Source organism: Lissotriton vulgaris, chromosome 6, assembly GCF_964263255.1.
Source record: "Lissotriton vulgaris chromosome 6, aLisVul1.2, whole genome shotgun sequence".
NCBI classification, from domain to species: domain Eukaryota; kingdom Metazoa; phylum Chordata; class Amphibia; order Caudata; family Salamandridae; genus Lissotriton; species Lissotriton vulgaris.
In genome coordinates this window covers 1,348,304,882-1,348,593,239 of record NC_141694.1, presented here as the reverse complement: position 1 = coordinate 1,348,593,239, position 288,358 = coordinate 1,348,304,882, and positions in this window count along the sequence as shown.

Genomic DNA, 288,358 nt, shown 5'->3' with positions numbered 1-288,358 from the left:
GATCGGGGATGCCCTCCTTGGATGTCACCTACCCAGTCGTTCTTTAGCCAGACTTTCTTTCGTCTCTCCTGTCGTCTCTTCCCGCATCCTACCTCTATTTATGTCTCTCCTTCTCTCCTCTCTCAATGTATTGAGACTGAACTATTTTGTCTGATGCCCGATGGATCTACCTGGTTTAGCTATAGGGTAGATGGGCCATGGACTCCGTCCTAGGTCGACACCTACCCAGTCGGCCTTCAGACAGACTTCATTTCGTCTCTCCTTGTTGTCTCTTCCCCTATCCTCCCTTACTCACCTTCCCTGCCCCCTCCCCTCTACGCTCCATTTATTTTGCCCTCCATGTTCTTTAAATGTTTTCCCATTGAGACCTAGCTATTTGGCCAATGCCCGGTGGAGCTACCTGATATAATCTTGTAATTTTGTGGAATCTCATTTAAAGCGCTCTGATGCCTCCGGGTCTAGCCAGCACTATATAAAACTCTTAAAATAAAAAATAAATAAAATAACAAAAAGAAATGATATTGTTTATGATCATTTCCTGTAATGTTGTCCTTATAGTTGAAAGCCTGTACTGAGAGTGAGGAATATCGCTTATTTCTGACATTGTTTGTGTAGTGCCTTTAAGCTTACTTGAGTTCACGAAGGCAGGTTACTCTACTTTTTTGGAAGTGAGTTGTTTGGTTACTGATCATGCCAACACCTGCTTATACTACAGCTGTTTCATACATACCACCTCTGTTTACAGATTACATAATTAGTCAAATGTTAGCCTATCAGAGCTACTGTTAGGATACAGGCATTTTTAATATAGCACTCCAATTAAGATAGTGAACTCAAATTTTAATGCAAGACAATGGGGTGGTGTAATATGCGAGTACCTTTATTACTATTACCAGCAGCAGAAAGCTAAATTATTTTAATGGTGCCACTGCATGTCTTTAACAAGCAGTCATCTCCAGCAACCTCCTCTTCTACAGCCAACAATAGGCCAAATGGTGACCTCATCTTATGAAGACGGTAAAGGAGTATTAAGGGCCAGATTTAAAATTCGGTGGAGATTTCACCCAATCACAAACATTATGGATTTGCTGCCCACTTTATTACAATTATATTACATTATTTGCCTCCAACAAAGGGGATAGTGTGATTGTCAAATGTGTTACAGAATAAACTGTGTGTCAAACTTTGAGTCATGTCCTTAGTTATTCATGGACAAGAAACATTTAATCAGGAAGAGGCCTGACTTACGACGTGAAGCAGTCGACTTTTAATTCTGCAATCGCAGGAATGGCATCGAAATAAGACATTCAGTCTCGCTATTCCTGCGGTGAAGGCCCGTAATAAAAGAATTTGCATATTTTACTTGCATGGTTGTCTTTAATAAAAATCTCTGCACTAAAACCGGGAAAATCACATTATCACGCTCATCAACCAGCTACTGGTGTATGAATATGGGCTGATAAATATGTGAATGACGCGCATAATAATAACACATGGGTGAGGCAGGTTGAACTTCAGTTACTCAAAGGAGCTCAGACTCGGTTCTATTACAAAAGAGTTTATTCATTCTCCAGCGTAGAAAGAATCTTGCATTTTTAGGAGCTATTTGACTCTATGACACTCTGCTCTAAGGTCCATGCTTCCCTATCTATGTTGTTTTGCTTATCAGCTCTGCTATAGGTCAAGACTCTTTACTGCTACTCCAAAGGACCAATTACAAGTTACTCAGTCCTCTGGAGGAGGTACTGTAGTGTAGGTCATATGGATCTCTGGTGTTCGTATTTAATTGTGGCAGCGATGGGGATTGCCTGAGGTTACAGTGATCCTCTGTCAGGATGCCAACTTAAAATGACATCCTTTCTCCTCCTTCATTCGATGCTCATCACTTCGCACCTTCCTGTTTCGCTTGGGCAGTCTGAATCTCTTGACCCAACTCAAGCTGACTTTTGTCCCTCCTGCAAGCATTGATTCAGTCTTGGCCTTAGTAATAGAGGACTTACACTGAGATTTGGATATTGAGATAATCACTCTTCAACCTGTCAGCAACTTGTGATACTGTCAGACATTTCAGCTTGCCACCCTGGCTTAAATCTGAGACATCAAGGACATGGGGCCTCATTTATGAGGTTGTGCGTCACTTTTACGCCGCCGATGCGACACTTTTTGTGACTCACCAGTGGTGTAAAAAATGCGCCTTGTTGCGCCATATTTACAAAGTGACGCATCTAGGTAGATGCATCACTTTGTAAACCCCTGCGCCACATTATACATGCACCAGGTATAATGTATGCAAGGGGGGCATATTGGCGCAAGGAAGGGTCGTAGAAGTGACGCAGTGAAATCTATGAGATTTCACTGCGTCACTTTTAGGACGCCGTTGCGTCAAAATCTTGTGAAAGGACGCATTGCTGGAGTTGCGTCCTTTTTGTAACACACTCCAGCAATGCGTCACTTTTGCGCCATACAGATAAGTCAGAAATACTGACGTATCTGTAACTCCTTGCGACATGATGCGTCATACATTAAATATGACGCATTAGGAATGTCGCAAGGAGGGCGCACTGAGAATTGACGCATCGCTGCTTTCACGCAGAGACGCGTCATTTCTCATAAATGAGGCCCATGGTCTTCAGTTGGATTCAATTCTTTTTTTCTGAGAGAACCCAGGCTGTGGCTCACTCCTCAATTAAGGCAGCACTTCACGCGGTCCTCCAAGACTACCTTTCATCATCTATTGTACACTTAGCAGGCCCTATTTTCACCATCCGCTCTTCCTTTAATGCTCATGTGGATGATACTTGATCACCCTCTACAATGGGAGAAACAGGAGCGACAGAAGAGTCATTACCTTTCAGACCTGCGTGTGGTCCAACCATGAGATTGTTTGTTATTCTCATTTTAAGTTGATATTTTGTTTGATTATTTATTTTGCGACCGTGACTAGAAACTGCTACTAAAAACTGTATTTCCTGGAACTAATTCGATATTCTTGCACTCTTTTTAAAACCATCTTCATATTCAGGAGTTAGTTTGAAAGCATAACCAAAAGGGGTGCTATAATTGGAGTCAAAAACAGATTAAAAAAAGTAAAGTGCTTAGCACACAAAAGGATATCTTAGTCAAGTTAGAGACATATGGAAAACCATTTGGAATTCAGTCTGCGAGGGATTACAATAATAATGAAAATGTACTCGCAGCCTTTCAGTGACACATGCTGTGCAGAGCTTCCGTGGAACGACGCAGACAGCTGACATATCAAAAATACAGTTCTGACTACTCTGAAAAGTTTAAACGATGCTCCATAAATTACATTTCGGTGGGTATTTAAAGAATGCCTTTATCCCACACAGTACAAGAGGAGGCAGAATTGGGGGTAGGAGCTTGTGTTACTTTGCGTTATTCAAGTCCATATTAAACAGCACGCATTTACACATTTCTTGCATTATTTTGTATTGCTTATGAGTAAGCGGCGATTTCCCATTATTATGCTTATTGTTGTTATTGTTAATATTATTGTTAGTGATTTTAATAAAACCATGATCAACATCAGAATCATCATCATAATGTAGCCTACAGTTCGACTTCTATTGTTGTTTTTATGTCTTAACTTTTTATTATTTAAACACATAGGGCCCAGTTCACAAACTGCACTTTCAGTACATTATGTAGCATTACAAAACTATAAATTGCAGTTCACAAACTACATGCAGAATTTTACGCCTCAGCGTTTCTATACTTATGTGTGCAGAGTACTAGGCCCGCCTGCAGAATGTCCGCACATCTAAGTATATATTTTAATAGTAAATTTAGGAGGGACACAGGGGAGAGACTTAATGAAGGACAGACTTACTACAAATGGGTGTGTGTTAGGGAGGAGTGAGAGGGGTATAGAGAGGCCCAGACAAGGGTTTAGGGATGGACAAGAGTAAGCCAGTTGCAATACTCAGGAATTATAGGCAGGTAACTTACACTTCTTTAGTAAGTTTACATTTGGAGTTTGTGAATAAGAAAAGTACTAATTTTACTGCGAAGTGTAAGTTGTCTTTATGAATCAATAGATAGTAAAGCCATCAGCTGATGAGCACGGAGGTTAGGTATGTGATAAAGTCATCTAATAATGAACAAGTATCTGGACCAAAGACCACTTTAAGTCAATGTAGTGCATTGGAAAAGGTAAGTGTTGCTAACAGACAGCTGATCGTCTGTGCCCAAGTCCTTAAAACGCCCATCAAACCCAGTCCAAGCTAATATTTAGGGCTCTGTGGACTGCCTATTAAACCACTGGGCTTGTAGAGGCCACGTTTATTGTAATCCATGGCAAACTGCTCAACATTTTCAGAAATCATGACATAGCAGATTCACTCCTGGTGAAATTGCACCCTCATAGCCGGCCTGTCATGCCACAAAAGCATGACAGATGAGCCAGCATTTGTTCTAAGACAAACCACCAAATGTGCGCATTGTTTTAAATGTGTAAAGCCCCTGGCTCTCTAGCCATTGTCGTGCATGGATGACCAGGTTAGTAACAAACAGTATTTGAATCCCCACTGTAAATATTTTCTGGAGCCAAAACTTCTTTGATGGCTTGCCAGCATGGGCAGAATTTCTGTTGGAAGAATCAGATGTGGCTCCATAGATGTAAGCAAAGCCGAATTCCCACTTCTAAATAGGGTATCTGAACTGAGAGGTCAGACAACAATTAGATAGAATTTATGTTGGGTGCCCCATTGACACTGTAAATAAGGCCAACTTTCCTCAAACAGCCAGATCTCAGGAGCAAGGAATAACAAGTTGATAGAACAAGCAGTCACAAAGACAAGACAGACTAAATGCATGTGATCCCAATAACTCACTAAAACCAAGTCATCAAGCACTGCAAGTATCTGTAATTCCCCTTTCTTGAAAAATTGTAAGCCATTGTAAAGTAGGGATTATGCGGGTGTCTAGAAATAAGGTGATGCAACTGCAGCAATGTGCTTGATGGATTTGGACCAGTAGCATCATTGGACATTGCGTGAGAATATGGATGCCAGCTTCATTCCTCATTGGAGTCATTCGGGTGAACAGTGGTACAGGTCTAGTCGCCAGGTGCTTTGCCCTTGTTAGTTGCAGCCTTTGGGCCGTATCCACGCTCTGGTGTACAGCAGTAATGCAAATCTTCTCAAGATATGTTGCACATCAAGCAGTGACAGCAACAGTCCCTCCATGTTGTTGCAGGAGTGCCGAACACCATTATTATGTTATTTGTTGCAAATGTTTTTCATGCAGTTTGTCACATGAGCCATGTAGGGAGATCAGGAAACTCTTCACATGTCTGTTGGTGCTGGTTTCACTCTTGATGGCAGCCAGCTTCTTTTGGGTGCTCCACGAGACAAAAACAAGGCTGGGCTTCCCCTCCTGGACAGTCATTTTCACTGCAACCTTGGGGACTCTCCTCTCTGAACAGGAAGATCTATGAGCTAGACAAACTCTCTTCAGCAAGGTGAGTAGAGTTCAGGGTGATATCTGCTCACCTTTGAGATACAGGCTGTAATGCATACACTAGCCCTGGTTTCACAGTTGCACTTCGCGTACTCTGCTGATCACTCCATTGGTTGGTCAATAAAACAGACTGGAACTGGAACAAGAGCTGGTGTGAAGTGGTTCTCTTTCAAATGTCATTTGATGACTGTAGTCCAGGCACTGCCTTTGTGCAAGGTTACAGCAGGTAGCGATGATGCTGCATCAAAGCAGGAGTATCTAAAACATGGGCTCAATGAAGTATGAAGACTGCACCTGGCTGTCATTCAGACAAAGACGAAAGGGAAACTTCCTCACCTCGAACATTTACTGATTCACCACGTCTCCTTTACCATTCACAATGGGCAGTGTTAAGGAAACTTTATTCAGCAATTCCTTGCTAAAAGATGCTAATACAATTTCTATAGGCAGCTCTGCCTCCAACCTCCCTTACTTAAGTGTTTAGGTCTTATCTAGTTCTTGGAATGCAGGCAATACACTTCCTTCCAATGAATCAAAGGGACCCCTGAATAATGTTATAGGTGGAGACGCAGGGTAGAGCGACAATATAATGAAACAACAAAAATATCCACTTGTACTCAGTCAACAAGTGCTTATAAAGTTACATTAAATACAATCTCCCTCCCAGGAGAAAGTAGATCAACAGACCAAAATAGGATATAATTCCATGAATAAGTTTTAATCAATATTCATAAATAAACAATTCATTAATTTCAGCAAAAAAGACAATGAAAAAATTAAATACCCCCACGCAAAACACTCATTCATACATTCACTCCAACTCATACTCATTCAATCACATTCGTCCTGATCCTAGAGGATCCATTTATTCAAATTTAGTAAAAAATCTTAAAATTACAACGGACCTATAGGCCTAGGTAGGACAGAAAACAAGAGACTAGGAAGTCCTACTGGGTACAGTGTTGCTATGTCTCCCAGTGAGTAGCAATCCAGAAATACAAATACAGAAGACAAGAAATTATAAAAAAAGGATGCTATCAAGAAGTATATTTTACAAAATTATACAAACAAAGAAAATTTAAATGATGATCCAAATGAAAATGATGACTAGTTGAACAGTTGAAATAGGCTTTGCCAGATTATTGTAGTTGTGCCGACGTATGTTTCAGTGAGTGACCTAGTGTAGGTCTCACCTTCATCAGGGCACGTGTCTCCTTGGAGACAGAGGTGGGGGTATCTGAACATTGGAGGTAAATAGCAGAAGATTGTTCAAGCAGCAAGAAACTGAAAGGGTCACTGCGAAAAATCGAGCAATGGTGTGAGGCAGATCAGAAAGGCGTGTTGGATCGATTTAACGGGTATTTTGGAGGTTTAGGAGAAATCGGGGTTCCGGATATTCCAGGAGCGGCTAGACTCCAAAAGGTGCTGGTAACTAAAGGTAGATGGTAGCGGAAGATGGAATAGGTGGAGTCATCATAAAATGGTAGACTCAACTTCATATGAAGGCGTCAGGTACTCGAGGAGGCTCAGTCCCAGTGCTTCGGGGGTAGATGCATACAGTCATCTAATCTTGATTCGTTTGGAGAGTGAGGCTAAATAAATGGCAGTGTCGACGGCACAAACGGCTACGAGAAAGCACTTGTTGACTAAGTACAGGTGGAGATTTTTGTTGTTTCATTATTGTGGCAATACACTTCCTGTCTGAAGAAGGTATATATCTTCCTCCATCATATGCCATGACAAATCAAAAGTAACCCTAAATGGATCCCACTTGTCTCAGACTCCTGCCAGGCATGGTGTTTGCTTTCAAATGTGTGAATTACATCCATGAAGTCTTAAAAAACACTGCACGCTCAGAGAATATCAGCTCAAGGGTCTGGGTTTTACATCTCATCAGGATCTTTACATGATTGGGACCCATAGATTGCACTTTCACAGAAGAGGAGAAAGGTCTGCTCATCATTATTAGTTTGCAAATATTAGTATGGTGCCACCAACACATTAAGTTAACAACCTTGAACCTGTGTAGTATTTACCATGGACAGTCGTAGACCTCAGTACATGCTAGGTAAACATGATAGCTAGGTAAAACAAATTTCAATATACCAGTTTCACAAGCAGTTGGACCACTCAGGGCAGGGATACATGCCCATATGCCATACAAAGAACATTCCTGTCCCAGCATGTGTGAAATGTTAACTAGATCAAATTCACCTAACTACAGAAAAAGGTTGGTTGAGGTACAGAAACACACCATTCTGCATTCCAAATATCTAAGATGTAAGATAGACATTAACAAAAGATGTTTCAGAGTAACTATATTTCACTTTTAAGATGCACCTACTTGTTTAACATTTCAAAGATATTGGGTGAGTCCTCACCATGAACTTATAGTCATTAAACAGCAGTGTTTTTAGTGACATGTGAACTCATGATGTTAAGCCAAAATAAACAAAAAACAAAAACTGGTTGTGGTCTATACTGAAGACTGAGCCAATGGAATAGAAGCAAGCGCATTTGTGTTAGACAACTAATGTGTGTGAATGAAAGGAAATGAATCCCATCAGCCCACCCATATGGCGGAACTTCGTCATCTGGGATTGAGAAGAGTCATGGTCCAGATAAGGAGACACACCTGATGATGTTGGTATTGTGGTCAACATGTTTCTGCCATGCAGGGGCATCTCCCCTACCAGGCTTTCATCAGGACCAAAAATAGAATACACTACTGCAATGATGTACATAAATCAAAATAAATTATGTTACCAAATAATAATCCTGGAGAATAGGCCCTCAGCGAGTTACTCACTGCGTCGGTATTTCCAGAATTCTCAAAAAGGATTCTTTCGCAAAGAGTCTTGGGAGTAAACCTTACCTCTCCTGGCCACGGCTCAGGATTTGGAGGACCCGCTCTGTCCGTCGGTACCTCTGGCCTTGTCCTGAGGCTAGGGGGAGGCCAGAGGTACCGACGGACAGAGCGGGGCCTCCAAATCCAAGCTGCCTGAGTGAGGGCAACATAAAATGGCGGCGATCACAAAATGGAGGCTGAGCACGAACAAATTCGTAATTTACAGAACCTCAGACCCTCCTTTTGCCATTACTCAGGCAAAAACAAACCAACTCATGTTAATCTGAGTCGGAATCAACACTGATGTTCATAAGATCCTCAATCTGTTGCTGCACCATCATTCTAATTTTCTCTGTCTTCTGAGTAGCAGATTGTGGAACACATTAAATAGCCAACAGGCCACAGACTGCAGGACCACATTGGACTCACAAGCAACAGGAGAATATGATGGCCAAAATTGCTCCAAGAAACGTTAAGATCTTCCATCCCCAAGTTGACAATATTCCCCAAAACCATCACATACAAGAACAATCTCCTTCGTCCTGATGAATCAACTCGGAGACCCTGTGCAATTTGGAAATGGCTCGGTATACTGCCGCGGCGTCATCTGGAATATAAGTGCAGCAACTAGATCCGATCAATCTACAGACACCTCCTCAGTCTGCTAAGATCACATCTAACGCAATTCAATTTTGTAAGATCATAAGACGGTCAGCCTGAAGCTCTGCTGTAATGTTACCTATCGCACCTGCAGTAACATTAATAGTGGTCTCAACCACTCGAACCAGTTGCCTGATGTGTCTGCTGTTGACCATCGGGCCCCAAAAGGGAAGGAATCCTTTAATGAAATCTCCTCCCTCTTGTTCTGCCGTGTCTTTGGCATCAAATACACCTCTGCTATGTCTAACTCTGTGATGGTCTGACGGAGCCGTATATGTAGGGGGAAGGAGGAAAGCTATGTAACAGGTTCCAGAAAAGTTGGAAGGTAGCCAAGTATAAGCTCGGTCGTTGCAGACAAAATATGTTCCTTGAGACGGAACTAACGGAGGGAAATCAAGGGCCAAAAAAGTATATGTATATGTACATTTCTGATTGACATCAGCTTTCATGCTGTTTACTTGGAGACAAAAATTACCTTGATGGGGCACAGTCCACACTGGAGAACACTCACCCTTTCTAGTTTTGTCACCAAGAATAGAGACATACAGCCCGATTCATCAAGCGAAATTGCGCGCGCAAAGGGCAAGATTCTGAGAATCTGGCCCTTTGCGAGTGCAATTTTTGCATTTGGGATTAATCATCCCAAATGCAAAAATCGCTATTAGTGAATTCGCATATTTGCGAGGAATTGGATTTAAGGAATCTCTAATAGAGATTCCTTAATCACTTGGCTGCTAGGCTTTCCCCCCCCCCCCCCTGTGCTGGAAATTGCCATTTTAGTGACACCAGGACGAGCTCAGCTCGTCATCAGCACACGACACCCGAGGGTGATGACGAGCTGAGCTCGTCATCAGCATCGAAGGGGTTAAATGCAATTCATCAACCAATGTGAAATTACGAATTTGCAATATTTGGTCGCAATTTACCACGAAGTCTGACTTTGTGGTAAATTGCGAAAAAAGAGGAAAAAGCACTTTAGTGCATTTTTTTCTTTTGCATGTTACACACACACATGTCCTTTGGACATGTGTGTGCACAACACCTGTTTAAATTTGCATTTAAGGGGTGCCACAGGGTGTCTTTTGGACACCCCTGGCACCCTTGAAATCGCTATCTTATTTGCGATTAGCAAATTGCTAATCGCAAATAAGGAATACTCCCCATTCATTCCTATGGGCCTTTTGGCCCATAGGAATGAATGGGGAGTTATTCCTTATTTGCGATTAGCAATTTGCTAATCGCAAATAAGGATTGTGCAGGAATCGCATCTTATTTTGCGATTCCTACATGAATCCCGTTTTGCGAGTCTGTAATAGCGATTCCTTATGAATCGCTATTAAAGACTCGCAAAACGAGTCTTTGATGAATCTGGCTATTGGTGGGTAACATTCCATCCATCATAAGCTCTCTTCACATCTAATGGAATCTTACTCTTTTCTATAATCTTGGCCATTACCACTATACCTTTAATCAAGGAGCTATGACTAAAATCTAGTCCATTCCCAGAAGTTCTCACAGGGCTTCTAAGTCTGTTGCGGTATGCGGCTGAAAACATTGTCAAATAGGCCCAAGCTGAACCTTCGTATGAAAAAGGAAGAACCAAATATGGCATTCCCTTTTATGTATTGTGTGGCATGAGTCCGCACACCCAACAATCAGTCATATTAATGGCCAACTGATGTTGGTGCAACAACTGAATAAACGTATTATTCATGTACTCGGCTCTCCTTATCTGTTCATGTGGGGTAGAGTATGCATTTTGTGTGAAAATACAGAAAGACGTGAAGGCAAAGAAGTTGTAGAATTAGCAACATTTCTTGATTGCAAAACATGTATGATCCAACCTGTGCAAGCTAATAAAATACACAAAAACATAAGAACACACAAAGTTACGCCAAATCGACTACGTAATAATTTACAATATTTTGATCTCATTTCCTGCTTCCTATTTTCCCTACCTACGATTGTTGTACCATCCATCTTTATCTAAAAAAAGGTCGCTCACGGCACTCTTCCATACGGAGCCGTATATGTAGGGGGAAGGAGGAAAGCTATGGAACAGGTTCCAGAAAAGTTGGAAGGTAGCCAAGTATAAGCTCGGTCGTTGCAGACAAAATATGTTCCTTGAGACGGAACTAACGGAGGGAAATCAAGGGCCAAAAAAATATATGTATATGTACATTTCTGATTGACATCAGCTTTCATGCTGTTTACTTGGAGACAAAAATTACCTTGATGGGGCACAGTCCACACTGGAGAACACTCACCCTTTCTAGTTTTGTCACCAAGAATAGAGACATACAGCCCGATTCATCAAGCAAAATTGCGCTCGCAAAGGGCCAGATTCTGAGAATCTGGCCCTTTGCGAGTGCAATTTTTGCATTTGGGATTAATCATCCCAAATGCAAAAATCGCTATTAGTGAATTCGCATATTTGCGAGGAATTGGATTTAAGGACTCTCTAATAGAGATTCCTTAACCACTTGGCTGCTAGGCTTTTTCCCCCCCCTGTGCTGGAAATTGCCATTTTAGTGACACCATGACAAGCTCAGCTCGTCATCAGCACACGACACCCGAGGGTGATGACGAGCTGAGCTCGTCATCAGCATCGAAGGGGTTAAATGCAATTCATCAACCAATGTGAAATTACGAATTTGCAATATTTGGTCGCAATTTACCACGAAGTCTGACTTTGTGGTAAATTGCGAAAAAAGAGGAAAAAGCACTTTTAGTGCATTTTTTTCTTTTGCATGTTACACACACACATGTCCTTTGGACATGTGTGTGCACAACACCTGTTTAAATTTGCATTTAAGGGGTGCCACAGGGTGTCTTTTGGACACCCCTGGCACCCTTGAAATCGCTATCTTATTTGCGATTAGCAAATTGCTCGTCGCAAATAAGGAATACTCCCCATTCATTCCTATGGTCCTTTTGGCCCATAGGATTGAATGGGGAGTTATTCCTTATTTGCGATGAGCAATTTGCTAATCGCAAATAAGGATTGTGCAGGAATCGCATCTTATTTTGCGATTCCTACATGAATCCCGTTTTGCGAGTCTGTAATAGCGATTCCTTATGAATCGCTATTAAAGACTCGCAAAACGAGTCTTTGATGAATCTGGCTATTGGTGGGTAACATTCCATCCATCATAAGCTCTCTTCACATCTAATGGAATCTTACTCTTTTCTATAATCTTGGCCATTACCACTATACCTTTAATCAAGGAGCTATGACTAAAATCTAGTCCATTCCCAGAAGTGCTCACAGGGCTTCTAAGTCTGTTGCGGTATGCGGCTGAAAACATTGTCAAATAGGCCCAAGCTGAACCTTCGTATGAAAAAGGAAGAACCAAATATGGCATTCCCTTTTATGTATTGTGTGGCATGAGTCCGCACACCCAACAATCAGTCATATTAATGGCCAACTGATGTTGGTGCAACAACTGAATAAACGTATTATTCATTTACTCGGCTCTCCTTATCTGTTCATGTGGGGTAGAGTATGCATTTTGTGTGAAAATAAAGAAAGACGTGAAGGCAAAGAAGTTGTAGAATTAGCATCATTTCTTGATTGCAAAACATGTATGATCCAACCTGTGCAAGCTAATAAAATACACAAAAACATAAGAACACACAAAGTTACGCCAAATCGACTACGTAATAATTTACAATATTTTGATCTCATTTCCTGCTTCCTATTTTCCCTACCTACGATTGTTGTACCATCCATCTTTATCTAAAAAAAGGTCGCTCACGGCACTCTTCCTTAATCACTCAGCTAGTCACTTCTGTATATCCTGAGGCACTAGCCACTTACTAAAGAACAAATCAGGATTCAGTCTGAGTCTCCTACCGTGAACCTGCGACGGAGACAGATGGCACATCTAATACTAATATCACACCAAAAAAGAAGCAAAAAGGACCCAAAAAGGAATGTCTTTAAATAATAAAGAGAAGTATTAAAAAAAAATATTCAGTTCTATTCGTTTGCTCTTGGTCTTAAGTTGTAACATGTTTTGCTCGGCACGGTCTGATCCTTGAACAATGTTTCTGGATTGGTAGTGTCTATTCGACGATGCATAGGCACAGCGGCTTGAAGAATATCATCATCTGCTTTTTCAGACTGAGTCCCATAAATGTAAGCATCACTGAAGGGAACAAAACAAGGAACCGCTGCAGTGTCCGATTCCCTTACACCACTGCGAATCCACTGGTCGAAGGGTAATGGTAGTGGCACCTTTTAATAGTGCACTTCATGCACCCAGTTACGCTTGCCGACCACTTTCACAGCCATGCAGGTAACGAGCAAAACTTAGTCCGTTGAAAGTTCTTGATACAGACCCAGTCACCGGGCAAGATGGTGTGACCTGGGTCTGTAGAGGCCTCCGGCAAAGCACTTTGCACCTGTTGGCGAATAACACTTAATTTAGTAGTCAAATCATGCAAATAATCAATTAACAGAGGATATGGTATGTCTAAGTATCTTTTGGGGCGGGGGACGCCCCAAACACTAGCTGGGCGTCCGAATACCACTTCATATGGGCTAAGTCCCATACAAGAGTGTACAGTAGTTCTGGTTGACAAAAGAGCTAGGGGCAACGCATCAGGCCAAGCAAGACCTGTACTGGCTTGAATCTTGGCCAGCTTAAGCTTGAGTGTACCATTGTAACACTTCCACCAAACCCGCTGACTGTGGATGGTTGGCCGCATGGAATTTTTGTCTAATACCAAGACCAGAGCACACTTTCTGCATAATCTGGCCCACAAATTCACTTCCATTGTCACTCCAGACAATGCGCGGCAAAACAAATCTAGGAAAGAATTCCTTAATCAACACTTTAGCAGTTGACAGATCAGTGTTATCTTTCAAGGGGTAGGCCTCTATCCAGCGGGAAAAGGCACATACCACCACCATAACATACTTGAGGTTGTTACAGCGATCCATGTGAATGTAATCAATCTGCAACACTTCAAAAGGGTATGACGGGGGAGCAAAATGACCTGCCGGAGTAGGGGTACCTTTTCCTGGGTTATGCCTTAGACAAAGAATACAATGCTTAACCACATTTTCTGCACATTTTGGGATTCCTTCATTCTGCCATACCAGAGCCAAGAGCTTACACATGCCTTTTGCACTAATGTGAGCTGGACCATGAGCCATAGTCACGACCGGTAACACATAAGCGTTTGGTAACAACCATCGCTGATGTTCCGACAACTCTGTCCAACAACCCGTCAAATCTAACATTCCTGTACTTTCTTTCGACGTACTCAATTCCTTCTCAGTAGCCTCTCCCTGAATCGTTTTCACACTCTCAATCGTGTCTTCACACATTCCAATTTCCCTCACCCAATTTGCAGGACCTGCCACAAACATTCGACTAGTGGTGTTTCTAGCTGTAGTTTTCGCTACCTCATCTGCAAACGCATTTCCACGACCCACATCATCTGTAACTTTCTTGTGTGCACAGCACTTTATGATCGCTATTTGTGCAGGTAAGGTAAGTGACTCAAGAAGATCAGTCACTAACTGACCATGCTGAATCTTTAGTCCCATGGGAGGTAAAGAATCCTCTATCCCTCCACAACTTTCCGAAACTATGCGCAACGCCGAAAGCGTGCTGACTATCTGTGTACACATTCACTCTCTTTCCCTTCAACAGCACACACGCTCTAGTCAAGGCTATCAACTCAGCTGCTTGGGCTGAATTATGTTCAATACGTGTCATCTCAACAATTGTGCGTAAGGTGGTGAAAGCATAGGCAGAAGCAGTTTCTCCATTTGGAAGCTTAAAACAAGAACCGTCCACCCATAGGATCCCGTCTGGGTCCATGAGCGGAGTGTCCTTTAAATCAATCCTACCCATCGTTTCTTCTTCTGTTCGGAGAAAACAATCATGCTTTTCCTGATCATCTTTCTCATCTGGGAGCGGCAACAGTGTAGCTGGATTTAACGTGTTACATCTTTGTATATGTACATGGCTCGCTAGAAGTGTCAGCTCGTAACCAGACAAAAGAGCACTCGTAAGATGCTGCGTCTTAGTTCTAATCAACAAAGTATCCACTGCATGTGGAACCATAACAATAAGTGTGTTATCCAACACTAATCCGAAAGACTGTCTAGTAGAAAATCGCCGCAGCTGCTGTAGCTCTGAGACAACTGGGCAAAGTTTTAGCTACTGGATCCAATGTAGCGGAGAAATAGGCACATGGCCTCTGCTTATCTCCTAATTGCTGTGTCAAAACTGACAATGCGCAACCTTCTCTCTCGTGAACGTACAATGTAAAGGACTTGCTATATTCTGGAGTACCCAACACTGGAGCAGAACACTGGGCAGTACGTAAGTCAACAAAACTTTTCTGACATTCATCCGTCCAGGGGAGCGGATGGGGCGTTTCTTTCAACTTTAATGCCACCAATGGTTTCGCCAGAAGTGAAAAATTGGGAACCATTATCTACAGTAGGAAGTGATACCCAAAAAGGCCCGCACTTCTCTCTGTGTAGTAGGTACAGACATCCGTGAAATAGCATGAATACGTTCTGGAGTCAATCGCCTTCCCTCCTTCGACAAGAGATGACCTAAGAAGGTCACTTCTTGTCGGACATACTGCAACTTGGAGGGCAATACTTTATGATTTGAAGCAGCCAAATGATGCAGCAATGCAACAGTCACACTCCTACACAATCTTCCGTATCAGCAGCCACCAGCAAATCATTCACATACTGAACAAGCGTAGCGCCTGGAGGCAAAGAGAAAGTATCAAGTTGAGATTTAAGAGCTTTGCTATAGATGGAGGGACTTTCACAATAGCCTTGAGGAGCTCTCTTAAATCAAAAACTTTGGCCACCCAGAGAGAAACCAAAGATATCCCTACTTTCTTCAGCAATAGGAATACTAAAGAAAGCGTTCTTGAGGTCTATCACCGAAAACCAAGCTGCCGAAGCAGAAATCATTGTCAATAAAGCTGTAATATCCGGAACAACAGGGAACTGTGGTACCACTATTTTATTGACTTCCCTCAGGTCAATAACAAATCGATAGACAGGAGGCTGTGAAGGATCCGTCCTCTTAAAGATCGGAAGAACAGGGCTGTTACAAACATTGCCTCTGGTCTCTTCGACCACACCTTTCTGAATAAAATCATCAATAGCCAACAATGCTCTTTATCCGTCACTAGAAATACGATATTGGGGAATGCGTGGCATCCTAACATTATCTTTAACTGTGACAACATACGGTGGGATCGCAAGATGACCCACGTCTTTCGGGCCTGTGGCCCAAAGGCTTTGTGGGAGAGAAAGCAACTCAGGTGGAAACTGGTCCCGGGACAAATACATGGGGGACATCAATCTCTTTCCCAACGTAAGATGCACACCAGAAGGGGAACAATACAATGTTGCATGCAGCCTTTTCAACAAATCCAGACCCAGCAAATTCTCCCCACAACCAGTTGTCAGGATAAGTGGAACTTCCAAATCATAAGGACCAATCGAGACAGGCAAGTGGCAAGAAACCGGATTACGGACTGGAGCGCAGAAAATCCCACAGAGGTATTCATTAAGCCAGACAAAGGTGCCCCAGGGAGTTTAGAATGAATGATAGAACTTCTCATCGCACCAGTATCCAAAAGAAACGGTTTGAAAAACACCCATAGTATTGACAATGACATATGGCCCATATTGATCTACTGGAATCGACACAACTCCCTTACTTTGTCCATGGCTGTCCTATTCAATCTGAAAATTGTCAGCCCTATCTTCTACATGATAATCATCATTGTAATATTACGTGGACGGAACTGTCTTTTGGTCAAAGTAATTCGAAGTAGATGAAGGGAAAGAACGCTGGTACTGAGAGGACGCACCTCGTCCTCTACCTCTAGATCCTCTCTGAAAATTACCACGACCTCGGGGAGTGGACATCCTATTATTACGCTGTAATAAAACTGGGCAACTATTCTTGAAATGTCCTTCTTCCCTACAATATGCACATTGATTAGGACCTAACGAAGGTCGCGGCGTAAAATACTCGGGCTTCTGCAACAATCTCTGAAACTGTGGAGGTTGTTGAAACTGGGAATTTTGCTGATGCTGATTTGAGCGAGGCGGATAAGCCTGCTGCAAAAGAATCTTTGTTTTTCCTTTCTTGTTTCCCCTTCTCCTCCTTATCCCTATTCTCGTAATACTGTGCAGTAGCCAATATTTTAGCAGGAGAAGAGACAGCCCATGCACTTTTGGAACTCTTTAATTTGTTTGATAATTCGAGAAGCAAATTACATTTGAACTTGTCCACAAACAATCGCTGACCACCCTCTACACTCAAATCCTGACCTATGTGGTCAATGAACGTCTCTTCGAAGCGAGTGAAGAAATCCGAGACGCTTTCATCTTTCTTCTGCTTGCATGCGGCCAGCTTATCCAAATTTACTCGCACCGCAGACATCATTGTCTTCATCAATTCAATTATTCTACCTGGAAGAGCTGTAATCAAATCCTCGGGTTTCGCAACACCCACCTGATTTGCATTTGCAGCTCTGATAGCAGCTCAATTACCGCCTAATTCAACCACATGATTTTCCCTACGAATCCGTGCCCATATACCTTGCGGAACAACATTTTCAAATAACATATCAATGTCAGCCAAATTCATAATACAGGCGTCAACTGCTTGGGACAATTCTTTGTAATATCCAGCAGGATTTTTACGGGGGTCTGGGAGAGTTTGCTTGAGTGCCAACACTTCAGACCTTTTCCAGGGTTCGTGGACCCATATACGCTGGAAATGAGCAGGGACTTGAGGTGGACCAATCACCTCTTCTCTCCATACGGGAGGAACTTCACGCATTGGATAATTCTTACTTCTTTGTTTATTAGCGAGATCAGCCTCGGAAAACGACAGGGGCAAAAACATAGTTCGAAAAGCAATGAGTCTATTCACTGCCTCTTCAACTCGATGTCCTACAATAAAACCTTTAACAAAATCAGGTTGTAATTTCAGTAGTTCCGAAGGAACTGTATCTGACTCCATATCTTCCCAACCTTTAATAAGAGTTAGACACATAACATTAAAAACATATCTCTGCGTGGGCACTCCCCATTGATAGAAGCAACACATGATATCTTCGGTACTATATTCTAGTCCATGCTCAATCCATTTACGAGCGCGAGAACCCAAAACTACTTTCTCGTCCGTAAGGGGAAGTTGACACCAAGATTGTCATTTAGAAAAAGCTGGGGACAGATTTAAAGACCTAACAAAAGGAGAAAAGAAACTTGAAACAGCATCTGCTATCCTCCTCTGTGAAGTAGGAGAATCCCTTGCGAGGATAGAAGGCAGTTCAGATGTAGAAGGCAACCGAGACTGAAGCGTAGCAGACTGAAGAGTAGGAGCGGGAGAAGGTGGGGGCTGAACCACAGACTGTGAGGATGGAGCAGAAGCAGGCAAAGTAGCACTAAGAGGCTAAGCCAGTTGTTGGACAATCGGCACTTGAGCAACCACTTGTTGGGCAGCGGGAGGGGGTAACAGAGGTGCATTAGCATTCGGGACATAGGGCGGAGGTGAATTCAGTAGACAAGACATTAGGGAATCTTCTTCTAATTCCTTATTTTTATCTGAAGAGGAAGTAGGCAACATCGGATAGCATCTATCTATCGCCATACGATGTTGTCTCTCTAATACCTCCTTCGCACTGTCTACTTCGTTGTCTTCAAACTGTTGGGCAGCCTGTAAAATCGACATGTCTTGTGCTTTCTTATCCTTTTTTGCTTGTTTGATTTCTTTCTGTTTGGCTTCTTTACGCCAAAGGTGAAAGGAGTCAAACATAGCCGGCCGGGCTTTTCTTCTAAACAGAATTGATTCCAAATTATCTAGTATAGCGGGGTCAAAGCTAGCATTCTGGGGCCATCTCAAAACTCCACTATTTTTCGTATATTGGACCCATGTCTCGTTAAAGGTAATGGGACCAATACCGTGTTTCAAATAGAGCTCATAAGTGGGAGTTCCAACTGGAGGGATCGGACATGATTCCTCCAACTGGGAATTCCTCGTACAACCTAAACAACAAAATCTTTTAAACTTACTCAGCCCAGGCATCGTCACTTCTCTAGACTGATCACAAACAACAAAGGGTATAGAACAGTAAAACAGTACAATCGTACCTACCCCTTGGTTTCAGCTATTGCAATACCTGAATAAAAAACCCAAAAATAAAACAAAACAAAGGTCTGGGGGAGCAACCCACCAAATACTTAACTAAGGATTGTTCTACACTAGTGAAGGTCCGTCTATCGTCTCACTTTACCAAACGTCATCAGAAGGATCCAAGGCAGGGCGACAGTCAGGGCAGCAGTCGTCAGCAGCCGTCGGAGAGGAGTAGCGGCGCTGTCAAAGACCTTCGGTCCACTTCCAACATACAGGGGTCGATCACGTGGTGCGATTCCTCCGGATTTTTCTTGCGGGGCTCCTAACGACCCTCGGGCTCAACCGCTACTGCTGAAGTCGCCCTACGTTGGGCGCCAGTTTGAGAACCGCAGCCTTAAGGCCCGGCGGCACAGGATACGCCTGAAATCCCCGGGATTCACCTGCCTTGTCAAAACAGAGACACAGACTCTTCGTCTGGCGTAGAAGATGGTATTTATTAGCTGCAACTAGTACAGTGGTCTTAGAAGTCGTCAGTACAACGAGGTTCAAAAGAGACTGCCACTTAACTCCGTGGCGCACAGGTTTTTATACGATGCAATACAATGCAAAATGCAATCACACACGAGCATGAGCTATAGGCAAACGTTATAGACAATGTTTTAAGACCAAAGCAACTCAAGTTCCAGGTTCTGTTTGTCACTTGACCCCTTAAGTAAATCACAAATGAATCCACACAATTCAATTTACAAGTAGAGAAAACACAGCTGCGTGTTGTAGAAGGACAGTCGTGAAAAACAGGAGAATGCATGAGACATGTAGCGAAGGATAGCAGAAAAGATAACTAAAAGGAAACAATGGTGTGAACCAACATGTAGTCCGGACGGAGATTAATCAGCTCAGACAGGAATTAGTGTACTCGGCCAGACCCTGACACTCGTTAGTAAACATAAGCAAAGAAGCCACCTGACACGCAAAGGCAGAAATGACAAAAACATCGTGTTCGCCGAGCTGCCTGAGTGAGGGCAACATAAAATGGCGGCGATCATAAAATGGAGGCTGAGCACAAAAAAATTTGTAATTTACAGAACCTCAACAGGGCGCTGTTTCATTGTAGGGAACGCTACTAAATGGTGGGCAAGACCTAACCTCATTCTTGTTAAACCATAGCGGTGGGAGGGTCTTGTTACAAGTGACAGATATGTTTGAAAGCCCTCAGTATCTATATGCAGATGGTAAAGCTGGTATGTGGATTGCTTCATTACTGTTTTCAGCCTGCATTCCTTCTTATGACTCAGGAAGGTGCTCTTTATGTCCTGTTTGGACAATCCTGATACTTCATTTGGGTTTTCCAGGATTGTTTGATTTAATAAGTCTCTATAGGTATTGGCTAAATATTTGAGCTAGGGGATCTTAGGACAATTATCCAGTCGCAGGCAGTAATAGATTTAGTAAAAATGATCTCCTTCTTTGACCATATGGATCTCCATAACAGAAGGCGTCTTAGTGCAGTTAAATCTGTCAGATAATTAAGGCCCACTTCACGGTGAAGCCGGCAGATATAAAAGGTTTTTTAAAAAGGAATTTTCTTCCGTTTGCAAGTCATAACTTGGGTGGTGTCCCCATAAGCCAGCCCCATAAAGTGCAACAGAGTTACATCTTGCTTTATAAATATAGGCCATGTCTTTAATGCAGCGATCCTCCAATTTAGATGCAAATTTAAAAAGACCATACACACTTTTGGTCATTTTGTCCCTAACATTAGACAATTCACGGTTCCAGTTCCCATCACAGGAGAAAGATAACCCTAGATAGAAAAAGTTATCTACATTTTGCACTATATTGCAAAAAAAGGTTTTCATTCTCTTGAGTTTCAGACCGCATACCATTGTGAAGGTTTTGGCCTTATTGATAATCAGCTTCCTCTTACTAATAAAATCAGCAAACCCATCCATTAACCTTTGGAGACATGCCGGCGTTCTGGATAGAAGCACAGCTTTGTCTGCATAATGCAAGACTGGAACTTCCTTGCCCTCCACTTGTGGGGAATCCACCTGTATCATTTTAAGTGCTGCGTCCACTTGGTTAATAAATAGAGTAAAAAGCAATGGTGCTAGGCGGATGCCGCGTTTTACATTAAAATTAGGGGTGCATTCGCCCATTTGGCCAAACCGTACTTTGGTCGATAGCTTCTCTTACAGCCTGGCTAAAACGTAAATAATGGGTTTCGGGGCACCAAGATTAAGTAAAACTGGCCATAAAATTGCATGATCCACTAAATAAAAAGCGCTGCTAAGATCAACAAAACACAAAAAGAGCTGTCCCTATTTAGCACATGTGTATTTTCCAACTAAAAACTCTAGGTTGATGCACTGTTCTAACGTGCCTAGCCCCTTTCTAAAACCATATTGTGCCTGGGCCAAAATTCCATGCTCCGCGACCCACTCTTCTAGTCTTATTAATAAAACCCTACTCATGATTTTAACTGAAGAGTCAAGTAGGGAAATGGGCCGATAATTTTTGGCCTCAGATTTGCTACCCTTTTTATAGATGGGGATAATAACAGATTCCCCCAAAGTAGACAGGGAACCCTCCATTACTACAGCATTAAAAACTCTTGTTAATATTGGGCCCCATAGTTCCGGCACAGTTTTGTATACATCGATGAGGACATCATCCAGGCCTCGTGCTTTTCCCCCTTTGCTGCTCCCAAGTAAGCATGGGCGAATTTTGCGAATTCGCAATCCGCAAATTTGCGGATTGTCGAATTACCGATCCGCAAAATTCGCGAATTTGTGCGAATTTGCATATTTTTGTTTTTTTGCGTGTTCGCAGGGTTTTTTGCGTGTTCGGGGTTTTTTTTGCGTATTCGCGGGGCTTTTTGCGTCTTCGCGAGCCGCTTGCATAGCGAAGTTACCCATGCAGTCATTTATGGGAGAGGGAGAGAGAGATAGATAGATAGATAGATAGATAGATAGATAGATAGATAGATAGATAGATAGATAGATAGATAGAAAGAGAGAGAAAGGGAGGGAAAGAGAGAGGGAGAGAGAGAACGAGAGAAAGAAAGAGAGGCCGGATCTCTGAAGGGCCAGATTCCAGAGTTGCCCCTACAGAACATACAGCTTTTTATTTTTAGCAAAATGCATATGAAAATTGTGCTGTAAAGGTCTCTTTTAGTTTAACCCCTCCTGACAACTCAAAATAGGTGTATTTGCCATCCTCTCCCTTCTTCCTGTTTTTTATATCTGTAAATGCTTCCTGATGAGGTTTAATTCCTTTGACAGGTGCCTCGTTGCCTACTTGTAACTATTCTCTGACCCTGCTTCAAGGGTCAGAGCAGGGTCAGAGAATAGTTGCAAGTAGGCAACGAGGCGCCAGGAAGCATTTAGCAGCAGGTGTCCAAGTTGAAGTTAATTTGTTTGTAACCCTTTTGTAAAAGGTTACAAAGAAATTAGGTTCAACTTTTGCACCTGCTGCTGTAACCCTTGCTTGGCAGAAAATTCGTCCCCGCTGATTCGCGGATTTTACCGCGATTTCGCGAGATTCGCTGATCGCGAAATCGCGGAAAATCCGCAAATTCGCCCGCGAAACGGATTTTACGCCCACCCTTACTTCCAAGGCCTAACTCGACCTCATCAAGGGTAATGTCTAGAGGAATGATTGGCCATTTATGCAGGTTAACAGGGTCCTTAGTAACTAAGTGGCATGGGTTAAAAATGCTAATAAAATGAACCCCCCACTCCTCACAGCTGACATGACATAGAAGTTCTGGGAAGGAATCATTTTTAAGGAATGTTGATTTCACCGTGTCCCAGAACAACATATAATTAGATGTATCTGCCGCTAGTGCATCCCATCCCTCCAGTTGGAGCTCTCCCTTTCTACGTTTTAAATTCGATATATATTCTAGTCTTAGTTCATGTCATAAAGCCTTATCCCTGGGTCTGTTGGAAAGTGCTTGTTTCAGCTGGTACAAAGAGATGATGCAAGAATGATTAAACCAACCCCAGGCCTGCATGTGTTTCCTACGTGGTGGCGCAGTAAATAATTTCGAGATTGAATTGTTAATTATACTAAAATTAATCAAATTCTTGTCTGGTTAGGTGTCAACCACTAAACTGTCTTCCATCTCTTTACCGCAAACCTGGACGATGTTTTTTAATATTTCACCTGGAATGGTACCTTTCCATCTAATTCTAGTGCTGCTTGGTCTACACAGAGCAATATTGTCAATGACTGTACATTGCTCTACTGTTTTATTCCCCCATACCAGCAGTGGCATAATAATACAATTGGGTCACTCAGCGACAAATCATCAATCCACAGTGTAGAACAGAGGTTTATAATATTGGCAGAAATGATTACATGGTCAATAGTGCTATTTGCTGTTCTTCCGGTTAAGGTTGGAATCTCCTTCCCAGACCCATCCCTTGCACATTGCATGATGTCAAGATCAAATTCTGCCAGAACAGCATTTAGGGTATCACCATAGGTGGTATATGGGAAGTGTATGCAGTCGTCCCCTTCATCATTTTGAAACCCGCAAGCTTTTATCATAGACAAAGGACAGATTGGAATATTAAAATCTCATCCATACAATATACAAATTAGTATTATCCGCAATAGCCAAGTTATTAAGTTCCAGCTTTAATTCCGTGAGTACATTATGGCCGGTAGAGTCGAAAATATTGTCATAAAAATTGATCAGTAGGACATCCTGCCCATTCCTGTGGTGTAGCCAAAGTAACCACGAATGGTGCCCTATGTTAATAGCTCTTTTGACTCTCAGTGGCAAATTATTTTTTAAAAGAATTAACAACCCGCCCTTTGCTTCACCAGATGGCGAACGAGTTGCTGGTAAATCTTAAGAAGTGAACCCTTCAAAATAAACAATATCAGTACTTCAGGTTTCCTGTAAGCAAATTATGTCATGTAAATTAATAAACTCCTTCCAGCATAACATATCTTTCTTGCTTGCTATGGTCCAGGTGACAATGGTATAGCTACAAGCCTAGGGTATTCCTGGACAATCGAAAGGTAGATCACTAGTATTTCTACCTATTCTGCTACTAGCGCTGGCAGCTCCCTCACTAAATTCTGTAGGCAATATGGGGAGTAGTGAATTTACTACCGTTCTATATCCTATGTTCGCATCTAAGATAATTCCTACGTTTGCAACTTGATGCTTTCCTAATAAGTGTGGGAGGTAATGAGCAGACATATTCACGTCACAATATAGGTCTTTAGACATGGTAAAAACATCCAAGGCCTTAATATACACACTTCCTGCAGGATGGTTATTGCAAAGGGTCCACAATGCAGATCAAGTGAATAATGACATTTTGGCTGTGAGAAGAGTTAAGTGGATGGGATATTCCAGGAAATCAAGTGAGGGTGATTGTGATGTTATAATATTCATCACCCCGATTTGGTTAAATGAATTTTAGTTACTTTATCCAATACGCAATCTGGTGATTCTCGTGTGGATGGTAATGTTGATGTTGTGCTTCTGGGGGACTTTTATAAGCCTGAAGTATTTGTAACAAATAAGCTATCTCACAACCACGAGGGAAGGTGGTGTCTCCGAGATCAAAAACACAGTGTGACCACCAACAATCAGTTCGCCCCCTAGAGTCTCATGACGAGGTAGAATGATTCACTGATATAAATATGGACATTAGTAGTAGTAATTGCTTATTTCAGATTGAAAATTCGTAAAACAAACATGAAATAAGCTCAATGATTTCAATAGTTAAAAGAGAAAAAATATATACATTCTCATACGATCAGCTTCAAACCTTCCGATAAAATCAATCAGCCTAGCTATACACAATAATTCGTATTTGCAATTTCTACAAAAAAGCATTCCATATAGTATTAGATGAAAGTTAAAAGGAATATAAGATTAGCAGTGCCTTCCTGGCTTATTATTGCACTTTATAAGACTAAAAACCAGGAAGAAATAATCATTTATAGTTGCCCGATCACTATTTTAAGTGCACTGATCCAGCAAAATTATTCTAAAGTACCAAACAATTTTGGATAAGCTACAAATGAATTTCCAAATGGCTCTCTTTCCACCTACTGAGAATTAGCCATGCAGTGTGCACACATTTAGCTAGACTGACAACAATCACCTCCTGTGTGTCTGTTTTTACTATTCTCAGAGCTGGATAGAAAGACCTTATGCCTAATAATTGACATAATGGTGTAATCCATTTTCTTCTTACCAATGTATAGGCCTCACAGAATAAATTAAGATGTACTAATGATTTGGGAGCATTGTCAGAGGCAGGGCAATCAGTGTTAGAATACTTGGATTTTGCTCACCTAGCTATGAACACTAGCATGGGTAGAGTCCCATACCTAAACTGTAAGTATAATTGTCTGGAGAGGGAACCTTGGATAACATCTAATATAGGTTCATAGAATGGAACAATCTTGCGGTGAAAGAATTGATCGGTCGAACTCCCTGGTTTACTTTCTTTGACTGTTTCTTATCAGAAATATTCTCTACAGCGGCGATAATGGTCTTGATAATATGCCCTTGTGAATTGCCATAGCAGCCCAGGTTAACACCAGAACCTGGGCTGCTATGGAAATCCACAAGGACATATTATCAAGCCCATTATCGCCGATTTAGCGGCAGTTTCCTGCCACTAAAACGGCGATCATTTTATCGCCTTTCTTGATAATATGCCCCTTATTTTCTACAACTGATAACTCATTGGTAGATCTATAACCACATAGTTCTGCACCGTAGAGACTGGCCCTTTTTGTCTGAACCTTGTTTACCGCTAGTTCAGGTGCTACACTTCTTGCTTTCAGCTGCCTTGCCACGCTTAGGATTGCCCCAGTCTCCTACTGGAGTATTATTGCGCTTTTGCTTCTTTCCCCTTCCGACTGAAATTTTGTGACAGGGTCACTCCCAAGTAAATGAAATCCAAAACCTGCTCTAAAGATATATTACTGGCAGGTATTCTTGTCTTGTTGATTTGTAGGGCTTGAACACCTAATATTTAGTCTTTATTGTGAGAAGTTGGCCCGATATGCAGCGTTCGCTATTCTAGCGACCGCTATGTATCGTTCCAAACGACCCTTATGGTGATTGGTTGTAAGTCAACCTTTAGACCAGCTATCCTAGTAGCGTGGATACGAGCAGTCTAAGGCTAAAGACTCGAGAGGGCGTGTTAAGCCAGCTGTTATACCACATATACCCCTTGAACACCAAGTGAAAGGACACCACACAAGTGTTATGAAAATAAACAGTATATTTATTAAGAATCACAACAGCCCTGTACTCTTTATGAGGACAGGGTACCAAGCACAAACCAAATCTCTTAGGCAAATACTTCAAGTGCACAATTAAAACAAGTGTCCGAGGACACGGAAAGTTTAGTGGTCTCGGGCGGACCCGATAAGGCAAGTCGGAAGCGAGGGACTCAGGACCCTAGAGTAAAGAGGCTATGCAGGCACCGAAATGCCGAGTTACCTAGCCACGAGGGCTGCGGCTGCACAAGTCTTACAGGCGTCGGGGTCTTCGCTGACGAGCCAGGAGCCGGAAGAAAAGGAGTTGCTGGCCGGCGACCAGTGATGAATAGTTCGTAGAGATCCAAGCCTGGATCAGAGATCGACGACACCTGAAAGCAGAGGGGACCAAGTTCGTACTACTAGCCAGTAGTCAGAGGGTACCAGGAGGGCACCGGTTGGCCGTCACCTCGACCAGGTGAGTGGGCGACGCTAGGCTCTGCAGTCTCACGGACCAGGAGGCGTTGTCGGCGACCAGGATGGAGGTGCGAGCTGTCCCACGAAGGATGATGCTGTCGGCGTCGCTGGGCCCAGGATTGGGGCAACAAGCCTTGGCAGATCTCGGGCCACGTGGTGGGCCTAAGATGGCGTCTTGAGTGGACCAGGAGGGTCCGGGATGCTTCTCGCAAAGATGGAAGCAAGGGCCAGTCTGGAGCAACCAGACCAGCAGTGTTGATTGTCGGATGTCGTCAAGGAAGGGCACAAGCCAGCGGCTAGTGACCAGCCAACGTGCTGAGCAGCGAGCAGAAGGGCCCCACGCAGATCGTGGAGATGCTGGGAGACTGCACTTCGGTTCTGGAGCGGCTCAGGGTCGGGGCTTCTCAGACCCCAGAGCACTCACCAGAGAATTACTTCGATGGTCGTGCTGGTTAAGAAAGCGTGCAGGTTTTGATGATGGCCGGTCCCTCGAGGTCTCGTCGCACCCACAGATCACAGCTGAGCTGATGACGTGGGTAGAGGTCAGAGGTGCCAGGGAAGCCGGTTCTCGTTGAGCTGGGCCGTCGGATCCTTGAGGAAGGACTTGCAGCAAACCGCAGAGTTCTTAGGTGGTGCCCGCTGATGCAGGGTGACTACTCCTTAGTCACAAGGAAGAAATCTTGAGAAGAGTCTCGAATGTCCTTTCGTAGAAAGTAGTTCTTGATTCAAAGATGATCTAATTTGGAAGGGTCCCCGCTCCGGCCTTTATTCTAAAGAAAGGGGTGGGTACATGACTAGGTCCTGCCCTAAGGGTGGGACCAGGAAGGGGGGTAGTTACACCCCTCTCCCCTGCCGGACTTTCCCCAGGCCAGGGCTGTCGCCCCTGGAACTGGTTCTGACCGGCAGATGCGTAGTGAGCACCGGGGTGCCACTCCGCAGTCACCTTCTCGCAAAAGCCCTACCTACCCAGAATACACAAACCCTGTCTGGGACGGTGCGAACACCGCCCTCGACAGGAAACCCTTTGTCCGAGCGCTCCTCGCTGGAAGGACTCCCAGCAGCAGGAGGTCAGACTCGTGTCTGTGGTGGCAGCATCCATTTTGTGGAGCTGAGGCTTTAGTTAACTTTAACCGGGGTTCACAGTTACGTACATGTCGTGTCCCTCTAGAAGGGTGGAATGCTAACCTCGTCGCCAGAATTGGTGAGAGGGCAGCATCCCGATTCGTATGACACCTTACTCGACATGCCTTGATAACGCGACACCGAAGTTACCGATGTGGTACGCGTTATCATGGAACAGCCATTGGGTCTTAATTCCGCAAGCTGCAACCGGGCTCGGCTCGGGCCTGAACCTAGCTCAAACGAGCCCACGCACTCTGCCTTCAGGATTGTTAAGGCCTGCCATAGGAGTGACTGATAGGAACTCGGGTGTCCATTGTATGGTTAGATATAGAACTACTATACCTAAAGCGAAGGGTGATTACACGACTTCGCCCCAGCTGTCGTGCAGCCAGTTGTGTCAAATTTAGGAGGCCAGCCAGGGGTGGCATAATACATGCTGCAGCCCCTGGCGGCCCTGGGTACACCTATGCCCTGAGTTACAGGGTCTGATAAGGTGGCCCAGTACCAATTGGTAAATGCACCTAGGGTACATCTCGTAATTTAGAAAGAGAACAGCCAGGCTGTGGGTCTGATTGGCAGGCCCACAGCCAGAGAAAGTCGTAAACCAGTGAAACAAAAGCAAAAAATCTGGGTGATCATAGGATTGCAGACCCTACTCTCCTACATGACCCCCCCCCCCAAACATCGGAACAATAAGCTAACCTTGACCAGGTGAGTCTTCTTGTTCTAAGTGGAAATATCTGGAGAGCCCATCGGCATTGCCATGATCAGTACCAGGTCTATGTTCCACTGTAAAGTCCATCCCCTGTAGGGAAATGGACCACCTAAGCAGTTTGGGGTTTTCACCCTTCATCTGATTAAGTCACAAGAGGGGCTTATGGTCGGTCTGAATCTTGAAGTGAGTGCCAAACAAGTATGGCCTCAGCTTCTTCAGGGACCAAACCACAGCAAAGGCCTCCCTCTCAATAGCTGACCAATTCTTCTCTCTAGGGGTCAGCCTTCTGCTTATAAAAGCAATGGGCTGGTCTTGACCATCAAAATTCAGTTGAGAAAGAACAGCTCCCACACCCATCTCAGAAGCATCTGTTTGGACAATGAATGGTTTGGAGTAGTCCGGACTCTTAAGGATAGGCGCCGTGCACATGGCCTGCTTTAGGTCATCGAATGCTTTTTGACAGCTCGCTGTCCACTGAACCTTTTTTGGCATTTTCTTGCTTGTCAGTTCGTTTAATGGTGTCACGATGGAACCATAGTTCCTGACAAACTTCCGGTAGTATCCAGTCAGGCCCAAGAAAGCTCGAACCTGAGTCTGGGTGGTTGGAGGAGCCCAGTCCCTGATTGACTGTATCTTGCTCTCCAGTGGCTGAACCTGGCCTCCACCTACAAGGTGGCCCAGGTATACAACCTGTGTCTGCCCTATCTGGCACTTGGTGGCCTTGATAGTGAGGCCTGCGGCTTGCAGAGCCTCTAACGCTTTCCGCAGGTGGACCAGGTGATCCTCCCAGGTGGAGCTAAAGACAGCAATATCGTCCAGATACGCCGCACAGAAGTCATCCAGCCCAGTAAGGACTTGATTCACCAACCTTTGGAAGGTGGCAGGTGCATTTTTCAGACCAAAGGGCATCACCACGAACTGATAATGCCCACCAGGGGTTGAAAATGCGGTTTTAGGCTTGGCGTCCTCAGCTAACCTGATTTGCCAATACCCAGCGGTCAGGTCAAACGTACTTAAGTAGTTGGCCGAAGCCAATCTATCGATAAGCTCGTCTGCCCTTGGTATTGGGTGGGCGTCAGTCTTAGTGACTGCATTGAGACCCCTGTAGTCTACGCAGAACCTCATTTCTCTCTTACCGCCCTGGGTGTGAGGTTTCGGCACTAGAACTACGGGACTAGCCCAAGGGCTATCCGAGGGTTCAATGACTCCCAGCTCCAACATTTTCTGCACTTCACTCTTGATGCAGTCTCTAACGTGATCAGGCTGCCTGTAGATTTTACTCTTGACGGGCAAGCTGTCACCAGTGTCAACCTCATGGGTGCACCAATCGGTCTGACTGGGTGTTAGAGAAAACATATGTCTGAAAGACTGAAGAACCTGTTTACAGTCTTTCTGTTGATGTTCGGAGAGGCTGCCACAAAAGACAACACCATCTACCGATCCATCGTCAGGATTCTGAGTGAGCAGGTCGGGGAGAGGGTCACTCTCCTCTTCCTGTCCCTCATCTAGGGCCATGAGCAAACTCATGTCCTTCCTGTCGACATATGCTTTTAGCCTGTTGACATGAAGCACCCTGTGGGGGCTCCGGGGAGTTCCCAGGTCGACCATGTAGGTGACCTCTCCCTTTTTCTCCAGGATGGTGTAGGGCCCGGACCATTTGTCCTTGAGTGCTGCTGGGGCCACTGGCTCCAACACCCACACCTTCTGCCCGGGCTGGTAAACAGTCAAGACAGCCTTTTGGTCATGCCAAGCTTTTTGAAGTTCTTGGCTGGCCTTAAGGTTTTCAGATGCCTTCTCCATGTATTCAGCCATCCGCGAGCGGAGGCCAAGCACATAGTCCACTATGTTGGCTGCAGGCTTTTTGAGAGGTCTCTCCCATCCTTCCTTCACCAAACACAGGGGTCCTCTTACAGGATGCCCGTACAGAAGTTCAAAAGGGCTGTAGCCAACCCCCTTCTGTGGGACCTCTCTGTACGCGAACAAAAGGCAGGGGATCAGGACGTCCCATCTACGCCGAAGCTTTTCCGGTAGTCCATGAATCATCCCTTTTAGGGTCCTGTTGAATCTCTCAACAAGCCCATTGCATTGTGGATGATAGGGTGTAGTGAACTTGTAGTTGACACCACATTCCTTCCACATAGCAGTTAAGTAGCTCGACATAAAGTTTGCGCCTCTGTCGGAGACGACCTCCTTAGGGAAGCCCACTCTGGAGAACACTCCAACTAGGGCTCTTGCCACAACAGGTGCTGTAGTGGTCCTAAGGGGAATAGCTTCAGGATACCTGGTGGCATGATCCACTACCACCAGTATAAACTTGTGCCCTGATGCTGTCGGTGGTTCCATGGGACCGACGATGTCGATCCCCACCCGTTCAAAGGGCACCCCCACCACAGGCATTGGTATAAGGGGGGCCTTTGTCGTGCCACCTGACTTACCACTGGCTTGGCAAGTGACACAGGAGCGGCAAAACTCCTTGGTATCTTCGTTCATGTGAGGCCAGTGAAAGTGCGAGACAAGCCTGTCCCACGTCTTCGTCTGGCCTAAGTGACCTGCTAAGGGAATCTCGTGGGCCAAGGTAAGTAGGAAACCTCGCTGAGACAAGGGTACAACCAGCCTCCTGGTCATGCCAGGCTTGGGGTCTCTTGACTCAGTGTACAGGAGTCCATCTTCCCAGTATACCTTGTGGGTACCTGTGGCGTTCCCAGCAGCCTCAGCAGCAGCCTGCTGTCTGAGGGGTTCAAGAGAAGGGCAGTCTAACTGGTCCTTCCCCAGGTTCTCCCTTGAGGGTCCCCCTGAACCCAAGAATTCAACTTGATCAAGTTCGAACTCTCTAGGCTCAGTTTCCCTCAATTCCTGTAGGTCAGCCTCCTCTGAGACTTGATCCACGACCTGGGGCAAGGGGGAAGGCGCAGCCTTAACCCTACCGCTCTTTTTCTTGGGAGGTGTCTGGTCCATTGTTCCAGGATCCAGCACCTGTTCAGTGGGGCATTTTCTGACCTGTGACCTGGTCACAGCGAACACATGTGCTGGCAAGCCTAACATTTCCATGTGAGTCCGGTGCTCCACTTCTGACCATTGTGATGACTCCAAATCATTGCCCAACAAACAATCCACTGGGAGGTCTGAACTAACTACAACCTTCTTTTGGCCAGTTACCCCTCCCCAGGAGAAAGCTACAATTGCCATACTGTGATTGGTAGTGACATTGCTTGCATTGGTCACCAGGAATTCTGTACCTGGCATGATCTGTCCAGGGTCCACAAAGTTAGGTGTCACCATGGTGACACTGGCACAAGTGTCCCTATAGGCCTGAGCCATTTTTCCATTTATGAAAGGCGTCTGTCTGTATTTGCCCAAAGTATTGGGGCTTACGTCAGGGGATATATCCACATCCCCTGTACTGACAAGGACAGCCTGAGTGAGTGTACCAACTAAGTTGTCACGCCCCTCAGAACCCAGGGTTAACCCTACTAAACCCTTGGGAGGTGCACTACCACTGCTGACTGTACTAGGGGGCACAGGTGCCTTAGGGGCTGCAGTGGCAGGAGTCTGCCCTCCTCCTTTCTTGGTGCACTCACTAAACCAGTGAGATTTACTTTTGCAGTACTGGCACCATCTTTTGGATTGGCCTTCTTTCTTCTTTTGGGGAGCCTGACCCCCACCCTCTTTGGGTTGTTGGGGACCTGTCGAAGACTTCTGGTCATTTTGTTCCCCCTTAGAATCTTTACCCTTCTGGTCTGCTTTCTTCTGACCACCTTGATTCTGGCCCTGGTTCTGTTTAACTCTTGTTCGAACCCATCTGTCTGCCTTCTTTCCCAATTCTTGGGGAGAGGTCAGATCCGAGTCGACAAGATGCTGATGCAACAACTGGTTCTGACAATTGTTTAAAATTTGTTCTCTCATCATCAAATTATACAATACTTTGTAATCAGTAACCTTACTGCCCAGCAACCAGCCCTCAAAAGCCTTAGTGGCACAATCGACAAAGTCAGTCCAGTCTTGAGACTGCGTTTTCTGGGTATCCCTGAACAGCACCCTGTACTGCTCAGTGGTTAGGCCAAACCCTTCAACCAGTGTACTCTTCAAGACGTGGTAATCATTAGCATCCTCTACCCTTGTGGTGAGGAGCTTGTCTCTACCTTTACCTTCAAAGGAGAGCCACAAGATAGCTGCCCACTGACTCTGGGGAACACCTTGCACAGTGCAGGCCCTCTCCAAAGCAGTAATCCATTTGTGGATGTCGTCCCCTTGTTTAAAGGGGGGCACTATCTTACCAAGGTGTTTCGTATCAAAACTCCTTTCCCTATTGCTAGGTACAATGCTGCCACCAGCTGGGACTGCCCCACTTAACTGTTGCTCTCTAGCAAAGGCGAGCTTTTCTTTGGCCAGGGCAAGTTCTTCCCTTTCGATCCTCAGATTAGCTGCCCTTTCTTTAGCTTCGTACACTCTCCTCTGAGGGGATGTCATCCCTCTTTGAGAAGAGTTGTGAGAGCCATTGGTTTGAAGGGATCTGCCAGAGTCTCTTGACAGAGATCGGGCTCGTCTATTCCCAATGTTAAGCTGACCTGATAGTGGCCCCAGGGGTCCCCCAGTACCACTGTCATGTTTGCTTAAGTTGGACCTGCTTAGTCTACCGACTTCTACCTGTCCCTTATCTGCCTCATCCCCAGAGGGATCCTCATCCTCATCATCCTCTACATCTTCATTCTCAGTTGAGAGGTGGATGAGGTCAGGGTCACCTCTGGTTCCCTCAAGGGGAGGCATGCCTCCTTCTGGATTAGAAGAGCTGAGAAGTTTCTCAGCTTTTCTGGCATCATAAGTCTCCAAGAGACCAATCAGAAAGGAGGTGGTGGGGTTAGCCCCTTGCTTAATCTTCCTAGAGGTACATACTTGTCGTAACTCATGGAAGTTAAGCGCAGTATATCTTGAAGGGATGACCTGTGGAGGGTCAACTGACACAAGGGGAGACTCAGAGTTTCCTCCTTTGTCCGACATACTGTTTCTAGTGTGGTGTAAGTGATGCACCTACCTACACTATGTGTTTACCTACTGATCCCTTGCTAAGAGTTGCAGCCAAGGTGTGCTAAGCCTTGAGGAGCTGCAACAGCTGGTTCAGTAGAACTCAGAGTATTCTAAGCTTAGTTATATGTACTAACAGTACTTATGTGATCTTTCAACAAGATATTCTTAGGATACGTGTGGTAAAACAACAGCAAGCTCAAATCCCAACCGCTGCTCACCAATGTGAGAAGTTGGCCCGATATGCAGCGTTCGCTATTCTAGCGACCGCTATGTATCGTTCCAAACGACCCTTATGGTGATTGGTTGTAAGTCAACCTTTAGACCAGCTATCCTAGTAGCGTGGATACGAGCAGTCTAAGGCTAAAGACTCGAGAGGGCGTGTTAAGCCAGCTGTTATACCACATATACCCCTTGAACACCAAGTGAAAGGACACCACACAAGTGTTATGAAAATAAACAGTATATTTATTAAGAATCACAACAGCCCTGTACTCTTTATGAGGACAGGGTACCAAGCACAAACCAAATCTCTTAGGCAAATACTTCAAGTGCACAATTAAAACAAGTGTCCGAGGACACGGAAAGTTTAGTGGTCTCGGGCGGACCCGATAAGGCAAGTCGGAAGCGAGGGACTCAGGACCCTAGAGTAAAGAGGCTATGCAGGCACCGAAATGCCGAGTTACCTAGCCACGAGGGCTGCGGCTGCACAAGTCTTACAGGCGTCGGGGTCTTCGCTGACGAGCCAGGAGCCGGAAGAAAAGGAGTTGCTGGCCGGCGACCAGTGATGAATAGTTCGTAGAGATCCAAGCCTGGATCAGAGATCGACGACACCTGAAAGCAGAGGGGACCAAGTTCGTACTACTAGCCAGTAGTCGGAGGGTACCAGGAGGGCACCGGTTGGCCGTCACCTCGACCAGGTGAGTGGGCGACGCTAGGCTCTGCAGTCTCACGGACCAGGAGGCGTTGTCGGCGACCAGGATGGAGGTGCGAGCTGTCCCACGAAGGATGATGCTGTCGGCGTCGCTGGGCCCAGGGTTGGGGCAACAAGCCTTGGCAGATCTCGGGCCACGTGGTGGGCCTAAGATGGCGTCTTGAGTGGACCAGGAGGGTCCGGGATGCTTCTCGCAAAGATGGAAGCAAGGGCCAGTCTGGAGCAACCAGACCAGCAGTGTTGATTGTCGGATGTCGTCAAGGAAGGGCACAAGCCAGCGGCTAGTGACCAGCCAACGTGCTGAGCAGCGAGCAGAAGGGCCCCACGCAGATCGTGGAGATGCTGGGAGACTGCACTTCGGTGCTGGAGCGGCTCAGGGTCGGGGCTTCTCAGACCCCAGAGCACTCACCAGAGAATTACTTCGATGGTCGTGCTGGTTAAGAAAGCGTGCAGGTTTTGATGATGGCCGGTCCCTCGAGGTCTCGTCGCACCCACAGATCACAGCTGAGCTGATGACGTGGGTAGAGGTCAGAGGTGCCAGGGAAGCCGGTTCTCGTCGAGCTGGGCCGTCGGATCCTTGAGGAAGGACTTGCAGCAAACCGCAGAGTTCTTAGGTGGTGCCCGCTGATGCAGGGTGACTACTCCTTAGTCACAAGGGAGAAATCTTGAGAAGAGTCTCGAATGTCCTTTCGTAGAAAGTAGTTCTTGATTCAAAGATGATCTAATTTGGAAGGGTCCCCGCTCCGGCCTTTATTCTAAAGAAAGGGGTGGGTACATGACTAGGTCCTGCCCTAAGGGTGGGACCAGGAAGGGGGGTAGTTACACCCCTCTCCCCTGCCGGACTTTCCCCAGGCCAGGGCTGTCGCCCCTGGAACTGGTTCTGACCGGCAGATGCGTAGTGAGCACCGGGGTGCCACTCCGCAGTCACCTTCTCGCAAAAGCCCTACCTACCCAGAATACACAAACCCTGTCTGGGACGGTGCGAACACCGCCCTCGACAGGAAACCCTTTGTCCGAGCGCTCCTCGCTGGAAGGACTCCCAGCAGCAGGAGGTCAGACTCGTGTCTGTGGTGGCAGCATCCATTTTGTGGAGCTGAGGCTTTAGTTAACTTTAACCGGGGTTCACAGTTACGTACATGTCGTGTCGCTCTAGAAGGGTGGAATGCTAACCTCGTCGCCAGAATTGGTGAGAGGGCAGCATCCCGATTCGTATGACACCTTACTCGACATGCCTTGATAACGCGACACCGAAGTTACCGATGTGGTACGCGTTATCATGGAACAGCCATTGGGTCTTGATTCCGCAAGCTGCAACCGGGCTCGGCTCGGGCCTGAACCTAGCTCACACGAGCCCACGCACTCTGCCTTCAGGATTGTTAAGGCCTGCCATAGGAGTGACTGATAGGAACTCGGGTGTCCATTGTATGGTTAGATATAGAACTACTATACCTAAAGCGAAGGGTGATTACACGACTTCGCCCCAGCTGTCGTGCAGCCAGTTGTGTCAAATTTAGGAGGCCAGCCAGGGGTGGCATAATACATGCTGCAGCCCCTGGCGGCCCTGGGTACACCTATGCCCTGAGTTACAGGGTCTGATAAGGTGGCCCAGTACCAATTGGTAAATGCACCTAGGGTACATCTCGTAATTTAGAAAGAGAACAGCCAGGCTGTGGGTCTGATTGGCAGGCCCACAGCCAGAGAAAGTCGTAAACCAGTGAAACAAAAGCAAAAAATCTGGGTGATCATAGGATTGCAGACCCTACTCTCCTACATTTATATTCTGCTCAAGACCTCTATCATCACAAAACTTCAGGAAATGATTCAAATTTGCTTGGCGGCCTCTTTAAGTCTTTGAAATAAGGAGGGTGTCACCAGAGAATATTAGCATGGGATATTTCACGGCACTGATCCTGGGAACGTTATTTTTTGAAAATTTAGGGTTCGTACAAGGTTGTTAACAAACAGAGAAAAGCGATAGCCTTGGAGCACTCACTTTTCTATTTTAAAGGCTTCTGTTTGTTCCCCGTTCCTCCCATAGCTCACCTGCGCGTGATTGTTCTTGAAGATTTTTAATAAGACTTCTAAAATATTAGTTGGTACTTCCATGTTGCCAAGCACTTCCCACGGTTTAGATCTTAGAACCATATCAAAGGCTGACTTAAGGTCAACAACAATTACAAAAAGTGACCTTTTCCTAGTAAAACGGTTTTCAAGTAGATCAAGTAAAACCTAAAAATATAATCTAAAGTACTTACTTTAGGGCGGAAAACCACTTGCAGATTTGTTAATATATTGTTTGTTAGTGCCCAAGCTGACAATCTTCCCAGGACCTGTCGAAAAAAGGGTTGTTTGAAGCCTGTCTATTAGGCTAAGAGGCCTGTATATCCTGGGGTCATCCCGTTGGCCTTTCTTCTGAATCGGGATGATCTCTGCACTATGCCAGGACTCAGGTATAGGACCCCCCTCTTAAAATTGCCTTTGTAATGAGATTTAAGTATGTGGCCCAAATATCTGGTTCTGAAGCATATACACCAGAGGGGATACAGTCTGTGCCTGGGGCTTTATTAGGTACAGTTGATTTTAATTCCCTAAAGGAGTCTGCAAGGGAGATTTCGAGAATATCTGCTTGTCCCTGAATGATAGTAGAAGAGATTTCACTGGTCTTGGTGTCTTGGTTGCTGACAACCTGTGTAGTGTATAACTCTGAGAAAAGGTTAACCCATTTGCATGGTTCAAAGTGGAAGGCTACTGGGCTCGCTGCAGAGCAGCTGTCATGCACCAGAACAGCCCAAAATGCGTTAGAGTTTCCTAACGTTGCTGCATGGGTAAAATCTGTCCAGACCTTTTCTTCCGAGGCACTTTGAGCTTGATTTAGCTCAGCCTTGTAAATTTTTCAAGCCTCTGGAACTGTCCCGGTTAGCAGCGACCAGATATCCCAAGAAGAGAATACACAAGCCACTAACCTTCAGGTACTAGCCAGTGGGGACCACAGCTCGAGGAAAAGTCTCCCAGTTCCCAATAATGCCCACTCTCCCTGCATGAAGCACACGCAAGGGACAGACGGCACTCCAGGAAAAAGGGAGGGAACAACGAAGGAGGACGTTGTTATGAAGATACCCCTCTTGGTCTGGTCAAAAGGTAAGGTGGTCTTCAAGTCACAACACAACTGGGGAAACACAAAAGGACAGACCGTTAGCCTGCATGGGACATGCCTATCGCTGTATATGTTAAGGAAAGACCTATACTTACAGGATCTTACGTGGTACGTGCCCAAAAGGATTCTGGTCGGTGTAGTAGTGGGTCGACAGGCTAGAGCCTCATAAGTCCATTCACTACTTCTGATTAACAAAGGATTTCCAATACGTCCCTTAAGCCTTTTAGTTACTGTTACTGTAGGCTGGGAACGAAGTTCAAAGCAAAGGGGCAGGGGACTCCACAGGAATGCTATTGCGGAGATAGAAAACAGTTTCTCTAGCACGGCCGTGCTAAACTACAAGAGCCTACCTCTAAGTGTTCGGTACGGCAAGTCTCGGCTTCCTCCAAGCGGGAAGGCAAGCGTCCGCTGCTGCTGGGCTCGGCGTCCTCCGAGCGGGAAGGCAAGCGTCCGCTGCTGCTGGGCTCGGCGTCCTCCGAGCGGGAAGGAAAGCATCCGCTGCTGCTCAAACAAAGTACACAGGCTCACTCTCTCAGGAATCATGAAAGGATTGACTAGCACCGGGCAGTGTCGGGGAGGTGCTTATAACGCTGTTCCCGCACACGACTTCCGGTTTGCCCGAACCCAGGTCATTCTGGGAGTTGTAGTGCCGTGGCGGTTTCTACGTGTTGCTAGTCTGCTTCGACCCCAAGAGGACAGTAGCGCTACAGAGCCCCCTCTCAAGGACTGCCGACTGGGAGGTCGTCCCGGTTTACCCGGATGCACCTGGTGGAAGCGATCCACCAGCTCAGGACAATGGAGATTATGCGCAGGCTCCCAGGTTCTGTCCTCGATATCAAACCCTTTCCAATGAACCAGGTACTGAACCCTACCCCTGTATAACCTAGAATCCAACAGGTCTTGTACCTCATACTCTTCCAACCCATCCACCAGTACCAGAGGGGGTTGAAGGGGCAATCTAGTATCCAAGGGACAAGGCTGGAGAAGGGATACATGAAAAACAGGGTGGATGTGCCAGGTACGGGGAATGGCTACTCTCATGGCTACGGGGTTAATAACCTCTTCGATACTGTAAGGACCAATGTATTTGGGCTTAAGCTTGTTTACACCCCGGAGATGGATATACCTAGTGGAAAGCCATACCTTGTCCCCCACCTTGTACACCGGCTCCGGACTGCGTTTCTTGTCCGCAACTCGTTTCTGTGATGCTTGAGCAGCCGACAGGTGATGAATCGTGTCGATCCGAACCGCATGCAGATGAGCATGGTGCTCCTGAATGCTGGGCAGGCTCGATGATACAGGCCATTCGAAAGGGAGAATGTTCGGGTGATATCCCAAAAGGCAAAAGAACGGGGAGCAGCCCAAGGTGGAGTGGTCAGTGTTGTTGTAGGTGAATTCTGCCATCCACAGTAGGGTGACCCAGTCCGTCGAGTTCTGTAGAGAAAAACAACGCAGATACTGTTCAATAGTCTGGTTGAGGCGTTCTGTTTTGCCGTCCGTCTGCGGGTGGTAACTCGTCGAGAGCCTGGCATCGATGGCTAACGTTTTGCAGAGAGCCTTCCAGAAACGGGATGTAAACTGCGAACCTCTGTCTGTAATGAAGACGCTCGGGATGCCATGAACCCTCACAAGATGTTGAAGAATCACGAGTGCCAGTTCTGCTGATGTTGGTAACCCCTCCAACGGTACGAAATGGCCCATTTTGGTCAAGTGATCTACGAGCACCAGGATCGATGTTTTTCCCTGGCACAAGGGCATTTCCACAATGAAGTCCATAGAGACCGTGTGCCATGGTTTGGGGGGAATTGGGATTGGGCGGAGTAATCCAGCAGGTCGATTATGTACCGCCTTACTCTGTGCGCACACCGAACAATTCCTGACGTATTTCTTAACGTCGTTTCTTAGTGTGAGCCACAAGAAGGACCTTTCTATGGTGGCGATGGTTTTGCACACACCCCAATGACCTCCCAACACTGAAATGTGTGCCCACGTGAGTACCTGCATCTGTAGGCCAGGGTAAGGGACGTACAAGGCATGGTGGTAATACAAAAGGTCGTTGTTCTGTGATCGCCCTTGGGGTTCTTCCTGAAGCCAGGCAGGAATATCGACGTCTGTTAACGACACCTTGATGTCCTCGAGGAAATCTGTGGACGTGAGCAAGGCAATGGTGCCTTCGGGAAAGGCACCCTCAGACAAGATAGACGGCGGTTCACTGTGGACAGCGGATTCTTGTTCAGTGGTGTCCTGGTTCCGGGAAAGGGCATCGGCCTTTCCGTTTTGAGGGCCGGGGCGATACTTGATTACAAAATCATAGTCCGAGAAAAAGAGAGTCCATCTTAGTTGTCTCGGCGTTAGGGCTTTAGCAGTTTTCAAGAACAACAAGTTCCTGTGATCAGTGTATATTTCAATAGTATGCCGGGCTCCCAACAAGCAGTGCCTCCATTCCTCGCAACCTCTTTTGATGGCGAGTAATTCTTTGTCCGTGATAGAATAATTGATCTCACTAGGGCTCAGTTTCTTGGAGTAGTATGCAACTGGATGTATTTGTCCTGTTGTTGGATGTCTTTGCGATAGAACCCCTCCCAAAGCGAATTGTGATGCGTCTGTTTCCAGGATAAACGGAAGTTGAGCATCAGGATGGCGCAAAATGGGGGCTTGAGTGAATCTCTCCTTAAGGGTGCGGAAGGACAGGTCTGCTTCCTCACCCCACTTGAACGGAACGTTTTTCCGTAGCAGACAGGAGATGGGATGGATGATTCTGGAAAAGTCTTTTATGAACCTCCTGTAATAATTTGCAAAACCTAAAAAGCTCTGCACTGATTTAACGCTCTGAGGCGTAGCCCAGTTCTTGATGGCCTCCACCTTTCCATTTTCCATTTGAAAGCCGCTGGCATTGATCACGTAACCTAGAAAGGAAACCTCTTTGGCATGAAATAGGCACTTTTCAAGCTTAGCGTATAATTCATGTTGTTGTAGGCGTCCTAGTACTTCCGTGACGTGTTTTACGTGTTCCTGAAGGGTCCTTGAATAGACGAGTATATCGTCGATATATACCATGCAGATGGTATCTAACAATCCCCGTAGCACCTCATCCATGAAATACTGGAAGGCGGCAGGGGCGTTGCATAGTCCGAAGGGCATTACCCGATATTCAAAGAGACCAAACTTGGTGCGGAATGCCGTCTTCCACTCGTCGCCCTGTTTTACCCGGACTAAATGGTAGGCCCCACGAAGGTCCAACTTGGTGAAATAGTGGGCTCCCTTGATTTGATCCATCAAAACAGATATTAACGGGAGGGGGTATCGATTCTTGACAGTGATATTATTCAAGGCTCTGTAATCGATGCAGGGTCTCAACTCGTCACAGTCTTTCTTTGGAATAAAAAATAAAGGGGATGAGGCAGGAGAAGTGGAATGACGGATAAATCCGGAAGCCAGGTTTTCATCAATATAGTTCCGCAAGTACAGGTTTTCTTTCTCTGCTAGAGCATAGACACGGCTGCAGGGTACTGCTGCCCCAGGTAGAAGGTCTATGCAACAGTCGTATACACGATGCGGGGGTAACCGGGTAGCCTTCTTTTTGTCAAATAGCGAACGGTATTCCTCATACTCCTCAGGTAGAGTGGTGGCCCTCTTAGGTACGTCAGCACATGACATGGCTAAGTGATGCGCACAAGGGATCTCCTCGTCTCCTGATGCCACCGGGGAAAAGATACAACAATGTTCCTTACAGTAGGTCGAGTTCAGCAACACCGTTCGAGCTGAACAGCTCACATCAGGGTCATGTAGCGTTAGCCAGGGCATGCCTAGGATGAGGCGGAATTGCGGAGCCGCAATCAAATCGAATTGGATGTACTCCAGGTGTTCATCGTGCTGCATGCGAAGAGGCAACGTATGTGTTGTTACAGGCCCTGAGGTCAAGGAAGAGCCATCTACAGCTTTTACGTTTTCGGGCTCATCCTTCTTCTCCCATGCGATTCCCAGGGAGGCAGCATAGTCGAGATCCATATAGTTTCCTGTGGCTCCCGAATCCAACAGGGCTTCTACGTGGGTGACATTGTCCTCAGCTATAAACAAGGTCACCGGCATGTTTATATGGGCCACTGCGGGCATCATCGTATTGGCTAGAAGTGAGGAGATCGATGTATGTCTCACGTCCAACCCAGCGATCTCCGTCTGGGTCAGACTTTTCAGTTTTCCGACGTCTCTTTGGTCCTCATTATAGCAGGTTTTCGTGGTCCGAGGTTTCTTTCTGGTTGCTGGGCCCTTGCTCGGCATTCTCTTATAAAGTGCCCTCCCTTGCCACAATAAAGACAGAGTTTCATCCTTCGTCTGCGGTCACATTCTTCTGTTGTCAGGGGACCTCTAATCCCACCGATCTGCATCGGTTCTGCCCCGTCTGGACTTTTGGTGCCTTCGTCTGGCGGCGCCTTAGGTTTGGGATACCATCCTTTCGCCTCACTCCTATTCCAATCTCCGCGTCTTTCCAGTAAGCGATGGTCTAGTTGCACGGTAAGATCTACTAGTTCTTCGCAGTTGGCTGGCATATGGACCACTTGGGACAAGACGTCCTTGAGTTCACTTCGGAGTCCTTGATAAAACAAGGAGGTACGCTTTTCTTGTGGCCAGTCGGTTTCGACCACTAGCCTGTTGAAAGCTGTGATATAGGACAATAGGTCCTGTGACCCCTGGCGTAACGTGATGAGTTGCTTATCTAAGGACAACATATGTGTCTTGCGGTCAAACAACCTTCGGAGGGCGGAACAAAAGTAATTGAAGTGATGCAATACCGGATCGTTCTTTTCCATTAAAGGTATTGTCCAGCTAGCTGCATTCCCGCTCATAAATGACATCATAAATGCGGTTTTGGCTGCATCGTCCTGGAACACCGCAGGTTTGCACAAAAACTGGAGCCTGCATTGATTCAAAAAAGTCTCAAATTTCTTGGGATCCCCATGAAAGCGTTCAGGTGGGGCAAGAGGGATGCCCGTGTTCTGTATAACGTGCACCGTGGGGGTGTGGTCGGTGGAGGACTGAGGTATGGCAGTGGAGGCAAAGAACCCACCCCCTGATGCCCCCGGGGGAGGGGGTTGCGATAGTGTGTGTCCGGGAGGAGGGAGTGTAGCTTCCCTGATATACGACCCTGCTCCCTGACTTTTACGCACCATGCCAGCAACTTCTCTGCGCATGGTATTCATTTCTTTCTTCATTTCTTGATTCTCTACACGAGACACTTGCACTTCATGCTGAAGTGCGTTAAGGCTCTCGACCAGCGAGGCTATCGCCTCACCCGTGTCCATGGCCCAGGCTCGCCTTGTCTACTTGGGCTTGTCAATCTGTCGCGGTTAGCAGCGACCAGATATCCCAAGAAGAGAATAACAAGCCACTAACCTTCAGGTACTAGCCAGCGGGGACCACAGCTCGAGGAAAAGGCTCCCAGTTCCCAATAATGCCCACTCTCCCTGCATGAAGCACACGCAAGGGACAGACGGCACTCCAGGAAAAAGGGAGGCAACAACGAAGGAGGACGTTGTTATGAAGATACCCCTCTTGGTCTGGTCAAAAGGTAAGGCGGTCTTCAAGTCACAACACAACTGGGGAAACACAAAAGGACAGACCGTTAGCCTGCATGGGACATGCCTATCGCTGTATATGTTAAGGAAAGACCTATACTTACAGGATCTTACGTGGTACGTGCCCAAAAGGATTCTGGTCGGTGTAGTAGTGGGTCGACAGGCTAGAGCCTCATAAGTCCATTCACTACTTCTGATTAACAAAGGATTTCCAATACGTCTCTTAAGCCTTTTAGTTACTGTCACTGTAGGCTGGGAACGAAGTTCAAAGCAAAGGGGCAGGGGACTCCACAGGAATGCTATTGCGGAGATAGAAAACAGTTTCTCTAGCACGGCCGTGCTAAACTACAAGAGCCTACCTCTAAGTGTTCGGTACGGCAAGTCTCGGCTTCCTCCAAGCGGGAAGGCAAGCGTCCGCTGCTGCTGGGCTCGGCGTCCTCCGAGCGGGAAGGCAAGCGTCCGCTGCTGCTGGGCTCGGCGTCCTCCGAGCGGGAAGGCATGCGTCCGCTGCTGCTGGGCTCGGCGTCCTCCGAGCGGGAAAGCAAGCGTACGCTGCTGCTGGGCTCGGCGTCCTCCGAGCGGGAAGGAAAGCGTTCTCTGCTGCTCAAACAAAGTACACAGGCTCACTCTCTCAGGAATCATGAAAGGATTGACAAGCACCGGGCAGTGTCGGGGAGGTGCTTATAACGCTGTTCCCGCACACGACTTCCGGTTTGCCCGAACCCAGGTCATTCTGGGAGTTGTAGTGCCGTGGCGGTTTCTACGTGTTGCTACTCTGCTTCGACCCCAAGAGGACAGTAGCGCTACAGGAACACGACTTTGCTCTCCTGCTTTTATTTAACCAGGTTAAGAGCTTTTGGTGTCCTACACTTATCTTTATACCATGGATGCTGTTTGGGGCAATTTTTTGTTGGTTTCCTATAGTTTCTAGAGAACAGTTCCCTCTTCAACACAAACAAATTCTCATGAACTTTTATATTTTGACCCCTCTTCAAGACAATTGTTAATTTTCTCAATGCCTACATCAGTGTAGCCCTGTTCCAGAACTTCACAGTGAGCCTGGACATAATCCCATTTTAAAGCCATTTTATAGTTGGAATGAACTGCATTCCCCAAAACACTGGATTTTGTTACTTCCGGACAAGAGTAGGATAGCCCAGTAAGTTCCAGTTTCAGGGCATTGTGGTGGCTATCCCCCTTACAACTACGGCCATATTGCCAGATACGTCCAAAGATATAAGGAAAGAAATATATAATCACTTCTGCGTGAGCTAGTCTCACCTTTGTAGGTCATGGCTCATTCTTGGTCTGACAGGGATCTCATGTTGCAAGCTCTCAGCCCTGTTCTTTATGTGATACTCAACAGTTGTAATGCCAAAGTTGAGCATTTCTTTAGTTGGGAGATTCATATTCTTAGAATATTCCGTAAAGCATCCTCCCCATCAGATATAGTCGAGACACAGCTATCCAATGGTTCTATTGTCACATTGAAGCCACCTGCCACTATTATAAGGGCTTCGCTTCATGGGACAGGGAACTTATCTGACTATCTAGGGGTGTTAAAATGGAAGATTCCTTGTTCACACCCATAAGCCTATTATAAACATTAAAAAGATAGTGGCTAATATTGTCTTTAATTAAAGACTGAGGAGGTCAGGAGTGGTTCCATTGAGTATGGCGATTTTACAGTTCAATTCAGTTTTTTACCCAAACTAATAACCCCCTAACTAGGCAGCCTCTCGCCTGGGTCAAAGTGGGACATACAAAACTGTAATAGCCACATCTGAAGCAAGGTTTGGAGTACTATGTTTCCTAAAACACACATATGTCATGCTCATCTATATAAGGACCCCAGTCAGGATCCATACATTTTTGCTATAGTCCGGCTAAGTTCCATGAAAGGATCTTCCACACTACTTCATGAGTGTTCAGGAGGTCAGATAGAGAAGCCTCCTGATCATCAAAATAGTTGGTCACTGGAACTCCAGGTTGGATATCAATTGTTGAACTATTTAAGTTATCAGAAATGGTGTTGCTATCAGGATTGATGCAAAGTCAGGCAATTTCAATGGAGAGGAGGGACTGCAGATGCTTTGGCAATGATCAGAGAAGCTTTGATTCCCAGGACAATATATGTCAACATCTCAGCATGACACCCTGCTAGTCGAGCCCGGTAATAAGGTTTTTGAATTGACCCTGATAATACCTGTGTTGGCATCCATATTTTCAACATGATCTGGCAATATATGCGAGGTCATATTACTGTGGGTTTGAGAGCAATCTTTGGAATGAATTGTATAGTCTTGTGCTTTCAGGTAAACGATTCCTTCCTGCAGATTTGACGGCAGTATATAAGATCTGCCTTTTGAAGGAAGGGATGGTACGTTCGGGAAGAGGTCTGAATTGGAATGCTGTGCTGGTGTCAAGAGCCTGAAGGATGGGTAGTGGGCATAAAAGCGAATACGTTATTGCCCTACCTTGGTCTTTTATGCTGAGCGCTGGCAGTTTCTATGGCTATGTTATTTGAAATTCGGTCACCTTGACTTTTGATAGAAGTAGGGTGACTGTGGGATTTTTGCAAGAGAAAGAATACCATGGGATTATTTTCCATCCTCCCCATCAGACTTTGAAGAACATCCACATAGGTGGCAATTTACATGATTGTGATTGCCTAATATTTTTCCACCTGGAGTTGGATCTTGCTTCCTTAGTAGAACCCTATTTGATTTTTGAAGACCCTTTATCAAGGAGCTAGGAGATTGCACAGCCCCTGTCAGGACTTTAAAATCTTCTTTTAGGGTAATAACCTGAGTTAAGGCCCACTCAAAATCCATACCCTTATCCTTAGCTGGGTCAGAAATAATAGAGTCTTGGTTTTCATTTCCTTTAAACATAAGTTGGGCGTACGGATTTGAAAAGGGGACTTTGATTTTGGTTAGCACTTCAGTTAGTGCTTGACTTGGGGGAGAATGAGTTGCTACTACAATGGGTGGAGAACACAGTGTCTTTGGTTGAGTGCACAGGTCAATATTGGTGGTAACTTGGCGTGTGAGGCGATCACTTCCAGAAGCAGCTTTCTTGTTCCTTTCCTTGAAATAGTGTGTTACTTTAGGTTGTGCTCTTAATATCTTATTCTGCTCTGATTTATCGCCTAATATGCTCTCCACCTCTTCTATTAAAACATCTATGGCTTCTAATGTACTGTTATCGTTTACGGATGTTTTAGCTAACTTTCCCTTTTGGCCATTATCATTATCCAGATTTGTCCTTAGTCCCATGATTACACTTTTGTACAATTAGGCAGAGTTAAGTACTTATGTTTTAGATAAATAGTCAGGATATAGCGTTGGTGTTGTGGATTTGATGCAGATTACAATGCTTGCTAAAGCAGACCCCTGCTTCCAGAACAAACCAGAATCGGGTGACCACCCTAGAGCAGCTGTTAATAAACTCCTCGTTGTCGACACTTCTCTGACAGAAAAGATCCCAGGGAGTTGCTGTTCTTCATTGTATCACAGTTAGTATCAGTGACCAATAACAGGACAAAAGAGAGGGGCCTGGCCTTGCCTCTTTTGGATGATGATGAGCAAAAACGAGCGCTTATGGTCTGTTGATACACTTTTAGTGTGTCGATATTGGCCCCGTCCCTCAGGCGCACGGTGGACTGGGGGACCGAGGCACTTGTAGTGACAAATTGCTACCTTTATCGCGAGGGATGGAAGAGCACATTTGACCATATATTGGTTTCAATAAATCCGATGATACTTCCTTCCAATTTTAGTGTTGATAAAAATTGTATAAGTGCCCTCAATCACTTGGTGGTATTTCTATTGATGGACAAGCAACAGCTGGCAGAGTCATCTAGGATAATGCAAATTGCAGCAGAAAGACAGAATGGGAGGAGAATCAAATGGCCCGGAGTAGACTAATCTAGCTTTATCAAGCCTTTAGCTACTGAAAATAATCACCATTTTATGACCTGCCAAAATCTGGAAGCGGATTTTGATTGTATTATTAAGGCTCATTAAGATAATTTATAATCAAATAACCTATCACGAAAAAGGAGCGTGAGGGGATATAAACAACTAACAAAGGGCTGGTTTGCTAAAACATGCTCTAGTGCACGCAAGCAGCTAATCAATGCCCTCCATTCACACACCATAGGGACGAAATTGCTATCCAGAATTCTAAACATAGTTAAAATAAAGATTTACTCACCAAGAATAGAGAACTAGAGGATGAGGCATGGGCTGATTTGATACAGGCAGCTGAGAATGGGCATATGTCTCTTTTCTGGAAAACATAAACATTACCTTCCTTACCGATAAGCAATAGTGCCCACACCGCCAGCGCTCGCTCCACACTGCGCACGTTAACACTTACATACCAAGGAAACTCGTGAGACATATTTTTGGGGAAAGCAGTGGTGCAGGTTTATTTCGCACAACAAGTAGCTGAAAAGGTGGGTCATCTTACAGGCGATCCAATGCGGCAGCCCCTCGCTGACCCGCATGCCTAAGGAGCCATTCTTGCATGGCGAGTCGATGCTCTGACGGTGCAGTAACTTATCACTTTATTTCGTTCTACTCCCGCCCCCCCTGTCAGGGCGGAGCGATGAGGCACACCCCCGGTCGGTTCAGGCCCCCCGACCCCCGAAGGACTAACGGGGCGCCGACGCTGTTTCCTGGAACCCCCTCGGCTCCAGGTTCTTGGCTCAGGCACCCTTACTGTGCCAGGCAGAGGTATTTAGACTCTATCCTTCTGCCGCAGAGGTACCCCTACTGTCCATCTGCTTCCAGATCGCCCTGTGACTCCGCCTGCAACACAAAACATGACCGTTAAAAGTTCACAACTTCCGCCCTCCGCTCTGCCGCTGGGTCAGGGTTAGGGTGGGAACAGCGCAGAGCAGCCCACGGCACCGACGCGGCAGGAAAGACCGAGCAACGTGCTGGCCCTGCTATAACAAACCCCTGGGCACGCCCCCCCGCCTAGGAGCACCCTCCCATTGGCCGTTAGTGAGGAGGGGGGGTTGGTGCCCTGTAGGCTCCTCTCGCGCGTCGAGTGGTACTAAGGCGCTGTCTCGCCCATGCTCCCCTCTGTGTCGCGCGGCCAGCGGGATAGTGCCCACACCGCCAGCGCTCGCTCCGCACTGCGCACGTTAACACTTACATACCAAGGAAACTCGTGAGACATATTTTTTGGGAAAGCAGTGGTGCAGGTTTATTTCGCACAAGTAGCTGAAAAAGTGGGGCATCTTACAGGCGATCCAATGCTGCAGCCCCTCGCTGACCCGCATGCCTAAGGAGCCATTCTTGCACGGCGAGTCGATGCTCTGATGATGCAGTAACTTATCACTTTAATTCGTTCTACCCCCGCCCCCCCCTGTCAGGGCGGAGCGATGAGGCACACCCCCGGTCGGTTCAGGCCCCCCGACCGCCCGAAGGACTAACGGGGCGCCGACGCTGTTTCCTGGAACCCCCTCGGCTCCAGGTTCTTGGCTCAGGCACCCTTACTGTGCCAGGCAGAGGTATTTAGACTGTATCCTTCTGCCGCAGAGGTACCCCTACTGTCTATCTGCTTCCAGATCGCCCTGTGACTCCGCCACAGCTCTGGAGGAGGCCCCCGTCGATGACAGAGCCCCCCACCCACCTAGCTACTTCACCTCACTGTTTCGTACCACTTGTACCCAGGAGGGATATGTTCACCCCTAGTCCAGACAGTGTACCCAACCTAAGAGCATTCTTACCAGGCAACAGTATGATAGCCCGCAGGTAGTGCGGCACGTGTAATCAGGGCGCCTTCAGGGAAGCCCCTCTTAAGTCCCAGTGGAAGATTTGCCACTGTATTTCGCCTCCAATTGTACTTTGTTTCTCTTGTAACCTGGCCCTTGTCACTTTCCCCTTCTGAATGCACTGTTAGCTACCTCATGTCTTTGTTAGCCTGATGGCGTTATTTATCCCCGCACATCACAATCGGGATCTATTACAGATGCACCCTTCACCTTGGACCCACCATTGCCGTTGTAACCCTTTAATTTAAGCCCATTATTCAGATACTTAGGCCTGACAGTGACCATTGCCTTTTGGGTGAGTCATTTAGTCTATCCTCCTTACTAAGCCTTTAGGTGCACCTCTATCGTAGTACCCATCACCGCACCACCATGGAGATTTCTTAGACGGTTCCTAGGACACACCCTTAGTTAAGATAAGCCGCACCTCTGATGGGGCTTGCTTAGATACGGTTCTTAGGCCACGCCCTTAGTTACTGAAGCCACACCTCTTACAGAGTTTCCTTGGCGGTTAGTTTATTCTTGTCCGGACTGTCTGGTATGTATTGCGTACTATACCTATTGAGCCCCACTCAAGTTGGCGTTTGCCGACCATGTATGGCATAATCGATTTTGCTGCACTCCCTTCGTCCGCCAAAATAATAGCGGTAATGTCAGCTCCCGGGGTTCTGAGCATTTATAATTACCCCAGTTTGAAATTTAACACTCAGGAAATTCGCTTTCAAGTTCTTCTCAGAAGTGGACTGTTTTTAGCCCCACACTAAAAGTCGTCTGGCCTTTGTGATCATGTCTAACAGGGATGATTGAGGTCAGAAAGATCGTACCCACCCATTGTGTGCTTAAGTACAGCCTGGGTAGCTGAAATAAAGTGATAATTTACTGCACCGTCAGAGCATCGACTCGCCGTGCAAGATGGCTCATTAGGCATGCGGGTCAGCGAGGGTCTGCCGCATTGGATCGCCTGTAAGATGACCCACCTTATCAGCTACTTGTTGTGCGAAATAAACCTGCACCACTGCTTTCCCACAAATATGTCTCATGAGTTTCCTTGATATGTAAGTGTTAATGTGCGCAGTGTGGAGCGAGCGCTGGCGGTGTGGGCACTATGCCGCTGGCCGCGCGACACGAAGGGGAGCATGGGCGAGACAGCGTGGCATGCCCAGGGGTTTGTTATAGCAGGCCCAGCACGTTGCTCGGTCTTTCCTGCCGCGTCGGTGCCGTGGGCTGCTCTGCGCTGTTCCCACCCTATCCCTGACCCAGCGGCAGAGCGGAGGGCGGAAGTTGTGAACTTTTAACGGTCATGTTTTGTGTTGCAGGTGGAGTCACAGGGCGATCTGGAAGCAGATGGACAGTAGGGGTACCTCTGCGGCAGAAGGATACAGTCTAAATACCTCTGCCTGGCACAGTAAGGGTGCCTGAGCCAAGAACCTGGAGCCGAGGGGGTTCCAGGAAACAGCGTCGGTGCCCCGTTAGTCCTTCGGGCGGTCGGGGGGCCTGAACCGACCGGGGGTGTGCCTCATCGCTCCGCCCTGACAGGGGGAGCGGGAGTAGAACGAAATAAAGTGATAAGTTACTGCACCGTCAGGGCATCGACTCGCCGTGCAAGAATGGCTCCTTAGGCATGCGGGTCAGCGAGGGGCTGCCGCATTGGATCGCCTGTAAGATGACCCACCTTTTCAGCTACTTGTTGTGCAGGAGGGGGGGTTGGTGCGCTGTAGGCTCCTCTCGCGCGTCGTGTGGTACTAAGGCACTGTCTCGCCCATGCTCCCCTCTGTGTCGCGCGGCCAGCGGCATACATTCAATTCAATTCTTTATTCAGGTACGTACCTATCCATAAAAGTACAGATCGCATATCAGCACATAAAAACTGTTACATTAAAATATAATATATGAAATCAGGTAAGTTAAAACAGTGTTCCTAAAGTGCACATAGTTTTACAGGATTGCAGTTTTCAAAAAGGCGCCACCTCGTCCAATTCATCATCGTCCAGGAGGAGAATGGATCTGTATGCTGATTCGAGAAGAGTGGGTAAGTTATTTTAAAAATAAGGTATTAAAAGCCATTTAGCATATTTATCATAAAACTTGCAGAATTTTTTTTTTTATATAGATTGCCCACTCTGGCCTTCGCACGGGCATGGGAAGAGATCTAGGTTGGTATGGAACCCAAGAGGGAAACAAAATAAAAATTTCACAGTGCCCGCTGTCAATCGAAGGAGGAGTCCCTTCTCTCACTGGCTGATGGGATTCATAAGATAACTAGCCAGCTGGTAGTAGGTGTTCTCAATTGGCAAAAAGCAGCTACGGTTGGTTTCTTTGCCTCCCTGTCTAGTCTTGCCTTAATATAGTGTGTGTAAAGTGCTATGCATATATCTCTTTTGCTAAGGGTATGTGCCTTATTTGGGTCTGTAGAAATATGATCATAGTTAAACCTGCTTAGGAGAACCTCTGCTAGCCATGCAATGTCCATTCCCTAGTTGCATTTAAGGCAATCTCCTATGATCTCCTGTGTGAGGAGTGCCTCTTGATTTTTCCAGATGGCTAGCCAAAATAAGGTAGGGCGTGCTGGTATATAATCTTCGATATAATGAAGGTTCAATTTGCTATGGCAGACCTATATGATGTAGACATAGGGTCACCTAAAGGTTTCCGACAGAACCTATTTTCTTCACGCTGGATACTGCAGCCCCAAGAGTTTTCCCAATTTCAGCGTCATAAGTAGCGGTGGGAAAACACTGAAGCCTAAACATTTTTAAAATAGCTAGGACGGCCCTTGTTATCCTTGGTTGTAGGAGGCTGAGGACTGAGTTAATAACTTTGGTGAACTTGTTCCTACAGAAGGTCATGTGGTAATACCAGGAACCATTAGCAGAAAAAACGAGTTCCAAATGGGGGAAAGTGCAAGGGTGTTTTAAACTCTTGTTGCCCACAGATATAGAATTTAAAATGCGCTTCCTTGGTCCACAGGCCGTTATAAAATAATTTTTTTAATTGGTGCATAAATCTAGGGTGGCAATGATATCAACAAAACCCCGTACTAACATGGGTAGGCATTTGGTGTGCGGCCCAATACATCTGCATCATCAGCGTATAATAGTGTGAGAAGTATGTTACCATTAACTCTGGGGACATCACTAGTTAACTCAATCAATGTTTTATGTAGATTGTTGATATATATAATAGCAAGGGAGCCAAAACGCACCCCTGCCTGAGTCCTCTACCTACCTTGATGTCTTTAGAAACCTCGCCCCCGATGTTGATCCTGACTCAGGCTCTCATGTCCTTATGAAGGTGTGCTAAAAAGTGTACCAGGGTCTTGTCTAACCTGCGGTCTAACAGAGTTGACCACCGCTGCGACTGATTTACATAGTCAAAGGCTGAGGTCATATCTATAAAAGCCAAGTAGATGGGTGACCATTGTATGATGGTATATATCCCTATTATTGACTTTAGGTTAAGACATTGCTCAATCGTGCCCACCCTGCTCCTAAATCCCATTTGACAAGGTTGTAAGATAAAATTGTCTTCGGACCAAGTTTTGATATTAATATATAAGACCCTCCCTAAGATTTTGAGAGTGTTCTCGAACAGGGAGATTGGTCTGTAACAGCAGGGATGGAAGCGGTCAACCTTTTAAAAAATTGGGACGATGGTACTAGTTGACCAAGTGCCAGGCAGTGGGGCACAGTATTGGTTGTTAAAGACATTCAAAAGCAGGGGGCCCCAGAATTCAGGTTTATATTTGATGAGATCAATTGGTAGCCCGTCGGGACATGGGGCCTTATTGCCGCGACTCTGATGTATGGCTTCCTCGACATCAGATAAGTATATTGGGATTCCTATGGGGATTTGGGACCTGGGGAGGACTTCCTTGTGTGAGGCGGCGTAGATCTTCGAGAAGTGAGCTTCACAGACCTCACTGTTATATTGCAGCTAATTGGTGTTAATGATAGCCCCATTGATCTCATGTCCTTAACAGCAGCCCAAATGTTTTCCCATTCCTTAATGTGGCGGCATTGGCGAGAGCGGCCCATCCATCTAATAATACTTTTGCCTTCCTGCGCGATAAGGCCAGTTTATACTTCTGTCTAAGTGTCTTGATTAGGAGGGGGCACCTCGGATTGCTTGATAAGGACTTTCATAGTTGTCTGTTGGCTGCTGAGCACTCGCCCTTGAACCATCTGGAGCCTTGGTACGAGGAGCAGAGAGGTTTTGATGAATGCGCTATCACCTCAGGATTGGGTTCTTGGTCAGACAGGCAGGAGTTTATGAGTTCCGGGTTATCCCTGACTATTGTGTGGAGCAGGTCCGAGTTGTTAACCCCTTGCCACACTAATCTTAGGTTGTCGTTTGAAGGTACCAAATCCTTTACCCCACATTCTTATGTTGGTGTCGGCCTCGGGTACAATTTAAACAAAACTTGGATTGGATTGTGGTCACCATGGTGAGTAAGGACAACTGAGATTTCAGTTTGATGATGGGAGAGATGAAAATATAATCTATAGAGCTTGCACAACACCTCCCTCTAAATGTTGGTTCAGGTGGGTTATTGTCATCGATTATGGGAGCTATATCCATGACATTGCTTAAAGCGCAATTCTGTAGGTATTCTTTTAGTTCCATGCCCCTGTGGCAAGTTTGTCCTCTGCTCCCTGGCCTTGAAGCTACAATGTTTTTGCTGGGGAGTTTGGCATTAAAAACACCGCCCGGGCAAATGCCGGCTTTTGTATCCAGACCGTTGCTGTTCCCTAAACTAGTGACGAAATCAAATAGGTTGGAAATATTTACGTTAGGTGAGTTGTAAAAATCATTATTATAGAAATTGAGTATATATAATATATAGAGACCCTCCTTTTATACAACAATGCTTGGAATTTGTTCTTTTAAGTATGAAAGACCTTAATGCTTCCCCGGGGACAACATTCACCCAGATAGAGAGGCCCCTAGATACGCGGACGAGTTTTGGGATTGGGTCCAAAACAATAAAACAGACAAACCCTTTAAGATAAATGTCTTTAGTAGCCCAGGTTTCTTGAAACATCAGGATATTCTACTCTCTGACCAATTTCAACCAACCTGCTAAATCTATTTTTGATTCTAGACCAGCAGTGTTCCAGCTAAGTATGTTTAAGTCGGTGTGTGCAAAGGCATTAGGGGTTGGTATGGCAACATGATCCTGTGGCTCTGCAGATTTAGGTGGCAATAAGACGTGTATAGGTATGTAATCGTCACCAGCCTCTGGCCCTGGATGCTAGCACCAGTTGTTAAGGAGGACTGCATCCATGATGACAAGCAGTTGGTAGAAGAGCTGGTACGAGGGGGCTGTTTCCTCTTGGAGCTGGTCTGTTTCTCGTCAGTTCTTTTACTTTTAGAGGTCGCAGCAATTGTGACTGTGGATGCAGCTCCCAAAGTGGCAATAGATGTCAATGTCCTGGGTGAGGTGGGCACATGGTCCTAAGGAGTGCCTTCACAAAGAGGATCTGCATCATTAGAGCCGGCTACCTGATGCGCCGGGTCTCGAGGAGTTTTGCTCGGTGCTATATTGTCTGATGCACCCCTTTGTTGGCCTTCCAGATGTGGGGTGGTATATATAGTCTCATTCCCCAAAGATAGTCTGCATTCTGTCAGTTTGGTTTTGGAAATACGATACTAACCATCCCCTCCAGCATGTTGTCCAAGGTATTGGTGGGGTGGGCAGATGGTGGATGGCCAGTGCATTTCCCCATCATGTACTAAAAGTTCCTGATTGGGTGACTGATGAATGGGAGGTGGGGGGAAAGAATTTCCTGCAACTATAGGGTCTGTAGGGCCTTGTCCCAAAGCGGTACAACCCGGTGCCTAGGCACGTGCAGGAGCCTGCAAAGGTAGCTTGAATGCCACGTAAAGTGCAATGGATACGTTGTATCATAAAAATAGGAACAACGGCACAGTACCTTGCAGAATCCTTTAATCTGCAGATTTTAGGGGGTGGCCCAGCCCAGCCTCTTCCGGGCTCTGGCGGGTGCCCTTGGCCCAGGCTTTGCTCGGGCACGGCCAGGGAGCTCAGAGATGCCTTTATGCACCTCCTGGCATGGCTGGATCACGTTGGTGCCTCCGGGCTTGAGGTCTGCTGGGGGATGAAGTCCCCAGAAAGTGCAGGTGCTCCTGAGTACCGCCGGTGTGTTGTGATGGGCTCCCGCACCGTGGGAATGACGAGATGCATTTATGCACCTCCTGGTGTGGGTGAATTGCATTGGCGCCTACGGGCGCAAGGCTTGTTGGGAGATGAAGTCCCCAGAAAGTGCAGGAGCTCCTGCATACTGCTGGTGTGCTGTGGCCTGATTTATGCACCTCCTGGCGTGGGTGGATCTCATTAGCACCTCCGGTGTGAGGTATGTTGGGGGATGAAGTCCTCATAAAGTGCAGGTGCTCACGAGTACTGCCGGTGTGCTGTGACATGCTCCTTAGAATTCAAAATGATTTGCAAACAGCAAGGGAAGAATTTTTGCTTGGATGCCAGTATGATGATACATGTTGCTGCAGCTGATGGTAAAGCTCTGATTTTGATGACAAGTGGATGTCCCATTTAGTTCCCATCTCCTTCACTTTTGAAGAGGTTACTGCAGCCTATGAGAGAAGCCCCAAGGGAGAGGTTCCAGATGCCGACAGTGTCCCTCTGGACTCATATAAAAATCTACCTTCCATCTGGGATCCTCTGTTCACTGATAGGGACAGATTCCATGGCCTAGATTTACTTATGAACCCCCAACTGATGGTCTTTATTGCCTGCTATAGAAGTGTAGAGGCGAGAAAACAAACTACCAATTATACATAGTTTTTGTGCAGGAAAGGACACCTTCACGCACCAAAACAGTCCTCGGAAGCCTGGCCATTTCCACTTTGTATGTATGCTGCAGAATGTAGGAAACAGCCTAAACCACGCAGTCTAAACAACGTGTGGCTTAACAACCCAGGCGGAACCACGCACGTCTAAAGCTCTCATATGCTTTTACCATGCATATGCATGGTTTAGACGTTAATGGTAGTAAGCATTGTAAACGGATGTATGACATCACAACGCATGCTTTTACTCCGCATGCCATTACAACGCAGTTTTTACAAGGCAAGTCGTTACAACGACTTGCGTTGAGGGGCGCTGGATAGTGGAATAGTTTAATTTTCTATTCCAACTCCAGTCCCCGTGGATAGTAGGGAAGGTGTTGGATAGAAAATTAAACTATTCCCTATCCTACAGCGCTCTCCAGCGCAAGTCGTTGTAATGACTTGCGTTGTAATAGCTGCGTCGTAATGGTAGCGCGGAGTAAAAGTTCCGCTGTAAAGGATGTTCCCCCTTGTAAACTAGGGCGGAGGGTCGGTCATCACAGAGGGTCAGCGGTGACTTCCTGCTGCTTGGTGAGTACAACTATTTTATTACTTCATCTGTGAACTTTTCATTTTTTGATATTATTTATCCTTTAAATGATGGGGAGTCCGTTTTTCTAGCTCAGGATGTGGGGCTGGGTAGTTAGGACGGGGGATAGGGTGCTTTTTACGGTGGTGGATTTAGGGCTTAGGGTGGGGGGGCTGGTGTGTTTTCTAGTGCAGTGTTGAAGGTTTTAGGGCTCAGGGCAGGGGGTTGAGGTTCGAGTTTTGGGGTGAAGGATTTAGGGCCAAGGGAAAGGGGTCAGGGTCGATTTCAAGTCTGGGGCCTGTTTTTGAGCTCACGGTGCAGGGGCCTGGGCAGTTAGGATGGGGTATAGGGTATTTTTTAAGATGGGGCGCAGTTTACGCTGAAGGTGAGGGGCTAAGGTGTTTTTTAGTTCTGTGGTGAAGGTTTTAGGGCTGAAGGTAGGAGGTTGGGCATCTGGGTCGAATTCTGAGGTGAAGGCTTTAGGGCTTAAGGCGGGGGGTTTGGTTCAGTGACTTGCGCTGCCTTGCGTTACTCCAGATTTACCAGGCCATGCAGGGTTAAGCAAAGAGGACGTGTGTGGCTTGGTAAATCTCATTCTAGGTTTTGGGTTGCCCTGCATTACCTTGTGTGGTGCAAGGGCAATGCAAAACCTTTGAAAAATCTGGCGCGCAATTTTGACAAAGGAAGGATGTTTGCATTTGCATTTTATGAACCCGAGTACCACCTTCGATTTAATAAACCATAAATGATGCAAGTGTATGAAATCACTAGGGGCTCCAAAGTACTTAATTTCTATGCTAGAACATATCTATAACAATCCATTCGCCTGGGTGTGTTTTTGGGCCATCTAGAGAACAAACAAAATCCTTTAAAATAAGGTGAGAAGTAAGACAGGGTTGCGTTCTGGTTCCCTTTCCATTCTCAGTCAATACTAATGGTGTAAAGGTGAAGCTTCAAGAGTTGGTTCAAGACTTATGCCTATTCTATTATATGCCTATGACGCAGTTTTGCTATCATGAACTCCAGTTGCCTGCAACACCTTTACAGATTATATGGAGGTGCGAGATCTGAAAGGTAATTTAAGAGAAAATCATACATGATGAAGAGTAGTAATGGCAGGCTGGAAAGCTGCCTATTTACACTACGTGATGGTGCATTACCAATGTCAAAAAACTTTCCGATTCGACAGTGCAATTCTCCTCACAAAACAACTGGTCTACACAAAGGAGAACGAGTTGTTCAAAAATTATGTTTTAGTGTGCAATGAAGTTGCAATTTTTAACATACTAGCCAATCATGAAGGGAAACATTTAACTCATTTTAAATCCTCTTGTATATTATTGCTTGTTTTTAGTATAATTTTAACTTGGACACTTACATTATGTATTAATATTGCAGTTGTTCTTTTATGGTTAATTGTATATATAAACTGAATAAAGATATGATATGATGATGTTCATGATGATGATGTATTTAAAATGTACTTTCTTAAAATTTCCTAACACTTTGTGTAGGGCTATCTTCACCCCAGCGGTGGAAATTTTCCCAAACAGACCCAACGTTACTAATAGAACCTTCTAGGTTATACATTTGGTGGTAGTATTCTTTACTCCCTCAAAAAGACTCAGAAGCCAATATCTAGGTGTAGATCTACACATGGAAATGGTGAATAACATTCATTGGGAGACTTACACCTAGGTGTAGGTGTTGCTCTACGTGTGAGATGATCTAAAGATACAAACTTACCAATTTGAATGTGCCCCAAAAATTTTGTTGTTACACATTTTGAGGTCTTGCTTTTCTTAGTAAATCCATTACCATGACTTTTTCAAAACAAGATGCAAATATAATGACAAAGAAAGATGATCCTATATTTCACATCTTCATTCTCCTTCTGACTGTGTTATCGCTGGCACAGGTCTTCCCTGGGCTCACTTTGACATTTACGTGTGACATTGTAGGCCCCTTTGTATTAAATTAAGTTCCTGTGTCTACGCTACCCGGTCTTCCTGCAGGGGGATCCCCACACCCAGGCTATTGTCTCTGCCCTGGGAACAGTTTTCACACTTCTTTCACAACTCTTTCAGGCCAAGACAAGACAGTGGCTGGATTGCTAGCAAATTAGGGTCCAGCAGGTTCAGGCCATGTAAAGGTAACTTTCTAAAATAGAAAAAAAAAGTATTTTTTTAATGGATTCTGTAGTCTGTATGGGTCAAAAGTTATACATTAATGTGTATAACCTATAATTTGAGTGTTCCGTTTTGCCAACTACAGCCTGACCAGAGATAATGTAATTTTGGGCCTAGTCACTGGGGGAAACATGCCATTTTTAATGTCACACATGTTCCACCCTTAACAATTATGCTCCTACACTGGGAACAGCAAGTTGTACTCAGGGAAGACTTATTAACATGTATTATCATTTTTTTATATCCACCAAATGGGTGAGTTTGACAGGTTTCTGCAGCAGGGTTCAAGCAGCTGCTGTCAGCCTACACAGGGTAGGCTTTCAGCAATGTTTTCACTGCCACTGTAGTGGATGGCACAACAGGTGATACAGTCCACAGATGGCATTTCATTTCTAGGCCCTGTGTACATTTTCTATACCATATTCTAGGGACTTATAGGCAGGCTAAATAAGTTAATTGGGGACAAGCCAATTTAACCATCTTTAAAGGGTTAGCATAAGCGCTTTACTTCAGTTTAGCAGCGGTAATGTCCACAAGTTCTAAGATGAGCAAAAATAGGGTCCAACAAAAGGCAAACAATTAAAGGTAACTTCACAGAGAAGGCGATTTCCTATCCACTCTTATTACACATATACAGCATGCATGTTATTTAAAAAACAAATGGAGATAGGTCATTTTATTGTAATGGATTAGCTAACTTGGATAAGGTAGGAATATGTGAAATTAAAGGTAACATAAAGTCAGGAGACCACTCTCTCCTTACACTTTAAGAAATACTTTTGTGTTCTTTTAAAGAATGACTGTTGCGATCTTTTACATTTCATTTGTTACTTGTATTACTTTCTTCCAGTCAGCATGTCTTCTTTTGTTGGAATTGGATCTGCTTTACCAATTATATGAAGTGATATCAAATCCCATAGTCAATTAACAGGGTAATATTGATATAAAACTGTGGTTCTTGCAAAATACTCACAAGATGGCAACTGGCTCTATCATCCTTTGGTGATTTTTGAAGATCTCATCCTTTATCAATTGCCTCTGCATTTGTACCAGTTTGACTTGCATAGTACTAATGTTATCAGTGACTGCACTGCTGCCACCACAGACTTGGAGTCAGGGAGAGCTTAGTTCACCAGTGAGTCATTTTTCTTCTAATTAGCATAGAAATCAGACAATTTTGTATTCCTTTTTTTAAGGCAGCTGTGTGAGAAAGTTGCTCTGTATATACTGTTCCCAAATAGGTACAGTGTGCACAGAGCCCACAGACCCCAGAGGTTTAGATATAACCTTACTCTCTAAAGTGGTAGCTTGGTCGAGCAGCAAGGCAGTATCAGAGAACAGTGTAAAGCATTTGTTGTACACCCTCAGTCAGCAAATGGTCTCGCACTCAAGAACTAAACTCAAGGCCAATGGTTTTATATCAAAAGATCAAGGGCCTGATGTAGGTAAATATAATTTACCGATTCGAAAATACCAAATTTTACTGATTCGGTATTTTAGAATCGGTAAATGATATGTAGCTAATTATTCGATCGGTAAAATTTGGTAAATACCAATTTGGTATTTATCGTTTCGGTATTCCCCATTCATTCCTAGGGGCCTGGATCCCCATCGGAATGAATGAGAATTACTGATTCGGTAAATACCGAATCGGTAAAAGGGGGTAGACTAACAAGGGTGACAGGTTGTCACATTGACACCCTGTTGCACCCCTGTATAGTGCATGGATGCACATGTGGCACACATACATGCCCTAAGGGCATGTATGTCTGCCACATGGCTCAGTTGAAAAAAGCACAAAATTGCATTTTTTAGGGTTTTCGATATTTACCACCAACTTGCAGTTGGTGGTAAATAACGAATCCTTACAAGTGAAAAGCACTCACTTGAGTGCTTCCTAAATTAAAGATTCAGTATTTAAGAATTCGGTAATTTACAGATTCCTTAAATTACCGTTTTGGTAAATTACTGAATCCTTAAATTAGGCCCCTACATCTGAAAAGCCTAATATTCAGTAACTTTGGCCGTTACTGACCGGTATTTGGCCCATAGTTATCTTATTTTAGAACCAACAAGGTATCAAAATATACTTTCTCAGAATGCGTTAATTTAGTTAAATACTTTACAAATAGGCAATAGATTTTTGGAATGCAATAGTTACAGTTTGTTGCAATAAGCAACACAATTTCAAACCCAATAACACATTGAGCTCAATGGGAATTTCTAAAAGGTGGCGATAGATTACTTCCAGGATTACTTTTCTAGCTGCAGGAATGTATCCTAGATTCAGTCCTGGGACAGGTACTGTAAACAGTTGGGCAAAATCGGTTAAGTCACTGTAGTGATTTTTATGTAATATTTTGGTGTTTTCAAAGTTGACACAAGAAATTTCACAGAAAAACAGTCAATGATTTCCTATGGAAAATCTTTACATAGCAGGTAAGTGGGGTTATGGTTACTCTTTCTAACTCAGGGATGGATCCTAGATCCAGCACAGGTACACCACCTGTAAACAGTTGAAGAATGTTTTTTGTGTTATACAGGGGATTTTTAACGAATATTTGTAGGTTTGCAAAACCGACACTTAGAAACTTTTTTAACAAAAACCAGGCAATGCTATTTTATGGAAGGAAATTCTGATTGCAGGTAAAGTATGTTTGCGTTACTTTTGTAATCCATTGCTGGGCTACTAGGTCCAGCACTGGGACATCTATCTTAAACAGGTAAGTAATTATGTTTTTGTAGTTTGTACGATTTTAAAGGAATATTTGTAATTTGCAAAGATCGACACAGAAGAAATTTTACAGAAATACAGTCAATGATTTCCCATGGAAGAAAATTGAGTTCACGGTAGGTACGGTTGTAATTACTTTTCAGGGTTAGTACTAGGCACCAAGATCCAGCCCTGGGGTCTCTCCTGATAGCAGGAGAGTAAATCGGAATTGGTTGTTCGGCTGATTTTAGATGAAGATTTTAAAGTTATAAAACTCCACACTTAGAAGAATTTTCAAGTGAAACCAGTACATGTTACCCTATAAAAGAAAAGTGAGTTATCTGCTTTTGGGTAAGTACTCGACTGGCAGAGTTAAGATTCTGGGCGTAGACTCAGGGGTCTCCCAGGGTCAGGTAAGTACAGTGGTTACACCCTCAGTGGCACAGGGGCATTCGGGTGCAGAGGTAGTTAGGCCCAATGTTATCCTATGGAAGGCAGGCGGCCCTTGGTTGGTGACTGCTGGCTAGCAGGCCACGCGGCTGTGGGAGCTGGGCTCCTGGTCAATTACTCAGGCAAGTGTCAGGCAAGTGGGGGAGTGAGTTAGGAGAGAGGTTGCACTCCCAGGGGCACTCGGGCGGCTGGGTGCAGGGTGCTTTTGAGACGTCGGGGGCTCAATGTTATTCAATGGAGATCTTGGAAAGTGAAAAAGGCTGCAGGCTCGGGGACGGAGATTCTTTAGGTGCGACCACCACTTCGAGAGGTAAGTTGGGAAGCTGGAGGAGGGGTGGACACCCAGGAGTTGGGCACAGGAAGCCGTGGGGCGCCGGGTCCAGGGGTGTCTTTTGGCTTCGGGAAATCTTACCCTCAGCTGGTCACCGTAGGGGGGACCCTGGTTCTGAGGCTGCAGGCGTCGTCTGGTTTGTCGAGGGGGTCTTTGGGCACTGGACTTCAAGTCCCAGTCGCCGGGGGGACGTCCTCGTGGTCTTCATTCACTTCGGCACAGGCCAGGCTTGGCGGGTGCAGAGTGTGCAGGGTTCGTGGTTCCAGGCTGATGCCAGGGCTTGTTACTTGCTGCAAGCAGTACCACTGCTCGTGGGAGACCCAGGTAGTTAGAGTCACGAGGCAGTCAGGTCCTCCGGGGTCTTTGAGGTTGCTGACCACTGGATTCGCCGGGGTTTAGCAGAAGCAGGTTCGAGGGTCGACTGGACGGTAGGGCTGGAGACAAATCAGTTGGTGTCTTCCTCGTTTTAGCAGCTGCACAGCAGGTCTTCTTGTTCCTTGTTCTTCTTTCTTGTTTCGGAATCTGGATCTGGGGAAGGAAGGTTCAGGGTGCCGCTAAATACTAAGTTTAGGGGAGTTACAGGTAGGGTAAGGGCAGGGACCAATGGGTCGCTGCCCTAGGGTGGGTACACCCCTATCCTGCTCCTCTCCTGTGGGAGGGGGGCAGGAGCCTATCTCTGATTGGGCAGGGTTCCCCATCTTCAAGATGGCCATTGCTAGGGGTTGTGCTTCACCTCGCTTCTCCCACCTGAGGGGTGGAGTTGGCACAGGCTGGCACACTCCCTTTCCTCACTGATGGTGTCTCACCAGTCTTCCCGCCAGAGTGGGGGTCAGAACTGGTAGGGGCCAGTTGCTGAGTACAGCAAGTGGCCTGGTGAAGCTCACAGAGGTGGAATGCCTTTGAAGTTTCCCCTGCCCATCCTGGGGGAGGAGACCTAGCGCCTCACCCAGGATGTGCATTGTTGCAGTCCCAGGAGAGCGGGGGTTCTCCACCCAGGGGTCCAGCAACATCTCTGCTATGTGGCAGCCTAGGCAGCCTCTCAGACAAGACATGGATTGCTGTTTTCTGCTGTTTTCTTCCGCAGGGCCCGCTTGCATTACCATGCCCGCGTTCTGGCTGGTATTGAGATGCCATTTGGACTAACATCCTTCAAGCTGACCTGAAAGGGGACGCCCTCATTGTATGTAATAGTTTTAGGTGCAACATGGTTCTGACAGTATTAGGCCCACATGGTGTATAAAAGGAATCTCCTTAATAGCACTATGGAACGCAATTTGAACCAATTTGAAAGGTGTATTACGGGTCCCACTATATTAGGCACATATCCTGTATCAAGGGATCTCTTCTTGAGCGCGACGAGATGTAAATTGAACTATTTTTTGTAAGATATTTCTTGCCGCTTTTCCATTATTGAACCTCGTTTGAACTTGGCTGAATAAGATGCCCTTATAATTTTGGACGTGGCCCTGCTGGTCAATTTAAACCATTATCGTGATATGCTCAGGGTCACATCTTAGAAATGCAAAAACCACTCTTTGACGGGGGAACGATGCCTTTATACTTGGACGTGGCCCTGCTGGTCAATTTGAACTTTTATCAAGATACATACAATATAACGTCTCTTAACACAATACTGCTTTTTGACGGGGAACTTTATCCAGAGAGAAATCCCCGCTGTGTTCAAAACGCCTGGAGGGGCTTTACCCCATCCTAATCCTATGCCCTGAAGAATTCCTGTAAATGGACGAAACGCGTCGGCTGTCCGTTGTGTTGAACGCTGTGTTTTTTTCTGGAATAAAAATAAAGAAAAAAGAAATACTGAAGACTTCTCTAATTTTTGGTTATGGACAATTGACTTGATTGAATTTTTGGGTGGTGCACCTTTGCTTCATTTAAAAAAAGACGTGGATTATAAGTGAGGTTTCAGGAAGCATCTCTAAGATGCCCTCTGTAGTGCATTTTACATTAAATCCCCCACTGGCCTTAGTGTGGGTTTAATGTGCTGAGAACTTTGATATCAAACTTGTCAGTCTTCAGTGTAGCCATTATGGTGCTGTGGAGTTCGTAATGACAAGCTCCCAGCACTATATTCTCTTAATGGCATCACTGCACTTACAGTGCCCAGGAATGGCCCTGGGTAATGTAGGGACACAGGGCTCATGCTCCTGTGCCCACACCACTGGCATAGAGCACCAGTTAGAGTGGTGGCTGTTGTATGCCAGGGCAGTGGGTTTGTGGGCATGGCACACAGGGATGTGTGCCATGTCGACTCTTTGTTTAGTTCTGCACCAGGACACTCAGCCTGGAAAGGCAGTGTGTGGGTGTCAGGGTACAGGGCCCCTAAGGGTGGCACAATAAGTGCTGCAGCCCTTAAGGGTCTTCTCTGGTCACAATGCCCTTAGTACCTAGGGTACCATTTACCAGGGGCTGACATGTGGCCAGAAATGCCAATTGGGTTTTGGGTTTAGTACAGTTTTTAGGGAAGGAACACAGACCCTGGGTACCTGATTGGCAGTGACCCCAGGAAACACCAAGGAAAAGTGCATAAGGTATCAGGCAAAAAGTGGGGGGGTTACTGCAACAGAAACCCACTTCACTACAAACTGCCACTGTTGACTACAGAATTGCCCACATGGAATTGTTAAATCTTTAGAGGATAGATTTGAATTTTAGTGTAAGTTCTTTTTCTGAAGGCGGCGGTCCATTCATGCTCCTCTATGAGTACACTATAAACGCATTCAACTTCACTTAATATCATTTTGCTGCTATTTGCTGTGAATATCAAGCATATATGTTGGGTGGTGCTTCATAGAAACGGGTGCCTTGTAGATTATGGTTTTTACTATATAGTTTATATTTGACTGCACTTTAATACCTTAAGCTGCTACTTGTCCTGATCTGACTGCACTTTGACATACCATGCTGTGAATCTCAAGCCTATATGTTGGGCGGTGCTTCATAGAAACTGATGCCTTGTACCTTATGGTTTTTCTTATATAGTTTATATCTGACTGTATTTTACCACACCATGCTGCTATATGGCCAGACCTGATTGCACTTTGATATTTCATGCTGCAATTTGTCCACACTTGATTGCTCGCCATATCGATTTTACCTGTTAACTATTAGCTTTCATTTCAGATCTAATGAAGGGTAGCACCCACCTTTCCTAAAGTTATTGAGACTGGTGGTCTGACACTCTCGGTAGTAAGGAGTAAGGAGTTACCCTGTGCTTTTTTCCTACTGTCATCCTCTGGTAAACAGACCTGTTCTTTTCTAACTCCTACAGTGAACTGTTGATTGTCAGCCACTTACTTCCACAGCCTATCCTCTTACATCTGCCTCAATCAAGTAGTACAGCACTCTATCAACATTTCAATCAAATCAGACATTCCGAATGCAGCTCTAGAAACTGAAATTGCTTGACTTTAAAGATGTGGGATGCTCATAGAAAGTTTCCTGTTTAGCCTTCACCATTGATTTCGGTATATTTAGTCCTGAAAAATGTTCGCCTTTATATTTCCTTTACTCGGTTTTAGGTTTCATATCTCATAGATGAGGTTTAGGGTCTGCATCCTATTTGGATGTCCTGATGTTTAATGATTTTTTTAAGTTGAGCTGCTTAGCACTGGTATTTCAACCGGCAGACCATTATACAGGACTTACTGAGTGCCATGCATTCTACTTTTGTTTTGTTTGGGTTTCATGGAGAAAAGGAGGTAGCATGCTATAGATCCTCTATAATGACATATCTACATTAGCAGTTTCACTTCATTTCGATTAGCATTTCACTCCAGCGGAAATATACTTGTCTAATAATTTAAGGCATGTGGTTGGATCTGAAGTAGTAACTTGCTCTATTTCATGTCTCTATTTCATGCCATTGGTGGTAAGTTAATGTAGTACTTGCTCCACACAACTTTTGCAACTGGTAATGTGTGATATGAACATTTGTACACATTTGTTTTGTATAACACAAAAAATGAGAAGAGAGAAGGTTAAAAGACCGGCAAGGAAAATATCCCCTTTAGAGTACAATCATAACACAAAAAATCCTTGGGTCTGTCCTAACACAAAGAAGCCTGCAAAGTGACGAGCTAGTGTCTCACAAAATCTCCATTTGCGAAAAATTCCTTCTAATATGACTACGCTCACCTACCATAGGTGGCATGCTTCATCATATGGGTATCTCCTCTAAGTGGGAAAACCTAGCCCCACTAAGGGCTACAACTTCCTCAATGTAACAAAGGAGCTCAGGGATGAATTTAAGAAGCTGCCGCACTAACAAGGATGCTAAACCCCACAGATGAATCATAGTATGTTGAGGGCGCAGTGCAAAATAAGAAAGTGACAAGACAAATAGTGAGCTTAAAACTACCTAGTAGGCGCAAAACAAAACTATTTATTAAGTTGCTCACACTGGCAGGATTAAAATCATTGCATAAAGCAGTATGGATTTAAACTCCTTAGTATCAAAAGACGGTCTACATGTTTCAGCCTGGTTGAGCTAAGGAAGTATCTAGGCTTTCGTCAGGACCAGAAGAAGCTAATGCTGCTGCTAAAAAGAAGTGCAAAAAACATAATAATGATACCAAACCAGTGTCCTATCATTTCTTTTTTGGATTTTACTAGATGTACCTGCAAGAGTAAGACAAAATAAACAGAAACAAAAAAATCAAAAAGCCATTAGTAACCCGTCAATCACAGGGAAACGTGTGCCACTAGAAAAGGGATATTGCTATCCCATCCCAACTTCATCTGGGTACTTAAATATATGAATAAATGGATACACTCATCCAAAGTGTTGGATAAGCGGCCGCACCTCAACCTGGCAGCAGCTTAGGTTAGGGGGCCGCTCTGAAAAAAGAATGTAAAATCATGTGTCAAGCATACATTTCTAAATGCTGACACTAATCTAAGGATTGTTGTATTGGTCAGACACTCACAATTCGATCTAAGCCAGTGTGAGGACAGTGTAATAAATACTCAAGGGTAAAAATTAAAACATGTAGGCACCATCAGCAATGCCTGGTCCGTGTGGAAATGGTAAAGAGACAGGATTACGTTAAGGTCCCTAGTGTGTCAATCAGAAAGTCAATTTGAGTACTAGGCTAAGGCATAGGACTACATAATAAGGAAAGTCTACTCTCTGGCTTCAAGTGTCTTATTTAAAGTATGAGGCGGGGAAAAAACTAATTTACATAGGATAGAGGTAACCTACTTAAAGATTCCTATCCTTTGTAGTAACGATAAAAAGACAGAGTAGTGTTAACTGGGTACTACATTCCAGTACTGAGCTGTGACAAAGGACTGGCTCCTATTGGAAAATCAACTCTCTGTTAAGAGTGTCTTGTTTCAAGTATGAGGCAGGGAAAGACATTACTCACATGTATGGACATTACTCACATGTATGGAGTGAAAATCGCTGCCGTTTAACGAGGCTAGGACCAATCTCTTTGACATCCCAATGGCATGACTACTAAACTAGAATGGCAAAGACCCCATACCGATTTAAAAGACGAGCCCACAAATACCCTGACAATGACCCCTCTTACCTGTCTGTCGGTACCCTGTCGTGGTACTTGAACTGCCACCGGAGGTGCAGACGAAAGGCAAAGTCACAGGTATAAGTAGTCTCAAGGTGGCCATGTTTTTGCTGATCTAAAATGTTGCACCTGTGCGTAGAAAAAAAGGGGTGTCTATAATTATGCCTGCAAGCCATAACCATGCATCCTCACTGCGCATGTGCACTGCTGAGCCGCAGAAGATCTCCAAAGGGCACTATTTTTTAATAACTTTATTGCGCTGCAGCATTTTCTTGTGGTGTTGATTGTTAGAAAGTGGCTAATTAGTAGTGTTACATGGGGACCTACCTCTAGTAATATGCCACATTTATTTAAAATTATTCCCTTTCTCAACACTTGGTAGCTGGCGACAAGCAGGTCTGTAAAGCATGTAAAAACACAAATACATTACATAAGTAAGGCACAATACAGACAAAAAATCCAGCACAAATTTATATAAATAGTTTATATTTGCATGAACACATAGACCATCAAAATTACAAAAATCCAATAAAGGGAACTGGAGAAATGAATTTTTAAAGAATAAACACTTTCTAGTACTTAGAAGCCCACAGATTTGGGACATCTGGTCACACTTGACCGAGACAAAGTCAAAGTTTGGGGCTGACCGTGATGGAGCCCTAGTTAGATACAGTAGCCGGGAGGCCCCTGTCATTTTTTACCATTGCACGTAGTCGTTTTTCTGGGGCTTTTTCCTTCAACGTTGAGTGAAGCTCCTCGTCAGGCAGGGTGTTGAGTCGAGACGGTGGCTTAATTTAGCAGGAGCCCATAGTGAAATATTGGAATTCTTGAGCCACAGAGCTTTCTGGGGGACGAAAGTGAAATCGAGGCCCGATCATGGTTTGACATTGGCGGCTCGACTCTCATCGATGGGTCAGTCACCTTATCCGAAACACAAATCCAAAGGTTATTGGAACTCTGAGACGGTCTTTGGGGTGTTGGCACTATGTTTCCCAGAATGCACATGGCAAGGTCCTTTAAAGTCCTATGGACAGCTTCCAGCTAGCATCCTCTTTGTGGGGATGGTGCAGATAGAACTCTTCTAACCTTTTGCTTTGAGGGAGTCCATTCCTTCACTTCTTGAAGCAAAGCGAAGTCCTAGGGGCTGTGCTACCAAGTGTGCAGCAAGTGCAGTCATTCAGAGTGCAATCCTTTAGGGTGTAGTCAAGGTTCCAGCAGGGCAGTCCTCCTTCTCCTGTAGTTTCAGCCAGGAATCTGAGTTGCTGGGCAATACTCTCAAATTTATTCACAGTTTCTGAATGTCACGCAGGGGGGCACCACTGACAAATAGGATGCAGGGTGCCACCCAGGCGCATGATCACTTCCTCCAATGTGTGGCATATTCTTGACAAAGGAAGCACAATTCATCCAAAATCCAAAATGGAGGCACTCTCTCCTGGAGGGTTAGATTTGCAAAGTCAACTCACAAGTGTGGCTACCCTTCCCTAACACTCCCCTTCTAGCCTCTTCACTAATCTAATTACTGGGGCTCTTGTCCTACTGGGGATGCAGGATGTGGGCGTTAGCCTGTGCTATGCTAAACTGTCAATCCCTCTTCGAAGACCACTTTGGCTACTCCACATTCATCCTGCCTTTTGCTCTGCAGCTTCCATTCTCCTCCCTCAGGAAATCCGGTGTCTCTAGTCAGGCCATTTTACACCTCAATAATACAGCCTGGCAAAGACTGACTAATTAGATCAGGGCTGTGGGAAGGCTGGATTTTGGCTTACAGAAAAGAAAGTTCTATAACTTATTTTCTGTTATAGTTATAATACATCTTATAGTGACAAGTTGTTTGATTTATTCTATCATTTTGATTCTTTGAAGTATATTTTTAGTTCCTTGCTTTCGATAGTTACACTTTAATAAAGTTTCCTCACATTAGCTTATGAAGCCATTATGCTACAATGGGGAAAGCAAAATTGGCACTTTTTCTTAAGCAGGGCATATACAACATCTTTTATAATGCCCCTGCTTATAGTTACAAGGCACCCTATCCTTGGGGTTCCTAGGGGAGACCCAATTGGTAACCTATATGTACAAAGAGGTAGTTTCAAACTTTGGAAGTACCTTTAAATGCAAAGTCGAATTTACAAATAATTTACATTTAAAAGCAGCCTGCAGGGCAGTGCTGGCTTTTAGCATTACAGCAGGCACCACAGGCACGACAGTGGTGCACACTTAAGTATATGAAATCTACTGGGCCTCTAGACTTACATGCCCTACCATATACTAGGAACTTACAGGTAGGTTGTCAGTACCAATTGTAATTATACTTAATTACAGTGTACTTTTAATCAGAGCACAGTCCCTCGGTCTGGTTTGCAGAGCCCAGGGCACAGTCAGAAAACCAGCATTTATTAGTCAAAATGGGGACAATGGGGGGGGGTATACTGCAAACAGGCTCTGGATTCTCACAGTGATATGTTCTGATGTTTTTATTATACTGCTGGGTTTGTGTGGTCCATTATCGGAATGTGATTTTGTTGTAGTATGCTGTAGTAGTTGTTTTGTATTCTCTTTTATTGTAATGTCATGTTTGGAGTGTGTTGACCTGTTGGTTTGAGTATGTAGTAGCAGGAGTGATTGTTATTGTTTAGTTAATTAAAACCATAACAATTTTCCCACAAACATCAGATAGAAAAAGAAAGAATAAATTACAATGTAAAAGTTCTATAATGTAAAACATAATTTTGGCGATGCATATTTGACTATGTGATCCGAAAGTACATGTGCATCAAGATGAGCTTAATTTTGTATTATTAAGTAATAAAATGTCAGGTAAAAGCTCAAGGAAGTTATGTCCCTAATCTAGTATGATTTAGCCAGTTTCAATAATATTTGGTTCAAAAAGGTCAAGACACACAATTTAGTCCAACAAGATCCTTAGGATATTTTACTCATTGTTACTTCAGGTGGGTGACTTATTTGCTAAGTTGAATGAATAAATAGCCTCACCTGTTTCACTTTTGACTGTAGTATGCAAAAAATAAAAACAACAAATTAGTTTTCAAATTGAATATGATAAGTCATTGTGTGTTCCCTAAATGAAAGCATAGGACGTTTTGCAACTTTAGAAGAATGCAGTGCATACGTTTTCCTACTGGACCATGGTTTTCAAAGCCTGATCGTGAAGTTGGAAGAATTTTATCAACTTGCAATTCATTTGGCAGTCTGACCGGTCTAGCCCTTTGTTAAATCAGATCTACAGGTCCTTATTCCTCTGTTAATTAGGTCTTTTCTTAGTAAAGTGAATTGAGCTGTATACAGTTTTGGACATATACGCATTAGATTAATGAGGTCTTCTTTTTGACTGCCTCAGACTCGACACGCATTAGACCCTTTATTTTTCGAACTTGGGTGATCAGTTACTGAAGGAAACTTTCCTAAACAGATTGGCATCAGGTGTTTTTTTAGGTGTACCAAGAATGTGTGATCTAGATAGGCCTCTGGTTTAAGGACTTTGTAATTATTAATCACCATCCAGGTGTGGGATCTGAGGCAAAAGGTGGTTTTGTCAAGTATCAAGGAATGACATTTGGCTGCTTTATTTACTGCTAGTTTGAATGTTGTGAAGAGAAGATTTTTATGTTAGAAACACAAAGAGAGTAAGGAGTTGCGTCCGTGGATGCTGGACGGGGAATACTCCTGATTCCCTGGTCAAGAATTAGAAAAGAACAATGGAGGAGTATCACCCGATGAGGGAGATGAAGGCTTTTCCAGACGAGGAAACACTGTTCCTTTGTTAGTAAACCCCTCACTCACCACCTAGTGGTGACTTGCTTCATCATCGGGGCCCACCCAAGTGGCCTAGCGTCACTTGGGTGTGCTTCAACACCTGAGTTACAGTGGAGCAGGTAGTGAAGTGTGGGTTGTGAACAAAAAAAGGTGTAAGTGTTAAAATTGTCCTGGTTAATGCTTTGTAAAGATTTTAATAAAAAAGTAACTGGACAATAATAAAAAGGTCGGTGAGATACTGGAAGGGAAGTTACGACCTACGTATCTCGGCTATGTGTTGGTCAACATGTTTCTACCATTAGGGGAGATCCCCGGTATTCTTCAGGACCAAAACAAGGAAGTGGGAGGTGTGGGTCCCCTAAAAGACGCACCCTGTCCTAAATCCTTGGTCATCCAGAAGGAAAAAATATTCCTCTGGGCAGACACTCCTAGAATATAGGGTGCCAATAAAAACCTAGGGAAAGAAGAAGAGCAAAGGAAGCAGTTACTATCCTGTAACGTAGTGCAGAAATTAGGTGCAAGGTACGTGCAGTTATGCTTGCTTTCCACAGTGGTGAATGGAAACAGTGCCTTCATGAGTAGAGAACGTGCCTACCAGTGAGGTGGGAGCGTGCTCATATCGTGAGAGTAGACGCATCAGCATGATATATCTAAGGTCAGATTTTCAGTTGGCGTTCTCAGTGCGTGCCTGAACAAAGCATGCTATGACTTAAAATTGAGTGCACTAGACTTGAGTGCTCGTATCTTTATCGGCGTGGATAATACTGTGCCAAATGGTTGCCTTCCATAGTTTGTAGGCTCAGGAATATCCTAATCAGGATAAGTGGTGTACAAAAAAAGACAGACCAGACTCACACACACATATAACACGGAGCTTGTCACGAAACGTGGCATGTCAGGAAAGGGGCTTACTGGAGTAATACTCTAGTAGGGCTTCATCGAGCAGGGGGTAGGTGCTTCACTCGTAGCAACGTATTCTATTTGGGAAAGGCATATATCGCAATAATGATTACAAAGGAAGCTCGCTTGCGTACTGGTTCGGTTGGTCAAACCATTCGTGAATCCTGTGTGGGGAGGAAAACTACTTACAGTTGGTGGTGAAGTAAGGCAGCTCACCTACGTCTACCATCGGCCGCTCGGTTACAATGAACGGGTGAGCGCGGTGTAAGTATAGCCGTTCGCATACTTCCGGGAAGAGTCACGTGGCCGCTACGGTGGCCTGTGAGGGAAGAATGGTTGGCATGGAGATCAATGAATGCTGCGCTTGCACATTCAGAATCGGCTATAGCAAGGGAGCGTTGGCATGGAGAGCAATAGATACTACATATGCGCGAACAAAATGGGTTGCAAATATATTAGATGGAACCACTAAACACAGGTGTTAGATGGAACCGCTAAAAAAAGGGGGGGGACATACCCAGACGCTGGTCTGATAAGGTATGGGGGATGAAGGATAGCGGAAGCATCGTTATGGGGGTAGCACATTTTGAAGGGATACCAGGGATGCATTCGGACTTAGATGCATCTCGTTTGTATGTGCGGTGGGACTGACTGGGGGTGGTGGGTACTAGCTGTGACTGGAGTTATTTGAATACAGAGTTCCACGGGATATTGTCATTAAGACCCCGTTTATGAGAGGAAAGTCTGTATATCCATCTCTGTTCTTTTTCAAATAGACGTGCCTGGATATTAGGGCCTGCTTGCAACTGTTCAATGACTGTCCACTTCATATCATTGGTGGTGTGATGGGCAGTTAGGAAGTGATCCGTGAGTTTGGTCATGTTCTTTTTGCATCTTATAGTGCTCCTGTGTTCGCAAATACGTTGTTTTATTTTGCGTGTCGTCATGCCCACGTAGGGTTTACCACAGGTGCAGGTGATAAGGTAGATGACATTATTGCTGTTGCAATTGGTCTGCGATCTCTGCTCCCATGTTTTCCCAGGTTCCAAAACTATTGTCTTCGTGTTTTCTGTCAGGTGACAAACACTGCAGTCCCCACATCGAGAGTGTCTAGTTATTGGTGGGAGACCCCATATCTGAGTTAAGGTTGGGTCGTTGGAATTAGTTTTATTTTTTCGAACGAAATCCACCTTTGTACCTCCACCACACACTATCCCAGTGGAGATAAATACATTTGAACAGGCGGTATTCAACGATATAGAATCCACCATTACTCCTACGCGATATCAGAACATCAGCAGAGCCGAGAGAAAAGCCCTATCGGATCTCAAAGGGGATGAAACCATCATCATCAAACCAGCAGACAAGGGCGGAGGCCTAGTCATCATGGACCGCACAGACTACCAACAAGAATGCAAACGATTACTTGAAGATCGAAACAACTACCTTCCCCTCACTAATGACCCCACAGACGATCTACAAAGAGAAATTGTGGATCTGGTTGAAGAAGCAGAACATCGAGGTGACATTTCTAAACAAGAAGCGGATTACCTAACAAAGACAGAGGCTAAAATACCATATTTCTACGTGGTCCCAAAAATGCACAAGAACAGAGTACCACCACCGGGCAGACCTATAGTATCTGGTATAGGCTCACTCCTTGAACCACTGTCTAGGTTCTGTGACTATTTCTTAAAACCTATTGTACAAGGAACCACCACCTATTTGAAAGACACTAAAAGCCTTCTAACGCTCCTGGAAACTATCAAAATGGATGACGACATGATCTTGGTTAGCTTTGATATAGAAAGCCTTTATACCAATATCCCCCAGGATGCCACCATCAATGTTCTAAAAGAAACCTTAGAACAAACCACATGGGAACATAGAACACCCAAGGAATTCATTATCGAATGTGCTACCTTGGCCCTCAAAAGGAATTTCTTTGAGTTTGAAGGGTCCCTGTATTTACAAATAGGGGGCACATCTATGGGCAGTGTTTTTGCGCCTAGCATAGCAGGACTGTATGTCTTTGACTTCGAGAAAAAGTACATCCTCTCACCCACCAACCCATACTTGGAGAACATCGTATTCTGGCGCAGATATATTGATGACGTGCTAGCAATCTGGAAGGGTCCTCAAGCAATCCTAACAACATTCATCACCTGGCTCAACACCTGTGATCAACATCTTCATTTTACCCACAATGTGGACAAGAATGAAATGGTCTTCCTAGACATTGAGATCCAAAGAGAACAAGGAATTTTGACTACCAAAACACACTTCAAGCCTACGGCAAAAAACAACCTCTTGAGATTTGAGAGCTTTCATCCACGACCACTGAGGGAAAACCTTCCCTATGGCCAATACTTAAGACTACGTAGGAATTGTAGTAAACTCATGGACTACAAAGAACAGGCTGAAGACCTTACGGGGAAATTAACACAACGGGGATACCCAATAAAGATCACAAAGAACTGCCAAAAACGAGCCAGAAACCAACCACGCCAAGCACTCTTAGAAGAAACTACTAAGAACAGTGACAACATACCCCTAACCTGTGTGACCACATACAATGTGATCTCCAACGAAGTGAGTAAGAGCATTAGGAAGCACTGGCCAATAATCAATTCTGGAACTTTCAACTGGGATAAACCCCTTTTCTCATATAAAAAAGTGCCTAGTCTGAAAAACACCTTGGTCAATACTAGACCAAAAAATAAAACTAATTCCAACGACCCAACCTTAACTCAGATATGGGGTCTCCCACCAATAACTGGACACTCTCGATGTGGGGACTGCAGTGTTTGTCACCTGACAGAAAACGCGAAGACAATAGTTTTGGAACCTGGGAAAACATGGGAGCAGAGATCGCAGACCAATTGCAACAGCAATAATGTCATCTACCTTATCACCTGCACCTGTGGTAAACCCTACGTGGGCATGACGACACGCAAAATAAAACAACGTATTTGCGAACACAGGAGCACTATAAGATGCAAAAAGAACATGACCAAACTCACGGATCACTTCCTAACTGCCCATCACACCACCAATGATATGAAGTGGACAGTCATTGAACAGTTGCAAGCAGGCCCTAATATCCAGGCACGTCTATTTGAAAAAGAACAGAGATGGATATACAGACTTTCCTCTCATAAACGGGGTCTTAATGACAATATCCCGTGGAACTCTGTATTCAAATAACTCCAGTCACTGCTAGTACCCACCACCCCCAGTCAGTCCCACCGCACATACAAACGAGATGCATCTAAGTCCGAATGCATCCCTGGTATCCCTTCAAAATGTGCTACCCCCATAACGATGCTTCCGCTATCCTTCATCCCCCATACCTTATCAGACCAGCGTCTGGGTATGTCCCCCCCCTTTTTTTAGCGGTTCCATCTAACACCTGTGTTTAGTGGTTCCATCTAATATATTTGCAACCCATTTTGTTCGCGCATATGTAGTATCTATTGCTCTCCATGCCAACGCTCCCTTGCTATAGCCGATTCTGAATGCGCAAGCGCAGCATTCATTGATCTCCATGCCAACCATTCTTCCCTCACAGGCCACCGTAGCGGCCACGTGACTCTTCCCGGAAGTATGCGAACGGCTATACGTACACCGCGCTCGCCCGTTCATTGTAACCTTGCGGCCGATGGTAGACGTAGGTGAGCTGCCTTACTTCACCACCAACTGTAAGTAGTTTTCCTCCCCACACAGGATTCACGAATGGTTTGACCAACCGAACCAGTACGCAAGCGAGCTTCCTTTGTAATCATTATTGCGATATATGCCTTTCCCAAATAGAATACGTTGCTACGAGTGAAGCACCTACCCCCTGCTCGATGAAGCCCTACTAGAGTATTACTCCAGTAAACCCCTTTCCTGACATGCCACGTTTCGTGACAAGCTCCGTGTTATATGTGTGTGTGAGTCTGGTCTGTCTTTTTTTGTACACCACTTATCCTGATTAGGATATTCCCGAGGCTACAAACTATGGAAGGCAACCATTTGGCACAGTATTATCCACGCCGATAAAGATACGAGCACTCAAGTCTAGTGCACTCAATTTTAAGTCATAGCATGCTTTGTTCAGGCACGCACTGAGAACGCCAACTGAAAATCTGACCTTAGATATACCATGCTGATGCGTCTACTCTCACGATATGAGCACGCTCCCACCTCACTGGTAGGCACGTTCTCTACTCATGAAGGCACTGTTTCCATTCACCACTGTGGAAAGCAAGCATAACTGCACGTACCTTGCACCTAATTTCTGCACTACGTTACAGGATAGTAACCGCTTCCTTTGCTCTTCTTCTTTCCCTAGGTTTTTATTGGCACCCTATATTCTAGGAGTGTCTGCCCAGAGGAATATTTTTTCCTTCTGGATGACCAAGGATTTAGGACAGGGTGCGTCTTTTAGGGGACCCACACCTCCCACTTCCTTGTTTTGGTCCTGAAGAATACCGGGGATCTCCCCTAATGGTAGAAACATGTTGACCAACACATAGCCGAGATACGTAGGTCGTAACTTCCCTTCCAGTATCTCACCGACCTTTTTATTATTGTCCAGTTACTTTTTTATTAAAATCTTTACAAAGCATTAACCAGGACAATTTTAACACTTACACCTTTTTTTGTTCACAACCCACACTTCACTACCTGCTCCACTGTAACTCAGGTGTTGAAGCACACCCAAGTGACGCTAGGCCACTTGGGTGGGCCCCGATGATGAAGCGAGTCACCACTAGGTGGTGAGTGAGGGGTTTACTAACAAAGGAACAGTGTTTCCTCGTCTGGAAAAGCATTCATCTCCCTCATCGAGAAGATTTTTATTCCATAGGTCGATAGTGCAAATTGTTCTTAGCACGTTGTAAAGGAAGTGATTCCATCTTGATTTTTTGTCGGTCTCAATTTCTAACTATAACGCTTTATTAAGTGCGGAGCTCACTATGTTTTGTTTTAGTCCATACCAGGCCTTTATAGATGTGTACATTCTACCTATTGCTTCGTTCATGAGCCTGAATGTGTGTCGCACCTGCGCAGGCGATGCTGTCTGGGGGAGTTGAAAGACCTTTTTATAAGTGGTACTTATCAATTTATTAAGAAAGGCAGACTCTTTACCGTATAAGGTAATGCAGGCATAAGGTATAATTGGTAGTGTTTTTGCCGCTATTGCCAGGGTCCCATACGCAAAGTGTAGCGCAATAGTTTGCTGAGCCATGTCATTTTTCTGCTCTTTATGGTTTAGTTTGTTCTCAATGTAAAACCCCAGGTATTATTAACAGGTTCCTTCCTCCAAGAGTTTACCATCTATCCAGATGTTCCGATAGAGACCAGGACGATTATTGATAATCATTGTTTTAGTTTTGGATACATTAATTTCTAGTTGATTTGCTCTTATGAATTCTGTCATTTTAAAATGTAATCTTCGTAGGGTGACCTTGGTTAAACTCATTAAGATGACGTCATCAGCATAAGAAAGGTGCAATAAAGATAACGGACCGAAGTGCAGTGGGTGGGAGTTGATCCTGTTAAGCTTATCGGCCAAATCAGAAAGGTTAAAATGATGTGTGGTCAGCATGCATCCTTGTTTTAGGCCATAATTTTGTTAGCATTTCTTGAAACTTCGGAGCTGTCACCCAGCTTTACTCTTTGCCAGGTCTGGGAGTAGAATGACATTATAACTCTTAATATTATTTCGGGTATGTTCCAGGCCCTACGTTGGTCCACAAGAGCTGCCGATCTACGCTGTCACAGGCAGCTTTTATGTCAATAAAACAAAGGTGCAGGTTTTTTATGCTTGCATTTCTCTGCTATAAGAGAAATTGATAAGATATTGGTGATTGTTCCGATCCCTTTTCTGAAGCCAGTTTGAATAATTGGGATCAAGTTAAGTTTGTCCGACAGTTGACCAGGTCTTCCAAGATCAGGGAGACATGGTACTGTGCTTCTGCATCCAGTAGAGCAATAAGCCTATAGTTTGATGTATTAGTTCTATTTCCGCCTTTGTATATTGGTGTGATCATTGATCCTTGCCAGCTAGGTGGTATTTGATTTTGCAATTCTATTTCTCTAGCGATTGCTCCAAAAATCTGGCTTGTGTTTAAAAACTTCTTGCAGGGTGCCATTAGGCCCTGGGGCTCCGTTTTCTCTGCATTTGTTTCTTATATTAGTTATTTCCTCAGCTGAGTAGGTTGAGTGATGTATTTTATTTTCCTTTAAGATATGAGTTCCATCATTTGTACAAGACAGGTTTTCTAATGTTTTCTAAAACTCCACTGGACATTGATCAATCTTGTTGCATGGAGTCATCCAAAAGCTTCGGAGTCAGTTGTAGAGGATTTGTGTTCTGTGTAAATCGTGTTATTATATAGATGGCCCAGTTGTGTTCTTGTACATTTGAAGTTATGTGTTCACTGAACTATTCAAATAGTTTATCGTTTCCCAAAACATGCTCGAATTGGGATGCCTCGCGCTGTATACTAATTTGGACCAAAATCTCTCCTTAATGTTTCTTTTGTCTTCTCATAATTTCTTTTTTTAATGTTTCCTCATTTGTCGAAATGCTTCCCATTCAGTTTGGTCCTTGTACGTTGAGTGAAGTTTCCTAATTGATGTTTTAAGTCACGTTTCAGTATTTTGACTTTGCTTGTTATTGCATTGCAAGTTTTTTTTTCGTGGAGCCTGCTTTCGTGTTCTTGTCATTAATGTTGTCAATTTAGACAGGAAGTTAGTTCAGGCTTGCATCATAGTAGCACTCTCTTTTATTTATTTGAAAAGTTTGATAAAACGCGAGCATGGCCCTCACGGGTATCAGAGCGCTACACAAAGTGGCAAAGATAGTTAAATAATCACACGGTCAAACAAAGGGGGGAACAATCAAGGTCAAGGGCCAGGGGAGTCAGCAGACTGGAGGCACCAGTACAGTTTCAAATGGTCCATATAACGAGATAACAAGAGAACAGATAAGCATAAAATTCAAACAAACGGTATAAAAGAAGTATCAAATCTGGAGAGAATGGAGACTAGGGATGGTAACCAGGTTAATGCTGTTGATGTTTACTCAAGATTAGCCATTTGACATGTTTCTTGAATGATGCAGTGGAAGGGTTGGACCAGATCTCGGGAGGAACAGCGTTCTAAATTCTTGGAGCAAGACCAGTGAAAGTACGATTGTAAGTTCTTTTCTTTTTTAATTTGGGAGGTTTCAAAAGTAGGGTGGTCGAACTTCTTAAGTTTTGACTCCAGCCAGATAGTTCAAACTTTTTAGCCTAGTAAACCTGGTTGTTGTAATAAATACCTTTATGCGTCAAGCAAGCTATCTTGAAACGTATCCTGGCTTCTATAGGTAGCCAATTTAGTTGAATTAGGTCATATTAGTTGAATTTTACAGATGCCATCAGCAGTTTTTTAATTGTTATATGCAGATTTGGAATTTGACCATTTGAGGTGTTTTAAGTCAGTCGAAATAATATTTCCTTCTATTGATCTGGCATGTTGAAATTTAGTCAAATTGACGTCAAAGAAATTATGTTGGTATGAATGGTTGCTCAAAGCGGTGCATTCCATAAAAAATTGTGAAAGAGATGTCATTAGGGGTAAGGAGACTACCGTAAAGTCAATTATTGATCATGCCGTCTGGCCATATTAGGTGTTTTTTAGGCGGATTATCTTCCACTGATCTGCCGTTTATCACATGCAAACCCTGGTACTCCAATGCCTTTAGTAGCTGTTGACCTGTGTAGTCTGGACGATTCACCCTAATTTGATGTTGGAGCTTGTCAATATTTCGTCTTCATCTGGCGTGTAAATTAAATTGAAATTAAAATCTCCTGTCAACACTATATTCCAAAAGGGATGGGCACATCATATGCCAGAAATAGTTGTGTTTAAAAGTGCATTATTCGGTTTTTTTTGCTTACCTTTGGATGAGCGTAGTAGTGGATCAAAAACACTGTCTTCAATTTATCTGCAAACCGGTAAGTAAATTTAAATATTAAGATACTAGGATCGGAAGAGACTAATTGTTCTGATTTAATGTTTAGTGCAATAGACACATAGACTGCCAGTCCATATTTGGCGCGACCATATTGCTTAGATTTTTCTGCGGCTACTGTGTAATGGGTGAAGCTGGCTAGAGGTAGATCCTCCAGTGCCCATGCCTCTTGGAGGGCTATTATGTCACATGTGTCCCAATCATGGTCAGGCGTGCCTTCTTCAAGCAGTTTTTTTTGCTCTGGCTATGTTCCATGATAGCATGTGGCAGTTGCCATTCTGGAAATTGCCCGCTTTACTTCCTCTGGGTCAGTCACTCTTCTTAGCATTGAGAATACCTGGGAGCCAACTCCATTGATTTTGATCTGCTCCTAAGTTTGCATTCTACCCTTTGACACTCCTTATTAATTCAGCTCGGCTTCTTCCTTTTGCATTCTGAAAAACTAAGAAGATTGTTGGCGACTCTATGGTTTTTGTTGTCTCTTGATTGATTTGGTGAAGTTAGTTTTCAGTGAGTACAAGGGTAGCGTGGTGAGGCTGGTATAGATACTTTTGTACCCCAGGCTTCAAATTGTTGAGAACAGTTTAAAATTAGATATACTAATTCTTCTGACTGCCACGTAGTTAGTGTTTGTTCATTACTTTTTTGTTTTCCAACTCGAAGGAATTGCTCTGAGAGGCTAGTCTGGTATATGATGTCCACTAAGCTAAGTGGGCACCCTAAACCAGTCCAGACAATCCTTATGGTGATTTAAGAGGTCTTAGACAACTTTAGAAAGCTCTGTAAGTGGCAGCTGCGGAGCACAGCCTACAGGCTTAGTCCAGTGTAAAGCAGCTTGTTTTACCAGATTGCAATCTCATATGTGTAGATTAAGTGAAAAAGAACCACACAATGTATTTATAAAAATATGTATTTATTATATAACACTCACTAATATGCAGAAATATACACAATGCACACAAAACTTTACATAGGAATTAAGTAAGTAGGACAGAATACACAGTGGACCCCAAGAGGGGGACCAAACCATATACTAAGAAAGGGGTATAAGAAGCACAACTCATGCCAAGACAATGTCCAGAGAATATAGAATTTCCAGGAATCCCTAGGAACCGTCCAAGTTGAGTGACTAGGAGCCCAATGGAGATCATGTGCAGCGAGGGAACAAACCGTGTTTTCCATACAAATCAACATGTAAGTTGCGTTTGCAAGTTTAAAGATTAAGGACTCTTCACAGTGGACAATGAAGAAACCACATGGAAGACAGAAGGTTGGAGAGCAACCCCACCCATGGATACCTTAGTATCGATGTTACCTACAGTAGGGAAGCTGGGTGCATTGGTGTAAAGTAGTGTCAGAAACCATTGTCAAACTCGATGGAGGACTACAGGGAACTGCCGCTGCTGGAGAAGGAGAAAGTGTCCGGTGGAATCCAAAGTTGGATTCAGGATGAAAAGTACCTGCAAGCAGAGAGGACAGAGTCTATGTCACTCAGGAGTGACCCGGAGACCTGGATGACAAATGCCCACCGATGTCGGGAGTTGCGGAGAGTTGACAGTGACCTAGACTCTGCAGCTGTGAGGATGAGGCGATGCTGAAAAAATCATGAGCTGAGCATGAGCTGTCCCACATCTAATGGTGAGAGTTGAGGGATCAGTGTCCGTCGGAAGCACAAATAAGCTTTAGCAACTGAAAATGACGTAGACGTCGAAGAAGGTGCAATATCGGGATCAGCAAGGTCCATGAGACTCACCACAAGCAGGGGAGTCAGGGAAGGCCAGAGCAATCAGGGGAGCCCAAAAGAAACAAAGATGACCCTCCACAGGACCCATAGGTTGGAGGCACTAGAGTTACAAGAGGACCTTGAGCAGCTCACCAAAAGATGCAGGCCACGGTGCAAATGATGCGGTGTGGTTGAAGATTGTAGTCACTGGAGATGCTTGAGGTCGGGGCTACTTGGAGCCAAACATCTTGGTGGAAGGAAGCCAACACGCCTTTGCAATGGCTAGTCAACACTGTGCACAGGGGTTTGGTTCCTGCAGCTCCCAGGAGGGATACTGACTTCTAAATTGGTGAGAGGGGCAGGGCAGGCCTCAAGAGCTGTGGAGTTAAATCTTTTGGAGTCCGTAGGAGCTCAGGATCAGCAGACCAGTCAGCTTAGTTGCAGTGCCTGCAGATGCAGGGAAGTGACTCCTTCACTTCAGGGGAGATTCCTTCAGGTGTGTTGGATGCACACAGGCCTTGGAAAGTTCCTGTATGGTGCACAGGCACAGACAATGCAGCAGGCTGAAAAGGGGATGAAGTCGAGCCCAAACAAAGTCCTGCAAAGTCCAGAGTGCCCAAAACGGTATCAGTAGAAGTGGTATCTAAATTGAATTGTTTCCCACAATAAATATAGGGACCTACAACCAAGTAAGCCCTTGAGTACCCTAAAGAAAGGGTTGGGACGATTCACGGGACCCTCCCAGGGGAGGGTTTGGACAAGGGGAGGTTACTCCCATGTCCTTTGTCCAGTTTCGGGCCAGAGCAGCAGCGAACAGCTCCCAGAGCTGGTTTGAACTGGACTACACCTCCCTGTGACAGGATACCTATTGTTCTGCCTTCCCCTGCTCCAGCTTGGCTGAGCAGCAGGAGGGCAGAATTGTGTCTCTGGTCGATAGCAGCCATGTTGTGCAGTCTGGGTCCAGAAGACTGGTACCGGGACCACTGAGAGCCTAATGCAGGGCTCTTCCAGTTCTTGGAATCATACCTCCCACATTGTTTATGGTGTGGGGTATAATTCTAACATGTTTCTTTTTTTAAAATTGTTTTTATTTATTGCAAGAGGAGAAATAAACACAATATTGAAAACACATTAGTTGTACATATAAATATGGTTATCTATACAATTTAAGTCTTTATATTTAAAGGAAGAAAAGAAGAAGAGACAGGAGATTGCAAAATAAATATTCACAAGGTTCTAAAACATAGCAAAAAGAAATACTAAAAGAAAGATTGACATGCCGGTCACACAATAAAGTCCTCTGTTTAGTCCATAAATGTTCCCCATATTTTTTCCCTTCCTTTCAGTGCTTTTGGGCCTCTTAGTTTAGCCAATGAAAGCTCCATGGTATATATTTCATGCATTAGATACCACCATTCCATAACACTTGGGGGTTCTGTTGATATCCAGGTCCGCGCAATGGCCAACCTGGCACAAGCAAATATTATTGTTAGTAAGTCGTTGAAATTGCTACTGATATCTTGTATATCTAACAGAACTAAGTGTTCTATGCCCGCAGCTTCCTTATTGCATTTTAAACATTTGGTCCATTCATTAGAAATGTTGCCAGAGGTCCAACTAGCGATTCTTTGCGGTGTGTAGTATATTTGAGTGATTGTCCTATAAAATTGTAACCTTAGATTTGAAGAATGCACCACCCGATCTAATTGTTTAAGTGAGCCCGCAATCTGGCTAGGGTTGATATTAATACCCAACCTGTTGGTCCATTTGTCTGCCATTTTCCCACAGTCACCCATTTGTCCTCTATTTAAAAGAGTGTAGCTTTTACTAATGAGAGATTTAGTGTAATTTGAATAGATACATTGGAGAATATCTGATCGCTCAACTGTTTCAATTTTCATTTTATTAATCAAGAAGTCTTGTATCTGCATGTATTTGAAATATGCAGTATCTTTGATTTTATAGAGTAATTTTACTGTATGAAAACTTAGGAAACCTTCCAGGCTGTAGAGATCTCCTAGGGTGTTAATACCCTGATCTATCCATTGGGCACAAGCACCGTCGGAGAAAATGTTTGGCATCCCTGGGTTCCCCCATAATGGTAATTTGGCGTTAAAAAAAGATATTTTATTGATGTCCATAATTTGTTCCCAAATTCTTTTGATTGTTCTAGCGGTCTTGAATTTAACTCTCTTGTAGTAATTTGGATCATGTACCCGAAATAAAAACTGATTGCTTTGTGGCCCTAGCATGAATTGGTGGTAGAATAGAGGAGCTTCTTTGGACAAGAGACTACGTATGCGTTGAATAAAGGTGGCAAAGAAGTAGATTTTAAGATCTGGGAAATGCAGTCCCCCTTTTTCAATTGGCAATTTAAGTGCTGTCATTGACCTACGGGCTTTTTTGTATACCCAGATGTAGTTACTACAGATGCTTTCTATTTTCTTGATGTATGATTTGTTTAATTGTAGCGGGATGGAACTGAAAAGGTAAAGTATTTTGGGTATTATCTTCATTTTGATTGTATTAATGCGTCCGATCAAGCTAAGTGGGATTTTATGCCAATTTTTGAGTATAGATGTAATATCTTTAAGTAGAGGATCATAGTTTATTGGAATAATTTTGTAGATATTAGAGGTAAGTCTTACCCCTAAGTAGGTAGCATTAGAGCATAGCCCTATTATTGGATGTAAAGGTTGATAATTTGCTATCACTTGAGTTTTATTGACATTTAGCCGATAGCCTGAGACATCTCCAAAATCGCTGGCTTCCTTAATTATATTGGGTATAGCTTGTACCAGGTCAGTGGTGTATATGGCAATGTCATCGGCGAAGGCGGTGATTTTCAAGCACTTGCCTTCATGTTCAATAGGGGTAATATGCTCCTGAGCTGTTAATGCATTTAGGAAGGGTTCTAAAGCTAGAGCGAATAGCAGTGGTGAAAGAGGGCACCCTTGTCTAGTGCCCCTGCTTATTGGAAAGATATCCGAATTATTTCCAAGATAGCTAACTATGGCTGTTGGTGTCTCATATAGAGATTGGATCCATCCCAGATATTGGCCCCGTATGCCAGTTGACTTTAGTGCTGCCCATAGGTACTCCCACCCCACTCGGTCAAATGCTTTCTCTGCATCTAGCATGACCATTCCGAGTGGGGCAAGAGTGATAGACGCAACATCAAAAGCAGTTACCGCGGTGTTGATGTGGGCAGTGGTGTCTCTCCCCACCACGAATCCATGTTGTTGGCAATTGACCAAATCGGGCATTATAGGGGCAAGACGATTGGCAAGTATTTTGGCAAAAATGTTTGCGACGGTGTTAATTAATGAAATTGGTCTATATGATCCTTGTTCTTCCGGTGTTTTTTTTTTTTTAAAAGAACATTATTTTAGCAGTGCGCCATGAAATAGGAGCACTTCCTGATTCCCCAATAGAGTCTATCACCTGTTGGAATAGATGGAGTAATTCTTGTTCACATATCTTATAGATCTCCATGGGTAAGCAGTCTTCTCCTGCGGCCTTACCTAGGGGAAGTGATTGTATAGCCTTGCTTATTTCCTCAGTAGAGATTTTAGTACCGAGTTGATTAGTTATTTCTTGGTCCCTTGTTTCGGGTTTGTGTGTTTCTAGATATAATTCTATTGCTTCTAGAGTGGATGTGTTTTCTGGGGTATAAAGATGGCAATAATATTTAGCAAATTGTTCCAAAATCTGCTCTGGTTTGTTGTAATTTTTAGAATCTAATCCTTTTATTGTTTTTATAGTAGTTTTAGCCTTCTTGTCAGCTACTTTGTAAGCTAGAATTTTTCCAATCCTGTCTCCCCCTTCATATTGTGAGAGCTTATATTTGTGCATTCTGCAGATATATTTTTCCCTGAGAATCTTCTTTAATGCTGCTCTTAATGAAACAAATATTAAACTTAAATCTTTGGTGTTTGTTTTGCCTTGAATAATAGCATCTGAAAGTTGTTGTTCAGCTATTAGGATATTAGATGTGACAGATTTTATTACCGCTCGCTTTTCAGCATTGTCCCGAAAGATATATTGTTGTGTGTAGCCTCTGATGCTACATTTACATGCATCCCATACGTAGTTAAGAGTGGTAGAATTGATATTTAATGATATATATTCCTGTATGTGATTCTTAATACCAAGGATGAATTTAGGGTCTGTAAGTAGATATCTGGGAAATGTGAATTGCCGGGTAGTTTGTTTGGAGTTCAGAATTTTAAATTCAAACAGTATTGGGTTATGATCTGAGGTGACTTTAGGGCAGATCTTTATTTCATAGTTTTTTAGAATATTAGCTGTTGTCCATACCATGTCGATTCTAGAAAGAGTTTGATGTGGGGATGAATAAAATGTAAAGCCGGGAATGGTAGGTTGTTTAGTGCGCCAAGCATCTTTCAAGTTGCGCACCCTGGCTAATTCCTCTATAGCGGATCTCACTTTAGCCATTCTATTTCTAACTCCTTTACTTGTAGAATCTATAGCATAGTTCATGACGCAGTTAAAATCTCCCATTATTGACAATTCCCCTTCTCAATCGAGTAGCTCAATAGTCAATTTTTCATACAGTTTGGGAATATCAACATTTGGTCCCTAGATAATACAAAATACATAGCTTTTTTGGTTAAATTGTACTTGGGCAATTGCCCACCTGCCTTTATCATCACCAACAGTTTTAGTAACATTCATTTTTAGCCATTTTTGTTTCAAAATAGCAACTCCTCGAATTGATGCACCCATGGTAGAGCAAACAGAAAGGTCATAGCCCATTTGTGATAGTAGTTTGCGGTCATGATATCGAATATGCGTTTCTGTAATAAATGCCATATGTGGTTTTATAAATTCATTTCTTCTTGTACCAATTTTCTTTTACATTTATTGTTAAGACCGGCAACGTTCCAAACCATGCATCTAAGAAAAGACATATCTTATATTAATATCGTATAATCTCCTTCGCATAATAGATTCAATAGTATTGTTGCAACTTTTTGTAAGTTTTTCCCCTTTTTCTCCCTTGCAATAATTTTTTTCCCTTTTTTAGCCCCTTCCCACCCAAGGAGTTCTAACCCACCCAACCAGCCCCCCGTCTGAAAGGCCCCCAGGGGGGGAGCACCCCTCTATCCATTGCTGCCGCTGAAGGGGCAGAATAGTGAAGTTGTGAGCATGGAGTCTACTCCTTTTCAGAAGTGCTTAAAGGTGCATATCAATCGAAAAAAAACTAGAGAAAGAAAAAGAAAAGAAGAGAAGAAGCGAGAAGAAGATATAAAGACGAAAAAAGGAGGAAAGAAACCCTAGAGAGATGTTGGAGTAATTATATTCTAGTCCAGATGCATCGCCATTAATAATTGGGTTTTCAATAAACATGCGTTGAATTTATATCTTGTAGATCTAATTAATTCTAGTTAAATATTTTTTTACATTTTTTTTTTAGGCTTTCTCTCTCGTGAGTTTTTCCAAATGTTTAGTGGCTTCATCTGGGTCCGTGAAAAATAGTGACTGGCCATTCCTGATGACTTTAAGGCGAGCTGGTTCCTGTAAGTACACAGTGCAACCAAAGGCTTGAAAAGAGTCTATTAGTTTGTGGAGTTCCCATCGCCGGTCCATTGTGGCCTTACACTGATCAGAGCGTACGAAGAAAGTAATGTTGTCTACAGTGACTGGGTTATTGACTTTAGCTTTGAGAGCAACCGCTTGTCTTAATAAGAAGTTTGCAAAGTAGATTAGAAAAGGTCGAGGGAATTTGTTGTTTTGGTTCCTTTGGAAGGAGGGTAGTCTGTGTACCCGTTGAAGTTGGGAGTCCCAATCCCAGTCAGAAAGGTCGCAGAAAGCTTTTTTGAAGAGTTTCACAACAAAAGATCGGGGGTCACCCCCTTCGACACCATCAGGGACCCCAAAAAGTCTTAAATTGTGTCTGCGTGCCCTATTCTACAAATCTTCGACCTTGGTTTCTAGTTGAGAAATACGGGCTGAATTAGTTCTCGTAGTTTCTTCTGAGCGTGAGGTACCTTCTTTGACTCCCACCACAAGTTGCTTCAAGTCCTCCATCCCTTGTGTGACTCCACCAAGTTTCTGACACACTTCATTCATAAAGGCCTGTATTTTTGTATTGTCCTCTCTCAGTTGTAAGTGTTGTTGGTGGCTTTCTTGCCTCTGAGCCATAAGAGTTTGCATAATTAGACCCATAGAAATATTATCAGTTTGGTTATAAGTCTCTTCCCCTAGCCCGGGTATTGAACTTTGTATTTGGTTCATCCTTGGACTGGATTCTAGTGTTGGAGTCAAGGCGTTGGTGACCCATGTGATCTGGCTTGGATTTGAAGTCATTGTCTCCGTCGTGTTTTCAGAAGAAACATCATTTGAAACCTCCAGTGGGTGGATATCGGTTTCAGTCGGTATTGACCTTGTGCTAGCTTCTATTAGAGCAGTAGGTGAATCAACAAGCTCTCCTATATCCGACTCCTTAGTCGAGTTATCAGCTAAAGGGATTATCGAAGTATTTGGAGCAATAAGTTGTACAAAAGTTGTAGTTTTGTTGGTAATCAAGCTATTCCCAGTTGTTAAAGTTGGTGTGGTTGTTACATCTGGTTTGAGTTTTGTGTTTTCCATATTCTCTTGTCTAGAGACTACAATTCTGTCATGTACATGTAGGTCATCAAAACTTGCTCCAGATAACCTCAGTGCCATGCCCTTCACTCCTCCCTTAGCTTCAATCCATTTCCTCAATGGGCTATCATCTATAATGGCCTTACGCCCTTTTTTATTGGAGGTCGTGTCTTTGGTCAATAATTTGCGAGTTGTAGGTTTTAGCTTGGTTTTAGCTTTAAGTTTTGCTTTTCTTGTGATTGAAGCTTGTCCAACGTTGTTTCTATTGGGAGGTATCTCCTTGTCTTGCTCGCCCTCTTCAGAGATTTCTTCGTATTCATATTCGTAGTTGGAACTTTCTTCCGCCGTTTCATTTTCCTCGATTAGTAGCATATCATTCTTTCCAGTTAGATTGTCCGCCCCTGATTTATTAAATATAATTTTATTAGTAGTTGTCTCAGTCTCAATCTCTTGTGTGAGCGGTGAATTGCAAGTTAATATGCTCGTTTCAACCTCATTCCCCAGATTTAGGCTTGATATCTGAGGATTAGCAGTATTGTCAGTATTATCAGTATCAGAAATATCTCCATCAACAGAGTCAGTAATATCAGTATCGAGAGAGATAGTTATTTCGTCTCTCTCCATAACATTTACCCCATCAGTTATAGAAATAGAGTCTTTATTGGCATGGGTGTTTGGTTTATCGGTTTTATCAACGTTTGCGCTTTGATGTTGATTTTTCTCTTTATCCTTCACTTTAGTGCCAGCAGAGCTGGAGTCTGAGTTGTGGGTATTTTTAGCTGTATTACCGGTAATATTTGATTTTTTGATGCCTATCTCAGCTAGATCTTTTGGGGAGGAGAAATTCTGTGAAATCTGTGAATTTATATCCCCCGTTTGAAGATTCATCGATTCAGTGGTCTTGCTAGTGTTTTCGTTAAGTATCGTCACATATAATGTTTGCCTCGCTGTCTCAGCTTCTGCTGAGTTTTTTCCCCTATTAAGACAGGGGCTCCCGCCCATAAGTCCCATAGCAGTGTTAGGTTTGATAGCGGACCCCCCTGCAGGCATACCTGGTTCGTCATGTTTCGTTGTTTTGCCCGTCCTGCCGGTTCTAGTGGAGCGGGTTGCCTGTCGTGAGGTCATCAGCGCGGCAGCGGCAGCAGCGAGGTAGCCCGAATCTGCTAGCAGCGTGCGAGGAGACGTCGTCTGATCCTCAGCGAGTGCAGGCAGCTGTGCGAGGGTTAGTCCGAGGCCCGCCCTGTAGCCCGTCAGACCGAGCACTCGGAGGGAGCCGGTGTTTCGGAGTCTCCAAATCGGCACCACCCCTCTGCACAGATGATGAATGAACTGCAGCATCCAGGCTAATCCACAGCTCCGATCACAGTGTCCCCGACGTAGCAAGTATGCGCTGTACAGAAAATGCGCTAACAGTTTGATATCGCTCCAATATGCTTAGAAAATGCCGCTCGTGTTCACAGGCATTCAGAGTATTGCAAAGTCACTTTATACGCTCTCCTCTTTCCTTCAAAATTCTCCCCAAAGTACGATATGGAGCGACTCCATGCAAGCTCCTTCACCCGGCGTCTTCAACCCGCCATCTTGGCCCCGCCCTGAACTTACTGACGGGAATGCCGGGTACCGCACCGCCTCCGCACCTGGCCGGTCGGCGGTCACGCTGTAATGGTGCAGCGGCAGCCAATTCTAACATGTTTCATACCAAACATGATAGGATTAATTGCAGCCAATTTCGAGATGGTTATCGCGTAATTACACGGTGCCCCTCTATATCGTATAAGGCTGCTTCACTTACAACCCAGGAGAATGGACTCTGTAGGCTTTAGGGGTGTCCTGCTCATGCAGGGGCACTGTCACACTTAAAACCAAGCACCCGGCCTTCAGTATTGATAAGGCCACTATAGGAGTGACTTATGGGTTTTAAGTGCAGTGACCCTTGATATGGAAAACCTATATCTTTCATAAGTGGTGCTAGCACCAGTTTTCACAGGCTGCAATGGCAGGCCTGTAGTTGCATTTTGAATGGTCTCCCATGAGTGGCATACTGCATGCTTCAGCCCATAGGGGACTTCTGTTGTACCTATGCCCTGTGTACCTTAGTATCATATACTAGGGACTGATAAGAGTGTCCAAATATCCAATCGGGATGCACCTAAGTACTAACCCGAACAATTTAAGGGAGAAAGCAGAGAGACTGGGGTCCTGATTAGCAGGATCCCAGTCAGACTAGTCAAAACCAGCTTAGCACCAGGCAAAAAGTGGGAGTAACCTTAAAAGCATATCCTACTTTCCTACAATTGCACAGCCAGGAAGTTCAAAGATTGTATGTGTTTAAGTGCTGGAATTTCACCCATAAGTTTTAGTATATTGCCTATGTTCAAAATGTCCTGCTGCCCTTGTGATTTATTTTCTGTTGTTAATAGAATTTGCTGTATTGGTGGTTTTTGCCTTTTTTCCCTAATAAATCTGGATGATGGCCTTCCTCTGATGTCAACTTTTTCTGATTTTGGATGCGAAATCGGAAGTTTCCTTGTGGGGACAGGCTATTATTTCTTTTATTTAGTGGCAATATATAATTGGTGTGTGACTCTGTCTGTTGCGGTCCATTCTGGCCGTCAGTTTCGTGTGGGTCAGGGCCGAGTAATTCGCTCTTTTTGCTGGCACAACTTTTATTTTTATGCTGTATCTGCTGGCTAGTATCCCCCAATTGAACTGCTTGGGGTTCGATCTATTTTAAGATTTGCGGCTTTGAATCTGCTCTTTCCGTAAGATCTTTAGCTTTCATTTTGAGTCAAGGAGGGTGATAGTTATGGGAGTCAGTGTCGGTATTAATTCCTTCCTTCCAAAATATCCTGAGTTTGTTGGTTTGTTGTTATATACATCTTCTATTTGTTGTTTTATGCCCCCAACGTTCTCATCCTTACTTCTTTTGCAATTGATCTCACTAGTCCTTCTATCTTCTGTATGTCGGTTTTTACCCGAGGGACCGTGTCATCAATAATTGGAGGGGGGGTCAATAATATATGACTTGCTTTGAGTTGACTCATCCAGGCTATCATTCACAGATTCCCAACCCTTTAGACTTTTATTCGGAAGGGGATCTGCTGTTGTTGTAGGCTTGGTTAGGCAGTCATTAGCTTTATCCTTTCATGCTTTTTTTGTCTTCTAGATTGGTTCGAGGTCTTGAGGTTTCCTGTATAGACCTTCAAGATTTCTGTTTACTTGGCTCTGGTGCTCCAGCCCTTTTTCAAGCTGTATTTGTGTGTCACTTGTTGACTCCAGTGATATATCTGCGACTAGTGGTGAGCGTGGTTGCTTTGTAGTCAGTCTAGGGTTTTCTTCATGTGTACTGTCAGTATATGCACTGGTTGCAACATGAAGTTTATTAGTACTAAGGATCTGTTCCAATAATGTAGGTAAGAGGCTCGATTTGTCAATTATAAGACCACAAGAGCTGGGACTTTCTAGAGGCGAGCAGGTGGATTGAACTCTCATTATTAAGTTAGTTAATTTGTCCAATTTGGAATTTATCCCTAAGATATATGACACTATGATGTTCATTAGATCTATTTGGATATCTAGTTTGTCTGACCGCATTGTGAGTGCCTCAGTAGATGCTTGAAGAGTTTGCAGTAATGTGGTAAAAAGATCCAGCTGGTTATATGAATTACTGCGTCAGTCTCCTAGCCCAGTTTTTGAGTCAAGGTTAGTTATCACACTTTGATTGAGTTTAGCTGTATGTTTTGATTATGGGTTCTTTTTGCATTGAGTAGTACCTACCCTGTAGTTGTCGAAATGACTTATCAATGATCTTGAACATGTTTATCTTGTTAGCTTTCTTGTCATTTTGACTTGCGGTATCGTGGTGGTTTGTTCTCTCTTGTGTCCCTGTTCTAGCCTCTTTTGGGGTTAATTTTGAGCCCGTGCCTTGCCAGGAATCCTCATTCATTGACAGCAAACAAGAACTCATCCATAAAATGTCTCAGTCGTAGTCCTCTGCCTGGTGAACCTGCACTACAGTTGTTCGACCTTGTGTTGTTTCCTGGGCAGGTATATCAATAGGAGTGGAGTGGACTTGATTCTCTTGGACTGTGTCTGGGCTCGCCATTATGTTTTCTTCATCGTTTTCTGGAAGTCCATTGTGCACACCAGGAGGGACCCTAAAATTCCTCACTGATTTATTTATTTATTTATTTTTAATTTTATTAATTTGAAAATCAGGGCAAAAACATACATTCATAAGATACACATACGTGGCTGCAATAAGAGCTCAAGTTAATCAAAAAGTGAAAATGGACACTTGTTACACTTTTTAACCTTAGGTTAAAGGAAGAAGAGCACCCTCAAAAACTCAATGCTGATTGGAATGCGGTATATATGGTTCATCCGCCCCGCATTGTAGTTATGGCAGTTATCATCGGGTTTTCTTCAGTGTGTTGGCTGCCAGCCTCATCCAGAGGCACCTCTGGTTTCAAGTGCAGTGTCCAGAGATTGAGGGTTTCCCCACTTATAACGTGCAAAACAAAAAAGTGCAAAATGGTATTAAAAATTGGAAAAGAATCCCAATAGTTTATTAAGGGGTAAATTCCCAATAGAATAAAATGGTGTTATACTTGAAACAGACTGATTTACTGGGTCTGTAGGTATTGTTATGGATTTGTCGACATGTTTCAGCTCCTTAGGCCCTAGGGTCTGTGGAGCTTTCGTCAGGACTTACAAACAAGTAGATGTACTCACACAATTTGTGCAGTATCGTATTCCAATGAAATTTATTTCAAGGTAGAGTCATCTCTCCAAATTCTGAAACGAAATGTTATATTAAATACGAACAACTGTAGTTTTATTTGATGTTCAGTACAAAGTGGGGGATATTATCCTTATGTGGAGGAGATCTATTTTCTAATCTATTACATATAAGGAGAGGAAGGTTACAGGGCAGAATTGTTCTGTTCTTGTGTAGGTCTAAAATGCGATAAAGGCATATACATAATATTCTGCATGCACATCCTTGGCTGCATTGAAAGGTTTCTGTAGTTAATCTTGGGCAATAATGTCAGATGGAGCGCTCCTCGAGTAAGTTCTTATACCCCTTAAGGTGCTACATGTCTGAGTTTTAATCAGTTGTTGCCACAAAAATTATACATAACATTCAGCATGCACATCCTAAGCTGTGTAGAAAGGTTTCTGTAGTTAATCATGGGCGATAATGTAAGATGAAGCGCTCCTCGAGTAGGTTCTTATACTTCTTAAAGCGCTACATGTCTAGTTTTTAATCATTTGTTGCCACAAAAATTAGGCTAGGGGCTTGTTTAAGTATATACGGCAATGCAGACTCTCGTTAGAAAGCGCTTAACAAAATAAGCATCTCGTATTTAAAGTATTTTTGCTCCCGCCCATATTAAAACACGCAGTTCAGCCCACCATGTTTAACTACAATTGAGAAAAGTCCTACCTGAATTTGTAGGGCTCGTAAGTTGCTTCCAGTTCATAGTCTGGCTCAACAGTTTGGACCCCTGGCTGAAATTCACGTATACTTCTAGTAACATCAAACTGGATTTCTTAGACCTCACGATCTTCAATGAAAACAACAGCCTACAAACCAAGACCTACACAAAGCCGACGGCCAAGAACAGTCTTCTATCGTACAAAAGTTATCATCCAAAACCACTCAGAGATAACTTACCTTATAGCCAATTTTTGCGGCTTAAAAGAAATTGTAGTAAAAAAGAAGATTATAAGATCCAAGCAGAAGAACTCAGTATAAAATTGAGAAATAGAGACTACACTGAAAAAACTATCAGAAATTGTAGAAAAAGAGCCAACAACCAACAGAGAGAATGCCTGCTACAAACCGGAACCTACTCGAGGAGCGCTTCATCTTACATTATCGCCCATGATTTACTACAGAAACCTTTCTACACAGCTTAGGATGTGCATGCTGAATGTTATGCATAATTTTTGTGGCAACAACTGATTAAAACCCAGACATGTAGCGCCTTAAGAGGTATAACAACTTACTCAAGGAGCGCTCCATCTGACATTATTGCCCAAGATTAACTACAGAAACCTTTCAATACAGCCAAGGATGTGCATGCTGAATATTATGTATATGCCTTTATCGCATTTTAGACCTACACAAGAACAGAACAATTCTGCCCTGTAACCTTCCTCTCCTTATATGTAATAGATTAGAAAATAGATCTCCTCCACATAAGGATAATATCCCCCACTTTGTACTGAACATCAAATAAAACTACAGTTGTTCGTATTTAATATAACATTTCTTTTCAGAATTTGGAGAGATGACTCTACCTTGAAATAAATTTCATTGGAATACTATACTGCACAAATTGTGTGAGTACATCTACTTGTTTGTAAGTCCTGACGAAAGCTCCACAGACCCCTAGGGCCTAAGGAGCTGAAACATGTCGACAAATCCATAACAATACCTACAGACCCAGTAACTCGGTCTGTTTCAAGTATAACACCATTTTATTCTATTGGGAATTTACCCCTTAATAAACTATTGGGATTCTTTTCCAATTTTTAATACCATTTTGCACTTTTTGTTTTGCACGTTATAAGTGGGGAAACCCTCAATCTCTGGACACTGCACTTGAAACCAGAGGTGCCTCTGGATGAGGCTGGCAGCCAACACACTGAAGAAAACCCGATGATAACTGCCATAACTACAATGCGGGGCGGATGAACCATATATACCGCATTCCAATCAGCATTGAGTTTACTGAGGGTACTCTTCTTCCTTTAACCTAAGGTTGAAAAGTGTAACAAGTGTCCATTTTCACTTTTTGATTAACTTGAATACTTACCCTGGGGAAAGAAACGGACACATCAATTCCTCATCCCTCCCTGTTGATAAACCATTGCAATAAGAGCTGTCAATTAAGGCAAGGCTACCCATTCCCACAACAACAGTTTAGCAGGAACAATACACTAGACCCTCATCCTGACCCCTCCACCATCACAGTCATGCTATGTGGATACCTCATCTGCCTCGAGTTCAGGTGGGTCACAGATATGTCCTCTAAACTTGTTCCATGCTCCCCATACCTTCTCCCATTTTCAAAGACAACCACGGTGGATAAAGACCGCCTTTGCCTAGTCCATATCCTTGCACCACTTCCGGAGTGTAGGTGTTTCTCCCGACCCCCACAACATAGCAATATTGCGCTTAGTAAATGTCATTCCTAGCATTGCCCAATCCTGCGCTTGATGGGTGAGATTGTTGGGCTCCCACATGTTTAATAGACAACGTCTTGGTTCTGGCAGTATCGAAATTTCCACAGTCTGCGATATAGTACGCATTACCTTAGCCCAGTATGCTGCGATATTTGGACAACCCCAAAGAGTGTGAAAATATGTACCCTCCTCCCCACAGTTCCACAAACAGTATTGGTGTTGAGCTTTCCCTATTGTATAGAGTGTCGTTCTCGTGTAATATGTGCGATGCAGCACCTTGAGTTGGACCAATCTGAGTCGTGAGGGTATGGCCGTTTCACGTGGCAACGATATTGCCTCTTGCCACTCCGACTCATCGAAGTCTCCCACCTAACGGAACCATTTTTGTCGTAACTTGGTCGTTGGATCTGGTAGATTATTAACTAACTTACGGTACGTAAAGGATGTTGCCCTTTTATTCATGTGTTCCGTCAGGAGTCTGTTCTCCAATTGAGTGGCCTCCGGTATAGTAGTACCCGGTTCTAAAATCGCTTGGAGCACATGTCGGATTTGAAGATACCTAAACTTCTCCATCTGCGCCATTTCGTACTGGGCCTCCAGGCGTGTAAACTCGACCACAGCTCCCCTTTTTCAAAGATCACCCACGGTGGATATACCTATATTATCCCAGTTCTTGAATCCCTTACTATTCCTAAGTCGCCAAAGCCTTTGTGAGTCCCAGAGTGGCGTAATTTGTGCAATAACCCCTGAGCATTGCAATCTAGCCTGAGCCAGATACCATATGTGAATCGTATGTGCTGTTGAGCCAATTAGGGAGGGGGGCCTACGTTTGCCGTATAAGGCCGATATCAGTCTGTATATTTTTTATCTATTTTAATTCCTACTGCATGAACAAATGCTTTTGTAGTGAGAATTTTTAGTTCTGGATTCCCATTAGTGTTGTTTCGGTTTCTTTATTTGGCATTCAATGGTTTGGTGTTCCTAGACCTTGATCGAAAATTTGAGATTGTTCTTTTACCTCTAAGTTCTGTGTGGGGTCCATATCGTTTGCTTGTGGGCTGATCTTTTGGGGCGCGGGGGGCGTTTGCAGACCTAATGTCTCTCCTGTCATTGCTAGATTGTAGCTCCTGGATGTTTAGGGAAGTGGAATCTTGAGCTTTTATTTTCTTACTGTACTTCTATCTGTTCTCCCAAACATTGCAGTTATTGGTGAGATTAGTGGACTCCTTGAAGCGTGGCAGGATTCTTTTATATCTGGCGTTTTTTCTGGTTTTAGCTTTTTTTGGATACTCATTTCATCTCATTGGTTTTCTGCCCGGCATGCTCATGATTCTGCCAGATCACATATTTCTTGCCTGTGTTGTCTTTTGTCTTTTGAGCACATCTAATACTTGCTCCTGTGCCTTAATGGTCCCTGGGGAACTATAGGTCTACAGTCTATGGTTTTTGAGACCTAAATCGGGAGATTTGACCTAGTTGCAGTGTAAGTGGCCATTCTGCCCATTTTTAGTCTGCTTGTAGCTTGCCCCAGCTGGTCTAGCTTGATGTGCTGGAGGGACCCTATAGAGCACTATTTACCTAGCATTTGCCAGGTATCCATACTTGCGACTGAAACTACCAGCGCACTCTGTGCCTGATGCCAACTACCACTCAGTCGTCACCGAGCTGTTAAAGGACTATGTGTAACATAAGAAAGGTGGGCATGGTAGCCAGCAGCGGTCTGGAGTGGAGTGTTGATGTATTGTCGTCTGTAACTCAGCTCCAGTACTCCAGCGCTCCTGCACCCGATCTCTCTGCTAGACTAAGATCAAGTCAGTTCCACAGCCGGCATGAGTGAGGAAAGGAGGCAAAAAAAAGAAAGGAGGCACAGAGAGGGTGAGCAGAGGGGTAACCGCAGGCGAGATGATGGTAGCAGCATGACTAGAAGTAAGTAAACAGCAGCTGCTGGATACAGTGTGGGTGCAAGCAGAGCCAAAACTGAGCGGGCCACTACCAGGCAACCCGCAAGCTGTGCCCAGGCCTGATTGGGCCACTTCTGCAGGGATTTCGGAAATCTCACTCTGCGAGGATCTGATAAAACCCTCACGCTCAGTTTGCGTTAAGACCACGGCTCAGTCTGCGGCTCAGCAGCACTGTTCACCTCAAGTCGGATGCCACTGCCACAACCTCCTCTCCCCCTGCAGCTATTTCTGGCTCTTCCAGGCAGGTGCTTCCAGACCCACGCTGCCTCTCCTGGCATCAGCCACTACAAACTGTAGTACACAGCCTCAGCTGCCTACCTGTCTGCCTCTCGCTCGCTTGCTTGCTCACTTGCCGGAACCGGAAACAGCAGGGATGTGATTTAGTAGAATAGCTTTGTGTATGTTATTGCTCTATGTTCTGTTGTTTACATTAAATATATCAATAAATGCTGCTACAATTCCAGTCAAAAGCAGCATATTACTGAAAATTTCCATGACAAGCACACATTTATCACTGTTGAAGGTAGTAAAACAGTGTTGCTTCCTTTTTCAGCTACTTAAGACACCAAGCAGCCTAAATCTGTTGCAGCGACAAAGGCCCGGATTTACTAAAAAGTCACACAATGCAGAAGAGCATCCAAAGGTTCTCCACTGTGTTGCATGATAAGGTGAAAGCAGGACAGCACCATATCTATAGAGACATGGCCCTCTCCTCCCCTCTCCCTAGCGCTAGCGCACAATTAGACTGCCAAGCGCTATGCATACACCTTTACACTATAGTTCAAGGGTGTCTGCGTGAGCCGAGACAAGGTTTTATACTGGAACGATAGCCTTCCATTACAAACAACTGTGCCAGAAATGAAAGGAAAGTTAAAAGTATTTCTCCTTTTAATGCCTGTTTTAAAGTGGTGGTATTGTTTGGGGCAAAACCCTGTCTACTATTGTTAGTAGCTAGGCTTTTGTCTAAAAAAAGTATTTCTGGTGGCACAGGAAAACTAATGTACTACCTGTGTACTGCTGCTCTGACGCAGAGTAACTTAAAACTGTGCTTCGAGCTGGTTTGCATTACTTTTCCTTACAAACCAATGCAAATACCAATCTGTGTTGGTTAGAAAATCCAAAAAAGGATTCTGCATTGGGTCTAAGTTATGAAAGTAAAGCAAACCCTTTGAAAATCTGGCCCGGATTTTAAACCTAGCACGCACCGTGCATACTTTGGGCCTCATCAACAAAAGAATGGCACAGCGCAGTGCCGCAAGCAATTTTGCAGTGCCTCTCTGCGTCATTCTAAAAGTGCAGGAATGTGTCGTATTTACAAGAATATGGTGCATTACTGTACTGACGCCTGCATCAGCTCTAAAACAGCAGCCTAATGCCAACGAAGATACCCTTGCGCCATGTTGCAAGGGTGCCTGCGTTGCTAGGATGATTGATTTTATGAAGGAAGGGACACCTTTCTGCACAAAATTAATCAATGGAGGTGTTTTCCTCCTTCTATGTGTGATTCTGCAGTGCACATAGAGGAAAAAACTAGGAGAAATTTGGATATGTTTCCTTGTTGCACCTCCCTAATGCCATCCCTGGGGGGGGGGGGGCGTTAGAATCTGACACATTCCCAGGTTTACGAGTCCTCATAAATATATGAATGCTTCAGGTTCCATGGGTGTTGCTTGGGAACACCCATGGAATGCCGCGTTCACACAGTGGTCTGCATGAAAGGGGCACATATTTACAAGACCATGAAAAGCCACTTAAAGTGGCTTTGTGAGGCCTTGTAAATATGCTGCAGCCTATTGCACCCCCAGGACAATAAATGAGTACCGCTCAGGCGGTGCACAAGTCCCGCCAGGATCTCGGAAATGAGTCCTGTTATGTCCTATGCCTGCCTATGTTTTGCATTGTATTTACAGTAATGTTGACATGTCTTGCTTTTTTTATGGAGGATGAACATGTTCAGTGAAATACAACGTTCAGACAGGGCTTTCAAAAGTGGAATATATTAGCGTGGTCACGTGTTGTGTTTATTTACACGTCATTGACAAGATTTAAAACTAAATGTAAGTATGTTGTTTCTATTCCAAATTAATACCTGCTTTCACAGAAAAAAAAGAAAACGAAAATGAAAAACTCTGAAAGAATTATTGCTTTGATCCTTTTCTCCCAGCCTGCAAAAAATACAAACCGAGCACCGGAAAAAGCTTCCTTGCTGGAGGCTTGCTTACAGCACTGCCAGGTACTCAAGTCAATTAGCATTCATTGGGAGCAATTGGTTTCCTGGCAGTGGAGTGTGTTAACATGTTCAAAGGCATTAATGAGCAGCAATTGAACTCTTGGAAACTGGATTTTGAAATGCTAAATGCTGCTTCGTTTTATCAACAGATTACCTGCCAATTAGTAAAACCAGATTGGTTCACTTGGAATATACAGGTGACTTTCTAGAGCATCCAAAGAACAGCCATATTCTCATGGGTTTATGAGTCACAAGTGCAGATGTTAGGTTGGGTCCAAAACATCAAGGCACTGTGACTTCTGAAACAAAGATTTACATGCGTTTGGGAACTATACATCTCTGAATAGTAAAATGACACATAGAAAACGATTCAACTGGTGACAAAGTACCTTGCCTTGCTATGTTATTACTAGTTTATACTCTTTTATGCTTTTTGTAAGACACCATCTCTTAAAATACTACTACTAATACTACTACTAATAATACAATACCAATACAATCCAATATTTCTTTATTTCGGTTATTCACCATAAAAGAACAAGCACAAGTATGTACGAACAAGTTAAAAGTAATAAAAAAGTTTAAAAGGAATAAAAGAATTCATCTGAAATAGTACATTTTAGGTTAAAAAGATGCATATTAAGTAAATTTCTCCTAATGCACCACATGGAATTTATGAAGCGTGAAACCACAAAGACTATATGGGAATCTGTGTTGTATTTTAAAATTCTGAAGGCTTTGATACAATGGGTTGTGCCTAGGTTTTTGCATACCTGGACTAACCATCTTTGTCTTTTTGAGTGATATCCTGGGCAAGAGCACATGAAGTTCAGCCTCAACACACATGTTACAGGCTGGACACCCACTTAAATTCCCACCCGACCATTGACAAGTAAAGGCACGCAGGAGGAGACAGCTGTGACGAAACTGTAGATATAATTTCCTGCCTGATGCTAAGTGGAATAAGTCAAGGCATGCCTCTAGCCTGTAAGTGTCTTTTACTTCCAGGCAGAGTGATGTAAGGGAACCATGAGCGGATTCTACATGGAGTTTTGCGGAGAAACTGCACCAGTAGCTGGTAGTTAATAATTTGCGTGGTGTTCTCGGGCAAGCTATGTCAGGGTTATCCCATAGCTCTTTTAGGCCTATTTTGCAAAGGTTCTCCCTGATGAATCTAAGCCAAAGCAGCTTTCCTGAACCGGGGAGACTCAGGATTTTCAATATCTCTAATCTGTACTCTAGGAGCTACAGTGTTACCCAGAGGCACTGCCAAAATAATAATGGCCTGCAGCCAATTTCCTCAGCAATAGATCTCACCCCTATGTCCATAAGCAGTGGAACCAGAGGGGAGCTGATTGGTAAACTGAATAATTGTCTAATGAATTTGTTCTCAGTGGTGACAACAGGCCTATGGTTGGAGTGCCCTCAGAGTAATGCTATCATTGGCTTGTCTTCTCTGTAAATTGATGGATGCATACTACTGTTCTTATATGTCAGCTTTGGGAGTACTGTTGCATCTGTGATTTTCTGTTGAAAGCATCCTTTTATTCAGGAGCTACACACAGTAGGTTTTGTTATGTTATATTATGTTACGTGCATTTGTACTGCGCGCAGCTGCCCCAGCTAAGGGGGGTCCTGGCGCATGGCTAGGTAACACGCAACAGCCACAAGAAACACAACAGCTAAAAAGAAGAAACCAGGTTAAAATAAGAACGTTTTAATAGCCTTACGAAAGGAGAAAAGATCCTCCAACAGCCGAGTCTCCACCGGGAGGGAGTTCCACAGTTCGGCTGCTTTGACCCAGAAGGAACGACCACCAACACGGCACAGCTTATATCGAGGGGTGATAGTAAGCGCTTGACCCAGAGATCTCAGAGGCTGGGTGGGGACGTACCAAGACAGGAGGTCCGTGAGAATTTGGGGAGCCGAACCCTTTAGAATTTTGAAGGCTAGACACAGTGACTTGAATTGGATTCTGGCCCTGACTGGCAGCCAGTGCAACGATTTCAAAGTACTGGAAACAGGGCAGGATCTAGGAAGACCAACGATTGCTCTGGTGGCAGCCTTCTGCACACGTTGGAGGCGGGTGACTTCGGCCAGGTTAGCCCCCACCAGGAGAGAGCTGGCATAATCCAGGCGCGATATAACAGTCGCCTGTATTACCAACTGCCGGGTGCGGGGGTCGAAGAACTTCAGGACTGGTCGCTGGTCACTGGTCGCAGAGCCCGGAGGATTCCAAAACAGCAGGCAGCCGTTTTCTTCGTGTGCCCCACAAAACTGAGAGTGGGGTCCATCCACACTCCCAAGTTTTTAATTCCGTCACCGGAAGCGGAGCCGACCCAAGCTCCGAAGGCCACCACCTGTCCCCCCCAGAGATCCGCCCTTCTACCGACGATCATGATCTCGGTCTTCTTCGCGTTGAGCTGGAGACAGTTGTCCTTCATCCAGCTTGCCACCGCCCTAAGTCCACTCTGAAACCTGGGAGCATCCTGGTCCGCATCCCCGCTGATCTTAACCGCTAGCTGGGTGTCATCGGCATATGACACCATGGTCATACCCCACTGCCTGACAACCTCAGCCAGCGGTCTCACGTATAGATTAAACAACGTGGGGCTCAGCGAGGATCCCTGCGGCACTCCCTGTTTCAGAGGATGGAACTTGGACTGGAACTGTGGCACCGCAACGCTGAAGAAACGACCATTGAGAAATTACCGGAACCACTGGAGGGCGGATCCCCCCACTCCAATCTCCTCCAGGCGATGCAACAGGATGGGATGAGACAGTATCAAAGGCTTAGATCTAATAGTACAAGCGCTGCCGTCTGTCCTGCATCCATCACTGTGCGAAGATGTTCAGCCATGGTGAGAAGGGCGGTCTCCGTGTCCAGCACGGAACCCGTTCTGGGTGGGGTCTAAGATGTTAGCTCGAGTGAGGTGGTCGGAAAGGACCTTGTTCACGTGGGCCTCCACGACTCTGGTCAGCCAAGGGAGCAGGGAAATAGGCCGATAATTTTCCGGCTTTTCCGGGTCCAGGGAGGGTTTCTTTAAAATAGGAGAAACCACAGCCCGCTTCCAACTTGCTGGAACCGTACCCGAGGCCAGCGAGATGTTAATCAGGGAGAGTACCGAGGTACGACCCACAAACAACTGGTCTCAAAAGAGGGCTGGCTTAAGCGGATCAGCGGATCAGCGGGCGACCCGGATTTCACCTGCTGAGCTAAGATGTCAAATCCCTCAGATGTCAGCGGGGGCAACACATGAAGCAGAGAATCTCCATAGATGTTACATAGAGTACCTGCCGGTGGCCTAGTATCGGGGAATGTTAAGTAGATGTTCTGAGAGCCTCACAATGCTCCATGGAGCTCGTTGTTGTAGCCGAGGCCCGCTTTGCCACAAGGTCCTTTACCACTTTAAAGATGGTTTTTGATGGATTGGGGCTGTTGCCGAACTCCGCAGCGTAAAAAGCTGCCCGGGCCCGGCATATAGCGCGATGGTAAGTTTTAACGGCAGCGAGATAAGCGACCTTCTTCCGGCTGTCGTACACCTTCCGCCATTCCCTCTCTGCTCGCCGACAACTGCCCTTGAGTGCGCGTAATGCACTATCATACCAGGGGCTTGACTCTCTAGAGCTGATTTTCCTAGTCGAGATAGGAATCAGGGAATCAAGTGCCTTAGTGACCCACGAGCAGAACTGATCGTACCCTGCATCTACATCCTCCAGAGGTCCCAACCGCACTGCTGCGAGGGCTCGATGAAGGTCCTCAAGTCTCAATTTACTCCAGTGCCGTGTAGAGACCATCCTTACGGGAGCAGAAGAAGAAATTCCCGGCAAGGGGACATAGATGGCCACTGAAGAATGGTCCGACCAGCCGAGCGGAGTAACGGCCGTAACTGTGGCCTCTGTCAAGTGTAAAGAATGGATCCAACGTATGGCCAGCTACATGTGTGGGATGCCGCACTATTTGATGGAGTTGAAGAGCCTCCAGATCGGCTAGAATACAGCACACCATAGGGACATTCTGATTCTCAAAGTGCAGATTAAGGTCCCCCAAGATGGAAAAGTTAGCACACCCCACCGCCAGAGAGCTTACAGCATCAGGAAAGGAAGCCCTGAATGCCACCTCGCTTCCTGGAGGGCGATAGACTACCATCCCTGAGAGGGAAAACTGAGGGTTAACCAGAATTTTAAAGATGGCGCTCTCGCAGCCTACGATACTAAGGGCAGACCAACAACAAGAGAGACTAGACCTCACTGCGAGAGCGACGCCCCCTCCCCTAGTCAATCGATTCAGGGTGAAGACCGAAAAATCGGAGGGAAATGCCAGATTAATAATGGCCGTATCATCGTCCTTCAGCCACGTTTCCGTAATAGCCACAATGTCAGGGGCCTCATCACGCATCAGGTCCCTAACAGCTTGATGGTGTTGAACTAGAGACCTCGCATTAAAGCTCAGGATGCGCAGAGCATGAGTCTGACGGCTACTGCCCGAAGCGACCGGTAGAGCCTCCTGACATATCTTAACCGGAGAGTCCACCGCCCACTGGCCACAGGCGCACTGATAAAGGCCACAGAGCGGGTGTATAGGTGCATGTATACATCTCAGGACAGAGCGTCCTAAGACCCGCAGCGTGGCAGCAGAATAAACAATCATAGCGCAATCCCGTGTATCCGAACCTGAGGATGTTTAAATACCTAAAGACCGGCGCGTCCTTGGTGCGTCCTTGGCGTGGACGGGCACAGACGGGCAGGACTCAGGCACGACTCCGGCTAAGCGACGGCGTCCCACTGCGCGATCCCGCTGCGTGGGAGAGGACGACTAAGTAGGCGAGGCGATTAGCACACCGAGCGTCGGGACGCTCCAAGATGGCGCCCGTAGAAGATCTGGGCAGCCCAAGGCAAGATGGCGCCCACCGAACCAACCCCGGGACCCAGACCCGCCAAACGGCGGTGCGTTAACACAATTACCTTGATTACCTTGATAAAGATTTATGATTAATCCCTGCTTCAGTAATGTAGCACAGACACAACACCCCACCAAACATGTAATAACATTATTCTCGAAGCTTTATTCCAAAAATGTATTACCAGCAGATGAATACAAAAAAGTTTGGCCATTGCCGAATGACTTGGATTACATTCTATCTAAAAAGCAAGCATGGAAGTCAGATTCTAGCAATCAAGTGGCCACCCATTGTTTCCATTGGGACTGCAGCTAGCACTCAATTAACAAAAACATTGATTTCAAGGACACCACTTTCCAGGTTATTAATAAAGGAACCAATGTAGTCATTAACAAGTCAACCATTGAGCCAGCTGGCGAAGATGGATGCCTCACTTCCTTTCTGCAAAATATATATTGTGATATAAAAATCGGCTCAGGTCATCAGAAAGACACCACACGTAACAGATTGCTAGTCTTCAGTAAAACGTTCTGAGAGGCTGATGCTTAGATTCGAAATTGTGATAGAGATTCTTCAGTCCTCCATTATTACTTCTGGGAAGTTGACAGAGAGCCCACAGGTTGCCTAGAGCCATCATGGAAATCCAATGTGATTCTTAGGCAGAGTTTTTTGCTAGACCTCAAAGAATTCTACTGAAAAGCAAATCACCTGACTGTCCAACCAAGGCAAATGGGCACTGCCCTCATATGGAAGCTCATGTCACTTGACACACATTCAACTCGTGTTTGTGCATTCAGATGTTTGTATACTGTTCTGAAATTTCCAGAATGTTTCCTGGACATTATTTTGTGATCCAAAAGTTCAATCCTATAAGGCATCTGACAAGAAAGTCTTAAAGGACATAGTTGAACGTCTGAAAGATGGTAAGCGTGCTAGCCAAGTTGGGATAAGGCAACTTAGTTTACAATATCTACTTGGCTGTTATATATCTGACATGTCTGTGCAACAGCCAAGTTAATCGCTTCAACAACATCAGGATAGGGTTGGCAGGGGATGAGCTTAAAACATTTGGGCAATCTTTGTTAAGTGCTTACTTTGAGAGGTGGTTTCCAGTGCTCGGCACCCGCATTTAAGATCGACACTAATGACAGTCCACCCTGTGGTGATGTCTGTCATTTTGCAGATGAGCCTAACACCAGTGTTTAATAATTCTATATACAGTACAAATGACAATGAATTCTATTCCACACCATTCTTATAGCTTTGGGTGGCCTGGAATAGTCTGAGTCAAGCACACTCTAAGACTTCGATGATTAGTGGATGTGTTGGTGCTGGCACTGGCAGAACTGGCAGTGCCAAGGGATGCAGCAGCTTGCAGTGACTTCCTAAAACGAGCCCTGTCCTTTCTTTTTTTTTTTTTACTTGCCTAAGCAGATACCAAATAACATCTTCAACAAAAATAATTGACATGCTTGGGCACGTCCTGCACATTACCTCGGTCTTCAATTAAAATATGGCCCCATTTCTTCCCTGCTGCAGTGTACCATGATTTTAAACTCACAGGATGTCCTATGGTCAAGCGTGAATGGAAGATCTCAAGTAATTGTATGAAAAATTGGAAATTCCCAACAGGTTCACAGGGTAGCCACATATCACTCTGATAGGAGAGACGAGAGTGTTCAGTGGACATGCAGTAGTGCCATACCAATTACAGCACTTCCTGTTTGAATGGCTTACATGGATACTTGATGAGTGGAGGCAAAAGTAGCTAACCTATTTATAATAGTATGAGAAAAATAATCCTCAGACTTGATATGAGCTGTGATTGAGCTCTCATAATGTCAAAATAATCTGAATTCTAATAAATAAAGAAGCTTTTCTGAATACTCTATTTATATTTTGTGAAGTGGCACAGGCGGAAAGGTCATCCTCACAGAAAACTGCAGGTGGTACATGTACAGTAACACTTAAATATTGTAGTTAATAAATGAATGTTAAACATATTAGACCAATTAAAAATAATGCAGACAATGCCTGAAATGGGACGTTATATGGGCAGAGAGATATTGCAGGTGGTACATGTACAGTAACACTTAGTTAATAAATTAATGTTAAACATATTAGACCAATTCAAAATAATGCAGACAATGTCTGAATTGTGACGTTATATGGGCAGAGAGATATATGGGGTTTTGTCTAATTTATAGGGAAATCAATGCTCTCAAGACATTGAAATATATACAATTCAATATTCAAATGTGAGTGAATAATTTTTCATATATATAAATATATATACATATATATATATTACCTACTGGCAGTCGCCAGTAGGTAGTTATAGTTAGGATTATTTTCAATGCAAAATCTCAACATTCTATTGTGAATAACTTTGGCGCCGGTTGAGGAATCTGCCTGAAAATTTCCTCAAATTTGCCTCGCGGCGCCCCGATCCTTCCCTGAAAGTTTGGGGGGGCTTTGTCAAGCGGGGGCCGAGATAAAAGGGGGTCCCAAAATGTGTTTTCCCCATGTTAATTTCTATAGGGCGGTCAACCTCACTTTTAGCCCGAACGGCTGAATGGATTTCCACCAAACTTGGCCAAATTGTAGGGACTGGTAGCCCGATGTGCCTTTGCTATGTCTCAAGATATGTGCTCAAGTGAATTTTGAGTAATTTAGGTTCAAAAAAATATATATCAATGGCCGCGCCCCGGTACGTGCACCAGGGCGCTAACCAGCTACGCGAGTTCTGATTGGCTCTCGGGTGTCTGTAAACATTCCAAACAGTCCGGAGTGGCCGCCATCTTGTGTCTCGGTAGGATCGAGACACAAGAGGTGGCAAAAACAAAGGGGGAAATGACCATAAGGGGCAGAGTAGACCCCTCCTGACCCCCTAGGTTTGATGGGGCTATAAAAGGAGCGCCCTGTACGCGCACCGCAGACCGTACCGGGAAGCGTTCCATGGGAAAAAAGAATGATAGAGTTTTTAAAAAATGTAGCCTTTTTTTATAATTTGGAGGTAGTTCTAAAAAACTGTTTTTTTCTTCTTTTTGTTGTTTTATATTTTTTTAATGTTTTTTGAACATTTAGTACTTTTTTTGGCTTTTATGAACTATTTTATATTTTTTTTGTTATTTTTATGGGGAGAAACAAAAAACAGGGAATTGAAAGTGGCTCAACTGGAGCAAAAAAAAAAATCAGGAAAAAATTAGGCTTTTTTGGAGCAATTGTGGTTGTCACCAGCAAGGAGGATGAGCTTTATGCTCTGTTCACCATAGGAGATGGTCTTACCACAAAAAATACATGTAATTCTGAATCCCCAAGCCGTGGTTGTATGCAAGGGATCGTCTCCCTTGTCTCTGGTCCCGATGTAGTGGGCTGCTTTCTTTTGGAGGTGGTGGTTGTAGATTGGGGAGGGTTACTGGCCAGTTCTCTCACCTCTGCGGCAGAATAGTTGTTCAGATGCTTGTGCTGCATGTGCCTAATCATGGTATTATTACCGAAAGAATATTTTTTGTTAGGGTTCCCCCTTGAAAGTTCCATGCCACAGATTAGGCAAGTCACCTTGGGCACATTGACTTTTTTCTTGCCCTCGGGGATTGAAAAAAACTCCCACACAATGTGCTGCCTTGGCTTGTATGGGGTATTGTCTTCTGGCAGCCACCTTCTCCTTCCCTCCTCCTCCTCTTCTTGACCACCAATGTAATGTTGTGGTGGTGGTGGTGCAGATGCTCCAGCTGCTGCCGCTACCGTAGCCATTTTAAAGTACAACATTTTTCCCAAAGATGTTCAAACAGGTCTTCCTCAGTCAAAGGACAAAGTCAGAATAAGGAAAAAAGGTGGTGTCTTTCATCATTTGGAAAAAAAACCTGTCCTGAACTAATGAAAAGTGTTATTTTCAGGTCACATGACCCGGGCTTTCATCATTTAGAAACCAAAACTGTTCTGCACCAATGAAAAGTGTTATTTTTAGGTCACATGACCCAACGCGCCCCTGGGCTGCGCCACGGGGCGCGTCGCGTAAGCGCGTCAGATGATTATGTTGCGCGATCGTATTAGCTCGAGTATTTCCGGGTGCGCTTACGCCGTGCGTATTACGTGGCCGCAGCTACGCGATACGTCATGATGAGTGATGTCACTGACCATGTCATGAGTGATGTAATATGTGACGTCTTCAGCAGTGCATTGCACGCGCAAGTTATAGTGAGTCCAACTAACTATAACGTGGGAATTTCAATGGTTTTATGCGAGTAAAACTTCCTGCTAACTATAACTGGTGTGAAACCTATGGTTTTTTCAGTGAATATATATATATATGTGAATATATATATATACATATATATATATATATATACCCACAGACTCCCGTTTGATGAATAGAAAAGTTGTTTCTTGCAACATCATCAAGTCCAAATAACTTGTTTCGGCCACCGAACTGCAACCTTGATCACATACCGCGCTGCAGGTAGGGTATAGCTATATATAGACCTGGAAGTGCTACTACTATGTTTACATGTTCTACAAGTTTGGCACATTATTTACGTCCTATTTCCGAGGTTTGCAACGTAAATTGAGACAGCTCACGGTGAGTCATATGCAAATGACTACAGTGCTGACACATCAAAAATATCGAGTGACACGATAAACAGACTAATAAAATCCACAGAGTACAAATACATCACTGAACACCTATAAAAGGACTAAGAACATGTAAATTAAAACAGTTGTTAATACTTAGATGACAGACATATTTGGAACAACATTAAAAAATATTGGGAAACGTGATGGACTCGAGTAGAAAGACTATAGCCTAAACTTGTGTCATGCAAAGATGTATGCCCCAAGTTCCTAACATCTAATGGGCACTCAATAGAAAAATATCACCAGGGTCAAAGAAATGGACTCCTGGTGGTTCACAGAAGATAAGGTTAGTAAAATTGGTGAAGCATAAAAAGTGGATTCTACGAAAAAAGTAAATGGACATATCAAAACGCACAAATGCATGGCATGCGTAGAAGCACGGGAGTCAGATATGTCACCTCAGTAGGGATCATCTGGACAGAACAGTAGTAGATGTGCAAGACAAGTGAAAGCATGTAACGATAAAAGTCAAATGATAAGGGGCAGGGAAGTGCTGGAGTGTTGAGGTAATGTGTGTTGAGTTAAAATGGAGGGAGGAGCAAGTCAATCAATCAATCATTCAATCACTGCATTTCTAAAGTGTGCTACATACCGGTGAGAGTCTCAAGGCGCTGGGGGGGGCGCTACTGATCGAAGAGCCAAGTCTAAAGGAGACTTCTGAAGGCCAGCAGGTCCTGAGTCTGTTGTAGGCTGGTAGCGAGAGTGTTCCAGGTCTTGGTGGCGAGGTAGGAGAAGGATCTGCCACCGGTGGTGGTTTTCCAGATACGAGGGACTGTGGTGAGGGCGAGGTTGGCTGAGCAGAGGCTTCAGGTGGGGGTGTGGAAGCTTAGTCGGTTGTTGAGGTAAGTAGGTCCGGTGTTGTGTAGTGCTTTGTGTGCGTGGATGAGGAGTCTGAAGGTGATCCTCTTGTTGACGGGGAGACAGTGCAGGCCTCTCAGGTGGGGTGTGATGTGGCTGCGGCGGGGGACGTTGAGGATCAGTCGAGCAGAGGCGTTATGGATTCGTTGTAGTCGTCTCAGGAGCTTGTTTGTTGTTCCTAAGTAGAGGGCGTTCCCGTAGTCGAGTCTGCAGGTGATGAGGGCCTGGGTGACGTTTTTTCTCGTGTCGAGAGGGATCCATTTGAAGATCCTGCGGATCATTCGGAGGGTGTTGAAGCAGGACGCGTAGACAGCGTTGACTTGCCTGGTCATGGAGAGGGTGGAGTTGAGGATGACCCCCAGGTTGCGTGCGTGCGTGCGTGGTCTATACCTAGCAATGTGGGCCACCAAGAGTCGTCCCAGGCTGATGGGGTGGGTCCAAGAATGAGGACCTCCATCTTGTCTGAGTTCAGCTTCAGTCTGCTGTCCATAATTCAGTTGGCTACACCCTTCATTCCTCTGTGGAGGTTGGCTTTGGCGGTGTTGGGGTCTTCGGTGAGGGATATGATCAGCTGGTTGTCGTTGGCGTAGGAGATGATGTTGAGGTTATGTTGTCGTGCGACATGGGCGAGAGGTGCCATGTAGATATTGAACAGCGTCGGGCTGAGGGAGGATCCCTGTGGGATGCCGCAGATGATCTCAGTGGTTTTTGAGCAGAAGGGTGGGAGGCGGACGCTCTGGGTTCTGCCGGAGAGGAAAGATGCGGTCCAGGCCAGGGCCTTCTCTTGAATACCGGCGTCATGGAGGCATGCTGATAGGGTGCGGTGACAGACGGTGTCAAAGGCTGCTGATAGGTCCAGGAGGATGAGGGGGGGTGTTTCTACTTTGTCCATCAGGGTCCTGATGTCGTCAGTGGTGGCAATGAGGGTGGTCTCGGTGCTGTGGTTGCTGCAAAAATCGAATTAGGAAGGGTCCAGGATGTTGTTGTATTCGAGGTAGCGGGTTAGCCGTTTGTTGACAATCTTCTCAGTCACTTTTGCCAGGAATGGGAGCAGGGAGATGGGCCGGAAGTTCTTGAGGTCCTTGGGGTCCACCTTGGGCTTCTTCAGAAGGGCGTTGAGCTCGGCGTGCTTCCAGCTTTCCGGGAAGGTGGCTGTCTCGAAGGAACAGTTGATTGTTTTCCGGAGGTGGGGCGCAATGGTTGTGCTGGCTTTGTTAAAGACGTGGTGAGGGCAGGGGTCCGATGGGGATCCGGAGTGCATAGAGTTCATGGTTTTGATGGTGTCTTCGTCGCTGACGCTGGACCAGGCGGTCAGGCGACTGGTGTGGGTGGTAGTCGCAGGGGTGGTGGACTCGGTGGTGGGTGCGGGGGGATCGGAGTTGAAGCTGTCATGGATGCCGGTGATCTTGCGGTGAAAGAAGGTGGCCAGGGAGTCGCACAGGTCTTGTGATGGTGGGATGTCGTTGGTGTTGGAGCTGGGGTTGGAGAGTTCTTTCACGATGCAGAAGAGCTCTTTGGTGCTCTGTGCGTTGTTGTCTAGGCGGTCCTTGAAGACAGTCCTCTTGGCGGTCCTAATGAGTTGGTGGTGTCTGCGGGTGGCACTCTTGAGGGCTGTGTGGCTGTCTGGTGTTCGGTCGAGGAGCCATTTCTTCTCCAGCTTCCGACAGGTGTGCTTGAAGATCCGAAGGTCTTCGGTGAACCAGGCGGCTTTCTTGTTGGTGTGGTTGGTTGTGGAGGTCTTGAGAGGGGCGAGGGTGTTGGCGCAGTTGTTTATCAACTGTGTGAGGTTGGGAGCGGTGGTGTCTTGGTCGGTGGGGTCAGTGGGTGGTATCAGGGCGAGGGTGGTAGTCAGTTGGTCCTCGGTGACCTTGCCCCAGCAGTGGCGCAGCAGCTGTTGGGTGCCGTAGTGTGTGGTGGGTTTCCTGAAGGTGAAGTGGAGACATCTGTGGTCGGTCCAGTGGGGTTCGGCGGTGTGGTTGAAGGAGACGTAGGGGCTTGCGGAGAATATGGGGTCCAGTATGTGTCCAGCGGTGTGGGTGGGTGTTGTCACGAGCTATTTGAATCCGAGGTTGGCAAGGTTGTCGATCAGGGCGGTGGAGTTGGCGTCGTTGTTGTTCTCGAAGTGGAAGTTCAGGTCCCAGAGGAGGATGTAGTCCGTGGAGGCGAGGGCATGGGTGCTGATGAGGTTGGCGATGGTGTCGCTGAACTGTGGTCCGGGTCGGGGAGGTCTGTAGATAAGTGTTCCTCTGAGGGTGGTGTTGGGGTCGGTGTGGATCTGGAAGTGCATGTGCTCGGCGGTGGTGAGGGTGTCGTCGGTGTTAGTTGAGATTCTGATGGAGTCTTTGTGGATGATGGTGATTCCCCCTCCCACTCCGTTGGTGCGGTCTCTGCGGGAGATCTTGTAGCCCTGTGGGATGGCAATGGTGATGTCTGGTGCTGAGGTGGCGTTCAGCCAGGTCTCCGTAAGGAAGGCCACGTCAGGGGCGGTGGAGTCTAGGAGGTCCCAGAGTTTGATGGCGTGCTTGCGAGCGGAGTGGGTGTTGAGGAGGATGCAGCGGAGGTGGTTGGGTTCTTTGGCTGGTGGTTTGGTGGGCTGGATGCTGGTGAATCTGCAGATCCGACAGGCGAAAAGTCCTTGGGTGCGCTTTGGGGTGTCCCGGTAGCAGGGGTGGACTCGTCCGGTGTTGAGTGCGTGGAGGATGCTGGATTCGTAGTGCAGTCTGGCGTTGCGGGGGGCGCAGGGTCCAGGGGTTCTGGCGCTGGGCACGGTCCAGGCACGGACGGGCGCAGACGGGCTTGCCTTTGCGCCCCTTCGGCGTGGCCGCTGTGCGGCCTCCATATGAGGCGAAGTGGGAGGGAGGAGCAGCTGGGAGGCAGGAGCGGGGCGGCCAATGGGCGAGGTCAGGGGAACCAGAAGGGAAAGGGGGCGGGCCGTGGGGGAGCAGCGGCGGGAAGCAGGGAGCGGAGGGCATTGAGGGCTGCAGGGAGCGCCTAAAAATACACTACAATACAATACAAGGGTACAAAATAAAATACAGACCACAGCGAGTACAGTGGGGGAAAGACAAAAAACACGGTTACCGGATACCAGGGGCGAACCTTCGGCAGCGGCGGAGCAGAGGGCAGATACTCGGTCAGACACGAGGAGCTGTGCGGCTTGGGAGGCGACCTGCGGTCAGGTCGCACTCACCTTCGTCGCGTGGCCTCCATATGAGGCCAAGTGTGAGGGAGGAGCAGCTGGGAGGCGGGAGCGGGCGGCCAATGGGCGAGGGCAGGGGAACCAGAAGGGAAAGGGGGCGGGCCGCGGGGAGCAGCGGCGGGAAGCGGGGAGCGGGGGGGCACAGAGGGCTGCAGGGAGCACCTAAAAATACAATACAATACAATACAAGGGTACAAAATAAAATACAGACCACAGCGAGTACAACGGGGGAAATACAAAAAACATGGTTACCGGATACCAGGGGGGAACCCTCAGCAGCGGCGGAGCAGAGGGCAGAGACTCTTTTAGACACGAGGAGCCGTGCGGGGTGGGGGGTGACCTGGGGTAGTAAGTAAGTAAGTAGTATTGAGTGAACCCAACGAGCAATATACAGAGCACATGCCACTCCGCTATATAGATAATCTCTTCATCATCTGGATGGTGAGAGAGATCAGGGTATAAAATTCATTGACACTATAGGCAGGATCTACCTTGACCTAAGTTTCACACATACCAACAGTGACACGACCTGTGAATTTCTTGACATACAAGTACCTGTCCAAGATAACACATTGACAACCATCTTGTTTCGAAAGAAAACTGCAGGTAACACAACCCTGCATGTTCAAAGTCACCACCCCACATCCTTGTTAAATAGCATCCCATATTGGGGACTATTACGGGCACGCAGGGACTGCAGTTCTGATGATGCATATATCAAATAAGCATCAAATATGATACAACGTTTCAGAAAACGTGGCTACTCAGAAAAGGTTCTCTATCAGGCACATGCAAAATTGCTGAATGTCACACACATGGATGCCCTTTTTGCCTCTAAAGATCCAAAAACAAAACAGGGAAACACGGATCATCCGTGTATGATAACATACAGCGCAAGATCAAACAAACTGAAAAGATTAATGGGCAAACATTGGGGTCTCATACAATCAGACACCACCATAACCAGAACTTTTGGCAATTTCCCTGTCATTACATACCGCAGACCAAAATCCCTAAAGGATAAATTGGTCCAAAGCTACCAAAATCCTGAAATTAAATTAACGTAGTTACAAACCACACAGGGATTTCACAAATGTAATGCCTGTAAGGCGTGTAAATCCGTCTCTAGCTTTAAAACATACAGAATGTATAATGGGAAAGAAAAGTGCATTAATAAATCATCACATGCATTACTGAGTTTGTGGTGTATCTACTAGAAGGCCCATGTGGAATGCGCTATACCGGCAGTGGCCATAAAAAACACATCTTTGAACACCAAAGAGCTATTACCAACATGGATTTTAATTATCCAGTAGTGAGGCATTTCTATGATGCACACAAAAGTGATAGAAATCTCCTTAACGTTTGAGGCATTGATAGGATTTATAACACATACGAGAAGGAGATCGCGAAAAAGAGCTATGGATCTTAGAATCCAAGTAGAAAATTGACCTTAACATAAGAGCTCCCTATGGCCTTAATAGGGAGGAAGAATTGTGCACACACATTGGCATATAGCATACCATGAGCTCCTGTTACCTTGCCTGTAGTTTATAAACAGTAATTTTGGACCTTGGTCCTTGTAGATTTTGTTAAATTGAGATTTCCTTTTCACTTTAAGTGGGTTTACTAATGTTGGCATTTTTACTCTATCATTACATATGCATAAAACTTTCTTTATTTTGATTTTAACAATCTAATTGAGGGTGCACTTTCACACTCAGGACTGTATTTCAGGATGTTGGACTATGAGGCAATCACTTTGTCGCTGCACCATTATGGCATGGTTGTTTGGAACCAAATGGGCAACTCTTATTGTCTGTTTGCATTTGCATATTGTGGCAACATTATTCCCTCTACAAAACAGTTCATGCATTTTACTTACCTAATCAGGTACTAGCATTTTTGTTCGTCCATCTATTTATAATTATTTAATTAATTATTCAAACACATTTCGTCTCACATACACACCTGCACTATAAAAGAATATTAGTCTCAGACACCACTTGTATTCCTTCACACATCACCAGTATCTCTTGAAGATGCCATAGAGGAAGCTTTTTTATCAACATGTCTCACATGATTAAGTAACCAAGTCGAATTTGTGGCAAGGATTATTTGTATATCTAGAATCATGGGTCACTTGGCACGAATCATAAATGTGTGTTACTAAGCGTCTAGACAATTGAATGCAGCTATATATATAACTTTTCAAATTTTACCTATATATGTTTTATTCGATCATTCATACCATAAATCAAAATGGTATGTGATATTGAGAAGGCTGTAACTTAGGTACATTTCTCATTTTGTTTACTTTCTTCTATTTCCTTGAAGAGAATGAAAACTGATGCTTTAACCGGTATTTATTTTCGTTTCCTTTCTTCTCTTTCTTCTATTTGTATGAAGAGAATGAATACTGACAAATTTAACCGGTATTGCTGTACTAAATCATGTACATACACAAAATAGAAATCTAATAATCACACGCAATGAATTATCGATATATATTCATGTATGAGGGAGACAAAATATTTTGTTTTTGTGAATTCTGAATTTGCCGTTCGCAATGTTTCTTCCATGTTTATTATGACATCACAAATACAAAATGGTGACTGTGAAGGATTGTAAACAACTTGACAAAAGCCGTTCTGCGGCTGAAACGTGTTGGTGTTTGGTGATTAAATTTACCTGAATCGAAATTGGTGTGCCACCTCATTCCTATACTGTAAAATTGAACCTTTGATATATATATATATATATTTTGAAGTCCACAGTCCTGCAGCACAGGGATTCCAACGAACACCAGCACAAAAACAGGTACAGACCACAACGAAGGGTGATGAAGTGCTTTTATTCCAAAATGGGCAACAGCATGACGCGTTTCGTCCGGGGAACCCGGACTTGATCACATGAATATATATATATATTCTGCTCCAATCATCCACCAGGGTTACGCCTGAACAGATGCGCGGCACTCACGGGGATGATTTTTCCAAAAGTTTTATTTAAAAAACCTCTAGCACATCAAGACGCGTTTCGGCGTTTAGCCTTTGTCAATTTGCTCAACAGTTGGCGCCATGTTTGTTCGTATTTAAATATGCATCACATGATTACTATGGAGCGGATGATTGGAGCCGAGTGTATGTGACGGGTATACCCCCGTCAAGCGGGCACCCGCTTGCGAGTGCGGCAGGCTGGTGTTGGAGCTGCAAAAAAAAAAAATTATATATATATATATATATATACAGTTCCACAAGACCCCTTGCGTATTGTTTATGAACTGGACATTTTTAGCCCACTTGGGCTGTACCTGCCGTTGAAATGGGCACCCTCATGCTTGATATCGGCACTAAGTGTTGACCAGCGGTTCTTATTATTTCCCCACTGGGGGGCAGTGGTCCCAGCATCACGAAAGATCACGCAGGAATTGTTGCATGGTTTCTTTGGTTATCAACACTCTCGCACGGGGGTGGGAGTATGGCCGAAATCACGGTTGAATGCTGGTGACGTGTACTCTCATCGGCAATGTGTACTCTCGCAGGGGGGTGCGTCTTTAGCCGAAACCACTGTATGACGCGGATGATCTGCACTTTTACTGGCAGTGCACATGAGATTTCAGAAGCTTCCGTGAATGGAGACGTTTTCTTCTTCTTTTTTCACGTAACATGCTAATGTGACATGGCACAAATTGCAAATAACACTGTCTTTCAAATATATGTAATGCGTTCATAATGTGATGTTGCTGAACTCAGCCCGTGGGTAAATCAATGAGTCTGTTGTTTATTTCCTTTGGTATGACGCAATTACTAAGTGACTGTGTATATATGGCTCTGAACTCAGTTTGCTCGTTCTCATGAAAAAGCAGGTTTCACCTGCGAAACACGTAGAGAAAAGCCGTTTTCTTTGAAATACAACGCTTTGCAACACTCAAAAGTGGCCCGGATTTCTTTCTTACACTAGGAGAGTGTTTGGCTTTAATAATAAAGGATTCGCTACCCCATCCGAGGCCCGCCACTGGAAGCGGCAGGGATCCGAAAGCGACTTTGTTTGGCTGGATCTACTATATCAGGAACCCCGCCCGCCCCTGAAACACGGATACATTGTGTCGACGAGACGCTATTTTACAGACTGGTGCATTAAGTTTTGTTGAGATTACATCTTCGGAACTGCAACAAGCCAGGCTGACGGAACCTCATTGAAAAGAACATTGTTTCCCGAACCTTTGTTGTTTCTAAACGACGGCAGTTGGTGAGTGAACTTTATATTTTCAACAGGCCGGGCTGTTATGCTCACACGGCAGTCTGTTTAATCAACCGTTCATCACGAGTGCTTTACGAGGCGTCTTCGAGATCAAGGGCAAGTGGCTGGACACACGTAACACGCACGGAGTGTTAGTGGTCCTGAGAGCTCAGCGAGCGGGTGCATACCTTACCCCGCATTTATCACGAACTATTGTTTCTGAAAATGACATCGAACAGAAATCAACGACGGAATGAGGCGGCTAATCAAATGTTCGCTGATCTGGGGTCTCCCTCGACCGTGAATGCTTCTGGCAACAGAAATCAGAAAAGCAGCGAGTCGAACAAACATGGATTATGGAATACTCTCTGGAAACTCCTTGTTACCGAACAGAACAAATGGTGGGAATCCACCACCCTCCAAAAATACATCGAAGTCAACAGAGTGCCTAGAGGATTGCGGATTTATACGACACCCACATTCGCAGATCCAGACCCTGACATGGTTGAAGAATGGGCTGAGAATAGTCATGGTTGTTCGATAAGAATGCTGAAAATTCTTGTTAAATATGCGACAAACATTGAGAAATTGGCAGAAGAAATTGAAGCCGTAACCAACCAACTGAAAGCTCTGTATGAGAATGATGAAGATTTTGACAATGAGATGGCCAAATATGATGCAAAACTTGAAAAATTGGAGAAGGAAATTCGTGACAAAAAGGAAAGCAAATTCACCAGAGACCGCAATGATTATGAGCGCGGCCAAGTGTTGACATTTGCCAAAAGATACGATCATTTGCGCACTACCACTACAGTACCAGTATCAGTGTTACCTCAGAGTACAAGTGAGGCGCAAGCGATTCAACCCAATGCCAGTGATTCCAGAGACGAAGCTGCTTCATCTGCGGGAACCAGTGCTCAGAGAATACCGAATCTGGAGCTCCTAAGCCCAAAAGACAAAATGTTATTGGAATTCGCGATGGTGGCCCAAGGAAGAATGACAGGGCAAAACAAATCCAATGCAGGAGGACCAAAAGGACGAGGTCAAGGCGGGAGAGGCGCCGGAAAATCAAGCTCATTGAACCTCAGCAACATATCAAGCCCAGTGGGATCCAGAACAAAGGGGCCAAAAGAAAGGGAAATGATGGATGCCCTGACAATTATCAATTTATCCACTAGGGATTTGAGCGAAGCAGAAAAAGAGGTATTGTCTTTGAGATTATCTTTTTGTCCCACTTCTTCCTTTGACTACACCCAAAGTCAAATTGACCTTTTTTACTTTACAAGAAAATTACGATTAAAAAAATGGTATGCCACCAAATCTAACACTGAGACTCAGGAAGTGGCACAAGAACCCTCCATCATCACGGGGGAAGGAGTTGAAACCTTGCATCTACTCCATGAGCTGAGGGGTGACTTGAATACACTCGACAACCCATTGCTTAACCTCATCAACAATGATGTACGAATTGACCTGAATTATCATGCAGGCTTTAGGCCTAAATCTGTCTTTCTTCCGCAGATTGTCAATGAACCGATTGACATTTTTGAAAGGGCCATGATAAAAGAATTTGACAAACTGTCTAAACAAAAGAATTTTGTGAAATGCAATCTAACTGAAATGCAATTTAATGCCATTAAGACCCTTAGTAATGACAAAGATATAGTCATTAAGAGAGCGGATAAAGGGGGTAACATGGTTGGTTTACCGCGTAACATGTATATAAATGAAGGATTGTCTCAGCTAGGGGATTGCACCAAATATGAGAAAAGTAGTAGGGCCAGTTACAACAACAGTACTACTCTTTACTCCGATAAACTCAATGACTGGAGAGAGAGAGGCCTGATTAGTCGTGAAGAATTTAATTTTCTCCTTAATAGACACCCTAAGATACCTGCCCTCTATCTATTACCCAAAGTGCATAAAAGTATGACCGAACCCCCCGGGAGACCTATTGTTTCCTCTAGAGGCAGCTGTTGGGAGACCACTTCCAGATATGTGGATTTCTTCCTGCAGCCCCTGGTACAAAAATGACCCTCTTATTTGAGAGATTCTGGTGATTTTTTACAAAAAAACGGCGACATCACCTGGAACCCTAGCTGGCTGCTTATGACCCTAGACGTTAATAGTCTATACACATGCATCCTGCACCAACCAGGGATTGAAGCATGCAGGCATTTCCTTAAAGCACGTTCCATTTCCTACTTACTGCACACGGAAATGCTGCTGGACATGGCATTTCTGTGTCTCACTAAAAACTTTTTCTTGTTCAATGGTAATATTTACCATCAACTGTTGGGGACCGCGATGGGCAGCTGCTTTGCGCCTAGTTTTGCTGGTCTTTATCTGGGGCAGTGGGAGGAGCGGGTGGTCTACCAGTCCCCAACAATCTTGAACAAAGTTGTTAGATGGCTCCGCTATATCGATGATATTTTCATCATATGGAGTGGGAGTCAGGATGAGCCAAAAGACTTTGTAGAAACCCTCAACAACAATGACTTTAATCTGTCCTTCACCAGGCATATTAGCCAGATTTCTATTGACTTTCTGGATCTAAAAATTGAGATTAAGAACAATGCCCTGACTACCACCCTTTTCAGGAAAGACACGGCGGGCAATAGCCTGCTTCACGCTCACAGTTGCCATCCATCCAATCTCATTCATTCCATTCCTTTGGGAGAATTTTTAAGAGCAAAACGCAACTGCACTAATGAGGTCGACTATACCAAAGAGAGACACATCATGGCAGAACGATTCAAACAAAGAGGATACAGCCACAAATGTATCTCCAAAGCTTTGAATACAGCAAAGAACAGGGACCGAGCCAGTTTATTGGAACCCAAAAACAGGGAGACTAAAGATTGTGAATCCAGTACTACCACTAGATTCATCACAGATTTCCATACTCAATCTAGAGAAGTGAGAAAAGCATTGAATAGATTCTGGAACGTACTTAAACTGGACAAAGACCTAGCACCAGAATTGTCGGAACGCCCCCAGTTAACCTTTAGGAGACCTAAGTCCCTAAAGGATCTACTTTGTTCCACACTTATACCGAAATATATCAGTCAGAGGAATCCGGTGCAAGGTTTTTACATTTGCGGTAGATGTATGGCCTGCCACAATAGCAAACACCTGAAAGAAGTCCAACTTTCCATAGACGCAGACAAATTCAAGATCACCAAACATGTCACATGTCTAACTGACCATGCGATATATGCCTTAAAATGTCCATGTCAGCGCTACTATATTGGTAGTACCAAACACCAAGCCAAGAAAAGAGTCCTCGAGCAAATGCGGGCTATCACCCATGGGGATAAGCAATACCCCATTGCTAGGCATTTTGCTGTGCATCATAAGGGAAATGCAAACCTATTGTCATTTTGTGTATTGGAGACTGTTCCTAGTAGGGAAAGAGGAGGAGACAGAATCAAAGAAATTAGGAGACTTGAATCCAGGCTGATAATCAAGTTTAGGACCACCCAACCGGGTGGTCACAATTTACATGAAGAACTTACTGTGCATCTAAGGTAGACTTGGAACCTAGAATTGATGATTACAACCCCATTCATGTCGTTTTTTAATAACTCTGTTTTTATGAAACTGAAATGTTATGTTTTTTGCACGCAAGTCACTGATTGATATTTATTTTTTTACGTTCACAGAAGGTGGTGATGACACAATTGGGAATCTGTTCAGCACATTATGAATTACCTCACGTTTGAAAGAACTGTATGATAGAATATGAAATTGGCCGGTTAAAACCTGAAGCTTGGTGCCAAACATGTGAACTGGTGGTGTTCCTAAGCCCACTGGGGCTGGAGTGTATTGTTTATGAACTGGACATTTTTAGCCCACTTGGGCTGTACCTGCCGTTGAAATGGGCACCCTCATGCTTGATATCGGCACTAAGTGTTGACCAGCGGTTCTTATTATTTCCCTACTGGGGGGCAGTGGTCCCAGCATCACGAAAGATCACGCAGGAATTGTTGCATGGTTTCTTTGGTTATCAACACTCTCGCACGGGGGTGCGAGTATGGCCGAAATCACGGTTGAATACTGGTGACGTGTACTCTCATCGGCAATGTGTAATCTCGCAGGGGGGTGCGTCTTTAGCCGAAACCACTGTATGACGCCGATGATCCGCACTTTTACTGGCAGTGCACATGAGATTTCAGAAGCTTCCGTGAATGGAGACTTTTTCTTCTTCTTTTTTCACATAACATGCTAATGTGACATGGTACAAATTGCAAATAACACTGTCTTTCAAATATATATGTAATGCGTTCATAATGTGATGTTGCTGAACTCAGCCCGTGGGTAAATCACTGAGTCTGTTGTTTATTTCCTTTGGTATGACGCAATTACTAAGTGACTGTGTATATATGGCTCTGAACTCAGTTTGCTTGTTCTCGTGAAAAAGCAGGTTTCACCTGCGAAACGCGTCAAAGTCGTTTTCTTTGAAATAAAACGCTTTGCAACACTCAAAAGTGGCCCGGATTTCTTTCTTACACTAGGAGAGTGTTTGGCTTTAATAATAAGGGATTCGCTACCTCATCCGAGGCCCGCCACTGGAAGCGGCAGGGATCCGAAAGCGACTTTGTTTGGCTGGATATATATATATATATATATATATATATATATATATATATATATATATATATATATATATATATATATATATATATATTATATATATTTTCACCAAAAGTTACCCAAAGGCTGGCACACTCAGGCTTTTTTCACCAAAAGTTACCCAAAGGCTGGCACACTATATATATATATACATACATATATATATATATATCAATAACAAGAAATCTAACATTATATTATAAATTAAACTGTTAATCTTTGAACTTACATTTCCCACTACAGTCAGTGCAACAGTAGGGAAAGTGTTCAATAGCAGAGGGGTAAAAATTACTTTTCCCACTTCAATTAGTGCAAAAGTAGGGGACATGTTGGATAGAGGAGGGTTAAAATGTACTATTCCCACTCCAGACCGTGCAACCGTAGGGAAAGTGTTGGATAGCTGAGGGTTAAAAATTACTATTTTCACTCCAATGAGTGCAACAGTAGGGAAAGTGTTGGATAGCGGAGGGTTATATATTATTATTCGCACTCCTGTGAGTGTAGAAGTAGGGAAAGTGTTGATTAGCGGAGGGGTAAAAATTACTATTCCCACTCCAGTCAGTGCAAGCGTGGGGAAAGTGTTGGATAGAAGAGGGGTAGCAGATATTATTCCCACTCCAGTCAGTACAAAATGAAAAACAAACAAAATATTGACAACACAAAAATATTTAAAAAACAAAATAAATAAACAAATATATGAATCTATTACAAATTAAAATACAAATATAATTTCAAAATATTTAGAAACAAAAACTTTATTTATTACATAAATCTAGTTTTTTTATTTTCTACAATATAACACTAAACAATTCACAACCAACAACTAAATTTAAAAAAAAATATATTTCCATAATCAACATCATTATTTACCAAATAAAGAAATATTATTAATTAAAAAAACAAATTAAAACTCATACAAATAAATTACCTTCCCACAATGTACCCCTATAATCCCTACAACCAACTGCTAAAATTAAACTGTAAAAAAATGAATTGCACAATTAAAACCTATTTTCAATTAAAACAAACTTATAGTGTTTAAGAACTAATTATAAAGTATTTAATTTACACCCCACCCTTTACCCCATAAAAGTAAAACCCACACATAAAAAGTAAAAAATTACCCTAATTAAATATCAATGAATTAATTAACATTATTGATCAACCGATTATTAACTAAGTAAACATGAATTACTTCCCACCCTTTACCCCTATAAACTCGACAACCCGCAGCTAAATTTTACACAATTCTCATATTTAATTTTCACTTAATTAATAATATCAATTAACAAACAAATATTAATTAATCAAACAAATTGCTTCCCACCTTTTACCCCTATAAGCTCCACAACCCACACCTAAAATTAATAACACATTTTACATATTTAATGTTCAATTGATTAATAATAATTAAAAACGTATTAATTGATTATAAATTAATTACTTCCAACCCTATAAACCCCATAACTCGCTAAACCCCACAACCCGCACCTAAAAGAATTAAACAATTTCCTTAAATATTTACCAATTAATTCATCAATAATAATTAACAACCAATTAATTATTAATACATTACTTCCCACAATTAACTCTATAAAATCTCAATTAAATAAATATTAATAAATAAAAAAATGATTTTTTTATTATAATTAAATTACTTCCCACCCTATTTCCCTATAAACCCACAACCCACTACAGAACTGAAAAACGAAAATGTATTTAAAATAAAATTGATAACTACTACAAATTTAACACATCTTAAAAAACAAACTATTCTTATACACAAAAATACATCACATACATTTAAAATATATTCTAAAATACATAATAATTAAAATATCGATATTGTAAGCACCTATAATTTTGCAAACAATATTAATTACCTATATTTTTAAATTTGATATTACTTACCTACAAATCGATATTCTTGACTATATTCTTGCACTCAAAATTTTCACTACACGATATTTCCAACTTGATATTCATGTAGCTCGAACTGTTTGACCTTGTTATTCTGTCTCATTACCAGAAGAATGTTTACACCATTACATAACTATTGTTTTAGCCTGCATTTGATATTTGTCTTCCCATAGCCAATGTGGTTCCTGTGACCCCAGATGAGAACCATTATTGTTAATGATAAACCACTAACCTGAACTCCAGGTAGTTCCACTATGGTGACGATAATTCACTAAACCCAAGGATAACTGACGAAATGGCAACAAACGACACACCAGTCTTCCGGAAGGCCTCAGGGGGAAGGGGATTGGGATGAGAGAAAAAACACTAGAAGAAAATACCGAATTCTCTGGGTGTGTCTCACAGCATAGTCTTTCTGGAACCAGGAGGAGGATTAGTTATTCTGGGTGTGGTTTCTGGGTATTGACTTAACTTCTTGGGATAGTCGGTGCAGTCAAGATTGTTCCACTCTAGCTGCGTTCTGACACTGCAATAAAGCATATGAATTATTCGACCATCAATACCTTATGCACATTAGACTCTTCTGGAATACATCATACCCATATTTACGTAGGGGCTTTTAAATGTTTGAGTGCTCACATTGTCTGCAGAAATGAGCACAATATCAAACTCCTGAGGCCACTTCTTAATACGTTAGAAGTATGGTGTAAATGAACCAGAAATCACATTAGCAAGATTGATACTTTTTTCCCCAATGTGGAATCAGTCTTCAAAGAACATATAAACATACTGTATTGACTTTTAAATTACCTAAGTGAAATCTCGATTGACTAATGCTCCTGTCCTGAAGTCTCTAATGAAAAGAAGAAACACAAAGAAAAATGCAAATGCAGGAATTCTTCTTAACATACAAAGTTCTTTTCTTTTATGACATTTGTTGTGCTTAATTGCACTCTGTTCACGTTGTCACCAAAAATGTCAAAATGCGAGTCTTTTCAGGTCAATTGTAGTGTTTTTAACATGTCTTGCTCATAACAAATGTACAGTTTCCTTGCACCGTAATTAATTATATTCAAGTTCGTTATAGCTTAGTTATTCCAAAATGCAGGTAAGAAGAAAAAGAAAAAAAAAAAGAATAGGCTCACCAAGAGTTTTCAATGGTTCACTTTTACCTCGGAATAGTTGTAATGTTCTTTCTCGCTTTATATCTCCTCTTGTGCTTCTATTACAGGTTCGGCGGTAGAAGCCCCGAACACTGAAGACAATGTGAAGTCCAGGATCTAGAAAGCCGCCAGGGAATGCAGAGCCGAAGAGGAGGAATGCAGACAGAAGCCGCCAGAAAGCCGAGAAAGCTGGAGTCAGGTAAGTGCTTTCAAACCAATGAGGCTAAACACCGAGTCTCTGAAGGGAGCAGTTTAAATACACCAGCCGCTCGATTCCTACAGGTGTGCATATTGCAGCACTTGACAGTTTACACGTTGCAACGGTTAGCAGTTTACACTTGTCTTCAAGGGTGTGGGTTTGTGCAAGCAGACGCGTGTCTTCATTTGCATGTGCACACGTGTTAAATATAAAAAATACAGATAATCTAGTTTGCACATACTAAATATATAAAATAAAGATTTTCCTGATAAACAAGAAATACAAATATAAATAAAAGTAGTTATGCATTAACCATGCGCTATCCAGAATCCTTTACTGAGCACTTCAGTGCAGGGGAATTTATAGGACCCCACTTAGGGAAGGAATGCGCAAAGGTTTGGAAGTGCCCATAACAATTATTGGAGAAACAGCCTGAGTAGGTTGTCCACTGTTGTAAAGGAGGAAATATTATTTTATTAGACGTCCCCATAGGTGCACTGGCTGTAGTTTAATGTGGAAAAGTGGGGGCATATTACCAAGGAATAGCGAAATTTATCGCAAAATTCACTTAGCGCATTTTTTTTTTAATCGCTGCCTATCGCTGGATATGTTAGTGGAAAAAACATGCTATTAGCAACGTTTTTCTCCATTGTGCTAAAATATCCAGCGATAGCAGCGAAATGCATGAATATCACTGAGAATACTGCGATATTCACGCATTAGCGACAAAATGCTCTTAGCCATGTTATCCCCCTCCCATTTGATAACATGGATAAGAACTGGTCTGGGCAGGTGTTAGTATTCTAGATATTCGCGCTTAGCGCAAATATTTCCATCGCTACGCCTGCCTTGCTAATAGGCGATAGTAACGTTAGTGACTGCTTTCAGTCGCTAACTGGTTGGGTACGCCCACTTTGCTGACATGCAAAGCGGACCCCAAACCGCTCGCTATTGCCTAAAAGCGGTCGCTAACATCAGTTAGCGACAGCTTGCTAATAGGGCGATAGAAACGGCCGCTAAAGCAATGATAATTGCCTATCGTCCTGCTTGATAATATGCCCCGTGGTTCCTTCCACCTTAAAAAAAAAAACAGAAGTGTGCCTTCTGGCACCACTTTGCTACAAGTCAGGTCTACAAATTTTGGGAAGGACCCAGTATGGATAATTAGAAGTCAGAGGTTAAGGGGACTGAGGCCAGGAATGCTAACTTTCAACTGTCAATTGGCAATGTGGGCCTTCAATAAAATCACAAAAGCCAAGTTAATGGCCTCCTTAGAATCTTATTTAAAATTAATTACGTTTCAGTGTTCTCTTTTTCATATGCAGTTCATACTTGAATATTATATTGTTTTTCTTACCTCTGTCAATATGTTTGAATTTGATCTCAAACTATAATTCACTTCTAAAGTGTTTTTGTATCTTTCCTAGACAATTCTTATTGTATAATATGCCCACTTTTATCAACAGATCGTATCTTCACGTTGTTTTATTTCCCTCCGTGTTTATGCTCATATTTTCGCCAAAATGTAATGTGCAATATCCATTGTTTCATCAAGGCAATGGTGTTAATCTATCCACATCTATCCACATCTGTATTTTAAAAGCTGAATTTGCTGTTTAATTGAAACAATAAGAGTTAGACATTTGCTTTGATTGATTTTGCTTAATACCCAATAGTCTCAGCGGAGGAACCCTTGGGACATGGGAATCCTGTGCAGTCAAGCAAAGACATCATTAATGATACCTTAGCACACATTGGAAACTCATTTTTACCTTTAACCATTTCATTTACAGAGTCTAATAGTAAAATATTGACCGTGGCGAACCATTGTTCTTTGGTCAACCCATGCTCGATCGCAAGTCTAAGGAAGCATCAAAAAGCTGTTCATCAATTAGATATGGGCTAACATTGACTTTGACCATTCCACTGTTTTCTGTGAGTTCATATTTATATTCCCTTCATATGTAGTTCGTGTTGTTTTATTCATTGCTTTTTTTCTTCTTACTAAACTTATTTGTACAATTCACTCTTTGGTGTCTTGACTTTAATGTTGTTTTGGTACTGCTAAAATACTTCACTCCAGTTTTCTCTGTAAAGCTGTAACTCTCAGCCATATCTATAAGAGGTAAGCACCTGTCCCTTATTGAAACCTGCTTCACGTAACATGGGGGTACTAACTGTCTGACAGTTCATACCATATTCTATCTCCATTTATCAATCCAAGATGTTGGAAAAACCTATAGCTTTTTATCGCATTTGGAGGAACATACTGCCACATTTTACAGACAAATTTTACAGTTTTCTACCAGGTATTGTTGGGAAGCGCAAAATACAAAACACACCACAGGAAATTAATGAAACATATCATCATTGACCCTTCTGAAGCTATGGTTGTGTTGGTAACATATGTGAAAATTGTGCTGTAAAATACACCTTGTTTCAAAATGGTGTTCATGTGGTAAACCAAGACAGGGGCATGCTTACTTCCCTTTTAGGTTACTTGAATTTGAAATGAGCATTTCCATTTCATTGGTTTCAAGTTTCATCAAACTCCACAATATAATCAGTTGGCAAATATTGCATCAAATAATTGCTAGCTGGGTTATATAGAACGTTAAGGAAAATCAAATGTAATTGAAAGTGCTTAAGACGTGTTAATATTAATCATTTTGAAAAACTCAACTGCACAACATTGAAATCCCCTGTTCCTGGGGTGTTTATTATATAAACATTCCCTTTTCCTATTTTTTATTTCACATTCTTGTTAGGATGGAAATGTGTTACTGGATTTCCCTGTAAACTCTCCATTCTTTTGGTAGACTATTGAAACCAATGATTTCTGAGCCTGAGAATCAGCACTTGAGGTATTGACACAGGTACTGGACTACAGACAAAGCCCTATGAGAGTAACCAAATCGTCTACTGTTGAGGTTGCAAAACTTTGATTCACTATTTCATTTTCAAGAAGTCATTTTTGTAACAAATCAGCGGGGCATCCAAGGATGTTTGCTTTGTGCAAAATATTGCCTAGCATTTAATGTTAGCCCGTAAGAAGAACATAACAAATGACTCTTCAAACCCTATCCTGAAGTGTGTAGATTATGTGCCTTAGATAGTTCAGCAATTTGCTCATCATACAGACACAAGACATGAAACTTACGTACAATCACAGTAATAGTAAGATCAACTGCTTAGGTCTCCTAGTTACAACAAAGGGCAGCACGTTCTATACTACCTTATATTCCAAATATAGAGAAACAGTATGTTTTTCTTCGTGATAGTCAACTTCATGATGCCTTGGAGATAGTTGCCTCGTACTCAATTCCTGTGGCTTTGATACAACCCCAGTGAATGGAAGACTCCATCATTAAATTTGATGAGTTATGTTACAATGGATTACTGGAGTATACCCCTGAAGATTAGTCAAATGAACAAGGAATAGAGTTTGGTTTGCCCACTTGATTCAGCATTGGCACCTAAGATCAGGTATGAGAAAAATGGCACATTAGTTTCGATATGCACATTTAAATGCAGCATCCATGACCTTTAAATGGTTATGTTCGGGAATTGGCATAATTTGTAAAACATAACCACAGACCACCCTTGTTTTGATTTAAGATGCAGCAGAGATTACAGACATCCTCTTCTAACAATTGTATTATAGCCATCAGTGTGTGCGGTGTCTTGGTGTAGTGCATTCTACTGGTACCATGGTGATGGTAGATGCACTGCAGCTAGACTCTAGAATGGGGGGGACTGAGTCAGGTATTGAGTACAGCTGGACAGGATAAGGTGTACCTGCTTGCCTTCCAATAAACATACTTGGAAATACTATTTGAGAGCGGTCCTTCTTTACATTTTGGCGACAGAGGATGGGATTGAACAGCGGCAAGCAGGAAGATTAAAGAACCCACGCAGGGATTTTTTTTCTTTTTCTCTAAAAATTTTGATGTTAACGCCTTTCCTGGTTTTGAAAAGAAGTTTATTAATTAATATTACTGAAAGAACCTCTGCATGACACAGTTTTCGTGAGTAAAAGACAATTACTTTTCCTTCATTCGTTCCCTATTAACGGTTGTGAGAAACATTGATAGAATGTGAAGTGCGAGAAACTTAACAAGCCTACTCGGAGGAATAATTACGAGACTGTTGCAGTGAATGTCATATTGTTCTGAGAATATTGTGCATCCAGTAGCATCTACTAACCTCAAGGCTGAGGCATCGAAAGTAGTCTAAGATCTGAATGAGAGATCAAATATGCAATTTAAATACTGAGAATTTTACATACAGCACAAACGGAAATATATGTACCTGTTTCAGAACTTTTTGATTTGGATAAAGATTTACTCTCTTTCCTCGAATCTCATGTGTACTTTATCAACAGTTTCTGCACTTTTCACGGTTATTTTCTCTACATCATCTGAACGTGGTGAACATTCCTTCATAAAGATTCACACCTGTCATCACATGTGAAGCTTGTCTGTAATTTAATATCGGTTTACTTGGCTTTGAGACGTGTGATTTGAAGCGGAGTTCATATTAAGAAGTAAAAGACATCCCCCTTAAGCTTCATTTTTGATGCACTGTTGAAAGAAATTCTAATTGGTTTCCTGCAAGAATTGTGAGTGTGGATGGAACCAGTATTTACAAAATATTGAGATTTATAAAAAAAAAACACCTGTGCTTTAAGTGAGACTTGACGCGTTACTATTTGGGAATTAACAACGCACTGTAACGGTACCTGTTTAACCGTCAGCTGTGCATCGTTCAAACGTGATGGGCGTTCTTTGAGCGAGAGACACCTCCTTACAAGAAGCTGCGTGTTCCTTTAGTGACGTCTTTCTTCTGCGAACACTGGAGAGTTTAGCTCATTGATCCTGCACTCTACGTCCTTGCGCACACTACGCTATACGTCATCACGTGACAGAGGTCAAGCTTCGTGCCGCCATTTTGATTTTTTTTTTCTAGGTTTATTCATCAATTTCTTCGGTGACGTGCACACCTGGAAAAGACTTGTCAATTTCTTTGCGCCAGCAATTCTTCACTTTCAGCTTTCATCGTCAGTCAACGGATTCAACTTGGGTGATGTGCACAACAACAGTGATGCGCACACTTTAAAATTACAGGTTGTTTTATTTTGAATAACCGTTTTAATGGTGCTTTAAGTGCTAAAACGTTAACAAGCAAAGTGGTTGTTGATCTTGGAATTCTCCAGCAGGAACATTCATACTATGCCGTGGTTTCTTCATCCTGACGTTTACTATCACAAGTTTGTCGGTGGTGTGAACACCATATGAAGCACATCATGATTTTCACTTATCAAAAGATTATTGATGATGTACACACCATAATTCTATACATCTTTGTCATTTGTTTGAGAGTATCAGTTGTGATAATGTTCATCCACGGTGAAGTTAGACTACTTTATTGATGTTTATATCTGAATGTAATACATTAAAAGCAACATTTTTATAGTCCCGGCTTCATGTAAGTATACCACACATTAAGAGTACATTCTTGATTAAGTACTTATTATAGTATTACAAGGAGGGTTTATTTTGACAATGTATTGAGTTATTTCACGATTTAAGTGTACAATATAACCTCATTCTTTGCCTTGTTCTGCTCAACATTAGAATTATCAAGGTGATGTGCACTCTGTACTGATTTGCATACCAATTCTTGTTTATATTGTATGGTACTCATGGTGGTTCTTTGGAATGGTGCTCACCGTTTATTGCAAACAAAACAGGTGATGGACCGAATGTGGATCAATGTCACACATTCATCCCAGTCAAAATATCTGGGCCCAAATCCATCGTTTTTTTGCACTCCACACCACCCTGGGTTAGACAATGGCGATATGCAAATCAGCTCTGACCCTGTGCCCCATGGGAACAGTCCAGTCCGAACTACAAAAGCCATGTCCTTCCCAGAACGGAATCAAGCATCCGAGGACCGGACCGGTTTCGAAGTAACACCTCTCATCAGCTCGGCTAGCTTGACTCCAGTGGTGTGGAGTGCCTGGGACCCACGTCTGAGCATCCCCAGCGCACTTATGGCGGTATTGCAAACAAAACAGGTGATGGACCGAATGTGGATCAATGTCACACATTCATCCCAGTCAAAAGATCTGGGCCCAAATCCATAGTTTTTTTGCACTCCACACCACCCTGGGTTAGACAATGGCGATATGCAAATCAGCTCTGACCCTGTGCCCCATGGGAACAGTCCAGTCCGAACTACAAAAGCCATGTCCTTCCCAGAACGGAATCAAGCATCCGAGGACCGGACCGGTTTCGAAGTAATACCTCTCATCAGCCCGGCTAGCTTGACTCCAGTGGGGTGGAGTGCCTGGGACCCACGTCTGAGCATCCCCAGCGCACTTATGGCGGTATTGCAAACAAAACAGGTGATGGACCGAATGTGGATCAATGTCACACATTCATCCCAGTCAAAAGATCTGGGCCCAAATCCATCGTTTTTTTGCACTCCACACCACCCTGGGTTAGACAATGGTGATATGCAAATCAGCTCTGACCCTGTGCCCCATGGGAACAGTCCAGTCCAAACTACAAAAGCCATGTCCTTCCCAGAACGGAATCAAGCATTGGAGGACCGGACCGGTTTCGAAGTAACACCTCTCATCAGCCCAGTTCGGACTGGACTGTTCCCATGGGGCACAGGTTCAGAGCTGATTTGCATATCGCCATTGTCTAACCCAGGGTGGTGTGGAGTGCAAAAAAACGATGGATATGGGCCCAGATCTTTAGACTAGGGTGAATGTGTGACATTGATCCACATTCTGTCCATCACCTGTTTTGTTTGCAAATTCTGCCATAAGTGCGCTGGGGATGCTCAGACGTGGGTCCCAGGCACTCCACACCACTGGAGTCAAGCTAGCCGGGCTGATGAGAGGTGTTACCTCGAAACCGGTCCGGTCCTCGGATGCTTGATTCCGTTCTGGGAAGGACATGGCTTTTGTAGTTCGGACTGGACTGTTCCCATGGGGCACAGGGTCAGAGCTGATTTGCATATCGACATTGTCTAACCCAGGGTGGTGTAGAGTGCAAAAAAACGATGGATATGGGCCCAGATCTTTGGACTGGGGTGAATGTGTGACATTGATCCACATTCTGTCCATCACCTGTTTTGTTTGCAAATTCCGCCATAAGTGCACTGGGGATGCTCAGACGTGGGTCCCAGGCACTCCACACCACTGGAATCAAGCTAGCCGGGCTGATGAGAGGTGTTACCTCGAAACTGGTCCGGTCCTCGGATGCTTGATTCCGTTCTGGGAAGGACATGGCTTTTGTAGTTCGGACTGGACTGTTCCCATGGGGCACAGGGTCAGAGCTGATTTGCATATGGCCATTGTCTAACCCAGGGTGGTGTGGAGTGCAAAAAAATGATGGATATGGGCCCAGATCTTTGGACTGGGGTGAATGTGTGACATTGATCCACATTCTGTCCATCACCTGTTTTGTTTGCAAATTCCGCCATAAGTGCGCTGGGGATGCTCAGACGTGGGTCCCAGGCACTCCACACCACTGGAGTCAAGCTAGCCGGGCTGATGAGAGGTGTTACCTCGAAACCGGTCCGGTCCTCGGATGCTTGATTCCGTTCTGGGAAGGACATGGCTTTTGTAGTTCGGACTGGACTGTTCCCATGGGGCACAGGGTCAGAGCTGATTTGCATATCGCCATTGTCTAACCCAGGGTGGTGTGGAGTGCAAAAAAACGATGGATATGGGCCCAGATCTTTAGACTGGGGTGAATGTGTGACATTGATCCACATTCTGTCCATCACCTGTTTTTTTTGCATATTCTGCCATGAGTGAGCTGGGGATGCTCAGACGTGGGTCCCAGGCACTCCACACCACTGGAGTCAAGCTAGCCGGGCTGATGAGAGGTGTTACCTCGAAACCGGTCCGTTCCTCGGATGCTTGATTCCGTTCTGGGAAGGACATGGCTTTTGTAGTTCGGACTGGACTGTTCCCATGGGGCACAGGGTCAGAGCTGATTTGCATATCGCCATTGTCTAACCCAGGGTGGTGTGGAGTGCAAAAAAACGATGGATATGGGCCCAGATCTTTGGACTGGGGTGAATGTGTGACATTGATCCACATTCTGTCCATCACCTGTTTTGTTTGCAAATTCCGCCATAAGTGCGCTGGGGATGCTCAGACGTGGGTCCCAGGCAATCCACACCACTGGAGTCAAGCTAGCCGGGCTGATGAGAGGTATTACCTCGAAACCGGTCCGGTCCTCGGATGCTTGATTCCGTTCTGGGAAGGACATGGCTTTTGTAGTTCGGACTGGACTGTTCCCATGGGGCACAGGGTCAGAGCTGATTTGCATATCGCCTTTGTCTAGCCCAGGGTGGTGTGGATGCAAAAAAACGATGGATATGGGCGCAGATCTTTGGACTGGGGTGAATGTGTGACATTGATCCACATTCTGTCCATCACCTGTTTTGTTTGCAAATTCCGCCATAAGTGCGCTGGGGATGCTCAGACGTGGGTCCCAGGCACTCCACACCACTGGAGTCAAGCTAGCCGGGCTGATGAGAGGTGTTACCTCGAAACCGGTCCGGTCCTCGGATGCTTGATTCCGTTCTGGGAAGGACATGGCTTTTGTAGTTCGGACTGGACTGTTCCCATGGGGCACAGGGTCAGAGCTGATTTGCATATTGCCATTGTCTAGCCCAGGGTGGTGTGGAGTGCAAAAAAACGATGGATATGGGCCCAGATCTTTGGACTGGGGTGAATGTGTGACATTGATCCACATTCTGTCCATCACCTGTTTTGTTTGCAAATTCCGCCATAAGTGCGCTGGGGATGCTCAGACGTGGGTCCCAGGCACTCCACACCACTGGAGTCAAGCTAGCCGGGCTGATGAGAGGTGTTACCTCGAAACCGTTCCGGTCCTCGGATGCTTGATTCCGTTCTGGGAAGGACATGGCTTTTGTAGTTCGGACTGGACTGTTCCCATGGGGCACAGGGTCAGAGCTGATTTGCATATCGCCATTGTCTAACCCAGGGTGGTGTGGAGTGCAAAAAAATGATGGATATGGGCCCAGATATTTGGACTGGGGTGAATGTGTGACATTGATCCACATTCTGTCCATCACCTGTTTTGTTTGCAAATTCCGCCATAAGTGCGCTGGGGATGCTCAGACGTGGGTCCCAGGCACTCCACACCACTGGAGTCAAGGTAGCCGGACTGATGAGAGGTGTTACCTCGAAACCGGTCCGGTCCTCGGATGCTTGATTCCGTTCTGGGAAGGACATGGCTTTTGTAGTTCGGACTGGACTAGTCCCATGGGGCACAGGGTCAGAGCTGATTTGCATATCGCCATTGTCTAACCCAGGGTGGTGTGGAGTGCAAAAAAATGATGGATATGGGCCCAGATCTTTGGACTGGGGTGAATGTGTGACATTGATCCACATTCTGTCCATCACCTGTTTTGTTTGCAAATTCCGCCATAAGTGCGCTGGGGATGCTCAGACGTGGGTCCCAGGTACTCCACACCACTGGAGTCAAGCTAGCCGGGCTGATGAGAGGTGTTACCTCGAAACCGGTCCGGTCCTCGGATGCTTGATTCCGTTCTGGGAAGGACATGGCTTTTGTAGTTCGGACTGGACTGTTCCCATGGGGCACAGGGTCAGAGCTGATTTGCATATCGCCATTGTCTAACCCAGGGTGGTGTGGAGTGCAAAAAAACGATGGATATGGGCCCAGATCTTTGGACTGGGGTGAATGTGTGACATTGATCCACATTCTGTCCATCACCTGTTTTGTTTGCAAATTCCGCCATAAGTGCGCTGGGGATGCTCAGACGTGGGTCCCAGGCACTCCACACCATTGGAGTCAAGCTAGCCGGGCTGATGAGAGGTGTTACCTCGAAACCGGTCCGGTCCTCGGATGCTTGATTCCGTTCTGGGAAGGACATGGCTTTTGTAGTTCGGACTGGACTGTTCCCATGGGGCACAGGGTCAGAGCTGATTTGCATATCGCCATTGTCTAACCCAAGGTGGTGTGGAGTGCAAAAAAACGATGGATATGGGCCCAGATCTTTGGACTGGGGTGAATGTGTGACATTGATCCAGATTCTGTCCATCACCTGTTTTGTTTGCAAATTCCGCCATAAGTGCGCTGGGGATGCTCAGACGTGGGTCCCAGGCACTCCACACCACTGGAGTCAAGCTAGCCGGGCTGATGAGAGGTGTTACCTCGAAACCGGTCCGGTCCTCGGATGCTTGATTCCGTTCTGGGAAGGACATGGCTTTTGTAGTTCGGACTGGACTGTTCCCATGGGGCACAGGGTCAGAGCTGATTTGCATATCGCCATTGTCTAACCCAGGGTGGTGTGGAGTGCAAAAAAACGATGGATATGGGCCCAGATCTTTGGACTGGGGTGAATGTGTGACATTGATCACATTCTGTCCATCACCTGTTTTGTTTGCAAATTCCGCCATAAGTGCGCTGGGGATGTTCAGACGTGGGTCCCAGGCACTCCACACCACTGGAGTCAAGCTAGCCGGGCTGATGAGAGGTGTTACCTCGAAACCAGTCCGGTCCTCGGATGCTTGATTCCGTTCTGGGAAGGACATGGCTTTTATAGTTCGGACTGGACTGTTCCCATGGGGCACAGGGTCAGAGCTGATTTGCATATCGCCATTGTCTAACCCAGGATGGTGTGGAGTGCAAAAAAACGATGGATATGGGCCCAGATCTTTGGACTGGGGTGAATGTGTGACATTGATCCACATTCTGTCCATCACCTGTTTTGTTTGCAAATTCCGCCATAAGTGCGCTGGGGATGCTCAGACGTGGGTCCCAGGCACTCCATACCACTGGAGTCAAGCTAGCTGGGCTGATGAGAGGTGTTACCTCAAAACCGGTCCGGTCCTCGGATGCTTGATTCCGTTCTGGGAAGGACATGGCTTTTGTAGTTCGGACTGGACTGTTCCCATGGGGCACAGGGTCAGAGCTGATTTGCATATCGCCATTGTCTAACCCAGGGTGGTGTGGAGTGCAAAAAAACGATGGATATGGGCCCATATCTTTGGACTGGGGTGAATGTGTGACATTGATCCACATTCTGTCCATCGCCTGTTTTGTTTGCAAATTCCGCCATAAGTGCGCTGGGGATGCTCAGACGTGGGTCCCAGGCACTCCACACCACTGGAGTCAAGCTAGCCGGGCTGATGAGAGGTGTTACCTCGAAACCGGTCCGGTCCTCGGATGCTTGATTCCGTTCTGGGAAGGACATGGCTTTTGTAGTTCGGACTGGACTGTTCCCATGGGGCACAGGGTTAGAGCTGATTTGCATATCGCCATTGTCTAACCCAGGGTGGTGTGGAGTGCAAAAAAACGATGGATATGGGCCCAGATCTTTGGACTGGGGTGAATGTGTGAAATTGATCCACATTCTGTCCATCACCTGTTTTGTTTGCAAATTCTGCCATAAGTGCGCTGGGGATGCTCAGACGTGGGTCCCAGGCACTCCATACCACTGGAGTCAAGCTAGCCGGGCTGATGAGAGGTGTTACCTCGAAACCGGTCCGGTCCTCGGATGCTGGATTCCGTTCTGGGAAGGACATGGCTTTTGTAGTTCGGACTGGACTGTTCCCATGGGGCACAGGGTCAGAGCTGATTTGCATATCGCCATTGTCTAACCCAGGGTGGTGTGGAGTGCAAAAAAACGATGGATATGGGCCCAGATCTTTGGACTGGGGTGAATGTGTGACATTGATCCACATTCTGTCCATCACCTGTTTTGTTTGCAAATTCCGCCATAAGTGCGCTGGGGATGCTCAGACGTGGGTCCCAGGCACTCCACACCACTGGAGTCAAGCTAGCCGGGCTGATGAGAGGTGTTACCTCGAAACCGGTCCGGTCCTCGGATGCTTGATTCCGTTCTGGGAAAGGCATGGCTTTTGTAGTTCGGACTGGACTGTTCCCATGGGGCACAGGGTCAGAGCTGATTTGCATATCGCCATTGTCTAACCCAGGGTGGTGTGGAGTGCAAAAAAATGATGGATATGGGCCCAGATCTTTGGACTGGGGTGATTGTGTGACATTGATCCACATTCTGTCCATCACCTGTTTTGTTTGCAAATTCCGCCATAAGTGCGCTGGGGATGCTCAGACGTGGGTCCCAGGCACTCCACACCACTGGAGTCAAGCTAGCCGGGCTGATGAGAGGTGTTACCTCGAAACCGGTCCGGTCCTCGGATGCTTGATTCCGTTCTGGGAAGGACATAGCTTTTGTAGTTCGGACTGGACTGTTCCCATGGGGCACAGGGTCAGAGCTGATTTGCATATCGCCATTGTCTAACCCAGGGTGGTGTGGAGTGCAAAAAACAATGGATGTGGGCCCAGATCTTTGGACTGGGGTGAATGTGTGACATTGATCCACATTCTGTCCATCACCTGTTTTGTTTGCAAATTCCGCCATAAGTGCGCTGGGGATGCTTATACGTGGGTCCCAGGCACTCCACACCACTGGAGTCAAGCTCGCCGGGCTGATGAGAGGTGTTACCTCGAAACCGGTCCGGTCCTCGGATGCTTGATTCCGTTCTGGGAAGGACATGGCTTTGGTAGTTCGGACTGGACTGTTCCCATGGAGCACAGGGTCAGAGCTGATTTGCATATCGCCATTGTCTAACCCAGGGTGGTGTGGAGTGCAAAAAAACGATGGATATGGGCCCAGATCTTTGGACTGGGGTAAATGTGTGACATTGATCCACATTCTGTCCATCACCTGTTTTGTTTGCAAATTCCGCCATAAGTGCGCTGGAGATGCTCAGACTTGGGTCCCAGGCACTCCACACCACTGGAGTCAAGCTCGCCGGGCTGGTGAGAGGTGTTACCTCAAAACCGGTCCGGTCCTCGGATGCTTGATTCCGTTCTGGGAAGGACATGGCTTTGGTAGTTCGGACTGGACTGTTCCCATGGAGCACAGGGTCAGAGCTGATTTGCATATCGCCATTGTCTAACCCAGGGTGGTGTGGAGTGCAAAAAAACGATGGATATGGGCCCAGATCTTTGGACTGGGGTAAATGTGTGACATTGATCCACATTCTGTCCATCACCTGTTTTGTTTGCAAATTCCGCCATAAGTGCGCTGGGGATGCTCAGACGTGGGTCCCAGGCACTCCACACCACTGGAGTCAAGCTCGCCGGGCTGGTGAGAGGTGTTACCTCGAAACCAGTCCGGTCCTCGGATGCTTGATTCCGTTCTGGGAAGGACATGGCTTTTGTAGTTCAGACTGGACTGTTCCCATGGGGCACAGGGTCAGAGCTGATTTGCATATCGCCATTGTCTAACCCAGGGTGGTGTGGATTGCAAAAAAACGATGGATATGGGCCCAGATCTTTGGACTGGGGTGAATGTGTGACATTGATCCACATTCTGTCCATCACCTGTTTTGTTTGCAAATTCCGCCATAAGTGCGCTGGGGATGCTCAGACGTGGGTCCCAGGCACTCCACACCACTGGAGTCAAGCTAGCCGGGCTGATGAGAGGTGTTACCTCGAAACCAGTCCGGTCCTCGGATGCTTGATTCCGTTCTGGGAAGGACATGGCTTTTGTAGTTCGGACTGGACTGTTCCCATGGCGCACAGGGTCAGAGCTGATTTGCATATCGCCATTGTCTAACCCAGGGTGGTGTGGAGTGCAAAAAAACGATGGATATGGGCCCAGATCTTTGGACTGGGGTGAATGTGTGACATTGATCCACATTCTGTCCATCACCTGTTTTGTTTGCAAATTCCGCCATAAGTGCGCTGGGGATGCTCAGACGTGGGTCCCAGGCACTCCATACCACTGGAGTCAAGCTAGCTGGGCTGATGAGAGGTGTTACCTCGAAACCGGTCCGGTCCTCGGATGCTTGATTCCGTTCTGGTAAGGACATGGCTTTTGTAGTTCGGACTGGACTGTTCCCATGGGGCACAGGGTCAGAGCTGATTTGCATATCGCCATTGTCTAACCCAGGGTGGTGTGGAGTGCAAAAAAACGATGGATATGGGCCCAGATCTTTGGACTGGGGTGAATGTGTGACATTGATCCACATTCTGTCCATCGCCTGTTTTGTTTGCAAATTCCGCCATAAGTGCGCTGGGGATGTTCAGACGTGGGTCCCAGGCACTCCACACCACTGGAGTCAAGCTAGCCGGGCTGATGAGAGGTGTTACCTCAAAACCGGTCCGGTCCTCGGATGCTTGATTCCGTTCTGGGAAGGACATGGCTTTTGTAGTTCGGACTGGACTGTTCCCATGGGGCACAGGGTTAGAGCTGATTTGCATATCGCCATTGTCTAACCCAGGGTGGTGTGGAGTGCAAAAAAACGATGGATATGGGCCCAGATCTTTGGACTGGGGTGAATGTGTGAAATTGATCCACATTCTGTCCATCACCTGTTTTGTTTGCAAATTCTGCCATAAGTGCACTGGGGATGCTCAGACGTGGGTCCCAGGCACTCCACACCACTGGAGTCAAGCTAGCCGGGCTGATGAGAGGTGTTACCTCGAAACCGGTCCGGTCCTCGGATGCTTGATTCCATTCTGGGAAGGACATGGCTTTTGTAGTTCGGACTGGACTGTTCCCATGGGGCACAGGGTCAGAGCTGATTTGCATATCGCCATTGTCTAACCCAGGGTGGTGTGGAGTGCAAAAAAACGATGGATATGGGCCCAGATCTTTGGACTGGGGTGAATGTGTGACATTGATCCACATTCTGTCCATCACCTGTTTTGTTTGCAAATTCCGCCATAAGTGCGCTGGGGATGCTCAGACGTGGGTCCCAGGCACTCCACACCACTGGAGTCAAGCTAGCCGGGCTGATGAGAGGTGTTACCTCGAAACCGGTCCGGTCCTCGGATGCTTGATTCCGTTCTGTGAAAGACATGGCTTTTGTAGTTCGGACTGGACTGTTTCCATGGGGCACAGGGTCAGGGCTGATTTGCATATCGCCATTGTCTAACCCAGAGTGGTGTGGAGTGCAAAAAAACGATGGATATGGGCCCAGATCTTTGGACTGGGGTGATTGTGTGACATTGATCCACATTCTGTCCATCACCTGTTTTGTTTGCAAATTCCGCCATAAGTGCGCTGGGGATGCTCAGACGTGGGTCCCAGGCACTCCACACCACTGGAGTCAAGCTAGCCGGGCTGATGAGAGGTGTTACCTCGAAACCGGTCCGGTCCTCGGATGCTTGATTCCGTTCTGGGAAGGACATGGCTTTTGTAGTTCGGACTGGACTGTTCCCATGGGGCACAGGGTCAGAGCTGATTTGCATATCGCCATTGTCTAACCCAGGGTGGTGTGGAGTGCAAAAAAACGATGGATATGGGCCCAGATCTTTGGACTGGGGTGAATGTGTGACATTGATCCACATTCTGTCCATCACCTGTTTTGTTTGCAAATTCCGCCATAAGTGCGCTGGGGATGCTCAGACGTGGGTCCCAGGCACTCCACACCACTGGAGTCAAGCTAGCCGGGCTGATGAGAGGTGTTACCTCGAAACCGGTCCGGTCCTCGGATGCTTGATTCCATTCTGGGAAGGACATGGCTTTTGTAGTTCGGAATGGACTGTTCTCATGGGGCACAGGGTCAGAGCTGATTTGCATATCGCCATTGTCTAACCCAGGGTGGTGTGGAGTGCAAAAAAACGATGGATATGGGCCCAGATCTTTGGACTGGGGTGAATGTGTGACATTGATCCACATTCTGTCCATCACCTGTTTTGTTTGCAAATTCCGCCATAAGTGCGCTGGGGATGCTCAGACGTGGGTCCCAGGCACTCCACACCACTGGAGTCAAGCTAGCCGGGCTGATGAGAGGTGTTACCTCGAAACCGGTCCGGTCCTCGGATGCTTGATTCCGTTCTGGGAAAGACATGGCTTTTGTAGTTCGGACTGGACTGTTCCCATGCGGCACAGGGTCAGAGCTGATTTGCATATCGCCATTGTCTAACCCAGGGTGGTGTGGAGTGCAAAAAAACGATGGATATGGGCCCAGATCTTTGGACTGGGGTGAATGTGTGACATTGATCCACATTCTGTCCATCACCTGTTTTGTTTGCAAATTCCGCCATAAGTGCGCTCGGGATGCTCAGACGTGGGTCCCAGGCACTCCACACCACTGGAGTCAAGCTAGCCGGGCTGATGAGAGGTGTTACCTCGAAACCGGTCCTGTCCTCGGATGCTTGATTCCGTTCTGGGAAGGACATAGCTTTTGTAGTTCGGACTGGACTGTTCCCATGGGGCACAGGGTCAGAGCTGATTTGCATATCGCCATTGTCTAACCCAGGGTGGTGTGGAGTGCAAAAAACGATGGATATGGGCCCAGATCTTTGGACTGGGGTGAAGGTGTGACATTGATCCACATTCTGTCCATCACCTGTTTTGTTTGCAAATTCCGCCATAAGTGCGCTGGGGATGCTCAGACGTGGGTCCCAGGCACTCCACACCACTGGAGTCAAGCTCGCCGGGCTGATGAGAGGTGTTACCTCGAAACCGGTCCGGTCCTCGGATGCTTGATTCCGTTCTGGGAAGGACATGGCTTTTGTAGTTCGGACTGGACTGTTCCCATGGAGCACAGGGTCAGAGCTGATTTGCATATCGCCATTGTCTAACCCAGGGTGGTGTGGAGTGCAAAAAAACGATGGATATGGGCCCAGATCTTTGGACTGGGGTGAATGTGTGACATTGATCCACATTCTGTCCATCACCTGTTTTGTTTGCAAATTCCGCCATAAGTGCGCTGGGGATGCTCAGACGTGGGTCCCAGGCACTCCACACCACTGGAGTCAAGCTCGCCGGGCTGATGAGAGGTGTTACCTCGAAACCGGTCCGGTCCTCGGATGCTTGATTCCGTTCTGGGAAGGACATGGCTTTTGTAGTTCGGACTGGACTGTTCCCATGGGGCACAGGGTCAGAGCTGATTTGCATATCGCCATTGTCTAACCCAGGGTGGTGTGGAGTGCAAAAAAACGATGGATATGGGCCCAGAACTTTGGACTGGGGTGAATGTGTGACATTGATCCACATTCTGTCCATCACCTGTTTTGTTTGCAAATTCCGCCATAAGTGCGCTGGGGATGCTCAGACGTGGGTCCCAGGCACTCCACACCACTGGAGTCAAGCTAGCCGGGCTGATGAAAGGTGTTACCTCGAAACTGGTCCGGTCCTCGGATGCTTGATTGCATTCTGGGAAGGACATGGTTTTTGTAGTTCGGAATGGACTGTTCTCATGGGGCACAGGGTCAGAGCTGATTTGCATATCGCCATTGTCTAACCCAGGGTGGTGTGGAGTGCAAAAAAACGATGGATATGGGCCCAGATCTTTGGACTGGGGTGAATGTGTGACATTGATCCACATTCTGTCCATCACCTGTTTTGTTTGCAAATTCCGCCATAAGTGCGCTGGGGATGCTCAGGCGTGAGTCCCAGGCACTCCACACCACTGGAGTCAAGCTAGCCGGGCTGATGAGAGGTGTTACCTCGAAACCGGTCCGGTCCTCGGATGCTTGATTCCGTTCTGGGAAGGACATGGCTTTTGTAGTTCGGACTGGACTGTTCCCATGGGGCACAGGGTCAGAGCTGATTTGCATATCGCCATTGTCTAACCCAGGGTGGTGTGGAGTGCAAAAAAACGATGGATATGTGCCCAGATCTTTGGACTGGGGTGAATGTGTGACATTGATCCACATTCTGTCCATCACCTGTTTTGTTTGCAAATTCCGCCATAAGTGCGCTCGGGATGCTCAGACGTGGGTCCCAGGCACTCCACACCACTGGAGTCAAGCTAGCCGGGCTGATGAGAGGTGTTACCTCGAAACCGGTCCGGTCCTCGGATGCTTGATTCCGTTCTGGGAAGGACATGGCTTTTGTAGTTCGGACTGGACTGTTCCCATGGGGCACAGGGTCAGAGCTGATTTGCATATCGCCATTGTCTAACCCAGGGTGGTGTGGAGTGCAAAAAAACGATGGATATGGGCCCAGATCTTTGGACTGGGGTGAATGTGTGACATTGATCCACATGCTGTCCATCACCTGTTTTGTTTGCAAATTCCGCCATAAGTGCGCTGGGGATGCTCAGACGTGGGTCCCAGGCACTCCACACCACTGGAGTCAAGCTAGCCGGGCTGATGAGAGGTGTTACCTCGAAACCGGTCCGGTCCTCGGATGCTTGATTCCATTCTGGGAAGGACATGGCTTTTGTAGTTCGGAATGGACTGTTCTCATGGGGCACAGGGTCAGAGCTGATTTGCATATCGCCATTGTCTAACCCAGGGTGGTGTGGAGTGCAAAAAAACGATGGATATGGGCCCAGATCTTTGGACTGGGGTGAATGTGTGACATTGATCCACATTCTGTCCATCACCTGTTTTGTTTGCAAATTCCGCCATAAGTGCGCTGGGGATGCTCAGACGTGGGTCCCAGGCACTCCACACCACTGGAGTCAAGCTAGCCGGGCTGATGAGAGGTGTTACCTCGAAACCGGTCCGGTCCTCGGATGCTTGATTCCGTTCTGGGAAAGACATGGCTTTTGTAGTTCGGACTGGACTGTTCCCATGCGGCACAGGGTCAGAGCTGATTTGCATATCGCCATTGTCTAACCCAGGGTGGTGTGGAGTGCAAAAAAACGATGGATATGGGCCCAGATCTTTGGACTGGGGTGAATGTGTGACATTGATCCACATTCTGTCCATCACCTGTTTTGTTTGCAAATTCCACCATAAGTGCGCTCGGGATGCTCAGACGTGGGTCCCAGGCACTCCACACCACTGGAGTCAAGCTAGCCGGGCTGATGAGAGGTGTTACCTCGAAACCGGTCCTGTCCTCGGATGCTTGATTCCGTTCTGGGAAGGACATAGCTTTTGTAGTTCGGACTGGACTGTTCCCATGGGGCACAGGGTCAGAGCTGATTTGCATATCGCCATTGTCTAACCCAGGGTGGTGTGGAGTGCAAAAAACGATGGATATGGGCCCAGATCTTTGGACTGGGGTGAAGGTGTGACATTGATCCACATTCTGTCCATCACCTGTTTTGTTTGCAAATTCCGCCATAAGTGCGCTGGGGATGCTCAGACGTGGGTCCCAGGCACTCCACACCACTGGAGTCAAGCTCGCCGGGCTGATGAGAGGTGTTACCTCGAAACCGGTCCGGTCCTCGGATGCTTGATTCCGTTCTGGGAAGGACATGGCTTTTGTAGTTCGGACTGGACTGTTCCCATGGAGCACAGGGTCAGAGCTGATTTGCATATCGCCATTGTCTAACCCAGGGTGGTGTGGAGTGCAAAAAAACGATGGATATGGGCCCAGATCTTTGGACTGGGGTGAATGTGTGACATTGATCCACATTCTGTCCATCACCTGTTTTGTTTGCAAATTCCGCCATAAGTGCGCTGGGGATGCTCAGACGTGGGTCCCAGGCACTCCACACCACTGGAGTCAAGCTCGCCGGGCTGATGAGAGGTGTTACCTCGAAACCGGTCCGGTCCTCGGATGCTTGATTCCGTTCTGGGAAGGACATGGCTTTTGTAGTTCGGACTGGACTGTTCCCATGGGGCACAGGGTCAGAGCTGATTTGCATATCGCCATTGTCTAACCCAGGGTGGTGTGGAGTGCAAAAAAACGATGGATATGGGCCCAGAACTTTGGACTGGGGTGAATGTGTGACATTGATCCACATTCTGTCCATCACCTGTTTTGTTTGCAAATTCCGCCATAAGTGCGCTGGGGATGCTCAGACGTGGGTCCCAGGCACTCCACACCACTGGAGTCAAGCTAGCCGGGCTGATGAGAGGTGTTACCTCGAAACTGGTCCGGTCCTCGGATGCTTGATTGCATTCTGGGAAGGACATGGTTTTTGTAGTTCGGAATGGACTGTTCTCATGGGGCACAGGGTCAGAGCTGATTTGCATATCGCCATTGTCTAACCCAGGGTGGTGTGGAGTGCAAAAAAACGATGGATATGGGCCCAGATCTTTGGACTGGGGTGAATGTGTGACATTGATCCACATTCTGTCCATCACCTGTTTTGTTTGCAAATTCCGCCATAAGTGCGCTGGGGATGCTCAGGCGTGAGTCCCAGGCACTCCACACCACTGGAGTCAAGCTAGCCGGGCTGATGAGAGGTGTTACCTCGAAACCGGTCCGGTCCTCGGATGCTTGATTCCGTTCTGGGAAGGACATGGCTTTTGTAGTTCGGACTGGACTGTTCCCATGGGGCACAGGGTCAGAGCTGATTTGCATATCGCCATTGTCTAACCCAGGGTGGTGTGGAGTGCAAAAAAACGATGGATATGTGCCCAGATCTTTGGACTGGGGTGAATGTGTGACATTGATCCACATTCTGTCCATCACCTGTTTTGTTTGCAAATTCCGCCATAAGTGCGCTCGGGATGCTCAGACGTGGGTCCCAGGCACTCCACACCACTGGAGTCAAGCTAGCCGGGCTGATGAGAGGTGTTACCTCGAAACCGGTCCGGTCCTCGGATGCTTGATTCCGTTCTGGGAAGGACATGGCTTTTGTAGTTCGGACTGGACTGTTCCCATGGGGCACAGGGTCAGAGCTGATTTGCATATCGCCATTGTCTAACCCAGGGTGGTGTGGAGTGCAAAAAAACGATGGATATGGGCCCAGAACTTTGGACTGGGGTGAATGTGTGACATTGATCCACATTCTGTCCATCACCTGTTTTGTTTGCAAATTCCGCCATAAGTGCGCTGGGGATGCTCAGACGTGGGTCCCAGGCACTCCACACCACTGGAGTCAAGCTAGCCGGGCTGATGAGAGGTGTTACCTCGAAACCGGTCCGGTCCTCGGATGCTTGATTGCATTCTGGGAATGACATGGCTTTTGTAGTTCGGAATGGACTGTTCTCATGGGGCACAGGGTCAGAGCTGATTTGCATATCGCCATTGTCTAACCCAGGGTGGTGTGGAGTGCAAAAAAACGATGGATATGGGCCCAGATCTTTGGACTGGGGTGAATGTGTGACATTGATCCACATTCTGTCCATCACCTGTTTTGTTTGCAAATTCCGCCATAAGTTCGCTGGGGATGCTCAGGCGTGAGTCCCAGGCACTCCACACCACTGGAGTCAAGCTAGCCGGGCTGATGAGAGGTGTTACCTCGAAACCGGTCCGGTCCTCGGATGCTTGATTCCGTTCTGGGAAGGACATGGCTTTTGTAGTTCGGACTGGACTGTTCCCATGGGGCACAGGGTCAGAGCTGATTTGCATATCGCCATTGTCTAACCCAGGGTGGTGTGGAGTGCAAAAAAACGATGGATATGTGCCCAGATCTTTGGACTGGGGTGAATGTGTGACATTGATCCACATTCTGTCCATCACCTGTTTTGTTTGCAAATTCCGCCATAAGTGCGCTCGGGATGCTCAGACGTGGGTCCCAGGCACTCCACACCACTGGAGTCAAGCTAGCCGGGCTGATGAGAGGTGTTACCTCGAAACCGGTCCGGTCCTCGGATGCTTGATTCCGTTCTGGGAAGGACATGGCTTTTGTAGTTCGGACTGGACTGTTCCCATGGGGCACAGGGTCAGAGCTGATTTGCATATCGCCTTTGTCTAGCCCAGGGTGGTGTGGATGCAAAAAAACGATGGATATGGGCCCAGATCTTTGGACTGGGGTGAATGTGCGACATTGATCCACATTCTGTCCATCACCTGTTTTGTTTGCAAATTCCGCCATAAGTGCGCTGGGGATGCTCAGACGTGAGTCCCAGGCACTCCACACCACTGGAGTCAAGCTAGCCGGGCTGATGAGAGGTGTTACCTCGAAACCGGTCCGGTCCTCGGATGCTTGATTCCGTTCTGGGAAGGACATGGCTTTTGTAGTTCGGACTGGACTGTTCCCATGGGGCACAGGGTCAGAGCTGATTTGCATATCGCCATTGTCTAACCCAGGGTGGGGTGGATTGCAAAAAAACGATGGATATGGGCCCAGATCTTTGGACTGGGGTGAATGTGTGACATTGATCCACATTCTGTCCATCACCTGTTTTGTTTGCAAATTCCGCCATAAGTGCGCTGGGGATGCTCAGACGTGGGTCCCAGGCACTCCACACCACTGGAGTCAAGCTAGCCGGGCTGATGAGAGGTGTTACCTCGAAACCGGTCCGGTCCTCGGATGCTTGATTCCGTTCTGGGAAGGACATGGCTTTTGTAGTTCGGACTGGACTGTTCCCATGGGGCACAGGGTCAGAGCTGATTTGCATATCGCCATTGTCTAACCCAGGGTGGTGTGGAGTGCAAAAAAACGATGGATATGGGCCCAGATCTTTGGACTGGGGTGAATGTGTGACATTGATCCACATTCTGTCCATCACCTGTTTTGTTTGCAATCACCGTTTATTTGGCACACCTATGAAGAGTTAAGATTCTAGTGCAGTTGTTTTGCCACTATACATTTTTCTTGAAACACACTATTTATAGTAGAGTGTTACATCTAGGAATCACATGGTACTGTACTTATTTACTCTTTGAGTAGTTCATTTAAGATTATTATATTTTAAATAGTTAACATGGTGGTTTAGATGAGATTCTTCCATTTTGGTGGATTTGACATGGTGAAGTGTACACTTTAAATTACAAGTCATTGTTACATTTTAAATAGTTTAACACGTGGTGTGGATAATTTTATCCATTTTATACATTTTAACATGGTAATGTGCACATTTTTCAGTAGCTCATTTAAGAATATTTTAGTTTGAATAGTTAACATGGTAGTGAGGTGCACACTTTAAAAGTTGGAGGTCGTTTGACACGGTGAGATGCACATTTTTAAAATGACGTGCACATTTTTGTGTAGTCATCTGAGAATATTATAGTTTGAATAGTTAACTTAGTTGTGTTCTCCATCTTAAATGAATTTGGCACAGTGTGGTGCACATTTTTAAAATTAAAGGTCGTTCTTGTTTTATATAGTTTGACATTGTGTGTGATTTTAGAATAGAACTTCCTGACACAGTGGTGGGCACACCTTAAAAATTGCATATTTTCACTGGGAGTTGATGGTATGAGAGTAATACTGTGATATTTATCAGGAATTATTTTTTTGTTGTTGTTGTTGTATCCTATGAATATACGCTCTATCTGTTATAAATGTGGGTATGTTACACACCTGCACTGACTTGCCACTTTAGATTGTTACATATCGTGTGGTATCAATTTGTAAGTCAATTGAAGTGGATTCTATCTTATTCACTTACTTTACTCTATATGATATGGTTCTTAGTGGAAGCGTGAAGGATTAGCAATTTAATGTCGACTCAATGATACTTATTTCATTTGTTTTTAGTCTGCAATTTTAACAACCATTGAACTGTTGACAACAGTGGTATGCACACTTTAAAATTGTTTAACTCAGTGAGGCGGATATAATTCATTCATTTCAATGCATGTTTACACAGTAATGTGCTTACTTTAAAAATTGCTGATTGTTACTATATTTTACAGTTTAACAAGGTACCTGGATTTAATTATCCATTTTGGCGCACTTTAACACAGTGTTGTGCACACCTTAAAACTAGATGTTATCATTTTTTTTAAAATAGGTTAACACGTGTTGGGGATAACATTGTTTCTTTTAAATATATTTTTAACACAGTGATGTATTTTTAACACAGTGATGTATTTTTAACACAATGATGTATTTTTAGCACAGTGATGTTCATACCTCAACTGTAATTCTTCGAGCTTGGTGTTTTTATTTTTTTTTCTCCTTAGAGTGTTGAGTGGTGTTGCGTTATTTATCAAGTAATTTTTGCTAGTGTCCTCTATTAATATGTCTGATAAAATTCCTATTTGTAATAGATGTGAGCACAGTGGGCATTGTGCGAATTATAGGAAATGTCCATCCTTAAAAGCTATATGCAAATATTGTTGTAGTGTTGGAGTAGAATCTGTTAAATATATTGAAGGATCTAATGTTGCTATCGTTATTAACTCTGATTCCTCTTGCAATGATTATTTTGACACGGATAATTTGGTGTCTAATGTAAATCCTAGATCAAAGATGGGGCCCTGTTCTACCATTGTTATAGGGGGAGTCGAGGTTAACTTTATACTTGATTCTGGCTCACCCTACTCTATTTTCAATATTGAGCTTTGGAAGGAACTTTTTGCTGATACCTTAAGAAAAGAATTGCTACCTCCTGATATTCAACTTGTTTGCTTTTCTGGGGAAAGGATTCCAATGGTTGGGTTCATGGAGATGATTTTTGAATTTCAAGATAAGAAGTGTTTTGGGAAACTATATGTTTCCTTGAGTGGCCACTCAATCTTAGGTAGAGTTGATCAAAGCAATTTGGGGATTGTTACAAATGGGAAAAAGAGTCTAGATTATGACTTTGGACACGTTTTATGAGATTTGACGAATTCATCTCACATGAGAATAATACGAATAGTCATGTGTTACATCTTATTAGGAATAGGATGTGGGAAAATTTAAATGCATGATTTAATTGTATAGTTTTGGTGTTGCTTCCAAACTTGTCTTCCGTTGGACCACTATTCTGAGTTGTGCGTACGTTAATGGTTGGGTAACATACTGTCAACTAAGATGCTAATTTTCAATGTGGTGATTCAATGACACTGAAACCTAGCATAAACATAGATGGGTAAAGACATATTGTATGCTTCCATACACTAGACATATTGTATGCTTCCGTCCACTTGTTGGAATTGTGTTTTTTCTTCTTTGTTAGTGACAATGATATTGGCACCATAGCTGTATTATTAAATTGCGAAATTGCTTCTCCTCTAGTCTTATCTAAACGCCACTTGCGCTTATTAATAGATGAAAATTCCTGCTCATCTCTGGTATGGTGTAATACAAATTGAATGTGTATTCTGAAAATTATTGTTTTGCTGTTTTGCTAATCCTTTTTGTGGTTGTTGATTTGAGGGGTAAGATGTGGGTCTACCATTGTGTAGTCATTACTAATTTGTTTTGAATTGTTTATGAATTGTTTTGAATTGTTAACTTATGTAGAGTGTTTTACTTTAATTTTGTTATTAAAGTAAAGAGGGGAGATGTGGTGTCTTGGTGTAGTGCATTCTACTGGTACCATGGTGATGGTAGATGCACTGCAGCTAGACTCTAGAATGGGGGGACTGAGTCAGTTATTGAGTACAGCTGGACAGGATAAGGTGTACCTGCTTGCCTTCCAATAAACATACTTGGAAATACTATTTGAGAGCGGTCCTTCTTTACAGTGTGGGAGCAATATCGATGTGGTTAATTTGTCAGATACATATTTATTAGGTATTGGAGCACAATACATAGACAAATCCACTTGAAGTGCAACTCTATAAAAGTAATTTATTGCATGCAATGCACAAGTCAATTTATATATGTGGGCCCAAAAACCGAAATGATGAAGCAACAAGTATGCTAGCAATTAAGGAGATTCAGGAGCAACAAGTTCAATGCTCCATTTATAACATTATAACTGTGGTCCAATGATGAGGAAGATCATTGAGGCAGTAATTGATACTGTCCTGGTTGGCAACATAAATAATGTAACGTAATGTTATGTAATATGTAATAAGCATTTCTAAAGCATACAGCTACCTCTACAGAGGTGTCTTGGCGCTAACAGCAGGTTCATGAGAGGGACAGGCCGGCAATTCTGCCTCAGTGAAGAGCCAGTTTTTTAATGCTCTCCTAATTACTAGTTCTGATACCAACAGGTGAAGATGAACTGGCAGAGAGTTCCAGAGTATTGCAGTTTTACTGCAAATGACCTGCCAGCTTTCCGGCTTTGCAGAAGCGTGGGACCTACAGAAGCCACAGGTGGTTGGATCGCCAGACCCGATCTTGATGATATAGATGAAACCTCTCCCTAAAGTACCAAGGACCTAAATCTCTGGTGACTCTAAAAGCCAAGGTAAATCACTTGAACTCTATCCTCCTGATTACCAGGAGCCAGTTAAGCTGTCTCAAATGAGGGAAGTTGTGGTGACGGAGGGGTACCTGCCTAATCAATTTTGCTTCAAATTATGAATCATTTGAGGCTTGTGAGACAAGTATGTAGGTAGCCCCAGATATAGGCTGCTTGCATAGGCCAGCTTGAAGGTTACCAGAGCGTGGACCATAGTTGTCAGGTATTCCTCTGACAAAAAGCATATGAATTTCCTCATGGATCTCAGCTTCCCAAAAAACATAGAGGAGATGTGTTGTACCTGCGTGACAAATGATAGGCCCTTATCCAGCCTGATTCCCAGGTTCCTAGCTGAATCTGCCAGAATTAGAGTTGGGTTCATCTCTGAAGGCCACACAAGTTAGACGGAGGGGGTGATGCATGACTAAAGAACAAGACTTGTGTTTTTAGAGCATTCAATATCAAGCAGTTCCCATAAATTTATTCCAAGATGTTTTTCAGGCATTCCTTGAAATTGTGAAAAGACACCACTGAGTGTTTTTTATGGAATACCTCTTTTTATTTGTTTATATGTAAGCAAAGCAGTAAAATATTCCATAAGATCTATAGTCAGTAGCCAACATTGGTATGAGCAGTCTTATGAGATTGACACAGCTGAATGCCAACAATCTCAGGGCATGCAGCGAAGACAGTGGGCTACTTATTCACATATTTACTTTGTTATCTCAGTCCCTTTGAGCCGTGCCTTGTGAAACGTAAGGGGAGAGAAAACATAATTTAACTGGGATTAATGACATGGCAAAGAACCCAAGGGGAACAGAGAGAAGAAAAAAAGAGGGAAAGATGCAAGAAGAACCGATTAGAAGACAAATATTTGTCTTTCTGACTTTATTACTAGTGTACATTTGGGCCTCTTGGGTATGTTTGGAGTGAGCCGTGTCACATGAGTTTTTGCGCATGGCAAGTGGATGCCAGCCCAGAAGGATGACGTTTGGTTCAAGAAGAGTGCAAGGCCACAGCATGCCTGAAGAAGGAATACAAGACCCGAATTATTAAGAGCACATATTAAAGTTAAACATTTGTATCAGATGTAATGTGAATGCGGATGGGAAAATAAAACATGAATAAAAATTAAGGGGATGGGTTTATTAACAAAGGGCTAACTGAAAAGAATGATATGTAAGCATGGTGTGATGATCTTCCCCCCTTGTCTGACCAATCAGAGTTAGTATGTTTACAATATTGAAACATTAATGGGTGGTACATGAGGAACAAAAAGGTATAACTGAGGTAGTTTTTTTTTAGTTAATAAGGAGATTTTCTGAATGCTGCAGAGCTTGGGATGCTTTCGGAGTGGCGAGTGATGCTGATGAAGAACCAAATTCAGAGTTTATTATCCTAAATTATTAGGCTTAGAAAGAAGATCGTGGAAGAATCGTGAGGAGAAAGAGAGTCAGAAAGGGGTGCGACGTAATCGTCGGCGTTAGAGAGGTCATCTATCCTGGCCTGAATCCTGTCCTGAATGCTTTGTCTCCTGATTTATCCTGGGGGACCCCACCAGCCCTTTGACCAGGGGGTTGGTCTTCACACCATCCTAGGTAAATATACATTTTGTGAATGAGCAGGTGCTCTTTTCTCTCTGTCCTTTCCTTTCTGAGCATAAGTCATTGCAAGTTTGAAGTATGTGCTAATGATATGATTAATTGAATCTTCTCTCTGATGAGTATTGATGAATATGTTGTACTTTGAAATGGTGCACATGCAAATAATTTAGATAAAGATTTAAAACTTTCCTGAGTCTGTGGTTATTTACTTTAAATATAAAGGTTAGAAGTAAGTTCCATTTTATCCATCAACTAGTTCAACTAATGCTCCATCGACTAGAGGAAAGAACTTTTTGATCAGTGAAAGAATGGTTAGGAATAAGGAATAACCAATCTTGAAGTATGAAAATTAATTGCGGTTTACTGAAATTGTGTGTGTTTATGGGTCCATGTGAGCATATGGTACTGAAGTATTTGTTGCTGGTACGCCGCTGGATCACCCCAGTGGGCCGACTGCTCTAGACGTGCGGCATTCAGGGCTAATGCTATCTGTCTCCCTCTCATGGAGTTAAGGGGAAGGTCAGACGGTTGGGGAGGCCTAGCAAGATATAGGTATGGAAGCATGGGATGTCTGTATCAAAGGCTTCATTTATGTCTAGGAGTATTAGATCCCAGTATCTCACTAAATTGGGGCAATACCAAAGCAGGTGCACTCATGAGCCAGTCTGTCCACATCCCCGCCAGCAGTAGGCCGGGCGATCTTTGTTCCGGTGATTGAGTCAGGCTGGAGTTAAATTCCAGTACGTAGCTTACTTGTATGCTGCTTTTGCACCTGGAATGTCATGTGCTGTATGGTGTGATCTGTTATAGATGTCCTCCCGTTCTTTGTTTGTAAGGGGTCTGCCTATTTCTTCCTCCCATCTTATCTGCGCTTTGGTTTTCACGGGGGAATTGTCTGTTGAGAGGAAAGCGTATAATTCTGTTAAGAGGCGTTTGTCATCTTCCTTAATAACAAGCCACTTTTCGAACTGCGCTAGCTGGCGCAAGGCCCCCAGTCTCATCTCTGGAAAAGTTACCCAGTGACATGCCCGATGATACATGTAGTGATCCGAAGCGGGGATTACGTAGTCTACCTGAAGCTGGTCGAAAGGAATAATTTGTTCCTTGTCAAAAGGGTAACCTACCCTTTTGCAGTCCTTTGGACTCCACCGCTGAAAAGGCTTTGATTTACACCCGGCAGAAAGTCTGGATTGTCAATCAGTGGGGTCATCGGTGAGGGAAAGGAGGTAAGCCCGTAACAAATCGCATCCCAAACCCAAGGGTTGTTGCCGTGACAGGAGGGGAGTACAGCCCCCATGCTCTATGTTTATGTGGAAGCCAAATCTCCCGCCAGATATTTATTCTTGCTATCGTTTGATCCATGAATGTCCAATGTTTCACTGAGAGAGGACAATTCCACTCCAAAATGAAGCATAGCTGGCATGCTTGGAAATACTGTGATACTGGTGGGACCCCTAGTCCTCCTCAAGCTATAGTCTTTGTAATGTGCGAGAAACTGAGTCGCTTTTGCTTCCCTCCCCAGATGAAGCAGTTTATGGCACGTTGAAGATTCCATAGCGTGGCCGGGGGCGGGGTAAGGGGGATCATTTTAAAGATGTAGCGTATACTTGAAATAATCGTCATCTTGACTGAGGCGATACAGGCCGTCCAAGAGAGAACCAATCATGTCCAGGTAGCTAGGGTTTTGTTAGTCTGTTCGAGGAGTGGGCCATAGTTAGCTTTCAGAGTTTTGGCAGGTGTTTGTGCTAGGAGAATCCCTAGGTATGGTATGTGATGGATAGTCCAGGAGAATGGGATTGTCTAGCCAGGGCCTCCTTGTTGGTGGGGGACGTGCAGAGGTTTAGTATTAGCAACTTGTGGATGTTCACCTTGAATCCCGAGACCTTACAAAAGTGGGAGAACTCCCTTACTAGGGCTGTGAGCAAGGACGCTTGGTTTGTCAGGGACAAAATCACATCATTGGCTTATAGGTGATAGTATGTGCGTGCCTGCCCCTAAACTGATCCCGGAGATCTCTGAATTCTCTCTGACCCTCTGGGCCATCTGCTCTATATAAGAGGCAAATATTAGGGGGGAGAGTGGACACCCCTATCTGGGTCCTCTGTGTATAGGAAAGAGCTTGGAGGAGTATCCGTTAACTCTGACCAAAGCTCCAGATGTTTTATATATGCATCCTAACCAGCTAAGGAACCTCTCCCCAAAACCGAAACAACAGAGCGTCTCCATCAAGAATGGCCAATAGACCCTATCAAAGGCCTTCTCTGCGTCGACAGACAGCAGGAGGGCCTCCTTTCGGGAGCGGGCAATGAGATCTGTGAGATGTATGAGGCGTTTCATGTTGTCTCTGCATTGTCTTGTCGGTATGAAACCAGCTTGATCCGGGTTTAAGAGCCCCACCATACCCAGAATACCGGTAAAAATCTTAGTGTCAACGTTAGGCAGCGAGATAGGGTTGTTGGACTTGCATTTCAGGGGATCTTTTGAGGGTTTTAGGATCACCGATATTGATGCTTCCGTGAAGTAATCAGGTAATGCCCCAGTGTCGAGAAATGAGTTAAAAAAGCATGTTAGTATGGGGGGAGGACCTGACAAATTTGGGGCAAAGACCTGACAGAATTTCTTATAGAAAAAGGGGATGAAGCCACCTGGGCCGATGGACTTGGCTGTTTTAAGACATGCTATCACTGCAACTACCTCATCCACATGGATAGGACAATAAATGTGAGAAGCCATGGCCCCCGGCAACGTAGTCAGTTGCAGGTCTTGGAAATAAGCAGCCAAGTCTCTGCTGGGGAAGTCTCCCTTCAAGTAGAGCTTGGAATAAAAGGCGCTGAAGGCCTCTGCAATTTCTGAGTCCATATGGAGTATTGTCCCGGATGGGGCTTTAATTGGTGGGACCAACCCTGAAGTCTCTCTTTGCCTCAATTTGTGGGCGAGCATGCGGCCTGAGCGGTTGCCACTAAGAAAGAATTTGTGCTGTAAGCGTAGCAGGGCGTATTCTGCTCTATCAAGGTCCAGCCTGCGGCGAAGTATGAGCCATTTCTATTCGGGGGTCGGGGAGTTGCCTTAGAAGTGAACTGGGGGCGAGTCTCTGGCTTTTCTGAGGATGTCTTCTTTAATCTGGAATTTGTGGACACAAACCAGGATTAAGTATGGACGAATTTTGCGAATTCGCGGTACGCGAACTCGCGTGAAAGCGAATTCGTAGTCCGCAATTTTTTTTTCTTTTTGCGTGTTCGCAGGGGCGTTGCGTGTTCGCGTTTTTTCTTTCAGCGCAGCGCCCACGAAGTTACCCATGCGGTTGTACATGGCCGCGGCCATCTTGTTTTCAGTGTTCGCGTTGCGTATTTCCATTTCCGGCGCCAGTTGCATGCTCGCGTTGTGCATTTCCTACGTGCAGGCCGCAATTATGTGTTCGTGTCCATTTTTGCGTGCCCGCGGGGGAAATATCGCACAAACTTACCCAAGCGGTCGAAATGGGTGCGGCCATCTAGTTTTTCATTCATTGCTATGGTTCTGGGCATGCTTTTTCAATCCTCATTATCTATCTCTTTATTTTTCTACATCTATATTTTGTGTTTTTTTCTACTTTTGGTTACTTAAAACTCCTTTTTTTAACTCTTTTCTTTTACTTACTTTTTCCCTATTATTTTTTTCCTGTTTTATTTTCCTTTCCTGTCCAGGACCATGGCAAAGGGAGCCGGGAAGAACATCAAGGGGAAGGGTCCCGCACCCCATACCCGGCAACCTTGCGGGCGCTTAAGGGGGGGAGACAGTAGTAGCCCGGGAGATATTCAGCGCGGTGGAGGTGGCCGCACTGGTTTTCTTCGTCCAGTGTCACCTCGCCAAGACTGTCGCGGCAGGCCCGGTGCCAGGTACGGGCTCCGGGAGCGTCGCCAGCTATGGGGGAAGGTGTGCCGGGCCATGCATCGGGAGTCTTGGGTCCGGCGCACCTACAACCAGGTGACGCACCAGTGTTCCGACATCTTGGACTGGGAGAAAGACCTGCTCGACCTGCTTGGAGTTGAGATCCCGGGCCTTGGTGAGTAGTAGTAGCTAGTATTTAATCACTATTTTGTTTTCTCCTGCTTTGTGTTATGATATTGAAATTTGTTTTTTTTCCGAAGAGCAAGAATGCTGCCGATTACATTGCAGGTAAATTATGTTTCAAAAGGTTCTGTGATTGCAGGTGCTCACCTGCTCACTGGCGGTGATACTATGCTTACTTGTTTTGAATTTTGTGCTCATTTGGTCTGGGTGATGATTATGTATCACCGTACATTACAGAACTGCGTAATGCTAGACACTAGAGACTCATGTCCAGTCCTTCCTTTCTACTCCTGCAACTAAGAAGAGATAGTGGTGGTGGATTGATAGTTGAGTATATTATGACTGGTTATTTAGTAGGAAACTTTTTAGTGGTCTGCAGTCATGACGGACTGTATCTCTCACTTCGCGCGCTGCGAAGTGCAGCCTGCCAGTCCTAGTAGAACCTTTTTTATAGTTAGTTTAGTGAGTTACATAACTTTCCAAGTAGACGGTCTGCGAATCCAGCAATACAAACATCCTAGTAGACCACATCAGATAGGTGAATATAGTGCAATTGTTGTCTTTTTCCCTGAAATAATTTGTTATTGTTTGTTTTTGGAAATGTTTCATTTGGTTGACAACAATCATCCGTGTTTGTGTCTTTCTTTCATGTACATCAGATCCCCCCCCAGGGGCAAGAGGACAGAGGTGGAGGTAGCGGTGCCGGCGGAGCAGGAACAACAACAGGAAGGCCAGGATATGTCCGCCGAGGGCTCCTCTGCTGGCCCCAGTAAGTTTTCCTGTTATTAATAATTATACTTCCCTATCTTTTACAGCACCTATTTTTTCCAAACGTTCCTCATAATTCTATTTTTTCCTAAATCGTCTTTGATCTTCTTGTAGACTGTTTCTAAATTCTTATCCTGCCTCTACTATGACTCTCTTTGGTACTACTAGATTATTATTAGTCTGTCTGAATAGCTAGCTAAGCTTGCACAGTTGGCAAACGGTGTTAAGCAAAACTCCTATTCTATTCAGCAATAGCTCTATGGATGGAGTGCAGTCCTCTGGGTTGTCCATAATGTCTATCGAAGTCTTCTAAATGTTTATACTTTGACAATTCCCAACAATAAAATGTCAATGGCCACCAAGAATAAGATACTAATTTACTTTTTGATTGGATAGGAGGACAATCCATATTACTACTGTTGCAGGGACTATTCTGCACAACCGGAACTATGGACAAGAAATAGGGCATTGGTTATAAATTATAAAAGGCGCAGTTAGACTTTCCACATACCTCAGTCATAACAGAAGTTGAACCCCCAATGTCCTTACTGACTAGCTAGTGTGTCAGAGCCATTTAGCTCCCGAATGCAGGGATGATCCCCAATGATTATACAACCCAGAACATAAGACTACGGAGTCAGAGTCCCGACCTCTCAGAGCCACGGACTCATGCTTGCAAATTGCAAACCCTTTCGCTCACTCACTCATGACCAAAAATCACAGAGTCTATGTAAGTTTTGATTCTTTATTAAAAGTAAAACAACTTGCTCTGTGTGTACTCTGTATATTACATTTCCATTGTGCATTATATAAAAACATTTATTAAAATCAATGTCATATAACAAACGGTGAACGACTGAAAAGTGGCTGATTTCACACATTATTTGAGGGAGAGCCCTCACCTGGTTAAAGTCTTGGTTGGGATGAATAGATGACGACTCCGACCAAGATGATATGATGATGATCTTGCTCTTATTCGTATAAGGGAAGCTTCTGTCTGTTATGAGAAAAATGGTGTGTGTTAAAAAGTAAGCATTCATCAGTTGTGCCAAAAAGTGTAGCATCATATGTTATGGCTAAGCACAAATAAAAAAACACCCTTCCCTGAAGGACAGGAAATTTGTAGTTTAGACTAGAGAGTCACAAATTATTAAATTTGTTTATGTTGTACTAGCAAAAAATTGTCATTCCTAGACAAAATCGGGAGTGGTGTATATTAGGGGTGGGCGGCCAGCTACGCTCCGTGCACGGAGTGTGCGTAGTGCCGCCTACTCCGCATTTTGCGTAGCGGGCGTAGCCAGGCGGCACCATACGCACGCTCCGCAGACGGAGCGTAGCTGGCCGCCACCCGCCTCCCTCCCGCCCTCCCTAAATACTTTAAATTAAACGTTTAAATTATTTAAAAGGCACTTACCTTGCCCGCCGCTGCCCGCCGCGTCCCCGGGGCTCGCTATCTTCTTTGCTGCCGTCTTGTTTACTAATGCGCATGCGTGGGCGGCCGCGCATGCGCATTTCTCACGAGAAAATGCGCATGCGCGGCCACCCGCGCTTGCGCATTAGTAAACAAGACGGCAGCAAAGAAAATAGCGAGCCCCGGGGACGCGGCGGGCAGCGGCGGGCAGCGGCGGGCAGCGGCGGGCAAGGTAAGTGCCTTTTTAATTATTTTATACTTTTAATTTAACGTATTTAGGGAGGGCGGGAGGGAGGCCTGTGGTGCGTAGTGGGGCTACGCGGAGTGCGGAGGTGGGCGTAGTTTCTCGCCCACTTCACGTAGCTCCGCGAAGCCCCACTACGCCCACTACGCCCAGGGCTAGTGTATATGGCATCTAAAAATATGAAATGTATTTTCTAGGCGTAACACCATCGGCACAGCCAAACACCAGTGCCAGGGCCAGCGCGGCGGTGGGCACTCCAGGGGCGGATGCAGTGTCACAGCCAACAGGAACTGCTGTGGGGGAGGCCACGTTAGTGGTGGGCAGTGGTAAGCTATTATATTCCTTACTTATTGAGATTGCGGACTGCAGAGTGGGCTCTCTGCAGCAGTGTATATGTTGTACAGTACAAGTACACTTTACAAAGAAGACTTACAAATGTAGAACTAAGTTTTTGTCAACCAGGTAGAAGACATTCACCCTTGACTTCTCATTAGCAATAGCATTAGCGGCGGGAGTTGATGAGTAACCAATGGCCTCCTCTAAATTTGACTTCAACTCAGCTGTGAAAGTTTTATCGAAAAGCCAAGTCAGATCAGAGATGAACATGATGGATGGAATGAACGAAAAGATAAAGAAAGGTGTGAGGAAGGACGAGCGGGTTAAAAGTAATGCTGCCCGAGGTGGCTGGGAATATGATGCATGGCCGGTTGAAGGCTGAAGCAAGGATGGGTAGAAGGAGAAAGGAAAGAGGACTGTCTGGGTGGGTGAAACAGAAACTGTATGTGTGCACAATATATCCTTTGGTTCAAATTCAAATGCAAGTCAAGCACGGATGCATGGCTGGCGGTTTCCCCAAAAAAATAAAAAGGTTGTTTTTCCGTGAGAAAAAACAAGGTTTGTCCAGTTGAGACAGTAAGAAGAATGATTGACATTTACTTTGAATGGATGGATGCCTGGATCATGGTACTATCTTCCTCATAGATAGCATAGGTGTATGTAGACAGAGTAGATGCTCACTGGATGAAGTGTTACTTTGAAGAGCATGTAACACCGCACGTCCATACCAGAGTAGCAAAGCCGAGGAAAAGAAGTTGTATTTTTTCAGAATACTACCATGACTAGTAACAGTAGCTTGTAAGCACAGCATATATACGGCGATTACGGGGACCACTCACTACCTCTGTTAATAATTTTATTACAACTCTGTCATTCATGTGTGGCCTATCGGTGTTCACTCAATAAAAAATAAAGCACCTAAAGTCATCCCATATGTAAGCAAATATCCTGTGAAGGGATAGATGATCATATTATTTATGTTCTTCATTTTCCTTTTGTAGTAGTCAGGGGCAGTGCAGGGTGAAAATTAAATTAATTAAGCAGTAGCCCGTTTAAAAGAGTATGGCCAGTGCCACCCGTAATAGAAAAGTAAGAGCTTCACTACCTGCATGTACTGGACTGGTACAGTAACGCAAGTATGTGTCATCATGGCTTGCGTCTGTTTTTCTCTGGTGCAAGTTGACCGCGCTGGCATTATTCCGGCTTCCACAATTGTATGTCCCAATTTCGCTAAACAAGAGAGAAGAAGAAGACTGGTGTACTGTCTGACTCTAATGTAGTGAGTCCATATAGTGCTAGTTGAATTCCTGAAACTCCCACTAATGTTAGAGCAGAGGGCGACAGAGTGGGAGGTTAGATAGATATGTGCCACAAATGTTATGTACTGTGCTTGCAAGTTGCTAGTGCTACTGTGACACAACTTTCTGCTGAATTATTTTGTATTAATTTTAAAGAGCATTGGTTACAGTATGTTTTTCTTTCTTCATATAGATGCTCCATCTAAACTATCAAGGAAGGAGCTGGCTAGACGGGCCCGGCAACGGAAGCTGGAGGCAATTGTCGCCGAATATCTGCGGCTGGTGGCCCTGGAGGAAGAGGACGCACAGTTGCAGTCGACATCAGGGCGGGGAGGGCAGGAAGGCGGGGAGGGATGAAACTAAGATCTTGATAGAGACTAGTAATGAAGTTGAGGTGGTGAATTTGTCTAGGATTTCACTCACAGATCACATGCTTGATTTACTTAAGAAAGGCTTAAGTTTCTGCCCAGTTGTAAGAGGCAATATTTGTAACATTAAAATTGACTTATTTAAATACATAAGAAGATTGAAGCTGAAAAAGCACTTTGCCTTAAATCCAAAGAGAAATAAAGATGAAACGGTGCAAACAACTAGCATAGTGTCTAATTCATGTACAATAAGCGACATCCAGGACACAGTATCTCTCCTATCAATTACAGAATTGGAGGAGGATCCTATGACAATGGCTAAACTTTTAGATGATTTAGAAATTCGGCCAGATCTATCAATATCTTGTGGTCATAAGGAATAAGTCCAAATGGTCACCAAATATGGCAAGTGGTAGTAACATTGAGATTTTTATAAATTGGTGATAGCTGATCAAGACGAAAAAGCTAAAAAAAGCCTTCCCGGGAAGCTCTGCAAATGACAACCTAACAAGAAAAGAGAGGGATGCTTTGAATGCCCTAATTAGTCAATTAACGAGTCAAGATAAGCCCTGATGAAGCCGATGGGTTATCAATAACCTCAGCGAAACGCGTTGCCATGGGATTGGAATTGGAAAAGAATTAAAAGGAAGAAAATCTTCAAGAGCCTTTGAATGATTTTTTGTCATTTCGAAGAACTTAAAAGCACAATACTATTTAAGTTGGGATAAGCGGAGTGCTACAAACTATGTTTGACAACCTGATGTAGCATACCTCTTTGACACAGACAGACAAAGCATATCTAATTGCATGCAGCAAGCCACATAGCCGCAATTTTACATGAACTGCTGTCTGAACTCTGGCATAACACTACACTGGCTCGACCACTCCATACCACGACTAGACAGACATGTAGTTCTGCTGTAGTTGTTGTTGATTGGTTTACCTGTTTGCCACTCACGAAATGGCCATGGCTGTTCCGTAAACGGATGATGATGATCCATCCATCCCAGTGAGTGACCGTAAAGAAAAAATATATTATGTAACTTTGCTCATCAAGACTCATCATCGTCATGGTATATTGGCAAAGTCAATTTTGTTCATGCAGTCGCAGTCTACACACACAGTGAGTCCAAGGACATTTTGCATATTAAAAAATGCAACGTAGTGGCCCCTGCAGTAGAAAAACAATTTGAATTAAACAAGGTAAAAAAACAGAGTCGACTTGAGTTACATTTAGTGTGTAAAAGATTAAATAATAACAGAAAACATTTGATGATTCATTTCATGCACAACAAACAAACAGCAATTGCTTTCATCAGAGCCAGACAGCCAGTGCTGTCCACTGCATGCCATCTCGTTATTCATTACCTGTTCCACTTTTTGTCCGCATCTTGTGCTTAAGGGAAGGCCCACAGGGCAGCCTCTTGTGTCAATTTCAGAAGTAACTGTCAGCAATCAGCATACAGTCAGTAATTCCAGTCCCACTTCTTTTGAGGGGACTCGTATACGAAGCAACAGTTTCTTCATTCTGCGTAATCCAGCCATATGCCTTGAGGGAAATGGATAGTTGGAGTCTGGAGGAGGAGGATAGAGGAGCATGACTGAGTTGTGTACTTGTGAACCTCAGGATTGCAGACAGCGGCACCTTCAATAAGGAAAGGAAATAAGACGAAGACAGTGCTGCTGATGGATTTATTGTGATTAGAGTTTTGTTGTGGTAAAAGTTGCAAAACAAAGAAAGACACACAGGAGTAAAAGTGCATAAGGAGTCAGGACGGGAAAAAAAGGAAGTCAGTTTCAGGCCTAGGTGTCAGGGAAGTAGAGCTCATCCTCAAACTCTGTGAATTGAGACGGGAGTAGGTCAGCTAATAGAGAAGAACTTCCGTCACCTAAGTCGGTGTCCTCTTCTTCCTGCGTGGATTCATGTATTTTGTAATCTGGTGGTATGGAGTGCTGATTCATCTTGATCATTGTTAACCTCTCCACATTTTTGGGCGCGAGGCGGGTCCTTTTTGAAGTTACAATGGCACCAGCAGCACTGAAAACACGTTCAAAAGGCACGCTTGCGAGTGGGCAAGACAAATAGTTTAGAGACAGCTTGGTGATCAGTGTCCATTGACCCCTTTTCCCAAACTAATACAGCAATGGGTTGTGATCAATGTAGACCTCTGTTGGGTCATCCAGATAGGCCTGCACCATCCACTCAAGGTCATCCAGGGCTGCTCCACTTTGCGTACCATCTGTGGCCTTTGCAACCAGCACTGGAACGAGCAAACCCTTGATGAGTTATCCAATCCACTTCCGACAATATTATGGCTGGGCCTGGTGCAGGTGAGGATGATGATATGGTTGCTGGTGTAGGTAAAGGCTGTGAGGGAAAGTGACTGCCTTCGGCCACAGAAGTGGACCTTGAGGCCAGATGGCCTGCTGATTCAGCAGTATTTCTGCTGATTCCTTCATTTTCCTGCCGCTCATTTTCGAACTGAGTGGCTGACAGAGCTAGCCAATGTTTGCACTTTGTAACATCTGCTTCAATAAAAGGAATGAATGCTTTGCTGGCCAGTGCCTTTTTGTACTGTGGATCCAGAATAGTGGCACAAATGTAATGTTGTTCTGTATGTATTTTATTAAGCCTTTCATTGTCAACTAGGCACCTTAATAAGCTTTTTAAAAAAGAGGTAACAGTGGTATTTGATGCACCAAATACCACTGTTACCTCTTTTTTAAAATAAAAAGCACGCCCTTGCTGGCACCTCATCACTGCAAATCCGAATGATGATAAATGCGGCTTTGCTGATCTCTTGAAACTTACAACATATTGTCTTTGTGTTCTTTTCCCCTGTTTTCTTCCCTGACATTGTTTAACCAGGCAATCATAATGTTAAGTCCTGAAGATGATCCCATTTTAATTTGAGCACAGGATCGAAACGTCGACTCCTTTTAGTAGACATACTGTTGATCAGTGTACATTATTGTCTGTATGTACTACTCTGGTAAACATTGTTCATACTGATTCTAAACAGTGCCCAGATCGCTCACTCCTTTTTTGCCTTTAGAACCTTTCCTTTCATTCCTTCATTTTCCTTCCTCTCTATTCTTACCTCTCCAGTACGGTACAGGACTGTGCCTTACTGCAAGAAATGTTTGTTGCTAAATGTATATAACTCAAAAATACTTGAATTGATTTATAATAAATTCCCTGTCCGGCTGGGCAAGGAAAATATATAGCAGCCTATTGTGGTCTATATGATAGCAGTTTGTCACTCCATTTTGCTGAGGACCTTTGTTTTTCTAAATAATTAATACCCATGGTCCGCAGCTACCAATTGGGTCCCCCTTGTTTACCTAAAAACCTAACTATATTACTGCCATTATCCGTGGAAACATAACCAATCGTGCTTTCTTGGATGCAGCCATTCAAAGACCTTACTTTTAAACTCCTCCTAAATAGTTACTGCAGTATGAGATTTCTCCATGGCAAACATTGCTACTGTTGCATGTTTCCGACTAGATTGAAAAATTGTGGCAGTGTCAACAACACCTGCAGACATCTTTTCTCTAACCCCTGCAAAGGAGACCCAGTGTGCAGTGATGCACATGTAATCAAGGGCTTGGCAACTGGTCCACATGTCTGTTGTCAGGTGGATAGTGTGAACAGCACTCTTCTGCAAAGCTGCCCCAATCACCTCCAGCACATCTTGATGTAATGCTGGAACCGCAACTCTGGCAAAATAGGACCGGCTAAGAACCTTCCATTTAGGGCAGACTGTTGCCACCAATTATCGAAAACCCAACCCTTCCATGAAAGAAAAAGGTAGAAGGTCCAGCGCTAACATTTTAGTCAGCATTGCCTTATAAAGACGTGCTGTTGGGTGGTTGCGTTCCAATGGCACCTCCGACCAAAACATGCTTTTAATGGTGGTCTGGACCATTTTCATATGTGATGAGGATGCAGACCTCTTCAACCCAGTTAGGCTTATTGATGTACTTTTTCGCATTGGTGTCTCTACCAGACGACTGTGCCTCCTTGATGTTGTTGGGGTAGAGGAGGGTGTGGGCGCTACCACTGCAGTGCTGCTGCCAGGGGTTCTGTGTGTACCAGAAAAAAGGTCTCTCGGTTGTTCACTGCCCCCCTGCACGATCATCTCCTCTTCGTCATCAGATGCAATATCAATGTCTACATTTGGATTAGTACTTTTGGCTTCCCGGATCTTACTTATGTGCGCCTCCACTGGATAGTGTGGTATTTTTGGAGATGACCTCTCTGGCCTCCGGTACCATAGTTGGTACCAAGCTTACCCCGACTAACTACAGTTTTACAAATTGAACAAACAGCTAGGTTTTCCACCTTTTTGCTAATACTAAAGAAGTCTGGTGGAGGTGGTGGAGGTGCTACTTTCAATGCCAGATGAAGAGGAGGATGGGCGTGGCCGAATTTGACTCTGTTGTGCACTTACAGTTACAGCACCACTACTTGAGGTAATGGAGGTTGAGCTGGATGTAGGTCCCTGCCGGCCCATCTGAAGAGAAAATATGGCAGCTGTAGGTCGTGTTGGTGTAGTAGTTACCTGTGTTGGTGGTGGTACCAGTGCTACGCCGCCCACATCACGCTCAGCAGCAATTCGGGATAGGGTAAAAATGTCTGTCTGCTGCATGCCCGCTGGGGCTGGAGTGACGACTGTGATGACTGGGTCGTCATCGTCAGACTGTTCATCAGCAGCAGAATCCACCACTTCTACTTCTTGTTCGTCGTCATCACCCATAAGTGAAAGCCTTGCGGGAACCTTCTTTTTAGGCTTAGCTACCTGTGCCGGCTCATGGTGTGCCTCTCTCACAGTCTGCATTGGTGGGTTCCAGTCAAGATCAAGATCATCAGAAGGAAGGGGGCCTGAAGAAGAACTTGTACTAGCCCTCCTTGACCTTTTTCTTGCTGGGGATCTGAAAGACAATGGATCATCAGGAGGAGTGACTTGCTTGGATGATACCTCTGCTTGAATCTCGATTTCCTGATGTGCCCCTACTTCTGGAGGAACAAGCATTGTGGGCAGTTGTGCCTCTCCATGCACCTCTCCATGCGCCTCTCTATGCACCTCTACTTGCACCTCTACTTGAGCCTCTCCTTGCGCCTCTACTTGCGCCTCTACTTGCGCCTCTCTTTGCTGCATCTGTGGTTGTCGTTGCGGCTGTGGTTGAATACTCGTCAGATGAGTTACACCCTGCGTTGATTGAATGCTAATTTCTTGTGATGAGTCAATGCCAACATCACTGGTTGATGGTGATTGAGCAATTAAAGAGGCTGCCTCTGCGGCACTCATGGCCTTGGGCCTAACTTGGAGTGGTGGTGGCACTGAGACCAACAAAGCTGAGGTGCTGCTCCCAGCTTGGTCCGCGGTGGACACCGCTGCTGCAGGCATAGTTTTTTGTTTCCCAAAAAAGTGTCTGTGGGCACACCAGTCTCCTTAGTAAGTTGCGCCACTTGCTTCTTCTGCTCCTTCTTACTGGCAGTGGAACTGGCAACTTTCTTGGTAGAGGAGCTACGGCCACCTTTCTTTGGGCCCATCTTCTTAAAATGTCAGAAGAACACCAGGCCGCAGGTGCACAAGTTGCAGAGTTGTCTGTGGCCACACGTGACGTCACGTGACGTTGTGCTGCACACACCGCAGCAGGACTTCTTCCTGGCACTGATGATGAACGATGAGGATGATTCGTAGTTCTCTTTGTGCACCTAAAAGGAAGGAAGCCAGAGGAAAATCAGTTAAATAAATGCTGCATATGTCGTGCTTCAATTAATATTTGCAACTAGGCATTTATTATTATTACAACACACCCAAAAACGGAAAGACCAAAAATAAAAATTGCAATTATTTCCAATCAAAAATGGGTGTTTACATTAATAGAAGAGAGACCGCACAGAGAGAGTTGTTTCATGCACCACTGAGTACCCGTGGGCATAATGGATGAAAGCAGGGCAGACTGGGTGCAGGCCTATGGCACAAAGCACACTGCCTGGCTTCAAAATGGCCCCTTGACCCCCACCCACATGGCCAGGTCCTGCCTGGACCAGGCCTCAAAATGCCCCCCACCCACATAGCCAGGCCCCAACAACACCTTAAAAAAGTGAAAAACACACAAAAACCACCCCAATCCAATGCCATCCATGCCCTAAATTATGTTTAAATTCAAGAGACCCCACAGAAAGCCTTGGTCCATGCACCACTGAGTACCCCTGGGCATAATGGATGAAAGCAGGGCAGACTGGGTGCAGGCCTATGGCACAAAGCACACTGCCTGGCTTCAACATGGCCCCTTGACCCCCACCCACATGGCCAGGCCCTGCCTGGACCAGGCCTCAAAATGGCCCTCACCCACAATGCCAGGCCCCAACAACACCCCCAAAAAGAGAAAAACACACAAAAATCACCCCAATCCAATGCCATCCATGCCCTAAATGATGTTTAAATTCAAGGTACCCCACAGAAAGCATTGGTCCATGCACCACCGAATGCCCCTGGGCATAATGGATGAAAGCAGGGCAGACTGGGTACAGGCCTATGGCACACAGCACAGTGCATGGCTTCAAAATGGCCCCTTGACCCCCCACCCACATGGCCAGGCCCTGCCTGGACCAGGTCTCAAAATGGCCTCCACCCACATGGCCAGGCCACAACAACACCCCAAAAAAGCAAAAAAACACATAAATCACCCCAATCCAATGCCATCCATGCCCTAAGTGATGTTTAAATTCAAGAGACCCTACAGAAAGCCTTGATCCATGTACCACTGAGTACCCCTGAGCATAATGGATGAAAGCAGGACAGACTGGGTGCAGGCCTATGGCAAAAAGCACACTGCCTGGCTTCAAAATGGCCCCTTGACCCCCACCCACATGGCCAGGTCCTGCCTGGACCAGGCCTCAAAATGCCCCCCACCCACATGGCCAGGCCCCAACAACACCTCAAAAAAGTGAAAAACACACAAAAACCACCCCAATCCAATGCCATCCATGCCCTAAATTATGTTTAAATTCAAGAGACCCCACAGAAAGCCTTTGTCCATGCACCACTGAGTACCCCTGGGCATAATGGATGAAAGCAGGGCAGACTGGGTGCAGGCCTATGGCACACAGCACACTACCTGGCTTCAAAATGGCCCCTTGACCCCCACCGACATGGCCAGGCCCTGCCTGGACCAACCCTCAAAATGGCCCCCACCCACATGGCCAGGCCCCAACACCACCCCCAAAACTCAAAAAACACACAAAAACACCACAATCCAATGCCATCCATGCCCTAAATGATTTTTTAAATATTCAAGAGACCTCCCACAGAAAGCCTTGGTCCATATACCACTGAGTAGCCCTGGGCATAATGGATGAAAGAAAGCAGGGCAGACTGGGTGCAGGCCTATGGCACAAAGCACACTGCCTGGCTTCAAAATGGCCCCTTGACCTCCAGCCACATGGCCAGGCTCTGGACCAGGCCTCAGAATGGCCCCCACCCACATGGCCAGGCCCTGGACCAGGCCTCAAATGGCCCCCACCCACATGGCCAGGACCTGGACCAGGCCCCAACAACACCCAAACAATCGGAATACACACAAAAATCATCCCAATCCAATGCCATCCTTGCCCTAAATGATGTTTAAATTCAAGAGACCCCACAGAAATCATTGGTCCATGCACCACTGAGTACCCCTGGGCCTACTGGCTAGTGTGGCTTTACACGCACCCCAAAATTAAAAAAGAAATCCACATATAACAGTGAGCTGTTCAATTGCATGACATAAATGATATTTAAGTTCAACAAAACTCACAGAACAAATTGTATCATGCACCTATGACTAACACTGGGCCTACTGGATACTGTGCCTACCCACAATATATTTTTTTTAAAGTTGTGAAAACGTTTAAAAATTGTAGTTGCAGCAACTGCAATGACCCAAACAAACAACACCAACTTACTTGTAAAATCTCAAATCCAAAAGTAATCCAAAAGTAATCCAAACAAAAAGTCCTCAAATACAAATATCGAGCAGCAGCCACAAAAAGTAATCCTTCCAGCTCCAGATTAAAATGAAAAGTGACCAGGACATGGACTAAGCACTGGGAGGAGCCTGCTGGACAGGAACAGGAAGTTGGAGACTCTGGGGCACTTCCTTCCTCCCACCCCCCGAAAAATTTACTCCTTGCACAAAAAAGTGCAGCCAAATGTCAATCTGAGGAGTTATTCTGATCCAAATCATCATTTTCAGAAGTTGTATGCTGCCTGAGGTAGATTTCTTGTGCAGATTTGCAATTTTTGCAAGTTAGGGAAAGCGAGCTGCTCAAATCTCCCGCCGGATGTCAGCTGCGAGGCGCATCTACGTGTTAGCAATAGTATTCTCGCGCGGTGCGTGATCGCGGGCCCTTATGACGTATTCGTATTCAGCAACTCTCGCAGTGCAAGATGGCGGGCCGCTATGATGTACTCGCGGTCGAAAAGTCTCGCGTGATCACGCAGCCAGATCCAAAATGACGCAGCGCACGCAAACCGGTAGGAAAAACAACTCGGAGAACTCAGAATCACGGTAAGTCAACGCCGCGCGTGTGAGATTGTATTTTTTAAGCGCGACCAAGCAAAAAAATCCGCCAGCTTGTGAATTGCGAAATCTTTGACAAATTTGCTCGATTCGCGGACCGCAAATTTGCCAAAAATTCGCAAATTCCACGAGCAGAACAAATTTTCACCTCAAACTCAACCAGGATGTTGGCTGGGGGTCCTTCTCCTGGTCTTTCTGGGCCCACCCTGTGGACGCGGTCCTGTTGTAGCGGAGAAGTGTCTGGGAAGCCCAAGACATGTCGAAGGAGGTCTGTGACATATTCGCGAAAAATTGGGGCCCTCTGCTTTGGTTGGCACGCCTTTTATTATTATATTGTTCCTTCAAGATCTGTTCTCAGGTCTTGATTGTGTGCTTGAAGGTCTAGTTGCTGGTCTTTCAGCCTTAAGACCTCTTGCTGGAGCAAACCTACCTCTTCACCCAGCTCTGGTCGTGACTCTGGGCTCATACGGGAATGCTGTCTCTTCTTTGTATTCTAACTCAGACCGGTCTCTAGTGGGGGGGGGGAGCTCCGGTTCCTTTCAGGGAGCGACCGGATTGATGGAGCGGTAGCAGCATCCACCAGAGTTCTTTGTTCAGTCCGGACATGCTGGGACCCTCCACTCCGCTCCAAGCTCCACTGTCCCCCCGCACCCTGCCTCCTCTGGTAAGTGTCCCCCAGAAGGCAGCCACCTGCTCGTGCCCCTCTTGTGGTGTCTAGTCTGGAATAGGCATGAAACCTCTCCATGATGTGCTGGCCTTCCCTCCATGCGGGACTGTCCTAACCCCAGGTCTTGATAAGCCTCTGCCCCCGCCTTCATGGGAACACTAGCAGGCAGGTAGTCGTTGGGCCCCTATCTGGGAGGAGGAGAGATGATGGGTCTACCTCTTACTCCACAGCCCTCTCGCACCTTGCCTTTGTCCTGGCTGCCACCACCGAGGGGCCCCGCCGGCTTAGATAGTTTGTGCCTGTGTGCATCCAAGAGGCCTTGGTCGCAGAGCTCTGCGTCGTCCGCTTCCCTGCTCAAGGAGTACTCGCTGTTGAGGGGGAGGGGGCCTAGCTCAGTACCTCCGGGTGCTCAGCATGCATCAGGAGGCCCCATCTTTTCTATAGGGAGGTTTCCACGCTGCTGGGGATGGGCCACGTGTTGTAGGCCTCTGCACTAATCGAGTTGAGTTGAGTTCTGCCCTTTCATGTTCCAGGGGCCCTTTCATGTTCCAGGGGCTTCAGAGCCGTCACTGGGCCTCGGTCGGGGCTTGCCTCGTGACCCAGAGATTAAACACCGCGGAAGGGGTGGGGATAAGCCGTCCTGTCCCCTCAGGTCTCCTACTCTTGTGGAGTCACCGGCATTACTGCAGGTCTATAGTAACAAAAAAGGGCGGTACCCTACTATTGCCGTGAGGGGAACGGCGGGAGCAGCGAAAGCGGAGGCACACGCCGGGAGGCGAGGGAGGCGTCCCGAGAGACCGGACCACACTCCCCAGCATTCCCTCTGCCAGTAGCGCGCCCGTGACGCGCAGAGAGCGCCGGAGGCGCCTGATAAAGGCTGACCCCCCGGGAGCCCAGTGGGGGAACACCACGCTTACCTTACTTAGTTGCCAACGGGCATTGCCGTGAGGGGAACGGCGGGAGCAGCGAAAGCGGAGGCACACGCCGGGAGGCGAGGGAGGCGTCCCGAGAGACCGGACCACACTCCCCAGCATTCCCTCTGCCAGTAGCGCGCCCGTGACGCGCAGAGAGCGCCGGAGGCGCCTGATAAAGGCTGACCCCCCGGGAGCCCAGTGGGGGAACACCACGCTTACCTGACTTAGTTGCCAACGGGCATTGTCGTGAGGGGAACGGCGGGAGCAGCGAAAGCGGAGGCACACGCCGGGAGGCGAGGGAGGCGTCCCGAGAGACCGGACCACACTCCCCAGCATTCCCTCTGCCAGTAGCGCACCCGTGACGCGCAGAGAGCGCCGGAGGCGCCTGATAAAGGCTGACACCCCCTCTCGCCCCGCGAGTCGTGCGCGGGAGCGGCCGGGAGATGCCCGGGACAAGGGCGGGGCCGTCTGTGGCTGTCAGGGGCCAGAAGAGGCCGGGCAGGGCCACCCCCCTTGACTCGAACTGTGAGTATCTCTGAAGGACATTACGTGGAAAACCCACTTGTTCCCCCTTGTTTATTTTAATCATAATTTTACCGGATACTGTCAAATCAACCCCTGAAATGTCAGTCCAAAGTACATTACCGGATAATTACCTACTGAAAGTGGTCTCCAAAATCAACAGCGACAGAAGGAAGTCACTAGGAAAAAGTACTAATGCAGACCCCCCTTTGACTATGTCCGTTGATGCAATTAATTATGTCAACTCAGATAATATTGCTTATGAGATGGTCGCTCCTGTAGAGCTTGATAATAGCATTATTAGTACAAATGTCGAAGCGACCAAGGTTTCTGACAAGTCAATAATGGGGGAAGATGACCAATGTGATAATGTTGGGGGGACACCTCAGCAATCTGGGAGGGCTTCCAAATTTATGTGAGCTTATAGAAAACCTGTTTCCAAGCGAGGTAGTCATATCTCAAGAAGTAAAAAAGATACAACCCAACTGGAACATACCGAGGATTTAGTAACCTCTAACCCAGATAAATATGTTCTCATTAAGCCTGACCAAATCGACTCACTAACGAGTACTATTCTCAGTCAACTTAGTATGGTGGTAGAGCCATTGCTCACCAAGATTGGAGATCTCCAGGAGGAAGTAGCTAGGTTAAGGGGCTTGGTGGGTAAGCATGCAGACAACTTAGAAAAATCTTTAGCCGACATTAAAAAGTTAACTTGCTCTGCCACTGCTCCCACTATGGATAAGGAACAGCCACAAGCCTCTACTAGTGCCCCTCCCATGGTCACTAGGAAACACTCCTCTAAAGAACCACTGAAACCACTACCCACACCGACTCAGGAGGCAGGAAGATCCTCCAAACAATCTAACAATGGGGTTACAAGTACTTTGCCGGGTGTTAAATTATCAGCCCCCATGAAAGCCCCCATGCAAGTATCAGCACCTGTGGTGCCAGCTCCATCTGATACGACGGGAGGATCTAATGGGGTGTCCACTAGGATATGTAGACGCCCTGTTGATCTACCACCCGACTGTGTACCCTACGTTGTGATATTAACCAACGTCCCCATTATCACTCAGCCCCCAAACGAATATGAGACACCTGATTCTTTGAGAAATAAGACTATCTCCTGGCTTAATCGTCATTGTGGCTATCCAGTCGGCTATTCTGACCAAATCATCTCCATCAGAAGAGTCAACTGGATAGGTAACACCAAAAAAGTCGGTGGGGGGGATTGTGTGATAATAAATTTTAAGCACCCACAACATGTGGCGACTGTTTTGCTTAGAGCGGCCACAATTACACAGTCGGAGACTGAAGTAATTGCTAGACCATTGGGCTACTTTTATAATCACCTCGGTGGGCAACCTCCGCCAAACTGTAAGGAGAGGGTACCCGAGCAATCCTACCTATCCATCTATGGTAAATAGACCATTGATGCCTAACTTCTTTTTTGGCCCACAAAATGGTCTATTTACCCCACCGCTGCATTTGGGGAATCCTATGTTTGGGGGGAATGTTCCCTTAATGCATACCCCCAACCCATTTGTACCGTTTGGTAGTACCCCTTTGTATGATAATGGAATGGTTTACCAGGTCCCCACCCAGAACAGGTTTCAGTCCCTGAGTCATCTAGACCAGAACGACTGACATGAGATTGACCCTCCTAGGGATCTAGGATGTAGTACTCCTAATGAAGAAGTTGTTTTGTTAATTGAGGAAATGGGTAACGATGTGTGCTTGAACTGTTCGTTGCATGGGGGAGATATCCCTAACTTTATACCTAATAAAGAGCCTTTTACTGCAGAGAATAACATGTCCATATCTAGTGTTGAACAGCCAAATGCTAGCAAAGAGAGAGAGAAGGTAACTTGTTACATTGCTAGCTGGAACATTGCGGGAATTGGGGGCAAGGAGGATGCCTTAGGCTGGAAGGATTTTGTGTATTTGTTTGACATCCTGTGTTTACAGGAAACCTGGAGCAAAAATTTTAAGGGCATTGAGGGGTATGTGTCCTATGAGCTCCCAGCATCGCCCTCAACCCATGGTAGAGCTAAAGGCGGGTTGTTGGTGTTAATTTCTGTCAAATTACCCATCTTAGTGAAAAAGTTTGTTAATGTGGGGGCGCATTCACAAATTTTATGGCTTGCACAAGAAAATGGTAGAAATATTCTATTGATAAATTTCTATAATAATGTTTTCGATAACACTAGACATGTAGCAATTAACGACTTAGATACGGCAGTGAATAATTTCGTGAAGAATTTTAATGGTGCATTCGAATTTATTTTTGTGGGGGATTTTAATGTTCCTGTGTGCCCATTATCCACCCAGAAGGTTTGTGGTGTGTATAACCGACTGGGGGAAGCTGAAGTCCATTTTCCCCATCACACCTACGGGGAAACTCTGAATATTTTATGATACAGTATGACTTGGAAATTATGGACAATGCTAAAAATGACATGGGTGGAAATATACCAACTTTTAAAGGAAGGGGCGCTAATACTGTTATTGATTTTATATGCATGTCATCAACCATTGCCCCGCTATGCCCAATGCCCAAGGTGATAGATAATTTGTTAAGTGACCATAACTGTTTGACTACTGAATTAACTTTCTGGGAAAAAGATCATGTCTGCGAACAGGGTATCATCGCTAATATTGAACCCCATAGACAGAATGGTTATAGACTGAGGTGGAAAGGAGAAAAAGCGGCCATAACATCAGATTCCATTATTTCTAGTTGTCTGATGGATATCACGGCAATCCTAGAACAAGAAGACACCTCGTCTGTCAGTATTGATCACTTTAACAGAATTAACTCTACCATTAATAAAAAGTTTACTAAAGAGGCTGGGTCTAAAGCTAGGTGTCCAAGGGGTTGGTTTGATCATGCTTGCTCTATTGCCCGGAATGAACTTAAAGAGGCCCTTGCAGTAAAACCAAGGGATAAAGATCTGGTGGTCCAACTTAGACAGGGATATAACATGACCCTCAAACGTAGAAAAGCTGAATTACAGCAAGAAGCCTGGGATAATCTTACCCAAGCTGCGGACACGAATAACTGTACCCTGTTCTGGTCCACGGTGAATAGCCCATTCCTAAAAGATGACAAGGTCCCAGAACTCACATCTAATGTGAGTATGGACTCGTGGATCCAGCATTTTTCTAACATTTTTGACTCTAGCAATTCAACAGATTCCAATGGTGATAGATGGCCCATCCTAGCCTTAGATATTACCATCAATGAAACCATGGCTAGTATAAGATCTAGTAAAGGAGGTAAGGCCCAGGGGCCGGACGGCGTTCCCATAGACGTGTACAAGACCTCGCCAGATATTTGGGGCCCACTGCTTACCAAAATCTTTAACACAGCTATATGCTGTAAAATACCGTCTACCTGGGAAGAGTCAATAATCATCCCTATTTATAAGAAAGGAGACCGGGGGGATGCTAAAAATTATCGACCTATATCTTTATTGGATTCATCAGTCAAAATTATGATTAGGGTCCTTCTTGTAAGATTAGAAGAGTGGGCGGAATCAAACGAGATACTAAGTAACTGTCAGTTTGGCTTTAGGAAAGGCCGTGGTACTATAGAACAGTGTCTGAATTTAGAGCTATTAGTGGGAAAATATACCCAGGCGAAAAAAGGGTCACTTTACCTTTGTTTTGCTGACCTTAGTAGTGCCTTTGATTTGGTAGACCACGCAATATTATGGGCCAAACTATTGGAAATGGGTGCCCCTGAAGGAATTATTTATTTCTTAGCCCAACTGTATGAAAAGCTTCGCACCAGCGTCCGCTATGGACCCAATGGGGATTGTACTACAAAGTTTGGGATAGGAAGGGGTATCAGACAGGGGTGCGTTTTAGCACCCCTGCTTTTTACCCTTTTTATTAATGAGGTCGAATCTGCCCTGCAGGCAGTCGCTGCAGATGCCCCTAGAGTTAATAACTTTAACATACCGGTATTACTCTATGCGGACGACGCAGTGTTACTGTCTAGGACACCCCTGGGTCTCCAACGTTTGATGGATTGTTTTGTATCCTTCATTAAGAAAAGGAAACTGGTGATTAATAAGTCTAAGACTTATGTAATGGAATGCGGATCGGGAAAAGTTAAAAGAAAAGGTAAAACCCACTATGTTATTGATGGTGAACCAGTTAAAAAAGTTGAAAACTTTTGTTATTTGGGAATTACCTTTTCTAATAATGGGAGTTGGGCCACTGAACATAAGGTGGTCAGAATTAAGATGATTAGGAGCGCTAATGGGGTCTTTCTGTTTGCCAAGAAGCTGGGGAATAGACGTATTAAAGACATGTTAAATATTTACCAAGCTAAATGTCTTTCTGCGGCCCTCTATGGGGCAGGAGTATGGGGTGTGTCATCTGCCAAGAGCCTTCAGGTAGAGGAGAACCTCTTCCTGAAAAAGCTCTTATGTTTACCCAAGTCTACTTCCAATTCCTTGGTTCATAACGAGACAGGGATCCAAGCCCTAAACGATCTGATCATGCTAAGGCCCATACTACTGTGGCGCTCTATCTGGCTCAGTGATGGTACCTCATTGAACAGAGCAATTATTAAGGACTGCCTTCTATTGGACCAACACTTGAAGATCCCCTGGATCAAATATATTATTGAAGGAGTACAAAAATTATACGGGATCAATGTGTTGATGGACCCCTATAGGCTCTCGGAAATCCCCAAATCTAATGAGAAAACAATCTTTTTAAATTATTGTAATGAAAGGCATCTCTTAGAGGATTCTAAGTTAATTACATGTGTACTGTACAATAGCATGAATGAATTTACTGGTTTCAGCCCATATCTATCACAGGTGACAAGAACATCGCACCAGTTTGTACTAGCAAGAATGAGGATGGGTATAGTACATTATCTGGTTGCGTGCCCTAACATTAAAATGCGCCCTATTGGTCCCTGTAAATGTGACAATGAAACTGAACAAAGCACTAGGCACTTTTTGTTAACATGTGAATTGTACAGAGAATTACGGAAATTCTACTTGAAGCCATTATTCAATAGATTTGGAGTGAGAAACACTACGGAGGCTATGAAAATGCTCTTTAATCTGAACCACCCGGACATTTGCTTTTTTACCGCTTCTTTTTTGCTTAAAGCTATAAGCGCCAGGAAACGTATGTGTTTTTAAAATATATGAACATTTTTAAATATTTATTCCATCCCCCTCTGGATATTTTGAATCATGTGGTCTTAATTTGAGATATGTATTGTTTAATGTATTGTCTGTAATTAATTATTCTATATTTTATATTATGTGTTTTCTTCTATGAAATTGTATGAAATGTCTGTATTATTTGTGCTTTTATGGACATGTTTTTTAAATGCTCCGAATAAAGCTTTATGAAATGAAATGATATCCAGACCTTTTCAACAAAATTCCAAACGTTTCTCCAATCATGGATTTGAGTAGGGTACCCAACAACATCCTACAGTTTTTTAAGCAGAAAGCCCATGCATAAATTTGAATATCTGGGGCCGCCAAACCTCCTTTATTAATTCTCCTCCTTAGTTTCTTCCATGAAATCCGAGAGCCCTTTGACGCCCAAATAAATGATGTTATCTCGCTCTGTAATTTAGCCAGCCATTCCTTTTTAAAGCCAAGTGGGATAGTCTCAAACAAAAATGTGATTTTTGGTACTATCACCATTTTTACAAGATTAGTTCGTCCATATATTGAAAGAGGTAGATTCATCCATCCTTTTAATGTAGCAACAACTTCTTTTTTAATCCTATCAAAGTTAGTTTTAGATAATTCTTCAATCTTTTGTGCAATCCTGACCCCCAGATATCTCATTTCTGATGTAGTTTTTACCCCCCCCCGTATTGAGATTCCAGGCCATTATTTCGGTCTTATCCTGATTTATCTGATAGCCAGAGATCTTTCCAAATTCCTTCGTTATTTTAACTAGATTCTCCAAAGAAAGCAACAAATTAGAAGAATAAATAATAATATCATCTTCGTATAATCCAAGTTTCTTTGACCAATCCATAACCACAAAAGGGGGTATCTCTTCTGAGGCTCTAATTCTGCAAGCAAGAGGCTCTATGTACAGATTGAAAAGCAAGGGCGATAAAGGACACCCTTGTCTGGTGCCCCGCATTACTTTAATAGGATGTGTGAGAGTTCCATTAACCAGAACACACGATATTGGTGAACAGTACAAAGCAAAGAGAGATTGGGTGAATTTATCTCCTAGGTTGAGATATTGCAACAATATTTTTAAGTATGTGAAGTTGACTCGGTCAAAAGCCTTGGCAGTGTCTAGAGCGATCACTGCCAAGGGGTGCTCAAAACTAGAGGCCATATCTATCATACCTATCAGCGTATATGTTAATTCTTTTAGATGTCTCCCCTTGATGAAACCCCTTTGATCTTCGTGAATCAAAGTCTGTCAGCTAAAATTTTTGAAAAAAATTTATAATCACAATTTAAAAGTGAAATAGGTCTGTAAGCATCTAAACTACTAGGAGATTTCCCTGGTTTAAGTATTAGGGTGATTGTGGCCTCATTCCATGAACCGCTGGGAGGCCATCCGGTCCAGGAGCTTTCCCTCTTTTACTCTCCTTGATCACTTTAAACACTTCATCTTGCGTAATTTCCTTATTTAACACCCTCATATAATCATCTGAAAGTGGTTTCACCAAGGGTAGCCAGCTTTCTATCTCTACTTTACTTGGGCAGAGATCCTCTGTATAAACATTTACAAAGTGATCGTAAAATGCTTCTACGATTTTTTTACTCTCTGTTATGACTTCCCCTGAATCCGCCTTCTTAATCTCTTTTATTTGATTACGTATAAGGTCTTTCTTGGCTTTCCAGGCTAGTAATTTGCCACATCCTTCCCCATATGAAAAATGTGCCAACTGACTAGCTTCCCATCTTTCTTTAACTCTTTGAAGTAGTATGGCTCACTGGTTAGAGGCGGCAGACCCGAGAGCAGAGGACGGCCCGGGACCAGGGTTTGATTCCCGGCGCGGCAGGTTTCTGGACCAGGGTCAGCGACTCGATAATTCTCTCGCCTCGGTGCCCACTCTGATCAGCGATCACACTCGGCAACTCTGGGCATTAGCTTGCCTCATCTTCCCTCACGGCCCCACCAGACCGCCGGGGATGCCTGGTCTCACCCTGGAGATACCCATTAAGGGACCATCTCTCAGGGAAGCCAGGAAGGGTTTCGCAGCAGTCGAAGCGCCTTGGGACCCTACGGGTAAGTAGTGCGCTATATAAATGCCTATACATTTACATTTACATTTGAGCAAGTACTGCCGTGAGTTCTATTTTTAGATCTAGAAGTTTATTTTTAGCTCCCTCTTCCGAGATATTTCCCCCCTGTACAGTTTGACTGGTTTCCCAAGCTCGAATTTCTTTCTCTAAATTAGTGATTATACTATGATACAACCTCCGCGTCTTAGCCCCCTGAGCTCCCAGTCTCCCTCTCATAAAAGCTTTGCATGTTTCCCAAACTGTGTCCTCCTTAGCTGATCCTACATTCACATCCAGGAAGACTCGTAACTCATCTTTTAAGGCTTCTAGATATTCTTCATCCGCTAAGATAGTACGATCCAGTCTCCAGACAGAGCTCATTTCATCTGTTACTAATCCTAAATTTAGACTCACAGCTGAATGATCCGATAGATGTGCCCCTAAATGTTCCACTTTCGTAACCCGTTCTTTCAACCTGATATCTACTAAGAAAAAATCTATACGTGAACTATGCTTGTATTTTTTATTGTGGAAGGTGAATCCTGTCTGCTGTGCTGCCTACAGTCTCCATATATCACACAGACCTTGCTGTGGCATAATCATCCTTAACTTAGCTGTAATTTTACCATTTACTACTGCCCTGTTGTTTCCAGTTCTATCCAACTTACAATCTAAAACTGTATTAAAGTCTCCAGCCATAATTATTTTACCTGAAAATTCCATTAATTCCACCTCAATTTTATCTAATACTGTTGGATCGTCCACATTCGGGCCATAATATCCAACTATTACAAAAGCTTCCCCTGCCAATCTTAACTTGACAATCACCCATCTTCCTCTTCTGTCTACTAATTTATTTTCGACAACAATATCAACCCCCTTCTTAATCAAAATTTCCACCCCTTTTGTTACTAAATCTTGAGATGTAAAGATGGCATTAGTAATCCACTTTTGAGTACTAAAAATCTCCTTACTTTCATTCTCAGTTAAGTGGGTCTCTTGTAAAATAATCACGTGAGCAGGGGAGTCTTCTAAGTATTTCAATATTGATAATCTCCTCATTTTAACCCGAAGACCATTCACATTCCATGTAAGGAACCTTAGCTCCTTGTTATTAACCCCACTCATAATAGTTTGCCCATATTTCCCATTTACTTATTTGGCGGCGAAAGAGCTCCTGAGGAATATTTTTCTTATTTTCTTCCTTTACCCTCCCCCTCCCCTCCCCTCCCCCTCCCCCTGCTCCTAACCCTACCCTTCCCCCAAAACCTACTTCCACTATCCCCCCACCCCTCTTCCCTCCCTGGAAAACCCAACCAAAACTCCCAAGGCCTAGGCCAGTGGATGTCGCAGTGGCGATGCCTCTATTTATCTATATATAATCAGTGATCAGACCATTCTACTCTTAACCATCCTGAGAGTGATCCAGAAAGGCGTCTACCTCTTCCACTGTACGGAACGTATACATCTTATTTTGCCACATTACTTTCAGGAAAGCAGGGAATTTCAACTGGGCTGTTGCCCCCATTGCTCTAAGAGGTGCCAATCGTTTTCCTAATCCCCACTGTCTACTGGCTGTAGCAGGTGACAAATCTGACATGATATCAACTGCAATTCCGTCCACCAATATATCCTTTTTCTTAAGAGCTGCCGTCAGAATCTTTTCTTTTAGAGAATATGTCAAAAAGTTAATCAGAATTTTCCTTGGTTTAGTGCGATTTGGATTAAACCGGAAGGGGTCACGATGCACTCTCTGAATGTCACGTAGCAACATTTCTTCTCTCTCTACTATCTGCAATTCCTTCTTCAACAGTTGCACTACAAAACTTTTTATATCTGACCCCTCCTTCCCTTCAGGCACTTTGAAAATTTTCAGATTATTACGTCTTTGCATATTCTCCAACCTCTCTATTCTCTCATCAGATTCTCTATCTCTGAATATTATATTCTCAATTTGCTTGCGGTTGTCCAATATTCTTCCCTGCATAACTTTCATCTCTGTTTCAATGTCTTCCGTACGAGTGCTTAATTTGTCGATTTTATCCTCTAGTAACGTACATGTAGCACTTATACGTTCCTGGTTTCTTCTGGAGGCTTCAAACCCTAAATGAATATCTTTTTCCAGTTTCCTTAGCAATGCCAAAACTGACGAATCTGGCGTATCTAAATTATCTTGCTGAGCCAAAAACTGCCCTATTTCAGGTCCTTCCAGGGGAATCAGTGTTTTTCCACTATTTAAAGTGTCACTTGACGTTGTAGGCATATCATCTCTCATATCTCTCATATCATTTACTAAGTTCAACAGTTCATCTGAAACTTCTGACACTCCTTCTCCTGTTATATCTTGTAGTTGTGGTACAGTTACCTGTTGGGAACCCTCCTCATTAACAACATCTGCAGCCATGCTTATGTTTTCCCCCTTATCTGAATCCATCTCAACTGTGAGTACCTGAAAGGGATTTGGAGTTGAGAGAGTTGACCAATCCTGCTCTTCTTCTATAGACTCAGGCAGGGGCTGCGCTAACTCGCAGGTAAAGTTTTGGGCTTGAGATATGGGATGTGGTTTCAAAACCAGCACCTTAGGAACCGGTTTAAAATATGAGTTTAGCGAAGGGGTTGTTGAAAGTTTATATCCAGCTCCTTTTTGCCTCTTTTTTTTTCCTTTTCTTAAAGGGCACTCTTCAGATTTAATGGAATTAACTTCTTTTTCAGCGCCCTTTTTAACGCTTTTTTGCAATTGCAATGTTTTGGTTTTTCCCAGAGCAAATTCTTTATTTTCTAAGTTGTTGGAATTCTCAGGTTTGTTGCTCCTTAGTAAATATCTTGGATGCCCCAGCAACTGCCCCTGCCCCTCTGCTTACTTGTTTTAATTCTGCCTCCACCTCCTGTGTAGATGCCAGTAATCCTGCAGCGCTTCTCACCACCAGGGGGGCAGGGGGGAATTAGTGAGATTTTCTTCTCCTCGCCCTCGACCTCCACACGTCGGTGTCCCAATTTTTGCTAGTATTCGGCTCCCTCTGCCGATACCTTGAGCAGCTCTCCTCCAGCTCCCGGCCGGTGAATCCAACGAAGTACGTGACTCCGCCTCCTCACTATCTGCAGCCGGCTGGGCTGAGGTCTCCGCCATGCGCTGCGAAACGCCAGCGAGCGGCCGACAGACGGCCTCCAGAATTGCCCGGTAACTCGTCTCAAATTTTTTTTACAGGCGAAGCATTCCCTCATCTTGCTCCGCTTCAGCCTGTCACATTTCTTCAAGGCTTATTTATAGAGGATTTTGTCTGCCGAATTATAGCACTTCCTCCACGACCGATCAAGCTTCCTACAGTGACTCTTCTCCATTCTTAGTTCCATAGAAAACCAAGTTGCAGAAGGTTTAAGTCTATTCGAAGTGACTGACATTAGCAGGGCAACTGTGTCTAAGGCAGTGGTAATCCTTGCATTAAAGCAAGATGCATCGCTGTCTGTATTACCTGTCAACTGTGGCAAAGTTTCTAAAACTACAGGCCCCTGGGTCTCTTTGGTGACTTTCTGCCAATCTCTTCCCATTGCCTCATTTATTCTGGGTACTAGTGGCCTAGACTCTAAACTAAAAGTAAACTGTACCAAAAAGTGGTTTGTCCAAGCCAAGCATAAAGAGGCTCTCACTCTAAGATTCAGGTTATTTAAGAAAATCAGATCTATCATGTGGCCTGCTCTATGGGTTGGTGCAGTCACTAATTGCATAGGATTACGGTTGTCTAATGATTAAAAAAACTGGGTAGCCTGGGCACAGCTATCATCATCCGCATGAAGATTAAAATCTCCTAGAAACGTTAGATTAGCATATTATAGAGAGAGCTGAGCGATAATATTGCTAAGCTCTGACAAGTAGCAGGATGGGCAGTCTGGAGGCATACATAGTAGTAGCCTGGCCAAGGATGAGGACGGTGCGGTCCTGACGTAGACAAAAGGTCAGGGCCTCAATATTACCAATAGGACCCAGTCTCTCTGTGGTGATCACCCAGTTGTCCTTTAGGATAATTGCAACAACGCCCGACCCTGTTTCCCCTGTGTTAGCACAAACGATCTGAAATCCGGCGGGGGTTAGCTAGCATCAGGTCAGGGTTAATAAGCTAACATTAAGAGATATGCTCATGATTGTTAAACATGACTCTGCCTGGATAAACATATAGAATTCTCAGAAAATATGTAGACTCACCAATAAGAAATTGGAAACTATGTTAATACCTAAATCAGTTGGCACTGCACTTAAATAATACTTGGAATGATAAGCATGCTCCACTGTTTATCTGCTGTTTTGGTCTAGGTGCTAAGAATCTAGCCTTTCATGAGCCAATGTATCATGTAATTTCATATGTAACACAAGGTCATGAACTCCATTCACTCAGGATCTCCGTCTGACCCATGCCCACACCACGTATTTAACAAAGCAGATGCAGCCATCGCTATCCAACTACGGAAGGTCATCAACATCTCCTTTGAAACAGTGACATTCCCGGAAAGCTGGAAGCACGCCGAGATCAACACGCTCCTCAAGAAGCCCAAAGCAGACCCCAAAGACCTCAAGAACTTCTGGCCCATTTCCCTGCTCCCATTCCCGGCAAAGGCCATCGAGAAAATCGTCAACATGCAACTGGCCCGCCACCTCGAAGACAACAACATCTTGGACCCATCCCAGTCCGGATTCAGACGAAACCACAACACAGAGAAACCCCTTATCGCTGCCACAGACGACATCAGGCGCCAACTAGACAACGGCAAAACATCAGCCCTCATTCGCCTTGACCTGTCAGCCGCCTTCGACACGGTCTGCCATCGCACTCTAAAGACACGCCTACTAGAAGCCAGAATCCGAGAGAAGGCTCTTGACTGGACCACCTCCTTCCTCTCCGGCAGAACCCAGAGCGTCCCCCAGGGCTCATTCTTCAGCCCAACGCTGTTCAACGTCTACATGGCCCCCCTCGCACAAGTGGCCCACCATCACGACCACAACATCATCTACTATGCTGACGACACCCAGCTCATCCTCTCCCTCAACAAGGACCCGCACACCACCAAAACCAACCTCCACGAGGGAATGAAGGCCGTCGCCGATTGGATGAGGAGCAGCCATCTGAAGCTGAACTCGGACAAGACGGCGGTCCTCATCCTCGGACCCACCCCCTCAGCCTGGGACGACTCCTGGTGGCTGACCACACTGGGAACAGCACCAACACCTACCGACCATGCACGCAATCTAGGATTCATCCTCAACTCCTCCCTCTCCATGTCTAAGCAGGTCAACGCCGTCTCCTCCTCCTGCTACAACACCCTCCGCATGCTCCGCAGGATCTACAAGTGGATCCCGACCGAAACAAGAAGAACGGTGACACAGGCCCTCGTCAGCAGCAGACTGGACTACGGCAACACATTCTACGCAGAAATCCCAGTCAAACACCTACGACAACTACAACACATCCAAAACGCCTCCGCCCGACTGATCGCCAACGTCCCCCGCCGCAGCCACATCACCCCCATCTGAAAGACGTACACTGGCTTCCCGTTGACAAGAGGATCACCTTTAAGCTCCTCACCCACGCACACAAAGCACTCCACAACGCCGGACCAGCCTACCTGAACAGCCGACTCAGCTTCCACACCCCTGCCCACCAGCTCCGCTCCGCCAGCCTCGCCCTCACTGCTGTCCCCTGCATCCAACTAACGACCTCCGGCAGCAGATCCTTCTCCGACCTCGCCGCCAAGACCTGGAACACCCTCCCTACCCACGTATGGCAGACCCAAGACCTACTCGCCTTATGAAGACTCCTCAAGACCTGGCTCTTCGAGCAGTAGCAGCACCCCCCTCCCCTCAGCGCCTTGGGACCCTCATGGGTAAGTAGCGTGCTTTACACGTACTCTGATTGATTGCTTTATTGATATGTCATCAGGTTTCAAATTTCGAATGTCTCCTATATATTTTGCATGTTCCACTTATCACTATTTTGTTTTATTACCCTACTGATGAGACAGTATCAGATTTATTGACTGACTGTATATAGAAATTGTGAAGAAATCGGTTTATCCTATGGAGTGGTTGTGCGATCTCACCGTGTAACAAACTCACAAACTCAACTTGGGTCTTGTCAGACTTGTTTGGAAAAAACTCAAGCCTGGCTAACTGTAGTTTTGAGCAGTCAGGCTTTAACAAAGAAACAAGTGCAAAGTATTTAGGAGTAACAAAACAGGTATATAAATAAAAAACACAAGACAAAAGAAATTCAACACCAATTTATAAAAATAGATCTTCTTAAGAAAGTTTAGAGACCAAAATTAACACAATCTTCCAGAGGATTTTGATTTAAAACTTATTAAGCAAATCTTAAATCAGTGCTTTTCACTCACATCACAAGCAAGCATTGTTAACTACTGGGATTGATGGTTTTTCCCTTTAACTGAGGCTAGTGTCTGTCATGGGTGACTAAACTGCAGTCCGTTGACTCTCCCGGATCCAGCAGACTTGGGTACAAGTTTTAAGCATTGAGACTTGGTCTCTCGGTCTGTGACATAAAACTTACAGGCACTAGGTAGCCATGATACTATATACTAGGGACTTCTAAGCAAATTAACTTTTGCCAATTGTGGGTGAACCAATCAGGCATACATGTTATAAGGGTCAGAGCACTGGCATTGAGGTCAGGTTAGCAGGCCACAGTGCACCCCCTGAGTTGACAAACCAGTCGCATCAGTCTGAAACATTGGGATGATCATGCAAAAAGAGAGGCATTTCCATAGACTGCTCTTCTCCAGATGAAATGTTATATCAACTATCTTACACCCTGGCAACTCTCAATAGCTAAGTGGAAGAACCTGGAAAGGCCATCTGCATTGGCATCGTTAGTCCCATGTCTGTGTTCCACTGTAAAGCCAATGCAGTCTAGAGAAATGAACCACCTCATAAGTTTGAGTTTCTCCCCTCTAATCTGCATGAGCCACTTGAGAGGTCTGTGGTCAGTTTGAACTCTAAAGTGAGCCCCAAACAAGTAAGATCTAAGCTTCTTGAGGGACTAAACCACAACAAAGTTTTTCCACTCAATGGCACTCCAACGCTGCTCTCTGGGTTGATCATGTCCCTCATTATTATCCTATGCCAGCACGGCCTTTTTCCTTTGTTCAGAAGCATTTGTCTTTACTGAAATTAGTTGGCTTTAGGACAGGTGCTGAGCTGAAATCTTCCTTTAGGGTGTCACAGGCCGTTCAACACTGCTCAGTCCAGATCACTTTTCTGGTGTGCTTCTTAGAGGACAGTTTAGTTAGAGGTCCTACAATGGTACCATAACCTTTTACAAAACTACTGTAGTGCCCAGTAAGGCAAAAGAAGGCCCTCACTTTGGTTTGGATCTCAGGAGCCTCCTCATGCCAAAAAGGTCTGGATCATAGGATGGAGAGGTTCATACATGGCCCCTATGTACTTGGCGGCCCAATTATAGTAATAGGCCTTTCCCTATCTGGCACTTACGTGTCTTGATAGTGAAGCCTGCTTGCTGCAGGGCATAAAGCACTGCCCTTAGGTGGACCAGGTGCTTCCCCTGGGTGGAACATCCTGGAAAAACTCTTCCCACCAAACTTTGGGAGGTGTAATTTTTCAATAAAAAGGACATCACCTAGAACTGAAAGTGGACTTCAGGAGTTGGAAAGACAGAACTCTCCTTAGCTCCTGTGGGAGGGCAATCTGCCAGTAACGTGAAGTCAGGTCAAATGTGCTTAGGTATTTAGCAGCCCCCAAATTGTCAACAAGCTAATTTGCTCTGGGTATCGGGTGAGAATCAGTCTTGGTGACTGCCTTTAGGGCTTTTTCAGTCCACACTGAGCCGTTTACACCTTTTGAGGTTGGGCTGGCACACCAGAACCACTTTTTACTCAATACACCTGAGCACACCCAATCATTATTTCTTTACTCCAATCAATATACAGGTTCAATAGAAAGAGTCTTTTCAAAGTATGGTCCAAGTTTTCCCAAATTTCGACTTCAAAGAGATGTTCCAATCACACTCTTCAATCAAATCTTGTGTGCTTTATTTGAGTCAAGTATAAGTTGGCACAGCAGCAGCCGACGAGCGTTTCGCACACAGAGCTTTTTCAAGGCTCTAAAACTGTACGTTCATTCAGGACAATGCTTTTTGGATAGTAGCTGCCAAGGTGTGATTCAGTGATTCATTTTGAACTTTTATTTTTTATTTTCTTAATGGTTCTCTTTTCCATAAAGGCACGAAAATACACCCCTTTGATTTAGGCAGCCTCAAATGACCTTAGGTTGTCTGAGTAGATCCAATAATCCAGTGGATCTTGATAAATCCAGAAACCTGTGTATGACAAACTTCTTCTTTTACAGTCTCATTGCTATTAGAAGGCTCAATCACTCAGATCTCTACCATCTTGGCAATCTTTGATGCTAGCTGTGACCTGGTCTAACAACCTATAAATCTTACATTTGCCATCCACGTCATGGCTACACCAGGTTGTCACACTTGAGTCAGGGAAAACAGACCAATAGGAGGTCAGGGAGAGACTTACTTTGCTCTTCTACCCCCCCCCCCCACAATATGTCACGATGACGATGTTCAGGTTTACCTGGTCATGGTGGAGTATTATACTGTTAACATGGAAAACTCTGTAAGGGTTTCTTGGGGTGCTTAAGTTCACCAGATATGTGAATTCGTTCTTCTTTTCTGAAATTGGATGAGGCCCAGTCCACTTGTCCTGGAGGGACCTAGATGTTGCAGGCTCTAAATCCCACACCAACTGCCCTTGTTGGTAATCTACCAATGGGTACTACGGGAGATACCAATGCTTCAAAAGCTATTGGTTGGCCTCCAAATTCTTGTTAGAGTTTTTCATGTACTCTGCCAACTTGGAACAAAGGCCTAGTACATAATCTACAATGTTTTGTTTAGGTTCCTTGATTACCCTTACTAATCCTTTTCTCACTAAACTCAGTGAGCCTCCTAAAATGTGACAAAAGAGCCGCTCAAAGGAACTATGCCCACTCCTTTTTAAGGTACCGCCCTGAACAGAAGGCATGGTAGGAAAACATCCCATGTCCATCTGAGCTTTTCTGGCAAGCCCATGATCATGCCTTTCATGGTATTAGTAAATCTCTCAACTAGACCATTGCCTTGGGGATGGTAGGGTGTAGAGAACGTATATGTGACACCACACTCATCCCACAGTGTTTTTAAATACGCAGACATTAAGTTAATATGTCTTACTGAGATGACTTTCTTAGGTAAACGTACTATGGAGAAGATGCCAAGTAGGGCCTTAGCCACTGCAGGAGGAGCCGGTGGGTAATATTGGAGGAATTGATTAATTCTGTGTTACTCTTGCAATGCAGAATTGCTAATAAATTCAGCCACTCCGATCTGCCGGCGGAATTAATCAATAGTATTGCATGACTTTCCTGTAGCTAACATGGTTGCCCCTCTATTCAACCCTTGAGGAGACTGCTATGAGCTCCAGTGTCTTGTGGCTCTCTTACAGGAGCCTGTAAAAGTCAGTCAGTTGACCTATGTCTGTTTTGGCGGAGTGATGCTGCCAAGTGTCTCCTGTCAGGGTGGGAAACAGTACACAAATTCTGATCCCAGCCGCTCACTCCCCCCACCCTCAACACATATGCACTCTATCCCCTTCTCCTCCACCTGCTGCTCCCACTCCCAGAGCCAGGTGAGCACTGAGACAATGCGCTGCTGACTGTAAAGGGTTGCAAGCAGTATCTGTAGTGGAGAGAGGCATGTTCTCTTTCTGCAAACTTGGCTCTCTTGCGTGCACTTTCTAGTGCTGATTCTCTCCCTCACGCTGCATCTGCGGGCCTGTGCTCCTCCGGCTTTAGGCTGGACTCGGGTGGTCTGAGAACTCACTTAATCTCTGGGCATATTAACAGCTGCCTGCTTCAGTGCTTAGATTGACAGAATCCCAACCTGGTCCTCAAAGCTTCACCCGGCGGCCGGCATCAAAAGGAGCACCTCACTGAGCCACTTCGCAGCCCCCTTCTTATCACCGAGGAGTGATGTGTCTGTGCCAACTGCACTCCTCCTGCAATAAAGCAAAGATGAAAAGCAGACCATGAGCCATCAATCACTACTCGAGCCTTCAAAGTTTCCAGCCGAGAGCTGCATGTGTTTAGGACATTTAGGCAGAGGGGACCAGAGACAGGGGAAAAAAGCTGAGGAATGCTTGCTGCCTCTTTTACCTACTGGGCTTTGTGTCCAACGGTTTTATTTCAGGTAAGGATTTTAGGTCCTTCTGTAGTCCATCTTTGGAGCTTTATTAAGTGATTTTGATAATGCCCAGATGTTTGAATAGACACCTTATGGTTTAATACTCTGCTGAAGCATTCTAGGCATACACATATGAGTACAACACGTACACAGGACATAATTGCATATTTGATGTTTCATATTGAAAAAATAAATGAGGCGCTGTATGCTCATCTGATATCACACCAAATCTTGTTGTCAAACATACACCATGCTATTGATTTGCTCAGCTGGGCGTGTAGTGGCTTGATACAGCTTCTGCTTTTTGCCTGATGCCTCGAGCTGGAAGTTGATATATTTACAATGTGGTTTTACAGTCACTGGGAGTGTGAAGGCAGGCACCTGACTAGCATTCCAAATTAAGGACTTGTAAGCAAAGGGATACAAATTGTCCACTCCCATGATTTCAATTCAGTCTATACTCTGCAGTCTGCACATGGCCTGCATGTAATCACATAAAAAGTAAAATGAATAGCTACTTGAGCCACAGAGGTGCGGCTCACTGCAGAACTCTGACCCAGCATTTGCTCTAGCTCCTAGAATGAGAGCAGGGACACCTGAAGATCCTTTCAGCTTTGAAACAAATAAGGGATTGGACATAACTTGTGCACCACAGTTCACAATCACTGGTGCTAGTGAGGCACGCTAAGCAAGCATTAAGTTTTAAATTATTTGCAGCTGCTCGCATCCAATGGCACAGAGGGTTTCCTCATTCCTATCCAATGGCTGCTAGGGGATGGGTGGAACTCCATGGAATTTTGCAGCATCTTTATGTAACTCAACTGAATTCTGCTGAGTAAAACTCTGGGAGTTCCGCACACCCCTTGTCCTGAGTGAAATTGTTCCTGGGTACTTGGTGGCATGGTCCACTACCACCAGGATGAAACTGTTCTCAGATGTAGTTTAGGAGTCTAGTGTCCCCATTCAAGGGGAGCCTCCATCTCAGGTAGTGGTATCAGAGGAGCCAATGGTTTGACAGGGGACACAGGAGAGATAGACTTCATCTTTTCAAACATTTGGTGCCAATATAAGTGAGTGACCAATGTTTGCCAGGTCTTGGTCTGTCCCAGATGGCATATTAAGGCATGCTAAGGGAATGCTGTGGGCTAGGTTAAGGAGGAATTCTCTGTACTGCTGGTGCAATACCTCATGCCTGGCTGTCCCTGCTTTGGGTTACCTTGCCTTACTGTAGAGAACTACCATCTCCCAGTATACCTTATGGGTATACCAGCATCCCCCTGTTCTTGTCTTTCAGCTAGATGCCTCAGTCCTTCAAAAGTGGAACAAGCCTTCTGCCCCTGGCTCAAGCCCTCTCTGGAGAGACCACAAGATTCCTGATGCTCTGCACATTTGGCAAGTCTGTCAAGGGAACATCCTCTTCTTAAACAGCATACCCTTCTCTCATAGTTTGCTCCCTCTGGGCCTGAGGTCTCTGGAAAGCTGTCTGACCAGACTTCCTGCCCTCTCTCTTGTGACAAGGGACCTGGGCCATTCTTCCAGGCTCCAGAGTCCCTTCTACTCTAAAAAGCTGCATGTGCTCTTGTACCCAAGAACACACTCAGGGAGGCCCAGCATTGATGCAGGAACCCTTCCTTCCATACTTGCCCAGGCACATGTTTCCGAGTCATTCCCCAGCAGGCATTCCACTGGAATGGAACACATTCTGACAGCAAGGGGACCAATCTCGGTTCCAAGCAATTGCTATACGTGAATTGGTAACCAGTTTAAGCAAAGACGGGCTCACAGCAAATCAAGGAAAAGTAACAAAATGAAATGTTCATAGATGGTGCTCCAGGAAGCTCAAGGGTTGGTTACCACAACCCCAAGTATATCCCCAAAAGGGGAATATCATATACAACAAAAACATCCTTCCGAGCACTCAACAGTCAATAATACAATAACAATGAAAAAAAGTATCTTCCTCCAGTTGTAGGTTCAGTCGGCACAGTTCCCAGGATTTATTAATTCCAATAGCTGAAAGAAAACTCAGGTCCAATGCCAAAGAAATAAGAGTTCCAATTCACAAGCAATATGCATAGCCAACACGTGTTTCGTCTTGCCAGTACAAAGCAATAGACTTCTTCAGGGCTGCAACCCAAATAACAGCATATAAGGAAACAGCATCATCTAGCAATATATTTACACAACATCCACAATACTGTTCCAAGCTAAAAATCAATAATTTAAGGTCAGGAATAAGTATACACCCACAAGCCAACCAGTGCACACAGAATAGAGAGAAAGAGCCAAGTTCCCCAACAAGATATCACCCGAATAGTGCTCCAGAAATAATCCCCATGACCAAACATCACTAATTCAAGAGGCCACTACCAACCTTGTTCAAATCTTGACATGCAATGTTTCGTCACATTGTAAGTTAAAATCATAACGGTAATGTATATCCAAGTCAAACAAAGGTTACTGTGAAAACATAAATAAAGAAACGTCTAAACATGTTATCAACACATCTAATTAAAAATAGGACTGTAAAGTATAGCAGTAATTACTGGTCAACACATAAACCTATGTGCCTGCCGTAGGTACAGCCAACAATGTCTCAATGTCACATGACACCGTAATACAAGGTACAAGCAACACTAGTTAGGTACAGGAAGACGGGCACCACCAACCACCCAGGGCCAACAAACTATATGGCTAATCACTAAGATCAATATCGTAGTCTGCAACTGTATATGTAAATGCTCACCTAATGGACAATCGTCAACAGTATTCCGATAGATAAAATAAATCCTCCGTAATCCACAGCCAAAATTCACAAAAAGTCCCTGTAAATTACCAAGTGATATCACATTATAGCACCTGTTTGAAGTCTGTTACTGTCAATACTCCTCTCTATATCAATATTACACTCACCTCCAGTCGTCCATGTTATACTATAATTTCAGTTTTCCTCTCGATCAGCACCCAGTCATCTACTCGCAACTTCACGTGTACGTGATCTGTAACATCAAACACTTCATGTAAAAACTGCAACGTGCAAAAACACTCCATATCAGAAACCACCTGTGCTGTGCGCTCACCTCAGCTCTGTAGCAACATCCCACTATTAAATCCGGCATCCGGCGTATGCGACATCTTTGAATGGCTATTTATACGTTTCCTACGTGGGCGCCACGTTGGAATGGTTCTAAAGTACAATAAAACTCGTAACAATGCCCCTAGTTCTCTATGTAAATTATGCAATCCCCAGAGATGCCAGGAAATATAAAAATATCTCAATAACAGTCCCCCTTATTTTAAAAAGGGTCACTAAATGTATATACAGCGTCCTAACACTAAATCCCGTGAGATCCGTAATACCACAGATCCAAGTCTTGTTCTGTAGTTTCCATTTTGTCCAATAGCGTCATGTAGTAACCAATGTTATACGTCAAACCATTCCATATTATCCATTCTCACAATATCATGCATCAACATATCGATGTTGATATCAAAAAGACCAAAGTTAATCGATCTCGTCCTGTAGTTTTCAGCGGAATCCCATCTGTGTTAATATGGTGAATTGTCCAATATGCGGTAGGACATAAGTCGGACCTATGCTGCAAGGCTATATATAAGCACTCAGAGTTATCGTCAGTTACAGGTAAACTAGGACAATATTTACTAATCTTGCCCCCACATGTACCATATCATGGATACGTATTATAAAGGTACCACACTGCATAGGTCTAAATAAGCACTCAGGGTTATCGTCAGTTACAGGTAAACTTGTACAATACCAATACTGTTGAGACACTAATCTTGCCCCCGCATGCACTAAACCATGGATGTGTATTGAAACGGGTGGTTAAATCATCACAGAGGTCAGTGTAATCAAAATCTGACAAACAGTACAGATGGCTGCTCTGTCTGTAGGAGTGCATGAATTCCAATTTTGTAACTGTGTGCCTCAAACACACCCACATTAGTCAACTAAGGCCACAAGTTACAATTCATTAAACTGGTACATTCTGAATCAATAGTGCCACCGTAATAGGTAAGTATTGTTAGTGGAAGGGAAGAAGAAAGGAGAAGATAGCAGGAGAATTAGTCTGCTCCTAAATTACATAAGATAAAGTCAACATCCCATTCCTAGACACAGTCCTCAATAGTCCATTTCTAACATCAGTACAATAATACAATAATAGTGTATATATATATATATATATATATCAGCACAAATCTTCAAACCTCCACTGCACAGCGGCGAGAGAAGAGACAGACCCCACGCTTTCCAGGCAAGATGTTTTATTTAGTTCTTGTGCCTCCCAAAAAATGCAACGTTTCGACTACCGATGTAGTCTTGATCACACACCACATTGCACAAAGTGGAAACTTTTTTTATATTATTTGCAGTGAAGACACACCCATCCGGGTCCCACCTCCAAACGTGAGTCACATGGTAAAACATTTAAAACAACAACGCCTTAATTAAAGGCACAGTGCATTGTAGCGCCGTGTTGATGTAACAATGTTGCAATACAAGGTAAAAGATATTTATGTTAGTCTGTTGACATATTTACATGAGTTACTTTGTACCCATATTTGTATGTACAATGGCATTTAAACTGGATATTAAAATAACCGCATGAATGCGAAAATATTCATTATAGCAGTTGACTAAGACACATAATCAGCATGAATGCTTATTGTTAATCGCATTGATTTGCAGTATTGGTTGCGTGCCAGATATTTGTGTAGACCGTATCATTTTGTATACGGATTTTAGAATGACCGCATGAATGCGAGAAAAACCCTTATATCAGGATTAATCAGAACATAATAATTTGCACGACTGCAGTATAGAATACATGCCACTTCATAAGAGGATGTGTCATAGCAATACATAATGATTGATTTAAATCACAGTAGTGCACTATAATTTGTTGTTTATAGCCGTTACACATATTGACTTAAAACACCAAAACAGCACCTAGGTGTATTATACAATTGTAAACAAAATATAATCCCCATTTCCTATATATGACACGGTATATGTACATCTATACATTATTCATGTGTCCAAAATCATGATTATATAGGAACTATCTACATCAAAGGGTTGTGTAACCCCAAGAAATGTTTTTTTTAAAGTGCTTGAATAAATAACCAGTGTTGAAAAAATCACAAAAAAAAAAAAAAAAAAAGATTCCAAGTGTTTGTTTGAAAAAACTGTGCTGTCAAAAAGACAAAAACAACCAGACATTTAAAAAGAACGGACTACAGAATACCTAAAAATAGGTGCTGTTATACAGGATTTCATATATTTACACGCTATATACAATTCTATTAATTGTGCTCACGTTCTGTCCACTATGTACATCATCATGCAGAGTAACAGTGAAAAATGTGCACCCCTAAAGGAAATTGTGCAAATCTTCCGTTGCATTCAACCCATTTGGTTGTTTGCTGTCGAGCTTGATGATATATTGGGTTTCCAACCGGCGCAGTAATTTTTCCCGGTCACCTCCTCGTCTGAGGGGGGCCACGGCGTCAATGACATATTAGGTTAGACATGATAAATCCCTATTGTGCCTGCTGTTAAAATTACGTGCCACTGGATATGCCCCATCATGGTTGACTATGGCTCTAAGGTGCTGCAGTATCCTGACATGCACCTGTGCACCGGTGCTGCCCACATAACGTAGGCCGCATGTGCAAGTTAGGACATATACTGCAAACTCCGTACGGCAGTTGTAATTGCCTTGGATGGAAAAATCGGTATCAGTACACGGAGTGCGATAGTGAGTGGTATTTTGTCCAAACTTGCATGCCCGACAGGAGGAACATTTGTGAAAGCCCTTTCTCCCAAACCACTGATCCATTCTAGGTATTTCTGGGCTGGATCGTGATAGTTTACTGTGCATACTGAACGCGCGCCTAAATGTAATGGTAGGCTTTTCGGGAGTTAAATTGCGTAACACTGCATCTGTTTTAAGGACTGCCCAATGTTTGTTGACAATGGATTTAATTTTACGGTGCTGCTGGTTATAAGTTGTTATGAGTCTGCTGGAGTTAGGGGTTGTATCGCTCTCAAGGGGTTTGGGTGATAGTAAAGATTCTCTGGTTCTTTCCCCACTTTTCCTCAATGCAGTGGCAAGACAGGATTTACTATATCCTCTTGCCTCCAGTCTCGCAAGCATTGAAGACGCCCCTTCCTCAAATTTCGCCTGGGTGTTACATATTCGCTTAAGGCGTAGCAGTTGCCCCAACGGGATGCTCATGATGACATGTTTGGGGTGGCCACTGCTGGCATGAAGGATACTGTTGCCAGCAGTGGACTTTCTGTGGAGGGCAGTAATAATTTGGTCATTGATGATACTGATAGACACATCAAGAAATTCAGCAGTGCTCTCACTGATGTTGGAAGTAAAAAATAAGTTAAACCTATTTGTGTTAAGTGCATTTACAAAAATCCGAGCACTGCTGACATCACCCTCCCACACACAAAAAATGTCATCAATAAAACGCATCCAATATTTAACATGCTCAAAACCAGCAATGCCTGGAAGCTCCTGCTCCTCCCACAGCCCCACGTGCAAGCACGCGTAGCTGGGAGAGAAGCAGGAACCCATGGCAACACCTCGTATTTGCCTCCATATGTCTTTGCCAAACAGGAAAAAGTTATTGTTTAAACACCACAATACTAAATTACAAATCATTTTGTTTTGGCTGTAGTATGCACATGACTTACGTCCCAGGAAGTGTTTAATACCCTCAATTCCTGTATGGTGTTCGATACATGTATACAAAGATTCGATGTCCAGGGTTATTATGCACCAATCCTTTTGCCATGGTATGGCTTCCAATTTGGATAAAAAGTCACCAGTGTCCTTGATGTAACTGGGTAATCCCTGGACATGTTCTTGTAGATAGAAATCTATGTATCTAGAAACATTTTCCCCCATGCTGTTGATTGCGGAGATAATGGGTCTCCCGGGGGTAGGATTTTGTTTCTTGTGCACCTTGGGAATTAAATACAAGTGCGGGATGACTGGATGTTCCTTCAGTAAAAATGCACATTCGGTGGAGGTAATTAGGCTGTCTCTTTTATAGCCTAACAACATTTTTCTGATGCTCTCCTTTGCCTGTTTGTATTGAACGCCATTGCTTAGTACATAACAAATTGCGTTGTTCAACTGGCGTTTGGCTTCCGCAATGTATTGCTCCTTTTGCCACAACACAATGTTCCCTCCCTTGTCTGAGGGACTAACGATGATTTCTTGATTTTTAGATAGTTTATTCATTAGATTGTGATATTCCTTGGTTGGAAAGTTGGGCGACTCCTTTCTAGAGTGGAATTTTCTATTAAGTTTTTTCAGGTCTTCCACAATCCAGTCATGATATATGTCCACCGCGTCCTTCGGCATAACGGGGACAAATTTACTCTTCGGTTTAAAGGGACTTTCACCGGCACCTTTTTGGGGGACATCAATTTCACGTAGTTCCCTCTGGGTGTTAGGAACATCTGCATCAGTATCATCTGTTGCTGGATTGGCCTTGCTCAGATTGCACAAGGTGATAAGAGTTCTCGCATCATTGGCAGGTACCAGGGCGGGACTCTGCTCCGTAGTTGCTTTTTTGCTAGAGTCCACTGTGCTGGCGTCGGATTTTGATTTGATCGCATATAATTTTTGCAATTTTAATTTTCTTATGTAGAGGTAGACATCAGCTCTCGTGTTCGTATAATTGAAAGAGCTCTCAGGGCAAAAGTTCAAACCTAATTTAAGGATCTGTTCTTCAGCAGTGGTTAACGTCATGTCCGATAAATTGACTATTGTGCTTGCGTCAATTATTGCTTGCTGGTTTTCTTTTTGAACCATTTCTTTTTTGGCACTTGCGGCTCTTTTGGCGCGCTTTCTTCTTGCCCTCCGCCTTGCGTTTTTCCCTTTCCTGCGTTGCGTGATATATATTCAGTACCCTGTAATCCCAAAGTTCATACAAAATATAATAATAATACTACAAACAAATATAAAAATAAACATGACAGTAACTGTTATGTAGAGATCTGGTCCACATGATAGTTACAAACCACACATAGTTATAGGTACATCAAATAATATGAAGAACACAGCAGAACATATTTGATAGATCACATAATAAAAGGAACACAGCATATTCGATAGATCCCAGGATAAAAGGAACACAGCAAAATAGTACATAGCCAGGGAGACATAATTCCTGACCTAGGAAATACTGAAATTCATTGTCTATGTCCATACCCCTCATATTGAGTTTATTCTTGTAACCACAAGTGGCGACAGGCAGCATTATTGATGCTTTTTATAGGGCAGTTAACTTTGATCTAGACAAGATGATTGAGAAAACGTAAAAGAATAAACCTAATATGAGGGGTGATAACTTGCCCAAAGGTGAGCGAGTAGCTCTGAAGGAACTCTGTAGTAACAAGGAAATCACTATACGTATGACGGACAAAGGGGGCAACATCGTGGTTATGGATACCAAAGCCTATAATGATGAGGTATATTCACAACTGAATAATGAACAGTATTATGAGAGACTGATGGGTAACCCACTGGAAGCATTGACTAGAGATATTATTCAACAGCTAAAAACTTGGTATGATCTAGCGTTATTGGATTATGATGAATACATGTACTTGTTGGTTGTTGCACCTAGAGGACCTTGCATGTACACCTTACTGAAGGTGCACAAATGTAGAGATAGACCACCTGGGAGACCCATCATTTCGGGCATTGGTGGCCCTATGGAGAGGCTGTCTCAGTTTGTTGATAATTTCCTGAGGTAACATGTACATAATCTACCATCATTTATTGAAGACACCAAGCATGTACTCAATATATTGAATGAAATGATCTGGGAGGATGGGATGATTATGGTGACACTGGACATAGTGTCGTTGTACACTAATATTGATCATCGACTGGGGGTGTATGCTATTGGTTACTTTTTGAGTAGAAGACCTGCAGAATGCTACGAACACACAGAGATGATTCTAAGATTACAGAATTGGTATTGAAGAATAATGTGTTTTTATGTAATGGCCACTGGTTCAAACAACGCCTTGGTACTGCTATGGGCTCCAGATTTGCTCCGTCTTTTGCCAACCTCTTTATGGGATGGTTCGAGGCGGAGTGGATCTGGGGCCATAGGGGGTGACAATGGATGGAATATATTCACTACTGGGGTTGTTTTATAGAGGACTGTCTATTAATTTGGACAGGTTCTGTGGATGAATTGAAAGGATTTTTTGACTACCTCAATGATAATGAGTTGAACCTTAAGTTTAAAATACAATATGATGAGGATCACATAACATTCCTAGACATAGCCTTATTTGTGGACAACAATAAATTATGTAGTAGGATGTATAGGAAAACTACGAGTTGTAATGCAGTACTACATGCTAGAACAACCTTTTCTGTAGTGAGAGCTAATTCTGCTCAAAGAAAGTCCTGCTGAGCTACTAGCATTTCTTATCACTGTCAAATGCTGATGATATGTATTAACATTACACTATGACCTCCCTAAGCACAATTATCAGTGGTAACCACCCAAAAATACCAGGTGAAGTTATCAGCAGAATTCTAGGAAAACGTTTATCAATATTAAATGCTCGTAATCAAGTAAAATTCAAATCATGCTGTGTGCCACAAAGGGTGTTACCACAGCAGTAAGTCTCCCCAACTCAAATTGAATTATAATTAAGCTAACAACTTTAAATGTGTTTTAGAATTGCAATAATTTGTCATTAGCATATTAGTTTTTGAAAATACACGTATTTTTCTATCAAAATCCCTTTTCACTTTGAGCAATCAAACTCAATTTTCCAAAAGATAACCTTTTCTGAAAAAGCATAATGTTTTCCTTTAAAAATCAAATCAGTTTTTCATTGTTAGAAAATACACAGTCCCTAAACATCAGCTTTTTGTTTTCAATCAGTACCGCCATGTATAAATGCCTCTCATGGACAAATTATGCTTCAAATACCCAGGTATTGGAATCATAAGCCATGCTTCCTCACCATAACACTAAGAATGCCTCTGTTATGCCAATAAAGCCCACCATTAAACCAGGGCTCCCACTGGACCACAGCTGGATGCCCAACATACATCAGTTATGGCCATTGTTATGGGAGAAGCGGTTGCCACTCTGTCAGGAATGACTAAAAGCAGGCCAATCGTGCTCTTAATATGTCAGTGGTGGCAGCAAGTATGTAATTACTAGACTTGTATGCCCAAAATAGTCAAGGACGAAAATATTATGGCTATGGCAGAATTATACCATGATTGGCAACAATTCCGTCTGAGATAATACTCTTATGATGGAGACCCGTATACATATTTGCCAGTCCTTGACGCTAGCAGTAGCTTTAAGGAATCAACACTGTTTATTTGGGGCGGACACAATGTCACACACCCACACAAAAATGAATGTGTTGCTTTTATTTTTCTCTGCCCTGGATGCATACTCTCCTCCTCAGCTCTTTGGTTGATCATGCTCCCAACTAACACATTTTCACTCTAGTTCTTGCAGTCACACCCTTTGGTGGGTCAGCCCTGGTTACTGTTGCTACTATTCTTTGATGTCACGCACATTGCGACTGATTGAGTAGGGCGGACAACATGGCCCTCCTTCTTAGGTAGATTTAAAGTGGATAAAGATGGTTCATGTGGCAGACCCATAGGCCAACGCTGCAGATTCCACATGCTTCAAAACCCTCTGCATACTCAGCAAGACCTTCAAGTGGACCCAACCGCCAAATCAACCCCCAAATGAAGGAATACCATCACCCATGCACTCATCACGAGCAGGCTGGACTACGGGAACACCCTCTATGCCGAAATCTCTATTCTACAAACTTCAGACTGTCTAGAACACCGCAGCCAGATTCGTGCTCAGCACCCCATGACAAGACCACATTACCCAGCACATACGAGCACTCCACTGGCTCCCCATCGGAAAAAGAGTGACCTTCAAGCTTCTCACACACACCTATAAAGCCCTCCACAACACCAGACCACAATACCTCAACAAAAGAATCTCCTTCTACAACCCCAAAAAAAACCTCCGCTCACCAGGCCTTGGCCGAAATCCCCTGCATGAACAGGAGGCACACCCTTTTTCTACATCATGGCCAAGACCTGGAATGAACTCCCCCTCAGCATCAGATGAAGCCCCACACTAAAAGCATCCAGGAGGAGCCTCAAGACCTGGCTTTTCGAATGACCTGAGCTGCCCAAATCCCCCCCCCTCACACACTCCCCCAGCACCTTAAGACCCTCACAGGTGAGTAGTGTGCTCTATAAATCCCTGTTTGATTGGTTGATAGGCCACCACAGTGTGTGTTTGAGTGTTATCAACATGCCCTGCCATTGGTTTGGCTGTCTGTAACTCTTAAGGGTAGGGAAATGAGCAGTGCTGCCTTCTTTAACCCGATCCATGCTGATGACAGAACCGCTCCGTCATCAGCCGCGGTGGCGCTGTGCTGATGACAGAGTAGTTCCGTCATGGCCCGGCCGCCGCGCCCGCGCGGCGCGTTCTTTTGAGTGGGCGGGGCCATGACGGAACCGCTCCGTCATGAGCACAGCTCAACTGCGGCTGGTGACTGAGCGGTTCCGTCACCAGCATGCGGCCGCTGCAGCAAAGGGGTTAATATACACAGAATCTCTGAGATTGGCTTGGTTTGGCTTCACCTCTGAGAGCTACTTTGAGGGTGCTGGTGAGCTACTAGTAGCTCCCGAGCTACTGGTTGGATACCCCTGTGCTAGAAGATGTCACCCTAGCAGCCAGGTCAATGCAACACCATACGGCAGAATGGTACGTGCCAGGAGGAATTGTACTAATGAATGTGACTTTGAACACAACCTGAGAGATATGTCTCGGAGATTCTTGGTGCACGGCTATGAGAAGAAGGTGATTGAGAAGGCAGTGACTAGGGCTAGGAGCCTTAAGCGTACAAAGACTCTGGAAACTAAGAGGCCAGATAGCAAGAGTCGAGGGGTTGATACTATACGGGTAATTACCAAGTATAGCTCAGATAGTGGGAGATTGTATTATATCCTCAGGAAGCAATGGTATTTACTTAGAACGGATAATGATCTATTGCCTTACCTCACAACTAAACCTGATTTAACATTTAGGAGAGGTCTGACATTGGCCAATCTGGTGAGTCCTAGCTACCCTAATAAACCTGATCAAGTGACGTGGTTAAAGAACAAACTGAAAGGCTTTCATAAATGTGGTAGGTGTAGCTCATGCAGATGGGCCATGAATAAAGTAACCACTTTTAACTACAATGTGACAGGGAACCATACTATAAACATGTTCATTAACTGTGACACGACATATGTAATATATGTAATAGCATGTTCCTGCAAGATGATCTATGTGGGCAGCACTATCAGGAGACTTAGGGACAGGATGATGGAACACTTCAGAGCCCTGAAAAATGGGGATACACATTACCCTATCGCTTCACATGCCATACGTAATCATGAGAACAGAGACTAAAATGTCTTTAGTTTTCACTGTATCGATCATGTAAGGCAAGACCCTAGAGGGGGAAATGGACAATTTCGATTGAGGAGGCGGGAAGTTCTTTGGCTGATGAAGCCTAAGGCTGTGGAACGGGGTATGAACATAGACAGTGAATTTCAGTATTTCCTAGGTCAGGAATGATGTCTCCCTGGCTATGTACTATTTTGCTGTGTTCCTTTTATCATGTAATCTATCAAATATGCTGTGTTCTTTTTATTATGTGATCTATCGAATATGTTCTGCTGTGTTCTTCACATTATGTGATGTACCTATTACTATGTGTGGTTTGTAACTATCATGTGGCACAGATCTGTACATAAATGTTACTGCCATGTTTATTTTATATTTATTTTTATTATTATTTTATTTTGTATGAACTTTGGGATTACAGGGTACTGAATATATATACCCTATTATTGTATTATTGTACTGATGTTAGAAATGGACTATTGAGGACGGTGTCGCGGAATGGAATGTTGACTTTATCTTATGTACTTGAGGAGTAGACTAATTCTCCTGCTATCGTCACCTTTCTACTTCCCTTCCCCTAACAATACTTACCTATTACATGGGCACTATTGAGTGAGAATTTACGCGTTTAATGAATTGCAACTTGTGGCCTTGGTTGACTAATGTGGGTGTGTTTGAGGCACACAGTTACATAATTGGAATTTGTGAACTCCTACAGACAGAGCGGGCATCTGTACTGTTTGTCAGATTTTTATTACACTGACCTCTATGATGATTTAGCCACCCGTTTCAATACATATCCATGGTTTAGTACATGCGGGGGCAAGATTAGTTTCTCGACAGTATAGGTATTGTACAAGTTTACCTGTATCGGACGATATCCCCGAGTGCTTATTTAGAGCTATGCAGCGTGGGACCTTTATAATACGTATTCATGATATGGTACATGTGGGGGCAAGATTAGTAAATATTGTCCTAGTTTACCTGTAACTGACGATAACTCTGAGTGTTTATATATAGCCTTGCTGCGTAGGTCCGACTTATGTCCTACCGCATATTGGACAAATCGCCATATTAACACAGATGGGATTCCGCTGGAAACTACGGGACGAGCTCGATTAACTTTGGTCTTTTTGATATCAACATCTATATGTTGATGCATGATATTGTGAGAATGGTTAATATGGAATGGTTTGACGTATAACATTGGTTACTACATGACGTTATTGGACAAAATAGAAAGTACAGAACGAGACTTGGATCTCTGGTATTACGGATCTCGCGGGATTTAGTGTTAGGACGCTGTATATATATTTAGTGACCCATTTTAACATATTGGGGACTGTGTTTTGAGATTTATTTGTATTTACTGACATCTCTGGGGATTGCATAATTTACATAGAGAACTAGGGGCATTGTTACGAGTTTTATCCTACTTTAGAACCATTCCAACAGGGCGCCCACGTAGGAAACGTATAAATAGCCATTCAAAGTTGGCGCATACACAGGACACCGGATTTAATAGCGGAATGTTGCTTCAGAGCGGAGGTGAGTGCACAGCACGGGTTGTTTCTGACATGGAGCTTTTTTGCATGTTGCAGTTTTTATATGAAGTGTTTGATGTTACAGATCACATGCATGTGAAGTTGCGAGTAGATGACTGTGTGCTGATCGAAAGGAAAACTGAAATTATAGTATAACCTGGACGACTGGAGGTGAGTGTAATATTGATATAGAGAGGAGTATTGACAGTAACAGACATCAAACAGGTGCTATAATGTGATATCACTTAGTAATTTACAGGGACTTTTTGTGAATTTTGGCTGTGAATTACAGAGGATTCATTTTCCCTATCGGAATACTGTCGATGATTGTCTATTAGGTGAGCATTTACATATACAGTTGCAGACTACGATATTGATCCACATAGTTGGTTGGCTCTGTGTGGTTGGTGGTGTTCGTCCTCCTGTACTTAACTAGTGTTTCTTGTACCTTGTATTACGGTGTCATGTGACATTGAGACATTGTTGGCTGTGTCTATGGCAGGCACATAGGTTTATGTGTTGACCAGTAATTACCGCCATACTTTACAGTCCTATTTTTAAATAATGTGTTGATAACATGTTTATTCGCTTCTTTACTTATGTTTTTGCAGTAACCTTTGTTTGACTTGGATATACATTACCGTTATGATTTGAACTTACAATGTGACGAAACATTGTATGTCAAGATTTGAACAAGGTTGGTAGTGGCCTCTTGATCTAGTGATGTTTGGTCATGGGGATTATTTCTGGAGCACTATTCAGGTTATATCTTGTTGGGGAACTTGGATCTTTCTCTCTATTCTGTGTGCACTGGTTGGCTTGTGTGTGTATACTTATTCCTGACCTTAAATTAATGATTTTTAGTTTGAACAGTAATGTGGATGTTGTGTAAATATTTCTAGATGATGCTGTTTCCTTATATGCTGGTATTTGGGTTGCAGCCCTGAAGAAGTCTATTGCTTTGTACTGGCAAGACGAAACACGTGTTGGCTGTGCATATTGCTTGTGAATTGGAACTCTTATTTCTTTGGCATTGGACCTGAGTTTTCTCTCATCTTTTGGAATTAATAAATCCTAGGAACTGTGCTGACTAAACCTATAACTGAAGGAAGATACTTTTTTTCATCGTTGTTGTATTATTGACTGTTGAGTGCTTGGAAGGATGTTTTTGTTTCAAGCAATTGTTGCCCACCTCTAGAGACCAGCTACCAAATGGTTAAACATTGGAGACATTTGAACATAGTAGAGAGCCAACAAAAAGAGAAAGTTGCTCAGAAAGCAAAAACAAGACAAGTAGGTCCTCTGTGTATGTTTTCTATTCATATTCTTCATCAGTATATACAAACAAGTGCATCCAGAACTGTTCACCTTACCACAGGTTTGCTCAGGAAAAAATTGCTTAAGGAAAGCGTAAGGAACAAACTTGGACAAAATCGTTGGAGAAGACGGCCAAGCATCCAGGGTACACTTAGAATAAATGGTTTTGCTTGAGTCGTGGCATAAGTATTAGCTGGCCTATGGTAGGGTCATAGTCAAATGTGTGGAGTCACAAGTTCAGCCATGCTTAGTTTTTTGCATAAGAACAGTTAATTGCCAAACGTGGTCCTTTTGCCGAACACAGCTAGGATGGCTGAGCTTGTGACGCCACACAGAAGCAGCAGGTGCAGTCCATTCTTTGGTGCAGCCTCCCTTTACCAGGTCCAGGGAACAGCAAAACAGTTCTTGTTTTGGTTCTCTATCCAGTGCAGATGTGAGCTGAGCTATAAGTGCCACTCTTATGGTCAGAAATTGCCCTTTGAAGATGTGGTGGCTACTAGCTAATATGTTACCAGGTCCCCAGCTGCCCGATGACTACTTCCTGCAAAGTGCCATCTAGCTATCCTAGAATACAATATTCTGACCACTCCCAAGATGTCAGAACCCTTTCTTGGGGTGTGGAGCTTTGCAGCCCACTCTGGAGGTGTGGCTACCTGGGAGCAACGCACCCACAATAAAACTGGTTTGGCAACTACTTCCCCCTTTCTGTACAAGAACAAAAGGGCTGCCCCTCTCATGTATATCTACCATTCACCCTTCAAAGGCTGCTTCCTCTTTGAAGTTCACCTTTTAGGCTCACATCTGTTTGGTCTTCCTGCCGGGAAGAGGTAACACCTCTTCCAATAGCAATTTCTTTTGTTTTACTTCTGGGGAGTTGTTCACATCTCCCACCAGAAGAGCAGAAAGCTGTTTTGTGGTCAACAACTATAAATAGTCACAGGAGAACTTTGGGAATGTTTACAAAGTTGCCATTTTCTTAAAAGTTACACTAAATTGACTTTGGTATCAAGTTGGGTTTAATGGAATGATTATTTTGATACCAGGAAAAAGGCAGCTCGAAGCCGTTTTTGAAGCCATTGACTTCCCTGACGTGTGGAGGATACCTGAGGACCCGTCCTGCCTGGACTTGCTGTGCTTTTGCCGGGGAGGAGACTCTGCTGTGAGGGTGCGGGACTGCGAGTCCCAGAGGTCCGTTCACGGAGTCCACCAGGTGCACCTGTGACTCTTCCCGCCCCGAGCCTGCCCTGTGCTTAATTACGGCTTGTGGCGTCCGCTCCGCGGGAGCCACTCGAAGCCGTTTTTGGAGCCATTGACTTCCCTGACATGTGGAGGATACCTGAGGACCCGTCCTGCCTGGACTTGCTGTGCTTTTGCTGGGGAGGAGACTCTACTGTGAGGGTGCGGACTGCGAGTCCCAGAGGTCCGTGCGTGGAGTCCAGCAGGCGCACCTGTGACTCTTCCCGCCCCCAGCCTGCCCTGTGCTTATAGACACGCCTTTCACCGCATACCTGCGCCTTTCACGCGCGCGGGCTGGCGCCGGGCAAAGCCCGGGCCCAAGGGCTGGCCCGTTTGTGCCCGTTCGTGACCGGGCTTGACCGGACCGGGCCCCCCTCTTGCATCTGCCTTCACCCATCCCAGTACTAGCATCGGGAGATGGCCGGTCGCGAAACGAGGAGTAAGACCTCTCTGGCAGGAGGTGCTACAGTTGGAGGTATGGAAAAGTTCCCCATTAGAGCCAACACCCTCATTGACACAGAAATAAATGTCCTTGAAAAACGCCTATCAAAGGAACTATTGGCTATAAAGAGATCATCCCTTGGAACATTAGCTAACGCCAAAACCCCCGAGAGGCCCACTGATACTATTACCAGCAATGCGGTTGGTCAAGCTATAACACCTAAGGAGGACAATCTGGCTGCACATGATTTGGAGATTCTGGTTAATGAAATTCTCCCAGAAATTGATTTAGTCCTTGACAATTTGTGTCTATCCCTTCCGAACCCGACGACACTTGTAACAACACTTTGTCTAATGGGGTTAAAGAAGGGGCCGCCACCAAACGCAAGAGGTCCTATAACAAGAAATCTGGTGGAAAGTCTAAATCAGCTAAGCTTAAACACGACACCATCAATTCCCCAATAAGTTTAACCCAACCCCTGCTTAGCAAAGAGGTATCATTTGAAAACCGGGGAGCCTTATTTAAATCGCTCCTATTACCTTTAGAGACCAAAATGGAACGAATAGAACTCTGACTAACACACATTGAGAAAGTTACAGCTGCCATACTGGCTAAATCTACCAAGCCTAATATTTAGTGTAATCCGCCAACTACCCTCACTATCCCCGGTCCCCCTTTAGTGAAAGAGGCTCCCAATCCGACTTGCCCTTCTATAGGCCCCCAGGTCCCAAACCAGTATAATAATAATAACATACCCCCCCCTGATACCATCTGGCCCCCCCATAGGCCCCCAGGTCCCTTTCCTGTCTAATAATAATAACATACCCCCCTGCTACCATCAGGGCTTGCTCCAACTACCGCTAATGCTAATGGGGTAACGGTTGATGGCCAAATAGACTCCTCAACCCAAGAACTGAGAGCCCCTAGACCGGGCCTGCCAGACCTCCCGCCCGAAGCGAATCGTTTTATGGTAAGTTTGGCAGGAGCCCCCACGCTGGAAGCCGGGTAAGCCGAGAACTTTAAATCTCTCAAAAGTAAAGTTGTTAGATGGCTGAATTGGAACAGACCCCTCCCTTCATAACGAAATCATCATGGTTAGAAGGGTGCCCTGGTTGGGTAAAACTGTAAAGACCATAAATGGGGACTGCATAACGGTCAGTTTTAGAGACCCTAGAACGGTCTCACATATTTGTGCGGGTTTCAATAGATCCTTTGACTCCACCATTCAGACGCTTCCAGTGACCTTTTTTTTCCTCCTAATCACATGTACCATGATAGAGGTAGAGACGACTGGACCAGGGTTGAGCGGAGGGGTAGACATAGAAGATATGAAGCAAGACCGGTTATGATGCCCCCTTATGCCCCCTTCTGTGATTTCAATCGGTTCAGTTGTCTAGATGGTTTAGATGGAGTCGATTGACTACCCCCGTCCCATGTTTCAAGTTCTCTTCTTCCTGGCACCAGAAATAGTATACCGGCGGGTAAGGTCGAAACTAATGTAAAAACCCCTACAAATTGTATTCCAATGGATGTAGTCCCTATAATGCTTCCCTCTCTTACCCCCTCTACACCCATGGACATAGACCCCATGGTCACCCACCACCCACCAGTCTCTCTGGTCACCCCAGATGAAATATTACCATCTATAGTGCCCCTTAGTGCCCCCGAGATTGTAGAGCCTACACCTTGTCTCCCTGGCTTCAAACTTGCTAGCTGGAACATTGCTGGTTGGAGACAGAAAGTGTCGTCTCTGGGTTGGAGGGAATCCCTTTCCCAGTTTGACATCCTTTGTTTACAGGAGACATGGGCAACGTCAGATATCCTTTTTGACGGTTTTGTGTCCTATAATAACCCTGCGCAAGAGTCTAACATGGGTAGGGCAAAAGGTGGGCTTGTAATTTTGCTCTCTGTGAATTTCCCTGCACGTGTGAAATCGCATTTCATCGTGGGCTTCCACTCACAAATTCTAAGGCTGGAACATAAAAGGGGTCGCGATACTCTGTTGATTAACCATTATAACAACTTGTTTGATGCCACAAGTACTTGCGTAGTGGATGAGCTCGAAACAGCTGTGAGGAAAATTTGTAGAGATACCCATAAGATCTATGATATCATTTGGGGTGGGGATTTCAACATCCGCACTTGTCCCCACTCCTTTACTAATGTATGTGGGTTCGACGGGGACAATGGGGAGAACCGGGCACATTTTACCCACACTCCTTACGGCGACTCTCTTAACACTCTTATGTTAAATTTTGATTTACTGATTCAACATCCGGCCACGGATAAAGAGGGTAATATTACACCAACTTTTGTTGGGAGGAATTCTGCTTCCGTCATTGATTACTTACTGTTATCAGTACATATTGCCCCACTTTGTACACTCCCGATTATTGTAGACTTTGGTAATAGCGACCACAATGCCATCACAATTTTGACCTCTATCTGGGGGACCCTGTCTAGTGATAAGCGCATGATAGTTGATGAGATCACCCCTTGCAGGCAAAATGGTATCCGTATCAAATGGTGTGGGGATAACTCTGAGAAGCTTATGCGGAAAATTGTGGGGGCAGGGTCTGAAGTGATACTCAATTGTCTTGACTATGATGCTACCCCCCGGTGCATTATTGCTGATTTCGAGAAACTGGGCACTATAATTAAAAGGTCCCTTACCATCACCAAGGGTATATCCAAGAGGGCAGCCATGGGCTGGTTCGACAGTGCTTGCACGAAATCTTTACAAGAATTAAAGAAGGCTCTGTCGAGACAACCCAGAGATAGGGAGGTTATCACACTCCTCAGGGCGACTTATAAACAGCAGCTGCTATGTAGAAGGAGCTAAGGGAGCAAGCCTGGAACAACCTGACCAAAGCGGTGGAGCTGCGTGACAGTAAGCTCTTTTGGAGCACGGTCAATAGCCCCTTCCTTCAAAAGGAAGAATTTCCAGTTTTAACTGCCCATGTTAGCGAGGACAGCTGGGTACAATACTTCACAGGAATCTTTGATCCAGCCAGGGAGGCTCGTGATAGTTATAGTGCTGATTCCATTGAACTTAAGCTACCCCTGGGGATTACCCTCCAAGAAGTAGATATTGCCATCAGTAAGAGCAAAGGGGGGAAGGCACCGGGACCGGACGGGGTCCCGGTCGACCTGTATAAAACCGTTCAGGCACTTTGGAGCCCACTCCTGACCCAGGTGTTTAATGCATCTGTTAGCGATAGTACACCATCTACCTGGAGTGAATCCATAATCCTGCCGATCTACAAGTAGGGAGATAGAGGAGAGGCCAAAAACTACCGCCCTATCTCCCTCCTGGATTCCTCACTCAAAATCATGAGCAAGTTCCTACTGATGCGATTGGAGGAATGGGCAGAAGCCAATAATATCCTTGCGGATTCTCAATTTGGTTTCCGCAAGGGTCTTGGGGCAATTGAGCAGTGCATCAACCTCGATCTTATCATAGGGAAATACACTAAAGCTAAACAGACCTCATTATTTCTTTGTTTTGCAGACCTCTCAAGTGCTTTTGATCTGGTGGACCATACCCTCCTATGGTCCGCCCTACTTGAAATGGGAGCACCGACGGCAATAATTTATTTCCTGGCCAGACTCTATAACAAGCTGTCTGCCCAGATTCGCTTTGGCCAGGCTGGGGAATGCACTAAGAAGATCAGGGTTAAATTGGGTATAAGGCAAGGATGTGTCTTGGCCCTGTTACTTTTCTCCCTTTTTATAAATTCTATGGAGTTCGAACTGAAGAGGGTTCAAGCTGACGCCACTCAGATAGAGGGCCTACCAGTCGCGCTACTGCTATACGCAGACGATACGGTCCTTCTCTCAAGAACTCCAATAGGTCTTCAAAAACTTATGAACTACTTTCATGATTTTATTCAGGGGAGAAAATTAAAAATGAACAACTCTAAGACTTTTACCATGGCCTGTGGGGAAAAGGTGAAACAACTTAAACCATTCCTGTTTAGGGAACACCGAATAGAGGTTGTGGATAAATTCTGTTATCGTGGCATAACTTTTAATAGTAGTGGGTCGTGGGCATCTGAGATTTTAAATGTGAAGGCCAAGATGGGTAAAAGCTCCTCAGGAGTATTTCGTTTTGCTTCCAAATTGGGCAGTCGCCGCATCCCTGATATGCTAAATGTCTACCAGCAAAGATGAGCTTATATTGCCCTATATGGCTCAGGAATATGGGGCCATAGTAACCATGGGGACGTGCAAGTAACAGAGAATCATCTGTTCCTCAAGAGACTTCTTTGCCTCCCCTCCTCGGCATCCACCGAACTGATTCATAAAGAGGCCGGGCTGGAGCATTTGACAGATTTAACGGGATTGAGACCCCTTATGGTTTGGAGGTCAATCTGGGCAAAGGACGAAACTGGATTTACAAGGCGAATTGTCCAAGACTGTCTTCGGCTGGACAATGTCCGCAAGATCCCCTGGTTAAAATATGTTTTAACATCCTATAAGGAAATCTTTGATTTGGATATTCTCAATGTTTTTTGGGGTATCAAATCCAATACGAGTAGAGACTATGTGGCCATTTTACAACCCATGTTTGTTACTCTTCTAACAAGGAGGAAGGTCCTCTCATGCCTAAGTATTTAAAAGCAATCACCAAACAGTCACATCAGTTTGTTCTCACTAGGTTGAGATTAGGCATTGTCCATAATTTGGTGGCATTTCCACGGATGAAAATTTATAGTTCAAGCCCTCGTCCGTGTGATGGTACCACCAAACAGAGCACATTGCACTTTATGCTAATCTGCCCGCTGTATTTGCATATTTGTCTGTGTTATCTTAAACCTGTTTTTATGAAATACTCTGTGTCTACAACTGCTCAAGCAATGAAATTACTATTTGCACTCGATACCCTGGATATTTGTTTTTTTACTGCTACCTTTATTCTAAAAGCTGTGTCCTGAGGAAATAGAAATTTCTACGTGGCCAATGTGTCCCCTGCATGTACCCCACGTTTAGTGTATGTGCCTGTCACCCATGTATTTTCCCTCTCATGCCTGTAATAATAATGCCTCTGCATTTCCGTCCCACATTAGAATGTCAGTTACCAAGCCCTCCATGAAAGAAACGTTAATTCTGCACTGAGGCCTATGTTGCCAATGTATTTGCATGGTGCACGTTTAAAAGTCGAGATGAACCCGTTTTGTGGCTCAGCCCGAGCCAGGACCCAAATTCAGGCTCCATGCCTCCAGACACTCTGAAAGCTGCAGCTTAGCTATGTATCCCTGACCTCTAACATACTTCCTGCTCAGACGAAAGGGGCCCAGCTCGGCCTGCCAAGACAGTATTTTGCACACAGTTATCTGCTTGCTCCACAGAAACACATTCCTGCCTAATGAAGAAGGTAAACAGAACCCGGCTGCAGAAGATAGAGCCTAGCCTTCCTGTCTCCGTTTAAGTGATTTGCAGAGCTCGCATCCATAGAAAGCCCATGGCCCCCACGCAATACACGAAGAAATATATGCACACACTGGCTCTTGGTGATGAGCAACCTTTGCTCGAGCGACCTTTACTTCAGATAATACATCCTCCAAACTTAAGATATCAGATAATACCAGACGTGCAGGTCGTCCTGACACTGAAGGCTTCTCTACTAGATCGAAAGTCCGCTCCCCCCGGCTTCCCCCAGTTACACGTTTATGGTACGTCATGACCAAGTTGCGCACACAGTAGGGTAAAGGTTCCAGCTGACCATGCAGACCCCCTCCATGTATCCTCCCACCTATGACTCACCTATGACTCCTCAAGTGAACGCCCACATGTACGCCTTCTTACACGCCCCTTGCACGCCCATATGCTCTTATCTCTCTCCGTCTCTTGCCCTGCCTGGAGCACTCCTCCTTCTCTATGCAATGTAATGTATCTACCATGTATAAATATTGTACTCTGTGAATAAAGTTTAGAAGACCCTTCCTGAACCCGAGTGGTGATGGAACCCGATTCTCCCGTAACTCGAGTTACTGAAATAAAGCCCTTTTGAATAGGAAACCACGGACTCTGCCTCTCATTTTATGCATGACCCATTGTTCAAGTATAGAAATTCCGACAGGGTAATATTTTATTTACCACATAATTATGGTGCCCGAATAGGGACTAGTCCCCTTCCCCACGCGCCGGTGATGTAGGTCCAGCCCTTGCTCCCTTTTTCATCCGTGACGGACTTCAAAGTGTACACGCCAGCGGGACTTCCTGCTTACTCCATCAGGCCCACGAGGAGGACGGACTGCGACCAGGCATCCACACGAGGCGGTGAGGATTGCGGATCATCCCAACCAGAGCCCAAGCCGTGAGAGAGCAAGGTCCGAGGTTTCCAGAGGCCCACCTGTTCCGAGGCGCATGCGCAGCACCGCAGTATCGCAGTATCGAGTTCACGCAGTATCGAGTTTCCGAGGCCTTCAAGTTCTGCTTCCCGGTGAGTACCGTTATAGGGAACGCATAAAGTTCAAGACGGGTTCAAATTATTTGAGCTCGGTAAAGACGTGTCTGTTTATACAGGCACGGTAAAGACGTGTCCATTTCGGTGGGCACGGTAAAGACGTGTCTCTTTATGAGACCGGTATGGCTGTACTGTATTCCAGTGCATAAAGTTAACTGTTTTCAAGTTCATGTTTTTCCCCATGTATAAGTTAGAATGTATCTGTTTTAGTGTCTTTAGTGTTGTAGTGTGAATGATTGTTTCAGTCAGTCTATTTTGGTGTATATTGTGTTTTCGTTAAGTTAGTTTCAACATGCCACTGTTTTCGAAATTACGTCAGATAGGGACCAGGAAAGGAATACTCGAAGAGTCAGTTCCCGTCCCGCCTAGAGACACACCTGGTCATTTTATGTACAATAAACATGGGCTAGATGCCATATTGTTTTTAGACTTATGGGTAGACTACACAAAGGATTTAGAGGAGAAGTACAGATGGCCTGCCTCAGGAACATGGGATTCTGAATGCATTATGAAAGTAGAGGAAGCGCTATGGAAAAGGAAAGTAAGACCATCACAGAAAGATGCCATTGAGTTATGGCATAAAGAAGCGCATAGGAGAGCAGAGAAAGAATTCCACCAAGCAGAGAGAAGTAAACAAGCAGCGGAAAAAGCCAAAGAAAAGGAACTGCGGGAGGAGGGGGAACGGGTCAAGGCAGAACAGGCTGAAAGAGAAAGAAATGCCCTCGTTGCTGGCATTTATCCCGTCCTCTCAGAAGAACTAGCCAGAGTGACCCCCTCAGAGATAGCACGTAGGTCGTCACCAGGCTTTTATTTCCTCCTATCTAGAAGAGCCCGCACCGGACTATGTAAATGCAGGGTTCCCTCCGCCCCCACCACAGGATCAGTTCATACAGCTTCAGCTTCCGCAGGTCGTGAAAGACGATGTAGGGCCCGGGGCAGTGGGAGGGCTAGGGCCACCGCCAACGCCACGAACACAACGCCAGCGACACGAACACCGCTAGGGCTAGGGCCACCACGAACGCCACAATCGACATCAACACCATTTAAGTATTCTGTAGGTGTAACAATCCCACGTTGTATATACGATCCAGTAACAGGAGAGGGTGCAATGCTCGTGTTTTCATTAAGATTAAGACATGCCGTCGACTATTTGATCACATTACCAGACATGAAGGAACACCTAGATAACATATACCGTTTCATTAGAACGGGGGAGGGACCCGAGAGTATAGAAAAGGCCATGGAACACAGAAAGGTAGAGGTTAAGAACGTCATTCTACGTTTTATGATTAACTGTCTGATCAGGGAACAAGACCAACCAGACAAAGAAGTAAAGAAGGGTCTGATGGATTGGAGTGACAACATAGCTGCCGGTCGGCATGATAGACAGGGACAGACAGAAAGTATGTACAAGAAAATACGAAAGGAGATCTTAGAAATACACCGTGAAGAGTCTGATGGGAAGTATGAGTCATCAACGGAAGATATTGAGCCAGAAACCAAGGAAAAGGACAAAATAAATTACGTAGGCAAAGCACGACAGTTTGACAGGCCCAAGTGCCTCGACTACCGCAAACAGGGACAGGCTATAAAAGAAAGATATTCCCTTGAGAATCTATTCCAAGCTACTGAAAAAGCCCTGAAACGACGGGTAGAGAACGAGCGATCCCACACCCCGCACGAAAAGGAATTGGTCCGGTCAGCCGTCCAATGGGTGTCCAATTCTAACATATATAGCAATGATATAGTGGCTCAGACTTTCTTGAGCCTTCCGCCGAACGAACAGCGTTTGGCCGGTATTTACATGGTTCAACATTTGATAACGTTGTACGAGAGTCAATATTCTGATCCCGGTCCATTGTATAAATTACTGGACGACATAGTTCTAGAAAGATGGACAGGCTTAGGTACTGATTTAATTAATGTCATTCTAGATCAATGACATAAGTACTTAACTTCTCTGACCACATGTATGCTTCCCGCTCCACACCACGACAGAAAGAACTTATACATAGACAGACAGAACCCCCTGCGAGAGGTACATCCCGTCAAAAATGCAGCGGGTGAGCTTCAGCGAGTGTATGTTTACACACCCTTGACGAAATTAGAAATACTGGAAATGAAAAAGATGCTGCCCTGCCATGATAAAGACCCGGGGGGGTTTCACCATGAATTATAAGACATTCTCCGCATAGGGGATTACACGTACGCTGACATCATAAAATTATTGAAAGTACTGTTGCCTGCTGGTATTTATGAAAAGCTTAAGGAAAAAGACTGGGAGGTGGGAGAGAAAAAGTTAAGTTGGGCAGAACTGGAAGCAGAGGATAAAGACCGGCACCTTGGTGTTGGTCTTGGGGACAAAGCTAAAGCACTACCTGAACTCCTGATACAGGTTTTGCCAAGATTATTGACTACTAAAAAGGAAGACTGGGATGCTATTTCAGCCTGTAAACAGAAACAACACGAGGACACCAGCGATTTCTATTCCAGATTCGAGAAATGTTTTACTATTAATAGTGGCCTTAAGACCAGTAGCGAGTCATATCCTCATCTTTTCGTGAGCAAATTAGTAGAGAATTCCTTACCCCAGATCAAGAATAGAGTACTGAAGGTTGAGAGTACTTGGCAAGCAAATAGCCCTTCGCAGATGTTGCAAATGTTACAATATCACCAGAACAGAATTAGAGAGGAACAGGATCATGAAAAGAGATGCATGAAAGATACGAAAATGAAAGTGCTGGTTGCCCAAACGGTACCAGCCAATGCGAACAAAAAGGGCACGACACTTGTTAATGGGAACTGTAATTATTGCAAACAGCCAGGTCACTTCGTAAAAGATTGTGCTGTCCTGAAACACAATATAGCTACAGGCAAGACAAAAGAACGACCGCATCCTCCTAGACAGAATAGCACCCCACAGAACACGCAACAGACAGTAGTGAATTTTCCACCCCCACCACCACCTGCCACACAACATGCCACGCAACAAATGTATCAGTACACACAGTCGGACTATCCAGAATACCAACAGTTCTCATGAAACAGCCTAGAGAGGGAAGTTGGCTTGCCCCTTATTGAGGTTCCTGTAGATCAAGAGGGTCCCTATGTGCATAGTCGTGTATTGGGAAAGGACAGAAAATTTCTGATTGACACAGGGGCGAGCAGAACTACCATCAGCCATGACGGGGTTCCAGGGGCACCCCTTTCAGGCTCACAGAATGTTTCCCTGGGATTTTCAGGAAAGCCTATTGTTAACGAAGTATCAAAACCAGTTTCCCTAGGAGTTGGTCCATTGTCACATACCACAGACTTGCTACTTACTAAGTCATGTCCGGAAAACTTGCTTGGTATAAAGACATTGAAAGAACTAGGAGCAGTTATATGTTGTTCTCCGGAAGGAGTACGACTGTTCTTATGTGATTTTAAGGGACATTATGTGTTGAAGGATTTTGACCACAGACTCCAGAATGTACCACAGCACCTATGGGCACAAGGTCCGACTGACGTAGGTTACATGCACATTACACTACACCGTGTCACTCTAAAAACAGGAGTAGTACTACCACGTATCCGACATTACAAGTTACCGCCTGATGCCATAGTAGCCTTACTGAAAATTGTTGACGAACTCATTGCACAAGGGGTGGTAGTTGAGACTGACTCGAATGTATGTAATTCACCTGTCATCCCTATTCTTAAATGAACAGACCCTACTGCACCACCTGTTTACAGACTAGTTATTGACCTTCGAGAATTGAACAAATGTATAGTCCCTCAATACCCAGTGGTCCCAGACATTTCTTCATTACTGACTGCTATTGATTCTGAGGCAACGTTCTTTACTGTCATTGACTTGAAGAATGCCTTCTTTAGTGTCCCAATTCACCCTGACAGTCAGTATCTCTTCGGATTCAGTTTAAATGGACGCAGCTTTAAATTTATGAGAGCTCCCCAAGGTTTTACAGAGAGTCCTAGTAATTACAGCCAAGCATTAAAAAGACAGCTGGACAGTATTCATATGCCTACCAACACTGCACTGCTCCAGTATGTAGACGATATCCTAATTACAGCACGATCCGAACAAGACTGCGAAAATGCATCACTGACAGTTTTACACTTTCTGGCAGACAAGGGGCACAAAGTGTCCCCTTCGAAGTTACAATTCTGTGCACAGCAAGTGGTATACCTTGGACACTTGCTGTCCAAGAGGGGTAGACAGCTGACACAAGAACGCATTCAGTTAATTGCTAACCTTTCACAGCCCAAGACACAAAAGGAAGTACGGGCCTTCATTGCCCTCACTTCATACTGTAGACAATGGATTCCCCAGTATGCCTATCTAGCCAAACCACTCATACAGTTGACAACACAGGAGGCAGCGTCTTCGACTGTCCTCCCTTGGACACAAGAACATACTTTGGCATTTGAAGAATTGAAAAGAGCTTTATGTCAAGCACCAGTTTTAGCGACTCCTTGTTACAGCAAACCTTTTATGCTTTTTGTCACTGAGCGAGATGGAACAGCATTATCTGTCCTTACACAAGATCAGGCAGGAAAACACAAGCCTTGTGCCTATTTTTCTAGTACACTGGATCCAGTGGCCCGGGCACTGCCTGCATGCCTGAAATCAGTTGCAGCAACAGCCCTAGCCATAAGACAGAGTGACTCCATAGTGCTGGGACACCCTCTGACAGTCCAGGTACCACATGCAGTGGAAGTTCTCTTGAACAGGACACAGACACAGCACCTGACTGTAGCGAGACTGACAGGATATGAACTGACGTTATTTCAGCCACACATAGAGATCAGACGATGTAATATTCTCAACCCTGCTACACTTTTGCCCTCAAGCACAGTAGACACTGCACCACATGACTGTGTGGAAGTAATGAATACAGTGACAAAACCAAGACAAGACCTGACAGACGTTGCACTGCCAGACCCTGACCTGACACTTTATGTAGATGGTTCATGCATGAGAACAAGCACAGGAGAGTTAGTGGCCGCATATGCCGTGACCACTGATACTGAAGTCATAGAGGCACAGAGAATAGACACACTGTCAGCACAAGCAGCAGAGCTCATCGCTCTGACACAAGCCTGCATAAGAGCCAAGAACTTGAAAGTGAACATATATACAGTTTCACAGTATGCATTCGGTGTTGTTCATAATTTCGGAGTGTTATGGAGGGAGAGAGGTTTCTTTACCTCTCACGGGGCTAAAATTCAGCACGGCCCGCTCATTCAGGCTCTGTTAGAAGCAATACATTTGCCTACAGCCATAGCTATCCTGAAATGCAAAGCACACACCAAAGTTACAGACACCATTTCCTAGGGTAATGACCTGGCAGATCGAACAGCTAAACTTACAGCCCAGACACCAACAGACACGACAAAGACAGAGGTACCATTACTGACAAAACATATGACAGTCAGGGATCCTTCACAAGATGTACTCGACATACAGACACATGCCACTCCAGACGAAATAAAGAAATGGACTGAACAAGGAGGGGTCCAGACTGACCAAGGTTGGATGACTAAAGGCAAAGCTACATGGTTTCTCCCAGACTCTATGGTACAAGTGATCATAAACACAGCACATAGTCCAGCACACTTAGGAGAAAAGGCAATGCTAGACAGCTTACAGAATATCTGGTTTAACAAGCACCTACGTGCAGCAGCGAAACAGAAAGTACGTACCTGTATGATCTGTTGCCAGTTCAATCCAGGCAAAGGCATTCCGGTGGAACAAGGCGGATTTCATCCTCCTGACCATCCTTTCAAAGTCCTCCAGATGGATTATATCCAAATGGACAGATGTAGAGGTTACAAGTATGTCTTGGTAGTTGTGTGTGCACTATCTAGATGGACAGAAGCGTACCCAGTCCCAGATTATACTGCTGTGACCACCGCCAGGCAATTGGTACGTGAGTTTTTTCCTAGATATGGATTGCCCCGTGTCGTGTACTCAGATAATGGCCAGCACTTTTCTTCCGAATTAATGAAACAAGTGTCCCTTCTGTTAGGATATCAATGGAAGTTTCATTGTGTACGACACCCTGAAGCAGCTGGACTTGTCGAGCGCCATAATCAGACACTTAAGACGAAATTAGCAAAAGTTTGTGCAGAAAAAGGCGTGGATTGGATGGTAGCCTTGCCGGTTGCCCTCTTTTACATGCGTATGGTAGCTCATTCCAGAACAGGCCTATCTCCTTAAGAAGTGGTTTTTGGTAGACCACCGAATATGTGGGGTACGCCTATGCCGAAGAAAATAACTGATGTTGACAGTAACATGCTGACAGATTACCTGGCTTCCTTGATGCCTGCACTACTCTCTTGTCGTTCACAGGTTGCCGCCGCCTTCCCTGACAACACTCAAGTCAAGGAACATGCCATCGTCCCTGGTGACCACGTGTATATTCGGAACTTTGATCGATCAAGCCCCCTTGAGCCACGCTGGAAAACGCCGAAATTAGTTTTGCTCACCACGAGGATTGCTGTCAAGGTCGAGGGACGCAAAGGCTGGCTTCACGCTCAACACTGCAAGAAATTCTTTGGAGATCCTGGAACTTTGATAAAGACAAAGGACAGTACGGAAAGTGCTAAAGATAGTACAGACTCTAAGCCCCCTTTGCTAGAAAAGACTCTGCAACAGGAATATAGGTCCAAGTTACGATCTAGTAAGCCAAACAGCGTTTAATTGTTTAAGTCCACTAGGTGGGAATCGGTTAGACAGGTTCCTGACATGTATAAGATCGTAGACCAGAATAGTAAAAAGAGCAAGATGAGAGAGAAATACTGCAAGATATTACGCAGTAGATGTATAGTAACTCTGATTTTCATGTCTCTTCTGTGCATCACTATCATATGTATCAGCTTGACGCTACATGTTTTCTTTCCTCCTCTTTCTTCACGTATACACTCCTCCATTAATAACACTGCAGAGCATACATTTAGTGATCTGCCACCCCATGAATTGTTATATCGACTAGCCCTGCGCAACAACACTTTTATTCGGATGTTGCACCGTTCTCATCAGACTAGCAATGCGACGGATTGCTGGGTATGTGGCCAACTTCCACCTTTTCAAAAGAGGAAGGGAGTACTGCCCTTCTTCCCTTTTCCGTTCTCCCACAATGGTTCGTGCGGAGCATGGTTTGCCTTAATGACATCCCTAGACAGAAAGTCCACAGTTTCCAAGGACGTTTGGATATGGGGAGATTTGAATAAAGTAATGAATGAGGCATGTTTTCCAGACGAAGACGGACTTCCCCAAAGGAAGGGGACCGATATAGAAACTGAAGAGTACGAGCAAGGAAATGCTTCCCTTAACTTTATGATCTTGAATGTTCAGCTCAAGCAAAATGTAGGTCCACCGTTTATTAGAGTCCTACCAGTAAAAGGTGATTTGTGTGTCAGAAAGAAAGGATCAGTACATTTGGGACACAGTGAATGTAATACTGTAGTCGAGTTCAATGATCAAGGAAAGTCTTCCTTCAACACATCTCGCCATTCCTATTTTATTTGCGGTCAGACAGCCTATACACATTTGCCCTTAGACTGGGGTGGAACATGCTATATATCGTTCCTTCTGCCCCCTGTCTTTCTAGCCCCATCCCATTATCATCGAGATTCACGACTAGTGCATGTTAGACAAAGGAGGGTGACCGATTCCCCAGTGGTTAATCAGACTGAGACAGCCTGGGAGCAGTATACAGATTTCAATAGAGGTTTCTTTTTTTTTCATAGGTCCCGTCCAAAACAGTAAACTCATACGCAGGTTAACAAGAACTCTAGAAGCAGTAGTGAATGAGACTACAGCTGCCTTGGCGAACTTGACCCAGGAGCAGTCTGCCATGCGACTTGTTGTTCTTCAGAACCGCCTTGTTCTTGACGTCATCCTGGCAGATAGGGGCGGGGCTTGTAGAGTGATCGGCTCCAGTTGTTGCGTGTTTATTCCTAATAACGCGCCATCCGTGTACGCAGCAATAACAAGACTCCACAAGATTGTTCATGAGATACATCAAGACCCAGGCACATGGACTTGGTCCAGTTGGCTCTGGGGTGTAATATCAGCATGGGGATGGAAAGTGTTGTCGTTCCTAGGAATGATACTGCTTATGATATTCAGCTGCTGTCTCTGTCTGCAATGTGGCCCGGCGATTTGCGGCTTGTGTGCCACTGCCTGTATTCCCCATCCACATATACAAAAGAAAAAAGACAAACAAATGATGCTGTATGATCAGATATACGGTCTCATGAATATAGATGTGTCCTGTAGGGCACAGTAGGGGACAAGGAGGGAATGAGGAAATAGAAATTTCTACGTGGCCAATGTGTCCCCTGCATGTACCCCACGTTATTATTATTATTATTAAAAAAATTTATAGAGCGCGTAGTCACCCTGAGGTATCCCAGCGCTAAAGATCCCTACACCTGTGGGGTCGGGGGTGAAAAGAGGGGGGGGGGAACAGTAATTGTAAACAGAAGTGTTAAAAGATTAAGGGAACAAGTGAGTTTTGAGTCGTTTCCTGAATCGCAGGTAGTTCGGTTCTTTCCTCAGATCTCGGGGGAGAGCGTTCCATAGGCGCGCTGTGTGTATGTGCCTGTCACCCATGTATTTTCCCTCTCATGCCTGTAATAATAATGCCTCTGCATTTCCGTCCCACATTAGAATGTCAGTTACCAAGCCCTCCATGAAAGAAACGTTAATTCTGCACTGAGGCCTATGTTGCCAATGTATTTGCATGGTGCACGTTTAAAAGTCGAGATGAACCCGTTTTGTGGCTCAGCCCGAGCCAGGACCCGAATTCAGGCTCCATGCCTCCAAACACTCTGAACGCTGCAGCTTAGCTACGTATCCCTGACCTCTCACATACTTCCTGCTCAGCCGAAAGGGGCCCAGCTCGGCCTGCCAAGACAGTATTTTGCACACAGTTATCTGCTTGCTCCACAGAAACACATTCCTGCCTAATGAAGAAGGTAAACAGAACCCGGCTGCAGAAGATAGAGCCTAGCCTTCCTGTCTCCGTTTAAGTGATTTGCAGAGCTCGCATCCATAGAAAGCCCATGGCCCCCACGCAATACACGAAGAAATATATGCACACACTGGCTCTTGCTAATGAGCAACCTTTGCTCGAGCGACCTTTACTTCAGATAATACATCCTCCAAACTTAAGATATCAGATAATACCAGACGTGCAGGTCGTCCTGACACTTAAGGCTTCTCATACTAAATCGAAAGTCAGCTCCCCCCGGCTTCCCCCAGTTACACGTTAATTGTACGTCATGACCAAGTTGCGCACACAAGTAGGGTAAAGGTTCCAGCTGACCATGCAGACCCCCTCCATGTATCCACCCACCTATGACTCACCTATGACTCCTCAAGTGAACGCCCACATGTACGCCTTCTTACACGCCCCTTGCACGCCCATATGCTCTTATCTCTCGCCTTCTCTTGCCCTGCCTGGAGCGCTCCTCCTTCTCTATGCAATGTAATGTATCTTCCATGTATAAATATTGTACTCTGTGAATAAAGTTTAGAAGACCCTTCCTGAACCCGAGTGGTGATGGAACCCGATTCTCCCTTAACTCGAGTTACTGAAATAAAGCCCTTTTGAATCGGACACCACGGACTCTGCCTCTCATTATATGCATGACCCATTGTTCAAGTATAGAAATTCCGACAGGGTAATATTTTATTTACCACAGTCCCATAGAAAAAGTCTGGAATTTTAAGTCTGTTTTTTTGTACAATTTAATCGCCCGGTTGAATACTTTCATTCAATTGAGCTGCTTCATTTATTGTAACTTATGTAATTTTTTCTGTTCTGTAATGAATTTTATTAAGTAATATTTTTAACACTGTCTGCTTTTATGATTGTTCATGAATAATCGAGTAAAGCTTATGAACTGAACTGAACTTTAATATTCTCATTCATAATTTAGTACAGCTGAGTTGTCAGCGCAAAACCCTGTACTCTTCAAAAGGGCTATTATCCTTTTTACTGCAAAATCTACAATTAGGTGGGTTTACTGTTCGAACATGCAAAAGACATTCTACTTTTTAATATACCACACCCTGACTTACTGCTCAATATGTCTGCCTTAGGGGTGAATTATATCTATTAAATGTCATGTCATGGTGGCACAATAGGTCCATGAGAACCTGGGTACCCTGGTACCATGTACTAGGGTAACAAGTAAGTTAACACATGCCAATTGTGGGGACAAACAAACAGACATACATGTTTTAAGAGTCAGAGCACTGGCAATGGGGTCTAGTTAGGAGGGTTCAGTGATGTCATTTGAGATGTCATCAGTGATGTCATCAGTGATGTCACTGACCATGTCATTAATGATGTAATATGTGACATCATCAGCAGTGGATTGCGGGTGCGCAATATATAGGTATTGCATCTAACTATATATGCGAATTTCTATGGTTTTGTGCGAGTAAATTAAGGTTTTGTAAATGCTAACCCCTAACTATATATGGCCTAAAACCTATGGTTTTTTCAGTGAATTTCAATGGTTTTTTAATAGCAAATATCTGTAGCTGTAACATATATTTTTATTCTAATTCACAAATATTTTTTATATATATTTGTATTATATTTTTTTTATTCAATTTATATTATAGTTTAAATTATTTTTTCTTGTTTCGTTGCCGGTCCGCGAATCGGTAAACGTTCTGTTAGTGCAAATACCGACTTAGAAATGCACATCGTGACGCGTCCCGTAAACATATCGCGTTACTACGTAATGCCCCTTATGACGTGCTGCGTTAGCGCACCCGGAAGCGTTCTGGAACGCGAACAAAGGCGCGAAACGTAAAGCCACGGAATCGATCCAAGGCGCGGTGCGGAACGCGGAACGTAAGCATAACAGGTCATGTGACTAGTTAATAAAACTTTTCATTGGTTGATTTTACTTTTAGTTTCCTAATGATGAAACGCTTGATCATATGACATTTAATAAACACTTTTCATTGGTTTAGAACATTTTGTTTTCTCAAATGATGAAAGTCCCACCTTTTTTCCTCACTCCGACTTTCATTTTTATGAGAGAAAGACCTGTTTTTGTTTGCTAAGACATGGCATTTGTATTAGCTGCAGCTGGTGGATCTCCACCACCTCCACCACCACCAAAGAAGAGAGGACCGACTAGCCAGGTCATCTTCGACCAGGAAGAAGAAGAAGAAGAGGAAGACGAGGAACAGGAGCAAGGGACAAGTGGCTTTCTGAAAGAAATGCCAAGAACGTCCCGTGTGAAAGTGAATTTTATCTGGCAATTTTTTTCTTTTCCTTCTCATGAAAAGAAAGTTAATGCTAGGTACGTTACCTGCCTCATCTGCAAAAAAACACTCTCGAGACGGACCGAAAAAAAATATAGCTATGGTAATCATACCATGCATCGGCACATGGAGACTTGGCACCCTCTTAATTATTCCAAAGCGCAATTTCGAGATTTGGTGGAAAACCCCCGACCGGCAAAAACATCCACCAATAACTTTACAATAAGTGAGTCAGAGGCAAGGGAAACGGTTCCAAATCTGCAAAAGAACTTTGTGCACATGAGATTGACTTGTTTACAGTGTGGAAAATTAATTTCATGCGGAGAAATGAGTATTACTTTAATAAATAGATCATTTGAAAATCATCAATGTCCAAAACGTCCTAGAAAGTAATTTTTTTTTCTTGTTGCTCCTGTTGAGCCCTTTGAAGTAAATCATTTTTGTTTCTCCTTCCTCAAAAAAATTTAAAAAAAATATAAAACATCAAAAATAATAAAAAAAAGTTCTTTTCAGAACTACCTTCCCTTTTCAAAAAAAATTGCTAGAATGTTTAGCACTCTAGCATCCTCTATTTCTATTGATACGCTTCCCGGTTAGCATTCGAGTACGCGAACCGGGAGCGAAGTAAAAAAAATATTTTTTAAAAAAAGACGAATTAATAAACAGAGAGTAATGTGAAAAGAAAGAAAAATAGAGTGAGTAACACACAGTTACTGTAGAAAGAGGGACTGATAAAAGAAGTGAAAAGAGTAGTATAAATAAGTAATAGAAAAAGAAATGAAAGAAGTAGCAAAGACAGGAAACTAAGGGTTAAAAAAAAGAAGCAGAGGAACTAATAAAAGTTAAATCTGATAGACATGTAACGTAAAAAGTACTAAACGCTTACCTTATAATTGTCATTACCATACTGTATTGTCATTTTCATACTTTTTATCTGTGTAAGAAAGAACAAAAAAATTTAAATTAATACAAGATGGTAAAAAAAGAGTGAGCATAAGACAAAATGAATGTTAAATGTTAAATGTGGTATACTAGTAAAGTGTACAGCTGACCCAGCAAAGAAGCGTCCCGGCGCTGTATTTTACTGGGGAACCCATCCTTGGCTTTCCCTGTGAGATAAACCCTCCTGAGCATCCCCAAGGTGATGCCAGGCATCCCCGGTGCTGATGGGGCTGTTAGTTGAGATTAAGCAAGCTATTACCCAAAGTTGCTGAGTGGGACCCATGGTTGGAGTAGGCACCGAAGCAAAAATTATCGAGTCCGCTGACCAAGGCCCAAGATCCTGCCACGTCAGGAATTGAACCCTGGTCCCAGGCCGACCTCTGCTTCTAGGTCTACCGCCTCTAATCAGTGAGCCACACCAATCCATATACATATTACAAAATCACAATTCAAAGTAGAAAATTAATTAAACATATTTAATGGTTTATTTTTGCTGTTATCAGAAAAAATCAAATTTCACTGAAAACAGTGAGTTGAAGATATTCATCATATAACAGCGGGGAAAAAAACCACAATCAAAATGATTGTGTTTAAAAAACCCAAATAATATAAATAAGCAGACATAGGAACTTCTCCAAAGTAACTTACTTTCTATCACGTCAAAGGATATCCAACAAACAGCTTATACTCAGTTGTGCTGTTACTATTTTCTGCCCGCCACTTTCTGAAAGATAAACTCAATTGTTTTAAGAAAACTGAGACATACAAAGCAATTTGAAACAGCACACTAAGTTACAGCAACACCTAGAATCATTGTAGTCCAATTACCTACCCTAAATTCTGACTTCAAAAATCAAGTTAAAAGGCAACATTGCTTCATACTCAATTAGTAATGTTTGATGAAAGAATAGCCATTTTTAAAATTTTAAATAAGCTGTGTAATATCCAGATATTGTCAAAGGACCAGCATATTATGTAATAACTGCAATGGAAATGTTCTTCCTGAAATCGATGACTGTGTAGCAAAAACATTTTTAATTAGACTGGACAACTTATTTTCTTCTAGTTTATGTAGTTTAAATTGTAAAATGACATTTCATCCATAAGTTTTCAAAAATAATGTGGACAGCATTGCAGACTTACATTTCCTCTACTCCTTTTTTTGATCTGCTGCTTGACTTTGCTTATAAAAACAAATAGTTTTCGCTCTGTCCTACAATTGTCCACAAGGCCATATATAATAGGAGCCATTAGAACCTCTATAAATTCCTCTAAACAAATCCCAAGCTTCCTTTCCTAAAATTTTGGTTGTAAGAACACCAGGTAAGAATTTTGAAGGTGGAAAGGCAATCTTTTTTTAAAAGTTAAAACAGAATCATTGCAGAATGACCATCCGTTTCCAGATTTTAAATAAGCTGTGTAATGTCCTGAATTAGTTGATGGACCGTTATGATATATAATTGCAGTAGTTTTAAAAGTCCTTCCTGATATTGACAACTGCGAAGCCACAAAATTATTAATTAAAGTTGTCAATTTAGTTCCATCAGGCCTACATCGTTGGAACATTAAAATGACATACTGGCCATAACTTCGTAAAATTAACGTGGACAGCATTCCAGACTTACATTGGCTGCACTCCATGTTTTGATCAGCTGCATTTACTAGCTTATTGAAGGATACTGATTTACTGTCAGGCAAAGTTAAATATATAAATCTTTCTGAGTCTACACTAGTAGTACTTGATAGCCTACAGTTCTCGCAGTCATGCTGCCATTGATAAGAAAGGCCAAATAGATAATCTACATCTGGAAAGGGGCGACCATTCGGTCCCCCCGAACGTATGGTGGAGTACCACGATCCCCCCGGGAAGCCATCTTGGGCGGGAGGCGAGTCTCGGCTGGTATGCCCGAAGCGGCGTAGCCGGGGCACGCCTTTTCCCGCCCTGGAGTGGGTTGTCCTAGACACTGACGCAGCTGGCCACGCCCTCGGAGGCAGGCGGGGGCGGGTTTACGCCCGCCCTGAAGACGGATAAAAGGAGCAACAAGCCAAGAAAGCATCCTCTTGTTCCTGTGCTCTGAAGCTGCACCTCCCCGCTGCATGTGAGCTCGAGACGGAACGAAGAGCCAATTTTGAGCGTTGTAATCTTTCTTTTTGTCTTACAGATATCTTCGTTGAGAATGCCAGGCAAGAAGGTCGGAAAGCGGGTCGGTACCGATCAGATGCTCCGCATGCTCATAAAGGAGGTAGCCGATTTGAAGAAGCAGATGGCGGCTAAGAACGGGGAGGGAGGACCGAAGCGAGTCATCGGACCAGCTTTGCCAGGAGTAGTCCCTGGTGGGAGAGGCAAGAGGTCCAAAAGGGGGGCACTTGGGGGGGAAACCCCGGTCCCCGATACCCCACTCGAGGGGCCAACCCCGGTTCCGAAGGAGGGGCACCCGACCCCCATGACCGGGGAAGATATGCCTCCCGAGTTAGCGGCACAATTAGCAGCGTGGTTGGGAAAAGATAGTGAGGGCACCACGGCTGAAGATGCCCGGGCAGTAATGAGACAACTGCGGGAATCTAGAGAGGCTGCGAAGGCACCATCTTCCGTTATCCCGCCAGTTCCGGCGGCGGAAAATTCGTCAGGCCCAAGTTCGGCGGCAAATGCAGCATCTGGTTCAGGTAAGCGGCCATTGCCGATTGCGGGGGAGGGGTCTGTACCTTCACGAAGGGAGAAGGTGGCTCAGCACGTTCCTTTGGAAATTAAGGAAAAGATTTGGGCGAATAAGTATGTGAACATTTTTTCTTTGCTTACCGACCATTACGAGATGGAGCATGTTAAGAGCCAGAAGGAGCTCATGCATCCGGGTGTTTGGCGCGCAAAAATGGCCGCCTTTAAGGTTGATGAGAACATAGGTACTTGGGGCAGAGCGTGGGGCATTTTTATCTCCATCATGGGCGAGCGCAGGCCCGAGTTGCTGACCGAGTTGCCTATTTATCAGTCACGTATCATGGAGTATTCCGGATCGTACGGGGGCAATCAGTGGTTCTGTTATGACAATATTTTTAGAAAAGCTAAGGAGCATGACCCAGATCTAACTTGGGATTGTTTCGACTCCGTTTCATGGCAAAAAATGGAAAGTTCAGGAATGTTAAAAGTGCCATTGTCAGGGAGTAACGGGGGGGAATCTTCCCGCCAATCCTCTGGGACACCCTTTCGGACGGGTGCAGGTAACGAGTACCACTCGAAGCCGAGTGGCAACACAGGTAAAAAGGGGATTTGTTGGAATTTTAACAGGGGAAAATGTACGAGGCCCCAGGGGTCATGCAAGTTCAGACATGAATGTGGGGGGTGTGGGCAGCCATCCCATCCTGAGTCCATGTGCAGAGCCAAAATGGGTGATAACGGTGGTAGGGGAAGCGCCAAACAGGTCTGAAAGAGTCCGAGGGGCGCCTTTACCTACTCCGATTGATACCATGGCAATGATTCCTTGGCTCAACGAATATCCGGATCATGCTTCCCCTGGGGTGTTGCGAGATGGGTTTTCATATGGTTTTCGCATACCAGTGGGGGATTTTCAGGGTGTAGCAAATTGTAAAAATCAACTGTCGGTCTTGCAGCATACGGCGGTGGTACAGGTAAAGATTGGGAAGGAGGTGACTCGAGGTCGTGTCGCCGGCCCATTTGATTTGCCACCGGTTGCTAACTTTGTTTGTTCCCCTCTAGGTGTGGTCCCCAAGAGGGACCCGGGTAGTTTCGGCTGATACATAACTTGTCAGCCCCACGTGGTCTTTCCGTTAATGAAGCGATAGACCCGGAAGTGTGTTCGGTGCGGTACGCATCTTTCGATGAGGCCGTTGCCATGTTGAATCGCCTGGGGCCCGGGGCGCTGATGGCAAAATCAGACATCGAGTCAGCGTTCCGGTTGCTCCCGGTGCACCCAGACGATCAGCGTCTCCTGGGTTTTATGTTTCAGGGTCGCTATTACATGGATAGATGTATGCCAATGGGGTGCTCGATATCCTGTGCCTATTTTGAAAAGTTCAGTTGTTTTCTGCAATGGGTATTCACAAGGAAGACGGGTTTTCAGCATGTTATGCATTATCTCGATGACTTTTTGTTTTTGGGGGCAGCCGGGGATCCTGAGTGTGGACAGGCTTTACATGAATTTTGTGTCTTAATGAAACAATTCGGTGTGCCATTGGCGCCAGGTAAGACTGTGGGTCCCTCAACCTTGCTCGAGTTTCTGGGGATCGAGCTCGACTCGGGAGAGGGTTGTTTTAGATTACCCAGGGAAAAGTGTTAAAATTCAGGACATCCCTTGAAGCATGTATTCGTGCGACAAAAGTAAACCTGCATCAATTGCAACAGGTGGTGGGTCAGTTGAATTTTGCCCTCAGAGTAATGCCAATGGCGCGCCCCTTTTCCCGCTCGATTTCACAAGCCATGGTCGGCCTGAAGGAAGGACATCACCGCACGAGGCTCTCGGCAGAGGTTCGCCAGGACATGCGCATTTGGTTGGCATTTCTGGCGGATTTCAATGGTCGAATTGTCTGGAACAAACCGGCAGTGTCCTCCGAGGAGCTGGGGCTTTGGACTGATTCCGCGGGGAGTGTAGGTTTTGGCGCCATATTTGGTACACAATGGTCGGCTCAAAAATGGCCGTCATGGTGGCACAAGTGCGGCCTGACGAGTAACATTGCTTTCCTTGAACTCTTCCCTATTTTGGTGGCCTTGAAAACATGGCCGGAGGGTTTTCGTGATCACTCTGTGGTTTTCTGGTCTGATAACATGACTGTGGTTGAGTGTATCAATAGTCAGGCAGCACGTTGCAAATGGATTCTGAGACTGCTCAAAGAAATTGTGTTATTGTGTATGCAGTTGAATGTGCTCTTTAGGGCGAGACATGTACCGGGGGTACTGAACCAAGCGGCTGATGCGCTTTCTTGTTTCCGTATGCAGGCCTTCTGGGGTTTTCTGCCCGCAGCGGACCTGGTGGCAGCACCCTTTCCCGAAGCTCTCTGGTCTCTCGGTGCCCCGAACTACAAAACCTCGTGGGAGAGAGTTTAGCACCCAGGACAAGGAAAGCATATGAAGGGGCGTTCCGTTCCTATTTGTCCTTTTTGGGTTCTGCTGGGGGGGAGCTTTGGGGACAGGAAGAGCTTGTCGTAAGATTTCTGCTGTCTTTACATCAGGCAGGCAAATCAGTAGCTACGGCCCAGAGACATCGGGCCGCCATTTCCTTTATGGCAAGGGCTCATGGGATCCAGGACCCGACAGCGTCTTTTGTGGTGCAGAAAGCGCTACGTGGGTGGCAATGCCTTGAGGGTCGCAGAGTGGATGAGAGGCACCCGATAGGTCTGGATAGGTTGACCCTGTTATTGTCCGTACTCCCGGCAACGTGTTCATCCCAGTACGAAGCAGTGTTATTCCGAGCTGCATTTGCGCTAGCATTCCATGGGGCTATGCGGGTAAGCGAATTGGTGGCGAAGAACAAGCAGGATACGATGGGGGGACTGTGCCGGGAGCACATTCAGGTCAGGGGGGAGACAATGACAGTCTCGTTTGTTAGGTCCAAAACCGATCAGGGTGCAAATGGGGACTGCATAATCATTCAGAGGATCCCCGGGTCTTCCATGTGCCCTGTGGTGTGCGTAGAGGAATATTTAGCACAGAGGGTGGCATCATGGGGGGGGACCTTGTTGAGACACGCTGACGCCACTCCGCTGACGAGGTTTCAGTTCCAGCGGGTGCTTGCGATGTCGATTTCGGCCGCGGGCTTGAACCCCGGCGAGTTCGGGACCCATTCCTTTCGGATAGGGGCTGCTACTGAGGCTACAGCCAGGGGTCTGAGTGTAGATGAAGTAAAACGTGTGGGGCGTTGGTCCTCGAACTGTTATAAAAGGTATGTGCGGTTGCACATGTTGTGAAGCTGTAATGATGTACTCACGAGGCGGGGCGGACTGTGCAGTCGACCCAACACCTGGGGACCAGCGGTCAGACATCACCGGCTGCGAAAAAGGAGGTGTGGGTCGTGGGCCACTCATACGTGAGGCGTGCCGCGGACGTATTCATAGCAGGTGACATGATTCACGTGGCTGGGGAATACGGGTACAGGGTGTCCTTCTACGGAAAGGGCGGGCTCTGTGTTGATCAGTTTCAATCCTTTTTCGAGGGTTTGTTAGGGCGGACAAGGTCACCGCCGTCTGTAATCATAGTCCATCTTGGGGGCAATGATTTGGTTGCCACTGGTAGACGACTTCTTCTTGAGGCAATGCTTTCCACAGTAAGTTGGTTGGTAAGAAGAGTTCCAGGGTGCACAATTGCATGGTCCCATATGATCCCACGGAAAGTGTGGCGGGGGGCTATTTCGGTTTCTGCTCTGAATCATTCAGTAAAGAAAATAAATAACAAATTGAGTAGATTGTTTCGGTCAGGTACACTGCATTCTGTTTCGCATGGTTGTATCAAAGGGGACAGTATGTATTTGGGGGATGGTGTTCATTTGTCCCGGGTGGGGAATGAGTTACTCATAGGGGACCTCATAGCTTGGCTAAAGAGTTTAAAACATGACCTTTAGGCAGGAGTTGTTGTGGGGGGTCCGGATAGCCGGTCAGCTATCCGGCCTGTGGCAGTAAGGTCATGATCGGTGAGCAGTAATTGGAAGATCCCTATGGGGGGGCGTCACCCATTACGGATGGGAGCGCTCGGGGGAGGTGGCCATTGGCCCCTCAACGGGGAGGCGGTCCCTTCTAAGGATAGGCCGCCGGAAGGAAAGGAAAGGTGGTCAAGGCCCCTTCCTGGATAGGAGGGGCTACGGGCCCTCCTGGGGAATTTCCCGGGGCCAGGACATCTGCGACGGCAGATGGGGTAAGTTGTGTGGGGTTCGGGAGGGGGTTTACGCTACCTTTTAGACACCTCACACGAGTCCTCGGACGACCGTTAAATGGCGTCGAGTTCATTGGGGCCCCCGTCAAGTTCAAGGGAAATTGGTAGATGCACTTGAGGTACGCCTCTGTGCGGTCGATCCCCTCACAAGTGAGGGGGGGTATTTCTGGTTTAGGGATCTGACACCGGTTACGACCTTGCCGTTGGCCCTTAACGTTAGGATGTACAATTTCAAGTCAAATGTTTTTGTAGGATGTTAGTTCGGCTAGGAGAACCTTTGTATTAGAGATCTGTTAAGGTTAGCCAAACATCGTAATGTGGAAATGAAATTGTACATAATATGAAACTGTTATTTTAATGTTTTGATTTTGTTTCATATTTTAATAAATACGGCCGGGAGGGTCACTCCCTCCCGCCTTCCAAAAAGTTCAGAACCGTTTCCGGTTTCCCATCCTTGGGGATTGTGTTGAGAGGGGGTGGCGGGTATCTCAGCCATATGGAAAGGGGCGACCATTCGGTCCCCCCGAACGTATGGTGGAGTACCACGATCCCCCCGGGAAGCCATCTTGGGCGGGAGGCGAGTCTCGGCTGGTATGCCCGAAGCGGCGTAGCCGGGGCGCGCCTTTTCCCGCCCTGGAGTGGGTTGTCCTAGACACTGACGCAGCTGGCCACGCCCTCGGAGGCAGGCGGGGGCGGGTTTACGCCCGCCCTGAAGACGGATAAAAGGAGCAACAAGCCAAGAAAGCATCCTCTTGTTCCTGTGCTCTGAAGCTGCACCTCCCCGCTGCACGTGAGCTCGAGACGGAACGAAGAGCCAATTTTGACCCACCCACCAGCCCCTGAGGACAGCGAGTTGTTTTGAATAAAGTTTTGATGTGTTAACTCTATTTCTTACAGGTTGTGATGATTGTCGTGATCTTTTGAGTATGCAATAAAGAATGGTCATTTTTTCAGTATGTTTTTCAAATAAATAAAGTAATTCTGCATTAGTGTTGATCAGTAATCATGCTTGTAATAGGTATGATTGTTTTAGTAATTTAGTAATTTAGGTAAATTGTCGTATTTATTTTGGTCGGGCGGTAAGGTCATGATCGGTGAGCAGTAATTGGAAGATCCCTATGGGGGGGCGTCACCCATTACGGATGGGAGCGCTCGGGGGAGGTGGCCATTGGCCCCTCAACGGGGAGGCGGTCCCTTCTAAGGATAGGCCGCCGGAAGGAAAGGAAAGGTGGTCAAGGCCCCTTCCTGGATAGGAGGGGCTACGGGCCCTCCTGGGGAATTTCCCGGGGCCAGGACATCTGCGACGGCAGATGGGGTAAGTTGTGTGGGGTTCGGGAGGGGGTTTACGCTACCTTTTAGACACCTCACAAGAGTCCTCGGACGACCGTTAAATGGCGTCGAGTTCATTGGGGCCCCCGTCAAGTTCAAGGGAAATTGGTAGATGCACTTGAGGTACGCCTCTGTGCGGTCGATCCCCTCACAAGTGAGGGGGGGGTATTTCTGGTTTAGGGATCTGACACCGGTTACGACCTTGCCGTTGGCCCTTAACGTTAGGATGTACAATTTCAAGTCAAATGTTTTTGTAGGATGTTAGTTCGGCTAGGAGAACCTTTGTATTAGAGATCTGTTAAGGTTAGCCAAACATCGTAATGTGGAAATGAAATTGTACATATTATGAAACTGTTATTTTAATGTTTTGATTTTGTTTCATATTTTAATAAATACGGCCGGGAGGGTCACTCCCTCCCGCCTTCCAAAAAGTTCAGAACCGTTTCCGGTTTCCCATCCTTGGGGATTGTGTTGAGAGGGGGTGGCGGGTATCTCAGCCATATACACCCTCATCTTGCAATACATCAAGCATATACATTAAAAACTCCTGACAATCCTGCTGAATATTTTCAGAGAATTCTGTTTGACCTGAACATTCGTCTAACAGAAAACGAATTTCAGACACACTTTCTACTCTCGTTTTATCAGCACTACATTTTTCTAACACAGAATTCAACAAACAGCATAAACTTTGTTCCGAATTGATCACAATCTGTTCTTTGAAAGTCTCTAGTGAAAAGAGAACATTAACAACTACATTAGCATAGCAGTTGACACCAGAACTATTTTCAAATTTAAAACCAACAACATTATCAACAGACTATTGATACACTGGGAGGGTTTGAGGTAATCCAGACTAGAACAGTGCGCCTGTTCTAGTCTGGATTACCTCAAACCCTCCCAGTGTATCAATAGCTTATTGATTTCCAGCAAAGGCTGCCCCCCGCCATTTTATCACTCACGAATCACGTATCTATAACTAGCACGCTGTTTTAGAATCACTCTAACATACATCTCCACACCAACATGGATAGAGATAAAATAGCAGCAGATCTCTTCGAGAACCTAGCCAAGGGCATGCCTACTCAAACTGCCACGGCAAATGCTGGTCCCCCCCGTGTGGAGGGCCTCAAAGACAAATTCAAAAAATTAGAGAGACTCAAAAAACAGGAGAGCTCACGCTGGTGGGATTCTACCACTCTGAAGCAATATATGCGTCTTAAACAAATACCGAGAGGCTTGCGCTCTAATACTTTCCCAACATATGATGATCTTGATCTAGATCTAGTAAAAAAATGGGAAGATTCTGTGACCAATAACTCTTTTGCCCTTATGGACATTCTGATAGAAAATGCTGATCGCAAGTCCAGTAAACTACTGGGAGAAATTGCGAAACTAGAGCAAGAAATCAAAGACCTCAATTTACCAGAACCTACTGTGAAAAATTACACCATTCTAGATGAGGTACTATTTAAACATCAGGAAGAAATAAAAAACAGGAAGGCTAGACAAATAAAAAGAGATGACGCAGATTACCGTAATGGTCGAATCTTTACCTATGACCGGAAATACGATTCTTTAGTACGACCTCACAACCCCAAAAAAAGTGGTAACATCTCATCCGCCCCGAGTTCTGTATCACCCAGTAATGCTTCCATAAATTCTGCAGGTACAAGCGAACCCGGTCGAGACTTACTAGATACCAACAGTACTCCTTTTTTAGTGGAGCTAGAACGGATGCGCAAAGGGAACAAGACCCAACCACCAAGAGATACCGTAGAACAAAGACCCACAGAGGCAGCAGGGGTGGCAAACGAGGACTACAGACAAAAACTGAGGTCAGGAACAGCAAGGAAATAGAGACCAAACACAATGAGGTCCAAGTGGTCAATCTCTCCTCTTTTCCACTAACTGCTGACATGACTAATCTCCTTTCCAGGGGTTTAAACTTCAATCCCTTCTCAGTAGGAGACACATGCCAAACGAAAATAGACCTCTTTAAATTTGTAAGGAGCCTTAAATTGAAAAAGTATTTTGCTGGAAAAACCACCAACACTAGAAATGTTAAAAATATTCCTGATGTTTTAACAGACAATGTGACTACAATAAAAGATATACAAGCAATACACCTATTGTTATCTATTACTGAATGCGAAGAGAGCCCCGTAGAGATGGGACAACTTCTAGAAGAACTAAACATAGACACAGACCTGGGGGTTGTTAGTGGCTTGAAAAATAAATCCACTTGGACGCCAACTCTACCAGGTGGCAACAATATCGACATTTTCCACAAGCGTGTTCTTGATGACATCAACAAAATCAACACAAAAAAACTTAACGAAACATTTGCATTTAAAGATAACCTCACCAAAGGCGAGCGCTTTGCCCTCACCACACTCACACAGACTTCCACCATTGTGATCCGCGAAGCAGACAAAGGAGGGAATATTGTAATCATGAATGCAGACGATTACAACAATGAAATACTAAGTCAATTAGCTGATACTTCCTGTTATGAACCGATCGCACTTAACCCCATGGGCATCTTAACAGCATCCATTAATGACTACCTACACAAATGGAAAGAAGATGGCCTATTGAACGAAGATGAATATATGTACCTCAAAGTGCACAAACCAACATTTCCATGGTTGTATACCCTTCCTAAAATCCATAAAGACCTCCCCTTCCCACCAGGCAGACCAATTGTCTCTGGCATAGGGGGCCCAACCGAGAGATTGGCTGAGTATGTGGATTTGTTTCTAGGCCCACTGGTCAAAAATCTACCCTCATTCATCCAGGACTCCAAGCATATACTGAGTGTACTAAATGACCTAGAATGGCAACCAAATACCACCATTGTGACTATGGATGTAGTTGCCCTTTACACAAGTATCAACCCTGTCCTAGGTATAGAGGCCATCACACGAGTTCTATCCAACAGACCAGCATCCCTGTGGGCACATACTGACATGTTAATAACCATGATGACTCTGATTCTCAATAACAACTTCTTCATGTTCCACAAAAACTGGTACCGGCAAAAACGTGGAGTAGCCATGGGCTCCAAATTCTCGCCATCTTTTGCCAATTTGTTTATGGGTTCCTTTGAAACAGACCACATTTGGGGTACTAAGGGCAGCCAGTACACCGACTCCATATTATTCTGGGGTCGCTATATAGACGACTGTATCTTACTGTGGACAGGCTCAGACGAACATCTCCAAAGTTTCTTTGAACATCTTAACCATAACGATTGGGAACTGAGATTCACAATGAAGTCCAGCAAAACCAAGATTGAGTTTCTGGACTTGGAATTTTACATTCTCAACAACAAGTTACACAGTAAACTTTACAGGAAGCCCACCTCTTGTAACGCTATACTTCGAGCGGATAGTCACCACCCGCCACACCAAATTAGATCAATACCATTTGGGGAATTCCTCAGAGCCAGAAGAAACTGCAGCAATGACAGCGATCTGGCCGATACTGTACAAGACATGGAACGAAGATTCGAAAAACGGGGATATCCCCAAACCATCCTGTCCACAGCAAAAAAGAGACTTAATAAAATCACGAGACCAGAGACACTTAGATGTAACAACTCGAAAAAGACAAAGGATTCCGCAGTAAGGATGATCACAGAATTCAACAGTCTACACAGACCAATTCGTACCAGCATGATTAAACACTGGAATCTGCTAAAAAATGATCCAGTACTTAAGGATCTTATTCCGCCTACTCCACAAATAACTTTCCGCAGAGGAAGAACCCTGAAGAACAGACTGAGTCCAACCGTTCCAAGAATAGACACAACTCCGGACTGGCTGACACAACGCAATAAGGGTTTTTTCAAATGCGGCTTTTGTGTAATGTGCAAATGGGCGAAACACAAGACAACGAAATTTACTGGTCCCAACGGGTACACATATGACATCAAAACGAATATCAATTGCACCACAAAATATGTAATATACATAATTGAGTGCCATTGCGGAAAGCAATATGTGGGCAGCACAATAAGAAGTCTGAAAGACAGGATCTCAGAGCATATGAGAGCGATACAGAAACAAGACCCCAAATATCCCGTTGCCTTACATGTTGCCAAATGCCAGTCAACAATTGAAGACCCCCGCGTCAGTTTCTATGGCATTGAAACAGTACCCACTCACATCAGGGGTGGCAACCGAGAGCTAACTTTGAGACGCAAAGAAGCGACCTGGATTATGCGTCTCCGCAGTATTGAACTGGGCCTGAACTACGACCCTGAGATGCAATATTTCCTAGGGAACTAAATCAAATTAAATTAAACCGAAACAGTTCTCACAAAGAACCAGAACATTTCCCTAAACCCAATTCCACACTACAATAGGGTTATTAGTTTTCCTAACAAAACCTATATTATTATTTTACTCAACAAGACCTATGCTTATATGTACACAACAATATGTGTGCTCAATATGTGGTCTAATATGCCTTTCTTTTTTGTTGTCTGTCAAAAATCATGTAACTGTATATACTCACTGGATTCCTTCGTCTTACATCTGTAATCATGTACTGTATTGTTGATTCGTCTGCTTATTGTCACATCCAACAACACTAAACTAAACCAGGAATCAGTACAATCAAGGCAATTTTCGCTTTAATACTCCCATCTAACCGGATATCAACCGGGTTCATTCTCCATAACGACACATTAAAACGTTCAAACAGAAACACACATTTCCGTCATTAGATACACAAAGAGGAGAACACAAATTTGAGAAGGGACTAATCCTTTCACTACTGCACCCCATGTTTATTTTATTGGAGCTTAAACCCCCTTTTTTATACACCTTTTTCAGCTTCTGCCAGACATTGGTGTATGAACTTATTTTCAACAAAATTATGCTGTCACTCCATTCCTGTATGGATGTGCTCTGGGAACATTAAACTAATTATTGTGAACGGTAACAATTCACCCACACAACATTTTAATGAACGTCACCATATATGTTGTGCTCATATCATAATTTTATGAGCATCCCGCCATTACCATTGAGGTGGACTGACAAATCTAACCTCTCGTGTTTCCCCTTTTAAACATAGAAGAGTTTAAGTAACTCTTCTCTATGTTGCCATCTTTTCACCACACAAAGAAGCGAGCAACGTTCTAGCTTCTCAGGAAATAAAAAACGGAACTCGGCTATTTAACTTGAGTGACTTCCTGTCACGTGACCGTTACTGGCAAACGGCACCGGGAACCTCAAGAGGGAGTACTGCATAAGCAAGGTAAGCGAGCTTTTTCCCGCCGAGAAATACCCGATATTAAAGTTTTTCCTCAGAAGACGTATTCAACGTTTTCCAACACATCCCCATATTGCTCATTTTCATTTAGGTGTACCCGCCTTTGTGGAAACAGACCGTGACGACAAGTTTTCGACTCCTCCCGGTTACTACCTATACTATTACCGATTAAGGTGAGAACCTCAGATTAGGTTTCATTCCCTTCTCATGACCATTTTTTTGTAATAGGAACTAATGACACATGTTCCTATCTAGATTCACTCATCACGCGGACAACGCATTTCCGAAATCCGTGACTACCCAGCGACCATTAAATCAAAACCAACGCCCCAAACGGGCCTTATCGACACGAATTTAAGTATCCACATGAGGGTGAGTGCCTATATAATGTTCTAGGGACATCATTCTCGTGGAACTTGTTTTGGAGCTAATTATAGCGAGCAATCACATTGACATAGATTTTTTAAATATAGCGAGCAATCCCATATATTACAGTCCTAATATGGGTGAACACATAAGCAGTTCCTCATATCTCAAGAGCTGCATCAACCAATAACTTCCTCCCTTGTCGCTTACAGATTAACATTGGAGTTAATCTCTCTGCAACTACTCTTGGAAGTCTAGCCACTGACCTTCCAATTTTCCATTTTTTTAAATTACATACACTAAAATAATTATCTCATACCTCACTGACCTTCCAAATCTTTTTTTAAATTTTATTTAAATTACATACAAAAGAGGAATCATCCCATACCCCAGAGAACTGGAAAATGTTTAAATCAGTCAGAAAATGTGACTACATTTCTCAACTAAATAATTGCAGTGTTTAACTTAAAGGATGCTTGAGAATACGAACGGAAATAAATATTGTTATACCTAGCTACAACATTATTTTTGGAATAGGAATCAATATCCTTTTCTTTGATGTTACACAGTAATCTCAAAGTATCACTTCAGGCACATGGGGATACCGCCCTCTCTGACACAGTAAACACCCTTTTTCACTTTGTCACAATATTTTCTCTCGGTCAGTGTATAGACTTAATTTTCATTTACTCTTTTCTCCAATTTTAGACAGTCAATAGCACTAAGAGCAATAAAAGATATTTAGTCATGTCACAATAGATTCACCCAACCACTTTATACACCTCATAGTTCACCAAGTCACTCAGTCATTGAATTTGAGTCACTATGACACGGAGTCACGCAAGGCATGCCCACCTGTTCACTCTGGCATACACAACAAGTCACTAAAATAAAATTTATAAGATAAAAACTTGTTGCAAATGCACTTTTTATGTTTCTATCCAGCCCTGAAGATTTGCAGTGTGTTCCCTGCGATGAAACACGTGTTGGCCAGAACAAGAGGAACAATAAATGTGTTTTCCATAACAAGGATTCTACCTCATTGAACTTTCTTTCTGTTGATTCTGAAACAATATTGATGTGCGCAACTCACTACTATACCATAACCAGGACTCACCGAGCATTTATGATATTTTCCTAGAGCAGGGGCAATTGTTGTTTTTATAACATTATCAACAGAATTCATTTTATTCCTGCTTCCACTTTTGGGTTCATCGACTTTTGCTCTTTTTGCTTCAACCTCCCTACTATTACTGATATTTATTCGTTTCCGGCCTACCACACGTTTCTCAATCAAAACTTATTGAGGCAAATGTGGCGCATACTCTCTTCTTAACCTATTGTATTCCTTAACACAATCTAGATCTGCACAAATATTTGTGACATCACAGTCAATCAAGTACAAACCCGATAAAGTTTTGACTCGTGACAATGCTACATAAGCCATACCCTCTTTGAATACAGAACTGCCATTATTCACTAAAGCAGTGTCCACACTTAAACCTTGCGATTTATGAATTGTCACCGCATATGCCAAGCAAACAGGAAACTGCTTACGGCAAACATATAAGTCTTTAACAAGCAAAAACCTAGCAGAGCAACGACCAATTACCTGTACTTCCTCAATGCCATCAAATTTAATTTTTAAAAATTCAATTCCATCTCTATTTCTGTATTTCTCAAAATCAACAACATTACCCATTGATCCATTTACCAGACCTCTTTCAACATGTAAATTCCTTCTCAAAATGATTCGGCAATTTAAGCATACATTCAAAGTCTTTTCAAAACCCGCAGTTTTAGATATAGTCTTCTCTAATGAATCCAATTTAGATTTCAAATTCTCTGACAAAATAATTGTTGCTCCCATATGCTCTATTTTGTCAATAGCTTCAAGTTTTACAATCTCTTGTTTTTCTAAATTCAACATTTTGTTGTTGAAGATGGAACATTCTGCAAGAGTTGGCATCAAACATATTCCAGATTTCTTCACAGTAATTTTCTGAAAAATATCCTCTGGCAAAACGTCTTCTTCTGGATATAAATTTGACAGTAAGCGTGCATGTAAAGCTTGTTTACCACGCTCAGTCACTCTCCCGATTCTAATATCTTGTAGAATATTCTTGTAATCTTCGTCCTTCGCCTGACGCATATTTTCACGCAGCTCAGCATAACTGAAGTTTAACCATATGTTAACGTTGCCAATGTTCCCTAGGCACTTCTTGGTATCTTCATGTGTAAGCAGTTTAAACACTGGTTGTCCTTTCACTGGTGTCAGCTGCAGAAGATCACCAAAAACAATGATGTGTTTGCCACCGAATAACACATCATACTCTGTTTTAAGAACTTCCTGCATTCTTAAATGCACAAAAGCAAGCATGAGATTGGAAACCATGCTTACTTCGTCAATAATAAGAAGTTTCATCTTCTTCAAAACTCGAGATACTTCACAACAAGCATCTCCAGATAACTTGTGGCATTGTAATTTGTTATCATGCTCCACTGGCAGCATCAGTAACCGATGCAAAGTAATCCCTTTAATGTTATGAGCTGCCAGTCCAGTTGGAGCGGTCACAACACATGACAGTGATGAATCAGTCCTTTTCTGCATATAACATGAAATTGCTTTAATAAGGAAACTTTTTCCAGTTCCTGCTTCTCCACTCACGTACAGTCGGACAGGCTTCAACGACGTACATGAGCACTCTTTCTTCTCATGACTTAATCCATGCTCAATTTGGTTGGTAACTTCGACATATATTTTCCTCTGCTCAACGTTAAGTTGTCTTTCCAATTCTTCTAAGTTAACCGCATCCTTCTGAGCATGTGCCATGGCTCTTTCCACTTCAATCATGGCAGTGGCAGCTTCATTTTCAATAACTGGTTCTCCTAGTGGATCCTGACTCAATGAACCAGAACTTTGACTGTCCTGAGAACTGTCTCTAGCAATCTCGGCTGGAATTGTTGCTTCCTGCTCAATTTCTGCATTCAACATTTGTAGATATTTTGGAAAAACAGGACATTCTATGGACTCCTTGGCTGCATTGAAAGAGTCTTCGTAACAGAGGAAATCCCCAAGCAGTTCCTCTTCTGCACGCCAAGGCTTGAAAAGTTGCAAAAGAGCTAAATAGAAAAACTCTTTTCTTTCGGGAGATTCGCAATCCAATTTTCGATGATTTATCAATTGACATTTTTTTTGCTTGACCAGACATCCCTCACTTCCAATTACAGCATACACACCTTTATCAATATCTTCTTTGATGTTCCTCTTGAAAACGTAGTTTTGAAGAACTTCATACAGACAAGCATTCTCCAGATGACTGCTTCTATTTGGATAATATGTATCCAACATGTTGCTCTTCAAAATATCTGTACTGTTTGGCTCCTTCTCCGCCAAATACTCAATTTCCCGTACAGGTTTCAAAACTCGATTACGCGTTGCAGCAAGACCAAGACTCGCCCAAATGATACTCCTAGATTTGGCATAGAGACTTGCTGAAGATAACCGGTCAGAACATTCGTAAGCTCCAATTTCTCGATGCGACAACATCTTCAGACTGAAACTGTACAACTTCTTACTGAGGCTCTTTTCATGGGAAATATCCTCCCACATATCCTTCAGTTCTGTCTTTTCTTTTTTAGTGATGTAAGACGTCACATACCGAGCCACAGCCATACAGTTGTCAGCCACAAACTGTATATCCATGTTAGCATTCCACATGGACAAAATGTAAATGTAAATGTAAATGTATTGCAATTTATATAGCGCACGTATCACCCGAAGGTATCAAGGCGCTTGCCTTGGGAACCCGTCCTGGTATTCCCCTGTGAGATAACCCCAGCAGGGTATCCACAAGGTGAAAGCCAGGCATCCCACCGCGAGGGGCCATAGTGGAGATTAAGCAAGCTATTGCCCAGAGTCGCAGAGTGTGAACCCGTGAGTCAAGTAGGCACCAGAACGAGAATTATCGAGTCCGTGGAATTTTTTTGAGCCCAAGACCCGCCGAGGCGGGGAATTGAACCCTGGTCCAGGACCGATCTCAGCTTCCGGGTCTGCCACCTCTAACCCCTGAGCCACACTTCTCCACTCCAATCACTGGGTTGTAGTCGCTGATGTACTTGGACTCTTCGTTTCTTTTCAAATTGTATGTGTTTTTGGGTGATTTCCTCATCACATTATGTCGCAGCGATGACATCAAATTGTTAACTCTTCCTTTTGATAACACCGACCGTGGAAATGCAAAACAACATTTGGTGTAGTATTTGTCCTTGTTTCTGAATTTACGACGACAGTACTTTCCACAACGATGACTTTGAAACCGTAAAACTTGTTCTCTTAGACTTTTGTCTTCATTTGTCTTTGGAACAGCACATGTAGCATACTGTTCTATGAAACTCATCACTAAGTCATCCGGATCTGTTCCAAATTTGGGTGCATCTTTGATCCATAGTAGCACATGTATATGAGGAGCACCTCTTGCTTGATACTCCTTTCTCCAAAAGAAATCCAACACCTCTCCAAGAGGTGGATTTTTCTTGTTCGTGATGAAAGACATCATAGCTTCAAATCTATGATTGAAGTACCTGCAAACATTCACAGGATCCAAAGAGCACAGTTCTCCGGGTGTCTTAAATTCAATATTTTCAATGTTTCCATTTACCTCTCGTTGAAATTCAAGTAAGTCTTCCCAGCCATACTCAGCACAGCTGAGAGTGAGGAACCATGTGGGAGTTCCTAAGTTCCTCAGCATACATTTTAAGTCACCATGACAGCTGTACCAATACTCATTAGTACCACGCTGACAAGCCATGAGATTAATCAGGTGAGAATCCAAAATACTGTCTTGCACATTGACTTTATCCATAAAGTCCCTTGCCGAGATATTTCGCAGTTGTATACCACTTTTCAAGATGTGGTTCACTGCACAAGACAATCCAGAGAGATCACTTTCAAACAATAGATGAAATAAATAGGGAATGCATTGTTGAAACCTAGGATCTTCTGTATACAATCGTAAAGTCTGGTATTCTGAAGCAGGAACTTGAACAGGTCGCTCATCATAACGTCCTCCTCGACCTGTGTGAAATAACTGAGGGAAACACCGAGCTTCCAAACTTTCCTCCCAAACACTAATAGGACTCCCTTTGGCTTGTTTCATTTGAAACAACTCAATAGCATTCCCCATGACTTCCTTGGAATGCAAAGGATGAACACTATAATGTTCATATATTTCTTCCTTTTTAGAGGCTTCTATTTTCTCAATTTGACCAGGACACAAATCGCTGTCCTCTTCTTCACTTACTTCCTCTTCTGCAACACATACATTCTTGTAGTACTTATTATTTTTTATCAAATACAATGTTGCCTTTTTAACTTTCCTAACATCCACTAAATCTTGCCAGATTTTCTTACTCTTTGTCGGAACACCATTAACTATGATAACCAGAGGTTCCTCTTCCACTTTCTCTACTCCAATTGTATTAATGTTTTTCTTCAAATCCAAAGGCAAATAAACAACCCTTCCCTTTAATCCTCTCTGTAAATCTGATGGAGGCAACTTCCCTGTCTTTGGCTCCATTCGTACAATAGCCTGGAAGGGATGGACACTTTGAATCAAAATAGATTCATAAGTATTTAAATCCTTCAATTCATAAGGAATGTCATCTAATTCCAGATTATTATAAACCGCTCTAGCAGGCATCTGGTTTTGGTTTAATTTGTTATAGCAATAAGTACACATATGTTGGTCTGCTCCCAAATCAAAACAATTTTCTACCATCAAGTATGTGGCAAAATCCTTCCATTCACTATTGTTTTCCATATCACTCTTTGCATATATATCCACTAACTTAGTCTGATTCTTATAATAAGTCCGTCGACAACACACACAAGTGAAATTAGGCCTCTCACTTGATTTTACCATAAACGTGGAAATTTCCTTGTGAAACTTATCTGTACTGAAAATCTGTTCACTGTCTTCCACATTACCATCTTCTAGTGGTTCAGTATCAACATTGTTCTCTTTACCAGCAAAATAACAGAACTCAATTTCTTGACAAATATTCTTCACATCTACTTCAGAACCATGCAAAAGAGCTCTGCTTAATTTTTTAAGCATAATTGCTGGACTCTTAGCATAATACAACATTCTAACTAATTTCCTCACTTTATTATGATGCGCTGCAAGCATCCTGAAATGATGAAATACACTCTGGCATACTCTCCTAGAAAGACAAGCCAGTGAATGACCACGCAAACCTGTCACTGGTCTCACTCTGCAAGGATCTAATTCTTACAACAACTTTATTTTTTGCTTTACACTTTTCTTATGAAACGTCCGTATAAAATCACAAAACAAATTGATGGAATCCTGTCGCACACTGCAAATAGAACTACACTTCCAGGTGTACACTGGTCCCTTAGGACGTCTCCCTAAAACCTCATCACTTAGCGCCTCTTCTGCATCTGCAGACACAAGTATTTCTTTTTCAACCGGATGACCATCTTTTACCTCATATGCTCGACCACTGCTGTCAACTGCATGCACCAAATCATTGTCCTGAAAATAACTCTCCTCATAAAAAAATGCCTCACTATTTGAACTATGCATCCATTCTCCTAAGAAAACTTCACAAAAATTACTCCGATTAACGTCTCTCTTCCATCTACTATTAGATTTGAAAACATAGATTATCTTGTTTAGTTTCCTAATTCTATTAATTACCAAAATAAATAACTTTCGCTTGATTTCGAAAGCCTGATCAATAATTTTCTCTACATTTTTCTTTTTCTTATAAAATGACACTTTCTGTTGACCTTTTTTAAATTGTTTTACCAAATTGACAATTACTCTGTTAAGGAACATTCGCTTACGAATGTCCCTGAAAATATTTGCCCTTCTACTGCCATGCACAGAGTTATCTCCTGCTCTAGCACAAACTTTTTTCACAGGCCTTTCCTTTCCATTTTAATTGGCTCTCTTTTTCTGGACTAAAACTTGTTCTGTAGTTATACTTTTGTTTCTGCAAATGTTTTTAAGGAATGATTTCGTTCTCTTACCCGGTGTTCTCTTCGTCCGTTGAGTTAATATTAATGTAGAGGACTGCTGCAAAATTTTTGGTAACTGCTGTCTTTGACGTTTTGTAGCCTTTCGAATTCTATCCTTAGACGGCATTGTCTAATTCCCAAATAATCTGCAGTTGAATCTGTGGTGAAATATAATAAAAAATGTTATTAACCACTATTACCAAACAGTAAATCAATAACAGTAAGAACAAGATTCGACAATGCTATAAAAAAAAAAGTACTCACAAGGGTGCAGGGGGTATCACTTTGACACCCTCTGGTACCCTCAAAACAGGCACAGGTGCCATTTGGCAGGCATACCAGCCCTAAGGGCAGGTCTGCCTTTCACATGACATAAGTGTGCACGCACACATGTGCATGCACACCGGAATCGGTAATTTACCATGAAGTTTGATTTCATGTTAAAATACCGATTCGTTAAGGCCTTTGGGACTCAGAAGAGTCCCCCCTACATAGCAAATTGCTATTGAATCCTATGGGCCTTGAAGCCCATAGGATTCAATTCAAATACCGATTCGGTATTTACCGAATCGGTAAATACCGAATTTGTCAAGGGTGCAGGGGGTATCACTTTGACACCATCTAGCACCCCCAAAACGGGCATGTGTGCAATATGGCACACAGACATGCCCTAAGGACACGTCTGTCTGTCACATGGCATATGTGTACATGCACAGATGTGCATGTACACAGGAATCGGTATTTTACCATGGATTTGTATTCCATGGTAAAATTTGTAAAATTACCGATTCGGTAAAATTACCGAATCGGTAAAATTACCGATTCGGTAAAATTACCGAAAACGCTACATTTAAGGGCCCCTACATGTCAATGCCCATTTACCGGTCGGTAACGGCCGAATTCGGCCGTTAGCGATCGGTAAATGGCTATTTTCAGCCACCTACATCTAGCCCCTACATTCATGGGGAACAGACTTAAAAAGCCCTAATACACATGAAAACGTTTTTTTAAGGAACTTGCACCTTTTTTTCAATAACTTTTAACATGGCTATGTAACTCAAACAATCAAAATGAAAATTTGCCAGGCACACATGGGGGCGTATTTACAAGGGCCTTACACTACAAGGAAAATGACTTCAAATGACCAGACACACATGGAGACGTATTTACAAGGCCCTTGAACCCGGGGGAAGTGACTTGAAATTGCTAAGCACACATAGGAGAGTATCTACAATGCCTGTGCAACACTTATGCATAATTTTTTACATGTACACCGTAACATTAACAACCCAATTACATCATATATCTGTTCCGCAAAAGCGACGCATTGCAGGAGTCACATAATTTTACCATCAAAAACAATTACTCCGATTCTGTAAATGTAAATTTACCTACATGTGACCCCGGATTTAGGCGCCTACATACCTTTTCGCCATTTACAGGTCGGAAACGACCGAAATCGACCGTAACCGGTCGGTAAATGGCCTAAACGACCACCTACATCGGGCCCTAAGTGTGCATGCATTTGATTTCAAACCTTTTATGTAAAACAATAATACACCTATAAATGAAAAATGCAAAATCGCCTTTGAAAGCAGAATGCAAACACTTGACGCAAAACATCATTTTAAATACACAGCTGACTTTCTTATTTACGCAAAAAAGCATACTACTCTTTAACTAAAATATATAAACGATAACTCACCTTTACAAATTCTTTTTGAAATTGAAAACAGTCTCAGAAACACACCAATTATTCTGATCCAGAATTAAAGGTATGCACTCCAGAGGCTGGAACCAACAAAGGCACCGAAACGCTGATATTCAACACACATATCTCTCATGTCAGCCAATAAAAACTCTTCCCTCACTTTTTTCAAATCAACACCCTTCCCCCCTCTGCCCTTTCTACCTCTTTTCCATAGCAACTACCGCCTGCCTGACCTATCATGGCCACAAGTTCACACAACAATGTTTCAAATGAACTCTGAACTCTCAGTACACCTGCTAATCCACTGCAATATTTCATAACAACATTTTTAAATAACCATTCAAAATACATCTTTCAAAGAACACATCCATACACCCTAACTTTCTGTTTTCAGCAATGAAAATACACCAATCACTGCTAATGAATCATTTGCACTTAAACTCCACAGTTTTTTACATTACAAACATCACTATTTCAACTGCCATTTCATTCCCACACTTCATCTGACTGCAGCAAAAACTCCTCTAGCCATGTTTTCAGTCTGGATTCTGGGACATAGCTACATCCACTGGGCTCACAGGTATGCTGATAACAAAAATTTACACAACCTCAATTTACAAAATGTGGAAATCTATTATCAATTATTATCAATCTATTATGTTGATACTGCAGTCCGCCACGTGCTGCTCACGCAAGGTGTGCTTGGGATCAAAGTGAAAATTATACTGCCATGGGACCCAAGTGGCAAGATTGGGCCCAAGAAGCCACTGCCTGACCATGTCAGCATTGTGGAGCCCAAGGATGAGATCCTCCCAACAACTCCCATGTCTGAGCAGAAAGGAGGAAAACCAGAACAGCCGCCCCAACAGCCGCAGCAACCACCAGCCATGCCTCAGCCAGTTCCTACAGCCTAATGGGTCACGGTGCGCCTGAGAAATGACTGGAGAAAGAGCTGTAAAAAAATAAATATGAAAGACCAAAAAAAAAAAAAAAAAATGTGGAAATCAAATGGATTGGTCGAAGAGGATTGAAATGTCACCAATTGATACCATTGGTGAAAACCTTTTTACATTTGCCAACCCCTGACCTCATAATAGTGCAATGTGGAGGAAACGATTTGGGCTCTTTGACTGGGGTAGGTCTGGAAATGCTTTTAAAGGACACCTTTGAGCAATTGATGACACTTTTTCCTCAAACTGCCTTGGTATATTCTAATATATGCCAAAGACAAAAATGGAGGTGGTCCAATCAATTTTGTCCACAAATTGAGAAAACGAGGAAGCATGTAAATAAGTCTGTTTCAGCTTACATGAGGGACCATGGAATGGGCTGCATCTACAACAATAACTTGCGTTACTACATGCAAGATATCTACAGAGGAGATGGCGTGCATTTCTCAGATGAGGGAAACAGAGTTTTCATACTAAATTTAAGAATGTGTATTGGTTCCTACTTATAACTTTCTAGAACATATACAAAAACCCAAAAGCTCTTTTCAGAGCTACCTTAACTTAGTATACTCTTTTAAAATTTCGAATGAACCTTTTTTTTCACTTAATTTCACCTATATTCGCTTCCCGGTACGCTACCCAGTCCGCGTACCTGCAGCTAACCTTTTTTATTTTATCGACATATATGACCCTCCTCAGCCACCCTCAGAAAACTTAGGGAAACAGCATATGGCTAAATTACCCCAATCTACCCATTCTGAACATTATTTACCCTCCATCTTGTATCTCAATTCTACCAAAACAAACAAAATGGAGGACTCCCATAACACTGCAAGTTCGCATACCGGGAAACGCACTGACAAGCACTCGCTCAAAAAAGGTGGGAAAGTAATTTACAGAAAAACCACTGGAGACACTTTCACCAATTAAACAGTAGCTCATACTACATACCAATTCCTACCATTTTCACAAATTTAGTTGGAATACCATTTAGCCATTTAGCATGTAGAACTCTCTAAAATCCCTGAGGTAAATTACTTCACAAAACATATCGGAAGTGTTGGAAATGACAACCAATTAAAATATTACTTTCAATTTCTACTATTATATCATGACATTTGATTGGTTATGTACCTGAACATATATAAACAAAGAGAGAGAAACACAGCCATTTTGACTACTACTTCGTGAAGTGCAGAACAACAAAAAATCAACTGATAACTTTCAAATTATATTTAAAAGGTAAGATATTATTTTTAAAACTGAAGTATGTTCTGTACTGAAAGCTAATTAGAAAAACAGTTTTATTCTTTCACTCTGTAATACTTATAGAATAAAATAGACTTCTCTGTTTTAGTTATGGCAGGGCCAGTCCAAGGATTTGCGAGGCCCTGAGCTAAAAGGGAACGTGCGCAAGGCCCCCTCCAAATTACATACCTGGCCACTTACAAGGAGAACATGCACAGACACTGTGGGGGCCCCATTGTCCATCATTTTGACGCCCCCACAGTTTTAACTTTTAATCCACACGCATTTCTCACACCTTCATAGGTGTGAGAATTGATTGTGGTCTAAAAGTTAAAACTGAGGGAGCGCCAAAATGCTGGACAATGGGCCCCCCACAGTGTCTGTGAATGGTCTCCTTGCAATTGAGGGAGCGTCTCCTTCTCCCTCCCCTATACCTCCTGACACCATCCATGAGAGGCCCAAGGAGGGGCCCCGCCAATGGACCTTAATTGCAGGCGACACCTTTCTTTGTGATAGATCTGCAAGAAAACAAAACGACACATCACCAGTGCGTGGCCCCATGCTGGTGGGCTGAGTGCGAGGCCCTGAGATAAGGATAGAGTTAGACTTCTATAGTATAATTCAGAATTGACTAAGAGTTTATTTGATAATTTTCTCATATTTCTACTTCCAATTTGAAACCATACACTGCCCAAAGTAAAAAACACTGTTTAAATAACCAAACTGCCTGTCTGTACTGAAACCCAACAATGCCCTTTCTGTACTGATATATTTTTAAAAAATTCATTTTTCAGAATTGAAAATGGAAGAACAACAAAACAACATGAAAACTGAAACAGAAAAAAAAATTGAGACAGAAGTTGACATGGATTTCTACGACGACACAATAAATAATGAACTTGTGCAATGTGTAGATGCAGTAGATTTTCTACTAAAAAATGAAGAAAAAAATGATCACGATTTTTTAGATTTTCTTTTAAATTTTGAAAAACAATCTGAAAAATAAATTTTAATTTCTTAATTCAAAAATTGTTTCACACATTATTTATTTTTATATGTATATTGAAAACTAGTAGCAAATTGATAAAAACGTGAAATCAGACTTTAAATATACTGTGCAACTTTTTAGTATTACATAATAACTTTATTAATAGTTACTTCCTTTCTCCCACTATATTATCTCCAATGTATATTAAACATTTCTTTATCATCTCCTGCCTCCATGTTGTTTCGGCTTTCCAGACAGACTATGGTATGAATTCCATGTACCACAATAACTTCTTTAACAACAGGCAAGATATCTACAAAGGAGACGGCGTTTATTAAATTATAGACTCTACATTGATACCTACATGTAGCTACGTAAATAAAAATAAACAAAAAAAAACAACAAAACGAACAATCAATAAACATACAATAAGTTAAAATGTCAATCATTCTTGTTTCCTTATAGTACGCTCCCCAGACCGCTTTCCAGTACGCGAACAGGGCGAACCCCTTTTTTTTTTTTTGGCCCCGCGGGGCACTTTAATATCCCCCTCGTCAATCCTAGAGGGTCAGAAGGGGTCTACCTTGCCCCATTTCCTTCATTTCCCCCTTCGTTTTCGCCTCCTCTTGTCTCTCGATCATACCGAGAGACAAGATGGCGGCCGCTACGGACTGTTTAGAATGTTGACAGACACAGGAGAACAAATCAGCTTCGCTTCGCAAAGCTCCGTTACGCGAAAAGTACGCGATCTGGTGCGCTATCTAGGACGCTGTCACAGATATATCTGTTTTTTTAAATGTTATTTTCTCAAAATCCACTGGAGCACATATATTGAGACCCAGCAAAGGCACATCGGGCAAACAGTCCCTACAATTTTGCCAAGTTTCGTGTAAATCCATTCAGCTGTTCGAGCTAAAAGTGAGGCCAAAGGCCCTATGGAAAAATGAATGGGAAAAACGCGTTTTGGGACCCCCCTTTTTTCTCGGCCCCCCCTTGATGAAACCCCCCCAAATTTTCAGGGGCTGATCAGAAACAAAATGTGCCATTTTCCTGAAAATTTCAGCCGATTCCGTCCACAAACGCCAAAGTTATTAGACATAGAATTTTCAAAAGTTCCATAGAGAAAAAATCCTAACTATATATACCTACTGGCGACCTATTGTCAATCCAGCAAGAAGAAACAAGCTAAATCAATAATCAACCTCAGCCCAATACAACTATCAGCTGCGGAAGAGCAGCTTTTAAGCTTAGGTTTAAGCTTCTGCCCTGAGTCCAATTTTTCGTATACCACCACGAGGGCAGACATATACAGATTCATAAGGAAATTAAAATTGAAAAAACAATTCCTAAATAAGACAGCCAGCACAACAAATGCTCCAACAAGATCCACAACCAGCACCTCTGAGTTGGCAGTCAGTGACCTAAACCTGTATCGTGACGTGTGCCAGTTGGGGATTGATGAGGCTATGGGGACACAGGAAATAGTGGCGTCTAGTGGTCAAATGAAACCGATCACCCCATTTAAGCCCAAGTCCAAGTACATTCCCCTGGCGGCACATGATGGTCTTGACTCATTTAGCGATGTTGTGGTGCAACAAGTGAAAAAGATGGCTTTAAAGACTGACAACAAGAGGCGTCAATTCACGAACCAGGAAAGGAAAATAAATCAATTATCCACCAAGTTGAAAAATGCTGAAGTTATTGTTCGAAATTCAGACAAAGGCGGGAACATTGTTTTATGGCCCACCACGGAGTACCTTGAGGAGGCTCACAGGCAATTAGATGACCCACAATGTTATACTAAAAGCAACCCCCAGAAATATAGGGGAATGTTGGAGGCTCTATGTAAGAACTTGGTAGCTTGGAAGGGCCTTGGTATGTTAAGTGGAGATGAGTTCAAGTATGTTAAAAAAGATCATCCACTCACTCCATATATTTATTTCATACCAAAAGTCCATAAGAGTATCTCCAAACCTCCAGGCAGACCCATAATCGCAGCATGTGGTGGCCCCTTGGAAAACCTTTCAAGGTACATTGACTACTTTCTGCAGCCACACATGAAGTCCTTAAAGTCATATGTACAAGACTCCAGTGACTTTCTGCGAAAATTGGAGGATATAGCATGGAGCCCTGACTTGTTGTTGGTAACGTTGGACGTCAGTTCATTATACACATGTATCAAGCACAAAGATGGCCTGCGTGCATGTGAGTATTACCTTAGCCGCAGGCCCATGGAACTGGCCCAACACACCAAAATGCTTTTAGAAATGTTAACATTCTGCCTCAAAAACAATTTCTTCATTTTTAACGGACAAATGTACCAACAAGTCCAAGGTGTAGCAATGGGGGCCAGTTTCTCCCCTAGTTATGCGTGCCTCTTTATGGGGTGGTGGGAGGAATTGGTCCTCCTGCGCAAATTTGAAGAATATTGCACCACTAACATCACTTGTTGCTCAGATTTATTGATGACCTTTTTATTGTATGGCGTGGTTCCGAGGAAAGTGTTTTTAAGTTCATACATGAAATCAATGACAATGATCTTAATTTGCATTTTACCTCTGATGTAAGCAGGGAAGCGGTGACATTTTTAGATGTACAGGTTTTTATATGTAATAATGTCATTACCAGTACTCTTTTTAGAAAACCAACGGCAGGTAATACTCTTTTACATGCCACGAGTGCTCATCCCCAACATCTAATCAAATCAATACCCTACGGCGAGATGCTACGCATCCGCCATATTTGTAGTAACTATGAAGACATGATTATAAAACAACAGGAAAGTTTTCAAAGATTTGTAGATAGGGGTTACACTGCTAAAACAGTCAACACTGCTATAAAGAAATCCAGGGTAAAAGAAAGAGGTGATTTGTTGACTAAAAAAGAGACACAAAGTGATAATATCAATGAAGTTAGACTCATTCTGACCTACTCCAAACAAGAGAAAGAACTTAGAAGTATCGTCAGAAGAAACTGGCACTTTGTAAAAGATGACCCCATGATTGGCGATGTGATGCCCCCTAATCCATCTATTACTTTTCGTAAAAGCTTCAGTATGGGCTCCATTCTCTCAAAAAACAGTCAAGACTACATAGGCAAGGAGCCATGGAGACCCACTAGCAGGGGTTTCTATAAATGCCTGGCTTGCAAAGCCTGCCAACATGGTGTCAACACCAAAAAATTTACAACAGTAATCCCAAGAACTACAAGGGACATAAAACAACACTTAACCTGTAGAACGGAGTACTGTGTGTATATACTGGAATGCGACTGTAAGCTCAGATATATTGGTAGCAGCAAACTGCAAATTCATAAGCGTATTCTACAACATTTGCGCGCCATTTTAAATAAGGACCAGAGTTATCCAGTGGCCAGACACTTTGAGGCATGTCACAATAGTAAGCCTCAGTGTCTCAAATATTTTGCCATTGAGTCCGTCCCGCTTACCAGAAGAGGAGGCGACAGGGAGGCGTGTATGCGCAGGCTTGAAACCAAATATATTTTAGAGTTTAACTCAAAGTGGCCGGGAGGTCTTAATACCACAGAGGACCTCCACACATACCTATGACCACTTCATGATAATGTCACTCTGCAGCCATATAGTAATTACCATGATACAACCATAGTCTGAATTATAGGAGGAGTTGGTCCGCACCGTGCACTTTGTTTACATATTTATGTTTATATTGTAATGTACTATGTATAATTTATATATTGAGTGTACAAAATTTGGGTGTGTGTGTATATATATGAATTGATTGATTTTAGCCGTCGTTTTAATTATTAGGGTAATGTTTTTTATCCTGATTTTTGATGTGATAGCTGATCTTAGTCATGTTACCGATTGCCTCTTTTTTAGATTGTGTTTTTATGGTGTGATTTTTTCTATATGTGCAACATTGATAATGTATGATAATAGCTTGTCTTGAACATGGAAGTAAAATTCCCCTCCACTACCTCAGTACTGTATAAACCTCCAGCACCAGCCACTTTAGCTGTATTTGCACTTTGACTGCACGATGTCACTTTAGATGAAGAAATTACATTTATTTTCTCCATTTGACACGAAGTCATTTTAAATCAGGTGCAATAATATGGCAGAAGGTAAGAATGAATCAATAGCACTCCCAAAAAAAGCCAAAGCAGTGCATTCTCTTCCTCTGAGCCTTAATTGGCTGGTACAACTTTCGTCATGAATTCATTTCTTCTTTTTTCTTTTAATAGGTCCTTAGAGATTAAATCAGGTTTTCCTTCTTTTGGATCTTTTTTTTCACTACTATCATTTAATAGTGGTGATTATTAATATAATTTTGCATTATAAATTAAAACACACGGGTGAGCACACTTTTCGCACAATATTTGCTAATAGATTTGATGGACTATATGGTATACCTTTTCTCATTACCATTTTGAAGAGTTGTAGGCATTTAGGCAGTAATACATTTTAAAGTGTTAAACTGATAATACTCTTCGTATATTAAACTGAAGTTGCATTATATATGTATATCTATAATCTTTTTGATATAGTATGCAAATTGTGATTAATTTATGTATTCATACAGTTATTAACTCACCTCTGTATTGGTATTATGAGAAAGCACAGGCAAATGTATTTACACATATAGTATTTTTTCTATGTCCATCATCATTGACATGTGACTGCACGTTATCACTTTAAAAGGGCAAAAGCAATTGGTATCGCCATGTGACCAAGGCCGCTGGGACGGCCGAAACGCGTCATGACACACTATCTGATGGCTGAATAAAAGAATGCTAAGAAAAAGCTGGTCCTTGCCTCGTGTCTCTTTGTGAGGAGCGCTGCTGCGAGGTATTTGCAGATATATATATATATATATATATATATATATATATATATATATATATATATATATATATATATATATATATATATATATATATATATATATATCAAGCGCTCAAAACTCCGAAACAATTTCCGAAGGAGACGACACAGCGTGGTGATAGAACTTTCTTTATTTTCTGAAGTCGCTTACGACGCGTTTCGCCTGACCCAGCAGGCTTGGTCACGATAGTTTTTGTGTTAACACATACATACATTTAAAGTGCTCTGTACTGACGTGATACATCACGTGACAAACAAGTTCATAGAAATGGAAAAGTTATTTACACATATTATCATCGTGCACAACAATCAAATCAAGAGGTTATTATTTTTCAATGTCATTTTCAAAGAAGCCTTTAAAAAATGCAATTTACATAAATAAAGCATATGATCAAAGTGGGAAAAAACCGTGAAAGAATGAATAAGAAACAATACATATTTCTTTTATAATTCGTCATTCCTCTACCCAAATTCAGGACATTTTCACACAGTTTTTGGTAAAGTCAATACAGCCCAAGTGGGCTTATTTTAATTCACCAAACCACCTTGAACGGCAATTTATGAGCAATAATCGGCTTCTAATTTCGATATTATTTAACTAGTATTTTAACTGTGCATAGATGATTTACTGGTACTGTTTCCAGAAAAAATAAAGCCCCAGTGGGCTTAACCCAATCTATTCTATTTATTTCGCTGTAAGAGCACTTAATTAAAAACAATCAGTTACTTTAACTCCTCGAGGGAATGAACTTTTGTTATTGCAGGAAGTCAGATACACCACAAAGATTTAATTGTTTTAAAGTCATAAAATAAATCACAGGTGAGTGTATAGATCTTCTTCAATGTTTAATCCATACGGGCTTTTTGTATTTAATTCAACTATGTACCATGACTCTAGTTTGCGCAGTTTTTTTACCCTATCCCCCCCTCTTTCATTCAAGGGCACGGAGTCAATCACATAGTAGGACAGACTGTTTACATTCTTATCATGGAATTTTTCGAAGTGTCGGGCGACTGGGTATGTTCTATCAGCATTTTTTATCGCCCTCAAATGTTGTAGTATCCGTTGGTGAACGGGTTTGATTGTACTACCAACATACTGTAAATTACATCCACAGCTCAAAACATAAATCGAAAATTCCGTTTTACAGTCAAACTGTCCTTTGATTTTTTTCATTCTGTTTGAGAGGCCTGGTTTGTATGTACTAGTGTTTCTCCCATGCTCACAAGCCTTACATTTTTTGCATTTAAGAAACCCATCTTTTCTGGCCAACCAATTGCTCCTATTTGTCTTCTTTTTTGTCTTAGTCAGTATGGTCTTAACTAGCAGCTGTTTAAAGGATTTCGCCTTTCTAAAAGTGATCAGGGGTCTAGTGCTTAAAGCTGGACCAATAATTGGGTCATTTTTAATGACATGCCAATGTCTGCTTAGTATTTTCCTTACAGAACCATGCAATTTGTTATAGTTCGTGATTATTCTGCACTCATTCCCTTCCTGCTTCTTCATTCTCCTATCCCTGAAAAGGACTTCCTCTCTTGTCTTTTGTCTGACTTTATTGAAAGATGTCTCCAGACAGTTATTACTGTACCCTCTTTGCTTGAAACGCTGATGTAAATCATTTAAAGCATTCTCTCTGTCTTGTGAGTCACTGCAGTTCCTCAACACTCTAAGACCCTCCCCATAAGGGATACTGTTCACCAAGCAGGTGGGATGGAAGCTACTGGCATGTAGCACAGTGTTTCCGGAGGTCTCCTTCCTAGATATCTTAGTTTGTATTCTACCATCCTTTACATAAACAGTAAGATCTAAAAAGTTGACAGATTCAGTACTAGAGGTACTAGTAAATTTAAGATTCAAACTGTTCTGCTGTATCTTTGCCAGAAAGAGGTTAAGGTCTACCATGGAGCCTTTCCAGACAACAAATAAGTCATCTATAAAACGACTCCAATGGAGGATGTTATTCTCACATTCATGTTGGTACTGCTTCCGGATCACCTGCTCCTCCCACCAGCCCATATGCAAATTCGCATAGCTGGGGGCGAAGCAGGTGCCCATCGCAGTACCACAGGTTTGATGGAACAGTTCATTATTAAAAATGAAGAAATTATTTTTCAAACAGGTAGAGACCATAGACAACAACATTTGCGTGTAGGTATATATAGTTAGGATTATTTGTCTATGGAACTTTTGAAAATTCTATGTCTAATAACTTTGGCGTTTGTGGACGGAATCGGCTGAACTTTTCAGGAAAATGGCACATTTTGTTTCTGAGCAGCCCCTGAAAATTTGGGGGGGTTTCGTCAGGGGGGGGCCGAGAAAAAAGGGGGGTCCCAAAACACGTTTTTCCCATGTTAATTTCCATAGGGCCTTTGGCCTCACTTTGGCCTCACTTTTAGCTCGAACGGCTGAATGGATTTGCACGAAACTTGGCAAAATTGTAGGGACTGTTAGCCCGATGTGCCTTTGCTAGGTCTTAATATATGTGCTACAGTGGATTTTGAGAAATTAACGTTCAAAACAAGATATATATCTGTAACAGCGCTCCGGGCTGCGCTCCGGTCCGCTTACTTTTCGCGAAACGGAACTTTGCGATGCGAAGCTGATTGGCTCCCCGGTGTCTGTCAACATTCTAAACAGTCCGGAGCGGCCGCCATCTTATCTCTCGGTAGGATCGAGAGAGAAGAAGAGGTGAAAAACGAAGGGGGAATTTAATGAAAGGGGGCAAGGTATACCCCTCTTGACCCCCTAGGAATGTTGTTGGGGTTATTAAAGGGTCCCGTGGGGAAAATAAAAAAAAAATATTTTTCACGGTAGAAGCACTTCACGGGCCGCAAACTGGGCCGCAAACTGGTAGCGAAACGGGAATTCGCCATTTTGTGCTTCGTTTTAATTAAATTACTAGGTATAAGGGGGTGCGGGAGACGTATCCTAATCCCCTATGTTTTCTGAGGGTGGCTGAGGAGGCTCATATATGTTGATACATCTCTTCCAGCGGCTGTGCGTGAGCTTTTTTTTTTTTTGCTGCGTGACGTCTGTTAACCTTTGATTCGATGAAAATCAGGAAGTGTTGACCGCCAATTTGTCAGTGCGATAAAATATTTTGTTATAAATGAATCCTTATTGATAAACATTGTCTGCGCCATCTTGCCTTTTTTCCAATGCCACAATTTTGTCGTCCACGGCAGCCATTTTAGATGCCAGGCCGGTCCCAGGCTATCACCTAGCCCTGCGGATGTAGTTTATGGCCCCAGCTGTAGAGAATCCAGACATGCCAACCCTCCCGATTCAGGCGTGAGACTACTGATTTCAGTGCTAGTCTCCCGCCTCTCGATTTCTGCAAGCAAAAACCCGGGGGCATATTACCAACAACTAGCGATAATTTTTGTCTCTAACTTGTTTAGAGACAAAAATTATCGCCGCACATCGGCGATTTTTATCGCAGATAAACCTTGCTATTAGCAAGGTTTATCGCAAATGCGATAAAAAACGGCCGCAATGCATGAATATCGCAGAAAAGTCAGCGATATTCATGCATTATCGAGCAAATGCTCTTAGCCATGTTATCCACCTCCCATTGGATAACATGGCTAAGAACTGCTCAGGTCAGGTGTTAGCTTTTGGAGATATTCGCGCTTAGCGCGAATATCTCCAAAAGTTGGTAATAGGAGATAGCGATGTTAGGGACTGTTTCCAGTCTCTAACATCTTGGCACGCCCACTTTGCATGTCATTAGTGATAAATATCACTGACATGCAAAGCGGGGCCCAAGATGGTCGCTATCTCCTTTTAGCTGTCACTAACTGGTGTTAGCGACAGCTTGGTAATAGGGAGATAATTTTATCTCCGCTTTCTTGGCTTTTAAAGCCAAAAAAGCGGAGATAAACCCCCTTGATAATATGCCCCACGATTCCTCGGGGGTTTCAGCTGACAGGGCTTGGTATTGTGTTACGTGGTAATTTTTCCAGGAAACGTCAGAGGGTCGATGCAGGGGTTCTAGAAGGGGTGATAAACCATTTAAGCCTCATGAACAAGCGCATGGTCTTTTAAAGATCTGTGAAGTACTCGGGGTGGCGGTGTGTGTGTGCCCTCTTTCAGGAGCGGGCGGGGGGGGGGGGCACTGCCAGCAACTTCCAGGCCAGGCAGTGTTCAACAGTTGCATCACCCTTTCTCTGCCTGCTATTGCGCTCCATGCTTCGGAAAGGTAAGAAAAAGAACGTGCATTTGAGTTTGAAATGTCCGATCCTGTAGCAGTACACTTGCAAAGCCCACACATGACAATAACCCGATTCAAGGCCCCATTCACCCGTTTTTAAAAAAATATATAGCACTCCAACAAAGTAGGATTATAAAACTTTATTAACTTTTAAATATAACGAACGGAACAAAAACTGTAAAAACATTTAAACATTTTTCACAAAAAAAAGCAACAATGGTCAGAAGCTGTCTTTTGTGCGAATAGTCCCAAGGCAGCACAACGTGCTGAGTTCTGGACGGCACCCAGGTGATGTCACCTGGGTGGCGCACTGGTTTTTGGGATCCTACAATGCAACAAAGAAAAACAGCGTGGGGCGTCCAGGTTGTTGCGGAGGGAGGCCTCGTCAGTAGCGGTCTGTTGTGCGAATAGTCCCAAGGCATCAGAACGCGCTGAGATGTTGATGGCACCCAGGTGATGTCCAGTAAACTGCCGCACTGGTTTTGGTATCCTACAATGCTGCTCCGAAAATTGGCATGGGGCGGCCCGGGGGGGGGGGCGGCGTGAACGGGCCTCCCCAGGTGGCGGCCATCCAGCTGAGTTGCGCCCGCTCTTGCGGCTACAGCGTTTCGCTCACCATGTTGTTGAGTTGCTCCCACTCTTGCAGTGCAGCGATAGGCGGCTGCCACATGACTCTTAAAATGGCGGACGGCTCTTCGGTTTTGGGCCTGGTCCACTAAAATGGCTCTGGGACACCTTGGAACTCGGACGCTTGCCTGCTAGGGCTGGGCTCCATTCTCGAAAGCGTCCCCTCAGCCGTGAAGATTCTACAAAAGTCTTGGGGGCCCTTGACTCCTGCAGGCTCCCGGTGGGGAGCGGCTGCCATGATTGCTCGCGGAATGACCACGACGGAGCCACGAGATGGTGGTGCTCTCATGCTGACACCAGCTTCAGTCTGAATCATCCAGAAACAAGGTGGGGCTTTCATCGTTTGGGAAAAAAAAATGTTCTAAACCAATGAAAAGTGTTATTTTTAGGTCATATGACCAAGCCTTCCATCTTTAGGAAACCAAAAGTAAAATGAACCAATGAAAAGTTTTATAAACAAGTCACATGACCTGTTATGCGGCATAGGGCTACAAAAAGCGTAGAAAATCCGTTGGCACGTGAGGCGGCGTCAGTAGCGGACCGATGTGCGAATAGGCCGAAGGCAGCACAACGCGCCGAGATCCGGATGGCACCGAGGTGGTGTCCAGCAAATTGCCGCACGGGTGTGGCCATCCTACAATGCTGCGCCGAAAGACGGCGTGTCCAGCTGAGTTCCGGTCACTCTTGCGGTACAGTGACTCGAACGCGCCGAGATCCGGATGGCACCGAGGTTGTGTCCAGCAAGTTGCCGCACTGGTGTGGCCATCCTACAATGCTGCGCCGAAAGTCGGCGTTGGGTGCCCCGTTGGCTTATGAGGTGATGTCAGTAGTGGACCGATGTGTGAATAGGTCGGAACCAGCACAAGGCGCCAAGATCCGAATGGCAAGTCCTGGATGTTGAGTGCCATAGCTGAGAGTTCTGAGCAGTGCTTGTAAGACTATCTGAAGCTTATTTGCACCTGCTGCAGCTTCACTATTGCCCGAGGTGGTGTCCAGCAAATTGCTGCACTGGTGTGGCCATCCTACAATGCTGCGCCGAAAGACGGCGTGTTCAGCTGAGTTCCGGTCACTCTTGCGGTACAGTGACTCGAACGTGCCGAGATCCGGATGGCACCGAGGTGGTGTCCAGCAAGTTGCCGCACTGGTGTGGCCATCCTACAATGCTGCGCCGAAAGACGGCGTGACCAGCTGAGTTCCGGTCACTCTTGCGGTACAGTGACTCGAACGCGCCGAGATCCGGATGGCACCGAGGTGGTGTCCAGCAAGTTGCCGCACTGGTGTGGCCATCCTACAATGCTGCGCCGAAAGTCGGCGTGGGGTGCTCCGTTGGCTTATGAGGTGATGTCAGTAGTGGACCGATGTGTGAATAGGTCGGAACCAGCACAAGGCGCCAAGATCCGAATGGCAAGTCCTGGATGTTGAGTGCCATAGTTGAGAGTTCTGAGCAGTGCTTGTAAGACTGTCTGAAGCTTATTTGCACCTGCTGCAGCTTCACTATTGCCCTGGTGTGGCCAAAGGTCGCACATGACATAGGCGGCCGGCTCCCGAGGTCCGGCGGATCTTTTTTCCTTTTTTTTTCTGCTTCTTGTCCTACAATCCGTTTCATCTGAAGACACGACCAGGTCCCTGAATGTGTGCAGGGGGACGCTATTGATTGAATGAAAATGGCGGCTTGACACAAAGCTGACTCAAGCGTTGGTGTTGATGCTATACAGACAAAAATTGGTTTTCAGTTTGTACATTCTTCTGGATTTTTTTTTCCATCCAAGGCTGATTGAGAGTTTGTAGAAAAATGGCTTCAGATTTTCCACATACTACTCTTCAACATTCTTCCTAAATGTAACAATGTGAGACTCACTAGGAGAACGGCTGTTTATGTTTCCTTTCAAAATGCTGCGAACAATATTTTCTGAATGGAAGACACCATCTTGTAGCATAAAGGGCCGAAAGGGGTTCTGGTCTGGCCGATGGTTGGTGGAGACATTTTGACTATATCTTGGACCTGCCCGGCCTCGCCCAAAATGGCGCCGGTATAAATGGGACTCGTAACTCATTGTTGTGTACTGGTTGAACAACCTTGATATCACAAGATATGAATGCAGTTTGGATGCTCATGGCGGGCGGGGACGAGAATTGATTGAATATTTCGACATCTCTATTGATATTAAGTTCTGATGTGTTATTGATTACTGTACTATTGAAAGTTCGAATTAACGTCACCCATGGTACTTGCACGCAAATGTATATCTAGATAACTTTTTTGTAAGTGGCCCTGTCGTATTTTAATTACAAAATGTACGTCCACCGATTCCGCAACTGTTAGACACCTTAGTTCTTGCAACCTAATGGCTCGTTCGTTACGTTCCTCTATAATGTAAATGTCTCCTCATCATATACGATTACAGTTTGCTCCGTGGCCGGCCCTCGTGGTTATAGGCCCGTATTTGTATACTGACATTTTCACAATAAAGGTTTTTAAAACAAAACATGGTAGTAGTATTTACATTGGTAACGTTTTTACTTTTAGTCACTGTTTTCGAATCAGTTAAAGGCAAGTGAAATAAAGCAGTCCAATTACATGACGGATAAAAGGTATAATATGTAGGAACGCAGTAAAGATAAATGGTCAAGGGCAGTTGTGTTTTCCACTTCTGCAACATAAAGTGATCGATAAGAATCTGATAATCAGATGTATCGGCGACTAAGACAGCAGGCCGAGTCTCTTTTACTCAACGGCTCCGTCATGGAACGAAGAAACGCCCTTTTTCTCGAAAAAGGAATATATTTTACTTGCAGGACAGTTGTAAATTTTCCGGGAAAGTACATTAGCCTGGAATATTATGACATATATGTTTTTAAAAAAAAGTTCGAAATCAATAAAAAGCGTATTTTTTAGGTCATATGACCAAGCTTTTCATTATTAAAATAACAAAAGTAAAATGAACCAATAAAAAGTTTTATTAACAAGTCACATGACCTGTTATGCTTACGTTGCGTGCTGCGCCTCGGATTACTTCCGGGTGCGCTAACGCGGCGTGTCATATAACGCATTACGCGACAACGTAGGTCAAGAATATAGTCAAAATGTCTCCACCAACCAGCGTTCGGAACACAACCCCTTTCAGCAGTCCAAAAAGTTCTGTAAAATGACAACAGAAGGGACAGGCAACAAGAACCATCAGTCAAAGAGGGGAGGGCAAGTTCTTCTCTACCGGGTCATGTTGGGGCGCTACCGGAACTGATCGAATTGGTAGTCTAGTGTTTCTGGATGTTTCAGACTAAAGCTGGCGTCAGCATGAGAGCACTACCATCTCGTAGGTCCGTCGTGGCCATTCCACGAGCAAACATGGCAGCCGCTCCCCACCAGAAGCCTGCGGGAGTTGGGGGCCCCCAAGACTTTTGTAGAATCTTCACGGCTGAGGGGACGCTTTCGAGAATGGGACCCAAGCCCTATCAGGGAAGCGTCCGAGTTCCAAGGTGTCCCAGGGCCATTTTAGTGGACCACGCCCAAATCTGAAGAGCCGGCCGCCATTTTGAGAGTCCTGTGGCAGTCGCCTATCGTTGCATCGAGAGCGGGAGCAACTCAACTACATGGTGAGCGAGACGTTGTAGTCGCAAGAGCGGGCGGTAAACAGCTGAATGGCGGAAGAGGCACAGTGTAGCAAAAGCGGGCGGAATGGCAACTAAAACGGTAAAGGGGCGCCCCACTACAGCGTGTCTTCAGGTCAAACCGATTGTGGGACAAGGTCCACAATAGAAGAGTCATCAAAAGGCAAAAAGTTCCGCCGGACCCCGGGAGCCGGCCGCCTATGTCGGGGGCGATCTCAGGCTACACCGGTGCTATAAGACTTGGGGAGGGGGTCGGAGCCAAGCCAAGCCAAGCGTCTTCTCCGAGTCCATGGCCATTACACCGCCCCTCGGGGGCCTCCGTCAAGCGGTTTAGGAAGATAACATATCACATTGTTTTCAAATGCAGTGAGGTCCACAAACGACACTCACTTACTTTGAGAATAGTGAAGCTGCAGTAGGTGGAAATAAGCTTCAGACAGTGTTACAAGCGCTGCTCAGAACTCTGAACTATGGCACCCAACATCCAGAACTTATGCCATTTGAGAATGGCAGTAACATTGAAGCAACTCAGGGACCAAAACCATTAACGTACTTTGACGTATGAAAATCTTACTTGGTGAGGGGGCAGGAGCGAAGCGCCCCCTCCCAGTCCACGCCACCACACCGTATGTTGAAAATCTGAAGCCATTGTTCTACAAAGTCAACCAACCTTGGATGGAAAAATCTAGAAAAATGTACAAACTGAAAAACAGTTTTGGTCTGCATAGCATCAGTAGCAACGCTTGCTATCAGAGTGCATGAGTTTCATGCTCGATCGATTGAGCTAGCCGGATCGGGCAATAAAAAGTATAAAATAGTTATGTAAATAGTTATTTAATAAAATGTTTTACCCTGTTTCTTTGCTGGTGTGTTGTCTATATTTTTAATATTTGCATAGGGTTTGTTGTTATTTTGGGCGGGATGGGTGACGGAGCCGAGCTGTCTTGCAGCCCTCATGGTGTGGAGCTCAGTTCATCTCACTATTTTTGTATTTCTCATGAAGGGTTGTTCATAATATTTCTATTTTAGCGAGGTCAAAAAGAGATCCAATTAGTGGCCTACTGATTTTGCTCGATTACTTTTATTTTTTTACACGATTTTTCACGATTTTTCACTATCTGCAAAGACTAAACAGAGTATTGCGACTTTGTGCTTGTTTGTAAATAGAGAATGAACCAAAGAGAATCAATTGTAAAACAGTAAATGCTTGGATAACAATCAATCAAATGGAGAGACAAGCAGGCAGGACGGATTACAACGGGGGTAAAGGCCTGCGTTAACTACTCTTCACTATCTGCAAAGAGAGAGTACTACTAAGAGAAAAGAGGGGAGGGGGCAGCGTTCAAAGCACATCAGCGTGCATAAACACGAAAAAGTTTTTACCTATCACGTACTTGACATTTTACAGCTTTTGATATTTGCTATTAAAAAACCAATGAAATTCACTGAAAAAACCATAGGTTATAGGCCATATATAGTTAGGAATTTGCATTTACAAAACCTTGAAAATTCACTGAAAAAACCATTGGTTATAGACCATATATAGTTAGGGATTAGCCTTTTCAAAACCTTATTTTACTCACACAAAACCATTGAAATTTCATATATAGTTAGTTCCACTAACTATATATCGCGCACCCGCAATCCACTGCTGATGATGTCACATATTACATCATTCATGACATGGTTAGTGACATCACTGATGACATCACTGATGACATCTCAAATGACATCACTGATGACATCTCAAATGACATCACTGATGACTTCTCAAATGACATCACTGATAAAATCACTGATAACATCTCATTTGACATGACTGATCACATCACTGATGATATCATTCATGTGATAATACCATGAACCTCTTCAGACTCTAATATAACCTTAGATACAATCAGTGTAAATAGACAGTCACAGACTGGCACTCATCCATGGAGTTACTCACACACCTAGTCAGTTATGCAAAAAATCAATCACACCTCCATTTTCTCAACTATACAGTTATACACACCTTACTTATTCAAACATATACTAACACATTTACTTTACTCTCTTATACAATCCCTGATACATGTTCACAATGATCCATACAGCCACTCACACATTCACTGGCTCTTATGCACAGTTATTTATATATGTCAACTCTCACATGTACTGTGTTTTACTTATGTACTTACTTTGACATGTAGTACTGAGATATCCATTCACTCACTAATACACTCATGCACAGTCAACCGCCCATACAGTTGTTTGCACATGCACTTTTGAAACCATACATCTAGTGAATCAACTACTCACACATCTATGTACAGAGTCACACACCTCCCAGCCACCCATACACACACACTCAGTTTCCCATACAAATACTTGGACAACCAATGAATAACCCATACAGTTACTCATATAGCTACTGCTCAACATATGTAGCAGTTTGTAGAACAACAGATATAATGATGCACAAATTAGAACAGTTTAGTCACTAACCCATGCACTCAGTGAGACACATTTAATCACTCACTCATACAGTCAGTCATGCACCTACTAAATCCTTCATCCAGACACTTATACATCCACTCATTCTTCAATATGTAAGACATATTTTGACTTTACAGAAACATACAGTCACTGGATGTTGTCATCAGTGATGTCATTTGAGATGTCATCAGTGATGTCATTTGAGATGTCATCAGTGATGTCATCAGTGATGTCACTAACCATGTCATGAATGATGTAATATGTGACATCATCAGCAGTGGATTGCGGGTGCGCGATATATAGTTAGTGGAACTAACTATATATGAAATTTCAATGGTTTTGTGTGAGTAAAATAAGGTTTTGAAAAGGCTAATCCCTAACTATATATGGTCTATAACCAATGGTTTTTTCAGTGAATATATATATATATATATATATATATATATATATATATATATATATATATATATATATATATATATATATATATTCACTGAAAAAACATAGGTTTCACACACTTTATAGTTAGGAATTAGCATTTAAAAAACCTTAGAAATTCACTGAAAAAAGCATAGGTTTCACCCATGTTATAGTTAGTTGGACATTTTACTCATACAAAACCATTGAAATTCCCCCGTTATAGTTAGTTCAGCTAACTATAACTAGCGCGAGCGCACCCGCAATGCACTGCTGACGATGTCACATATTACACCACTCATGACATGGTCAGTGACATCACTCATGACATCACTGATGACATCTCAAATGACATCACTGATGACATCATCCTTGTGAAAGAGTGGCAGACCTCCTCCCACCGTAATATAACCTTTGATACACATATTGAAAAATAGAAACTCAAATTTGTAAAAGAATTTCATCAGGTATTTCATTGACATCAATTTCCTGGTTACCAATTTCAAAATTTATACGTTAAAAAAATTTGATATCATCTAATGCTTCCACAAAATCAGCATTCAAAGCTTTCGTCTTGGAAATCACAGCTCATATCAGCAGCACTAATTTCTTGTTCTTCACTCTCGCTGCCTGTGAGAGGTACGATTAGTTCTTCTATTAGACTATTGCTAATTTTCAAACTGTCCTCTGAATTGTTCTGTTCTCTTTCCATAATTAATTTATTATGTTGTAGGTTCTTGTACAAAAACATAAACACTTCATTTTATCAGTTTTCTTAATACATAACAAAAAACTAGCTTTATCAACTATTTTGGCCTTAAAAAAATATTATATAAATACCATTGTCTAATAACATTCCAACATTAAAGTTTTACCCCCACATGCATCAAGCACTTTTTCATTCGCAAACGGTGCGATTCCTTAAAATCGGCCGTTTGCGAATGCAAAAGTGCTTTTTGGGATGCATGAAGCAATTTTAGAATTCGCAACATTGTTGCGAGTTCTAAAATTGCGGGTGCTTTTAAGAAGTCGCAGATGTGCGACTTCTTAAAAGCAATGCATCATCACTTTGACAAGTGAAAATTCGCACTTAGGGTTCCAAATTTACCGAGTGGTTGAACCACTCGGTAAATTTGGAAAAAGTGTTTAAAATGCTTTAAATGTTTTTTTTTCAACATTCATGTTACGGACACACATGTCCTTAGGACATGTGTGTGTGCAACATGATGCGAAAAATACATTTCAGGGGTGCAGGGGGGGGTCCTTTGGACCCCCCCCTGCACCCATGAAATTTTCTAAGTGCCACTCGCAATTTGCATTGACTCCTATGGGCCTTTTGGCCCATAGGAATCAATGGAAATTGCGAAAATTAACTTAAGAATTCGGTATTTCTTTGGGATTCGGTAAAAAATGCGATTTTTACCGAATCACAAAGAAATACCGAAAAAAATGATGCATAGCATTTTGCATTTCCTAAATAGCGATTCCTTAATTTTCGCTATTTCAGAAATGCAAAATCCTACATTGATGCATGTGGGGGTTAGTACTTTATAAGGTTATATAAATATCATTACTTATAAGGATATCCTGTTCCTAAGTTTTCCTAAATTTTGAAACTAGTCACTCCTTATGACTATAGGAAAAGACACAGCCTGTTATAGTAAAATGCAGTACTAAAAAATGTAGAATATGTCTATTCACCTTATCCGTTCCAAAATAGTAAATGTGTTATAGTAAAATGCAAGGAATACTGTTGGTTGTCCAGAATAACACTGTGTATCTGTGTCTATTTAGGTACCATTGTCACACTAGTTTTGGAATACTTCATGTGTTTTCACACACATCAATTCTTAAAGACCTATCCAGTACTCACCTTTTAACAACATAAGAAAGTAGTGATTCCTTATATAAGTTGAAAATACTCACCGCAACAGGTATAGAACAACACTTCAACACAAAGTATTGTGCATGATGAGGACATATTCAGATAGAGAAGAAAAACTGCACAGAGTAATTTATCCTGTCCTTCTAAACATAAAAGAGTATTTGAAAACACTCTGTGACATATTTTATGGAGAATATTTTGATCTCTTTTAATCCTAAAACTCTCTGCTCTCTACTAGTCAAGCATGTCTTTCTATTAAATGCCATACTGGTACGTTGCAGAAAGTTGTTCTGAAGCCATGATTCATTTTGTAATGTAAATGTAAATGTACAGGAATTTATATAGCGCAAATCACCAAGTGGTTTCTAAGCGCTTGCTAAGGGAACCCGTCCTGGTATTCCGCTGTGAGATAACCCCAGCAGGGTATCCGCAAGGTGAAAGCCAGGCATCCCGCCGCGAGGGGCCGTTGTGGAGATTAAGCAAGCTATTGCCCAGAGTCACAGAGTGTGAACCCGTGAATCGAGTAGGCACCGGAGCGAGAATTGTCGAGTCCATGGACATTTTAGGACTCAAGACCCCGCCGAACCAGGAATTGAACCCTGGTCCCGGGCTGACCTCTGCTTTCAGGTCTGCCTCCTCTAACCAGTGAGCCACACTTCTCCACAATAATAAAAGTCTCTGGCATTTTTTAAATATATGTTCAAACATAGTAGGTCCTCAGGTACACTCAGTATATATGTTAATGTCTTTAGAAGATGCAAACCATCTCTGCACAGATATGTACTGCATCCATCTTTTGTTCCTTCAGCTATGTAGAAGCGCATCCCATTGACCATTTTTAATAGTTACTTATACTTACCTTAAACATAATAAATAATAAAAAATAGTATATATTATAAAATTAGCATCTGTGGAAGACAAGAAAAAATACAGTTACAATATATATTTTACAACACAAAATAATTTGTAAAGCATTTCATTTGCCTTTTTTGCTGTTCTCAGAATATATTGAATTTCACTAGAAACAGTGAGTTCAATAGTACTCATCACATAACAGCGAGCAAAAAAAGAGACAATAAATAAGATTATCTTAAAAAAACACATTCAACATTCTCAAGAACAATCTAAAAAATAGAAATAGAACATATGTTAAATGTTTTTTTCTAAGAGCAATTTCCTACGTAAATATTAGACATCTCAAACAATCTTAAAATAAAAAAAATTAGCATTAATTTTCATACACTGTTAATAATATTACTTACAAATATATGCTGACAAAATATACAACAAAAAGTCCTTAATGGTTTTACATATTTTCCTCATGGCCAAATAGTATATCTCAAATCCTTAGTTTGGAAGTTGTTCAATAGTAATCCTTAGCATCCGCCTCCCAGCATTCTGATCCAAAACCACTGACATCATTTGCAGCGTCCCCCAAGGCTCATCCCTCAACCCGACGCTATTCAACATCTACAAGGCCACCCACACACAAGTGGCCCCCCATCACAACCTCAACATTATCTCTTAAGCCGACGACACCCAGCTCATCCTCTCCCTCACCAAGGAGCCACATACCACCAAAAGCAACCTCCACGAGGAAATGTAAGCCATCACAAACTGCATAAGGATCAGCTCTCTAAACCTCAATTTGGACAAGACAGAAATATTCATTCTCGCAACCACCCTCTCAGCCTGGGACGACTCCAGGTGGCCGACTACACTGTGAACAGTACCAACACCTACCGACCATGTACACAACCTCAGATTCATCCTCAACTCCTCCCTTTCCACTTGTAAGCAAGTCTACACCATCTCCTCATACTGCTACAACACCCTACGCATGCTCCGCAACATTTAGTAGTGGATCCAAACCGAAAGAAGAAGAACAATGACACAGGCCCTCATCAATAGCAGACTAGACTATGGCAACACACTCTACACAGGAATTCCAGCCAAACACCTACAACGACTACAACAAATCCAAAACACCTCCGCCCGACTGATCATCAATGTCCCCTGCTGCAGCCACATCACCCACCACCTGATACACCTACACTGCCTCAACGTCAACAAGAGGATCATTTTTAAGCTCCTCACCCTCACTCACAAGTATTCTACAACACCAGACTAGCCTACCTTAACAGCAGTAATCCTGAAAGGCCAAATTTTGTTCCTAAAATTTGGGCTTTAAAAATATTAGGTAGAAATTTGGTAACTCTTTAGGCAAACTTTGTTTAAAAACCAATTGACTATCATTACAATATATCCAACCTTTCGGACATTTTAAATAAACAGTGTAATGTCCAGATTTTGTAGAAGGACCATCATGAATAATAATTGCTACAGCTACAAAAGTTCTTCCTGATATTGATACTTGAGTAGCTACAACATTTTTAATTAAAGTTTCCAATTTTCTTCCAGCAGCTCTACAACGTTGCAGCATTAAAATGACATACTGTCCATATCTGTGTATAACTAATCTTGATGACATTTGTGATTTACATTGGCTACACTCCATGTTTTGACTTGCTCCTCTAACTAGATTGTTAAAGGACACTAATTCACAGTCTGGTAAAGTCAATTCAATTCAATTCAAAGAAACGTTATTGTGGCCATTTATGGCCATAAAAGCACATTTAAAATTAACATAATTTTATAAATCCAAACTGAATTATGGTAATAAATCAGATCATACTAAGAGTCTAAGCATTTAGGTTGTACATTTAAGAATATAAAATCATCATTGTGGGAATTTCATAATTTTAAGACAACCATAAAAATATAATTTAAATATAAAATGATCATAAAATTTACAATACAGTTCCAAGGTCAACATCCAAACCCAGAGTGATACTGCTGGAACTCAATCAACTCAACCCCAAACTACTATAATTAAAGATAAGATTTTCTGGATTAATCATGGAGCCACAGAGAAAGGAATATTATAAATTGCTTGCGGTCTGGTCAACTTTTAACAAGTTCCTTCGCATTGACCACATAGCAAACAAAAATGTTGATGTTACAACCACATGGACCGGATCAGTATCTGTTTTTAGGATCCTGAAACAAGGTAACTCCCAATTCCCAGGTTCCTACAGTGCTGAATAATCCACGTCTGCCTAGGTAACTTATATGCCATGCAGAAGAGCATTACATGGACCATGGTTTATTCCTCCACATGGCAGCCAGGACAAGATTTAGTAGATGCTCCCACCCACTTATTTGTGATGGAAAATAGCAGTAGGGTTCTGTATCTAAATTGTAAGAACAACTTCTTTGCTAAAGTTGGTTGAATAGAATCCAGCACCCGCTCAAACTCATAATGGCACTTAAAATCCAGGAACCCATGGGTTAGACTCGCGGAATTTGCTGATTGCATAATTTTAGTCAGTTTAAACTCTTTTAGTGCACTGGCTAAGGTTTTCTTAGAGATAGCAGGGCAAGCGACTTCTGGGTGCAAAAAAAGATGCTCCTTGCCAATTGCCCTAAAGGATTCCCTAATAAATAAAAGCCAAGGTATACTAGCAGCACCTAATGCTGACATTACATAAGTCAAATATATAAATCTTTCAGTGTCTATGTTAGTACTAAATGTAAACAAACAATTTTCACAGTCATGTTGCCATTTATAAGAAAGGCCAAAAAGATTTTCAATATCTATACCTTCATCTTCCAATACAACAAGCATATACATTAGAAATTCCTGACAATCTTGCTGAATATTCTGCGTAAATTGAGTACAACCAGAACATATGTCCAAAACATTTTGAATATCAGAAACACTTTGTATATTACTTTTATCACTACTACATTTCTCATAAACAGAATACAACAACAAACAAAATCTTTTTTCCCGATTTTCAACAATTTGCTGTTGCAAACTTACAAGAAAAAAAACAACATTAACAACTACATTAGCATAGCAGTTGACACCAGAACTAGTTTCAAACTGATAACCAACAATCTCTTCAACAGTGACCTTTTTCTTTTTGCTTAACTTCATCTTGTTTTTTTCTTTCTCTACAGCTTCACTACAGATATTCTCATATCTTCTTTTTCTACCTACCACACGCTTTTCAAATACTGGATATTGACCTAAAGTGGGAGCATAGTCTCTTCTTAACCTATTATACTCTTTCACACAATTTGCATCTGCACTAATCTTTCTCTCATCAAAGTCAATCAAGTACAATCCAGATAAAGTTCTGACTCAAGACAAAGTAACATATGCCATACCCTCTTTAAACACAGTACTTCCAATATTCACTAAAGCACTATCTGCACTTAAACCTTGAGATTTATGAATGGTCACTGCATACGCCAAAGAAACAGGAAACTGTTTTCTGCGAAAATACACATCTTTTACAAGCAACAGTCGAGCTGAACCATGACTAAATTGTTGTAGTTCTTCAATTTGATCAAATTTGATTTTCAAAAATTCAATATCATCTCTATTTACGTAATTAACGAAATCAACAACTTTACCCATTGCTCCATTTACTAAACCTTTTTCCACATTCAAATTACGTCGTAAAATTACTCTAATCCAATTTCCTCTTCAACTTTTCTGTCAAAATAATAGTAATTCCTTCATGTTCTATTTTATCAATAGCTTGCAATTTTATAATTTCTTCATTTTCCAACTTTAAAATTTCTTCATTGAATATAGAACATTCCCGCAGTGTTGGCATTAATCAGATTACAGATTTGTTTTCTGCTAATCTCATATATATTTTATCAGGAACAATATTTTCATTTGGCAACAAATTGGAAAGTAATAGTCTCTGTAACACTTGTTTGCCATGTTCAGTCACTTTTCCATTTCTTATATCTTGAAGAATAGTTCCATAATCAGCATCATTTGCCTGTCGCATATTTGTAATCAGTTCCTTATACTCAAAATATGACCACATTTTAACATTTCCAATGCTCCCCAAAGACTTTCTGGTATCTTCATGCGTCAGTGTTTTAAACACTGGTTGTCCTTTTACAGGAGTAAGTTGTAGTAGATCTGCTAAAACTATGACGTGTTTTCCTCCAAACAGTACGTCATACTCTGTTTTAAGACTTTGCTGCATTCTTAAATGCACAAAGGCAAGCATTAAGTTTGATACCATTCTTATCTCATCAATAATGAGAAGTTTCATTTTCTTCAAGACTCTTGAAACTTCACAACAGACTTCTCCAGATAGCTTGTGGTATTCCAATTTGTTTTCATGCTCTACTGGTAGCAATAATAAACAATGTAAAGTAATTCCTTTAACATTGTGTGCTGCCAACCCAGTTGGAGCAGTGACAACACACGACAAATGCGACTCAGTTGTTTTCTGTAGATAAGTTGTAATTACTTTAATTAAAAAACTTTTTCCTGTTCCAGCTTGTCCACTCACGTACATTCGGATAGGTTGAAATAATGAGCAAGAGCACTCTTTCTTTTCATGAAGTAATCCATGGTCAATCTGTTCTCTCACTTGGTCATATATTTGTTTCTGCTCAACATTTAGTTGTTCTTCCAAGTTTCCTAAGTTTGTTACATCTTCTTGAGCTTTATACATTGCTGTTTCCACCTCATCCTTTGCAGTTGCTGCTTCATTTTGAACAATTGGTTCTCCTAGTGGATCCTGACTCAACGGAGCAGAACTTTGACTGTCTTCAGAACTGTATCTAGCAATCTCAGCTGCAATTGTAGCTTCTTGCTCAATTTCGTTGTTCAACATTTTCACATAATTAGCAAAAACAGGACATTGTATAGTATCTTTAGTTGCGTTAAACAAACCTTCATAGCTCTCAAAATCTCCAAGTAATTCCAATTCTGAACACCACGGCTTGAAGAGTTGTAAAAGAGCTAAATAGTAAAATTCCCTTTTGTCAGGAGTTTCGCAACTCAGTTTACGGTGATTAATCAAGTGTCCTTTTCTTTGCTTCACCAAACATCCTTCAGAACCAATTACGGCATATATACCATTATTTATGTTTTCTGTAATATTCCGTTTTAAAAATATAGTTTTGCAGCACCTAATAGAGACAAATGTTCTAAGATGATGACTTCTATTTGGACAATATGTATCCAACATATTTGTTTTAACAATATCTGTACTTTCTGGCTCTTTTTCAGCTAAATATTCAATTTCTTGTACAGATTTAAGTACTCTATTTCATGTTGCACCAAGACCTAGACTCACCCAAATGATTCTTCTAGATTTGGAGTATAGACTTGCAGATGATAAGCGATCCGAGCATTCAGACGCTGCAAATTCTCGATGAGATAACATCTTCAAACTGTAACTATATAATTTCTTACTCAGCCTCTTCTCATGTTAAATCTCTTCCCACATTTCTTTCAATTCCATCTTTTCTGATTTTGTTATGTAGGATGTTACATATCGAGCAACAGCAATGGAATTGTCCGCAACGTAGTGAATATCCATGTTAGCATTCCACATGGACAAAATAACTGGGTTGTAGTCATTTATGTATTTTGACTCTTCATTTCTTCTTAAGTTGTAAGTATTTTTTGAAGACTTTCTTGTGATAGTATGTCGCAAAGATGACATAAAACTGTTCACTCTTCCTTTCCATATTACAGGACGTGGAAATCCAAAACGACATTTGGTGTAGAATTTGTCTTTAGATTTGTACTTTTGACGACAGTGTTAGAAATGGGGATTTCTGGTTGGCTGAGGCTTGCGCCAAAGCCAGGCAGAAACCGCCACTCTAGTCAGGGCAAGAAAGTTACATGCCAAAGATAACCCCTGCTCACCCCCTTTGGTAGCCTGGCACGAGCAGTCATGCTTATCTCGGAGCGATGTGTAAAGCATCTGCGCGCGCACCCAGCAACAACACCCAAGGCGCACCACAAAGGAAACTCCACACAAGGTTATATATAAAAATAGCCTTTGTATTATACCAAACACAGTAGATAACACACAATTTACACTGTGCCACTGGCACAGGTGGAATTCACAGGGGATTATATACACGGGACAGGGCCACATGGACCACTGTCAGGAAAAAGCACTTGGTAGAACTAGCACTTTGTAGAAATAGCACTTTGTAGAAATAGCACTTAGAACATAGAATAATTGTAGCACCATATAGCAAATGTAGAACACAACCAGTAACCACTGGTAAAAGGTGAGTACACACCACGCAGGGAACCATGAACTCACTAGCATAACTATACTAGGAAAAACAACCTCCTAAGCATAAAAATACATTTAGGGGTATAGGCATAAAGGCATTGCATATTATGCATAAATCACATTAGGCAAGTAATCACAGTTGCGCCAAAAATCACATAACTGACCCCAGGCCTACTTGGCCTCTCAGGGGCTCCACGCCCTATGTCCAACAGTCAGGGCTGGCTGCGCAGGCAGCCAAAGAAGAATGCTCAAGGGTTCAAGGGCCTAAATGTAGCAGCTGCCCACTAAGTGCTGGGCAGCTGGGGAACTGAGCCTGGCACCAGCGTGCCTCCTGGCTCTCCTGTGGGACTCAATGAAACAACAGTGCCCTGAAATCACGTGGGAGCCTTTCAGGCTCGAAATCACAATGCCCCCAGGAGCCTCTTGGGCTCTGAAACAAATATGCCCCCGTGTTGGAGTCACCTGCGCACTTGCAGGGCAACTCAGGATTACCAGGAAAATGTCCCCAATGCGCGTGGAGCCTCATGGGCTCTAAAACAGAGGAACGCTGCACGTAGCAGAGGAGCGACCTGCGGGGACGCACGCACTCATCAGCTGCTGCGAGGCGGCGTCTCCTCTCTGCGGCGTCTCCTCTCTGCGGCGGTAGGGGAAGCTCTCTACCCTCGGCTTTCTCCCAGCCCCTCACAGTAGCGGGCCGGACTCTGCCACAGGCGGGGCTCAGCACGGGAGCCCCGCGGCCTCATAGGCTGCTTCCGGTCTCACGTCTCGGGACAAGCAGGGACTTCCTGGCAGATGTGTTGAAGGGCCAGCACTGGCGCGGGCCTCCCTCACTCCCGGGGCCCCGCACTGCTCCAGGCGGCTTCCCTTTCCCAATGTCTGGCTCCCGATGTCTCTACAGGCTGCCGAGCCATGCGCGGGACTTCCTGTTTCACCGCAGGCCCCGCCCACATCCTGGCCAATAATGGCTGACTTCCTGGCTCAGGCCGGGCCGGCGGTGATCTCCTCACAGTCTCGGCAACATTGAGGGGTAGGCACTCTCAAGTGAATTTAAATGTAGAGCGGCAATCTCTCCAGGGTAGGCACCTGCTAAAGATTTATGAAAGTAGCCAAATAAACGGGGTGGGCACCCATGCCGAAAATCAAGGAAGGGGGGAATCCCCACTCCAGGGAGTCTCTCGAGATAGGGATCGCCGCATCAGCGGCGCAACACGCTATTTTTGAGGGGGAGGCGAGCACTCCCCAGGTGCTGGTGGGCCACAGATTTCAGGATTTGCCCGGCCGCGCCTACCGAACCTTTAACGTACTACATTGCCCATGAACACTCACTACAGGAAGTATAAGATGAGATGAGTCAGGAGAGGAAGTTGCACGTAATACTGGGTCCTTCGTTTGTGTCTATGGTAGAAGCGCTGGTTGCTGAGATCCTCGCGCAGCTAACGCGGAAGTAATCCTACGGCTGCTGATCCATTCCCGTTAACTAGAGGTATTTGTTTGTAGGTGACCCGCTGGGAGCCGTTGCTCGCGAGTCGAGTCTTTGTCTTGAGATCCCTTTGTTTATAACCCCATCTGAAACTTGCATCGGCTGATGCATTACCGACATTGAGCGTGGGCGGTTAAGACCCATGGAACTGTCTGCTAAAGTCACAGTTTGTTGTTGCTTGGATTGTTTGCCTAAAGAGCCTTCTTGGGAAACGGAGCACCGGAGCGTTGTGGGGTTCTACACGTTACCGTGTGTTAGGCTCCTGATTAATTACCGGAACAGAGTGGTGGTCTCAACTACCTGCTACCGGTCTATTGGATTAAACTGTTTGTTCTACAGATAAGCGGAGCGTAGTGGTGGTCCCAACCACACGTTGCCGTTTTGTCATTTGAATATTCCCTTTATATTCGAATTGGTTTCTAGTCTTTATTTTCAGCCTATATTGTGGAGTATTATAAAGAACGTCTGTAGATTGCAGTACTACTACACCGAATTAGAGTGACAACAGAGAGACTTATCTCTAACTCTTTTTATAAATGGTGAAAGAATTTGGGGATGGAATTATTCATTGGATTAAGTGAAGAAACTGACATTGATATCAAGGGATATTGACAAAGTCCTTTTCCTCATTACATGGTGTGTTTATGCTGTGGGCTCGAGATATATATACATATAGGAAGGAAGTGGATTAATGAAGTGAATAATCTGTGTGTTTCTGATTACAGGAAAAAGGACTAGATCTGTCGTAAGGGTTGGAGGAATATGTACAGCCCTGTAAGGTACTACAGTTCTAGCAAGATTATTTGAGAGTAGCCTTGTTTAAAGTGCCACGTGTGTAATGTTTCATGCTTTGTCATTTCAGATCCCTTGTCCCTGCTGACCTTTTCCCGTCCCCGGTCTTTTCTGTTATTATCCCTCGCCTGATGGTTCGAACCCCCTGTGAGCACATTCAGGGTGTTGGTAACATCAGGAGGTGGACCCCTTTGTTCATCGTTTGAATCCTGCGAGGCGGGCCCTGACAGAATTACGTGCCCAAGTTAAAAGCCTCGCCCGATTTAAATTGATGAGCAAACATGGCTACCCTCGAGGACGTATTACAGGCTCTGGTGTTGGTACAGCAGGAATTAATAGCTTCCAGAGCAGAAACCACTGCACTAAAAGAAAGGGTAGACAGGTTGGCAGGTAACCCTTTTGATGCTGCTACCTTGAATCCCCGAATTCAGGTCACTGTATCTCCTCCTATACCTTTGGCGAGTCCGGAAAGGTATTCCGGGGATCCGTCTAAAACACAGGTGTTTCTCACCCAAATAATGATGCATTTTTCATGCAAACCTGCGTCTTTTCCCAATCACCATTCGAGAGTGGCGTTTGCCATATCATATATGGTAGGGGATGCTGCTAATTGGGCTGTACCTCTAGTCAGGAAGGATGATGCTATATTGTCGGATTGGGGGGCTTTTCGAACTGAGTTCGAAAGAGTATTTGACAGACGAGCTACCACGTTTAGTGCTGATAAAGAGCTGCTTGAATTGAGACAGGGGCGGAATGACCTGGTTACTTACTTAACAACCTTTAATAGGTTAGTGGTGGAGTCTTCATGGCCTGAGGAAAAGCAGATGTCTATTTATTATCAAGGTCTGAGAGAGGGACTTAAGGATATAATCGCCCAATTAGATCCCCAACCCACGACTTGTGCTGGAATGGTTAGCCTTTCTTTAAGATTGGATGGCCGGTTGTCAGAGCGAAGTGGAGACAGGAGGAAATGGGATAAAGGGTACTCCAGACCATACTACGCAATACGTAAATGCCCACAGGGGGGTGCTGAAGCTCATGAACCCATGGAGATTGGAGCAGTAAGAGCTCCATTAACCAGAGAAGAAAGAGAAACCCGCAGAACACAAGGCTTATGCATGTACTGCGGGAAAAAAGGTCATTATGTAAGGGAGTGTCCTTTGAAACCCAAGACCACAGGAAATTGGGTGAAGAAAAAAGTTGGCAGTGTCCAATATCGAGCCCAACAGTGAGCATTCAGGAGAGAGTAATGACCACGCACCTCTAAAACTCCCCTCCCTGGTTTGCGAGGTTATACAAGATTCAGTCTCACACATAGTATTGTCCATGTGTTTGGAGAGTCAACAGGTGATGCATCAGGTGTTAGTGATGATAGATTCAGGTGCCACAGGAAATTTTATAGATAGTGGTCTGGTTTCCCTGTTGTCATTAAAACGAGTTCCTAGAACACACCCCGAGGAAGTGTGGGCGGTGGATGGGAAACCATTAAAGTCTGGGATGATTACTGAACAGACAGAAGAAGTATCGTTAACGGTTGAAGTACCAGAAGGGGAACATCAAGATAGTCTGATTTTGAACATAATTGAGGCTCCTCAATATGAGGTCATTTTGGGCATGCCCTGGCTTTCTTATCACAACCCTGATGTAGATTGGAAAGAAAAAACGCTATGTTTTCAGTCAGATATCTGTAAGACACATATGACACCGCGTGAGGTTACTCAGGCAGCTGGGTTATCCACTCCTTATCTAGTAGCTACTGCAGCAGAAAAAGAGGTGGTATTGCCCACTCAGTACAGTTCCTTTGAGGATGTCTTTAGTGAACAATTGGCTAATGAATTACCTCCTCATAGAATTTATGACTGTTGCATCGATCTGTTGGACGGAGCAGTCCTACCCACATGTCGGGTGTATGCTCTATCGATACCAGAGACAAAACATTTGAAAGATTATTTGGATCATTACCAGGCCATAGGTTTCATTAGACCTTCTAAGTCACCTGCTGCCTCTCCTTTATTTTTCATCTCAAAGGCTAATGGGGATCTGCGGGCGTGTGTGGATTATAGGATGTTAAATAAGAACACTATCCGTAACAGGTATCCTCTCCCCCCCATTCCAGTTCTATTAGACCAAGTTAGAAACGCTAGACCGTCTGGATTCCCTCCATTACGGTCGCTCCCCCAGCTCTCCTCTCGCAAAACGGAAGCCTTCTCCTCGCTGCCTGCATTGCCTGCCCTGATACCTGCTGCCTGCCGCCCTGTCACAGCGCATAGCTCATTTCACTGCGCTTGGTATCGTTTTTTGCTCGCATTGCTTGTTACTAATTAATGCATTAAGGTTGAGCGCTTGATATCGTCTATGCTCGCATTGCTTAATAGTAATTCACTGTGCATAGCGGCTGATGTAACTGTGGATGAAGCGTCTTATTGTGTACTTAGTATCTGTATTCATTGAGTGTATCTCCGGCTGTGCCCCAGTTTCGTTTTCTCACCGGGCGGCCATTTCAGATTGTTTGTATTTTTCCCGTGTCTCCTCCCAGACCCCGCCTCCCAGCTGACCCTCCCACACACTGTTCCACTACACTCGCCCCATCCTCTCTTTCCCTGTGACCGTCTGGATTCCCTCCATTACGGTCGCTCCCCCAGCTCTCCTCTCGCAAAACGGAAGCCTTCTCCTCGCTGCCTGCATTGCCTGCCCTGATACCTGCTTCCTGCCGCCCTGTCACAGCGCATAGCTCATTTCACTGCGCTTGGTATCGTTTTTTGCTCGCATTGCTTGTTACTAATTAATGCATTAAGGTTGAGCGCTTGATATCGTCTATGCTCGCATTGCTTAATAGTAATTCACTGTGCATAGCGGCTGATGTAACTGTGGATGAAACGTCTTATTGTGTACTTAGTATCTGTATTCATTGAGTGTAGCTCCGGCTGTGCCCCAGTTTCGTTTTCTCACCGGGCGACCATTTCAGATTGTTTGTATTTTTCCTGTGTCTCCTCCCAGACCCCGCCTCCCAGCTGACCCTCCCACGCTCCGCCCCCTCCAGATTTCATTTATGCCTGATGTCCCGACGCGCAGCATCCACGCGATGCGGCCGCGCCGAAGGTGCGCCAAAGGTAAGCCCGTCTACGCCCGTCCGCGCCTGGACCACCCCCAGCGCCAGACCCCCTGGTTCCCGCAATGCCCAGCCAACTCGCATCACTTACGTTGCCACCACCCTCCTAGCCCTTAACCCCGGCCGTTCCCCCAACTGCGTCCAGGCCGCTCCTGGACACACCCATGGACCCTTCTCTTGCAACTCCTGCAAGTTCGACGGCACGGAAACCAACTCCTCCTCCTTCAACACCAAACAGAGACCTGACACCAACCACATAAAATGCATCCTGCTCAACACCCGCTCGGTCCACAGACACGCCATCGACCTCTGGAACCTACTAGACACCATCTCTCCGGACGTCGCCTTCCTAACAGAAACATGGATGAATGCCTCTTCAGCCCCAGACATCACCATCGCCATCCCGGAAGGATACAAGATCATCCGTAAGGACCGCATCAAGCAAACAGGAGGAGGCATCGCTATCGTCCATAAGAACTCCATCCGCATCTCAACCAGCTCAGACGTCAACCTTGCCAGCGCCGAACACCTCCACTTCCAGATCCACACCGACCCCAAGACCACACTCAGAGGCACCCTCCTCTACCGGCCCCCAGGACCCCGTGCACAATTCAGTGACGACATCATTGACTTTATCACCCCACACGCCCTCCCCTCCGAGGACTACATTCTATTGGGAGACCTCAATTTTCACCTGGAAAAGAGCAATGACAGCAGCGCCACCACCCTTCAGGACAATCTCGCCAACCTCGGACTCAAACAACTTGTCACTACCCCCACCCACATTGCAGGTCACACACTCGACCCTATCTTTACCTCCAGCAAACATGTCTCCTTCAGTTACACCACAACTCTACATTGGACGGACCACAGCTGCGTTCACTTCACCTACAATAAGACCACAACTCACAACCTCCTCAACCTACTCTTCGAAGAAATTGGAACAAAATCACCATCGACCAGATCTCCTCATCGCTTCTTCTAAACCCCCCGCCCACTCCTCAAATCCCGACCAAGCAGCCATTAACCTCACTCAATGGCTATCCAACAGCGCCGGCATCCTAGCACCGTTGAAAAAACGTCAAATCAAACTAGGCAGCAAAAACGCCTCCTGGTTCAACGATGATCTTAAGAAATCGAAGAAACTCTGTCGCTCCCTCGAGAAGACCTGGAAAAAAGACCCAAACACCATCACCAGGGACGCCTTCAAAAACGCCACCCGCATACACCACCAACGAATCCGGTCTGCCAAGAAAGCTGCATTCAAAGACCGACTAGACAACAACGCCCACAACAGCAAGGAATTATTCAACATCGTCAAAGAATTTACCAACCCATCAGCCAACTCCAACGACATCACCCCCTCCCAAGCCCTCTGCGACTCCCTAGCTTCCTTCTTCCACAACAAAATCGCAGACATCCACAACAGCTTCGACAACCAACCCGGAGACCAACCCACCCAACCTTCTGCAGGACCTTCACCCCCCTTGAACATCCTTAACGACTGGAACCCAATCTCCACTGAGGACACCATCCGCCTGATGAACTCCATCCACTCAGGATCCCCAACTGACCCATGCCCTCACCACATCTTCAACAAAGCAGACTCCATCATAGCACCACACCTCCGAGATGTCATCAACTGCTCCCTCAACTCCGCCACCTTCCGGAAAGCTGGATACACGCAGAACTCAGCGCCCTTCTGAAAAAACCCACAGCTGACCCCACCGAACTCAAAAACTACCGCCCCATCTCGCTTCTTCCATTCCCGGCCAAAGTCATCGAGAAAGCTGTCAACAACCAGCTCGCCACCTTCCTCGAAACCAACAAATCCCTTGACTCCTCACAGTCCAGATTCCGAGCCAAACACAGCACTGAGACCGCACTCATCGCTGCAACAGACGACATTCGAACTCTACTGGACAACGGAGACACAGTCGCCCTCATCCTCCTCGACCTCTCCGCTGCCTTCGACACAGTCTGCCATAGCACCCTTATACAGCGCCTCAGAAACGTCGGAATCCAAGGAAAAGCACTGGAATGGATCACCTCGTTCCTCACCGGAAGAACCCAGAGAGTCCGCCTCCCACCATTCAAGTCAGAGGCCACTGAAGTCATCTGTGGCGTGCCACAAGGATCTTCTCTCAGCCCCACCCTCTTCAACGTATACATGAGCCCCCTTGCGGCCATCGCTCGCTAACACAACCTCAACATCATCTACTCTGACGACACTCAACTGATCCTCTCACTCACCAAAGACCCTAACACCGCCAAAACCAACTTACACGAAGGAATGAAAGAAGGAGCCGAGTGGATGAAGCACAGCCGTCTGAAACTGAACTCAGACAAAACAGAAGTCCTCATCTTAGGCACCTCCCCCTCCGCCTGGGATGACTCTTTGGCCCTTGGAAAAGCACCCATCCCGACAGACCATGCACGAAACCTGGGCGTCATCCTGGACTCTTCACTCTCGATGACCAGACAGGTTAACGCCGTTTCATCATCTTGCTTCAACATTCTTCGCATGCTCAAAAAAACATTTCGCTGGATCCCTGCTGAAACTCGTAAAACGGTCACCCACGCACTGGTCACGAGCCGCCTGGACTACGGAAACACCCTATACGCCGGTACCACCGCAAAACTCCAGAAAAAACTCCAACGCATCCAGAACGCTTCAGCCAGGCTCATACTAGACATCCCGCGTAAAGAACATATCTCTGGTCACCTGAAAAACCTCCACTGGCTCCCCGTAAATAAGAGGATTACTTTCCGCCTCCTAACCCAAGCACACAAAGCACTTTACGAACTTGGACCCGAATGCCTCAACACGTGACTGTCCTTCTACACCCCCTCCCGTCAACTACGATCCTCCAACCAAGCCCTTGCCACTGTACCTCGCATCAACAAAACCACCATGGGAGGTAGATCCTTCTCCTACCTGGCAGCTAAAACTTTGAACTCTCTTCCTACTCACCTTCGCCTTACTCAGACCCACCTAGCATTCAGAAAGCAACTTAAAACTTGGATATTCGACAAGTAATTCCCCCACCCTTCCTCAAGCGCCTTGAGACCCTATGGGTATGTAGCGCGCTATATAAATCTTTTGACTTGACTTGACTTGACAAGCTGGACCTTAGAGGAGCCTATCACCTGGTGAGAATGAGAGAGGGGGATGAATGGAAGACTGCTTTTAAAACTTGTTATGGACTCTATGAATACACAGTCATGCCCTTTGGGCTATGTAACGCCCCTGCTGCATTCCAATACTTTTTAAACGATGTATTGAGAGAATTTGTGGATAACAGCGTGGTGGTTTATATCGACGACATCCTCATCTATTCTGAGAATATGGTTATCCACCAGGAGCATGTCAAACAGGTCCTACAGAGACTGAGAGAGAATCATTTGTTTTGCAAGATCAGTAAATGCGAATTTGGGGTTGAGGATGTGGAGTTTCTGGGGGTTATGCTCTGTCCAGATGGTTTACAGATGGCCGAAAGAAAGGTACAGGCAGTGCAGACCTGGCCCATACCAAAGAGAGCGAAAGAGGTCCAATGTTTCCTTGGATTCGCAAACTACTATAGGAGATTCATTGATGCTTTTTCTCGTATTGCAGCTCCACTTTCTCGCCTTCTCAGAAAAGGGGTGGTGTTTAGTTGGTCACATGAAGCTGAAATTGCATTTGAATGTCTAAAAAGGTCGTTTGTGTCTGCTCCTATACTGGCGCATCCACAGTCCGACTTGCCATTTATTGTGGAAGCCGATGCCTCAGATGAGGCCGTGGCGGCCATATTGTCCCAAAGGGATTCACAGACAGGACAGTTGCATCCAGTGGCATATCTTTCAAAAAAGCTGAGTAAGGCGGAAAAGAACTATTCTATTGCGGAGAAAGAGCTGATTGCTATAAAAAAGGCCTTTCAGGAATGGAGAAACCACTTGTGGGGGGCTTCGAGTCCAGTAACTGTGTATTCAGACCATCGCAATTTGCAGTATATGAGAACAGCCAGACATCTGTCTCAGAGACAAATGAGGTGGATGCTGTTTTTTGCAGAATACAATTTTATTATCACCTTCCGTCCTGGTGTAGAGAACAAAAAGGCGGATACATTGTCTCGATTGGGGGATACAGTGATGGAGAAGATAGATATTCCTATGAACCCCATCGTAGAACCAAGCAAGGTGATTTGTGCGCTAAATGTGGATACTTTTCTTGGATCGATCAAATGCCATAAAACCGCAGTGGAATGGAGGAGTTGGTGTGACAGTGACACCAGTCATTCTCTCAAACAGGGTCTGCCTTTTGTTCATAATAGACTGTTTCTGCCGTCTGTGGAAAGTAGAAAAAAGGCTTTTGAACGGTGCCATTCACCGCCTTTGGCTGGTCATCAGGGAATCAGAAAAACAGTGTGTCTCGTGCAGAGACGATTCTGGTGGAACACCCTGTCTAGAGACGTAACTTTGTGGGTGGGGAAGTATGAGGTGTGTGCTAGGGCAAAAACCTCACAATGTCAGAGTAAAGGCAAACTAATGCCCATGCCCACACCCAAGAAGCCATGGCAAAGCATTAGCTTGGACTTTATTACAGGTCTACCTTTGGATCAAGGACATACGGCAGTGCTTGTAGTGGTTGATAGTCTCACCAAAATGGGACATTTTATTCCATGCAGAAACCTTCCCACAGCGGGTCAGACTGCTCAGTTGCTTTTGTCCAACGTCTTCCGTTACCATGGGATACCGGAGGTTATAATATCTGACAGGGGCCCTCAGTTCATTGCTAGCTTTTGGAAATCTTGGTGTTTGGCGTTACACATCAAAGCGTCGTTGTCAACCAGTTTCCATCCTCAAACAGATGGTCAAACGGAACGGCTCAATCAAACATTGAAAAAATATCTGCGATGCTATGCTGCTGAGGCTCATGACTCTTGGGTATCTATGTTATGGCTTGCCGAATTGGCCTATAACAATGCTTGGCATAGCTCGTTGGGGGTGTCCCCCTTTTTTGCCAATTATGGTTATGGCGCCCGGGTTTTGCCCATTACCATCCCTGGTGAAGTGGGTTGTCAGCCTTCAGTACTGAGTCAGGTTCGCCATCTACATAAAATACAGAAGGAGGTGTCAAAGCAGTTGGTACGGGCAAAGGCGACCTAAAAGAAGTGGGCGGATAGACATCGGGGTGAAGATCCATCGTATCAAGCAGGGGACAGGGTATGGCTGTCCACAAAGAACATTCGCTTTAAGCTCCGTTCGGTGTTTCACCCCCGATACATCGGCCCGTACATAGTTTTGAAGAGAATTAATCCTGTGGCATATAAATTGAAGCTTCCAGCTTCCTTACGTATCCATCCTGTTTTTCACGTTAGCCTGTTGAAGCCTGCATTGATGGCTAGACCTGGGACTCCTCCGCCGGTGTTGTGTGACGGGGGTTTGGAATATGTAGTTCTTTGCATAAAGGACTCTAAGCGCTGCAGGGGTGTGCTGATGTATCTGGTGGCCTGGAAGGGGTACACATCTGAGGAAGACTCCTAGGAGCCTTCTAGTAATGTACATGCTCCTGCGGCTGTCCGGTCCTTTCATCGCCGGTTCCCTGCTAGTCCTGGGCCTAGGAGGCGCTAGGAAGGTGGGCATACTGTCAGGATTTGCCCAGCTGCGCCTACCGAACCTTTAACATACTACATTGCCCATGAACACTCACTACAGGAAGTATAAGATGAGATGAGTCAGGAGAGGAAGTTGCACGTAATACTGGGTCCTTCGTTTGTGTCTATGGTAGAAGCGCTGGTTGCTGAGATCCTCGCGCAGCTAACGCGGAAGTAATCCTTCGGCTGCTGATCCATTCCCGTTAACTAGAGGTATTTGTTTGTAGGTGACCCGCTGGGAGCCGTTGCTTGCGAGTCGAGTCTTTGTCTTGAGATCCCTTTGTTTATAACCCCATCTGAAACTTGCATCGGCTGATGCATTACCGACATTGAGCGTGGGCGGTTAAGACCCATGGAACTGTCTGCTAAAGTCACAGTTTGTTGTTGCTTGG